Raw genomic sequence first — 287,724 nt, forward strand, 5'->3', positions numbered from 1 at the left:
CGCCAGCACAGACGCCACATACCCAACAACCTTTGGTGGCCATGTCAACAAGGACGGTAGAGCGCACTGACCTGGCCTCCACAGGAAAGTCTTGACTTCCGATTTCTGTGGTGGCCCTGTGACCTCCCTGAGCACCAGCTCCTCTTCCCTTGCAAGGCAGATATGATCCCACAGGACCGCCAGCTGCAGTCACCTTGTGCCATGTCCACCCAGGCCCTTTGGTGGACAACACATGAACTGACTCCCATTTTAAGGAGGAGGAATCAGGGTTAGATAGGTGGCCAGGCCGACCGGTGTCACCCTGCCCAAATGCAGAGCCAAAGCCTTAAGCTGTCTTAACCCAGAAACTTCCCGCGGTGGCCGCGGGGACCACTTGTGTGGCCCCTCTATTGCAGTTTACCTAAAATGAGACCACCTGAGGGCGTCCCTCTCAAACTCTCCGCGGGAGGGAGGGTGGGCGGAGCTCCGGCCTCTCAAGCGGGAGACGCCCCTGGGTCAGGGTGGCGGTGGCTCCCAGGGCCGCCCCCCGGTGTCCTCCGTCCGAGGGCTGCTGCGGGAGGCCCGGGCTTTCCTGGAACTCGCCGAGCGACGCACGTGACGCGTATCCACGTGGGATCGTGATGACTGTGGGTCTCCGTGGAGCTAATTCCTGCTCGCTGACCTCCCGCCCTGGCCCGTGGGGTTTCGCTCCGGGTTTCAGCGAGGACGGGGCGGGGGGGGCGGGGGGGGCGGGTGCAGGAACCTGCCAGGGGTCCGGGGGCTCCGACCTCCACCCCAGCTCCGCTCGCACCTGCTTCTTCCCGCCGGGCAGGGTGCGGACGGGGAGGGGCGCCGTGCGTGGCCGCTGCTGCGGGGCCTCGGGCCGCGGGGCGGTGGGCTCCCCTGGCCGCGGTCGTTTCCAGCCGGGGCGGGGCGCCCCCCACCCCACCCCACCCCACCCCACCCCCACCGCGCGTGAAGCCGACGGGCGCTAGGACCGCGCGCGCCTCCCGCCGCCGCTATATGAGGCCGCGCTCGGCCCCACGCGGAGCCCGCGGCACGGAGCTGTCCCCGCGTCGCGACCCGCCTCGGACCCAGGCCCCGGCGGCCGCCGCGCAGCCAGGCCAGCAGGTCGGCGAGGGCAGCGGCCCCGGCCCGCGCGCACCATGGGCGCTGCCCACTCCGCGTCCGAGGAGGTGCGGGAGCTCGAGGGCAAGACCGGCTGTGAGTACGCGGGGACCGAGGGGACCGCGGGGACCGGGGGGACCGGGGGGGGCCGCGGGGACCTGGGGGACCGCCCGCCGCGCTGTGTGACCTTGGCCCGCCGCTGGCCGTCTCTGGTCTCGGTCTCCCCTCCTCCCCAGGGGTCGCCCAGCCTGGGGTCGCCGGGGACCGGCCGGGAGGGACAGGCGCCCGCGCGACTCCCGCTCCGGGACGGGGACGCGCTGCGCAGGCGGAAAGTTTGGAAGTGGCCGGCGCCGGGAGGGACCGCTGGGCGCTGCCCTGCCCGTGGCCGCGCCTCGCTCCGTCCCGCATCTGTCAAATGGGCTCAGCCGGCCGCTCCCCCAGCTCCTCCCCGCTCCGGGGCCGCAGAGGCGCCGCGCCCCGCATCCGGCCGCCCGGGCGCACCCGGAGGCCGAGCTGCCCGCAGGGAAGTGACGGAAGAGGCGCCTGTGCGTCCGCGCCCGGCCGAGCTGGGCACTTGACCCTGGTGGCCGACCTGGGGCTCGGGGTTCTGCGGCTGCTCCGAAGAGGGTGTGGGGGGAAGACCGCGGGAGGCCGGGCCGGTGGGCAGCTGGCCCTGGTGACAGGCAAACTGGCTGTTAGCCCTCCCAGGTCCACGCTGGCTGTGTGACCTTGGGCTAGTCACTTTACCTCTCTGTTTTCATTCTCTTGGGAATGAGAGCTCTACCAGGACTTTTTAGATGCTCGAAATGGGAACTGCAGGTATTTCTGGGAAGGAGCTGGCTCTTGGCACCTGCTTTGAGTGGAATACAGACGACCAGCGTCCAGCTGAAGAGACTCGGCAATCTATAAACACATCGTTCTAGCAGAACTAGTTGAAAATTACAGAAAGCCCTTAATAACTGTGTGTATCCATGCACATATTTATGCACGTCCACACGTGTATGTCTCTAGGTGTAAAGGTAGAATTGTGTCCCACTAGAGAAAAGAAGTGTGGCACTTTTTAGGTCTATGAACCCTTTCTGTTAAAGACCGAGTAGGAAAGTATGTTGACATTGCTTTGTTGGCATCAAAGACTGGAAGGAGTCCCAATAAAATCAGAATAATGGATCCTGTTGGGATGTGGTAGAAAAGAAGGCAGACTGAAGTTTTCATGTAAGCTCTTTATATTTCCTTTTGGACGGTGTGATTATTTTACTAATCCAGAGACTGTCACCAACTTTCATCTCAAGACCACGGTGAGAGAGGAGGGGTGGGCTTCCCCTTGGCCTTACTTTCTTGGGGTCCTGTTTTTTTTCCTCCAGTGCCCTCCCCTTGCCTCCTGCCAGCACCTCTCTGAGCTGGAGGGGGTCTTTCATAGCTGGGGCTCCCTGCACCCTGCTGTCAGGCAGCCCCGGGGCATCTGGGGGAATTCCGCCTGGCTGTGGGTTTGACAGATGACGGGCCACAGAGCATGCTGGGAGTCTTGTCAGTTTCCTGGTCCAGCCTCCCACGGGGTGACAGATGCTCTGTTCAGGCTCAGTAGCTTTCCTAGATGTGGCTCTGCCTTCCATCCTTGCTGCCCAGGGCTCAGATTTCATGTCCAAAGGGGAAGGACCACAGAAGGGTCAGAGAGGAGGTTCCAAGGTTAGACTCCAGGGGGAACGAGTGCTCCCAGGAATCTGAACTTGGGATAGTTGGACAGCCCCTCACCCCCACTTTCTGAAAGGGGCTGGGACAGTCTGGTACCTTTACCCACTTAGCAAATGTCTATGGACCAGGGGCTAGGATTTACAGGTGAGCCAAAGAGGCCAGTGCTCCCGAGAGGGAGACGCAGTTAACGACTCAACCCATAGGTAGTAAGCTCTGTGAACAAAATACTACAGGGGGCAGACAGAGGCAGGAGAGCACTTTCCTTTAAGGTTACTTGGGGCACATCAGAAACTCAAATAAGAAGGGGCCAGCTGCATGAAGATGGCTGGTAAGGGCACTTGTATCAGGGATCAGTAAATGCAAACGCCCTGTGGCAGGAATAAGTTAACATGATAAATGTGATTGGTAGACCCCTGCTATTGTGGCGGGAGCTGCCTTCAGGGTGTTTGCTTGGTGTGTGGCTTTGGGCATGTCGCGCATGCTCTCTGTGCCTCAGTTTCACCTACTGGAAAACAGGCATAGTGACAGAACCTTCTGGAGTCGTGGTGAATTAATACATATGAAGTGCTGAGAACAGACACAAGCAGGTGTTTATATTATTGACACACTTTAAACTCATTTGTATGCTGTGTGTGCTACTCGGAGCCGCAGCTAAGTCTGGGTCCCACTTCTTCCCAGTCATGTGACCTTGAGCAAGTCATTTTCCCTCTCTGAGCATGGTGCCTCCATCTGGGTCCCGTGTAGCTGTGGGCATTCAATAAGATCGTTTGTGCATTCAGGGAGCACTGCGCTTGAGTGGCCGGTCAGCTCCTCAGTGGGGTGGGCCGGGTGGGGACCCTTCTATAAGAGCTGTTGGGAAGCTCCTGAGAAGGGGGAGAGCCCACGCCTGGGGTGGCCAGAGAACAGGCCGAGCCCCTAGGCTGCTGGCTCCTTGGTGAGCCTTTGACGCCTGCTTACCGGGTCTTTGTGCAAATCCTCCAGGGGAGGCGGTGGGACAGCCACTTTACAGGTAAGGAAACTGAGGCTCAGAGAGGCAAAACAACTTGCCTTCAGTCCCACAGCTGGTGAGTGGGGAGAAAGGAGATGGAAGGATTCCCAAGGCCACCTTCTCCCCACCACCAGGCTGTCGCCGTGTTTCATTGTCTCTTGGACTTCTAGGAACTCAGGTGGGGTGGGGAAAGCCTGCCCGCGTTTGTTCTTACCCCTGGGCCTTTGCACGGCCTTCCCCTGGCTGGGGCACCTTCCCATTTTACTGCGCACAGTTTGGAGACCCTTCTGCCACCACTGCGCAGGGTTCCCCTTAACCCCGCCCCTTCACAAAGGTGATGCTTCTCACCGTCGAGCGCTCAGCCTGGCTCGCTCTTGCTCCTTCCATAAGGCCACCCCTGGCCCTGCTGCGAGGGGCCTTTGTGGGTTCAGTCTATCTGCACCCTCTCCTGCCACAGCACCTCTGCCACCTGCCACACCCTCAGACACTGGAGCCCCTGAGGGCCGAGAGAAGCGTTTGCAGGGGGAACACAGTAGGCTGGGCACTTTGCAACCCAAGGAGTCTTGCCCCCAGCAGAAAGCCCAGGGGCCTTCACCAGCCAGCCTTGGCCACGCCAGCTGTCCCACCGTTTCCAGTCCCCGGGCTGGAGCAGGAGCTGCCCACGCGGGCATCGTGGGGGCTGTACGCCCACCTCCCCTGCCGCCTGCCGGCGTCTCGTTGATTGATTCGCAGCACCAACCAGCATTCCCGGGCAGCTCTGCGGAGCCAAGGAGGCTTCCTAGCTAGATTGTTAAAATTCACATCAAAACTGGAGCGAAGGCGTCCTGGTTGCGCGTGAGCCTGCCCGCGCCTGGCCTTCCCACGCAGCCGCAGGAGACCGGCGGTGGACCCAGAGGAAGAGGCTCCTGGGATCCGCTGGGCCACCTGGAGGGGCCTGGAGTTGGCCCCCGCCTGTGGCTCCCGGGCTCTGCCTGCTCCTGCGCCTCCACGAGGAAGTCCAACCAGAGGGTCCTGGGAAGGTGGAGGGTCTGCTTTCTCCCTCAGTCTCCAAGACAGCGCCACAGGCATGTCGGCACAGATGCCAAGAAGCTCCAGAAGGAAAAGAAAAAACAGATCTGCAGGCTGAGCGCCCGGCTGCCCGGTGAGGCCTCCTGTTTACCAGGCGTCATCTGCAGACGCCGTGCTGGGCCGAGCGCTTCTCTGCAGCGGCTGAGGGGATCCTCCAGGAGCCCTGGGCTTCCCATCCTGCGGACGGACGAGGAAACAGGCTCCAGAGTCAAGTGGCTGCCCAAGGCCACAGGGCGAAGGGGGCAGACTTGGGATCCACTTGCGCTCTAAACCCCTCTGCATCTGGTGGGTGGCCCAAGTCCAGCTGGTGGGCGTGACCTGAGCCTGCTGGTGGGCGTGGCCCGAGCTGCCCATAGAGCCCCAGCCCTGGGCAGTGTCCCTTGGTTTTGAAAGTCTCTGGTCCCACAGCACACCCTGGGCCCATGGCCATCTGCCTATTCCGTGTTCCAGGCACTGACCACCCGAGGTCCAGACTGACCCTCGGCCCACCTAAAGATCAGGGGCTCGAAGGAGAGGGGCAGCCCAAGGATTGGGGCACACAGGAAACTCTGATGGGGACAAGGGTGGCTGTGGGCACCAGGCTGCTTCATCCGCCCAAGCGTGGGAAGGAAACAGCCGGCCACACCCACGGGCTCCGCATTTTGCCTGCAGCGGATGGGGTGTTTCACCTGGTCGCTCGGGGCATCCTGAACCTATGGAATAGGATGTGGAGTTACCTGGGCCTCAGGGAGGGACCCCAGGGCGCTCATCAGCTCCTCAAAGGGTGGCGAGCGGTTCCATGTGTAAATTGCACCTCGGGAAGAGAGCAATGACTAAAACAATTTTTTAGAAATGAAACCAGTGACTTCTGGGTAGAGGAGGACAGCATGTTCCTGAGGTGTGGGGAAGACCGGCCCCCACAGGCTGAGTTCTCTGGGTAGGTCCGGGGTGTGTGAGGGGGCTGTGACATTGGCCATCTGTGCACAGAGGGGTGCCCAGGGGACCAGACCCTCCAGAACCTTTTCATCTTGGGAAGGTGGAAATATCTGGGCCTCCCTGCCCTTCTGCTTTCCAAAGGGCTGGGAGCAAATGAACTGAATTATGGGGCTCCCCAAAACACCTCTGCCCCAAACCCCTGCTGAGAACCGTCCCTCTGCTCAGCTGGGCCAGCATCTCCCTGTCTGGTGGCTGTAGAGCTGGTCGTGTGGACCAGGCTCAGAGGAGGAGCCCTGCTCTCTGCTGTCCTGCTGGGCTGCCTCGCCCAGGCTGTGGCCCTCTCTGAGCCACCAGTTCCTCCCCTTTGGAAAGGCCTTGGTTGACCCTGTGGTCCTTGGTCATTTCCACTAGGAATAATGTAGTAACTTCTTTTTCTTGGGCGCTGGATGTCCCCTTTCTCCCAGTCTTAAGAGCTCATCAAGGGCCACAATCTTCTTATCACCAGTTTACAAATGGGGAAACTGAGGCTCAGGCAGGTGCAGCGAGGCCTGAAGTCACTTTGGTGCTGGATTCAAACTGCCACTCCCACGTGATAGAGACCCCTGGGGACCGACTGCAGGTCTGCAGGTACTCATTACCTGGGGGGTGGTAATGTTACCCCCTAACCTCTCGACTAAGTGTTCCACACACTGTGTGCCCAGTTGGCCAGAGGAGAATTGGGCCTTGAGGCAGACAGACTGGTGGTGAATAATGCAGAAAGTTCTAGAATCTGCACCTCAATGGTGGGCAGCATGAGTGCGTGGGGGGCCACCTCTGGGAGGACGAGGCAGGAATGTGCAGGAGTCTCACTGGGTGGCTCATGTCTGTTCTGGGAACATGTGTGCTGTCCCTGAGTGACAGCGAGGGGCAGTGCACTCGGGCTCTTGCCTGTTGCCGGAGGGTACTGGGATCCCTCTGCATCCTTCCTCCTTGCCGCCCACCCCCACTGGTAGGAGATGTTTGTCGTGTGTGATGAGTTAATGTCCCCGAACGCAGCAGGGACCGTTCAACACTCAGATGCCCTGCGCCACATAGCCACGGCACACACCCCGCGTTGGTTAGAAGCGTTTCCTTCTGCAGAGCACTTTAGTACCTGTAGCCCAAGCCCTGGAGGGGGCATTTGCAACTGGCTCCAAAGTGCCTGCCACTCCGGAAAGTCCCAGGCTCTTCCTGCCCAGGCTGGGCCAACCCGGCTGCGAGGCCGAGGGACAGGGGAGGAGGAGCTCTGTGCCCTGCTCCTGCCACCCAGGCTGCCTGACTGCCTTGATTATTAATTCATGACACCAGAAGGTCGAGGGGTGATTTCCGCCAGCAGCTACCTTAAGCACTAGAACAGAAAGGTCCTTTGTTGTCCCTGCTGTGTGACCTTTGCAGATGGGCACACGGTCAGCAGCCAGCCTTCCGTTCTGGGCACAGCTCCCTGGGAGGTGAGAAGGATCCGGCAGAGGTGGCCTCGGGGCCTCTGGGAGGAGGGGCAGGTGGCCAGCAGGAGACCTGGGTCCTTCTGGTGAGGTCAAATCTCCAAGCAGTGGTGGAGAGAGACAGCTGGCTATACCTGGAGGTGGCCACAGGGCACACCTGGCCCCTTGGGTGGAGGTTCAAGGACTTCCCAAGGCTCCTCCTGAGCACTCGAGCCAGGGTCCCAGTGATCAAAGACCCTCAAGTGAGCACCACACTTCGCAGGCTTTACCCACCTGGTAGTTCTCAGGAGGTCCCTTGCTTCACCTCACCTGCAGCCCCAGGACCTCAGTCAGAGTCCCACAGTGGCAGACACACTGGCCTCTCCCACCTTGCCCTTTACCAGCAGTTAGATACCGGCTCAAACCATGGGGCTGCCTCTTACTGTGCAGGCAAAGAACTTTGCCTCCCTGAGCCTCAGTTTCCCCATCTGTTAATTGGGAATAAAGGTGGAACTTGCATCACCCTGTGTACCTAACAAGAATGTGGGTAAAACCCAAATGCTCCGTGGTTATTGGCAGGGACAGATTGAGCAAGCCTAATGTGAAAATCTAAAATATGAACTTTTGATTCATTAATTTCCCAAAAGGAAAATTCCATGCTGACTTCACATGATGGGTTGCAGTTAAAACAGAGGTGAACTAGAAATGCTGTCTAGAATGGCTCAGCTTACATATATAAGGTGTATGTGAAACATAAATGGATTTCATGTTTAGATTTGGGTCCCATCCCCCAAGTTCCCATTATAGGGATAGAAAATCCAAAATCCAAAGCACTTTGGCCCAGATCTTTTTGGATATGGTTTACGCAACCTGTGTTGTTTTGATGGCAAACCTTTCTGAAATTGGCCACAGATCTCCTTTTTAAGTGTGCATTCTGTACCTCTCTTCAGTAATTCATTCCACTTTGGACATGTTTGCCATCTTTGACATACCTAAAGGGAATCCTCTCTGCCCTGTGCCAATGACAAAGAGTCTTAATGTGCTTTAATTTGTATCGCTGTAGTATTTTCCTTTATTTTAAAAACATTCATTTTTGTTTTAGGTGGAAGTAAATTCTTATTACCACTCTTCCTTATGGATTTTTTAAAAATATACTTTTCCTTAGACTTTTTAGCAGGGCTCTGGGACTTATAAACTTGGTTGGAAAGTGCCTTTTGCTAGCAGACACAAATGATCATTTGGCTGGGTATACAATTTGAGGTTCCCGGGTATTCTCTCTCAGTGCTTTTATTGGTCTCTTGTTGTTGTTGAGAAATCAGCTCTTTAATTGACGTTTCTTTGTAGAAACCTATTTTTTCTCTCTGGTGTTTTTGTTTTGTTGTTTTTTCCCCATATGGGGGATTGAACCCAGGGATACTCTACCACTGAGCTACACCCCCAGGCCTCCTTTTTAGTTTGAGAAAGCATCTTGCTAAGTTGAGCCCAGGCTAGCCTTGAACTCAAGATCCTCCCATCTCAGCCTCCTGAATAGCTGGGATTACAACCACATCTGGCTTTTTTTTTTTTTTTTTTTTTTTTTTGTAGCACTGGGGATGGAATCCAGGGCCTCACATATGCTAAGCAGGTGCTTTATTACTGAGCTACACCCCAGCCCTTTCCTGTTTTTAAGTTTTTGTTGGTATTCTGTGTATGCTGCTTAGGTGTGGATTTGTTTTTATTTATTCTACCTTGGAATGTTTTGTTCCTTTCCATTCTAGAAGACTCATAATCTTCTCTTCACTCTTTATCTTCTTCCTCAGTAGTTCCTGTTAGAAATATGATGGACCATCTGTCTCTGTCCTGAATGCCTCTTGACTTTTCTTTCACATGTTCTATTGTTCGATGCTCTGTTCAGGATCCGTTCCTTGGATCAGTCTTCTAGTTCACTAATTCTTTCTTTAGCTATCACAATGCTACTGCCTTCCCCTGGCTGCTTCATTTTAATTCCGATGATTCAAAAAAAAATGTTTATAAATCCTATATTTTAAAACTCACCTCTTTTTCATAGGGTACAGAACTTTCATTCTTTGTAATGATTTAAGGCCTGTTTCTTCTGTTTTGCCTTCTTGGGGTGCTGTTCCTTTGGTGAACTGTGTCTGGCTCTCCCTTAGGGAGGCTCATTTGCTCATGTGCATTGGTTTTGATGATGAGCTTCTCTTTGGACTCCCTCCACTCCCACAGGACACCCACGTGCCCTGCATCAGAGAAGGGCCTCACCTGGTGCTTTGTATCTGTACATACCTTAGAGTTTTCGCCAGGTTGGAAACACTTTCTACTTTCTAAATTTAGGGCTGGCAGTGTAGCTCAGTGGTAGAGCCCTTGCCTAGCATGTGAAAGGCCCTGGGCTCCGTCCTCAGCATCACATACCCAGAGCTTCTCAGTGTGGGCCGCCTGCACCACTGCAGTGTGACGCAGGCTCAGAGAATTGATCCCTCCCAAGAAGCTACCCTTTCCCTTGCCTCCTTCCAACTGAGTCCTTATTGTTCCCTAATAAGTGTCCTTCTTGTTCTCTGGACTGGTGGGGAACATTTTCTTACAAGGAGTGGCAACATTTTCAGTTCCAGATTTTATTTCTTTTTGCAGTGACCTCAGTTCAAGTTCATACAAGCCCAAGGCCACCCTGGTCACTCCGTGGAATTGAAGCCCCCATCTTTAGCTGTCAGGGCCTGTGACCATTCTAACATCCCTGGACACCTCAGTCACATCTGTCCCTCACCCTGCTGGGTCTCAGTGTCCCCCCCACCCTAACACGGCTTTGGCACCTAGGATGTCCCTTGCTCTTAAGCTCAGCATAACATCGCCTGTTTCTTGATTTCTCCAGGGTTTCAGGCATCTCTAGTGCCAGGGAGAGTCTGAATTAGCATCAAGTAGAACGAGCTGCCGCCCTTTATGTCCTACCACAATAATCCTTTTACTTTAGATAAGTCCGGCTCCACTTAATTTGGCCTCAGGATAAATCTGGAGCTGAAGATAGTTCTGGAAGGATGTGAAAACCAGCTACGTAGATTCTCTGAAAGACACCCACTCTCCAAATCTTTACTAACTCATGGAGGCTTTTTCTCCTCCCCTTCTGCACCTTGAGTCTTTTTATTGAACACTCACCCTTGTTTTCTTAATCACATAAATGACACGAATTCATTGTTCTAGTCGCTTCTCAGTTTTGACACGGAGTATAGCCAAGTGGTTATGAGAGCAGGTTCTGGAACCACACAGACCCTGTTTTAAATCCCAGTTCGGCTGCTCTTGGCTGTGAGGCCTTCAGCAAGTGATTCGACCTCTCTGAGACTCAGTTTCCTGGTCTGTACAATGGGTGCTGAGAACGTCCTCGGAGGCAGGCACTTGTTACAAGAACTGAGATCATGCCTGCCAGGCGCTTGGCTGAATGCCCGCCTCTGAGTCAGTGCTAACACCTGGTAGTTATTGTCACCGCTAAAAGGCAAATGGTGAAGACAGAGCTGTAGGAAGACGAGCAGAGCCGAGCACAGACTGTGAATTTTTGAGGCTCGCTCGCCCACTCTGACAGCTTTCCAAGTTGCTCATGAGAGCAGGATATGTTCAAAAGTCAACTTGGTTCACTCTGCCCCCAGGGATTTTTTTTTTTTTCTGTGTAGAAAAAAGCCCACAGATCTTAGCAAGACCTCTGGTTATCAGAGATGATCATGTCATCGTGGTGCAGAGGTGGCCCTGGGGCGGTGGTTGCTGGGAATCCCGTGGCTGGGTTGAAGCTGGCCTCAGCTGGGGCTTAAGGTGCCTCCTGAAAACCAGCAATTAATCACCACGTGCTGCCTGCGCGGTGCAGAACCGAGTCGGGTTTGAGAACTCCCTTCTCGAGGCCAAGTACGCTCAAATGCATCTTGTTAAAGTCCCAGCGACCAGATGCAGTCAGATGTGCAGGCATTTGGCTTCCAAGGACAAGGCAGGTGGAAGAGAAGAGAAGCCCGCTGCAGGGCGGGGGGCATCGGGGTGCAAGGGGCACCCAGCTCCTGAGGCGGAGGAGGCTCGTCCCTCCCTGCATCTCTCAGAGCCCAGGGTTAGTCATTGCTTTGGCTGTAGCCCCAGGTGGCACACAGCAAGCTGCGCCTCCCCCCAGCCTGGAGCCAGGGGACAGCCAACAGCCATGGGATCACTCAGGGGCATAAATAATAACTGCCATGGCAACTCCAGTGTCACACCCTCCTCCCGCCAGAGCCGGCTAGTATGGATGTGATTTTCTTTTCTTTTTGAAAAATTGGGGCAAAAATTCATGTAACAGAAAACTTACCATTTTCACCACTTTAAAAAGATACAACTCTATGGATGGCGCTAGCTAGGTGCATCTGCAACGATGTGTCATCTGTCACCACCCATCACTCCCCAAAGAGACCCTGTACCCTTAGCAGTCGCTGCTCCCTCCTCCCCCAGCCCTTGGCAACCGCAGAGCCACTTGCTGTTTCTATGGCTCCGTCAAGTTCAAGTTCGGACATGTCACTCAAATGGAAGCGCCTCGCAGGTGGCAGCGTGGCTGCCTCCAGCACTTCACGAAACCTTCCCGGAGTGGCAGCCCGTGTCAGGGCTTGGTTCCTCCCATCGCCCATTCCCTTCCACCCACCCTTTGATTTTCCGTTTGCGGGGTTGAGGTTGTGGAGGAGTGCGCATGTGCCGCGGGGCGGTTTCCATCCCCAGTGACCTGTCCAGGGGGTGCTGCCGTCATCCTGGGTCCTCAAGGATGGACAAGCCGCTGGGGGCTTGGTGGCTGGCTCAGGGGGCCGTTCAGAAGGACTGAAGCTGGGGATCTGACCAGCATCTCTTGGCAGGGTGACCCGCCCTGGTGTGGCCTGGCTCCCCTCTGTGTCCCTGGCCTGTCTGCTGAGAGACTGCAGGTGCCAGCCCTGGGGGCTTTGAAGTCCCTGAGACCTACCAGGTGATGCCCCTGGGCATCCTGGGGGCTGTGTTGAGGCCGAAGGCGTTGGAGACAGCAGGTGGCAGGTGGCTCTGGGGGAAGCAGGGGCAGGCTCTTTGCTGCCCCTGTCGCCTCTGTGTCCAGAGCCTCTGTGCCCTACCTCGGGGCTCCCAACCAGGTCCTGGTCCAGCCCTCTGCATCGGGCTCCAATGTATTGGCAGGTGCATTGGGGCTTGTTCCTGGCTTGGTGTCCTCTGTCCACTCAAGGGGGAGTCCATGTGCCTGAGCCGGATGAAAAAGGGCCTCCCTGACCTGTCTTGCCACCTTCTGCTTCTGTGTCCCTCGCTCCCTCCCTGTATCCTGAAGGCCTCACAGCTCCCTGAGCTATATCCAGTCTCTGCCCTGTCCCCTGCTCTCTCCATAGCCTCTGGGACCCCGCCAGGCATCCCCCACTGTCCCAGCCCAGTGAACTGGCATCTCCTCTCTGGCCACAGAGCTGTTTGGCCAGTAGACACAGCCTTGTCCTGGATCCGGATAAGGTGACACACGTTTCCAACAGACCAGGGCTCTGTCCTGTGCATCTGTCTGTCTGGCCTCCATTGTATGAATAGCCTCCATTTTGTTTATCCACTTATTGGTTGATGGCCGTTCGGGTTATTTCCACCTTGAGCGCTGGGGACTAGTGCTGTGTGACGACATCGATTTCCCAGGTTTCGGGTGTGTGTGTGTGTGTGTGTGTGTGTGTGTGTGTCTGTTTATCTTGGGTATATTCTTTGAAGTGGAATGAATAGGTCACGTGGTAATTCTGTTTAATTAATTGAAATGCCAAACTCTTTCCACTGTGCCTGTGCCACCGTCCACGTGACCGGTAATGTAAGAGTTCTAATTACCCCACAGCCTCCACCAACTCTTGTTCTTCATTGTTACTGTCAAGGTTAAAAAAAAAAAAATCCAAGAAATCTCTGTTAATTGCAGAGAAAGTTAAAGAAAGACCAAGGGCTGAGAGGGAGGGTTGTCTTGCCATCCACCACGCGCAGACCCCCTCTTTTGCTGTCCCCCCTTTTCTGTTTGTTCCTCAGGCACACACGTGTGTATCCGTGTGAACTCCCACGTGTAAGTGAGACATCAGAGCTTGTTGGGGTTTCCACTTATTGAGATGCCGGGATTGTGTTTTTATTTTCCGTGTCCCACAGTGTTTTTAAAATATTTCTTAAGACTGTGTAATCGCCCAACCTGAGGGTGCACCAGGATTTATTCGGACAGTTTCCCGAGGCCCCACATTTCCTCATTCTTTTGCGGTTCTAAATGGGCATCCGCAGGTCCTCTTGCCTGTTCATCTCTCTGCGTTCCTGTTCATTCCCGGGGATGAGTTCCCAGGGATCACGGTGCTGGTTTGCGGGGACAAGATCAGTGCTAACACCAACGCAATGCGAGGTGCACTGATTCTAATTTTCTAGTCACGGTATAGGTGACGGGTCCAGGTTTTCTAGTAGCCATGTTAAAAAGGGAAATGGGTAAAATGAATCTTAATCTCTAATTTAGTCCATTTAAAACATGATCCTTCCTCCAGGCACAGCAGCCCACACTTATGATTCCAGCAACTCAGGAGGCTGAGGTAGGAGGATTGAAAGTCTGAGGTCAGCCTGGGCAATTTAGTAGATCCTGTCTCCCAATAAAGAGGGCTGGGGATGCAGCCGTCAATGGCAGCATGTCCCTGGGTTCAAGCCCAGGGCTGTAATATATATATACACACACACATATATATAATATTATTTCAACATCAAACCCATATAAAATATCATTGGGATATTTCTATTTTCCATATGAAGACCTTGTAAGCCACTGTGTGGTCACACCCCAGCACGCCTCGGTCTGGACTTGCAGCTTTTCAGGGGCTCAGTAGCCCCAGGTGGCGGGTGGCTGTCATAGGGGACAGCACAGGTGTCTTCTTTTCAGTGGGTGCTTTGGATACAAAGTAATAAGCCATCCCCTCCCCCTCCCTTGAAACCCCACCAGCTGCACAGAAGGGTGTGCATTTCCCTCAGGTTGAAATCTAACACCCCAAATAAGGAGGTTGGAGCAGCCAGGAATGAAGCCCAGTCTGCCCGCTGTGTCCGTGGCAACTGGGACCTCCGTGGCCCTGGAGAAGGGCTGGGAGGTGAGAAAGAGTTAGCTGGGAAAGCTCCACCCCAGGTCCCCGGCCTCCCTCCTGGTCTTTGGGACCTTCTTCTGCAGACGCAGGTCCAGGTCCGGTGAAGGGGAAGGCGGCTCCCTAGGTGGGGTGTGCGAACTTGGCCAGCTCCACCCAGGGCCAGGGCTGCGTTCTGTTCTGTTTCTTTTGGGCGGTGCCTGGGGGTGGAGGGAGCCCGGACCCGGAGCTTAGCAAGCACCTGCTCTACCACTGAGCCGCACCCCAGCCGCCCAGGTGTCTTGAGACTCGGCTCCCAGTTCATGTGGGGGAGGAGTCTTGGCTGAGCTGAAGATGAGTCCTTGGCTCTGGGGACTTGGGTGCCAGAAAGAGGGGACCCTGAGGAAGGAGGCTGTCTTTCTGATACTCTGCTCCCAATCAGGCAGGACCGAGCGAGAGAACCTATGTGCCTATGGTGGACACAGTTCGGTGGCAGCTGTTCCTTAGGTCAGCCTGGTCTGTTCGCTCCACCTCTTCCTAGCTGTGTGAGCCCGTCTCTGGAATGGGGAGAGACTCGAGCCCACCTGGGGCCATGGATGAGTGGGCTCCGTGAACCAGGCTCTGTAATAGTGGGGTTGGGCACAGATCCCAGGACACAGTAAGTGCTCAGTTAATTCCTGTCTTATTGTTGTGATTATGTATGCGACTTGTTGTTATGTATATGATTTTTTTTGGGGGGGGGGGTGAGATAGGGTCTCACTTTTTTGCCCAGACTGGCCTTGAACTTGGGATCCTCCCACCTCAGCCTCCCGAGGAGGTAGGATTACAGGCAGACACCACAACACCTGACTTTTAAATGATTATATTGAAATAAAATTGACACACCATGAAATTCACCCATTTAAGCAGTGCTGCCTAGATTTTAGTATAATCACAAGATCATGCACTATCGGCACAGTCTAATTTAATTCTCCCACTCACACAAGAAACCCAGTACCCGTTAGCAGAAGTCTCCCCAGTTCCCTTCGCCAGCCCCAGGTCTCCCTGCGGGTCTGGATTCTCCTGCCTGGGCATCTGGTCTAGATGGAACCACAGGCTGTGCTCCTTGCAGCTGGCCTGTCACGCACCACCCTGTGCCAGAGTGGTTCAGGGGCCTGATCTTTATTTCTGATCAGATTAGTGCATTTTTGAAAACCTGTGGGTCAGGGCCAGGGACTTTCTGTGGTCACTGATCACACAAAGGGAGACTGTATGGGCGGCAAGGAAGAAAAAATGAACAAAGCAAACACAAAAGGGAACCATATATATTTAATTATTATTTTTGCAAGGCTCACGGAGTTCAAATGGTGGATCCACCTCTTTCAAAGTTAATGACCTTGAGCAAGTTACTATCCCTTCCAAACCTCAATTTGTTCTGTGTCACACGGGAAGAGTGTGTCCTGCCCAGGACACAGGTGCCTGGGGCGTGGTGCTTAACCAAGGGCTTCTCATTACAAATGTTTTGCCCCATGTGGGCCCCGATGTGTCCTGAGAGTTGTGTTCTAGGACTAATACATGGTACGGAGAAAAATTGGAGCCTATAAATGAATATGAAGTAAAACAAAGTCCTTAATTCCAATCTTGAGAAGAGAGTTAATTGCTGCTATTTGGGGGGAAATAACTCATGTTTTTTCTTTTTATCACATATGCATTTGTATATATTGACCCATTTCCAACACGGTGTCACAGTGGCTTTGTAGCCAAACACTATTTGGAATGTCTCACCACATCAAACACGTGATCGTCCTTGTTTTGAGGTGGGGTCTGGATAAGTTGCCCAGGCTGGCCTCAAACTCCTGGGCTCAAGCAAGCCGTTCTTCTCCCTCAGCCTCCTGAGTCACTGGGACCACAGGTGCCACCGTCACAATTGTCGTTTTTAAAGCCAGCATCCTTTTTAATTTTTTTTTCTAAACATACTATAATGTATTGGACAGTCTGCTTTTGACAGGCACTCGGGTTGAATGCCATGTCACAAGTCTGGTGACACAATGTACAGAAACTTTGTTTCACATACAAACTAAATGTCACATAAAGCCACCTTGAGCCTATCTATATAAAGTGCATGTGAAACCTAAATGAATTTCACGTTTAGCCTCGGGTTCCATTCCCATGGTATTTCACCATATATATGCAAATAGTCCAAAATCTGGAAAAAATCCAAAATCTGAAATGCATGGTCCCAAGCATTTCAGATAAGGGATACCCCACCTGCATAAGGAATGACACAGTGACATATTCATTTTTGGGATCTGTGGGGTTCACTTTTTTTTTTCCTAGATAGATTCCCACTAAGTAGAATGACTGAAACTTTTAACAAAGTTTTTTTTTTTTTAAATGATCTAACACATACACACAGCACACACATGTACATGCATGTATGAACACCCAGCCCCGTGACCTTTCCAAGAACACACATGTGTGACCTGGGTCCAAATCGGGAAGTGGGACATTCCCAGCACCCACACCCCCCTGTACCACTCAGCTCTAACTCTGTAGCTGAGTCCTGCCTGCGTTGGGCCAAAAGGAGGGGAGGGAAGCCTTCCAGGGGTGCCCATCCGAGTCTGCCCAAAGGGCAGGGAAGGAGGCGCCCACCAGGGAGGTACTCCATTAGCAACTTGTAGGAGGAAGGGTTCCTGCAGGCAGTCGCCTAGGCAACAGGTGAAGGGCTCTGGATGCATTAGCGTTTGATTTCCTTTCCTGTGGAATCAGCCCCGCCTTCCCGGGAGGACCCAGTTATTTATTATTTACACCGACTGTCCTTTGGCCTCAGACTCCTCACGTCCTCACTCTTTCAGGGCTGGCTCCTTTTTGCTCATTGTTCTATGGTTTCTATTTTCGTTGCTGAATACTATTCAGTTATCCACGCATCACCCTTTAGCACAGTGACTCTGTGCCATTGCTGGGCAGGGGACAGTCTCCAGTCCAGGGTGATTCTCACGGTGCTCACGGGCATCCTCCCACACATTCTTGGGGCCTAGGACTGCGGGGACATCGGGTGGGCAGTCAGTGTCCTTGCTGACATACCCATGACATGATGGCCACGTTTTCCTCCATAAAGGCTCGACAATGCCCCTGCGGGTTACTTAACCTTTCCAAGTATCCGTGAGTGCGCGGGCAAGGCTGGGATGCTGCCCCTCCAGGGCGCCGCATGGCGGATGAGCTAATGCCTGGAGCCGCGCCCAGCCCAGGTTGGCAGCCTCCAAGACGACTTCCTACCAACAGCAGCTGCTCGGGATGCTTGAGGAGTCTGAGCTGCAGATTCTTGAAGAGAGCACAGCTTGAGCCTGTTGGGGGGCGGGGGAGTGACCAGTTGGCCCAGCAAGTCCATGTTCCTGTAGCAAGAGGAGCTGGGGACTTGCGGGCCGGGGGTGCTGAGAGGACTGTAGAGGGACGGCAGCCCCCAGCCCAGCCACTGCCCTGGGAAGCTTTGCCTGGGCTACACACAGTCCCCAGGAGCCAGCCCTGAAGGCCTTGAGGGCAGATAATGACCTCAGGGCAGGCTGAGCAGGCTGTGAAGGAGTCCCAGCTCCACCACGTGCAGATCATGTGACCTTAACCCCTCTCTGTGGCCGTACTCAAGTGGTCACACCAAGATCACCCTGTGTCCTCCCTTGCAGGGTTGTTGTGCAGATGAAATTAGAAATGCCTACGTTCCATAAAACAAGCCCCCGACCTGTGGGCGCACCCCTTAGAAAGCCCAGAACCCAGAGGGTCCCATCTCAGAAGTGGCTCTGCCAAGAGTGAAGTGTTGAAGACACAGAGGTGTTCTGGGAGCTTGAGTGGGTTTAGATCGTCCGCCACGGCCACTGGGATCAAAACTTGAGCCATTCCCTTTCCCTGCCCTCATGGCACCAGATTCTTGGAACATTTCTTACTCCAAGATTCTCGAACAGCTTTCCACACCAGCCTGCTCCTCTGCATGTGTGTATGTGTGTGTGTGTGTGTGGGGGGGTTGCGGGGGTTACTGGGGATTGAACACAGAGCCACTCTACCACTGAGCTACATCTCAGCTCTATATTCATCCCTACGTTGATCTGACAGACTTTTGCTAAGTCACTGAAACTAGCCTCTAACTTGTGATCCTCCTGCCTCAGCCTCCCAAGCTGCTGGGGTTGCAGGCATGCGCCACGGCGCCCAGCTTCATCTAACTCTTAATCTGCCTTTCTCAGCTTGGAAAAAACTCATCCTGTGAAGTCAGAGAGGAGATCACATAAGTAGATCCATCTTTGTCCTTAGTGGGCTGGGGCTGGACCATGGTTGAGAGGATGGCGAGGTCTGTCTGCCCTGTTATTAGTTCACAGTTGTGTTACTACTAAGAGAGCGGAAAACCCCAGGGCTGCTCTGCCAGGCACAGTGGGGACCCTCCACTTGCTTGCCCAGCCTTGAGTTTTTCCTGGGTGGGTGCTGTCATGACAAGGACCCCAGCACCCAGGTGAGGAGGGGGCAGAAGAGTGTCCACAGCCTCCTCTGGTCTCCCAAGTTCCTCTGTTGGTGACGCGTGTCTTCTTTCCTTTTCTTTCTCTACTCTCAGTCTCCTCGGAGCAGATCGAGCAGCTGCACCGGAGGTTTAAGCAGCTGAGTGGAGACCAGCCCACCATCCGGTAAGACCTGCCGCTGGCTGGCGCGGGCACCAGGCTGGGCCTGTGGCGCTTGGGGACTTTCCTTTGTTTTTCTCTTCCTTGAGGGTAGCGGAGGGTTGGGAGAGCCCCTGGTGGTCCCTGTCCTGAAACAAGCCTGCAGTTGTTTAAATTCTTCTGGTCCCTTCTAAGACAAGGTGTCCCCTAGCTGGAGGGGACAAGCCACTTCTGTTGTATTGGGACCAGAGACTTTTAACTGGAGTGGAGGAAGGAAAGGGGAGGAGCAGCCCCTGGGCCACCCAAGCGCCAGGACCCTGCCCACCGCTGGGTGCACAAGGTGAGTCGTGTGGTGCAGGGTGCCAGTGTGGTCCCAAGGTCCCCGTCTTGGGATTCTGCTTCCTTCCATCATTTACAGCCTCAAGTTTCTGTCAAGGAAGATCGACCTTCTTGATCGTGTTTTAAAAGTTACTTTTCTAGATGCCATCCAAGTGGTATTTTTTTTTAATGGGAAAGAATGCCTTGGCGGTGCCCGGGACTGGCTGAGTAGTTTGGAAGGAGGTTGGTGAGGGGGCCTTGGCGTGGAGGGGTCGGGTGGTCACAGAGTGGGCCAGAGAGCTTCAGGTCTGGCTGCAGCAAGCCCAGCTGACTGTCCCAAGGGAGCAGATTTCTACCACAGACTTTCTAACAGATGTGTCCTCAAATAAACATCCAGGGCCTCAAGGTGACAGTCACTGGAGCTTTAAAAGCTTTAAATAGTCCAGGAAAACTTCCTCCTCCTTAGTAGACAGACTTAAATGTCACCTTCCTTTTATGGAAACCAACACCAACGTCTCCACCTTCTCTTGTCTGCCTGAACAAAGGCACATTGTTGCTCTAGGGCATCCTGATCTCAGAGCATCCCTTTCAACAGCCCGGATGCTGGTGGTGGCTTGGTTCTTGTGGTCTTGACTTATCCAAAGTCGAGGGCAACCAGGACCAGCACCCTCAGGGCCACTCACCTGCCTGCTATTCCCACTCACCCCCAGGAGGGAGAGCCTGAGCCAAGTGTAAGCTACCCGGCCTGTCATTGGCTCTCATGGGACCACGTGTCTGAGTCTGAGCCAATCACCGTGACCAGGAGCTGGGCATGCAAATTAGGCATGCCGCCCCCCCCCCCCCCCCCAGCTGTGAAGGCCTGGGTCTGGCTGGTGAGAGACTTGAGGGATGCAGAGGCAAACCCCAGGTTTGGGAAGCAAATCCCTAGTTGAATCCTTCCTGCCATTGGCTGTGTGGCTTTGGGCCAGTGGCCTGTTTCCCCGAGTCTTCTTGTGGAGTGCAAAGTGGGCATGCCGGTCCCCCCCTTTGGAGCTGATGCCTGCAGATGACGGAGACCGGGCTGGGTCCTTCCGCTGCACCCTGTGGAGGAGGGTGCAGAGTGGGGCTGAGCGCTGTGGGCAGGAGCAGGCCTGGAGAGGGAGGCCGCTCGGGGTTTTCGTTCCAGTGTCTATATTGCCTCGCAGCCCAGCATGGGCTATGGGAGAATCTTGGAAGAGTGCGCCCCATGCCAACTCGAGTGCCTGTGCAAATCACCTGGCAAGCTGCTGCGATACAGGCTTTGGCCGGGCGCGGTGGCGCACACCTGTCATCCCAGCGGCTGGGGAGGCTGAGGCAGGAGGATCGCGAGTTCAAAGTCAGCCTCGGCAAAAGTGAGGCCCTAAGCATCTCAGTGAGATCCTGTCTCTAAATGAAATACAAAATAGGGCTGGGGATGCAGCTCAGTGGTCCAGTGCCCCTGAGTTCAATCCCTGGTACCAAAAAAATTAAAAAAAAAAAAAAAAAAAAAGATACAGGCTTTGCCTGGGCAGGTCTGGGGTGGGCTTTGGAATTGCATTTCTAACTATCACTGCAAATGCTCAGCACCAAGGACAGCGCACAGTAGGTCTTCCTCTGTGGGACAGCTGCCAACTCCTCTTAAGTGACTCTGCACCGCCTCTGTGTTGACACTGACTGATTCTCTCTCTTCCCGCTCCTCACCAGCAGGACAGGGGCTCAGGTGAACCCGTGGCCCTCCCCACCCTCCCCAGATTGCCTATTTGTAATCAGATATTTTGGGGACCTGACCCAAGTCCAAACTTGAAATTCACCCATGTCTCAAACACAACTTATGTGCATAGGTGAATTTCATCTCTTAACTTTGTGTGAAACTCGGTCTCATGGTGTGGTATTGTCCAGTTGCTGGTCATGTCACCAAGTCCCAGATTTCAGATTTTCTAATCAAGGATGCTCAAACCTGTGAAAAGAGCCCAGGCAAAGAGGATCTGGGGTCAACGCATGAGAACTGCCCACAGGTGAGGCTGCTGTTCTTTGAGCTTGACCTGGGTGTGGGGCAGAGGGGCGTGTCCCTTGCGTCCTGCACAGCCCCACAGGAAGCTGTAGGAACACTTGCTCTCTCCGGGTGGCAGGCGGGAAGTAGGGCTCTGAGACAGGATTGAGAGTTCAAAGCCAGTCTCAGCAAAAGTGAGCCTCTTGGTCACACAGCTTCTAAGTGGAGGAGCCAGATTTTCATCTTAACCTGCCATTTTCTACCCATGTCCTGTCTGGACCCCTCTGTCTCAAAAATCATCTCAGAACTTCTGGGGGCAGGTTGACCCTGAAGCATTTACTGCCCCGCTTCAGGACCCCACTTTTAGGTATACCCTCTTTTGGGGAGGGAAGCACCTGGGATTGAACCCAGGGCCTCACACATCCTAACCAAGTGCTCTGCCACTGAGCTGCACACCCAGCCTTTTTGATCTTGAGACGGGTCTTTTAAGTTGCCCAGGTTAACCTCAAGCTTGCAATCCTTCTGCCTCCGCCTCCTGAATGCTGGGATTATAGGTGTGGCTTGTGGGGTTCTTCACAAGGCCCAGACCTGGGTAGTTTAAACCTCATGATGTTGAATGTGGAGTGATGTTGGGGTGGACCCAGCCCCAGGCATGCATGGGGAAGGCAGGTGACTTCACCAAGAGCGGAGCCACTCAGGGCCACCACAAAGCGTCCTGACTTCAGGTCCTGTGGGGGCCTCCCCACCATTGCTTTTCCCTCAGAAGTCAGAGCGGGGTCACGCGCGTATGCGGAAGTCCCAGCTGCCAGGAGCGGCCAGGCACCGGGGTTCCCACTGGACTGCGTGGCCTTGGGGTTCTCCAGGATTTTCAGAGGTTCGCACCTCGGACCCATTTCACCAGTGAAGACACTGAGGTTAGAGCAGTTCTGCCCGCACAGCCGGGCTTGGGGTTCAACTGCCATCCGCAGAGCCAAAGCCCCCAACCTGCAGTCACGTTGCTGTCCCCAGAGTTAGGTCCCTTTGCTTGTGACCTGCCGGGGTCGGGGCAGTGCTGTACAAGTCCTCGGGACAGTGAAGCTGGGGCCCTGTGACCCTCCCCAGGGCATGTCACGGTCAGGATCAATAGGTTCCCCAAGTTAGCGAGAGCTCCCTTCCCGCCACCTGGGGGGCTCCCCGTCTTTACGGAGGGGGTTTGGGAGCAGGTGTGGGAAGGGAATCTGGAGGAGTGGGGTGGTGGGATGGGGTGCAGAGGTGTCCCTGGAGCAGCTCCCCGGGTCTTGGCTTACAGGCGGCACTCACGTGTGCCATGTCCAGAGATCCTCTCCCCAAGGTGTGGGATGCTGACACCGTCCCTGCTCCCCGACGAGCAGGCGCCCAGGGCCTTCTGTGGGAGGTTCTAGGGCAGATCTCCTGGTAGAGGGGAAGGGGTGCAGAGGGTAGGCAGAGCCGGCGAGAGCTAGCATAGAGCAAGGCTGTTAGGTGTCATGGTGTGATAGAGGAAGGGGCAGAAAGGGTACCACTCTTGGGACCGTGGTGGGGACAGGGGACCTCAGGGTGGGCAGTCAGGGAGGGCTCCTCAGAGGAGGCCGCATCTGGGCTGATACCAGGGGGAGGGAGGAGCTTCTGGGTGCGAAGGCCGGGAGGACCCAACTTCCCTAGCTTGAGGGTGGGAGATGGAGCGGTGGGGACAGGTCACCCGATGTTGTATGGCTGGACAGCTTCCTGTTGTCCTTGAGCTAAAATACTCATGACTCGAAACCCCACCTGCACATTAACCGCCAGAGTTGCGCCTCCAGCAAGACAGACCCCACACTCCTGCAGCAACCCCACCTGCCTCATGTCCCAAGCGAGCCCCTCATCAGCCCTCCCAGCTGTCCCTGTCTGTCCCCAGACCTCACCCTTCCAGCGGCTGAATCTCCTGAGTCTCCCCTGGTGTCCCTCTTGGGCTCACCCCTGCTTCTGCGGGCTCAGCAGACACTGCAGCTCCTCCCTCCAGGAGCCCAGGCTTGCTGTCCCCCCACTTCTCCCTGTGCACCCCCAGACTGCCATCGTCTCTTACAGCAGCACCCTGAAGCCTGATCTCTGGTCCCCCTGTGTCCTCAGGTGATGGGCTGGGCCTTGCCTGGGTGCCCACCTGCTAGATGAGATGCTGTCCCTGCCTTGGAGAGCTGGGGGCCTCAGATTCCCACAGGGGAACATCAGACAGCGCAGGGTGGGGACTTGGAGCTGGGCGGGGGAGGACGGATGGCCTTGCTGGATGGGGAGCCCTGGGCCTGCAGAGAGCAGGGGCTGAGAATCTGGGGCCTCGCTGGGGGCTTGGCTTGCAGCCTCCGTGGGGTTAAGCCGGACTCGGGGCCCAATGTGCAGGGACGGTTGCAGCTGCGCTGGCCCCAGCGGCCTCTGGACACCAGCCCACACCGCGGCTCCGGAGGGGCCAGCAGCCTTCACTGGTGATTTTAATCTCGTTTCCCCCTGGGCCAGATGCCTGTCCTGCCTGTCCCTGGTTCCTAACGGGGCCTCAGGATGGACGCTCAGGGAGCAGATGCCACTCTCCTCCCGCCCCCTCTCTTTTTGTGCTGGGGATGGAACCCAAGACTTGGCACCTATGGGCAAGAGCTCTACCACCGAGCCACAACCCCGATACCGTCTCTTCCACTTTAAGTTAAAATGCACAGCCCAAGGGAAGGAAGTGGCCAGGGGAGGAAGCGGCCTGGAGGGTGAGAGCAGGCAGAGGACAGAGCCCTCGCGCTGGCTGTGTGACTGCAGGTTAGTCACTTTGCTTCTCTGGGCCTCGCCACGTTGCTGTGGGTGTGTGGACGCGTGGTTAAACCTCACAGCGACTGGTACAGCCTGGCGTGGCAAGAGCACTTCAGGGCTTGAGCTCCCCAGAGGAGGTGTGGGTCCCCTGGGCCCTCGTGGGCCAACCCCACGATCTGATGTCCCCTGGGGCAGCGCTGGTGGACGCTGGTCGCTGTAAGTTGTCTCTGGTCCCAGCCTGGGCTCCGAGGAGAGGCAGAGCACAGTCCCCTGGCAGGACACCTCCGCCTGGCCAGTTCAACCTGCCCAGAGGGCACCTGGGGGCGGGTGGGGAGGAGGGGAGGACAGGCTGACACCGGGGTCGATGGCACTGAAAGCCTTTCCCAGGCCCCGGGCTCTGGGCTGCTGGTGGGTCAGAGGCTGGCAGGTGTCGGGTGTCCCTGACAGAGACCTTGCAGCCCCATAACCACTGAAGCTAGGGAACAGCACCTCCCTCCCTCCCTCCTTCCCACTGCTCTCCTCCCTGGGCCTGGACAGCTGGTCCCGGGGAAGGAGCTGGGCCTGGCACTGGACACCCAGGGTCCCCTCCACAGGCACTTGTATTCCCTGGCCTGAAAACTGCCATCTGTGGTGCACTCAGTATACAGCAGGTGCTAAGTGTGTCACTAAATTGGTCACATGAGCTGCACACAGACCGCGTGAGACTCCTGTTTCCAGAGGAGGAGACTGTGGCTCAGAGAGGCAGAGTCGCTTGACCAGGGTAGCAGAGCAGTGCGCGGCCCAGGCGGATGCCAGGAGCTGGGCTCTGGGCCTCTCCAGCAGGCCCCAGCAGGAGAGCCGGAGGCTCTGGGTGCCCTGGGCCGCCTGCTCGCAGGGTGGCTTCGTCCTGTTCCCCCCAGTTCCCTCTCAGGTCCATCTCTCGGTCAGGGATGGGGACTTTGAGAAATGCAGGGCAGGGTGGCATGGGGGTCCCGCATGGCGGTCCCGTGTGACACTCCAACCCCAGCTGGCTGAGCTGGACAGGTCATGGAACCTCTCTGTGCCACACCTGTTAGGTCAGGGACCACAGAGCCACCATGAGGCGCTTCCGGGTAGCGGGGGCCTGGCCAGGTCACTCGCACAGAGAACACGAGCTGTCGCTGTCCGTCAACCATTCGTGACTTTGTGGACTGATTGTCTCCCCTGTTAACCTCGGCTTGTTCCTCTCCAGGGCCTGGCCTGTCTGCCCCGTGTCCTGTGGTCCCCTCCAGCCAACTGGAAGGTGGGAGGGCAGCACCCTGTCCTAGCACATGGGGACCTGATGTGCCCAGAGAAGAGTACCCGGGAGGGACTCTCGTGGCGGGGACTGCCCAGCAGAGCGTTCCCAGCCCAGGCCCCCTGTGCTCCCCGGTCACTGCCCCCGGGAGCTGGCCTCACCCTGACTGCTAGCTGTGGGGTTCCTGGGCACGCTCTGTGCCCTGGTGTGAATGGAGTCCTAGCTCAGGGCTCCTTCTGTGAGAGTTCAGGGAGGTTTGTAAATAGTGTCATGGAGATTTAATGTAGATATTGAACAATTTGTCTGTTTAAAGTCTGAGATCGAGTTTAGAACCTCTTATAAAAGACACCCCAGAGCCATTCACCATCACCTGGCCCCCGGAAGCCAGTGCTGTGCTTCCCGTCTCCGGATTCACCTCTTCTGGGCATTTTAGATGATTAACGTCATGCGTGTGGCCTGCGTGTCTCTCCTTTACTTAGCAGGATCTTTCTGGGGTTCGTGGGGTAGCCATCCTCTGTGGTGGGCTTGGTTTGGTCTGGAGATGGGGGTCTTGCTAAGTTGCCCAGCCTGGCCTCGAACATGTGATCCTCCAGCCTCAGCCTCCCGAGTAGCAGGGACTACAGGTGGACACTCCCACACCTGGCTTACTTCGTCCCTTTTTATGGTCCCCAAATTTCCATTATTTTTTTATGACTGCCTAACATCCCGACACTCTGGGCCAACTGCTCTGAGTGCCTCCTCCCTCGGAATGGGCTCCTGCACTGACGCGGTCTCCAGAGTTTGGCCATTTTCCACCAGCAAGCCCAGCCACGAGGGAAGGACAAGCAGCCTCTTGGGGGTGAGGAAAACTGAGGGGATCCAGGAGGCAGCCTGGTCCTGCTCACGCCTGTGTCTGCCTAGCCTCGGGCCCCCCGTGAGGGGCGGGCAGCGTGGGCTGAGCCATGTGCTTGGGGCATGGCTCATACCTCGCCCAGCACGAGTCTGCCCAGGGTTGGAGTCCCAAGGCTCACAACTGTCTTCCCAACTCCCCGGCTGTGCGTGTCACCTTGTTCCTCAGGAGCAGCAGCCTGTGCCCTAGGTCCCTCCTGAGGTCACTGTCCATGGGCATCCAGAGCCCAGGCAAGAGGTGAACAGGAAGCGGCTTCCAAGAACAGGGAAGGAGGACAGGCAGGTGAAGGGTGTAGCGGTGCCTGAGCCCCAGCCTGGGGGAGCCGTGCGCGCTCCAGGGCACCCTCACTGGAAACGCACGCTCCCTGCCCCAAGCCCACAGGTGGTGGTTTTGAAAAACAGCTTTACTGAAATCAAATTCACCTGCCACGTAGCTCACCCATTAAAATGCAGGATTCAGAGGGGTTTAGTGAGAGTCGTACATCAGGCACCACCATCAAGCCCAGAACATGTATGTCACCCCAAGAAGAAGCCAAATTCTTTCAGATGTCACTTTCCATCCTCCAACCCCAGCCCCTGGCAACCCTGTTCTGTGTCATGGACTAGCCTGCTCTGGACACTTTATCTAAGTACAGTCAGGGCATATGTGACCATTTGTGACTGGCTTCTTTCACTTGCCATCATGTCTTTGAGGCTCCTCTGGGAGGTAGCAGGAATCGTTGCCCCTTAGGGCTGAGTCGTAGTCCTCTGAATGGACATACCACAGTCTTCCCTTTCACCAGCCCGCAGACATCTGGATCCTCTCTCCTCTGGCTACTGTGAGTGATGTTGCTGTGAAGTACAGGTGTTCAGTTCTCCTGGGCTCATACCTAGGCATGTGGTGCTGGGTCATGTGGTGACTGTTGGCTCTTGAGGAACTCAGACTATTTCCCAAAGCTCCCAGCCAGCGTCCTGCTGCTCAGAGCCCAGAGCAGGCAAAGTAGGGGTTCCCTTCCTGGGGCCTAAGGACAGGCATCCAGAATGGGGTACACACCCTTTGTGTCTGCACGAATGTCCAGTCTCTCTCAGATTCTCAAGTCTCCAGGTGGGCGGAGGGGACGTGAGGCCCATTTCAACCCTCTCTTAACTCTGAGCTCTTCCTCGCGAGGCCTGCTGGGGATGGGGCCGTGCAGCTGGGCACGTGAGGGTGACACTGGCTGACGTGTGCTTTCTTCTTGTTCTTTCCCTGGCGTTTCTCCTCTTGGAAACCAGCAAGGAGAACTTCAACAACGTCCCTGACCTGGAGCTCAACCCGATCCGATCCAAAATCATCCGTGCCTTCTTTGACAACAGGTGGGCTCTCTCCCCTCAAAGGACAGATGGAGGGTCACCTTGTCCTTTGTGACTTGTGGCACCTGTGTGCTCAGAGCAGCCTCGTGAACCAACACAGATTGTGGGGCTATGTTGAATTGGGCGTCCGATGGTTCTAGATTCATAGCTGGGCCACTCTGGGCAGCTTACTGGGTCTCTCTGGGTGTTCTATGTTAGTCATCTCTGGTTTGTAACAAATGGCTCAAACTTGGTAGTTTTTTTTTTTTTTCCTTTCCTTTGTGGTACTGGGGGTGGGACACAGGGCCTCAGGCATGCTAAGTCCAGAGTCCCATTCGCAGCCCCAACTTGGTGTTTCTCTCTCATCATTTCTGTGGTCAGGGATCCAGCTGCAAATGAGCCCAGGCTCTTATGAACTTAGCCAAGGCGTCAGCTGGGGTGAAGTTACACCTGGGGGAGGCTGTGCTGCCAGCTTCCTTCCTGTGGCCGCTGGGAGGCATCTTGGGGGCCTCACAGATGGCAGCTGGCTTCCTCCAGAGTGACATGCCCAAATGAGGGGTCCCAAGGTGGAAGCCCCACAGTTTGTGACTCATCTCTGAAGACACGTCGCCTGACTATTGCTGTGACTGCACTAGAAGTGAGCCACCAGGCCACCCCGCAGCTGAGGCGGTGAGGCCCCTGATGTCCAGTCCACGTGGGCCTCTGGTTTGGGGACCTAGGGTTGAAGGCTGGATAGGAGGACTGGAAAGCGGGCACCTGGCAGGAGTGTGTGAGTGTGTGTGCGTGTGCCTGGCGTTCACACAGGGGTGTGTGTGCACGGCCGCGAAGGCTCAGATGCACACCTGAGCAGGTGAACTTGGCCTGGGCCCGAGGACACGCCTCTGCAGCAGGACAGGGAGGCTGGTGCGTCTGCGCAGCACTGCGGAAACTAAGGCGAGCCAAGTGGTTGTGGAGATGAGCCCAGGGAGACGGCCCGCGACTGTGAGCCTGGGCGGAGTGTGGCCAGGCAGGTCGGGGCATGGGGGACCTCCTGGAGGGCGAGACGCAGCTTGTCCTGATCAGACGGCGCTTCACAGGTGCCTACGTGGGTCCAGGTGCAAGACCTGGGCTTTTTACTGCTCTTGAGCAAAACCTGGCCCAAGGCCACGTGGTCTCAGCAGTGGACTCAGAATTGAGTGGGTCACGTTCCCCCACTAAATACAAATGTGTCCCCGGGTACAGGTGGCACAGAAGTGGGGGGAAAGGCGGTTGTGCAGGGAATGGAGAGAGACCCAGGGGTGGGGGCGGGACGCAGGGCAGGTTCCAGAGTTGACATGGGAGCTAGACCTGGAAGGAGGGCGGCCCAGCGGGCAGTTGTAGGTCATCTCCCCTGCCCCCTCCCGGACGCGAGCAGCAATGGGTCAGCACCTGTAAGGTTCTGAACACGGGGAGGGGCCTCAGTGTCCCTCTGCGACCCGGCGTCCATTCTTCACCTCCCTGGAACACGACTGGAGGAACGTCCAGGGTTTTCAGGGGTCTCAGTCCTTTCGAGGTGAGGCAGGACAACGTGGCAGAGGAGTGTGGTGGAGGGAAGCCGCTCACACGGTGATCAGGAGGCAGAGAGCCCGGGTGGCCACTTCGGCCAAGCGGTTAGGGCGTGGGGGGACGCAGCCAGGCTGGTACCTCCCTCTGGCCAGAGGACAAGAGGGCACACCCCTGGGACAAGGACTCCTCACTCAGAGGGTGGGAAGTTCTGCAGAGCTGACCGAGGGCCACTGTGGGCAGTGTGGACTGAAGGATAGAGGGGGGGACGTCAGTCCATCAGGCAATGTTAAGGGTCCAGAGGTGGACATCGAACCCAGCGGCCATGTCCAGGGAGGACGTCAGGCAGGGGCCAGCTGTTGGGGGCTCTGGGGAGGAAGCGATCCAGGAAGGGGTGCTAGGGGCCAGCCCAGGCGGCAACTGGGGGTCACTAAGAACTGTGGGGGTGACGGGGTTCGGTTTGCATTTTGTGAAGCCCATTCTGGCTGCACCAGGAGCTGAGCGAGGGGTGAAGCCAGGAAAGGCCGCGTGTGGGCGGCTAGTGGCAGGAGTTGAGGGGAGGCCGGGTCTGGAGCCGTGGGGGGCTCACCATGCACCTTCCCTACGGAGTCACCATCAGATGACCCCAGGGACCTTTGGGGCTGCTCACAGCTCTCAGGATACTAAGGTTTTGAACCGGTGGCTGAGTACAGGGGCTGGCGAGCTCTCTGTGGAGGACGCGGGCCCGGGGCGGGGAGGGTCCGAGGCTCTGCAGGCCATGGAGCCCTGCTGCTCTCCTGCCATCTGGACGGTGCGTCCCAACAGGGTCGTGTCTTATGAATGCTGACATTTAATCTTTGTGTCGTTCTCACTTGTCAGGAAATATCATTTTGAATTTATTTTATTTATTTTTTTACAAAATTTGTTTTCTTTTAGCCATTTAAAACCAAGAAAATGCCCCTTACCAGACAGGCCGTACAAAAATAAGTGACATACAAAATGAGTGACAGGCCCCGTTGGGCCCTCGGGCTCTAGTTGCTGACCCCTGAGATAAAGGGAAGGGTGGGTTGGGCGAGTCAGTGGATGGCTTGGTGCCTCAGTTTCCCCACCTCCTGGTGCCCACCACAGTCCCCCGGGCGTCCCTCCCTGGTGGCCCTCCTCCACGGCTCTCGGTGTCCGCCTCTTCCCAGCCCCGTGGATGGTGAGCTCTGGCAGGTGCTGGGCTTTGGACTCCTGGGCCCCCCGGGGACCCCACGGACCAGGTTCTCGGGATACAGAACCAGATGGGACAGTGTCGAGGGCCAAGTTCTGAGGAGATGTGGCCGTGGAAGGACGAGGTCCCGTCTGTAACTGAATAACCCCCCCACCTCGTGTCCCGCAGGAACCTGCGCAAGGGGCCCAGCGGCCTGGCCGACGAGATCAACTTCGAGGACTTCCTGACCATCATGTCCTACTTCCGGCCCATCGACACCACCCTGGGCGAGGAGCAGGTGGAGCTGTCTCGGAAAGAGAAGCTGAGATGTGCGTCCCCGAGGCCCCCGGCTGCCACCTCTTCAAATCCCTGCGGCAGGAGGGTGGGCCATGCGTGGAAGGGAGGGAGCGCTCGTGTCCTTGTGTGGCCAGTCCCTAAAAGGGCAGGTTGTGCGTGTCCCTCCTCCCAAGTCACATCCGGCGGTCTCGTGGTAAACGGCCCAGCAGTTGGTGGCTTTCTGGGACTTGAAGGAGCCACGGGTTTCGATTCAGCCACTCCAGTCAGTGGCTCAATGGCCCTTGAGCTCAAACCTGGATGTGGAGGTGCCATTTACAGACACATGTGGCACCAAGGACTCGGAGCCCCTAGTGCAAGGGTGACGCTCCCCCGGCAGGGTCTGCAGAAGGCCAGCCTGCGTCCTGGAGGAGCCACCAATGTCCCCTGACTCGAGGGGACGTGTGCTCCTGGCCAGCCAGAGGGCAGGGTCCAAGCCATGGCCTGAGTCACATCTCCTTTGTCCTCGGTGGACTTTCCCATGACTCCGACATCCCTGTCCACCACAACCCGGGCTCAGTCTCGCCATCAGGAAAATGTCAACAGGGGCCTTGGCTGTGTTTAGCACTGACGTGGGCACAAGGGACTGGTGGGATCGCTGGGCTGATGTCCGGGGCCTCCTGGGCCGCTCTGACCAGGCGGGCACCTGCGTCCACCCAGCTTTCCACTTGCCCTGCAGGCTGGGTGGGGGGCCCCAGGGGCTGTGGAGTCAGGTGGACACAGATCCAAACCTAAGGTTTGGCAACCTGAGCTTGGACCGGCCTCAGCAGCTGTCTGTGGATGGGTCTCTGGCAGCCCTGACCCCCAGGCTTGGGGACCAGGGGTGGTGGAGAGCTCTGCTCAGGCCTGGCCTCTGGTCGATGCTGGATGAGTGGCCAGCACAGAGCAGCTGGGGAGCTCAGGGCTGAGCGAGGGGTGGTGGGGAGCGGCCACCTCCTTTAGCTCCTCACCTCTGCTGGGCCACAGGCCACAGGATGCTGGTGTAGGCCACAGGATGCTGGTGTCCGTAAAGAGGGAAATAGAGATGCTGCTGCCCCTGCTGCCCCTGGGGGCCAGCTCTGCCTTCTTCAGCCTCGCAAGACCCTGAGGGAGACACTGTTTTCCCACTTCACAGATGGGGAAACTGAGGCTCAGAGAAGTTAAGTCACTTGCCCGAGGTCAAGGCACCCCACTGGGCAGTGGTCAGTCGGCCCTCTGGCCTGTGCTCTTGACCCCTAAGGTTTTGGCCTGAGGTTTCATGGGTGACTGGGTGCGGTGTAGCTCTCAGAGAGCGGGCGGGGCCAGGCTCTCCTAACTGAGTCCTCCCCTGGCTGCCCCCAGTTCTGTTCCACATGTACGACTCGGACAGCGATGGCCGCATCACCCTGGAAGAATATCGAAATGTAAAGTATGCTCTTCTGCCCTGCCCGGCTCCCTGCCCCTCCACCTGGGTGGGGGCCCCAGGTCACCGCCTCTGCCCACCTGCAGGTGGTGGAGGAGCTGCTCTCTGGAAACCCCCACATCGAGAAGGAGTCGGCGCGCTCCATCGCCGATGGGGCCATGATGGAGGCGGCCAGCGTGTGCGTGGGGCAGATGGTGAGTGCCCTGGGGGCCCAGCCCCGTCCCTCCCACCAAGGGCCGCTCTCCCTGGGGTCCGGGGACGCGTCACTGGGTGTGGTGCGGCAGGAAGGCCTGGCCTTGAACAGCTCCCAGGCCCCTCCGGCTTTCCCTGACCCCTAGGAGACTTCAGGTCCCAACCCCCGGGGGGGTGCGCAACACAGGGGTGCAGAGATCACGTCCTCACAGCTTGGGGTCCAGCAGGTCCCACTGCGGCCTTCCCGCCCAAGGCCGCCTGAGGGCTGGCACTTGCAGGGCCCCTGGCCGTCAGCCCTGCTTTGTGTGGTCTCTGGCCTTTAGGCAGGGTCGGCAGGGGCTGTCCCTTGGGCTGGGAGCGACCTGGTCTGGGGTCAGACCAAAGGGCTGAAGGGGGCCCAGTGGGTCAGTGAAGCAGAGGGGCCAGTCCTCCCTGAACTCCTCGTTGACCCCATTCCACTGGGAAACCCGAGGCTCAGCGCAGGGAGAACCCGGCGGAGCCTGCGCCCTTTTCTGAGCAGGATGGACCCTCTTGCAGGGCTGGGTACAGCCACCAGCTGGTAGCCGTGGCCCCAAGCCCCAGAGGGCTGCGCAGGCAGTCAGTTGACATCCCGATGGGTGCAGTGGGTGGCGCTGATGTTCTCGCCTCTTGGCACCGCGGGGCTGTGTCTGGACACCTTGATGCTGTGTCGGCCCAGCCTGGGCGCAGGGGGTTTCCTGGTCTTTGTGGCGAGTTCCCCGGCCAGCTGCTGGGCCAGCCCCAGGGCGCAGGGCGGTCATCTCACGGCCTGAGTTTCATCTGTCTGCTTCTCGGCCCAGAGGGAGCCCTGGCCTTGGTGAAGCCACCCACTCAGCAAATCAGCCGCTGCAGGAAGGCTGCGACCTGGGGCGAGCGGGATCCCCGCCGGCTGAGGAGCCAAATTCCCACTTGATTTAATTACATTCTCCTTCAAATCTCTCCTGCCCCACTCCAGCTTCAATTGGTGACAGTTTTCTTAATTTGGGGAAGTGAAATTGCTGGCAGCTGGCATCTGCTGGGCTGCATCGAATCAGAGTGGCCAGGGAGTTGGCTGGCTTCCCCAGCCTGTGTCCCGCAGGACCCGACAGGTGGGGACAGGCCCCTGTGCGCAGAAGCCCGCGCACGTCTTCCTTTGGGCCTTGTGGGTCCTGGGTGGGCCTTTCCCGTGTTTTCTGATGTCAAGGTCACAGATAAACAGCGTGCACTCAGTGCCATCAGGCCTCTGAGGACGCTCCATATTTCTGACAGCGCCACCTGCCAGAGACAATCGGTCCACTGTCCTCCCCTTAATGGACTTGCCAAGCCAGTTATGAACTTGGCGGTGACTTCTTTCCTGAGTGCTGCCCGGCAGGCTGTGCTCCGTGGCGTGGCCTGGTGGGGACTTCAGCTGGGCAGCTTCCTCGTCCCAGCCCCTGTACCCTCTTTCTTGCCTTCCCCACTATCCAGCCCCTGTGGATCTCTGTCACCCTTCAACAGACTCGGGACCCAGGGGAGAGGGTGGCCACTTTTTTCCATGCTCATGAGAGGGAAGAGGAGGAAGGAGCCCTGGGGACAGGGCCGGCCCAGGCCAGAGGACAGCTAGTGGTTTTATAAATGTGTTTAAAAGTAAAGCAGCAGCCGGGAGGGGGCACAGTCCTGCCCACAGAGGATCCTCCGGAACTGTCCCCAGCAGTGGCCTTTGCACCCCGAGGCGTCATCTGTAAGGCGGGTTTGAGGATGGAGCCCACCTTGGGCTGTGTCAGGGTGGTATTGTCACCGTAAAGCTTTGATCTTATGGCTGGGGACACCCGGAACGTTAGCCTATGTTTTCTTAGATGTGCGGGGTGTGAGGCCCTGAGGCTTGGTCTCTCCTTGCCCTTCGCCCACCCACTCCTTCCCCTCTCTACAGGGAACCCCGCTGACTTTCCTACAGAAGCCCAAATATTACTTGTATGTCCTTGGTACTTTGTTATTTTTATGTTTTTTTTTTAAATATATTTTTTAGTTGCAGAGGGACACTGATACCTTAGTTTATTTATTTGTATGTGGTGCTGAGGATCACACTTAGAGCCTCACACGTGCCAGGCAAGCGCTCTACCGCTGAGTCGCAGCCCCGGGGGCGGGGGGGGGGGGCTGTTATTTCTCTGTTTTGTTGCTGGGGTTGAACCCAGGGCCTTGCACATACTAAGCATGCCCTCTGCTCTGTGCTGACCCCCTCGTCCATGTCTCAGGTGGCAGAGCCCAGCCGGGGCCTGGGGAGCTGCCCGCCCGCATCTGCAGGTGCTGTCCTCCTCCGTGTGGCTCTGCACCCATCTCGGGCTTTCCCGCATCAGCACGAGTCAGTGACCCCTTCTTAATAGCACCCGGGACTCAACCCTTGGACCACTGAGGTCTATTTAGCTGGTCTTCTAGTGACGGACACTTAGGCAATTAGCTGGGTGTTCACTGTCACTAAGGTGCTTTGGGGTGAGGTTTTTGGATACGAGGTTGTCAAAGCCCCAGAGTAGAACTGGAAGAGGCAGGAGCCCCTGTGTGTTCCCTGTTGTCCCAGAGAGGAAAGAACAGAGTGACATGGGCATCGCCAAACACACTTGAAAGCCAGAGGCTCGGAGCCAGGCCAAGGCTGCTACTCGCCACACTGGCCCCCACCTCCGGGTGTCTGGACATTATCGTGGTGACTCATGGGCACGAGGGTGGCCACAGAGGCTGGCCCTTACTCCCCTGCCCCTTTCCCCAGTGGTCTGTGCACACAGATTAGCCTAGAATAGTTCTTATCAGAGCAGGGGATGATGTGGCAGGACGGGGGTGGGGGGCAGTGAGGTGTCTTGGCAGCCGGGCTGCTGGGGATGAGCAGGAGGTACGCCCTGGGGAAGGAGGCCCTGTCCTCTGCCCACCCTGTCTCCACCAGACCTTTCTGTGGGGGGGTGAGCGGGAGGGCCATGGTGAGCCTGCACCAGCCTCAGGCAGGATGTTGGGGTTCAGGGTGACTCTGTGTGGCAGCAGACAAATGACCCAGAAAGCAGCCCCAAACCCTCTGTGCTCTGGGTGTTGGGGAGGCAGGTCTCCGCCAAGGGAGGGTGAGGCCCAGCCCCTCACCCTCTGCCTTGCGCTCTTGTCCCTAGGAACCGGATCAAGTGTATGAGGGGATCACCTTCGAGGACTTCCTGAAGGTGGGTGCCGGGGAGGAACAGAGGTGTCTGGGTGTGGGGGCTTCAGAGAGAGCCTTGAAGACCTCAAGGAGCTGCTGGTCAGGAAACATGTCTCTGAAATGCAGTGGGGGTGGGGGCAGTGTGCCAGGGACCAGCATGACCCTTGAGGTTGAAGGGGCCTTGAATAGGCTTCCCTGATTTTTTTGGGGGGGGGCACGTGGGGTACCAGGGATGGAGCCCAGGGACACCCGGCCACTGAGCCACATCCTTGGTCTTATTTTGCATTTTATTTAGAGACAGAGTCTCGCTGAGTTGTTTAAGGCCTTTAAGTTGCTGAGGCTGGCTTTGAACCTGCCATCCTCCTGCCTCAGCCTCCTGAGCCACTGGGGTTACAGGTGTGTGCTATTGCGCCCAGCGGCTTCACTGATTTTTATCAAATGGGTGATGTTTGCACATGGCCAAAGCATCTTAAGCAGTAGACAATGAAAGGTCAACCTCTGTCTCTCTTGGGAGCCCGGCCTTCCCAGAGGCAGCCCCTATTCACAGTGGTGCAGGGATTCTGGAAACTTCCTGGGCCTGGACAAGCACCAACAACGGCTCTGCCTCCTCCTTCCTGGCCGTGTCTGGGTGTCGTTTTTAAGTGGCTGCCGCTCGCTCCCCCTCCTCTCATGGTGGATTCTGCAGCCCCTGGGGCAGGTGGTGAGGGTGGTGTGGGCCCTGTTGATGGCAGCAGGCCCTGGGCAGGGAGTTGAGACCAGCTCCTCGACATTTGGACAGTTGAGATCTCAGAGGAACCTGCCTGCTTTGGCCCTGGACATCCTCAAGACGGCGTCTCCATGGCCTTCCTGGGAGCTGCGGGGGGCGGGGGGCAAGGGGCAAGGAGGCCCAACAGTACTGGAAGGGCTCTTGGCCCAGCCGCGCAGCACCAGGCACGCAGGGCCTGGCCTGGAGTGGGGCCGGGGCCCAGGGCTGAGGCTCCCCTCCAAGCCTGTCCCTGACCTGGCCAGCCTTCTGCAAGTGCAGGGGGAGGCAGATGGCAGGGCAGGAAGCACAGAACCAGCTGCAAGGGAAAGCCCAGAAGGGACTTCTGGGTCACAGGTCAGCAGCCACCTTCACCCCGTCAGTTGCCGCATGTCAGGGCTGGGCAGGGTGATGGGCAGGGGAAGGGCAGGTCTGTGCTTGTGAGCAGGGTCACTCTGGCCTGCACTGGGGCCTCTCATCCAGGGAAGACAACAGGTGAGGACCTAGGAGCCTGGGGAGGAAGGAGGCTCAGGGAAGGGAGGCCAGACACAGGGTGAGTTTCTTTTTTGCCTGTGAAGTGCCTTCCCCTACGGCTTCTCAACCCCGTTCCTGCACGTGTGGGGCTCTTTCATGACAAGCCAGGTCCCCTCCTTTCCCCTCCCCTCCCTGGTCCCTTCCAGGGGCCTTGGTGACCATGTTGCTGTCCAGCACTTAGCAGAAACCACCCTGAGACTCTCTCACCCACCCAGTGAGTGGGAGCCACCTGGATGGAACCAGATTGGTCTCCTGTGTCCCTCGCAGCACCCAGATCAGGGGCAGGGACTGGGAAGCACCTGGGAGACTGGGCAGTGACAAGAAGGCCCCCCCCCGCCCGTCTCCTTGTCTCTGGGCGCCCTGGCAGCTCTGACTTTCCCAGCCTCGTGGCTGTCCCTGGAGACGCTGAGTGACAACTTGAGGGTTTGAAGTTCTTACATAAGCGGGGAGGCGGTGAGAAGTCACCCGCCCACCAAGTCCCTCCGTTCCTGTTCCCATCTCCGCATCTGTGGCGCCCTGGGCCCCGAGTTGCCAAGGAGTAGGAGAGAGTAGAGCTGTGGGGGTGTTGGGGACAGCACCAGTGCCCTGGCCAGGACGGATGGTAATGGCAGTGCCAGGGCATGGCCTTGGACTTGAACGTTAGGTGGGAATTCCCTTTCCCTGCCTAGAACACGGTGAGCGCTCAGGCTGAGCCCAGCAGACTGTCCTGTGCTTCTGCTTACTGATGGTGGCCTGTCACACTCCACAACTTTACCCTTACTGTTCACAAAATCCAATGAGACCTATGTCACCAGAGTCCTCCTAGTGTTCCGTGAAGGGGACAGCAGGTGGGGTGGTCCCCGCATCATATGAGAAGGGGGCTGAGGGGCTGTGGTGGTGGCGTGAGGACCATGGAGTCTGAAGGGGGTGTGGCGGGAGGGGACCTGCCTCTGGACTTAACCATAGCGTGCTGCGACACTCAGGAAGAAGCCAAATGTCACAGCCATATTAACCAGCAGGAGGACAGATGGGACTTGTTCTTCCTCACTCGGCTCAAGGCTCACGACAGCCCCTGGTCTTCACCTTGACCGGGGAAAGGGAGGGCGGGGGCCAGGACTGGGCCCAGGCAGCTGCGGCGAGGTGGGGACGCCCCTGACGCTGCTTGGTCCCTTACAGATCTGGCAGGGAATAGACATCGAGACCAAGATGCACGTCCGCTTCCTCAACATGGAGACCATCGCCCTCTGCCACTGACCCACTGCTGCCTTCCGGAGAAGCTGCCGAGAGAGGGGACAGCCTGGCCTGGCCTCCGCTGCGGCTCCTGTAAATAGTGGACGGGGTTCGTGTCCCCTGTGCCATCGGGGCTGTGGTATGTGGGACTTTGCAATTTTTATCTCTAATGACAATAAAAAAAAAAAAAGGTTTGTTAATGAGCGCGACTTGTGTCCGTTCCTGGTTCCTGGCCAGGGCCAGCCGTGGGTGGCTGGGACTGAATAAGAGGGACAGGGGTGGCCGGGTCATCTTAAAGGGCCGGTTTCCTGTTGGCTCTGGGCCCAGTGCATGCTGGTGGCTGGTGATCAGCCTGGTCCACCTGGCTCCTCGGCCCTCAGTGGGGAGACCAGGAGGAGCCACTCTGCTGCGTGTGTCCCCAGGGCTGGACTCAGGCAGGGCTTCCTCAAACTCGTGACCAGTGTTCACACAGGGAGCCCTGGCTATGGGCGCTGCCTGCCCCTGGGCACTGGGACTCCAGGCTGGCTGGCTGCAGACTCTCAGACTCTGGTGGTGGGGACCTCGCTGGGGCTGCTGGTCCGGGCTCCTGTCGGATGGGCCAGCTGCACCCCCCAGGACTCTGTGGTCCCCATGCAGGTGGCAGCAGCAGAAGTCAGAGGAGCGTCTGCCCAGGTGAGCATCTAGGACTCGCTGTCACCTATTGGAGGAAGCTGTGGAAACAAGTCACTGGTGTTGGCTGATGGTGATGGCAGGAGGGTCAGCAGAGGACCGTGTGGAGCTGGCAGAGCTGCAGAAACTCCTGCTGACTATGTGGTCTCTGCTGCCCTGCGTGGGTCCCCAGCGGCTGGCCCTGGCAGTGTCCTTGGCTGTGTGTGGCTTTGTTAAGGATTTGTCTTCCAGGCCTCTTGCTGGCAGTGCCACTTGGACATGCCCCACTTCTCCTGTTGACACTCACTGGGAGGTGGCTCTCTGGCCTTCCAGCAGGTCTCCTGATAACTGGTCACTGCGTCCTCCGGGAGCCTGGATTTGCGGTCATTTTCTTGCTGAGTGCGCTCTATCTGATCTGTTCAGACCTGGCCTTGGGGTTGACAGTACAAAAGGCAGTCGTGGGCCCGCGCCCGGCCTGGCCATCCCTCAACAGAGGTCACCACGGTGGCCTCCCAGGCGTCCTGAGCTGGGTCCCGCACATGCGAGCACAGGGGTGTGCGTCTGTGTTCTTGGTGCCCCGCTCTTCACAGATGGTAGAAACTGGGCTTGGATGTTTCGTGTGGTTGGTGACATTTGTACTTTGTGTGATTCAATGTTCCCAGTGAAGCTTGTACTGGAGGGGAAACAAACCCAGGGGCATCTCCGCTTTCGTGTTACCCTCCTGCTGCAGAAGCTCAGGTGGTTCTTTGATGAACCACCCAAAGGCTGTCCTAGGGGACAGTGACTCATGCTTGTAGCTAATGGTACTAACACCAATGGCCACCTATTGTCATCTCAGTGGAGAGCCTGGTGGGGGAGGAGTGGCTGCCGAGGGACCCTCCTCTCTCTGGGCTGTGGTCAGGGGTCCTCAGCCACCCGCCTGCAGGTAGTTTTCCCAGCCAGGCGATGGCAGTCCCCACGGAGCTGAGCTGCATACAGCAGGCTTTCCCTGCCCCAGATGAGGAGTCTGAGGTGACTCTAGGCAGCCCCGCGTGGGTGACTCTGCTGTGGGTGAATGTTCACTCCAACAGGAGTGTCCTGGTCCAACGCGTGCCAGAAAGAGCAACTCCCTGGCATGTCAGGTGTCCTCGGGCTGCTGCTGGGGCCAAGGGACGAGATGGTGCTTAAATTCAAAAGGCAAACCAAAAGTGTGCTGAGCTCAAGGGACTGTGCCAGGGACAGCGTGGAGGGCAACAGGGTGGAGGTGGAGTCTGGGGACCCTAGGCACTTGGGTGACAGGTCCAACTGAGGCAGGTGCGGGGCTGCCCATCCTGGGTGCCTGGCTGGGAGGCAGAGGTGGCAGGTGGGGCCTGAGAAAGGCCAGACCTTCACCCAGGCCCAGCTGCCTCCCTGGGGCTCAGAGGCTGCGCGGCTCAGCTTCACGGGCCTGAAGCCATGCCAGGGACCTGCTTCTTGGATTAGGACTTAATTCAACAAACGTCTGGTCTTGGTGAGAGCAGGAGCGTGGGCAGAGGCCTCTGCGTCCACCCTCTAGTGCCTGCCGTCTAGGGAGTGACAAACCCTGCCAGCTTCCCAAGAGGACCCGGGCAGTTTCCTAGAGAGGACGGGCTCCCTCACCTGCCTCTCGGGGTCCTTTTAGCTTCTGGGCTGCCTGCTAAAGACCTGCAAGTCACGGGGACGGAAAGACAGAATCTGCATCATTAGGAGCTTCTGTCCAGGAAGTGTCTGAAATCCATTTTCCCGGCCTCCTCTTTCCTCTGTCCCCAGCGAATCTTCGCAGGGCCTCTGGCATGCCCGAGACAGCCTGGGGTGCTGGGGCGCTCCCAATTTGCTTCTATTTTGTTCTTTACAACAAAGGCAATTCATGAATGCAAAATGTTTTTTTTTTTTTAAATAAATAATAACCTTCCCTCAGCTCCTGTGCCCTGAGTTGGGGAGATGTGGCCACGACAGACAGGCATCAACTGTGCTGGCTCTGCAGACTGCGGGTCCAGCCTGCCTGGGGTCTTTGAAGCCATGGGCCACAGCTTAGCTACACAGCTAATTAAAATGAGCCGGTTCCTGAGCCCAGTCCCTGCCACTCAGAAGAAAGCTCCTCTGCTCACAGATGGAGTCATCTCCCTGCAGGGCAGGGTGCATCTCCATCAGTGCAGGGGCACAAGTCACCTGAAGCTCTCCGCCCAGCTCCCAGGGTGCTGTGGGCAGTGAGCCAGCCTGGCCCTCAGGTGGTACAAATGCCCCCTGGGAGAGGCAGGCTAATTCCCCAGGGCCTCTGATCATCAAAGACTGAGGGCTGCTGCTCTGGCCTGGGTCTGGTGATGGCCGTGCCATTTGGGCAGTGCAGTCTGCATGGCAGGAAGGAAGCAGGTGGCTTGGGAATGGTTTCTATGCCTTCTAACTCCTGGGCATGACTGGGAGGGCACTGACCCTGTCCAAATGCAGCCAGCCCTCCTCATCCCTGGATGGGGACGTGAACTGAATGACAGGGGTGTCTCAACTGTGGCTGCCCCAGCAGGTGCTGTTTGTGCTGAAATCTTTGATAAGACAGGCAAGTGATTAAAAGGAACAAGGCAGAACTCAGTGCTAAGTCAAATATTTGAAGGATGCTGATAAGTGGGGACTTGGAGGTTCCCAGGATGTGGGTAGAGAACACTGAGCAGGGACAACGTCCTCAGCTGCTTGGGCAGAGGCCACTTTCTCTGTATTCTAAGTCATTGCTGGGAATCAAGTCGGAGGTGAGATCCAGTCCTATATTGCAAGTTAACAAGGGCAAAAGTTGTTTTTTGGGGGAGGGTACTGGGGCTTGAACTCAGGGGCACTGGACTACTAAGCCATATCCCCAGTCCCATTTTGTATTTTATTTAGAGACAGGGTCTCATTGAGTTGCTCAGTGCCTCACTTTTGTTGATGCTGGATTTGAACTCTCAATCCTCCTGCCTCAGCCTCCCGAGCTGCTGTGATTACAGGCATGTGCCACAGTGCCCGGCTGAAAAGTTGGCTTTTGAATGTTAAAAGAAGATGGTAGTTTGACATAAATCTATTAAGTAGGTAGGTTTACAAAAGGGCTATGTAATGGAAACCTGAGGCACTCCTTTGGGGATACCTTCTGCAGCCATGTTAAACATGAATTATTGTTAAGCAAACAGCAAGATTACCCAGCCTCTAGTTCTGGCCTCTTATAGAACAAATTATTGCTAGACTTTAACAAAACTATTATTTTTTGGTCCAAAGTTCTTTTGTTTGCTAACAGGAGAGGGGCCATAGCCGTCAGGCCTGCTGTTCAGGAGGCTGAGGCTGAATTCTGTGCTGTGAGAGGCGCTGAGTCGCAAGGAGCCTGGCGGAGAGTTAAAAACACAAGTTGCCTGGGTGAGGGCTTTGCCAACAAGCCCGGCAGGCTGTCCTCCCACGCGGTGACCTTGGCAAGGCCTGGGAAGCTGAGTGGGAGGAGCCAGGGCCACAGCCGCCGGTCTTCCAGCAGCGCCTTTGTCTCCAGCTCTGCCAGGACTTGAACCAGTGCCAGCAGGGTGGTGGGTTGTGGGTGAACAGCCCAGGGGGTTGCAAGACCCGGGAGAGGGCACAGAGCTGCTCAGCATTTGAATCTGCTTGTTGACAGCCAGGGACAAGCCCTGGTTCTTGGTGTGGCCCCCAAGGGGGGTTCCAGTGGAGCAGTAGTGAGGTCAAGGGGCATGCAAGTGCCTTGCTGTCACCTTCGTCTTAGGGAAGCGACAAAGCAGCATTTGCCCGCACGCTGGGCAAGGGAAGGAAAGATGGCAGGATGGCTCAGCTGTGGAGGGCAGGGGAGTTTCCCTCCCTCCCTCGAGAACAGAAAGGCTCCCAGCTGCTTCTGGAAGCTCACGTTCAACATCAGAGGCCAAAGACACAGTGCCCACACGGGCACTCTGGAGCCCAGTGAGAGGGAGCCTTCCCTGCACAGTGGAGCAGCCCAGCCAAGTCACCACCGCAGGCCCTGCCGTGGGAGCCAGGTAACCATCTGGCCTGGCTGCGCAGGGTGACGCGGCAGGTCTGTGGCTCGCAGCTCTACGGCCTGGGCCGGCCAGCACCATAAGCTTGCTGCTGAAGCAGCTGCTCTGCAGAGCAAGGGCCCCGTCAGGGAGGAGACAGCCCTGTCTGGGCCCACTGTCACTGGCCCCCCTAGGAGCAGCCACCAGACAGTTGAGGAGAGGGACCTGTGCAAGGGTGAGCCCTCCGTACAAGGCTGAGCAAAACCAGCTTGCAGGGATGATGCTGGCCATTGAACAGGTGGGAAGTGTCACCCCCAGGACCTACGTAGTCTCATCGTCCCACATCTGGGACATTCAGAAAAACAACGGGAGCAAAAAGAAAAAAAAGTACTTTCAGTAACTTTTAAAATAAATGTTTTCAGGGCTCTATTTTGAGAAAATCGAAAGTATTTGAAAAAAATATATTTTATATACAAAAAGGCATAAGCTCTGGATTGATTTCCAATCTATTTTAAGCACCTGCGTCAGATTCATTGAAAGATTTATGGATGGACAGCTTGGGGCCTAATGGGTTAACTTCCAGGTCTTCAGTCCTCAGGGGACAGTGAGTGTCTCCTTTCTCTTTCAGAAAGGACCAAAATGCCACTGCTGAGGAAATCCAGTTTTCCTTTAATCAGCTGAAATCTGAGCGATTGGCCAGGGCAGGATTTCTATTGAGAGGGAAGATGCTGCTGTCCCTAGTGTTTAAGGTGACTCATTGCGTGGACCAAGGCGAACACCATGCCCAACGCCCCAGAGATGAGAGCTGGGGGAGGGCACTGCAGTCCCGCCCATGTCCATGCAGGAAAGGTAGCTGTTCCTTGAAAATGGCAACACTTGCAGGCTGCCTGTGTCCCTGGTGGGTCTCTGACCCTGGGCTGGGAACCCTGTGGTAGAGGCTCTGGGGAAGACTCTGCTGGGGCCCTCCACTGAGAGAACGGTGGAGAGCTGGTTCTGAGCCATGCCAGGAGGGGCCTGCCACCATGTACCCTGCGGAGTGTCAGAACAGCCTGAGCCACAACGAAGTTCAGAACACTTATACCAGGACAGACAGAGGCAGGAGGATGAGACCGGGTGGTGTCCTGACCCCCCACCCCCTGCACATTCTGGGAGGAGCCCAGGAGGAAGAATCTGGGAAGCAGAAGAGCTCCAAGGAAACACAGGTGCCAAATGCACTCGGCACAGGCCTGGGACGCAGCTCCCTGCAAAGCCAGGGGACGCAGGTGAGGCGGGGTGGCTGTGGCCTGGCCGTGCTGACCACTGGGGATGTTGGCTGAGCCTCGGTTGGGGCAGTTGACCCCGAGAGGTTCTACCCAGCTGCAGACAGACCTGTTTGGCCTGAAGGTTCACTGGGGCTGAGGGCTCTGCTCCGGAACTCAGGCTATCTTCCTGAGGGGCTGGGGGGCTAAACATCTCCCCCCTGGCTGGCTGTTAGCAGGGAATGCTCGTAGTTAAAACTGTTTTTAATTTTGGAAAGATTTTCTGCGTCTCCTGATTCTAGATGTTTCATTATCTCCAGTGGCTGCCAGGCGAGGAGGTAGGCCCTACCCGCAGAGTGCGCGGTTCACCTGGAAGGAGCTGCCTCGGAAAGAAACTGCAGGGGCCCAGCTGCAGGAGGACGAGCACCCCAATACAGGCAGGCCAGCAGAATGGGGCGCACAGCAGCTCCCTGCTGACAGGGGCATTTCTCCCAAGAACAGGAGCAGGATTCCGGTGCCCACCTGCTCCTGGAGGCAGTCTGAGGGGGCAGTCTTTGGCTGGGGAGTGCAGTTCCCCCTTGGCTCTTCGCCTGGCTGTGTGAGCTGAGCCGCAGCGGGGTGTGGAAGGGTGGCTGACTGAAGCAAGCCCTGAACCCTCCCCAAGCTTCAGGCACAGCGCTTGCCTGGGCGGGGCCTGAGTTCCATCGCCAGCACTGGATCCCTGCTCACTTCTCTTCAGAGGGGGCAGCAGGTGACCTCATGTCGAGGCCACCATTTTTCTGTCCCTAATAGTCCTTGTACCTTCTTTATCAAGAGCTGTACAGTTCATCTGCTTCTAACCCTTCAACCCCCTCCTTGCACTGTGTCTGGGCCACCGTGGCCTCTCCTGAGCATCTTTGGGGAGGCCTCATCTCCTCCTGCTGTGTCATAGCTCCTCTCTGGCCTTGGCCTCTGACCCCCTGCCCTGGGTCTGAGAACCCACATTTCCCTTCCCCAGTAACAGCCCTCCGTATATCCAATTCTGAAGGCCTGGATCCCCAGACACATTTTTATTTCTTTACTTTGTGTTGTTTCCTAACTGCACTGTCCCGGGGTCAGGGAACAGGCTACAGGGTGTCCGTCTCCTGCAATCAGAGACTTTCCAACATGGTCTGTGGACATGTGAAATGAGACAAAGTTCCACACACATCTCCTGGATCAAGCTTGCTAATGACGTTATGCAAATCCTCCAGGTCTTTAGGTTGTTCAGTAACTCCATCTGCTGATGACCCACTGCATGTGGGTCTCAGGCTGGGGGTGGAACCCAGGGGTCTCATGCCAGGCAAGCTCCATCAGCCTGCATAGAGCAGCTGGTAGAGCAGCTGATGCTGCTGCTATTTAGAAAAAAAGTAAATCAAGAAAATCAAGACCAATGCGATGGTTCCCTGCTCTGGGAGGGAAGCTACTTCTCGATTGCTCTCTCGCACAGTCTTATTTTATCTTCAGGGATTGAAGGCACGGTCCCCCCTTGACCTCTCCCTTTGGAGGATGGCTGTTAAGTTTGTGAATATTGAGAAAATACTTACTTTGTATCATATACTGTTGACATAATAGAAAGCAAAATAGTTCTTAATGAAATAATTGTATAAATATATACTTATAAACCCTGGTAAAAGCTATGAAGAAAAAGCACTGCTCTCCAGGTCACACTGGGCAGTGGCGAGGTGGGAGCTCAGAGGAGACCACCCTGAGTTGATCTTTGATCAACTTGAGCTTGATCTTTGATCCAAAGGATGGGGCCTTGTAGGCCCAGAGACCGGCACATCCCCAGGACCACAAGGTCCTTGAAAGAGTTTGGAGGCTGGGAAGATGGCCACCAGGGCAGGAGCCGGGGCCAACTGAGCCTGGTGTTCAGAGCATGGAGCTCCCTAGGCCTCCAGTGGGACCAGGGAAGGGCGGTGAGGGAGGAGGTGAAGTTTGAGTCGTGTTACTCTAAGCCACAGAGAGCAGGGTGAGATGGAAGGAGCCATGGCACACACCCATGCTTTGCCTGTGGCTGAGGGCAGCGGAGGCAGCTAAGGGTGCCACGCTCAGGAGCAGCTGGTCCCCCAAATGCCTACCGCTCTGTAGACAGCTCTCTTAGGGTTTGCAAGTTTATAAAACTGGTCCTTCCCACTTTTCTTCCTGCTCCCATGAGGCACTAAATATTGTCACTGGGAAAAGTGAGCGCAAGGTCATAGTTGTAACTGGTCATGGTGTCACAGGAGGAGCGGCAGACAGGAAGAGGGCTCTGGAAGGCCAGCTGGTCCACGGCAAACTCATAGGCGTGAATCAGCCCCCGGTGTCTGGAGAAGGCAGAGGGACAACAGGTCAGGATGGTGTTACTGGCCCTCACCCTGACGAGCTCTGGCTCTGTAGAAGGCAGGGCTTGGGGCAGGACAGCAATTCATTTCGGGGCCCACAATGTGTCAGACACTCAGGATCCTGGGTCCAGGCAGAGCAGGCTGTGGAGGCGAGGCCTGTGGATGTCGGTGGGGTCAGCTGCAGGGGGCACTCAGGAGCTAGGCACAGTCCCAGAAAAGGCCCCTGAGCCCACCCACACAGGGACCTCTTCTGCCTGGCAGCTGGGTCACCAGCAGACTGAACAGGAGCTCTGAGGACCAGGTGTGGCCCTAGGATTCTAAGCACAGGCAGGTCTGTGGGCTGCTGGGGCTCGGATCCTCCGGCCGGCACCAAGTGCCACGAGTGGCTAGGGAGGGCTTCTGACAGGCCCTGGGTACTTCTCCTGGCTCTTTGGTGGTCATGGATAGGAAGAATGGCCACACCTGGGGTGCCCACAGGGGCAATGTGCCATGGGGGATTCTATCAATGAAACCCAACTAAGATCGTCCTTGTGGACACGGCAGACCCGGCCCCACCGGACCCCACTGACCTCCTGTGAGTGGCGAAGCTGTCCAGGTCCGAGTTCCGCACCACCTTCTCGTAGGGCACGTTGGCCGTGATGAGGCTGTGGCTGTTGAAGGAGATGTGCCTCACGGCGTGCCTGGGAGTGGGGAGGGGAACGCCTCTGAGGTGGAGCCCATTGCAGAAGAGGGGGCAGCGCAGCCTCCAGCGGGAGTCTGGACCCCCAGGCCCTGCTTATCCCTGCAGAGCAGGCTCTCCCTCAGCTCCCACAGCTGCTGACACTTCGTAAACAAATCGGGGAGTCCCACCTGCACTCTGGCTGACACACAAGGACAAACTCAACTTGAGACAAATGGGCAACACGCAGTGGAGACCAGCCCTGTTTTTGTCCCCCTGGCTAGAAGTCCTGGGCAGGCTTCCTGAGCTCCGAGCCGGGATCCTCATCTGCAGCATGTGGGGACATTTAAGGGTGATCTGTAAGGCTTTAGCCATTTAGTCGGGACTAAAATGACACCTGTGCTCGGGCCGTGACAGCACATTGAGAACATCTCGGCAAGTGATGGCTTCAAGTCTAACGGACTTTCACTCACTCTAGAAACCTTCTGTAGCACCTGCCGGGCCACAGTGCTAAGCCGGGAGGTGCCTGTGACACCAATGGCTCCCACAGGGGACAGCTGCCCTCAGAAGCTCCTCGCCAGGGGGGAAGGTAAGGCGCATTTCCACAGCTCTCAGCCAAGGCCACCGCAGCACAAGAGAAGTGACGGCTTCTGGGAGTGGAACTGACTGATGCACCTGGGAGGACACTCAGGGCCGAGGGGACACCAGGCCAGCACAGGAGTGGCCTATTCAGGCTGAGCCCAGGATGCTGTGGCAGAGGATGCTCCTGAGTAATAAAACCAAAGGGGGCATCATAGAGCCCAGAGAGGGGGACAGAAGGCAAGAGGACGGGGGAGAGAAGGGAGGGCTCAGGCCTGGGGATGTGTCACTGACGAGTGAGGAGGACCCAGAGGCTGGCTGAGGAGTCCGAAGCAGAAGGGGGGACATGAAAGTGACAACACAACACTGGACTGCGCTTAGGATGGGCAGAGGGCTCAGGGAGGACGTGGGTGAGTCAGCGGGTTCTGGGCAGGGGACCATGGAGAGGAGGAGGCTCCCTCGTGTGAGAAAAGTCAATGCTGAGCACTTTAAAGGAACAGCTGGGGCAGCCCACACCTGGGAGACTGGCAGCTGCTGAATGGCCGGTCAAGAGGGGGCAGGGAGCCAACAGCCAGCACAGGCACAGCCAGCTCCAGGAGCTGCCCTCCAGGACCAGCTCTCAAAACAAACTCCAGGTTTCCCTTAAAGGCAAATGCTTCTGGGAGGCCCATGTAGAACTTTTACTTGCTTTTGGCACCACCTGGTGGCAACAGTGGATCATCACAAAATCAGCAAGGGGCTTGTGCCAGTAGGGAAGGGAGGGAAAGAGACAGAACTGGGTGGTGTTGACACCACCAGGGGCCCTCTCCTGAAAAAGCTGCTAGCCACAGTACTCGCCAGTGCTGCTCTCCACCTCACCTTGCTGTCTGTTTTTTTCTTGAGATCTGGGGACTGGACTCAGGAGTGCTCGACCACTGAGCTATATCCCCGGCCCTGTATGAGATAGGGTCTCACTAAGTTGTCCAGGTTGGCCTTGACATTGCAATCCTCCTGCCTCAGTGGCCTGGTTGCTGAATTACAGGCGTGTGTCACCTCACCTACAATGTCTATTTACAGGGTACTGAGTGTATACCCCTTCCTCTGTGGAGGTGGGAGTGGCCTTGGTCAGCTCCAGCTCTGCTTTAAGGTTAAGAGCAGGCTCACACAAAACCTTTTAACCACTTAGGCACTGTGGATATAAATGTGCCAGCTGGGTGCGGTGGCACACGCCTATAATCCCAGCAGCTTGGGCAGGTTAGGCAGGACAATCGTGAGTTCAAAGCCAGCCTCAGCAACAGCAAGGCCCTAATAAGCAACTCAGTGAGACCCTGTCTCTAAATAAAATTGAAATAGGGCTGGGGATGTGGCTCAGTGGTCGAGTGCCCTGAGTTCAATCCCTGGTACCAAAAAAGTGTGTGACCCTACTGTGTGTACAACCAGAGAAGTGAAAAATTGTGATCCGTTTGTGTACAATGAATCAAAGAGCATTCTGCCGTCATGTATAACTGATTAGAATAAAGAAAGAGAGAAAGAAAGAAATGGAGATGCCTGGTATGGCATCGCAATAGCCTAAAAAAAAAAAAAGAAAGAAAAAAAAGTGCCTATATCCACAAAGCCATAAGCCGGTACACAGCATAGGATCTACTTCTCTTCAATATTCTCAGTAAAGATTGAAATGAAAACTTGAGGCAGGAACACTTTTAGTCCTAGGTGCCCCCTACACAGTTGAGGACAGCTCAAGCAACAGGCAGACCCTCTTGCAATCTGACACCCAGGAGTGTGTGCTCCCACCTGCATCCCCCTGCACCTAGTGGGAGCCACATCATGGCCTAGCTGAGCTGGCTTCCGACAGTTCTGATCTGGCTTTAGTAAGATGGAGGAATTCTAAAACAACCAGAACAGCACTTATGAGAAATCAGTCCTTCTTAGAGAAGCTGGGCCTCTTCAGGGTTGGATATGAACGATGGCAAACCAATGCAGTAAGAGAGAAGAACTGCGTCTCTCTGGAGCAGGACCATGTCCCAGCCTCAGTTTCCTCATCTGAACACTGGAGGCAGCAGCACAGCCTGCTCACAGGATGCACTTGAAGAAGCGCTTAGTACAGTGCCTGGCTTGGGTGACTGGCAATGATGGTTTGTGTGACTGCTATTCCTCAAAACTCCTGCGGGACAAGCTTACCTGGAATGGACTTCCCACAACTTTTGGTTCATGCGGTAATCCCACACAGACACCAGGCCCTCCTCGCCTCCGCTGACAACCTTCCAGTCATCCATCTGGACTGCAGAGACCCCAAGCTGGTGTGCCGAGAGTGACAGGGCAATTTTATCAGTGCGGAGGTCGTGGATCCTCACCCTGGAAGGGCCAAAAGAGCACAGAGAAGGGAAAGGGGATTAATTTAAAGCTTCCCCCTCAGTTGTGCTGATCTGGGTACAATGTTCCTACGTAAAACTACTTCAACTGCACACACCTACAATACTGAAATAGACTACTCTCTCCTCACTGCTGTAGTTCAGAGAACCCACGACCACTTCATCAGAATGATTTAAAAGCACATAGAACAGGAGTGACCCAGGGCAATTGCTGCTCTGTCCATTCGATCTCCTCAACAGGGAGACATCTGCAATGAGTGCATATCCAGGTAGAGGGTAGGTGACATCCAACTGGCACAAGGATGCCTCGTGGTGTTGGCCTGAGAAGCCTGTCCCAGTGGTAACTATTATACAGTGATTTTGCTGGTGGTATAAGATTCTGTTAAGGGCAAAGGTAAATTGGTGCCACTTGTCTGCAACCCAAACCCTTCCCTGGCCAGGAAACACTTCCCTGATCTGTGACCATCTTGACACTTAGGAAGTACTTTTATACTTGAGCCCAGCAGAACTGTGACAAGTGTGTGGATGCTTGGTAGTCACTTATCTGGAGACTTGAAATAATTACTTGCCTAGTAAGAATTTGGATTTAAGAACCCCCTTAAAAAACTCATTTTTTACAAATACATGCTAGCTTTTCACATGGATGAGTTAGAATGAGTCAGAAATCTCGTCTACTGCAAATGCCATTATACTTAGTGCCTGAAACAAGTCCCAATAGCTAAAATTGAACGTGTCAAAATGTAAGCAAATTAATGAACAAGAATGAAGTGAATTTCACAGACCTTCTGACACAAATCATAAAGGAAAAAACAACTGCTGCCCTGAAAAGACCCTGCCCTCGCGTGAAACATGATCAAAATGTGTCTGACACAAAAGTGAGAAAAAACAAAGCTCTTCAAAGCACCCTGAGGGGGGAACATTGCCTATTAAGGATGAGAATCAGGCTGACAGGAAAAACTAGAAAGGACATTAAAGTCACTGATTTGAATGACTGGATGTGGGTGGCACAATCAGCCAGGACATCCAATGAATGCTGGTTGAGCAATTTGGTGCATCCCTACGCTAGTTCACACGGGGCGTGAGAGACAGGCAGATCTACATCACCAACAGGCGCAGCCTCCAGTATGCTCCCCTCCCCACCCTGAATGAGTGTATTGGGGAGACACACACCTATGCCACTGTAAGGATGACACCTGGAGGACAGCGGTCAACTGGGGAGGCTGACTATGCTGGCCAGGAAAAGGGGTGCATAGAAGACTGACCTCCTCAATGCCACTTTGTGCTTTTAAATTCAACTTGAAAGTTCATGCTGTTTATAAGCAACTAAAAATTCTGGAAACACATACTGGAAATGTTAATGGCAGTTATCCTGGAGAAGAGGTGTGGCAGTGGCAGAATGAGAGCCACAAAGAGGCTTCTGCTTTTGATTCTTGACACTGTCATGTGGTTTAAAAAACAAGAACTCATCCGCAACCAGGAGGGAACCAGGTCTTTGAGGGTTCTAGTTATGCGCAGTCTCTGTTCTTGACATTATGTATTTACCTTATATACACCCTCATTTGTATGTTGTGTGTCATAATGTTTAATAATTAATTTCTTAGGTAATGTTAAGTGGAAGCAGGATGTTGAAAAAAATATGGTCTTAGAGTCAGAGGCAGAGGCATTACTTCGTGCCTAACCACGAGGAAGCAGTGGGGGTGCAGATGACTAGGGGCCTCCCGCCGTGGGATGCCATTCAGTCTGCTCAGTCTGCGTCTCCGCTGGAGGATCTGGGACTAGAAAGACCAGAGAGAGCTTGAAGTATGCTTTGAAAACAAAGATCCTTCTCTCTCTTCAGATGCAGGGACACCCATCTCTGCGCCTGTGCAGGTCAAGGACAAGCAAAAGTGCTGGGTGAGAGGCCCGCCTCTGGACCACAGTGGGACCCTGCTAAGGATTGGGGGGGGGGGGCGTTTAGCCCAGTACTTCTCAATGCGTGTTTGGTTACTAAGGGTCTATTTTTGGCGTGGTGATTTTCATAAAGAGCTCCTCTGTTGAATATTTATATTCCATAATTTACAGTTTGGCTGTTAAGGAGACAAAGGCAAACACAAATTTGGTCCAGAAGTTCAAAGTTTGCCATCTGTTTTCCTATTGTATTTAGACACCAGCATGGACGGCTCCAAACAAAATAAACAAATGCACCAAAAGATACAGCAGCAGTGTCTTTGATATCACCCAGAAAAACAACAGTGGGCCAAAACAGACTTGAACTTCTCCCCACAGGAAAAAAAGTAGTATTTTCTCTAACAACTCCTTAGAGGGACATCACTCTGGCTTCTTGTCCGCAAAAATAGCACACACCTCGGTGTGCTGAGTCCACCCAAGCCATCAAATTCACATTAAGAAGCAGGTATTGGCCTCGAACATCTGACAGCGTGCAGCACCAAGTTGAAATGCAGCGAACCTTGGCACAGTCTGCAACCTCAGCGTTCAAATCGAACACTTGCCGCTGGGAAACAGGTAGCACAGCAAATGGGCACAAAGATATGCCAGGACAACCGATTCCAGGGACAAAAAGAAGCCAACAGTAGATACTGCAAACCTCTATCTAGCGAGTATTTCATCAACTTTGCCCACTGAAAAGAAAAATAATTGGTCGGAAAGCTGTAATTGTATTATGTTTAATATTCATGGTTGGGCTGGAGGACTGTTCCAACACTCCCTCTCTGCAGCCCCTCTCTAATGAAAATCACACCATAGGAGCCGGCGCTAGCCCGCCAATTAAAACAAAAGACACCAGAACCTTCCAAAGACTCCAGCAGAGGAGCATCCATCTGATGGGCAGGAAAACGTGCTGGAACTGAGAGGGAGGCACGCTCTGGTTGGTCCTGTGTTAAGAGCTTTGAATAACTTATTATAACACTTGCAGATGGAGCGAATGTGACGCTGATGCCCCACTTGCGCACTCTCAAGCAGCAGGCGGCGGACCACAAGCCACCACAACTTTCTATTTGTCAGGCAGGAAGGAAGCTGAGAGACTCTTTAATTGGGGGCCACAAGTCAGGGCTCACTTCCTATTGGACTGGATTAAATAGTCCCATATGATAATAAGGTAAATTGTATTTGGTGGCAAGGCTGAAGCCTATTCAGACTCTGGCTCAGCAGTTTCATTAAGAAGGACCCGACCTTCTGCTATATTTCCATCCAGAAAATAGAGGAAATAAGCAACAAAGCATTAAAACAGGCTCTTTTGCTTATGACCAAATTAACTGAGAAAACTGGTGTGTATTTTTTAAAAAGAAATCAATACATGATTCTGTTTGATCTTACTGAACCTGAGCTATTAAAAGAGGAGTTTAAAATATAACCTTACATACCAAAATCAATGGTTTTATCTGCATAGCACTGATGATGGCCTTCAATGAAATGATTCATTTTAAATAGCACCTAGAAGAGTACGTATTTTCAGGCTGACCTGCCCAATTTTTTCCAACTAGGCTAGTGCTTTCTGTGTTTTAAAGCTGGGTCTCTGATGTTTAGAGTTCTCTGTATACAGAACATAAAATCAGCATTGTCAAGAGTAACATGTCATGTGGACCGGTCCCTGAACTTTTCTGGACCTTCATTTCCTTAGATGGTCTTGAAGAACTCTGTTAATCCTCAAATTCTGTGACCCATGACAAGCCGGCCCAAGATACTGCCTGTGGCAATGAGGGTCATGGATGTCATGTCAAAACAATAAGGCACATGATCCCAAGTTGGAAGCACTGCCATTTTTTAAATTTTAAAACTTTTATGACTATTTTTTAAATTTTAAAACTTTTATGACTATTTTGTATATCCATGTTGTACATAAAGACTCTAAAACAAGTTTTTGACTTTCATTTACAACCATGCTGTGCAGCATGCCTGACATTCGGAAGCTTACTGTGTAATAAGTAGTATATTAAAATAAAAAACTGTACATAATCAAGGCAGTGTGGTGCTGGCAAATGTGGACATAGCTCAATGGAACAGAAATGAGAGTTTAGAATAAACCTTTAAATTTGTGGTCAAACTTTCAAGAACAGGGGCTAAGAAAATTCAATGGGAAGAACAGTTTTCAACAAATGGTGCTAGACCAGTTAGATGTCCACATGCAAGAGAATGAGGAGGAACCCCTGCCCCACACCTGCTACAGAACTGCACACCTGAGAGTAAGAGCCAGAACTACGAACAAACACAGCAGCAAATCTTCGTGACCCTAGGTTAATGGTTTCTTATACATGACACCAAAGCCCAAGGAACAAAAAAGCAGATCAAGCTTCATCAATATTAAAAACTTCTGTGCTCAAGAAAGAGGAAAGAAAGACAGCCCACAGAATGAAAACATTTGCAAATCATATATCTGACAAAGGATTTGTATCTAGAAAAAATATGTAAACAACTCAACAATTTAAAAAAATTAATTCAGCTAAAAATGGATTTGGATAGACAACTCTCCAAAGAAGAGACACGAACGGGCAATAAGCACCTGAAAGGATGTCCAACACCACTAGCATAGGGGAGCCACATCAAAACCACAAGGAGGCAGCACTTCACACTCATTAGGACGACTCCAGACAACAACATCAAGTGCTGGTGAGGACAGAGAAAATGGAGTCTGCTTACAGTGTTGGCAGGTGTCTAAAATGGTGTGGCCACTTTAGAAGAGAGTCTGCTAATTTGTCAATAGTGAAATGTAGAGTTACCATACACTTCAAGTCCACTCCCAGGTATACAGAGCAAAGAGTATCGAAAACATGTCCACATGAACTCTTTAACATGAATATGGTAACAGCATTAAACATAATAACCAAAAGGTGTAAACAACCCAAATGTCCATTAACTAATGAATGGATAAGCAAAATGTGGTCTAACTAAACAGTGGGATATTATTTGGCCATAAAAAGGAACGATGTGCTGGTACATGCTATAAACTGGGCTTCTCTTGAAAACAGCGTGCTGAGCAGGAAGCTAATCGTAAAAGATCATATACCATTCCTTGTACGAAATGTCCAGGAAAGAAAAATCCATGCAGAAACAGAGGAGACTAGTGGTTGCTCAGAGCTGCAGGAGTTGGGGGAGATGGGCAGTGATGCTAATGGGTACAGGGTTTCTGTGAACGTGTTTCAAAATTGATGGTGCTGATGGCTGCCTACCTTGTGAACTCACAAAAACCACTATTTGGTGCTATTTAAATCTCTGAATTATATGGTATGTTAATTCTATCTGAATACTAGGAGAGGAGAGTGTGGGATCTGTTGGTTCAACGAATGTTGCCTTAAGCAAGTAACAGCTTTCACTCTGATCAAAGCCCTTAGCGCCAACTTTTGCTCTAGTAAGCTCCATCCTAGATCCCTGCTTTCACTGGGAGAAGGAGCAGATCACAGATGAGAAGACTGAGGGCCAGAGAACAGGAAGGCATTTCATTTAACACAGCCCTTACCTGTCAACTACTTGTTTATTTAAATCATTTACAAGAAAGTGGGAGTCCTGATTCTGGCCAAGACAGAGTGAGCCCACCACTGCTCAACCCATGGAGGAAAAACAAACACCTGTGGCCGCTGGGAACAAACTCAAGCCCCCGGACTGTGAAGGAGAATCACAGCGGGGGCACAGCTGGCATGGGAGGTGTTCCCCACCTTGCCCGTGTTCTCCTGCAGCTTGCCCTGAGTAGCTCCCACAGGAGAACCGTGTGGCGCAGCAGGAGCTAAAATTCCAACAGAAACTACATCTTTCTGACTACAGGAACCAACCAAAGGGGCCCCTGAAGTCCACAAGAGGAGGATGGGAGTGTTTATGGGGTTTCTTATGCTCTTTTGTGGCTTTGCCGCAAGCACAGTCCCCAGTCAGAGTGGGGTGGTGGGGTGATGCAGGCAGGGAAAACTCTTACAGAAACCCTGTCTTCTGGTTATAGGACCAGGGAAAGGAGCCCCTGAGGACTGGAAAGCTTAAGGACCAGGAGAAAAGGAAACTGAAAAAGCAGATTCCATAATTTTGTGCGAGAACCACATGAGTCCCAGTCTTATCCCTGAGCATCCAGGACAGACCCAAGGTGTATCCGTGAAGCCTGTAAGACCTCAACTAAGATTAAACCACTGCCAAGCCTCAGACGAACCCCTACATAGCAACGTCCAAGACCAACAAAAACCACAGAGCAAAGGTTCTGGAAATTGAGCTGACATTGAATTCACCACCACAGACAATATGTGCAGTCTGAACCTAACTGGGGTGACTGCCTATTAAAAAAAAAATTCTCCAGAGGATTATGTAACAGGATCCAAAATATGCAACATTCACAATGTCCAGAATACAATTCAAAATACCTGACACATCATACACAAAAAGAAACAGGAAAATGTAATCCACTTTCAAAGGAAAAAACAAGTAACAGATGTTAACCTAAGGTAACCAAGACTTGGGGAATCATAACTTAAAAGCCCCTACTATAACCCTATTCCATAACAGTAAAATGAGTAAAAGTGACACTCTTAGTAGAGAAATGGCAACTATGAAAAAGAACCAAATGGAAGTTTTGAATCAGAAAATACAAAATCTGAAATAAAATCTCTCTGGATGGGCTCGACAGCAGAATGAAGATGACAGAGGAAACAATCAGTGACCCTGAGGATGACTAGTAGAAATCATAAACTCTGAAAAACAGAGGGCAGTGTGGGAAAGCAAATGAGCAGAGCGTTGGTGACCTGCTGGGCAAGATCAAAAGATCTCACACTTATCACTCAAGTTTCTGAAGGAGGATTTTTATTTGAGAAAGAAATTAGTGCAGAAAAACTACAGGAGAAAATAATAATTGAAAGCTTTCCAAATTTGGTGGAAGACATGAATTTATAGACTCTAAATCTCAATGAATCCCAAACAGAGTTCAAACTAAAATCACAATTACCACCACCAAAGTGATCTATTTGTTCTTGGTACCCATTCAAGCTTCTAATAAATATCCTAATTCCTAAGCTATTAATTCATTTTTGCCTTCAGTGAATAAATATATATGTTCACACCAGGGGTTGTAAAAAGGACCACTATCTTACGTAATGTTTGAAAATGCTGTCAGCTGTTCGTGATGCCACTGGAATGACACGCCCTGGTTTCACAGATGCGAACGTGCTAGGATCAATACAGACAGACAGACAGTGTTAGACACCATCGAATCCAAGACAGACACTGTGGTCAATAGCCAGACACACTGTCCGCTTGACATCTAACAGCCTGCACCTGCAAGAAAAGATGCACTATGCCTTTGGAAAAACTCACTTCTCCTGGCTGATAACACTGCAGACTCACACCGCCTGCCCTCCTCATGGTGCAGGTTTTCTCTCCCAGCAAGAAAAAAAAGCACAATCTAACAGCGACTCAGTTTCAGCCCAATCACTCTCTTACCCTCCCCATCAGACTCTATTTACCCTGTGCTTTCTTTCTGGAAAGGGTGATAGGCTTAAATTAAAAATGAAGAAATACCTAGCCTATTTCCCCTCCCTACCCCCAAAACAAAAACAAACAACAACAACAAATTTATAAAACCCCATCCAAGTTTTGTAAACTACTCAAACTGCTTTTCTTACTTTTAAAGAATGACTTTCTTTAGTTTTGCCTTAACCACAGACAGTTTTATGTATCTCTAGAGTAGAGTCCATTTCATTCTCAAGTTCTTTACACAGTACTAAGAGAATGCAGAGGCAATTAGATTTTTAAATAAAACAGGGAGGTTTCAGGGGTTCTGAAAATCACATCAGTCACTAGTGACAGCCAAGGACATAGTTCTCACAGCATCTGATCCCTGTTCCTTCTGAAATAAAACACGAGCACTGGAACTTTGGTGTGCATGTCCATTGAGATCTTAAGCCTGTAGAGATCTTAAGCCTCTACCACCTTTAGAAGATGCATTCCTTCCTTTTTACAAATGTACAATTTTTATTTGAAAACAAAGTACTTTTTAAAAAAAATTTTTTTAGTTGTAGGTGGACACAATGCTTTTATTTTATTTATCAATTTTTATGTGGTGCTGAGAATCAAACCTAGAGCCTCACATGAGCTAGGTAAGTGCTCCACCACTGAGCCTCAGCCCTAGCCCCAAAACAAAGTTTTGTTTTTTTTTTAAGAGAGAGAGAGAGAGGGCTGGGGATGTGGCTCAAGCGGTAGCGCGCTCGCCTGGCATGCGTGCGGCCCGGGTTCGATCCTCAGCACCACATACAAACAAAGATGTTGTGTCTACCGAAAACTAAAAAATAAATAATACGCACGCACGCCAGGCGAGCGCGCTACCGCTTGAGCCACATCTCCAGCCCAAAACAAAGTATTTTTAATCCTGTATTTCAAGTGCTTGTTGAAGACTTAAGATTCTGATTCATAGCGCTTTCTTACATGTGAAGGCCAGCCCCTGATGCAGGGCAGTGGTCAAACAGCCCTAGGACTGGCCCTGTCTAAATGCTGCGCTGGATACCCAGTCCAAGTTCTTAGTCACCATTCTTTTTCATCCCTAGGGACAGAGGGATTTTTTTTTTTTTTTTTAATGCAACACCAGTTTACTAACGAAATTTATTTAGCATGCTCAGATTTGGGCTTCAAACTGACCAGAGAGGCCTTTCATACTATACATGTGACTCTTCTTCTGGCAGTGGATGCATGATAAGGCAGCTTTACCAGGTGCACGAAGGACTCCTGACTGACAAGCTGATGTGCAGCTCACCATGGTTAGGACAATCTGCTTTCACCATTTTCTTGGAGCTAACTGAGCTACACTATGCACAAGCAGAGGTCTCTTCTCTACAATACCATTTGGGTTTCCTGTGAGTCTCACTGTGGCTCAACACCTAAATGCTCAAACTGCAAACAAATCTGGGGCTTAATCTACAATCCCAAGCCTTTCCATTTGGATGTCCCCAAAAGCCCTCTACATTTGCTCTTTTGAAAACAAGTAGCTACTTGGTTTCTGTGTGAAGATTCTATCAGATAAGCTTGGAGCAATCTGATTTGTTTCATTTGCTGAGCCACATGTAGGGGCTACTTAACAAGACTAGATTTTAAAGAGAAAAAACTGGACACACACTGAACTCAAGAGTTCAATGCTTAAGCATCAAAATATCAACCACTTTCAGAGACCTTGAGAAAAACAAAATGACAAGAATATGGTTTTCCAATGAAGCGTACACACATCATTTTTTGCTCTAAACTGGAGGTGGGAAGCTAGATGGGTGAAGGTTGGGAACTGAAAATATTATTTAATAAAATAATTATTTTTGCAAGCTATTGCACTGGTGGGACAGAGGTCTGGGATTTGGCAAGGAGGAGCATCTGCCTCATGAACTGATGCCCACCACCGAGCAGCCCACCACCTGCAGCCCGGGGCCGGGCCCAGGGGAGGGACGCCAGCAGACCCTGGCCTCCAGCCACACTACCTCTCTTCAGGGTACTGCATCAGACACAGCAGATAACCAGCCAAAAAAAAAAAAAAAAAAAAGGCTGAAAGAAAAGGAAAAGAAAGGACAGGGGGGAGAGGGAGTAGGGAACAGGAAAAACCTAAAATTTGGACTCAGAGGGTCTTTCAAACACTTTAATCCTTTCGTGCTGATGGTTCCTGGAGCGTCCGGGGCTGGCACTGGACCCGTTACCAGGAAAATCTGACTCTCTAAGCCAATGTGTTAAAGAAAAGGCTGCTAATCAGCTAAATAGAAACTGGAATCTGTTCACATCAAGTCTCTTTTCTCCCCCATCACCAGAGGGACACCATAGTGCTCTGAAACACACTCTTGACATCATTTGGCAGGCAACCCTGTTTTGTTGAACATGATTCATCCCTTAGGTTATTGTTTTTAATATTAGAAAGTGAGCTTTTAAATGCCAAAGAAATTTTGCAGCAGGGGGACAAAGGATATTCCAAGTGGTCTTGCTGGACCTTCCACCAACTGTGTCCACCAACTGGCTGAAAAGAAAGCCGTCCCACGGTGCTTCAGAAATGAAGCAGAGGCGTAGTGAGATCCAACTATTACCTAATACAAATCTGGGGTCTCTGTCAAGACTATGGATCTGATGGGTCAGAACTCAGGTGGGCAAAGCTACAGGGTGAGAACAGAAGAGTGTGAGCAGCACACCAACCAGCACCCTGGAGGCTGGGGGCCAGGCCTCTGCCAAAACTGCAGTCCAACTCAGACCTACCTCCTATCCATGTTGCCACTGACCATAAGGTTGGGAGGGCTGTCCCTGAGGTTGACACAAGTGAAGTCACCAAGAGTGTTACCCAGCTTTGAGAGGCAGCGTTCAGCTTCCAGGCTGTACACCAGGATCTGAAAGAGGAAGAAAAACATGCGGGTGCTCAGTGCCTCAGATAACATCCCTTCACCACTATTCAGGGCATGAGCATTCCACTCAGGTCCTGTTGAAGAAGGTGGTCTGCTGCTTCATCTCCTGACCACTTCCAGGTTATTCAAAGGAGAGGGGTAGGGCCAATACAAAAAAAAACAGGAAATGCAAAGAAAAGAAGAGAGGAAAATCTAAAGAGTAGCTCAGGCCAAGTGCAAATTCATGGGACACAGAGAGAAATGCCAAGTAGGAACATTAGGAATCCTAATTTTAGATATCCTGTGCATGGTAGGCAGGTGCTCCACCACTAAGCTATATCGCTAGCCCACGTTTCCCAATTCTTCAACAGCAAATGAAGGACGGAAACTAAGGGTCATAGATTGCTTCTGATTTAGAAGTAATGGGAACTTGAACAAGTGATGGGGAAGCTTGCAGGGATCCAGCTTGGGTTCTCTTCCTGTACTTGCACCACATAAGGTAAAAGCATGGACAGTACAAGCATCAGGAGGATGAAGCCTGTACTTAACCCTCAGATGGTTCCTTTGGACTGAACTGCAAACCCAAACCCAAACTCTTCTTCCAACTCCCCCTTGTTGCTTTGGGGAGCTCTCTTTTGTAAGGTATGGAAGCAAATAAGAAGATGCCTGAGCTCTCTAGACAGGGCATCCGTCATTCTGGAACACTTCTGTGCCTTCTCCCCTGCAAAGTTGGGGTGGGATAGGGGTAAAGGATGATTCACAAGAATCTCCCCCAAAGATCAAGTCTTTTGCTTAAAAAAAAAAACAAAAAACCTTAGCAATTCAATTCGACTTAATTTGACAAACATTAAATGCTAAATATAGATAACTGTGGCAGGTGCTGGGGACATAGTCCTTGCCCCAAAATTCAGTTCAAAAGCTGCTTCACTAATGTGAACACATACCAACTTCCGACCATACTATCTATTCTGTTAATAATGTGGTAAATATTTTAAAATCAATCACCAAACTCAAAAGTTTTAATTGTATTCTTTTGCATAGAAATTCTCCTGTCAGCAACACATGGAAATGACATGCTCTTTTCTTGTTAACCTATACATTTATCACTTACCCATGTGCAGATTTTTATGTTGGTATTGAGAAGTTAATAATAAATTAAATAGTCTCCACTTTGACAACCATCAATTTCATTGTCAGCGCACATTTTTAACAAGCCACTCTTTGGAAATTCCTGATAGTTGAAATATCACCACAATACTAATTAACCATTGCTAACAGCATTTAGAAGGAGAGATGACAATTTCAGAATTCAAAATGCCTTCTTAATACATAAAGACTAGAGAATAAACTAAAATGCAGTTAAAAACAAGTTTATGACTCAGAAAAAATTAACAATTCTAAAATAACCAAAATAAGATTATTATTCCATATAAGAACATAGAAATAACTCTATCTAGAAATTTTTTATCTTTAGCAAATAACCAAAAATCAGATAAAATCAACTCCTGAAGTGAATGAAAAAAATTAAAACAGCAACCTGGTGCTGTGTATTAATTCTGTGAGTATTTCAAAATGACCAAAAGAAGTTTTTCCCACTGGTAACTGGGGATTAAAACCAGGGGTTCTTTACCACTGAGCTATATCCCAACACTTTTTAAATTTTTTATTTTGAGACAAGACCTTGCTAAGTTGCCCAGGCTGGCCACAAATTTGCATTCCTGACTCGGCCTCAGCATGTGCTGCCATGCCTGGCTCCTAATAGAGATTTCTTCCCCCTAACTTCAGTTCAGATAAATGTCTGAACTGAAGGATATGCTATTACTCTGATTTAATCATTATACATTGTATACGTGAACTGAAATGCCACACTGTACCCCATAAATATGTACAACAACTATGTTTCAATTAAAAATATGTATAATTAGGGCTGGGGTTATAGCTCAATTGGTAGAGTGCTTGCCTTGTATGCACAAGGCCCTGGGTTCAATCCCCAGCACCACACACACACAAAAATATGTATAATTAAAAGAAGCAATATTGTGCTCCTACTCATCAACAGGAGTTTTCAATATTTTGGAATAATTTTCTTGTTTTTAAAACACTTCAACTTCTATAGCAGGAAGGTGGGTCTTCAGTCAGTAAAATAAACAAGGTAAATGCAAGCCTGGAAATCTGATATGGAGTCAATTCATATGTCTTTACTTTTTCTAGAAGTTTTTTTTTTTTTTTTTTTTTTGACAAGTAGATGAATCATCTCTGAGTGATTCAAAAAGACTCTCTGCAAATTCATCATGAAGACATTTAAGTCAGCAGTCAAGAGTCAAGTATTTTCTAAAATGTTCAATAATTCAAGGAATCAGAACTACCCAAAGAGTACCTTTATCATTGCGTTTAGTTAAAGACCACAGAGATTAGAAAACACATTACCGTCTCAAAGGCGGTTCTTCCACGTTACAAGTCCCTTAACGACCTTTACCATGGCTCCCTCCCTCCCTCCACACTCTCTCTCTTTTAATAAGGTTGAGCAAATGGGACTTCATTTTATCTGACTACCACAGACTAGTGAGATTAATTATTCATGCTCGAACTCTCTCTTGTTAAGACCATGCATTAGACTAATTTTTCTCTTTATTGCCCTAGTTGGGTGCATCTCAACCCACAGTCACTTGACTCATTCTCAGGGTGTACAGATATGCCGAAAAGAAGAAAAAAGCTACCCAGACCTCCCCAATCTTGAAGAAAGCGCTGTGCTGGTGGCCACCAAGTCAACAGATATTGTTGGGGATTTTTTTCTTTTAAGTACCAAGTGTATATTATGGGAGGACTTAAGCAGTGATCACAGAGCAAATTTTTACTGGCATCAGATGTTTCTTTAAGGATTATCCAAACAGGGCTGGGGTGGTGGCTCAGTGGTAGGGCGCTTGCCTAGCATGTGTGAGGCACTGGGTTCGATCCTTGGTACCACATATAAGTAAATAAAATAAAGGTCCATCCACAACTAAAAAAAGAAAAGGAAAAAAAAAAAGAATTATCCATAACAGCTAAACCATGCTGAGACTGGAAATGCAGGATGTTATCACAGACCCTGGGCATGTTTCCTTGCTCTCTGGCTTCCACTAGACCTAGAAGGCACAGTGTGGTTGAAAGCATTGTCTTCAGAAGGAACTTGGGCAGAAATTCCTCTATTTATGGTTTTTCCCCTTAGAGATCTTGAATTATTTCTGATAAATCCCAGCCTTAGAAACTTAACTTTCAATTTTTATCAATTATTCTTATTTCTCTGAAATCTATTTCTAAAATTTTTTTTTCTGATTTCAAATATGCTACATGTTGAATCAAATCCTAACATAACAAAATTGCTTAATAAAACAAAGTGGCAGTCTTTTGTATATCCATCTCTCAGGGAAAACCACTTTTAACAGTTTGGTATATATACTTTTAGACTTTTTATATGTGTCCAAAAACTTTCTTCTCTGCATGGATTATTATTTTACAATTTGTTTTTTCACTTGTCAGCAACTACAGTCAGATCTTATTTTAAATGGCTACATAGAATTTCTCTTGGCATATATAATTCTATATTAGTGAATATTTGGGTTGTTTCTGAATTTTTAAGATAAAACACATATAATGCTATAATTCATTCAACAGCAAGTCAAAAATATTTATTAGTCACTTTTTATGCAATATGCACTGGAATGAACAGGGATGACAGATGACGTGCAGGAGCCTCAGTCTGCTGCCAGATGAAAGAGTCTGCGCCTCTGCCAGCTGCTGCCGGCCACCAGCTGTCCTGCTCCTCTATACCCAGGACCACCTCTCTGTGGAGACCCACTGACCCACCGAATAGTTGTATCCTAGCAGCTGGTGCCTCAAGCAGCAGGGGCAGTACACTCAGAAGGGAGGCAACAACCCCAGGCCCAACATCTGGGAAGCATCAGCAGCTGCCCTGAGCGGGCCCGCATCCTCCCCATGTGACCTGGATCCTCTGGGGTGCCCAGATGTTACTTTCCAAACCATAATGGAAAGGGCTGGGAAATGGCCACTATCATTGTAATGGGGTAAGTCCAAGGCAGGCCAGTTCCTTCTTCGCTCAGCAAGAATGGGGTTTGGCACTGCAAACTCTTCCTAAATCTGGGACTGACATTACCCTCAAAAGTGAATATGAACACTTGCATCCAGAAGAAATTATGGAGCCCTGTCAGCCTAGAATTCTGATGAACAAAGAAGGGAACTTCATGCATGTTTTTTTCAAGTTTACCAAAATAGTGAAAGGCATTAGACCTACAACCAGCCAGCACCAAGTAGCACCAAGACCACCTCAGAACCCCAGCACAGCCTCTCTAAGCAGGTCAAGAGTGGGCAGGTGACTTCCTCATGAGACTGAAGCATTTTAAAAGCTTTGAGAATTAAATTTGTCCACTATCATTTTATAAAAGGAAGTAACAAAGCCAAAGGTCAGGAGACACTGGACTGAACTGAAGCAGAACAGAGGCTAAAAGGCACAGGAAGAAGACCTGATGGACAGCCTTAGAGACAACATGGTCTACCTCTCTTCCTTTCTGCTCCCTGAAAGCTCTCCTCCATCACTACCACATATATTTTGCTCTTCTGGGGGGAAAAGTCATGATCAGAAGCCAAATTCTGGAGCACAGAGCCAGTAAACCTCATGTTCTCTTTTCCCACCCACTCAAGTGTACTCTGTGCTCTCTTCTTGAAGAAGCCCTCAGCACGCAGAGTTCTCCCCTCTTGTCAGGGTGGGAGGTATTTACTGTCTACATGCTTCATCTGGTGTTCTCACGGGGCCATCTTGAACCATGCATTATCTTCTTCCAAGTCTTAAAACATGGAGGATGGGAGAGTCCCCAAGGAGACTCTGAAGTTAGGTCAGGTGCAGCTCTATTACAAACACTGCACCACACACTGGAGAACATTCTACAAGACTTAAGAGTCTAAGTAACTCCTTTGGAGTGAAACTCCTATCATTCATTCATTCCTGCAGCATGCAGCAAGGGCCCAGGATGTGCCAGGTACTATATTAGTTACACCTTCTCTGCATCTTGTTAAGTACTTGCATTGGCGTTTGGAGATAACTGGGACTCCATACCAGCCAAACACCGAAATCACCCTCAGTTAGGAACCCAATAAAGATTATTCCTTTTAATGCTTAACACATTTTTCCATGCCCAGATATTTGGCTTGTACAAAGAAACTGCTTCACCCTTCCCCAAAGAGAGGGAGGCTGCACAGATACCTGGTCATCATATCTACATTCTAGGAAACTGAAACTGCATCCAGTCCAGAGATTCCACTGCTCACAAGATGGCAAACTAACATGCCTAGAAAACAACGCTGAAAAACAGGATACGATTCTACCTGTTATCAGACAGGCCTTCAGACATTCTGTTTAACTCATAAGAAATTAAGGAAATTCAGTAGAGCCAAAAGTGACGAGAGCACTGAAATCAGAAAGGTGAGTGAACGTTAGGCCAGGGATGCACGCCAGTGTCAGGAGCCCAAACAGCTGGTGAAATGGAAGACCAAGGGTCTGGCCAACACAAAGGAAAATATTCTCCATAAAGCCGAGCCTTTTTAGGCACTTAGATAAAAGCAAGCATGGAGGAAAAAAAAATCTATCTACTGGTGGAGAGGGCTCATCTTATGGAAATCTGTCCACCTTAGCTTCAGCTCAGGGTGGACAAAACTCAAGCTGTGATCACATGTGTGCCCTCACATGAGTTCAGGCAGAATTCACACCATCTGCATGGCCAGGAGAACCCAAGCCTAGTGATTCAAGTATTTTCAGTTCAGTGACATGGTTCCAGTACCTGGCAGAATCTTCTCAGGAGGACAACCTCCACCCAGACCCCTTAAGAGACCTATAAATCAAGATCAGCCAAAGATTAGCTCACAGTTAAAAAAAAAAAAATTCCAAAACCAGAAAAAAGCAATTTATCCTAAGTGAGAGAAACAAAACCAAGCTCAATTAGGGTTGGGGTTGTGGCTCAGAGGTAGACTGCTCGCCTAGCATGCGTGAGGCACTGGGTTCGAACCTCAACACCACATGAAAATAAAATAATGTGTCCACCTATAACTAAAAAATAAATATTAAAAAAAAACAAGCTCAATTAGACTTCCAAGCATATTAGGTATTTTTCAAATAAAGAACAAAACAAGCATGTCAAAAATGTTGATAGATAACTTAGCAAAAACTTATTAAGTAGGTTTGAAAAACAAATCATAGAAATTACAGTCAATGGATGATATAAACAAGAAGAAGGATGAGTCCAAGAGGGAATCTGTGAACTGAAGACTGATATGAGGAATTACCCAGAATGAAACAGAGAGAGACGGAAAAGAGGAGCAAGCAGTGTCCAGCACTCATCTGACCTGAGCTCCAGAGAGAAATGAGAGGAAATTTCAACAGGAAAAATGGCTGGGAATTTTCTGCAATGGAAAGGAAGGAAACACAAGAAATTTATCTTCCAAAGAAGATAAATTAAAAAATAAATCCATACCTAGAGACACTGGGGTAAAATCACAGAAAATTAAAAACAAAGAGATAATATTAAAAGCATCAAGAGGAAGAAAAAAAATCCTAAAAGGGTCTGAGAGGTATGCTGGCAGCCACCTTCTCAGCAGCACCAGTGGAAGTCAAAACCAACAGTGTCTTCAAAAGACTAAGGGAGGGCTGGGGATACAACTCAGTTGGCTGAGTGCTTGCCTTGCATGCACAAGGCCCTGGGTTCAATCCCCAGCACCAAAAAAAAAAAAAAAAAACTAAGGGAAAGTACCTGTGAACCTGAACTATAAAAGACAGGAAGATTACCTTTTAAAGATGAAATAAAAATGTTTTTGGATTAAAACACTGAGAGCACTTGAGGCCAACAGATCCTCACTAAAAAACAACAACAACAACAAAAAACCTTTCAAAGGAAGTACTTTTGGGAAACAGAAAACAATTCCAGAAAAACATTCTGATGTGCTGGAAGGAGTACTGAACAAAGACTCAAGTAAATGTGCTAGAAGTAGACAAATCCTGGCTCCTTCCAACAAAAATAATACATAACACTGGTTGGGGGTTCAGCAGAGTAAACACTCTCCAGTCTCTAGTCATTGTTCCAAGCAATCAAACACCATAAATAACAACGAAAATACTATAAAACAAGGAAAATGTACCATGATCACAAAGATGGCAGACGCACAGGGCATGCTTCATGTTCACACCATACTGTGTGAATGAACACTTCTCTGGATACCTGCACCATGCCTGGCACACGAGAGGGGCTCAGTATACATCTGATAAAAGAATGCACAGATGCGTAAGCCCTGCACACCTGTGTGGACCTGTCCAGTACAGGCAGGTGCCACACTGCCTTGTAGTAAAGACAGGCTTCACGAATACAAATGGAATGTTAAGTCAATCAGCTGTCCACCAGTGGCAAGGCATGGAGCTGCTTCCTGAGTGGCAAGTAAAGTTTCATTCCAGTCTTGAAGTATGAGACTAGAAACACTCATTAAAAAAAAAAAAGTACAAAACATATAAAAGATAAAGGCCTATAAATCTTTGGGGTAGAATCTACTCATGTAAACCACTAAAATTCTAATTCAATGTAACTATGATCCAGAGAAATGTGAAATTTAACTACAAAAAATGCACTATCTATGTATCATTGCTCACACACAAAGCTAAGTGAAAGCTTCTGTAAATTCATAGATGAGCTAAGATTTTAAAAAAAGGATGAGAAAGATGGACAATTGAGGAGGGAGAGGGAGCTAGTGAGAAAAGAGTAAATCATACACAAAACAGCCAATAAAAAAATAAAAAAGCAGTTAATATACATGAATAATGGATGTCTGATTTAAAAGCAGTTTACTCCGATATGATGTAATTTTTGACAATCAGCCAGAGAGACTATTTTGTAAGTCCTTGCCAGAGATAAGTCATAGCATGAGGCTTGGTAACACGGCCATATCTGTGAACATGTGGAAAATGACTTTCACCACCGTCCCAAAGGTGACTTTCTGTTGGCAAACAGAACCTCGCCTCTCAGGTGCACTTAGCAGCAGCGACCAGCAAGATGCAAGGACTGAAGAGATGGCTCCCTGAATGAGCACAGGTCCCTGAAACGTGCCCCCCAACAGTTTCCATGACATGCTTCTGGCACAGCACACACACACTCAGCACAGAGGAAGGAGCAGCCTGGGCTGCTTTCATGTGTAAGTTTTAATTGGAGTGACAAGCCCACAAGGCCAAGATATTTCAGGGACGAGACGGTGCTGCTGAGTGTCGCCAGGCTCTGGGTAGGCCAGGCCTGTATGAGCTCCCCACCACGTGCCAGTGCACCTGCAGCCCCCGCTGTTCCAGGACTGGACTCTTCCCGGGGAGGCAGTGCCAATCATGCAGGCTGTGCCAAATGCAGGCTTTGTGATGTGGGCAGATGTCTACAAAGGACCAGAGCAAAGCCGAACCAACACCTATTGTGACCTAAGCCTGAAAGGAACCTAGGGAGCAAAAGTGTTCCCAGGGGAAAACCAGGCAAAAGTCACCCAGCCGTCTCTCAACTGCCTCCCTCCCCACTTCGTCTCTACCATGCAGAAGGTGCAGGGCCCATAAAGGAAGCCAGCTCTGCTTTGCGGAGTGAGAAGAATGCGGCTCTGCTTTGCTTCAGAGATCTCTTTAGTCCCTGTCCCAGTGCTAGGAAAGGATAAGAGGTGTGACCACAGAAAACTGGTGGACAGTTACATAAATGAAGAGGGGTGCCCACTGCCCGAGTGGTGGGTCGAGGAGGAGATAATGACTATGCATCTGCACATTCTCCTCTCATACTTTCACCGCGCTTCGTAATAAGGAGCGCATGCAGTCTCCAAACACTCTACAATTACCCACGTTTATACGGTCCCCAGGAGAAAGAGTTATTATTAAATCTATGCTTTGGGAGAAAACTGGCTGAAAACTATGACATGAATTCTTTAAAATTTAAAGGAGCTTAAACATTATTTTAAAATGAAAATATTACAAGTGAGCTGCTTATAATATAAAACTACCTGTAAGTCTACAGACTTAATTAACACAGAATATTAAATCAGTTTGGTTATCAATTTTCTTTTGATTAGAATGGTGACTTCTAGCTTAGCCCCAAGTGAGGTGGACAAAGGCTTGGAAGAGGGTAGGCAGGCAGAATGTTACTAAGGTCAGATCACTGAAATAAATGACAGTTTGGGGGGGGGGGCCTGAAAATTGCAGTATATAACCAGAGCCTTTGGTGTAGGACAGACAGTCCACCCCTAAAGTCTCCTTACCCCTGAGGCCTGGCCACCTTTAATCACATGACATAGTACACCATGGCATCACCGAGAGCTGCTTGACAGTGTTTGATACATACTGTTCATAACATCCAGCCTTTCACTCAAATTCTCTCTGAATATCACTCCATTTGAGTCTCACACCACCAACAGGGAGACAGAAAAATACTATTATCTTCATTTTATGCATTAAGAAACTGAGGCTTCAATAATTTTAAATAACTTGCCCCAAATCATACAGGTAACAAGGCAGCCACAGCAGCCCGAGGCACAGCCCAGGGGTCTCAGTCCTGTATCAGTGTACTCTCATATCTTTTCCCAATTCCTGTCAAAAATGGTTATTAATAGCGGCTGATATTCACAATGTTCTCCTACACACTCGACCCTGTAATAATGCACCATCTATCTGACCCCCACAATTCTATAAGGTGAGTGAAAGATTTCACTTGTTGTACCTACAACGAAGTGAAGCTAGAGAGAGGGCAAACCTTTACCCAGCTCTCAAGTTCTGGAACCAGGACTGAAACCTGGACAGGTGGCCTTCAAAGCTTGTGCTCTTTAAATCTCCACCACAGACTACTCAAAAGGTGGTCCAGAGCAGCAGCCACAGCAGCTATGGGCACACCGCAGACTGCAGTTCTCAGGCCCTGCCCAGACATACTGAATCAGAAGCTCTGGGTGGACCAATGATCTCTATTTTAATCCTGTGGATTCTGATGTTCCCTAATGTGTGAAAACCCCTTCAAACCTTTGGGGCTGAAAAAGAGTTGCAGGCACAGGAGAGCTTAGTGTTACTCAGCTCTAACTGCCCACTTTCTGCCTCCTGACTGCTGCTGTCTGGTTAGGCCACAATGCCAGGCAGTAACCACAACATCCAAGTGTGAGGTGCAGGTCCTGTGTACTGCAAAAGCTCAGACAGGGCAGCTCGGAACAGCTGGTGAGGTTCTTCTAGTAGGTGGGACTCTGGATGGGAGGGAAAGAGGGACTGCTACTGTAGTCCCTGGAAGGGAATGAGCACAGCACATTCACACTGCACCTCCCTGGCTAGATCAAGGGCTCACCTTACAAATGAAAGGCTGGGAGCCAACAGGGGGCCTTGCCCCCCAGGGTTTTGACGGCCACATTGAAGGCAGACATGAGGGTCTAACCATAGTCCTCAGCATGTGGCCATAACTTCAATAAAACCTAAAATGGGCACAAGACAGAGCACTTATAGGTGCCCATGAGCAAAGCCCGGGAAAGGGGGAAAGGGCACAGCAAGTGAGGGAGGGGCTCACAGAAGGAATGCTACTCAGGAAGTATTTTTTTTTTTCATGTCATTTCCAATATGCATTTTAAAACTTATTGTGAAGGTGAGAAAAGAGTTCACAAACCAAGTGCAGAGGCCACCTGTAAGTAGAGTAGGTAGAGCCTAGGCCAGAGTCCTAACGTACAAAGATCTAAAGAAAGCTGGGTTTAGAATTGGGGTCAGGCCCAGTCAGTTGTCCCTTATTGAAGGCACAGTTCCTGAGCAGGACCAAGGAGTGGTGACTAGAAGCTGGGTCACTGCACAGCTGCTCTGGCCTGGGACACACCTCCTAAGACTTGAGGCCTCATTTTTACAAACTATAACCCTCTTCCTCCTCTGGAGTTCCCAGCTTGGAATGTGATCAGTGGAACGTGGGCTGACCTGGCGCTTTTCTTTGTCTGTCTACAAGGGGTTTGCCCTGGAAATTAAGAAGACACCAAGGGAATGCTTTGAAGAGTAACTTTGCATCCATTAGAAGGACTCATCTCTGCGACTCAATAATTGATGTTACTTACAAAGGCCACTCTCTAACACAGTGCCTTATACAGAAGACTGAAGTGTTGGGTAAATTAATAAATCATATTCACCTATGCACTGGATTAAAAGCAAAGTTCTCTATAATACTGTGTTAGTCTAGTTTAAAGTGCTATGTGAATTTGAAAACAGTGAACTATTTTCTGTGGGACTGAAATTCGAACTCATGTAGGCCATTTCTGTGGGCCTCTTTCTCTTGCTCTCTTCCAAAACAACATCATCGGCTGCAACTGTCTGAATGTGTGGGAAGCACACAGCCCACTCTATGGCAGTACTGTTTTCACTTTGGCGATAAAGACAAACCATGGCTAATGGAGAAACACACTGGTTTTTAACACTAAAAAAACCTAGTTGCTGGCTGGGCAATATTTACTCTGTGATTCTTCTGGCACAAAAAACCCAAAGCCATCTCCATCTGTGCAGGTCAAATAAATGCAACAGTCAACTCGCAGTTTACATCCTCCAGTGAGGGAGGGATGGTGCAACAGGAAGGAACTTTCACATTAATAACCATGGAAGCCATTAGAAAAATTGGGCCCTAAATAAAACTCTTAAGTTTAACTGAAAATCCAAATGAGAAGAAAGACAATGAACATCATAAATACACTTCAATGTAATGGTTTTATAAACTTGCTCAGAGCCTCAAGAATACTAATTAGTTTCTTTAAAAATTAGAAAATTATACAAACATCACTGGCATACAAAAACCACACTAGTGTAAGTGCAGACAGGAGACATCTGGGACATGGTGCCAGCCTCTCCAGGAAGGCTTCGCGTTACAAAGGCTTCCGAACTGCACCATGAGTCGGCCATTCCCGTTCACTTACTGCACCTGTTCTGCCTGGAAGCTAAACTGGCCCAACCCTTTCTATTCGGAGCGTATCTTTTCAAAACAATCCTCAGGAAAATGAATCCTGTGAAGACGCAGGGACTGCTATCGCTACAAGCGTGGCTCCACACCTGCTCAAGGTTACCAATGCCCCAGCCGGCCTGGACCCCGGGGCTGCCTTTCCACATGGAGTTCCCTCTGGTGGGCCTGCTGCTTCCATCTGCACTGCCCTGCAACAGGCTTTGCCTGACAACTAAGCAACCCCATAAGTGGTGGGCGTGGGAGATGAGGGAGGAGCCGGAGAAGTACAGAGCCCCAGCCACGTGCAAGGCACATTACTTACAAACTGAATGAGTAACTTGCCTGAGGTTTGTCTGACTCCAAAACCCTTCCTTGCATGTCCCCAGTGGTGATATGACTACCTTACCTGTAGCTGACTGTTAACTTTCCTTGTACTTACTTTTTATAACTTTCTCACTCCCTTCCAGACTACTAGAGATCCAAAAGCACTCTTAGTTTCTCTAAAAAGTGATAACATTCTAAGAAATACTTTCTGCAGAAAAACCTGCCATGGTTTTATAGAATATCAGACCCTCACAGGCCTCTAAGCTGGAAGACTTTTTGCTCTGTCTTGAGAAATCCTATAGATCTATGGAGGTGCTTCATGGTTTTCACTATAAGTGAGGAGAATTACATTTATTATTATTCATTATAAGCAACATACCTGCAATGATATCAATTATGGATATCATTTTAATATTAAAACATGCATAAAAACATTTCAATGTTCATTTATACAATTTTTTATCACTACAGAATTCACCAAGTTCATTGAGAAGGTCTTAGGAACATCCATCCATCCCAATCTGGAGAAAACCACCTTTATATTGCTAAGTCACACTCAAGAACCACAAGGGGTGTAATCCATGAGACAGATGTCATATTTCATTCATCTCTATGTCCAGCACCAACTAGACATTTAGCACAGAGCAAGTGCTCAGTCAGTATTTCTTAACAACGATATAACCTTAACAATGGATTCTTTTGATTGTATCACTCATGGTCTCCATGAGCTATTTTTCTAAACTTCTTCAAGAAGAAAATAGAGTTTTAAAGGTTTAAAGTGAGCAATAAAATTTAAATAAGATATTCATTTTATGAACTTTCAACTTTATAACTATTCATCCTGCTTGTAAAATACCATTTTTATTCTCCTCTGGAATGGAATCTTGAACAAAAGACAAGATGGCTCTCCTACTCTGGAGTAGGTATGAGAGAACAAGGCCACAACCTGAGCACTGTGCTTCGGACTCCAAAGGCTCCCCAGACAAACATTTCAACTCATGACTAGTGCAGGCAACCAATCTGGGGTCCTTCGTGTCCGTGGATGGGGAATGATTATCATAAGAGACGTTAGCAATTATTTTCCAGTGTGATGTAAGCTGAGGCAGCAGCGCCAAGCAAGCGTCCTTGTCAAACACAGTCCAGCCTTCTGGATGACTTCACTCACATTTTCCTGATTAGGATGCGTGCCACGTGCTGCTTAATACAATCTGCCATCAAATGCCAAGTACTTCAGAACTAAATTAGAAAATACGTCCAAATACATAGAATGATGCTAAGAGCCCTAAGTGGATCTCGCTTTGCCTTTATGAGGCATGAGACTCATCGTCAACATAATGCTCTTCAAGGAAGCAATTCTCTCTTCTAACCCTCTACCTCTGAGAGCAAAATTTAATTCAGGCAACAAAAGAATTAATAAAGATGATATGCTATCATAAATATGGTTTCATAAATGAAAGTATTTTGACAGATTCAGTAACTATGAGACACACACACACAAAAAAAATATTTAAAAGGATGTTTGGGTACAAAGGGCCACGTTAACAGAGTTCACAATGCTCTTTGCAATGCAGCATGACGAAGAGATGGAGCCAGAGTTAACTACTGTTACATTAATTTTCTTTTACAATCACATGCCACTCAGCAACAGCTACCTTTAAGGTCATTTATACACTGAAGTCTGAGAATCCAAGAAGGCAACTTCAAAACTTAACTATCGGGCTGGGGCTGGGGCTCAATGGAAGAGCATTTGCCTAGCATGTGTACGGCACTGGGTTTGATTTTCAGTACCACATATAAATAAATGAATAAAGTAAAGAGCTCCATCAACAATTTTAAAAAATATATTTAAAAAACACTATCAGGGAAGGAGGGGACAGGGCTAAAGAGTGACAGTGATCAAATTATACTGTCATATTGTGCACATATACAAATGTGTAATAACAAATTCCATCAATATATGCAAGTATAATGCTCCAATAAAAAAATGAAAAAACAACAACTATTTTTGCCTAAAAGTAAAAGACTTTCAAGCAGTACTTTTCAACAATACCACTTACTTACAAGACACAGGAACTGATGATAAATACCAGTTTCCTGTCCAACCATTCTTGCCAGCATCAACATGACCCTTAGAGAAGAAACAGAAGCAATGGACTCCACAACCCATTTCAGAAGCCCTGAACTACTCAGGATCCTCCAGCAGTAGATGAGTTCAGTACTATGCCACAGGGAACAGGAAAAGTTGAAACCACTTAATCACCAACCAAAGAATCCAGGAATGTGGGTGCTGGACAGGGGACCAAAGACCCAAATGTCCAACCTCGATTTATAGGGGAGAGATTACCATCTTAAAAGAATCATAGACTCCCTCAAAGACACTGAATACGCCAGCGAGGGACATGCATCAGAGTGTAGCTTTTCCCACTGTAAGAGCAGCCTGACAGGACTGTCAGACCTGCTGCACTGATTCCAGGTGAAGCCAGGTGGTCTAGTCATTCCTCTGAAAAACAGAGCTGTAAAATAATTACACAAAGGACAGACAAGACAAGTCACATCTCAGCACATCCTTCCTGGCCTCATATTACTGTAATCCTTCTATGAAGCCAAAAGGAGGAAAGGTATCAAGGAACTGCCAGGGGAATGGGATGCATTGCTACCCACCAGTCTCCAACATATAACTTCTGTGGAGGGTAACAGCTGTCAGAATTACCAAGGCACACATCCCTTTGACCAAGCCAGTCTCCTCTGAGGAATTAATCCTGCAAATGCATTCATGTAGACCAAGTGTTGCCTGCAATACAAAAGACTGGGAACAATCAAACATTCACCAAAGTGGAGCTAGCCAGATTCACCAAGGCACCTCCATAAGGTGCAATACTATGATGTTCCCCCGCAACAAAGAAAAGAACACCAGCAAATTCTGTGTTTCACTGCATAATCAATTGTTGCCACTGCAATAAAGCATATTTACAGGTATTCCTTGCATCCTAATCTTGTACCAAAGACAATTTTGTAATAAATGATTTTAAAGTAATATCATCACAGGGCTGGGGTTGTGGCTCAGTGGCAGAGCATTTGCCTAGCATATGTGAGGCACTGGGGTCAATTCTCAACACTGCATATAAATAAATGAATAAAATAAAGGTTCATCAACATTTAAAATATATTTTTTAAAAAAGTAATATCACAGTTTTTTTTAAAGCTTTACATAATGGTCACACCTCACTTCTTTGGAAAAAAAATTTTGGCATAAAATCTGTGATGATGATGATGATGCAGTAAAATACAGTTCTTTATTATCTCCAGAGACGGGGTACAAGGAAAAGCAAGGTGCAAAACAAACATACAGTATTTTTACCATTCACATTTTTTAAAAGGGAGAGTTCACGTAGAGTAGAGTACCCAGGAGTACACGAACCACCTCTGTAAGGATACACGAGGAGCTGCCAGCAGTGATCTGGCTCTGGGAAGAGAAACTGGGAGGCAGGCTGAAAGCAGCGGGAAGGAGCCTGCCCATAGCACACCCTTCCCCTCCTGTCTTCTGGTTTCTGAATCAGAAGACATTTAAAAATCTGATATTTAAAGAAAGGGCAAAAATAACAGCCATTTTTATCTATGACTTTATGTAGCCAAAGAAAATGCTGGCAAACCCAAGTGTGGCCCCTTAATTCTGACCCCTGAAACCCAAGTGTGGGAACTCCTGCCCCAAGGGCAAACCCAGACTGCAGAGCACTAATTCAGCCTTTTCCACTGAGCTGGAGAGGACTAAAACCCAGCTAGACTCACAAGCCTTTCTCTAGAGATTAAGCAGACAAGCTTTTGCTAAATTACTTTGTTTCTTCTCCTTAGAAAACTTTTATTAACAGAGCTTGCTTGGTTGCTTGACAAGTACCAGTTTGTGAAAATCTGTGTGTAATGCTGTTTTAACACTCCAAAGCCAGGAACACACTGGTGCTCAGTGAGTATTATGATGCATACACAACAGACTGGCCAGTAACATACATGACTGGGTAGATCTGAACCATTATTACCCGATGCTTATGCAGCTGTGGTGCCTATAACATGCTAATGTGGTCAGCATACGGTGCAAGGACATTTTCTACCTAACAGTTACCACCACCTCTGGAGTGCTTCTACAGTTAGGGAGAGCTAGGTTCTTGGCTAAAATTCTATCTCAGCATTTGCTTTTACTATCTACTTTTATCACAGTTATAATCAATAATGCACTACAGCTAAACCCCAGTTCTGTATCAGGTACAAACAAAGATAAACTAAACCCTCTGTTCTCACAAAGCATTCATGTGAATCCTAGATATACAGGCCAGAGGCACAGACACAAACCCCAGTGTATCCATGGCTCCAGGCAAACTCCACTGCTAATTGTCTCTCACCAACCTCATAAAATGTGCCCAACTCATGTTGCCAGGCAGAAGCACAGACATAGCCAAAACATGGTAGTCACAAGCAAAACGACTCTGAGCCTTACACATGAGACTATTTGGGAATTATGACATTACATTATAGAATAGCAGGATGACACTAAAATTTTACAGAGCCACCCGTTACATGGCTTAACTCACATGGAAACTGTACCCCACAATGCTTAAAAAATATAAGTTTTTTTCTGAGGAAGCAGAATATCTATTAGAGTCAAGCAGATGGAAAGTGATATAGAGGAAGCTTTGCATCCATCTTACTCTGGAACGGGTAGCATTCATGATGGAGACTCATCTCAACACAAAACTCTTATCAGCCAATCACTCACGCAAGGATCTGGAGTTTGGTGTCGTGCTCACAAAACATTTGGATGACTAAATGCTACTGACAGTCTTCCAGTTGATATTTTAAAACATCTGTACAAAAAACTTTCTGCCACTCCTAATTTTAAAACAACAATGAAAAATATCAGGTAGTAAGTTATTTGAAAAGGAGGATAGGAGGGAAAAAGAGGAAAGATCATGAATTGAAATCAATTTTCATGCATGTATGAGTTTGTCAGGTTGAACCCAACTACTATGTGTAATTATAAAGCTCTAATTTTAAAAAAAAGTTATTTGAGAGACTACATAATTTTATTTTTTTAATATTTATTTTTTTAGTTTTTTAGGTGGAACCAATATCTTAATTTTATTTTCATGTGGTGCTGAGGATCGAACCCAGTGCCTCCCACATGCCAGGTGAGTGCACTACCACTTGAGCCACATCCCCAGCCTGGAGAGACTACATAATTTTAAACATGAATTTTATTAAAATTAATGTATTAGCCAACTGATCTCATAATTAATGATTTTAAACAGGCTGAAAATTTTGAGAGTCATCAAAAACAAAAACAAAAATAAAAACAACAACAACAAAAAAAAAACACCTGCTTACATCTGCATCTAAAGGATCCTTCCAGAGATGTGAATGTAGCTCAGACAGTGTGCCTAGTACCCACGAGGCCTGGGGTCTGATCCCCAGCACTGCAAAGAAAAGGAGGGGAATCCTTCCAGTCCAATTTTATGCTGAACTATCCCTTTAACATTGAGTTTCTCAAATCTATTCACTACAATTGTCTCTTTATAGTAATAAATCCATTCAATAGGACCTGCTGGATGAAAAATTTATTAAAAGTTTGAAAAGAGGTTGGGGGTGTAGTCAGTCCATGCTTAGCATGTGGGAAGCCATGGGTTCCATTCCCAGCACCACACACACACACACACAAAAAAAATTAAACTGGATTGAAAATATGAAAAAATTGGGCTAGGGGTATAGCTCAGTGATAGAATTCTCACCTAGCATGTATGAGGCCCTTGGTTTGATCCCCAGTATCACAATTTAAACAATATAAAAAAGGCCTTTCAAAAATATATACGAAAAATTTAAAAATAGTCTCTTTCTCAATAAGTGAGCTTACCAGTATCAGAAAATAAAGTCCAGAGCATAAAAAAGGAAACTGCCTTAGAACTCCAATTCTTGCTCCTTCCCTCTTCACAGGAAGATGAAACTCAGGAGTTTTGGCACCACGGACTTCCCAGCCACAGTGCATCAGATCTGCTCCAGCCCAACAGGCTGACCCCAGCACCGAGGGCAGCCTCCTCACAGAGATTTCAGTATGCCACACATATTTTCTCAGTCTTCTGGGGTGAAGAATATGTGATTAGAATTCAGGATGCTTCAATTCTTGAGTACTGACTAAGCTGTAAAAATAGGGGCACGTACATAAATGACCTTACAGGTGAAATACAAAGGATGTGAAAATCACCACCAGAGACCAGAGTCCAACTGAGGGGTAAAAATAACTACTCAGCACGGAGGGATAATTAACTCTCCTGTGCTAGGGACTACTGCTTAAAAGCTTCACATGTATCTTTTCATTTAGTCCTGCAACAATGGAACTCCATTTTATAAATGAGGAAAACAGCATAAAGAGGGTAAGCAACCTGCCCAAAGTCACACGAGGTAGTAGGCGAGAGAACGGAGCTGTGCATGTACAGAACCTCGTTCTTTCTATAGTCACATACTGCAATGTGGAAAGGAGTCTCCTTCCTTAGGAGAAGTCTGCTGCCAAAGGAGTCCTTGGCTTCAGATGTTCCTTCCCAGGAATCCTACCAACTGCCAGCCGTGATGGGAGCAGACAAATTGGAAGAAACACAAAACCAAACAAAAACTTCATTTCTTTCTCCCCGATCCCACAAAAGCAGAGTTCTATAAATCAGCTTGGTCTACAGTCAGAATAGTAAAAAACAATGGGATAATGAAATTTAGTCATCATTCAAAGAATTTCAACTAAAAATGTGTCTCTCTGCATCTCACTCAAAGAGTACCAGAAGGTAGTTTGATACCCTGTTGGTGAGAATGTAAATTTTGATGCAACCTTTCTAGAGTGTAATTTGGCAATGTCCGTCCACATCTCAATGCACATCCTACAGATACACCACACAGGATTGTTTTCAAGTTGCAACATGCTGTGCAGCATTGCCAGTGACAGCCAAAACAATGAAAGCAAGGGAAAGGATAAGCAGCCTGTGGACCGTGAACACACACTGGATCTGGGTAAGAGAGCCTAGTATACTGGACCATGAAATGCTCTCTGAGGCATGGTAATGAGTGAAAACACTGGATACAGAATAGCATGAATATTATCAATACTATGATCTCATTCCTACAGATATGTTTTTAGTAAGCAAATGTACCTATCTATGAATTAAACTTCACTATAAGAATATAAAAAAATTACTAATGGTTTCTTCAGTGCAGTGGGGTTGAAAAAAGGGAAAAGAAAGGAAATAATCACTTTTCACTTTGTATCCTTGGAAGTGCTTGAATTTTTTTCCTAAGCGGATATAATTGCCCTAATACATCTGAAAAGAAATAAGATCAGCTTTAATTTTTAATTGCTTTGTGAAAAATAAAGTCTGTCTTGCTTTTTGTTAATCGTGCATCTTTCTGTACCTTGTTTCCTTCATACACCCATCCTAGACTCTTTACACCAAAAGCCACCTGGTTGGCTGAGACATCTAAACATGTGACAGGCTGGCCGTAGACATAATGGAGGGTTCTGGCTGAGTCTTCAGCTTTTAGCAGGTATACCAGGTCTCCAGCAGTGGCCACTGCCACAGGGTACCTTCCAGTATCTGGAACTATTTCAAGGTAGTCAACCTGTTGAAGGATAAGAGTTGTTTAGTCCTACAATGTCCTCCAACATGGTCAAAAATAGCAAATTACTTCTATACATCAATAAAAAGACCAGCAACCCAACAGAAAAAGACAAGCAAAGGGACTGTTTACAGAAATGAAACACCGTTTTTATTTATTTATTTATTTATTTATTTATTTATTTTGTGCTTATTCTTATCTTTATTTAATTTTCCTATGTAGGATTTCAGATAACTAGAAAATGAATAAAGCCACTAAACCAACACCAGTTTCTCTGACTTGATTCTGATGGGAGTAGCTGGGGTCTGGTAGATTTGCATGAGCCATGGAGAAAAGAGAATAGCAATCACCCCTCAACATTATCATGCCCAGGTATTCCTGCTGGGCATTCAGAACTCATTCTTACCCACTTCAGTGGTTTGGATCTGGAATGTTCCCCTAAGGCCCTTGTTAAAGATTTGGTTCTTAGCTTGACACTAATGGGAAGTGGTGGAATCTTTAAGAGGTGGGACCTAGTGAAAGGAATTTAGGTCATTGGGGGTGTGCCCTCGAAAAAAACTGTGGGACCCCTACTCACTTTTTCTTTGCTCCCTGGCTTGTGATGTAAACAGAATTTGAAACACCGTTTTTTAAAAAAATATTTTTTTAGTTGTAGATGGACCCATTTATTTATTTATTTACTTTTATGTGGTGCTGAGGATGGAACCCAGTGCCTCACATGTGCTAAGCCAATGCTCTACCACTCAGCCCCACAAACAGTTTTTGCTCAAATGAAATGATGTTCATAGTGAAAGATACACAATACACCCCTGAAAAGTAAAACACGGAGTGAAAACTCATTTTTCACCTGACATATCAGTGAAGATCAGTAAGTCTAAGAACACATTGGGTTGGGACACTCATGTTTATGGTTACCACTTGCTATTGGTGGGGATAAAATCTGGTCCAGCTCATCAAAGGAAATCTGACAATTCTTCCAAAATGTCAAATGAACACACTCTCACACCCAGCAAGTCCACTTCTGAGAATGTACTTGTAAATAAACCCATATGCAAAACAATTGTGGGCAATGTTATTCATTGCAGTGCTATTTTGTCATAGCTAAAAACTGGAAAAGTTTCAACATTCACTATCAAAAGACTAATTAAATAACTTAAAATACATCTATATGGGGCTGGGGATGTGGCTCAAGCGGTAGCGCGCTCGCCTGTCATGCGTGCGGCCCGGGTTCGATCCTCAGCACCACATACAAACAAAGATGTTGTGTCCGCCGAGAACTAAAAAAATAAATAAATATAAAAAAAAAAAAAAAAAAAAAAAAAAAAATACATCTATATATTGAGATACCATGCAGTCACAGAAGAAAGCATGAAGATATTTTTTATAAACTGATACAAATGGGATACCTCCAAGATAAATCTGAAGGAGAAAGTAAGGATGCAAGCAAGGTAAGAGGATTTCTAGTGTGCTAATGTGTGTAAAAGACGGGGACAGAGAAGTATACAATGCATGAACCTTCCCACAATTTCCCTCCTTCAGGGAGGGAAATGGGCTGTGAGACTAGGTGCCAAGGGGACTGCCCACTGTTAGTGTTTCCCAATGTGTCTTTTAAATTCTGAACTGTGAGGGTATACTAGCTATTTGAAACAAAACAAAATATATTTTTATTTTTGTACAAGAAACCAAGAAAATAAATTCATTCAGTGCAAAATTAACAAAACCACATTTTAACAAATTTGTGTAAATGCCATAAATATGTTACAAAAAGGTTAAAAAAGATTATCTGAGTTAACTGCTATCACCCAGTTTCCATGTCAGGCAATGATTCCAAATGATTTCATTTGGCCACCCAGGGGTAGGAAGCCAGCATTTCAGTACTCCAGACTACACTAGACTACACTAGACTACACTAGCGCTAGCGCTTTCTCTAATTTGCACGGGATGAGGAACCTTTCAAAAATTATTTGCTTTCTTCTATTCTTGAGGGGCACATTTCTTTCTAGTGCAGTTCACACCAAGTTTTCCCTCCTTGAATAAATTATGAGAGCATGAGTGCTGAAGGTGAGACACACTGTGTAATTATGAAAATCCACGGTGTAAAAGAACAGCACTGCCCTGACAGCATACCAAATGAGTTCAAAATCCTGAATTCTGAAGACTGTCCAGAGGAGCTTGAAAGACAGTAAACATCCGGGTCACTCTACTAATCCTTGGGCTCAACCATGTAAGTAGCAGCCCAACACCCTGAGCCATGGGTCCATCACAAAGGACGGATGCTCCAGGCTAACACTGCAAACCTGGGAACACTGCCACTGCTATTCAGGAAGCATGTCTGGGGAAAAAGAAAACGTTCAGCTTTCTGGGCTGGGGAGTACTTTTTCTACGGATACCCAGCACACCCTGTGGCACCTCCTTACCCAGGGTAAGAAATAGACATAAAAATGTATTATAACACACACCTCCAACAATGCTTCATCTCTTTTCTAAAACTCACTCCTCATTTTCCTAAAGTGGACATTCCAAGTCCAGCCATTTAACTTCATCTTGACATTGGATTTTTGACAGACCAAAAGGCTCAGATTGACAGTGGTTGTGCCATTTGCTGGGAGCTGTAAAGTACTTCAAAAAGCTTCCAGTCTATGCCAGGACACCTTATTGCCAAGGCAGGATTTATACCTTATGGGGGATTCGCATTTTTTTTTTAAATCAGGAATTGAATCCAGAGGCGCTTAACCAACAAGTCATATCCCCAGCCCATTTTATTTTTTATTTAGAGATAGGGTCTCATTAAGTTGCTTATGGCCTTGCTAAGTTGCTGAGACTGGCTTTGAGCTTAGGATCTTCTTGCCCCAGCCTCCCAAGCCACTGGGATTACAGGTATGTGCCACTGTGACCAGCTTGAATCTTAAATAATCATCTTAGTTCATATAATTATTGCTGGTCTATAGTGTCCTTCAGTCAGAGACAAAATAATAAGCACTGTGGTAGTTTACATAATAAAGAGAGATATTGTACTTTCATTTTTTTAAATAAAACCCCAAAGATAAGATGACAGCATCAGGCAGTTTGCAGGGAATACTACTCCAAACTGCAGAGACCTAATCCTTTTTTGGGTGGGTGGGGGGCTGGTACCAGATATTGAGCTCAGGGACATTAACCCTTGAAGGGACAAGAAGTCTGAGGAAGTGAAATATTAATGCCTTGGCTTTTAAGTTATTCAAATTTAACAAGATTTCTACCAGAGAGAAAATTGAGAGAGATTAAGGGCTGGTTCTAGGTTAGGCCATCAATTCATTGTTCAATGTTGGCTTTTCTGTGCACTCTCCCAGTTAGTGCCAAAATCCAGTTTGTTTACATTAAATCCAAATTCAGCACGGATACTTCCTTCCCACAAAATCATCTCCATACAAAATCAGATTCTCATACAACTGCACTCTGAAATAAGCTCTATGTAAAGATTCCTTAGCTGGCTCAGCTTCATATGTAACATCCTGGAACATGGCTACCCAATTAACACTGACTCAAATCTATTTTCACTCAAGAGTTGCTCTTAATCCCAGGTTTGACAACCTTAGGACAAAGAAAGTGTAGGATGAAAACCTTCCTTCCATATGGACCTGGACAGCACTGTTGAACTCATTTTCACTTCTGCATTCAGCCAGAAACTGATCTCAGACTTCCAGGGGTGAGCAGAAGTCTACCATTTTAGTCTAGAGGAGGGTGAGGACCACAGTGATGAGAAACTCTGGTCCTGAAATCAGTCCTGAGGTTGGCATATTTGGGGTTTTCTTTCTGCAGTACTGGATCAAATTCAGGGCCTCCCACAGGCTAGACAAGTGTGCTACCACTGATCCAGGCGGCCCATCCCTGAGATTTAAACCACAACTTCTCAGCTCTGGGGCTAGGCAATTCACCTTAAGCCTCTCCTGGATTCTGGGTAAATGGAGAAGATAATACCAACTATTTTGCAGGCTGACATGAGATTTATGGAAATAGGAGCCCATAGGAAGCCCCAGGTGAACAAGAGCTGCCACCATCCTATTTGTTTATAGTAGACCCAGAGATTCCAAGAGAAAACAAGTTCACCAGAACAAAGGCTTACCAGTTTCTGAACTTCAAATTCTGCAGTGATCTGCCAGTACCCCTCTTCATTGGGATACAACATCACAACATCAAAAGCGGAAGCTGTGGCAACTGTGGCATCGTCCTTGCTGAGGGCCAGCGCCTGTATTCTTGCATCATGCTCAAAATGATGAATAGGATACTTCCCAGTCCTCAAGTCCCAAATATTAAGAAATCCTAGGTAGAAAGAAACCATGCAGGTAACAACTTTAAATTCACTTAGTATGTATGATCTTATAAGAATCATGCAATCATTTTATTTTTCAAAATTCAACAAGAAATAATTGCACGGACATAACAGAGTCTACAGCTATCTGGTTGAATCCAGCTCCACTACTTGATAACTGTAGGACTTGGAGGAGTTACTCCATAGTTGTGAGTCTCTTTCTCTACCTGTAAAACTAAAGGTAACATTACTTACTGCACAGGACTGCTGGGCTTAGGAGACCAACTGTATAAAATGCTGAGGACGGGCCATTCCTAGTTATCTCCAATTTGTATGCATCCTATAGTGCCTGCTGTGTGTAAGTGTATTTAATCTACCAATAATGCTAATTTCCTTTCTATTGCTCATCCACAAATCCAGTCCCATTTCCTGTAACTTCCTATTGCCTAGAATAAAGCTCTTCATTTTTTTCTCCTTCCAGTCTATCTTCCCATCACCCTTTGCTCTTGCCTTGAATTTGGTCTCTGAACTATAAACGCCTTGAATTTTAGGTTCTTACTGTAAACTATCATTCAGCTCACATAAAGTTAAAAGAAAGTAATACATCTGGGCCACTTTGCAAGACTTTCAAACTGTCAGTAACCTAAGCAGGTGAGCACACAAAAGCAGAGCTTTCCTCAAGCTCAGCGTTAGAATATAAGACAGTGTGCTCTCTAAGGAGATGCAGATCCCGAAAGGCTCCACAGAACGACGCATTCCCCTGATGAATATTTTGCCAAATTCTCTCCATTCTGACTCAGAGGGAAAAGCTGTGCCACAGGAAATGCCCATAGTTTGCCCATTAGATAGGAGCTGGGCTCTCCCAGTCCAGGAAGTGCTGTCTTCACAGGGGGCTCTCGCAAATGCTCTGCACTGCATGTGTCTGCATGTGCTTTGAGACATTGCCACCAACAGTCAAGAGAAATAAAAGCTGCTACTTGCATGGAGCTTTCAAGGGTCCAGACTCCTTGTCTCCTCTCAGGGAGGCACATCAAGAACTCACTTTGAGAAGAAACAGAAGCTAAGCTGAAATTCAGCTAGAGAGGTGCAGGATGAGTGGCTATGTTTACAAGTGCATGAAATAACAAGGAGCGTGCTGAGTAACTGCCATACACCAACAAACTCACCCCGTTCTGCCAAGCATGGAGGCTGTTGAGCCACAGCTCACTCTAAGCACACATGGAGTTTATCTATAAACACATTTTTCACTATTGATTAAGTATTTTGGTTTTGTTGGCATCATTTTTCCAACAGAAGTGAAAGAACTGGATGCAATAAAATACACTTCACCCCCCAAAGTTGAGTTTCACAGAGCTATCTTGAGAAGGACTTTTTTGGGTTTTTTAATTTATTTTGGTATCAGGGATTGAACCCAGGGGTGCTTAGCCAGCCAGCCATATCCACAGCCCTTTTTAATATTTTATTAGAGACAGGGTCTCATTGAATTGCTTAGGGCCTTGTTAAGTTGCTGAGGCTGGCTTTGAACTTATGATCCTCCTGCCTCAGCCTCCCAAGCTACTGGGATTACAGGCATATGACACTGCACCCAGATAAGGACCTTTTTAGGGCTGGGGCTGGGGCTCAGTAGTAGAACACTTGCCTAGCATGTGTGAGGCCCTGGGTTCAATCCTCAGCACTACATAAAAGTAAATACATAGAATAAAGGTATTGTGAAAAAAATTCTTAAAAAAACAAAAAATGGACCTTTTTAGATAAAAATATATTCCAGGGCTCCATGAATTTAATGGCCATACAGTTCTCCAACATCCCTTTTAATGCCTAAGCATTAAGGACTGGTATTGCTTTTTGAAGAACTGACCCTTTATGATAAAGCAATGTCCCTCTGTACCCCTGGTTATAATTTTTTCTGTGAAATCCACTTTTTCTGTACTTGCCAAAACCACTCCAACTTTCTTCTGGTTACTGTTGGTAGCTGGATCTTCACCTTTTTACTCTGCCTCATGTCTTCAAAGTGGGTTTCTTATAGACAGTAAATAGTCTTGCTGTTAGCTGGGGTGTTTAGATTATTTAGTATACTTAATGTGATTATGATGAGGTTGGGCTTAATCTACCACTTTGCTATTTGTTTTCTGTTTGTTTCTGTTTGTCCTATCTGTTCTTTGCTACCTCCCCCCCCCCACTCTCTCTTTTGATTGTTTGGGTTGAGTTTGCATTGATATTATTTTGATTCCTTTGTTGGCTTATGAGTCAAAATTCTTCACTGTGTTATTTTATTTATTACTTTAGCATTTTAAGATGCATGACTGACTAAGCACAGTCTCCCTTCATGGGTATTTGCACCTCACAAAGTGGAGAACTTGACAGCAATATGCTTGCATTTCTCCCCTCCTAGCCTTTGTGCTCCTGGCATAGTTTTTATTTCTGCATTATGTGATAAGCCTTGCATACACTGTTATTTTTGCATAAGCAGGCAATTATCGTTTAGACTGATTTAAATAATAAGAAAAAGAGCCATTTCTTTTTACCCACAAAATCACCACTTCTGGTGTTCTTCTACTTACATCAACACTATAAAATCCTGCAGCTTCTGCAAGGTCTGCAATTTCCCTCTGAACTGTGTAGCTGGGTATGTGACCCAAAAGCACAGCTGCAAGAATGGGCACAGCAGCCGACAGAGAGGGATGTTTGAATGAAGGCTAATATTATAAATGGTCAACTTATTAGTAGTTAATCATGGCTACTTTTACAACCTCAAAACTTCAGAGTCTTGAACTGTGAATACTTGAATTATACAAATATTCTATAATACTGTAGTTGATCATCATCCATGTTGATAATCAAAAAGGAATTAATGTAATAATGCATTCAACAAATATTTATTGAGCCCCTGCTTGGTGCCCATACACTGCTGTAGGCACTGGGAATGCTGTAGTGAATCAGATAAAACAAAAAAGTCCCTGATTGCATATAACTGACATTCTAGTGGCATCTACAAAGTACCTTACCTGGGAGCACATAAAGATTAGAAGAATGTAGGGTTGGGGTTGTGGCTCAGTGGTAGAGCACTTGCTTAGTATGTGTGAGGCACTAGGTTCGATTCTCAGCACCATGTACAAATAAGTGAAAATAAAAAGTCCATCAACAACTAAAAAATATATTAAAAAAAGATTAGAAGAATGTGATCCCTATTTTCACAAAACACATACTAGAAGAAAACAAACATTTTAGTTACTAAAATGTAAAATTAAACACAACATAAAGTTTAACCTTCTGTCACAGTATCACTCCATTTTCAGGTCCCCAAAAATGGAGTGGCTAACTTTTCCAAAGACTTCAAGTTGAACTAGGTCCACATTCACTGCATGACTAAGGAAGAACTAGTCAATGCCTCTCAGAGCCAAAGAAATCTGCTTCTCAAATAGGTCTGTTTTAAACGAAATCTGATATAGATTCATTCAAAAGACCACGTTTTCTCCTATTGCAGATGCAGCAATGAAGAGACTTGGCTTTGGACATCGTGTGGATTTATAAAAGTGGCAGAGTTGTGTCCTTCTCTGCTCCCCACAGCAGTGAATTCTGAGTGCTGAACAGGGCCTAACATCAGTGAAGGCTTGCTGGATGTTTGTCTCATGTTTCAGTAAGGGAGCATTTGGTTGTAAGAAACAGAATCCAGTGAAATTGGCTTAAACACATGAGGAAAACAGACGGAAAAGGTACAGCTGTCATATAGCCCAAGGGTAGGAAATGCAAGAGATCAGAACCAGAACAAGGAAGACACTGAAAACAAGGCAGAGCTTGTCTTCAATTCTGACAGTTTCATTTTTTCTCTCTGCACAATCCAGCTTTCTCTTGTCCCTGAGTAGATGAAGAATGTGGCTGTCCCCATTCCACAAGGTCTTCTACTCTGAGCCCACAAGTCTGAGTCCGAGTCCACGAAAGGTTTCCCCATCCCTTGTCCAATCAGCTGAGGCCAAAAGGCAACTCAAATCCTACATACCTGCCTTCCTCTAGTGGGGCTGCAAAGGGACTTCAAAGCAAGGAGACACCCCAAAGGTGTCTACCACACCCACCCTGCATATTACACCAAAATCCTCAGCAAAGGCAAAGGGAGGTTCTAAGCAGCTTCTTGGTGATTTAAGAAGCAGGTCTCAGTTACCATTTCCTGCACCAGCCATGATCTGCCAGGCATAAGCCTTAAGAGTCAAAGTTGATGACCCCCATTTTGCCTCACATCAGTCTAGAAGGTGGAGCAGGTGTCGTTTTACGTTGAAATCTGATGTGGTGCTGGGATGAATGGTACTGCTCTCCTCCCAAGAAATATGAAAGGATGCAGACAAAGGAAACTGGGTCTTTCTAAGACTCTGAAAGAAGATAATGAGGACAGACCAAGGCCCCCCAAATTAGGTGGGGGCAGGGTCTGGCAGCCCCACCTGCTTCCTGAGCTCAGGACTCTCCACCTTAATGGAAAGAAAAGAAGACTTGACGGAAGGAACTCCAGTGGCCCTAGACTAGCAACAGCCATTAATGATGACATGAGTAATGAGGGCGGCTTTTGGAGAAGACATAAAGCTGCTCAGCAGCTGTGGATGGGCACCCATGCCAGTTTGCAGCACGCCCCTCCCACCTCCCAGAGGAGGCCAGCCAGAGTGTGGTAATGAAACTGCATATAGTGGAAATGGGATCTAAATGAGTTTAAACTGATTTATGTTAGCTTTTGTAAAGATTACTAGGTATCTGGAAAGTGCTACCACTGTGAAATAATGTTGACAATCCTTAAGACCTCTGCCTAATGGTACTTGCACAGAGTATTTATATTCCTCGTCATGGGAACAAGGACCATAATGGATACCATTTTTGTTTTATTAGGGATGCATATTTAAATTAATCTGCTATTTGCCTAAACAATTAGCTGCTTCTGTTTGTGTGCACAAAGCCAAAACTGCAATTAGGCTTCCATCAAAAAGATAAGTCCCAACTAAAACTGTCCCGGTGGAGCCATAAGAGCTCAGGGCACAACTTTCCAAAATTACTTTTTAGCATAATGGTAATTATGTTAATTGCTTGAAAGGTAAATAACCGCTGAACTGGTTTTGGAAAAAAACACAATTGGTATTGCCCCTCCCCTTTGATCTTTTCCATGCACCATAAAATTTAAAACAAGTTAACAGTTTAAAAAGTCAAATGCTGGTCACTTCTTGAACTACAGCTTGTCTTGTGCCGTTTGGTGCCTTCTTGATTAGAACTCATTTTAGTTTTGAGTTCCTCTTCGTGAGCTTACACCTGAAGTTTGGTTTCAGTTTCATAATAGTTAAATAGACAGGATCAATTAACTGTGATCAGAGACACAAATGAAGCTGAATGTTTATAAACACAGCTGGCAATCTCAATTTCCACCATGTAAGTAACAGTTACCCATAAGAAATTAAGCAGAAGTCAAAAGAAATGCTACAACAAGGGAAAGGCATTCTAACAAAAAGTGAAACTAAGCAGCACAATTCACAGTAGTTAAATTGTGGAGCCAACCCAGATGCCCTTCAGTAGATGAACGGATAGGGAAACTGTGGTATATATTCACAATGGAACATTACTCAGCATTTAAAGAGAATAAAATCATGGCATTTGCACGTAAATGGATGGAGTTGGAGAATATAATGCTAAGTGAAGCAAGCCAATCCCAAAAAATCAAAGGCCGAATTTTTCTTTGATATGAGGATGCTGACTCAGAATGGCGATGGAGGGGAGCATGAGAGGAATGGAGGAACTTTAGATAGGGCAAAGGGGAGGGAGGGGAAGGGAGGGGGCAAGGGGGTAGGAATGATGGTGGAATGAGTTAGACATTGGTACCCTAAGTACATGTATGAAGACCCGGATGGTGTGAAAATATTTTGTATACAATCAGTGACTTGAAAAATTGTGCTCTATATGTGTAATATGAAATGAATTGCATTCTGCCATCATATATAACAAATTTGAATAAATTTTTTAAAAAGTTAAACTAAATGTGTACCTCTCCATTCATCAATTCCTCACAACAGCACTTGAATTGTGGGCCACACAAAGGAAGTATAAAGTTTGAGAGGACAAAAAAAGTTTTGCTCTCATCGAAGAGGGGCCTGCCAATAGGAGAGTAATACCAGAGAAAACAAGGTCATGAAAAAGAGCTAAGCCATGAGGGTCTTGACAGGAAAAAGCTGAATGAAGTGCACTCTTGCCCAGATGCTGAGTGTTATCCTGGACAGGACAGCTACCACAGTGCTGAGGCTGGACTCTGCTGCCTACAGCAAACAAATAAATAGGAAGTATTCTAGAAACTGCATGTAAGATTATGATCTGAATGGGCTTAAGACCAGTGAAGGGACTGGTTAGGACATAAGCAAAGCAGAGACCAGATATGAGATCACCAAGCAGAAAGGGATGTCAAATGAAGAGGAAGGAAGGATGAATTCCATATTTAGTACCTCTCAAGTTCAAAACCGAAATAACATCTGAGAAAGAATAAGAAATTAAGACACAGTAAACTGCAAAGGAGGCAAATGTTACACTGTGAGACTGTGGCAATAAGAGTCAAAGGAAAAATGGATGGAGAAGCCAAAGATTCTGGACTGGCTCTTCTACAGAGGCAAGTACTGAATAGGCAAATAATATGAAAGAGACACCACTGCACACACAGCCTCTGATGCCTTGTACTTGAACAAAGATATTCACCAGAGCGAACCAGGGACTGGTCAAAGCAGAGGCCACAGGGAAGAGACTGGGGAGTTCAGAGGGCTGGGGGACTGCTTGATGGTGGGTAACAAGGGAGGACTTATTTTTCACCATGTACTCCTGGGTAATATTTTAATTCTTTTATGTGTAATTCTTTCTATGTGTAATACTATGTAACAAATCATAAATTTGGGTATACAACTTTATAAGTAATAATTTCATTAGTGACTAGATTTTTTCCAATCACTTTAGAATCAACATTTAATTTTGGTGTACAAAAAATAAAATAAAACTCAAATTCTACCTATGGCCCACTGATGATGGGTTTAGGTGAATTAGACTCCAAAGGAATCCAAAACATCACTGCCACCACCTCCCCTGGACCAAATGAGAGCAAGACATCCCAGCACAGGACATGGCCCAGGGCCAGCGTGCATTAAGCCTTAGACACTGTTCCTTTTAAAATAGATTTTATTTCTACAAGGAAAGTATGTATATCATCAAAAAACACCCACGTGGTTGAATAACACCACTATGCAATATTTAGAAACAAAATCTCAAAATAATGATGATTCCTAATGGATATATTGGAGTTTATCACATTCACTTCAATTTTGTATGTTTTGAATTTTTCATAATAAAAGAGTTTAAAAAAAAATAACTTGAAGGGTTAACACTAAGAAGTAAAAGTATATTAACTTGCGTTTTGTACATTTCCTTTCTACATGTATTTTACTGAGGATAGAACCCAGCGTCTTGCACATGGCTAGGCAAGTACTCTACCACTGAGTTACATCCCCAGTGCCTTCCCCAGCCATTTTTTTTTTTTTTATGAGGACGGGGGATTAAACCCAGAGGTGCTTTACCCCTGAGTTATATTCCCAGCTCTTTCATTTTTTATTTCAAGACAGGGCCTCCTTAAGTTGCCCAGGGCCTTGCTAAATTGCTAGGACTAGTCTGGAATTTGTGATTCTCCTGCCTCACCCTCCCTAAAGCCAGGATTACAGGCATGAGCCACCTGGCCCTCCCCTTTTTTCCTTGACAAGTTTCCAGGTTAGTCTTGAAGTCACCAACTCAAGTATACTCCTGTATCAGCCTTCTGAGTAGCTGGGACTAGAGGCATGTCCTTCCATACCTAGCTTACAAATGTTTTCAGTAGTCACATTGCCAAATAAGGGCCTTCTCAGATTTACCATGAAAATCCAAGACATTTGTAAACTTTAGAAATCCCAATTCAAATCTTCAAAAGATCTTGAAATTATACCTTTCAAACAAAAGCATGAAGAAACTCTACATAAGATTCTTAGATTATAGCAAACTGCAGTTGGTTTTGAGTTACCTAAGGCAAATGAGAATCAGAACATTGAATCCACAGAGAATCTAATATCTCACTCAGGCATTCAGATTCAAATGCAAATTTCCCCAGGAAATGGGTGGTTTTGCCACAGGAACCCTGGATGTTTGGGATGGGGCTCTTGGGTTATAATCTATTACTGTCACCATATTTTATTGCTGACATTTTCTCTGCTTTGGCCATTGGTAGCCCAATTTAGTTGCACTGCCCCATCCCCGTCATTTTTTTTAAAACCCTTATTTTCTGGTCCCACAAAGGTGTTCCACCTTGTACTTACCTGCCCTACCTCTGTTTCCTTTTATTTAAACACTAATATTTAGAAACTCAAATCTGGGCACTAGTTGTACTCAGCATTACTAAGGTAGCATAATACTTTAATAACATTTAAGAATTAGAATGAACAAATCCAGGTCCTCAGCTGAAAGGTCAAAAATCAGGCTCAGACACTATCCTTTCTTGCTGGGCAAAAAGGACTGACTTTTCAAGAGTGACATCAACTATACTGCAAAAAGTTATTAAAAGAACTCTTTTTTTTTTTTAATTTTAATATTTATTTTTTAGTTATCGGCGGATACAACATCTTTGTTTTGTATGTGGTGCTGAGGATCGAACCCCGGCCACACGCATGCCAGGCAAGCGCGCTACCGCTTAAGCCACATCCCCAGCCCCTCTTTTTTTTTTATTGGTTGCTCAAAACATTACAATGATCTTGACATATCATATATCATACATTTGTAAAAGAACTCTTCTTTTTTTTTTTCTTTTGCCTTTCAAAAATCAAATCAGTTTTGCAGAGGTAAAATCTACATGCAAAAAAAAAAAAAGAAAGTGAAAGCCATCCTGGTGGGCTGGGGATGTAGCTCAATGGTAGAGCACTTAACTAGCATGAGTGAGGTCCTGGGTTTGATCCCCAGCACCATTAAAAAAAAAAAAAAGTAAAACCATCAACTTTAAATTGTAGTGGAGCTTACAAGGCTATAGATACTTGTTCATTCTCATCAAGTATCTATAGCCTTGTAAGTTCCACTACAATCATAACATAGAACACTGTGTCACCCAGAAAGTTCCCTTATACCCCTTTGTAATGAGTCCCTTCCCCTGGTCCCAGCCCCTGGCAACTGTCCCACTGTTTGCTGACATGGTTTGCTTCTTTGAGGACTTCAGATAAATGAAATTTTATATAGTGTGTACTCCCCTGCAAGCAGCTTTTCTTTATTTAGCATAATGCTGCTGAGATGCATTACACGGTTGCATGAAGCAGTGTTCCACTGTGTGTCTACACCACAACATATTTATCCACTCACCAGCTGATATACATCTGAGTTGCTTTCAGTTTAGAAACATCATGGATAAATTTCTATCAACAATCAAGTACCTTAAGTTGTTATGTGAGCGTGTTTTCATTCACTGGGATAAATATAACAGTGAGACTGTTGAGTTATTGAGTTTATTTTTAAATTTACACAAAAATGCCAAACTATTTTCTAAAGTGCTGTCCCTGATTTGCATTCCCACCAGCAAGGAATGGAAATACCAATTACTCCTGGGTCACCAAAACACTGGTATTATTAGTATTTTTAATTTAAGACATTACAGCAAGTGTGTGATGATGTTTCCTAGTGGTTTTAATTTGTACTTGTTCAATGACTAATGATTTTGAGCATCTTTTCATATACTTCTTGGACATTCATATATCTTCTTTAGTAAAGTATCTATTCAAATCTTTTGCCATTTTTAATTGGTTGTTTGCTTATACTTAAGTTGTAAAAGCCCTCCCCATATGTATTTTTATATATACATACACACATGCATATGTGTATATATATACGTGTGTGTGTCTGTGTTTGTATGTGTGTGTATACAGTATATCTACATGATACATGCCATGTAGCAGATATGTCTTGCAAATACCGTCTGCCTGTCAATGGCTTGTCTTTTCATTTTCCTAGTGGTCTCTGAAGAGCAAAGGTTTTAAATCTTAATGAAATCTAACTTTTTTTTTTTTCTATTTTGGCTTTTCGTGCCTGAAGAAATCTCTGCCCAGCTTAAGGTCACAGCAACTTTCTACTTTGTTTTCTTTTACAAGTTTTACACTTAGGGCTACAATCTATTTTGAGTTAACTAATATATGGCATGAAGGAGAGGGTCATTCTAGGGGTGGGAGGCATACATAGACCCACTTGTTCCAACACCATTTGTTGAAAAGATTAATTTCTTTATTGAGTTACTGCATTTATAAAAACATCAGTGGGTGGGTCTCTCTTCTGTGCCTCTGTTGTACAGGTCTCTTCCAATGCCAGTAACACACTGTCCTGATTACTGTGGTTTACAGTAGATTTTCAAATGAGGGGGAAGAGTCCTTCAACATTGTACTTCTTTTCTCAAATTGTTTTCAGCTCTGTACATTTTTAGACTTTAAATTCTTTTTAGTCTTAAATTTTAGGACTGGTTTATAAATTTCTATGAAGGGGAAAAAAGCCTGCTGGGATTCTGACTGGGATCAGACTGTCTCTCCAGATCAATTAGGTGAACGATGACATCTTAACTGTTAATCTTCCAATCCATAGTCATGACAATTCTCTTCATTTGAGTTTTCCTTATTTCTCTCAGCAAGATTATCTCATATTTTTGATGCAAAACCAGTTTCTAGCTGTTTGTTGATAACTTGGAGAAAGAACTGATTTCTGGACACTGACCTTACATTCAATGACACGCTAAACATACTTTCTAGATCTAGTAACAATTTTGTTGATTGTTTAGGATTCTACACATAGATATTCTAACCATGGACATGTTTTACTTCTTCTTTTCTATTTGTCAGTATTATATTTCTTTTTCTTTCCTTTCTGCACTAACTAGAACCTCCACTACTATGTGAGTAAAAGTAATGAAAGTGCCTTATTTCTGATTTAAGAAGAAATCACCATCTTGTACCATTAAGAATGAAGTCAGAGGAGGATTGTAAGTTCAAGGCCAGCCTTAGCAAGTTAGTAAGGCCCTAAGCAACTTAGTGAGGCCCTGTGTCAGAAAGAAGGAGGAGGAGGAGGAGGAGGAAGAAGAGGAGGAGGAGGAGGAAGAAGAGGAGGAGGAAGAGGAAGAAGAGGAGGAGGAGAAGGAAGAGGAGGAGGAGGAAGTAGTAGCAGTAGTAATAGTTGTTGCTGTCAGCTGTAGGTTTTATACAGATGTTCTTAAGCAAATGTAAAAAGCTCTTTTCTGTTGATAGTGAGCAAAGAGGTTTTGTCATAAGAATCAACTTCTGTGTATGCCAAAACCCCATAATAACACACTGGTGTTATTTTTACATTAAGCAGACCCATTAACTTTTTTTTATATATGACAGCGGAATGCATTACAATTTATATTTCACATATAGAGCATAATTTTTCAAATCTCTGGTTGTAGACATAATATATTCACACCAATCATGTCTTCATACCTGAACTTTGGATAATAATGATCATCACATTCCACCATCATTAATAACCCCATGCCCCCTCCCTTCCCCTCCAACCCCTCTGCCCTAGGTGGAGTTCCTCTATTCCTTCCATGCTCCCTCTCCCTATCCCACTATGAATCAGCCTCCTTATATCAAAGAAAACATCTGGCACTTGGTTTTTTGGGATTGGCTACCTTCACTTAGTATTATCTTCTCTAACTCCACCCATTTACATGCAAATACCATGATTTTATTCTCTTTTATTGCTGAGTTATACTCCACCCATTTACATGCAAATGCCATGATTTTATTCTCTTTTATTGCTGAGTTATATTCCACTGTGTCTGTATGCCACATTTTTTTTATCCATTCATCTACTGAAGGGCATCTAGGCTGGCTCCACAGTTTAGCCTTTGTGAATTGTACTGCTATAAACATTGATGTGGCTGTGTCCCTGTAGTGTGCTGTTTTTCAGTCCTTTGGGTATAGACCAAGGAGAGGGATAGCTGGGTCAAATGGTGGTTCCATTCCCAATTTTCCAAGGAATCTCCATTCTGCTTTCCAAATTGGCTGCACCAGTTTGCAGCCCCACCAGCAGTGGATGAGTGTGCCTTTTACCCCACATCCTCGCCAACACATGTTGTTGTTTGTCTTTATGATAGCTGCCATTCTGACTGGAGTGAGATGAAATCTTAAGAGTGGCTTTGATTTGCATTTCTCTAATTGCTAGTGATGATGAACATTTTTTTCATGTATTTGTTGATTGATTGTACATCAGACTTATTAACTTTTAAAGATATAAAACAAAAATATCTTTACATTCACCCACATATTTACTATTCGCTTCTGCCATTCTACATTCCTGTGTGCAGATGCACAATTGTGTTTGTTATGGACTTCTTTCTGGCTGAAAAATTTCTTTCATGGTTCCTGGGGTGCAGGTCTTCTGTTAATGGCATCTCTCAGCCTTGATCTGTCTGAAGAAGAATATGTGATACTACCCTGACAGGTCGCTGAAGCTCTGCTCAGTACTTCCCTCTGCCTTTTTCTTTCTGCTTTTAAGTGTGCACGGTGTCTATTTCCACATCTTCAAATTCACTGATATTTTCTTCTCTACTGATTACATCTAGTACATTTTCATTTCAAGAATTCTCTCTCTTCTGTGGAAGTTCCACTGGGGTCTTTTTAAATATCTTTTCTTTCCTTATCATGCTTATGTTCTATGCTTTTAGAAACCTATGCACCTATTTATAAAAGCTATTTTAACACTCTTATCTATTAGTTTTCTGTTATTTCTTTATTCTCTTTCTGTGATTGACTCTTCATTTTATGGGTTGTATTTTCCTGCTTCTTTATATGTTTAATTTTTTATTGAATGACAGATGCTGTGAATTTTTCATGCTGCTTCCTGGGTTTTGTTGTATTCTATTAAATAGTGTTGGATTTGTTCTGATACAAAATTAAAATTAGTTGGATCCTTTTGAGGCTCACTTTTCAACTATTTTTTAGAGTAACTTCTAGACAGCTTTTAGTCTAGAGCTAACTTAGTCCCACTACTAAAATGTGATGTCCTTCAAGGATTGCTCCCAACAACCCATGAATTACAAGGTCTTCCCACACTGTCTCATAAAAATGCTAACTATACCTAGCCCTGAGTGAGCTCCAAGAACCACTTAGATTCTCCTCCCTTGTGCTAAGGTGTTTCCAGTTGGAAAACAATTAACTTTAGGCCTGCCTTGTTTGTTCACCTTTTCTAAGGGATCACAATGTTCAAAAACTGTGGCTTAATACATTTTGTCCAGCTTTCCAGTTGCTTAAAGCAGAAGGATAACTTCAATTATCTAATTCCTGTTATATCACATTGATCAGAAACAAGTATTTTAACTTTTTATTTTGAAATATTTCAAAATGACAAACTGTAAGAAATTCTATATATTCATTGTTCAGATCCCACAGCCAAATGTCCCAGTAACATGCTTTATAGAAAAAAGATCCAACAGAATACCCTTATTGTCATGTACATCTAAAAAGAACAAGTTTTTTTAAAAAAAAATGTAAAAAAAAGATCCAAGCCAGGATGACCCTGAACTTGGCTGACATGTCTCCATTGTCTCCTTTAACTAGAACAGTTTCCTAGATAGTCCTTGACTGTGGAGATGTGTGGCAGTTTTAAAGAGGGCAGGTCAGTCATTGTGTGGAATGTTCCTCAATCTGGGTTTGTCCAGTATTTCCTTAGGACTAACCAGGTTTGACAGTTTGGCTGGAATCTCACAGAAGTGCTTCTGTGTTTTCCTAACTGCATCCTATCAACATGGTACAGGACGACAATTTGTATCACTACTGATGATGTTAAGTTTGACTGCTTTATTAAGATGTTATCTGACAGGCTTCTCAATGGCAAAGCTACTTTTTTCTCTTTTTTAATTAATAAGTGTTCTGTGAGAATATTCTTCGAGACTATGTAAAATCCCAACCATCATCCCATTCTTTTTTTTAAAGATTTTTTAAATATGGACACAATATCTTTATTTATTTTTATATGGTGCTGAGGATCGAACCCAGTGCCTCATATATGTGAGGTGAGCGCCCTACCGCTGAGCTATAACCCCAACCCCCATCGTCTCATTCTTACTCACTAGTTTTATCATCAATTGACTTTTCTGCCTGAATCAATTAGTACCATGGTTACCAATTAGTGATTTTCTAATCTCATCATTCTTTCTGTAGTTATTAGACGACATTCTACTTTAAGAAATTTCTTCTCCCTTTTTATTCATCTATTTATTTTTTAAAGTGTGTACTTGAGGATTCCTGTTTTGTTTCATGGCATGTTATATTCTGTTGCCATCAATATTTACTTTGATACTCAAACTGTCCCAGAACTGGCCAAAGGGAACCCTTCAGGCTAGCCCCTGTGTACGCCGACAGGGTACCATCATTTCTCAGACCCCTCTTCACTTCCTGGTGCACACCGCTGTTTCAGGGTTACTTGGTTCTTTCCTGCCCAGCCCTGCAGTTAGCACTTCTAGCAGCTCTGGCTCCTCTTAGTACACAGCATCTTTTTGAGAGCTGGGTACTAGCTGCACTCCTTGTTGCTGGGCTGATGATCCTACACCTCCTCAGCAACAAAGCCAGGACAAACACGAACACACACACACACCCCATCTGTGTACTTCTCTTCCTATCTGTACTGAAAATCATAAATTCCACACCTATACTCCCCATGCCAACCTGGCCCCACAGGGCTCACTCTGGCCTCCCCCGTCCCATACGTTCAATTCCTTCTCCCACAGTGAGAAAACTGGCTCCCATCACCCACTACACACCAGCTCAGCCTTTTCTGTGAAGTGCCAACCTGCCAAACCACCATGCTGCTGCACTGGGGCTCTCTCCTCCTCCACCTGGCCCCTCAGGGCCCTCCGTCCCCAGTAGGACCTGCCTAGTGGCTTTCTCACTGAAAAGGCAAGCAGCAGGCACATTTTGCTTTTAAAACAGAAATACACTCATTCCACAAATATATTTCTTTCTGTTTTGATAAAACTCTAGGATTGAGAATGGAGTAAACACTACAACTAAAACTGCAAGTACTGAGAGGGAAATTAAATTATCTCACTTAAAACCAGATCTATCTTCCTCAAAAAAATCAAACTTATGGTGGCTTGTCAGTTGGCACATTTAAGAATTTGAACAGTTTATTTTTCAAAACTATCTCCCAAAAGCTACCTTGTGCTATTTATTATTCCTTTCAGTTTTTAACTTCAACTGCAATAAGCCAGGAAGCTACTCTGAATTTATGCATCACACCGTGTATTATTAAAAATTAGTTTTCAATAAAACAACCTCTAATAAACCAAAGGATTAACACTAAATCTTATATCATAAATTGAAAGTGCCACTCCTTTTAAAAATTTCTTAATTATCTGAGAATTTAATCATCTGCTATTCTGTACCTAATACAGTGTTGCTGCTGTTGTTTTTTTTTTAATTTGAGAGCTTGCAGAACCCCAAGAATTATCTGTGGACCCCTCAGCGTGAAAACCAATGTGCTGTAAGGTTAACACGGGCATGTGGGTGATCATCCAGTGCCAAGAGCCTGCAAACACAAATGCACACGCTGAGATCCCACAGTGCAGCTCAGTTACAGGGTCAAAAGACCTACGTGGGGCTTTCTGAGATTGCCATCAACATAAATACACAGATTTTCAAAAGTTTCCTAAAGTCTCACAACTCTTGCCCAAGACCATCTCTGTTGACTCCCGCTGAAGGAATACTGCACCATTATTCAGTTATAATGCTTATTAGCTCAAAATATACATAAATAAGTATAATTTCAAGCTCTTCTTATTAAATAGAAAAACATTTAAAGGAATAGCTTCCTCTATCACATAATACAGCCTCTGTGGCTTGCCTATGAGACAAACTCTGACACTCTAGAACATACCAGGTAGGAACTGCTTTAAAGCTTAATTCTCTAAGAAATACTTCCTGAACACCCACACTGCCTCAGCTCAGAACTCTGCATTTATTTTTTACTATGATTTTTTTTACTTCTCCACAGAATATTTTTTAAATGTGGGCACTCCTTCTGTTAAGAAATTGCTCAAATGAGACCGGGGATCGGGTCAGTGGTAGTAGAGTGCTTGCCTAGCATGTCCAGGGACCTGGATTTAACACCCAGTACCACAAAAAATAAAAAGAAAGAAAGAAAGAAAATTGCTTAACTGTGTAAATGTACCATATTTTTTTAAAAAAAATTTTTAGTTGTAGATGGACACGATACCTTTATGTGTTTATTTTTATGTGGTACTGAGGCTCGAACCCAGGGCTTCACACATGTGAGGCGAGCACTCTACCACTGAGCCACAACCCCAGCCCGAATGTACCATATCTTTTAAAAGGACTATTCCTAGAATTTTTTTAGTTTTTGTCAGAAAGTTGTTTCACTTCATTCTGTTTGCCAAGTATCCAATTGAAAGGTGCCTGGGCCTAAAAGCAGACATCAATATCAGGCAAGAATTTATTAATGAAACTTTTAAGAGAAGTGACCAGAAAAGAAAGGCCTTGAAATCAAATAAAATTCTCCACAACCCACAGTCAGCTGTCCCAGGCAACTCCCAAGCAGCACCCCAACATATTACTAATCCACCTCTCAAACTTCAACTTTGACCACAAGAAAGGGAGGCAAATTGTATACTGCACTCATCGTCATCATTAAGATTCAAACAACGGGGCTGGGGTTGTGGCTCAGCGGTGGAGCTCTCGCCTAGCATGTGCGAGGCCCTGGGTTCAATCCTCAGCGCCATGTAAAAATAAATAAATAAAATGAAGATATTGTGTCCAACTAAAAAATAAATATTAAAAAAAAGATTCAAACAAGAGACATATGCAAAACAATCAAAAAACTGATTTTTTTTAATTAAACACAAACTTATTAATGAAACTTTAGAAGCACCTTGTCTCTAGAACTGCATAACTAAACCATGGTCCTACTGTTTACGATTAACAAGCAGCTTGCAGAGAGCTGCTCTCACCCACTGTCCCTACAAAAAATCACTGTCACTTCAGCCCAGGAAAGGCTGGGCCCTGGACAATGGAGTCTGTGTATGCTCTGACAATTGCACTGGGACTGCTGCAGAAGTGGCTAAGCCACCTTGCCTCACTTGATGGCACCACAGAAAGAGGACTGTTGGCTGTCCCATCTAGGTCCCACATGCTAACATGCACCTGGTCTCATCTTTCCTCTGCCCATTTAGGGGGACAAACAAGAACTTCTTTGCATATAAGAAGTGTGTAATCTCACTTCTTACCAAAGAATGAGTTTTTAAGACAAACTCTGAGCAGGGAGTGGGCTTCCAGCACACTGCCATTCCCTAATGCTGTGGCTCAAGGCCAAAGGCAGGCAAGCATGGAGCAGATGGAGTCCTGGCAAGGTCTCTGCTGTCCCTGCATTAGCAGCATCTGCTCATTACTCAGAACCTTCGCCTGCTTTATCTAATGCTCCAGGAAAAGCATTTTGATTTGATTCATTTCGGTACGGTAACGTGCAACACAATTAGTGGTAAAATCAAACTGGAGGACAGCCAGTGCTGACAATCGGAAACAAGGCAGAAGAAATATGAGGCCAGTGGGTTGGAATTCAAAAAATCACAACTGTGGATCACCTTGCCAAATCTCCACACCCCAGGTGCATGTGCAGTGTTCCTACAGGGCAGGGAAGTGGAAAAGGAAAAGGACGTAGGGATGACTTACTTTCTCCCAAAGCAATTTCCATCTCCCCTCTGGGTGAGATTTCTTCTGTGGAGAACATGGTACAGACCATGGAGAGGTCTCGATGACTACAGAGCTTCACTTTGGCACAACCAGAGAGCTGGAGTTCATTAACTCATTTTATTATCTTACTCTTCTTTTTTGTGAGGCACAGTCACAAATTTTATATGGCAGATCCCACAAGGTAAATTTCCCCTTTGCCATTTTTTGCCAAAGAATAGCCAGTTCACTGATCCTGTACAGAAGCCATTAAAAAGAAAAAATAGTGTGCATTTGATTGTTCAAATCCGTCTTTGCTCAGAACTAGCTATTCATGAATATGTTGACATAAATATCATTGTGCCAATCTTATAAACTAAAGTGAGAACAAAGGTAATGCCACCTGAGGTCTGGGGAAAGAAAGCAATTGCTCTTTATCACAGAAAAAAGTAACAGCCTGTATCAGATTGGTAGGATGCACTCAGAGAGGAGCCAGAAAACTCAAGAACTCTAAGAGAAATAATCCTTAACATCTAAATGAACTTGAGACAAATCAAAGATTTCAAGATGAAGTAACCATCTTCCCAAGCATTATGTGAAACCCAAAAGGACAAGACAGACAAACTCAATGATATAAACGTAAACTATCAGACAAATCAAATGAAACATGAAGTATGAAAACAGATTGAAACACAAAAAATAATTTCGTTTCTACAAGCTTGTAAAGGCAGCTTTCTGATAAGAGACATTGAAAAAAAGATCCCATTCAGATCCACATTTTCTACTAACCCACCAGGATAAATTCTATATGGATCAAGATTTATAGCCAGATGTGGTGATGCACACCTATAATCCCAGTTACTTGGGAGACTGAGGCACGAAGAATTGCAAGTTCAAGGCCAACCTGGGCAACTTAGTGAGATCCTGTCTCAAAATAAAAAATATAAAAAGGGACTGGGTGTAGTTTAGTTGTAGTTTAGTTGGACCCTTGAGTCCAATTCCTAGTACCAAAAAAAGAGAGAAAGAAAAAGATTTAATTATTTAAAAAGTTGTAATGGTTAATGGAGAAAAAGAAGTAGTAGGTACACATATGAAAAAAATTCAACCTCTCTCACTCTAAAAGAAGTATAAATTAAAACTATACTCAGATTTTTCAGATACCAATTCTTATCCAGTTGATAAATACCCAAAAGTTTGAAACACAATTCAATGGTAAAACTGAGAAAATGGGCACAGTCTCACACTATGCACAATACCCCGTTTGCATTTACCCTTCAACCCAGAAACCACTCCTCTAGGAAACTACTCTTCTGCCCCCATGTAAAATGTCCTCTGACAGTTTTCCACCACAGCACTGCTCATACAGCAAGCGACCAGATGCAACACAAGTGCTCCTCGACAAGCCGTAGTGCTTACATACGATGGGATGCCACGAGTGTGTAAGGAGTGGTCTTCCTCTGCACAGACAAGGGCCACCTTTCAAGATATGTTACGGTGTGGAAAAGCCAAGATGTGGAAGAACATATGGCAGTACGCTACCTTTTGTAAAAAGAAAAAAGTGTGAGGAATAAGAATAGATATTTATATTTGCTTGGAATTGTAATACCAAAGTACTGGAAGGACATATAACAAAATATTGTTCTTCAGAATGGAATGGACAAAGGTGGGTGAAAGCAAGATTTCTCAATGTATAATTGCCAATATTATTTTGATCTTTGATCCCTTATTATATATGAATCAAAATTATTAAATCACAAAATAAAATTTATTAACCATTTAGAAAATTAAAATCAGCCACTAATTTCTAGAAAATAACATAAAACAAAGTCCATTCAAGAATAAATGATAAAAAAAATCAGAAATATGTAGGACCAGGGTTATTTCCTTAGCCTTTTCCTTTCAGTCAAGAAAAGAGAAAACCCCAAAAAGAAAAATGGGAAAACACAGGAACAAGCAATTTGCAGACAAAGAAACAGTAACAACTAAACACATAATGAAAAGGCATTCATGTAAACTTCGAGTAAAGTAAGGCAAACACAAGAACAAGGAAACGCCACTTCCACATGTCAGACACGAGGGAACAGTCTCCCTCACATTCGTTTGTGAGACTAGACTGGTGAAACCCTTCTGGGGAACAATTCACAATATTCGTCCAAACATAAAACACCCCCAGTCTTCAACCCAGCAACCAGTCATTTACCCCTTGTGTACGCTTACACAAGTTCACTGTGGTATTTGTTTCAGGATGCTGCTTGCAGCATTGCCTTTTTTTTTTATATTAGTAGCAGGGATTGAACCCAGAGGCACTTAACCAACGAGCCACATCCCCAGCCCTTTTCATTTTTTATGTTGAGACAGGGTCTCCCTGAGTTGCTTAGGGCCTCACTAAGTTGCTGAGGCTGGCTTTGAACTCACGATCCTCCTGCCTCAGCCTCCAGAGCTGCTGGGATTTTAGGTGTGCATCACCATGCCTGGTGCAGCACTGCTTTCAATCACTTCCTAAACAGCTCAAATGTACATCAACAGGGGCCCTAACAGATGGACTGAGGACAGCCACACAGAGCAACACTACAGGCACTAAAACAAGATGCTGAAAAGAGTAGAGAGGGAGCCTGCATGTAAGACCACGTAACAGCAGCACTTCAGCTTCTCTTCTGATATATTTCATATACATTTTTGCCATCTGAATTTCAATTATGATTTTAAAACCAAGCATGTGAAATATTTTGACAATCATTTGCCACATATTTACCAAACAAAACAAATTTTCTGTCATATCTACTTTGTTCCCCAATATTTCTGTGTAGCAATAGGGATGAGGGGGATAAAGACAATTCTTATTAACAATATAAAACCAGGGTCTGAGGGTATAATTGAGAGGCAAGTGTAAGCTGCATATGCCAAGCCTTGGGTTAAAACCCCAACACCAAATGCACACACACTCAACCAACAGAATACCTGAGTATCACCTCAAGCTGTACCTTGCAAGTTCAAATATGAAACAAGGGCACAAATAACTTGAGTGCACAGTTCTAGAAGAGCCTCTGAGTTTGGCATTGCAAAAACAACACTAAAACCCCCCTAGTACAATCTGGGATTCACAATCAGAGTTCTGGATTTACTACTGGCTTCAACCTCAAATCTATTACTTAGCTGGCTTTAGGCCTGTTTCCCCATTGGTAAAATATGTGTGTACCAATGTGTATGTGGCAGCAAGAAGTTCCTAGATCATTCTAAAACATGCTAACTTAAAAGTGATACAACTTTCATATAGGTGTTTATATTAAAAAAAAAAAACTTCACTGATAATTTAAAAAGTAGCAAACAAGCTTGTTTACAGAATTTCAGTAACTATAGATGAAATAATAACTATATGACAGAAGCAGCTCAGTGAATTTCTATAGGCTGAAAAAACAAGAATCTATCTATCAACAGTGCCTACTAACATCAAGCCAAAAGAAGAGCATTCACAGTGCTAAAATAATAAAGATCCAGCTCTAATTTTCATTCTTGAATGACATATAGATATAAAATTCCCCATTAGCTACTTCAGTTTTGTCCTCTGAGGCAACAGACAATGTCACACTGACTCTGAGGACGTGCCCCAGCGCCCTGACATGAACACTAACATTCTGAAATACACTGCAGTCTACCTTCAGGCAAGTGGGGAGACAAGAGATTCAGTTTCCAACAGAGTGGACGTGAGGAGCATGAGTGGCGGTCTTACAGGATACCACGGCCACTGAAATGATTATTTCTATTAGCTATAAACTTCCAAGTGTTTCATTACTTCTGTAAAAACTAACTTTAGACTATTCTCACCTAGTTCCATAAGCCCACAGTTGCTCACACACAAAAAGAACCCTCTCAGTGCCAGAGAGACAGCACATTGCTATCAAATATCTTGTATAGTATGTAAGTGCCCCAAAAAAAGGTAGGCACTGACTGTTATTTTTCTATTTCCATATTTGTCAATAGATTATCTATGCTATCCCCTTATCACTATTCCTTTTGGACTGAACAGAGGCTAAAGGAAAAGTAGGCCAAGTATATTTAATATTTTACACCAAACAAGTTATTTGCTTAAGATGGCTTGGCCAGCCCTGTCGTGTCTGGCACCAACGCCCAGCCCGACAGTTCCAGTAGGAATTAAACACCAGTTTTAATGGGTGCTGTGTTCCAATGCCTGCTAACGCACTGAGGGTTCCTCGCCAGCTTCTTCACATAAAGGCAGGAGTGTGTGTGTGTGTGCCCACGTGTGTGTGTGGAGGGATTACAGGGGAGCCAGCCACAGCTGCTTAATTTCTGTGAAGCTTTTTTTCCCTTCAGAGGGAGGAGGGCTGCGTTACTTACCATCCTCATAAGCTGCTACCGCCAGCGAGCTGTTGATCCTCACAAAGGAGACATATGGCTGCATTCCAGGCTCATCCTCCTCATACTCTGATTCCAGGAAGGGGGCCACATAGTCCCAGGTGCGGGTGTCCCACACCCTCACTTCCCCTGATGTATATCTGGAAAAGAAGGATACACTTGGTTCCAAAATGGGATTGGAGAGAAAATGGGGAGGGCCTTGAAACAACAGGGGAGTGAGATCTGGACAGCAGGGAACACTCCTGTGACACTGTTTGGATGAGTAACTCCAACTCGGGAAAATGTCAACTGGATGACAGAAGGCTGTGAACACGGTTCACATTCTCACAGCACAATGGTGACAATTTCAAACAAGAAACTATAATAAGAAAGTGGGCATCGAGATCTCCTCGCTTCCCTTTTTACACTGTTAGAACCAATCTGCCACCTCAAGTTCTCCCACTAAAGGGCTCACTAGCAGAAATCTGTAGGAGCAAAGAGATTCTCTCTCTCTCTCTCTTTCACACACACACACACACACACACACACACACACACCAGAAGGAGATGCTGCTGGGATACTAGGAACTGATGGTCTTACAGGCGCAAGCTTTCTAATACCTCATCCATGCATCAGATCTGACTGATTAAAGTCCCTAAAGACTAATTGATTTGCTGAAACAATTAAATCTTGCCTTTAGCAGCCAGACAGCGCTGCCTCCTCATGAAACACTCTTGTCTAAATGCACACTGGTTGTGCCCTCTTGGAAAACAAGAGCACTTGCTCGGTCCTATCCCTACTGCCACTCCCACAAATGACCGTCTCCATTAAAGCCAGGTAGGGCCAGAACCTGCTCAGACAGGAGGCCCTTAGGGTAACAAAATGCCAATGATGAGTGGGGCACTGTCTGCCACCGAGGGCTTTTTTTTTCTTTCTTTCTTTTTTGAGGTAGTAGGGATTTGAACCTAGAGGTGCTCGACCTCTGAGCCACATGTCCAGCCCTTCAGTTTCATTCCTGAGACAGGGTCTCTCTAAGCTGCCTAGGCTAGCACTGTAACTTGCAGTCCTTGTGCCTCAATCTCCTAAATTGATGGGATTATAGGCATGCACCACAACACATGGCCTTGCCACTGAGTTATTCAAGTTCTTTTTTTTTTTTTTTTTGTACCCATAGGTGCTTAACCACTGAGCCACATCCCCAGTCCTTTTTAATATTTTATTTAGAGACAGGGTCTCACTAAGTTACTTAGGGCCTCACTAAGTTGCTGAGGCTGGCTTTGAACTCACAATCCCCCTGCTTCAGCCTCCCGAGCTAGTGGAATTACAGGTGTATACCACCAAGCCCAGCCTTATTTAAGTCCTTTCCATCTGTTACACAGGTTTAATACCACATGTAAAACAAGTGGCAGGAGGGTTAAGGTTGGAAGTAACTTTGAGTACCTCATGATGAGCCCACATCACAAAGACAGGCAGGTGATTCTGAAGGGCTTCAGTCTTCCTAAGGCCCTAACCATTCATTATTCCTTCGGGGTTTCACTGTAGAACTGAACAAGATAACCTCTCAGATCTATTTAATCACTGAAATCTATGACATAACATGTATAAAGCAGGCACACAAGTTCAATCTCAGTTGAGATTTTTAAATAAAGAAACAAAAAACACTGATTTGGGAGTGCTTTGTTTTCATTTAATAGCTTTTCCTCCAAATTATTACTTTATAGTAAATGCCTGTATTACACAATCCACGGGTTGTCCTGTCACACCAGCTCTCTAGGCTGAAGAACTTGCTCTCCACCTGGGGGATGGGGTCTGGAGAGAACACGTGATGGCCGGAGATGAAGAGGAGAGATGTGCTTTCTAACATGGGCCTGCTGCCTCTCTGACCACTGAAGTGCTCACAGAAATAAGCATCTCACAGAACCCTCACACCATCAACGTCCTTAAGCCTGGTGATGAGAGAGCAAGGGAGGCTGTGGCTATCCCCCAGGCCAAAGCACACTCGTGGGCTTCCCAGGCTCTCCAGGAAGCTGTCCACATCACCCTCTTAACCGTGAACCCGACTCAAGAACACAAACCCCACACCCCACTGCATCAAGACACCGCACTCAACCTGACACCCTGAAAATGACTTGCGATGTTCTCTGGAGTAAGGGCACTTGCTTAGCTTCAGAGACACTGAATGAGACATTTGAATTCCTAGACTGTGTGATTAGAGTCTTAAGGTTAAATTCCAGGTAAAAGGAACTAGTTAGTTTAGAAAAGAAAGGTTAAAGGATGACACTGTCTCTCAGAAATACAGAGAAAGGCAAGTGAGAGAAAGAAGGGGAATTTAGATCAGAGAACTATGGATCTCTGAGGAGAAAAGAGTACTCAGCCAGGAAATGTATGAGCCAGGGTGGTTCTGAGTACCACACCACACCCTCAGCTTCCTGCTGCTCTCTGTGGCACCCCCTTGAGGCACAGCGGGAGGCGCAGGGTGTCCAGGACAGGATTTCAGTGGCCAGAGCTGCAGTGCTCACCTCAACACCATCAGTCAGTACCCCCAACACAGAGTGCTCCAGCAAAGCAACAACAAAACTGCAAAATAGCAGGGGGAAAGGCGAGGAGGGCTTTAACTTCTGAACCAGACAGAAGGGAACTGTGAGATACAAACTGTTGATTTCTCACTTTGAGGGAAGAGGAGAGAGGCAGGGCAGGGGTCCCAGGGAGAACAGTGCTCTATTGATATCTAAAAGGCAGCTGACGAGCCTCTGCTTCCCTGAAGGAAGCTGGGCACTCACAGTGACTCCGCACATGGAAATAAATGCATGTTCTCCTCCAAAAGCTCCCACTCATTGCCACACTAGCTAATTCCGAATTCCTTGTTTTTGTCAATGTTTTTGTCAGTCCCAGGTCACTGGTACAAAAAGAGAGAGGCCCCTTCAACACCTCCTTTGCCATGATGCACCACTGCCAAGCTGTTTCTGTTCTCCTTCCTAGAGATGGCACCCTGGTCCAAATCCCTCAACACTCCCAACTGTCACAGCACCCCTGTGTCTGAGCCTCTCCCATCTTCAGTCAACCCTGCTATGCCAAGCCCTCCAAACACCAGTGTTCGTGAGTCATTCTTCAGGAAACACTGCCAGTTTCCCCAGCCTCTGTGTGAGATCATGTCCCCACCATGATCTACCTTGCTAGCAGCCTGGACTTGTCTCTATGACAATTATTTGGTGATTACCTAACTGTTCCTCTTCCTACTCTACTCACCTCTCAGTGTCTGAGACCAGGGTCTGGGTCTTGCTCACTGCTGTACCTCCATCAACAAGAACAGTCAGACCAGAACAGTGCTTGACACTCCAGAAGCCTAGGCCAAGTCTCACCTCGGAACACCTTAATGAATGAAGTCGGAATTACAGGGCCTCCTGAAAATCCTCCACAAGCCAGCCCCTGCCCTGCTCCCCAGCCACATCCTCTCCTCTCTTCTCCTCTCCCAGTGCCAGCCTACAGACAAGGTTCCCAGCACTCAGAGGAGATTTTCCATAGATACTCATTGAAATTAACTCCATTTTTCAAGTTCAAAGAGCATGAGAATCACATAAATGTTTTGCTATAAGATGACTCCGGAGGTGAAACATAAAAGACTGACTCCTTTATTGAAGGGAATGGAGAAGAAAAGACTGTATTTCGCAGGTACTGAGCCATGATGTGGCCGCAGGCCATGAAGCCTAACACAAGTAAAGAAATGACAGCAAGGGAGTGAGACGTGGTGCTCATGAGCACACTCACATTTTCACAACTGCAGAACACTGGTTGTGGCAGAGGGGCCTGGATCTAAAGGAGCTTACTACTGGCCAGGAGTAGCAAGAACAGATACTGAATGGAAGTAGGAAAAAAGGCTGATTTTTCTCTAGAGCTCCAGATGTCTTTATCGCTGCCTAATGACAATTACACTCAACCAATTAAGACACCACTATGATAGCTGCATTGTCAGTAAGCCTTTGGACCCCAATGTTGATGGCTCTAATTAGTGTCTGCAAAGTACAACTGCAACTAATACATTAGCTGATGTAAAAACACTAAAGAAAAACCGAAGAAAGAAGCCTTTCCACACGAGTAAAGATGTGCCCCAGCCTGTGGCACAGACCAGTGACACAGTGAAGCTGTGTGCTTTCCCAGTCTTTTTCATGCTTGGCAAGGCTGAGTTTACCTCTAAATAAATAGGTCAGGGACCACAGCTGATTTTTTGTTGAAAGAACGGGAACAGAGCCTCTCCCAAGCTTGGCATGCCAGAGCCAATTGCCAATTTAAAATGATTTACCACCAAAGAGCTTTCATTAACTAGTAAGTTTCCAATAAGCAGACTACTTATTTGCACTAAGAGGCCAGGAGAAAAAGAAGAAATTCTGTATAGCTAAAAATAACCTTTAGCCTTTCTTCTTGTGTGAATATCCAGCAGGGCTTCCATTTTGCTTCCAGGTGTCGGCTCTTATTTGCTAAAAACAAATTTGTTCATGGCTCTTCATAAAGATGCAATGGGGAGGAGTGTGTTTCGATTTAAGAATGCTGAGAAATAAGGTTAAGTGACTTACCCAAGGTCACAAGAAACATTTTAGAGGCACAGCTGGAATCAAATGTGCCCAGGTTTTATCAATGTGCTGCTTAGCTAGCACGCCACTCTGCCTCCTCAGATGACAGTGTCTTTAAACAAATACTGCTTTTAAGAGCCATCTCCATTTAAGTGCAATATAAGGAATTTATTGTTTTCAACATTGTGACTCAGCCTTGCAGGACATAACCCCTAACCCTAACCCATCAATTCACCACTATATTTCAACTGGAAGGTGAGAAGCAGCACAGGAGATTCATCAGCTGGTAACAAGAGCGTGGGGTGGGGCAGATCAAGCTGCCACACTCGCTTCACAGGTACTGTGTGAGGACATACAGAATAGTTGGTAACACTTACCCTTTATAGGATTGTACTCAAGCAGTCAACCTCAAATCAAGTCCCAATTCAATTCTGATCAGGCACTCACAGCAGCTTCAGGCCAGGGACAGTAAATGATTTGTGTGTTTGAAAAAACAAACAAAAATGTAGTGGCTACCTAGAGTCCTATGTTAAGAAGGATTCTGAAGCTATACTCCATCCAGTTCACCAGAAAAGTAAATGCTGTGGTGAATTATTAACAACCATGACTGGTTCAGGAGTGAGAAAAGGCAACTCCCCTGCCCCAACCCCACCAAGTCCTGGTCATCCCTCCAGACTCAGCTGAAAACCACTTCCCAGGAGGGACCTGGCCTGAGGCTGAGTATGTGTGAGGTGCCTCTCCGGTGTGTTCTGGTGCTCCGCTCTCCCCAACTCCATGCTCTCCCTAGTCATATCCGGTCAGCCTTTTCGCTTCTCACAAGCAAGGAATGCCCAGGAATGTGTAGGACTCATCCATATGCTGATGTTGATGGAGTAAAGGGATCTGCTGACTCAGCCTAGAAGCTGGAGGCGGTTTAAAGCCTGCTGAGCAATCAGGCAGAGGCCCCTAAAAGTAAAGTACCCACATTCTAGGAGATACTTATGCCCTCAGCATGTAGAGGTTTTAAGAACTGTTTACTTGTTCCATACTTTCTTTAATAATACCAAAGATCACAAATCAACTAAAGCAAAAGTATTTGCTTACTATTTTATATAAAATATGACTGTGTTGCATTATGCAATTAACAAAATGAACTTAATCCCACAGTGCAGCCATTCTGCAGAAATGCACTACAGCAAACATTGAGTACGGTTGAGATGCATCAATTGAAAAATAATGAACGTCTTAATGGACCTTACGAGATACGTGCACCACACACTTAAAACTGTTTTCCATACATCTTGGTTAATCACAATCAATAGAGTCAGAGTCAATGATGATCATGCAGTTACTATAGCTGTGGCCCTTCCCTTTATTCCTTGGAGAAGCAGAGATGGATAAATGCAGCCATGAGTTCACCAGTATTTATTAAGGATATTCTGGGGCTCCTTCATTAAAGATATAATAAATGTAATGCTCTACTCAAGTCACTTATCAATATCTTACCTCAGACTTATTTACTAGAAGAGCATATATACCTCACGGCAGAAAATAAATAAGTAAAAATAATTTTAAAAAGAGGTCCCTAACGGGTAATGATCAAATTCCTTATGGGAAACAGTCCAGTGACATAATAAGCAGCAACAAAAAATGCATACGAAACAAAGTTGAAAGAAAAACTGTAAAGAGAAATTGTTTTCTGAAAAGGAGAAAGACAGAAAGCATGTCCTGAGTTACGTATAAACATTGAGTTACGTATAAACATGGGTGATCTAACACAGCTTCATCCCAAGCTGCATTTAGAAAGTGTCTGTTATCTCAAGAGCCTCAGGGCAATCCACAGGCATTACGAAACTAGCAGTTTTCTAGGAACACTGTGAGTTCCTGAACAAAAAATATTTTCAAATTCAGGGTAACTATATACCATTTCAGATTGAAGCCTCTTTTAACACTTTGGAATGCCACATGATCCACATAAAGGTACATTTTTCAATTAGTGGGAAAAATGGAGGAAGAAATGGCCAAAAGCAAAGCACTCCAAAAGTGACCTTAGATGACTACGTTTAAACGAATATTTCCTAATAGTTTTTAATTGTAAAATAATGATAAAATTATTAATGTTAAAAGTATTACAAGGGGCCTGGGTTGTGGCTCAGTGGTAGAGTGCTTGCCAAGCATGCATGAGGCACTGGGTTCAATCTCTGACACTACATAAAAATAAAAACAAATAAAATAAAGGTATTGTGTCCACCTACAACTAAAAAATATACATATGGGGAAAAAAAGCATCAAAAGGCAAACTAAAGCTATCAAAGATTCAGAGAGCAGTTGATCCCCAGGGCTGCCAAAGGGAGGGGAAAATACATATATATATATATATTGAACTGGGTCATGCCTGGCAGCCAAAGCAACAGCCAGAGTTCATCATGTTGTCTGAGAGGGTGGGGGAGGGAGGGAGGCCTTTTGTTGTACATCTTCTCAGGCACACTTGCCTCAAAGGGAATAAAACAAAATGGGACAATTAAATATTTTTAGAGAAAGAAGGAAGCTAAATTTTTGCAACATTAAATGATAAATTCTTCCCTCCAATTCCATTTGGTAGAGGAGAAACCTGAATAAAGAGTCACTGATTCTTCCAGTAAGAGCAAGAGCTCATGCTGAAAAGGCAGATCACAGTAGAGGAAAACCAGGGCGCAAGCATCTAGAAGTATTGAACAAACTTCATCATACAGGTTGCTTAATATTTTTTTTTAAACCAAAAGAGGGGAAATTGATCCTCTCATGTGAAAATTTTAAAAAATGTGTTTCTTTATACAAACTGAAATGCTCCAGATGTATGATTTTAAGTAACAGTGAGGAGGGAGTTTATTGCAAAACACCACCATACTCCTGGGCATCTGATAAAAGCTTCTGTGAGCTATTAGCTTAATGACAGCAGAGCTGGCACAGGGCCTCCAAGGAGCCCAAGGCTTGCCTCTCTTCCCAGGTTTACCTGGGAAGCTCTCCTTCACTAGGTGGCTCTCCTTCACTACTTATGGCAAACCCTACCTGACACCCCCCAACCAGGTCTTGTACTGTGACCTTTCTGAACTCATGATGTCATCTGTTTGCAACTTGTAACTTCCAGAGTGCAGCTGGGGAAAAGGAGAACAGTCCAAGCATCACAAATAGAACAGGGATGTTGTCTGTCATGCCCCCTTTTCTTCTATTCTTTTTTCCGCAATGAAAAAAAAGAAAAACATGTAATTTTATTTTGTTTTTGGGGTTGGGGATCAAACCCATGGCCCAACATATGCCAGGCAAATGCTCTACCACTGAGCTATACCTCCAGTCCCAACACATAATTTTTAAAACATTTATTCTAAGTGTTGTCACTACCCAAAACCAAAATATAATTTTTTAAAAAAGGAGCAAAGATATATTTCCCAATCTCTTTGTTATCAACCAACTTTCTAGATAACATCTCTTCTTCTAAAATACACAAAAAACACACATGAAACCTCATTAGCATTTCAGGGGGCCATCACATCACACAGGAAATGCAGACAGATGGGGTTTTGATAGAAAGTCAGGTGGCTTATTCTGTACTATTGAAAGACTTTATTTTTAAAAAGTATTTTTTAGTTTTGGATGGACACAATACCTAATTTATTTATCTTTACGTGGTGCTGAAGATTGAACCCAGTACCTCAAACGTGTTAGGTGAGCACCCTACCAGTAAGCCACCGCCCCAGCCCCTGACTGAAGACTTCTAAACACAAATTCTTCCTAAAGGAAGGTCACTGCTATGTCTCAACTGCTCAGCTACAGATGAAGAAACTTCTGCTAGTTCAGGCATTTTCTGCGATGCTGCTTAGGGCGGCAAAGTGACCAGACAAGACCGCAGAAAGGCAAGAGGAAGGGCTAGAGACAGAGTGCAGGCAGGCCAAAGGGAGCCCAGAGTGCAGGCTCACCGCGGCATGAGGAGTCTTCATTCTACATATTTGAGGTTCCCAGATTTCTAGGTGCCAGGACTGGCTTCAGGCCCCGAGGGTACAAAACTGCTGACTATATGGTCTCCACCTTTTCAAGATGGTGCAAACAACAAGATGCAGCACTGGCAGAGGCTCAGCAGGGAAGTCTACTCGTTCACCGACCAAAAGACCACCAATGACCTCAGAGGGCTCAGCGTTATTTCTGGCACTGACAGGAAGCAGGGAGGTCTATGCAGGAGTGAGCTTGAGGGACAGTTTGCGAACTTCAAACCACATGGTTAAAATGGAAAGAAATTGAGGGCTATGAAAGCATTTAAAAACAATTTTTTAACCTGGAAAATCATAAAAATCAATTTATCTAAATCTAGTAATCCCATTTATGGATTTTAGCCTATGAATGAATATAACCTGGAATGCAAGGACAATGGAAAAACTAACTCTTTAATCCTACACTCTTACACAGAATTCAAAGTTTCTACAATAACACGTGTCTTATAATTTTCAAATAAAGAATACTTATACATACACTGCTTTAAAATAAGAAAAAATATGCAAATCTCTGTATATAAAATATTCATAACATTATAGAAATATATGCCACATAAAGATATTTGGTCAAGAGACCACATATACGATGTGATCCTAGTAGATTATATGGTCTACTGATATCAGTTATCTTAGTTTGTATATGTCCATTCTATAATATTTACCAACAAAACATTTCTCAAAACATACCCTCATTGTTAAACTATGTGAGACTGTACAATACAACGTAGGAAATAACTTTAATGTCCACTATTAGGGGAACAAATGAGAAAATTAGGGTATAATTATTCATGGAATTTCACAACCAATCAAAGAAGGTAATGCAAAGTAACAACATGAAAAAAATCTCACCAGCTTAGTGAGGAGAAAAAGGGCAAAGATTTAATAATGCAGGCTATGATTATATTATTTTTAAAAAATGTATAGAAAAACCAACTGAAAACCAAACCGCACACCCCAGAGATAACAACAGAATAAGTTACGCTATATGGTAGGACTTAAGTGGCTTTCTCTTTTCCACTCCATAATATTTTTACAAACGAACATGGTTTTAGCTCCACTATTATTTTTAAAGAGAAAAGAAAGATGCATACCACCAAAGAAAAACCAGAATGACACAATAATAGAACAGCTCTAGCTGAACAAAACTAGCAAATGAGGGCTTTGTGGAGGTCTCAGAGGCACTCGGTGCACACACGCCCTGCTCTGCCTCTGGCAACTCACACAGTTGGGTGTTCTGGGACTAGACCAGAGGTTCCTTCCAGGTTTAAAATCATATAATTTTTTAAGTTGAAACAACTAAGAAATTAGAGAACAAACAAGAGAAAATGGGCATTCTCCAGTTACTCACTGTAATGGAGTATATAAGTGGTGGAGGAAGGGGGTCATCTGTATATTAAATTTTTGTGCTTATTCCAATAAAATAGTACCCAAGCACTACAGAGCATGTCATGGAATATTACAGAGCACCCCTAGCTAAGATGCTCAGAAATTACTAGAAAGCAGATCCATGCTGTAAAGTTCAATGTTATTTCTGAGTGAAACAGTAATTTAAAAAAATACTGAGACAACAAAGCCGCATGGTTAGCGGCTCTAGGTGCTGCAGCTAAGCACATGTCCAGGTGCTGTGAGAGGAGCAGCGCTGGGTGCAGGGCAGCTGTTTATTAGGCTAGAGTGCTATGGAAATCTCTGGGAGGAGCACGGGCCTTAAACGACAGGGACTGGGTTTCTGCTCAGTGTGGTGAAATGTTCTGGAATTAAAACAGTGGCGGAAGCCGCACGATCTTGGGAGTTTACCAAAAATCACCCAATTTTCCACTTTGAAAAGGTGAATCTTACAGTATGTGAATTACCTCTCAGTTTAAAAACAAAGATGTGATCAAAGATGACTAACTAGAACAGCATGAAAAAACCCAAAGTGTACTTGAGGGGAGTAATGAGGAAAAAGGTAGACGGGAAACAAATGTCAATGAACTCTGCACATCAGGAAAAGATAACCACAGATTATTCTTAAGATAGGGAAGCAAAGACTCTTGGACAAAAAACTGCAGGATCAAAAGCTTAAGAAACAATGTCTGCACATGGCTGAAAAAGCAAGCACAGGTGGGGGGGCACAGCCACATGACAGGTGCTCCACCATCTGTCAGTGAGTTCATGAGTGAATGACTAAGGTTCCACTGACTGGGTCAACTGTGAGTCCAACTGCAAGAAAAGTTAGCCTAGTCCTGTGCAACTTGACTTCAACCCTAGGACATTTACACAGAGAACTGAAAAGATGGAAAGAGCAAGAAATATTGCAAATCTTTGCTCTCCACCAATTTTGTGAGATATATTTAATAGGTTTAAATGCAAAAATGGTTTATAGTTACATAAAACAAAACTTCTGAACAGGTTCCACTTAGGTAAAAAAGAGAAAAAGGAAAGGCAGAAGGGAAATGAAAAGAACATAGGTAAGTACAAGAGAAAGCAAGGTGAGGTGGCATGTCTCTTTAAGAAGCTCCTTGGAGATGCATAACTGCAGAAGGCCTGGTGAATACAACATTGATTGGGAATGAGGTAACCACAAACACCATCGTCTCAAATGAAAAGGGATTCGAGAGCTGACCCAGAAAACAAGCATCGTAACCACCAGATAAAATTTTAATGATAAACACGAGATGCTCTACATACAAGCAAGATTGAAGGATCCCATGCTAAGCCATCAACACAAGGTTCTTAGAAAGAGGAGCTGTGAGGAGCCTCTCTGACCCACAGCTCAAGTTTCATCTTATCGATCCACAAAACTCTGCCATTGCTGGGCTTTATGCTGCCTAATCTGCAGCGTTGAACAGACCTCCAGGGAGCTGGGAGGCAGGGAGGCAGGGAAAGGAGGACTGGCACCTGGCCTCAGAGACCATGACCAGATAACAAAGTTGTATAACTGGCTTTCGGGATGAAAGTCTCTCCTCTATTTCTAATCTCTTTTTAGGACTGTTCAGTCCAATCTCAGCATTCTGTCCTCAAGCATCTTTTTACACAGGCAGAGAGAGACTCTTTAAGTCAGAAGGATACAAATATATTATGCAGTAACCATTGACTCTCGGACTTGGGGGATGGAAGCACCATGCACAACGTGAGCTCTGAGGTCCACATTTCAGCCATGAGGGGCAGAAGCCTGATGACCTACTGATAACTGGATGGAAGGAATTCCAGATTTTTGACCCATTAATCTTTCTAAAAATAACAGTGCTACAGTTCTCCCAAGAAGGACATTAACCTCTAAATTGTAGCCAGTGAAACAGAAGCCAAAAAGAACTGTCCCTCCTGGGTATAGCTTGTTTAAAACAAATAATTTTTCAGGGACATGGCATATCATAAAATATTTAAATAATCTATTTGGAATTTCAATTCAAATAGTGCTCTTCAAGGAATGCTATTTAAGGAAAGTTTTTTTAAGAAAAAGTCTAAGCCAAGGTTGGTTTTGGTTTTTGGTTTCCTGTAGGTAGGACCTTCACTGAGGCAGCTCAGCCAAAGCCCATGGAGACTCAGAAGTTTAAGGGTTTGGGTCTTCACATTTGGGCATACAATTTGAGATGGTAAAAGCATACAATCAAAAGTTTACAACTGCAGACTGTAGTTCAAGACACCTTCCTAATCCACAAAGAAAATTGATCTTCTTATAGTTCATTAAAGAAATACATAAATGCACCTCTGTAGTAAAACATGAAGAATTCATGAAAGTGGTTTTTGGAACAGAAGCCAAAGGAATTTACAGAAGCTAAAATTAAATTTCTCGGCCATGGAGACACATAAAAAACCTAGTTCCAGACAAGTTAAATAGCAAATACATACTATGTGGTGGGCAAGGAAGATTATGTGTGGCCGCAGCCCTTCCTCATAATAAATGCTTCAGAACAAGAGAATAAGAACAGGACTTGATTGTGCCAACACTTATTATTCTTGCTTGACTTTTTTATGTCTTCATAAAACACAAACTGCTTGCCTTAATGAAAATCTAACATAACATGCCACGAGAGTGATTTAAAAGCCAGGAAAGACATATTAAGACAAATGAATCACAAATCTGCTCCACACTATTTGCTTCTCTCTACTTACTACTGAGCTCTCAAATCCTAAAGAAGAGAGTCAGAGATTCTCCTCCCTACGCACAGCTGTCACTGGGGAAGGTACATGCTCTCACAGGAAGATAAGGTCATTGTGCTCAGAGGGCAGTTCTTGAAAAATGAAAGGCTGTAAGAAGAAGAGCAGTAAGTGAAAATTGCTTGGCTTACCCAGCAATGACAACACCATCGTGAGAGTGCACATCACATAAAACCGCATCAGGAATGTGTTCCAGCTCACTCACGGCACCTTTGCGATTCTGTGTGAGAAAAAGATGCAGTTTATACTATTCTTAGGGCAGCCAGGAGACAAAGCACTTCACCTTCACCCTCCTTCCACAGAGATTTTTCTATGGCATGAATTTTATTCAAGTTACCTGGGCATTCAAAAGGACAAAGATGGCAACTAACATCACGTTCGAGTTACCACATACATCAAAGACACTGAACCAGAGGGCAAGGTCATGTGAGATGCTGGACCTGTCCTCAAGGAGATCACTGAATATAAAGGAAGTATGTGCACATAAATAGCCACAATCCACAGTAAGCTGACCACATTTGCTGGTAATCACAAGTATCTGAAGAAGCATATAAAGTATGTTTAAAAATTCAGTTCAGCAAAGAGAAAGTACCTATTAACTCTTACAAGGACTCTCAATAAAATGAAAACACTACATATCACAAGAGATAAAGACCAGGAGATAGAAAGAGAGAAGAAAAGATGACATTTCTGATTGAGCTCAGAAGTTCCATGGAAAACCTAAAACCTAAACTTAACCTAAACCGAGTCTGTGGAAAGAGAGGTGAGGGAGTGTTATTTTCCACTATGTGTGCTACTCTGACTTTTGAATTCTTTTTCCAAGATCATTCATTATTGATTGAAAAAAACATATTAAACGATTACTTTCAGGGGCTGGGGATTGGCTCAAGCGGTAGCGCGCTCACCTGGCATGCACGCTTGCCTGGCATGCGCGCGGCCCGGGTTCGATCCTCAGCACCACATACAAAGATGTTGTGTCTACCGAAAACTAAAAAATAAATATTAAAAAAATTCTCTCTCTCTCTCTCTCTCTCTCTTTAAAAAAAATTACTTTCAAAATAAAAATCAAGGGAATCTGAAGAGATATAAAGTCTTTACAGGTGGGAAATGTGAAAGAGTAGACAGTTAAGCCAAAAAGCAAGCATGAATATAGGAATTTAAAAGTACCAAATGATCATAATTTTAGTTCTGCTGCTTTGGCCCAGGATTAGAAATAGTGTTCCCAAGTGTCACACACAGTTCTTATCATACAATAAAGGTAGACATTAATATTATTGCTTATATTAGGGAAGAGATGATGACATTCATCCCATTAAATCCATGTTTATTAAGCAGTTATACTCCAGAAACTGGGCAAGAGAATCTGCAATGGTGGTCATTACTTCATCTGAGGATCAAGTCTACAGTTGAGGGATAAAACTGCACCCATCCAATAGGAGCTCTCCGACTTGCGGAGTCATGATGAGGGAAGGGAAGGATATGGCTACAAAGCAGAGAGAAGAGCTCTTTTGACAAAAAAGGTATTGAAAGAAGAGAGCCTGAGAAGAAAAGCTGCCTGCTGTTGGCACTGACTCATTCTGTCCGGGGGCTTCCCTCTCCTTCTTGGGCTCTGATCCCTCACTGATATTTTAGTCATAGAGGTCCCAGAATGCCAGGGTGAAAGAAAACACTATGCACACCCCAGGAAGAGCAACACTGTGGCCCCCACACCCACTTCATCAAATCACTTCCAGGGTGAACTGCAGGTGCAGATAAGTGCATGCATTCACAGGTCACCCCTACACAGAGTGACCTGAGAACTCTGGGATTCCTTCTGAGCTTTCCCCAGGCATTGACCAAGAAGGTATCAAACCAAATCACCTGCCCAACCCATTCTAAAATCTACCATAAATAGGATGGGAACAGTGTATCTGTGTACAAAGGCTTAAGAGCCTTGAGAACAGCCTTGCCTGAGCACCGAGCATGGCCTCCTCAGCAGAAGGAGCATTAGACTTAGGACATGGATGTCCTTGCCTCACTGTGGGGAGCAGTGTTAGGTGTAAGCCCCTTCTAGATATAAGAAAACAGAGGCAGGCCAGAGCTAAGCCGTGTACCCTAATGCGACCTTTCATGTTCTGATGAAGCACCCCTTCATTCTAAAATTACAGTAAAATCCCATCATTATACTTAATGAAAGAATCATCATTTAAAATTTCATCCATATTGGGCTGGGGCTGGGGCTCAGCAGTAGTGCACTTGCCTGGCATGTGTGAGGCACTGGATTCGATTCTCAGCACCACATGTCAATAAATAAATAAAGGACTATCAATAGCTTTTAAAAAAAATTTACCCATATAGTCCCCATTATTACCAGTGTCAGGAAATGGGCCAGAGACACTCCAAAGAGAAGTCTCCCTCACTTTTGCCTGTAGCAATACCCAGTTCACTCAGTGGACAAACATTCCTTGAGCGCATATGGTTTTGTGCTTGTTAGAGAAAAACAATAAATAGGCATTTAGTTAAATTGTTTGTAACCTGAAAACTGTAATTTGGTGCCAAATGCTTCACTGCTGTCATCCCCAGCCCAAATGAGGTGGTGGTACTGCCTGCCTGCCTTGTCTTCTCTGCCATCAAAGAGGAAGCAAAAATCTTAGCTGCCATTTTCTCCCTCAGGATCTGAAATCTCTGAATTCAATCTAAGGGACACTGAATATCTCCAGCTCTCACATTCATAAATCTCAAAGGATCCCTCCTTTCTGAACAGAGAGGCCCACGTTAACCCCCCTCTGGAGCTTCCCCTGAACAGCAGCCTCTTCTACTGGGATCAGACTCTCTGTTCCTTGCCCCTGATTGTCTGAATGGCTTTGTTTGTCAAACCTTCCTGCCTGCCTCTCATCTATGTCTGTCCATCATAAGACCTAACCAAGCTCACAGGCAAGAGAGCTAACAGACCCCTCCAAATGAGTTTACTACCTTTGGTGAATGCAAACAAACACTGTGGGGAGAGCATGACTTTCTTAGGGGTGGTGTCTTAATGTCCTAAGAAAAAATACCTGTACTAATTCTCCTTAGAATGGCAGGTCTAACAAGGAGCAATTCTGCCCCCATGTGACATCTGCAATATCTGGAGACATTCTGAGTTATCACAACTTTGGGGGAGGATGAGAATACTATTGGTATTTAGTAAGTAAAGGCCAGGGATGCTGCCTGACATCCTGCAATGCATAAGGCAGCTCCCTACAAAAAGAGGCTGGCCCAATGTCCCTAGTGCCGGGGCTGAGCAACCCTGAATTAGAGAGACACTGCTCTGGCTAATGTTGCTAGAACTGCATGAGGTTGCCCTCATCAAGCATATCAGTCACTAATCAGGTTATGAGGTGACTAGGGAGAGACATACACATAGGCAATATGTCACCATCAGTAATGAGCAAAAGTCATTCATGTTAAAGTCTATTAGGATTGACTTTATGGGAGAGAAGAATGTGGTTCTATCTCTTCTCTACTCATGAATATCCAGTTTCCTGGGCAGGAAAGAAATGCTGCTGCACACCACTGTCTTGTCATGCCTCTCACAGCTCTATGTAGCACGCTTCTCGACAGTTATCCATGGAAACACTTCTCTGTGCAAATTCTTAGCTGTGATCTAATATTTCTGTAGAGACTTTTAAGTGATAAATGCAAGGGCAGCAAGCCAGTGGGTTACATGAGGGAAGAGAAGACAGCTCTTAAGGATGTGAAATGATCTCCCTCTTACAGTTACTAAAATGGCATTTGTAGCTCCTCTTTTGTGTGCAGGTGGTGCTTCTGCCTTCTTGGACTCTCCAAGAAGGTGTCAAAAGTGAGAGAGAGCTATATCAAATATGACTCCAACAATCCTAACCAGCAGAGGGAAGTGACAGGCAGCCCAACCTCAGCTGTCCTTCCCTGGATAATAGGGGGATGCTCTCAAACTTTGTCACTGAAAACAGAGGCAGATCTTCCAAGGAGGGACAAAACAGGTCATCAATAGCGATCAGCACACCCCTCTGCCTCTACTTCTGGCAATTAACCTCAGGCTGCAACTAAAGGTTTGGACTCCCATGTCTTTGCAAGCTATTTTTCCACAGGTAAAGTTATTGGCCACTGCCTACCTTCCAGTTGGTTCTTAACATGTGTTCCTTGGCTCGGCACTCTTGGAAGATGAGCTTCCAGCACGAATAATCTGAGATGCTGCTCTCCGGAAGGTGCCCTTCCTGCTGGCACAGCCTGTACCACAGCACCTCATCTTCAGCAATCACCTTCCACGTCTTGCTCACCTAAAGCAGCAGAAGTGACACAAATGTCAAAATCTGCAATTAGAAGGGCCCCTCACCATCCAAAAATCAATCAACACCTCTATTACTGCCCTGGGTTTATGGCAGTATAAAATGTCTCATTAACAAAACACTCCGAGGTGGAAAAAAATACAAGCAAATGTTTCCAGTTTTATCTTTCAAGATTTCAAAATTGTTGTACCACCATGTAATCTCACATTTTAGCCTGCTTGATTAAATTATTATCTAACAAATGAGACAGAAAAAATACACAAGTACATAAAATGCAAAAAAAAAAATTATGAACTTTACCACGGTAATTAGCTACATAATCATACACAGCTCTTCAGAACAGAATTTCTACTTTTTACCAACAGCACTTGTATTTCCATCTTATATAATGGAAGACTGGCCTCTGAAATGAGAGGCTATAATAAAATAAACACCCATAAGTCAAATATCTGGTCATATAAAACTCCAAAATTATGTTACAAATGAGAACTTAGATTTTAAATATATAGATTTTAAAAATATGGTTGGGGTTGTGGCTCAGTGACAGAGCACTTGCTTAGCCTGTGTGAGGCACTGGGTTCAATCCTCAGCACCACATAAAAATAAATAAATAAAATAAAGGCATTGTGGCTATCTACAACTAGAATTTTAAAATATATGTATTATATATGTAAATATATATATTTAACACAAAACTCAAAGCTGTTAACCAGGCCTGCAAGATCTGGTAGAGAGCAATTGATGTTATGTTTGGCCTGAATCTCAATCCCAACAGTATCCAGCGGAAAAAGCTGTTTTAGCTATGTTTTGTTTTCCAACTATAATTTAGGGGAATAATGGATTTACTTCATCACAGGATAATGTACAAAGCTGGCCAGATTGCAAAAAATGGACTCTGCTGGCAAGAGGAGAGAGTGATTCAGAAGATCAATAGGATCCAGTTTATGGTACATGCTAGTAATGCAGGATCAAGCAGGTTGAAACTCATTCCTAATAAAGTGATTGGTAACCAGCAGTTTGTAGGACCCTGTGCTCTTTAGCACTCCTTGGGGCTAATTCATGAACCAGAGACAGCTGAGAAGAGAGAAGCATCAGAGAGTGAGAAAGAATGTGCATCATGTACAAGGCAGAGTCTTGTTGCTCAAGGGGGCCTTGGTGGATGAAGCACAAATAGGAAGCTAACTTTTGCATCTCTGAAAATCTGCTCCTCCATAACACCACACAGAATGCTGCCCCAAACAGTCACAACTGACTTTTTCAGGACTCTGGATTTAATGAAAGGCTTGATACACTCTAAGGTGCATGTAATTATGAAAAATGGCTGCATATCAGTAAGATCTGCGACTTTCAACTTGTACTTAAGCAGCAGAAGTGACGCAAGGCGGCCTTGAAACAGCAGTCTCACAACTATGATACTGTAAAAACCAGCAGCCCAGCAGCCACCAGAGGCGCCAAACAGGTTTAGATCTCCCTAAACTCCAATCCCCAAAGGATTTGCCTTGTCTGGCACCTGGCTGGAAAACTGTTCTTGAAACTAGTCTTTTTCTGACCTCTATCCCATCTCCAGGGCATTTGTTTAAAGCAATAAGTGTTAAGTAAGTTTAGCTCTACAGATGCCAGAGGAGGCACTGCCAGTAGAGCTAAGAAGAAGCTGACCAAGAAAGCTTAAATTTATAAAGACAGGAAAAACTGGGGGATGAGGTGTTCTCAGGGTTTGTCTTTGAAAGGTTCTCATATATTTATTCCTGGGAGTCTGGAATGTAGGTTCATGTGCAGTACTGTGCATGTGCCCAGAAAAAAAAACAGATGGGGCCCTGATCTCTCAATTCTGGCGGACTTGCCCTGCACAGGCAGGAAGTGAAGGCTAAGGCAGAGTGGTAAACTGTTGGGATAGTGAGGGGGTGTTCCAACATACAAAGAACACCTGAGCACATTTAAGAAAATCTCTGTCCAATCACCAAGCAGAGACTTCAGTGGCCATAGAGGATAAAGAACAGAGACTAGGGAAGTCACTTAACAGCAGCAACCAAAAACAATAAATGGTAATAACAACAAATTCTTCAGAGGTAGGAAAATCTGATTACCAGAGTTGCAACATTATTTTAAATGTCCAGTTTTTAACAACAATAACAACAAAAAAGTGCAAGACATTCAAAGAAACAGGAAAGTAGGACGTATGCACAGGATAAAAAGCAGTCAGTAGAAAGTGTCCCTGAGGAGGTATAGACAATGAATTTATCAAACAGAGACTTTAAATCAGCTATTATAAACATGTTCAAAATACTAAAGGAAAGCATGTCTAAAGAAATAAAGGAAAGTATAAGAAAAATGTTTTACCCTACAGAGAATATTGATAAACAGACAAAAATTATTTAAAACAACAACAACAAAAAAAAAAACAAGTAGAAGTTCTAGTGTTGAAAAACACAGCAATTGAAACAACAACAACAACAAAAAAAACACTAGAGAGACTCAATAACAAATATGAACTGGTAGAAAAAAAATCAGCAAATTTTTGGATTATCCAATCCAAGAAAGAATTATAAAAAAATGAAGAAGAAAATGCACAGAGCCCTCAGAGACCTATGGGACACCAGGTTCCAAGTATTTCAATGTATGCAAAATACAATGATAATGGAGCAGTTCTTGGTGTCTATTAGAATTAAGTAGGTATTAATCCAAACTAGATTGTTTTAAGATGTTCACTCAAAAACAATCCAGTGAAAGAAACAAGGGGATTAAAGTGCATAATAGAAAATATCTATTTAACACAACAGAAGACCATAATGAGAGAATAAAGGAATAAAAAAGGACATATAGGAAGAAGCTAAAGCTTACAAAGTAAAAGTCAGAAATTAAGAATGCAGTCTATCTCAGTCTAAAAATTTTTTGACTTTCCATCTCAAGCAAGCTATATAAAAAATAACCATTATTATACCTTATTCAACCAAAAGGAACACTGAATAATTTAACACTCTGATGGCACATTAAGTTCTGGTTTCCCTAATTACGTATCTGCCGTACACGTGTGCATACAAGCTCCACATGTGATAAATAGTCACATCATGTAAGTCACTTTCTTATAGGCACAGGCTGTGCACTTCACATGAAATCCACAGCTTCAAAAGTGGCACAAATAAATGGCACAGCTTCTGTCATTTTCCTGAAGTGTCACACTGTAATGCTGAAGGTGTCACACAGGCTCAAGCCTCACCCACCTTCAAGGGTTTAGAAATGAAGAATTACGAGGGTGCTGGCAATCAACTGGGCACCTCTCCCCACAGTAAGAAGGCTTCTCACAGCTTCTCTGAACAGCAGAGGTCCAGGCAGTCCTGGAATGCTGCCAGTGAAGAGCTGACCTCCCAAATCACTTGGGTCTCTCACAAGGCCATCTAACTATTAGAATGTGCTTCCTCCATTGTGATGAAAACGACTTCTACCCATGGCCCTGATTTTGCTATTTGGATGAAGAAAGCTATTTAATCTTCCGACAGTCCCTCACGTAGCTGAAGACAGTTATCACACGTCCCTCAGCCATTTCTTCACTGGTCTAAATATTATCCATTTCCTTCAACTATCTATGACTGATTTCCATACACATCACTATCTGAATGAACCCTAATAGCTGTGCATTTATAGAGTTCCTCATCAAATAAGGTACTCAGAACCAAACAATCCCCCATATATGGGTTGTCAAGTGCCACAAACAATATGATCTCATCAGACATTAAGGTTTTTTGGTTTTGTTTTTTTCAGTGATAACTCAAGCATCACAAATGCCTGTCAGATACCTTACCCACTGAGCTACATTCCCAGCCCTTTTTGTTTTTTATTTTGAGACAGGGTCTCAAAATAAGGGCCACACTAAGTTGCTGAGGCTGGCTTTGAACTTGCAATCCTCCTGCCTCAGCCTTCCAAGCCACTGGGATTATAGGTATGCACCACTGCATCTGGCTACACCCAAATTCTTAACTTTCTAAATTTCTTATCTGTTTTAAGTGCCACCTCAACATTTTAGCCCCCTCAGATCATCTCTGAATCCTAACTGTTATCCACTGTACTAGCTAATTCTCCCATATATAAATCCCCTGCAAAATATGATACGTGGGCCTTCGTGTCTTAATTATTTTTTTAAAAAAAGTTAACCAAGATGAGGCTGAGGCTGGACAGGGCCCTGTGGCAAACCACTGGAGTCCACCCCACTGCTGACATGGATCCATTAAGCAACTCACCCTGGGTAAGGCCACAGCATCAGTTACAAATCCACTTAACCACACCGTCATCCCACACTCTTCCATCTTAGCCATAAGGGCTCAGGAAACAAATCCTCATCTGATCACAAGTGGTCAGACAATAAAGAATGGAATAATGACTCAATAACACTGGAGCCCCAGTTTTGACTAGACAGAACACTGTGGTTTTATATTTGGCATATGTGATCCACAGCTGAGCCTACTCATGACACCCTGGTAGTGTCTGTCCATCTGTCTGTGCCAGAGTGAGTCTGAGTAGTAGGCATTCAAGAAGCACAGAAAGGGATGGACTAACGTCAGCTGTGATAGAGCCAGGCCACAATTCAAATAGTTTCAGAGCAGAGTACACCGCCTAACAGATCTCTGGAACTCAGGAGCAAATGAGCCATAAGATGAGGAGTAACGTATAGAAATCCTCCCAGGTTCTCCAAGGTAGAAAGTGCTAACCAAACACAGAGTAACTAACTCTGATCCTTGGGATACGTGAGCCCTTTTTGTAAAAATTATAAAACAAAATTTTTATAAAAATGTAACTACTGAACAAGACTCAGAATAGCAAAGAGGCCATAAAAATGTCATTATTACCTCATTAAATAGACCAGCACTACCCAAAGTGTGTTCAGCAGAACAATAGCTCCCCAGTGTGCTGATAAATTTCTTTTTTTTTAATTTTTTTATAGTTGTAGATGGACAGAATAGCTTTATTTTATATGTTTATTTGTATGTGGTGCTGAGGATCGAACCCAATGCCTCATGCATGCTAGGCAAGTGCTCTACCACTGAGCCACAGCCTCAGCCCCAACCCTGATAAGTTTCTTAAAAAAAAAAAAAAAAAAGGGCTGGGGTTGTAGCTCAGTGGTTGAGTGCTTGCCTGGCATACGTGAGGCACTGGGTTCGATCCTCAGCACCACATAAAAAAATAAAATAAAGATAGTATGTCCATCTACAACTAAAAAATTAAAAAATTATTTAAGAAAATAAAACTTAAAAAAAAAAAAGTATTCCACGATCAAGTGAGTCTAGGGAACACTGGTTTAAACAATACTAAGCAGGATTCTTTGTTGCAGGACTTCTCAGAGCTTTACACAGACTGCTTATCTCTAAGATGGGAATGTAAGAAGCTGCATTTCCCAGACTTTTTTGGTTCCCGACTTCTTCCTCCAAGGAGTGTTTCAAAAGCCCAGTGCTCTGCAGACAAATTAGTCAAGATGTAAGTTGGGCACCAACTACATCTATGATACTAAGGTCAGCAACTCTCATCAGTACTTTACCTCAATCTGCCATACTGACACCTGCATGTGAGACCCAATCCACTGATGTACCCCGACTGAGGGCTGCTTCCCATTCTTGGGGAAACTATACATGGGAAAGTTTGGTTCCTGCTCATACAGTCAGTCTAGATCAAAAGACTGAACCCAAATAGGGACCTTTAAATTCTGGAGTCCAAAATCTTTTTTTCTCCCCTTCTCTCAGATGGAGCTTCTAAATCACTATTTTAATAGCACGCAAACCCAGTGCTCAGTGACTACAAATTAGAAGATCCCAAGTACATTAAACATTCTGGATGGGTTGTCATAAGAACTAAACCAAACATATTTCAGCCACTTTAAAATGGAGAAAGTTTATGCTCGCTTTGGCAACACATATACTAAAATTGGAACGATACAGAGGTTAGCATGGCCCTTGCACAAGGATGACACACAAATTCGTGAAGGGTTCCATATTTTTAGCTCAAGAATTAAAATCAAGAATCAATAAATGGGATGGATTCAAACTAAAAGGTTTCTTCTCAGCAAAAGAAACAACCTGTGAGGTGAAGAGAGAGCCTACATCTTGGGAGCAAATCTTTACCCCTCACACATCAGATAGAGCACTAATCTCTAGGGATATAAAGAACTCAAAAAGCTAAACACCAAAAAAATAAATAACCCAAGCAATAAATGGGCCAAGGATCTGAACAGACACTTCTCAGAAGATGATATACAGTTTACTCAATCAACAAATATATCATTGCTAGCAATCAGAGAAATGCAAATTAAAACCACTCTAAGATTTCATCTCACTCCAGTCAGAACAGCAGCTATTATGCATATAAACAACAATAAGTGTTGGCGAGGATGTGGGGAAAAAGGCACACTCATACACTGCTGGTGGAATTGCAAATTGGTGCAGCCAATATGGAAAGCAGTAAGGAGATTGCTTGAAAAACTGGGAATGGAACCACCATGTGACCCAGCTTTCCCTCTCCTTGGTCTACACCCAAAGGACTGAAAAACAGCACACTACAGGGACACATCCCACATCAATGTTTATAGCAGCACAATTCATAATAGCTAAACTGTGGAACCAACCTAGATGCCCTTCAGTAGATGAATGGATAAAGAAAATGTGACATTTAAACACAATGGAATATTATTCATCAATAAAAGAAAATAAAATCATGGCATTTACAGGTAAATGGATGGCGTTGGAGAAGACAATGTTAAGTGAAGTTAGCCAATCCCAAAAAACCAAATGCTGAATGTTTTCTCTGATATAAGGAGGCTGATTCATAGTGGGGTAGGGAGGGGGAACATGGGAGGAACAGATGAACTCTAGATAGGTCAGAGGGGTGGGAAGGGAAGGGAGGGGGCATGGAGTTAGAAATGATAGTGGAATTGATGATCATCATTATCCAAAGTACATGTATGAAGAAAAAGAAATGGAGAAAGTTCTCAGTGGGACTTTCAGGAGCCGCAAACATCTCAGACCTTCTATAAGATCCAAGTTGTTTTAAATAACAATCTGAAAACCTGCAAAAAAGGTTTAGGAACTAAAAAATTGAGAATAAAAAGTTGACATTTTGGTGCATTATCCACATCACTAATGCCAGAACTCAGTTCTTAGTCTGCAAAAAATAATATTCAGGATCCTGGATAATACACACACACATACATACACACACACACACACACACACACACACACACCTGTTTGAGGGATTTACAAAAGGTAGAGGTGAGAATTACTTCCAAAAAGGGATCAGGATTGTACCCACAATTAGGCATTAAAAATGAAAGTATGCCAGCAATTTCTTTAGCAAACTATAAATGGAAGGTGCTTTTTAACTTCTTTTAAAGGAGAAGAAAAATGACAGCCTTTAAGAATTTAATTCTGAAGAAAAAAAAAATCAGCAAGGATCTAGTTAAACTTTCACAAGCAAAATTTAAAGGGGCTAACCAAAAGAAAATCTTTCTAATTGCTTTGATTTCTTGACTTATATTAAATGTAGCAAGTTTACAAGCCTGAATTTTCCAAAGGTCCAATGGTCTTTCTTTAATACACCAGAATTGGAAAGGCCCTGGCTCAGTGAAAGCCCCACTGAGTGAGCCTCAGCTGCAAGAATTTGCTAATAAAAGTGTCGCCAGCATTTTGTTTTATAGCACCACTGTGAATCACCACATTTGGGATGGGGGATGGGGAGGAGCGAGCTCGTGGCTGGAAAATTAGCTGTGTTAGCTCTGCCTGGATTAAGGTTATCAACAAAGATTACAAAGGGGAAATGTCATTGTTCCATTCACACCTTCACATACCACATCTGCTTGGGAAGAACACACCATATCCATAGACATCCCTGAACATCCTCCTCTTCCCACATGCACTTCCTTCATGTTCTCTTGAGTTACCTGCCTCAAATACTATTGACGTGCAAAGGGCTCGCAACTTAACATCTCAACCCAGAGCTCAACCCAGAACTCACCTCCAGCCTCACACCTGACTACTGGTCTTCCCCTCAAACCTGCTCATCACACAGTTTTCGCCTTCTCAGCAAACTGCAAGCTCATCCTTCCAGTTCCTTAGTCCACACCTTGGAGTCTTGGCTGACTTTTCTTTCTCTTCGTGCATTCAACCCATCGGCAATTCTGACTCTGCCCACTTCTGCTGGGGCAAGCCTGGCCCAGCCAACATTCTCGTCTCTGGATGATTTCAGGTCAGAGTGGTCTCTCTACTGCCATGCTTGTCCCCCAACAGCCTATTCCCCACATAGCAGCCAAAATGATCCCACTTAAAAAGAAAGTCAGGGGCTGGAAGTGTAGGTCAGTGGTTGAGTGCCTGCCTAGTATGCACAAGGCCCTGGGTTCCATCCCCAGCACTACGAAACAAATAAAATAAATCAAAGTAAGCCTTTGTCACTCCTCTGCTCAAAACACTCAAAGCCTTCTCCCAGGCCACTCAGAATGAAGCTTTAAATTCTTTTAGTGGGCTAAAACGCCTTTTACATTCTGACCATCCTTTCTCTTATTCCCTCCCACTCAGTGCCACTCTATTAGTTTCTCATGGTTACTCTAACACACTACCAAACTTAGTGATGTAAAACAACAGAGATTTCCTCTCACAGTGCTGGAGGCCAGAAGTCTAAAATCAAGGTAGTAGTTGCATTCTTCCTGGAGGCTCCAGGGGAAATATATTTCTTACCTTTCCCAGCTTCTAGCTGCCATCTCTACTCCTTAGCTTGGACCCCTTACTCCATCTTCAAAGCCAGAAGCAAGTTCTCTCTTCTCTGAGCCTTGTAATTACATTAAGCCCACCTGGATAATTCAAGATAATCCCCCATCTCATCTCAAGATCCTTAACTTAATCCCATTTGCAAAGGCCCTTTACCATGAAAGCATGTTCACAGGGTCCAGTGACTAGGACATGGACACATCTGGAAATCCATTATACAGTATACCACAACCCAGTCACTCTGACCTTCCTGCCATCCATCACATACCACAGACCCTGCTTCAAGTGAAACTCAACTGTATCTGCCTGAGGGCTTCTGCCAGAGACCTGTACAGTTTCCTCTGCCCTACCTTCCAGTCCCTGCTCAAAGGTCACCTTCTCTATGAAGTCTTCCCTGTCCTCTTAAAAGTGCAACATCACCTCCGCTGTCTTGGTCTACGACATAGCACATATCACATACTGTACTTTTGCTACCAGGTTTGTCTTTTAGGGAGACATACTCTATATAATGAGGTGTTTATTGCATACAATGTAAGCCCTCTGAAAAGTAGGGGTTTTATCTGAGATGTTCACTGCTGAGCTTGCTGTCTTGAATGGCACCTGGCACACAGCAAGTCCTCTGTAAATAATCAAATGAGATGTAAGAATAAGGCCAACTTTTTAAAAATTCAACTTTAAAAAAAATTGCTTTCATTTTCAAAGTTCATATAAACAGCTCAGTTCCTGACATGGGCTGCCCTCAACAGGCTCTGACTTTCTCACTCACAACCATTCTCTTGCTTTCTGCTTTTATTATCTTCTTCTTCAACTTTCTAATTATGGAAAATTTCAAACACACAAAAGTCAAGTGAACAGAGTAAAGAACTCCCAAGTAGCTCCTACTCAGTTTAATGACTGTCAATACTTGGCCATTCTTGTTTTCTCTAGCTCTAGATCTACTTTTTAGAATTGGTTTGCCTTTTCCTGAACCCCTGATTTAAGAAGGCAACCACTGCAACCAGGTGAATTAAAAGTGCTTGGGTCGTGGACATACACGGGACCTTCTACACCTCTCCCTAAAAGACAAACCTGGCAGCAAAAGTAGAAGTTGAGAACTAAAAGGGAATCCTGCCAACAACACAGATCTGCAAAATCATTGCTGCCCGAGGATTAATGCAGCCTCACTTGGCTATGGATTCCTGACTGTCAAAAACTTCACTAAAATTATAATGCTTTAGCTATAAACAACAACACAGAACTTAGTTTTTCCTATGTGAACATCTAGTAAGATCATGAGATCACATTCCTTGAAACTTGAAATATCAATCTAATATTTTGAGCCTTAGCTCTAGAATTATTTATTTTGCCATCACCTACTTCTTCCTCACCAATATTATCACAATCTTTAGTTTTTCACCTCTGCATCTTCCTGCCTTTCCCTTTGTTGCTTTCTTTATTTCCATTTTCCAGCCTTTTACATGAAAAACAAGACATAGTTGCCCATGTAGCTAAATTTCTAAGTATTACACATGAGTAAATACATACAACGAAAAATATTATATCTTTTGAAAAACTGAAAACAAAAACTGCAAAACTATAGAGATGGAGAACCAATCAGTGGTTGACAGGGGTTAGTGGAGGGGACAGAAGGTTAAGGTCAGGGTAGCTATAAAAGGATAGCACAAGAAATCCATACAATTATATTGACTGTGGTAGTAGTTCATGGATTTACACTTGTGATAAAGTCACACAGAATTAAAATCACACCTAGGCACATGTAAAACTGCTGCAACCTGAATACACTTTGTGGACTGTCACAATGTCAACTTCTTGGTTTGATATCATTTTATAATTATGCAACATATTACTAATGGAAAAAACTAGGGGTACTATTTTTTTTGCAACATCCCATGAATTTATAATTATTTTTAAAGTTTTTAAAAATGCATATTGGTAAATACTTAAAAAACCAACCCTCCTCAGTCCAGTCAGGGTTGGTGCCACATGTCTGTAATCCTATGTACTGAGAAGGCTGAGGTAGAAAATCATAAGTTCAAGGCCAGTCTGGTCAACTTAGTGAGACTCTGTCTCAAATATAAAAACAAAAAAAGGGTTGGGGAAGTAGCTCAGTGGTACAGCATTTGCCTTACATACGTGAGGCCTTCAGTTCAATCTCCAATATTACCAAAAGTGAAAGAAAAAAAATTATCAGTGCTGCAATGTAACAGTAAACTTAACTTTTCTCATTAAAACCAAACAATCTGTAATTCTAAAATTGATGACTTTGTCACTATTATCCAGTTTAAAATATTATCTTTTAATATGCCAGGAATCCTGTGTATATGAAAAAGGATGAACATAAAATTATAAATAACAAAATGATAAAGCTGTTCAATGAAGGGTCCAATGAATAACTTTGCTTACTAACAGCCACACTGTGTTTCAGGATGAAGCACTCCCAAAGATACTAAGTCCCTTGAGGGTTATCCAACAATAACAAGAAGCTAGAGAGGTCAGCATCAGAAGTGCACAAGAATCACCAACCAAGGTAGAGGACTTCAGTTCTGGAAACATAAAGCAAAAAAAGGAGGGAATGTGGAAAGAAGGCAAAGTCGAAGCAAAATCAGTTCTCCAGCAGAGTTTGAGGCATAATTAAAAGGCCTCCCCAGTAAGGATTCCTTACTGTTAGTTACCAATTTGGCATAAAGATCTAAGCAAACAGGTTTTCTCCAAGGCCGTACACATAGTTCATGATGCCAATTCCACATAACTGGCCCAATTTCATTAAAATCCCAAGGTACCTAGATTCAAAGAGAAAAAGACAGAGGAGACAGAGAGAGTAAGCCCCCTCTTACACAAAAATCGTAAAGCAGCAGGACATTCCAACCAATAGAACAACTTTTCCCCTGTTTCAAAAATAAAAACACCACAAGAAACAAATGAAAATGCTACTTATATTTATTATTTTGTGGTTTATTTTAATGATTGAAGAAACAAAGCCAATTCTATAAACTACTACATGTCCATCATTATCTTCACGTCAAAGCTCTAGAAAAATCCTGGTTACACATATCGCAGCTAACTTAGCCACTGGTATTTTTTTTAATATTTTTTTTAGTTGTTGATAGACCTTTATTTATTTATATATGGTGCTGAGAATCAAACCCAGTGCCTCACACATGCCAGGCAAGTGCACTAATGCCAAGCCCCAGCCCCAGCCCTAGTCACTGCAAGTTAAAGGGGCTCTGTTTAAGAATATTTTCTGTTCTTATACATGTGCTCTTAGACCTAGGCTAACAACAATAAACAAATCCAACTGGCCAAAGAAGGAAGAATTCTGGTGGACAATTGGACCACTATGTTGCAAATTATAATGTTCACACCTGCAGAATAATCTCACCAGCATAACCAATCTATCCTGAAATGCAGCTCCACTGTACCAAAAGGGGGATCTCTTCTTCCACTAGATCCTATCTTTCACTGATAAACTCTTTGGATGAGAAAATCAGCAACAGATGTGAAAGCCACATGGCTTTCGACAAAGCGGGAAAGCAAAAAGCAATGTTAAAAGAAATGATTCCTTAAACAGCAGCTCACTATCAAGAATAAAGATTTTATCGTCTAATGCTGACTTTGTGTAATGCAGCTAGTTATTAGACCCTTTTCCAAGACTTCAGCTAACAGCATCAGGCTCAAATCCAGGAGCTGGACTCATTTAGCAACACTCTTGTTTTCAACTCTTGGGAACAGGGCCAATGTGTAAAGTTAGAATATAACAAATCAGATTTCCAAAGGGAAAGAAGACAATATAGGTACTCTTATTTAATACAACTGATAGGCTCTGGGCCTGGTTCACACTTCAGCACATTGAGTTTCAGTTTTAAATAATTTCCATCATTTCTTAAAGACACACACTACACATCCAAAAATATTTGCCAGCATCTCCACTGAAGTAATACTGAGGCAATTAAGAATACTGAAAATTCTTTCAAACTCACATTTAAGTAGAAAAAAAAATGATTAAGCAAAATGTGTCATGAAAAATAGTGTCACACCACAAACTCTCTAAATTGTCCTGTATCACGTGTGATTTCACCCAACTGCCAACAACATAGCAAGTTCTATAGTCCAAATCTGACTTTTACCACTCTCAAACTGCCTTAATATCCTGGACTTCATGTTCTTGGGGTGCTTTGGATTTTAGTGTATAGTCTTCTTACTAGCGAATTTTACCAAACCTTTCCTCTTGGAAGATATCTCCACCTGTGTAAAATGCATTATAGAATCCAAGGATGAAAATGGTAACCACTAAACAAAGTCATTTTTTGGCAGTTAAGAAAATGGATCCTCCAATATCTTCTAGGGAATATCATAAAAAGCATATGATCTGCAGTCATACACACTTAATAAAAATCAATGGGAATCCATAAATGTGATATACATGAACAGAATGAAGGACAAATTTATATGATAATCTCAAAAACACCAAAAAAAAGCATTTAATGAATTTCAACATCTTTTTTATGATAAAAACTCTTTAAGAAACCAAATATAGAAGGAATATACGTCAGCACAATGACAGATAAGTAGCATCACACTCAACTGTAAAATGCTGAAGGTTTCCTCTAAGACCAGGAATAAGACAAGGGTGCCCACACTCCCCACTTGCATTCAACATAGGGCTGGAAGTCCCAGATGGATTAAGGGGACGTTCAGATTGGAAGGGAAGAGGTCTCCTTGTCCCTGTTGGCCTACAGTGTGATCTTTTATATATAGAAAACCCTAAAGACTCCAACTAAAATACAATCAGAACTAATAAATAGATTCAGTAAAGCTGTAGGATACAAAATCAACATTCAAAAATCAGTAGCTTTTGTATTATGTTAACATGGAACTAACTATTCAAAAAATAAATCAATGATCCCATTCACCATAGCTACAAAAAAAAAAAAAAAAAAGCAAAATACTTAAGGAATAAATTCTACCACAAAGATTAAAGACTGAAAACTATAAACATTAATGAAGGAAACTGAAGGAGACATAAATAAATGGAAAAATACCCCGTGTTCATGAATCAGAACCATTCCATCAAAAGCACTCTACAAATTCAATGCAATACCCATCAAAATTCCAAAGACATTTTTCACAGAAAGAAAAAAATATATACAAAATTTGTAACCACAAAAGACCCTGAGTAGACAAAGCAATCTTGAGTCAAAAGAAAAATACTAGAGGCATCATACTACCTGCCTTAAAAACATACCACAAAAGCTGGCCAGAGTGGCACAAGTCTGTAATTCCAACAACTCAGGAGGCTAAGGAGGGAGGATCACAAGTTCAAGGCCAGCCTCAGCCACCTAGAGAGTCCTAAGTAACTTAGTGATACCCTTCTTGGAATAAAAAATAAAAAGGGCTGGGGATATGGCTCAGTGGTCAAGCAGCCCTAGGTTCAATTCCCAGTACAAAAAAATACACACACACACACACCATAAAGCTACAGTAATTGAAGCAGTATGGTACTGACATTAAAAATAGATATACATAGACCAACAAAACAGAACAGAGAACCCAGAAATAAACCCCTGCATTTACATTTAATTGGTTTTCAACAATGGTGTCAAGAACACACAATGTGGAAAAGATAGTCTAATGAATCACACTGGGAAAACTGAATATTCCCACAGAGAAGAATGAAATTAGACCCTTATCTCACACCCACATACAAAACTCAACTCAAAATGTATTCAAGTCTTAAGTGTAAGACCTGAAACGATAAAACTACTAGACGAAAACAGGAGAAAAGCTTATTGACACTTGTGCGGGCAATGATTTTTCTGGATATGACCCAAAATAACAGGCAACAAAAGCAAAAATAGACAAACAGGATGAGAACTAAAAAGCTCTGCACAGCAAAGAAAATAGTCAACAGAATGAAGAGACAACCTATGGTGTAAGAGAAAATATCTGCAAATCACACATCTGATAAAGAATATCGAAAAACATCTAAGGTACTCAATAATCAGAGAACAAGTAATTTGATTTAAGAATGAGCCTAGCACCTGAACAGACATCTCTCAAAGATATACAAGTGGCTGACAGGAATATAAACATCACTAATCAGGAGAGAAATGCGAATTAAAACCTCAAGGAAGCACCACCTCCCACTGTCAAAATGGCTGTTATCAAAAAGACAAAGGATAACAAGTCCAGAGAGGCTGTGGAGAGAAGGGAAGCCTGCAACTCTACTGATGAGAATGTAAATTGGTAGAGAAAACTGTAGAGGTTTCTTTCAAACAGCAAAACTACAACTACCCTGTGATCCAGTTGTTTCACTGCTGGGTATAAATCTAAAGAAAAGAAAATCAGCAGGTCGAAGAGAGAGCTTCACTCCCATGCTCGCCACAGCATTATTCACCAGAGTCCAGACACAGAATGAACAGATGACTGCATAAGGAAAACGGGGTGCATACGCACAATGGAATACTAGTCAACCTTGAAAAAAAAAGGAGCTCCTTCCATCTGTGACATAACTGTGTCTAGAGGGCATTATGTTCAATGAAATAAACCAGGCCCAGAAAGACAAATACCACATGATCCCACATAATCCCACATGATATATGTAGAATCTAAAAAAATTGAATTCCTGGTAATTTCTGCTGCTAGAGAGGAGACAGAGGTTGCAAGGGGGGATCCAGGAGTTGGAGAGATACTGGTCAAAGGATATGTCAGAAAAGAGGAAAAAGTTCAAGATTTCTACAAGAGATCTACTGCACAACATGATGACTATAGTTAATAATAACGTATTGTATACTTGAAAAATCCCTAGAGAACAAATTTTAAAATGTTCTCACCACAAAATAACAACAGTATGTGAGATAACACATATGGTAATTAGCTTGACTGAGCCATTCTACAATGTATACATATTGTACAAAATAAGTAAGATTTTTATCAATTGAAAAGATGAATTAAGGGGCTGGGGTTGTGGCTTAGCGGTAGAGCACTCGCCTAGCATGTGCGAGGCTAAAAAGGATAAAGAGAAATCAAGTATATACTCTCAGCCAAAATGATGAGAACAAAAGAACAACTTTAGTGGCATAAACACTTGCCTTTCAAAGTGTGGCCAAAGATAACTGGTGACACCTGGTCACAAATGTGGACCACTGGGCCCCACCCCAGATCTCCTTAATTCAAATATGCATATTACAGATATCCCCCATGATATGTGCACACAATGAAGCTTGCCCTAGATGGTATCTCCCAACAATCCACCCCATGGTGTATGCCCCAGAGTCAGCATTAAATGGGTGACATTGATCTTCAATTCCCTGGTGGGTCTCAGTTTTCACATTCCTCTACCTCACTGAGTGGGATTCTGGAGCTTAAAGGGCAATTTGGACTATACGCCTAAAACATGACTTCACTGTTCTGTCCCTGAACTGACCCTCAGCTCCCACCCTAACAACTAGCCTGATTTAATCAAGGACTCACATCTTTGCACTAAAAACTGTGAGTACATTAACAGTGTAGGCTGGCTCAATAAAGGCAGAGCCCAGAATTGTCAGCCTTGAGCTCAGTGCCACAGGTCAGCCACAACTCAGAATGCAGGGAGAAGAGAGCTCTTGAGTTCACAGTCACAGAAAAATAAACACCAAGTGGTGATGTGCAGCACGGTCCTTTCTTTAAAGTTCAAGGTTGCCTTCCTTCAAATAAAGTCACTATGCAATTCGCTAATCCTATAAAGTTTGTAACTCTATGAATTTCTGTTATCCAGGGGTTTTAACCATACATGGTAGAAAATCTGAACATCTGTTTAATAGCAGCTTACCTGTGCACACCTTCCTAGCTCCTTCCTGTCCAGATACTGAAATATATTGATTGCCAATTCATAAGGCAGCTGGACATCAAAGAAGGGCACATCGTCCATTTCATTCTGAGGAGAAAAAAAGAAACAAGCTTAAGATTCTGAAATATGAAAATAACTCACATCTTCAGGCCTTTTAAGTTACCAGAGATACTCTTAGGTGGTAACAAGAGAGATAAGGCTGTTTTCCAGAAGGGAAGTACTCTATTTCACAAAGAAGTCATGAGACTAATTCAGAACTTGCCAGCCACTCTCAATTCTCTGACCCCCACAAACCTCACATACACTTACAAAATCCACATGACCTGGGATACACTACAAAAATAGATGAAAAGGTTTGTGGAAAGCCTCCTGCCTTCTAAGGCAAAGTGAGCAGCAGCCGTCCAAGAAAGTGAGCCTGCAAGTCAGGGAAGCCACCCCTCTTCCCAGGACAACTGCTACTCTCCCCACCTCAGAGAGGGGGCACACCCAAAGCTGGAGAAATGCTGACCTGGGTCACTGAAGTGTTTTCAAACCAGGGAAAGAATAGGGCAGTGAACATGAGTAAAAAATCAACATGCCCAATGCTCTCTAGATGGAGGTGAACCCGTCCCTCTGCGAGGTTCCCTAATGCTCTCAGGGGCTTACGCTGGTTAACCTGAGCAAGCCAGTGCAAACAAAGAGTTCTTCTTCGGTGTCATTTATTAATGCAGAGAAATGAGAGCTCGCCTGCCTTTGGGTAAGCAATTAGAGATGAGGTAACAGCTTCAGCTGGAGATAAGGCTGTCATGACGACCCTGGTGGCACAAAGCAATACGTGCGAGAACAGGGAAAAGCCAAGTGTGCATGTGTGCCCCTCTGCCTGTTCCCAAATCCACCTGCCAAAGCTCACTGTGGCATGGTATGTGCCTTGCAAAGCTAGGGAAAGCTGTGCTCTTTGTCCCGGCAGAACTCACTTAATAAAATTCATTTTTAATAGGCTTTGGCTGACATCAGTGACTTATTGGTTGCAGGCAAATTGTTAATTCACTACTCAAATACAACAGTTTTGTGTGTTGTGAGACTGCAGTCCCAAAATAGAAAATAGTCTCAGCATTGTTAATGGAGTGTGAGCACTAATTTAGACCCCACCACAACTCAGGATAAAGATTATTCTGGAATTGTATTCCTATTCATTTAAGAGTCTCAGGGATAAGGAAACTCTGGAGCATAAGGAAATGTGGTGCTCAACTGTAAAAACAGTGCAAGGTGAAGCACGAGAGCCAAAAAAGCTCTCTAGAGGGAAAAAAAGTGAGAGCTGACAGTCCTCTGTGGACAAAGAAGGAACAGAATGCTAAAACAGGAGAGAAGCGTTGGCCATACAGACAAAAACAGGAAAAAATCTGCAAGGGTAATTGGAAAACACAGGGTCTTTGCCTAGAAAAATAATGGAAAGTCATTGGTCTCGCATCAGGTGAGGTCCCCTCCCACAACTAACTGGCTTCACTCAGCCCAGATACAACTGAAGACACCTCACAACCCACCAGAGGGAGTCCCAGCTGGTCAGGGAAAGCATGCACAAGACAAGACTGCCACACGCACCTCTGGACTCCCTCCTGCTCTCCCCTTTAGATTATTAAGACCGTAGTGAAGCAGAAAGGCCTACATCACCTACTTAGAAAGAAACAAGAGAAAACTGTTCCTTATCCTCATACAAGCAGAAAAGGCAGAGGGAAAAGCCCACACTCTTCAAAACTGAAGTCTCCTTTTGTGACTTGTCAGGACTTGCTTTCTTCAGTAGGTCCCGTTCAGGATGCTCCATGACCTAGTTTCTGGATTTGATACTCTGATGAGGAATGAGACATCATCATCTTTGTTTTTATTCTGGTGCAGAAAAGTCACACTTTTGGTGGCTGCAGCTCCTGTCTTAGGTATACACAGCTGGCCTATCCTCCATCCTCATCCTGGAAGACAGCACCTCTATCCTAGCATACCCAACCCTGCCATGGTCCCTCTTGATCCCAACCACCACCATCTCTGGGAGCCTTGGAGGCTCAGAGCAGATCCCAACTGGTTTCAACTGGTGATAAAGCTAATTGTTACCTTACTAGCCAAGCCAGCAGTCTAACTTCATCTGAGTTTCCTCATCTATAAAACAGACCCAGTATAACAACCCATGAACATGTTATTACAAATAAAATGAGATAATACACAGAGAGAGCTTGGCACATGTACCAGGACTAAGCATGCAATATATGATTGTGAATATTGCTATTCATTTTCCTTGAGGGACTTTTGTCTATTTCTTCAACAAACAGGTGTTCCCCCTCTCATGACACTCCTAAACCAGCTTGTTTACACATTATATTTATTGTCATATACAAGCAGATGACAATCAGAGCAATAGCAAAAGGCTGGCAGAGGCTAAGCTACTCAGAAGTCTGAACACCAAGTACAATACAACAGGGATTCTCCAAGAGGACTTTTTAAAACAATCAACTTTAAAAGGGCAGTCCTCTATAGTGACTCAGGAAGGATTCCTTCTGGTGCACACTGGATGGAAAGGAGGCATTTCCCCCAAGCTGCGAGTGACCAGTAAGTGGTGTTATGGCCACCATTACAACAGTCAGTCAGATGCTGCACTGGTCTGTTAATGCACAGGCAGTGATGGATCATTTCTAAGTCCTGGAGAGAAACCAAAGCATTATATTGTAATTATGTAAACACCAACAGTCCAAAGACAAACTTTTTTAAAAATCAGTGTGCTCTTAGAATTACATCTAAACTCTAAAACCATCGATCATCAATCCAAAACAGATCAAGTCCCAGACTTTCATATAATAATAAATGATTTTCCCTGTTGTTCCACTGACTAGAGAACAGCAGGAAGATCCACATCTTAAGAAATACGTAGCTGGATGGGGTGGCACATGCCTGCAATCCCAGCTATTCAGGAGGCTGAAGCAGAAGGATCACAAGTTCAAACCCAACCAGGGGCAACTTAGATGGTGTCTCAGAGAAAAAAAAGACGGGGGGCAGAGGGCTGGGGACATGGCTCAGTGGTAGAGCTAGCATGTTCCAGGACCTGGGTTGGATCCCCACCTCATAAAAAGAAATATGTTGACCCACAAGGTCAGGAGATCAAATGTTGCAGCTTCATGCTGCACAAGGCATTCATTCAATGGCTCTAGTAGTGGACACTGCAAGTCCTCCTTCAGATCGGATGAAATCATTCTACCTGATGAAAATGCTACCTGCCAGTGATTCAGAGCTGAGTGCTTCCTAGACACTACCCTTGGCCAAAGAAGCTTCCTTACTAAAGAAACATCTCCTCCCAGAGGGCAGCCTGCATCTGCTGATTAGTCAGTGCCTATATACAACAGCCCGGCCCTGTTGCCTCAAAGCTGGATCTCTCCGAAAGACCAAGCCACTAAACCACCTACCTGAAATATCTGTCTCAGAGTCTGTTTTGTGTAGAGTCAAAACTTTTTTTCCCAAACCAACAGAAATGGTGGTCTTGTGTCCAATTCATCCCCAAGGGTTCCTCTGTACAATTCCAGAGACATCAGTCTAGGAAACCTACTTCCCACTCAAGGAGGTATACGGAAGGCAGGTGAGGATAATGTCATTATACCAGCCAACTAGAGTAGATTAAAGTTTAAGTAAATGATTCATAAACCTCTTTTTGTTATTATTAATAACATACCACTTGGGAAACAACTCACAGAAGATTAAGAGTTATGAGGATGTGGTTGAAAACACAATTCTTTTATAGTATGCATAACTCAACAAGGACAGGCAGCCGCATCCTGGGCCAAAGCTGTAGCCCCAGTAACCACGGAAACTCTCCTAGTTGCAGCAGGGTGTCTGAAGCACTCGGATTAGTGTTTACCACAGTTCACAGACATAGATAAAAATATAACTTACTCCTAGAGAAATTCCTTGTTATCTAAAAGAGAGCTACCACACTACCACCTAGACTATGGTGAAGCACACTCCACCCAAAGAGTTTTGAGCCATTTTAACCCACCTCAATATCTATTCTGACTTAAAAACATGAAAATGGGAAACTCTGAATTTCAGAAACATACTCAAAGAAGAAGGAAATTAAAGACATTGAGGGCTGGAGATAGTGCTCAGGGGTAGAGTGCTTGCCTAGCACATGTGAGGCTCCTGGTTCCATCCCCAGCACTGAAGGAAAAAAGGCACTGGAATTATTAATACAGGAGAATTAGTCACACTATAACAAAAATCAATGTGACTACACTGATAAAGCAATACACTATTATTGTGCACTCGCTTAATAGTTCCCATCAGTGTGAGACTTGCCAAATTTATGCTCTAGAAAACCAATGAATTCAAAGAATTAACATTCTTCAAATGTAAGGAAAAGTGTCTTTCTGATTACACACAACCTGGTTTTTAATGCTTTGACCAACAGCTTAGATATTCTCTTACCATTCTTAGTGACTTCTGTCACCAAAAATGGTGACTCCTATCAAAATCATCCATAGAGATTTTTGTATTTGTTTTATTTTGAATGCTGAGAACCCACCTAGACCTACTGCCCCCAAATTTCAGGGAAGGTACTCAAACATCACCTTCTCAGGGGTTCCTCATGCACATTAAAAACTGAGAACCACAGCCCTAAATCATAGCAGATATCAAATCCATCTACTGGCTTTCCCAAACAAGGGAAACACACACACACACACACACACACACGGGTAGTGTTACTTTGTTAATTTAAGGTCAGTGAGTACAAGATTTTCCCAAAGTCTACTGGACTTACTCCAAAAATGCTGAGAGAAATTGCAAAGAGATCCATCCCCAGGGAGGCTGATTTGCACTCCTATGTGCTAATATAAGACTAATTCTGTAAATGGATTGGTTTTGTGCCTTACTGTTAGAAATTTAATCTGTGTTCTCTTGTTTAATAGAAGAAGGGATAATTACTAAGAGACAAATCAGTACAAAGTAAAGAAACTGACTTAAGGTTTTTGTTCTCAATGTATATCTCCAGGGCAAACAACACGAAGAGCTCTCTAGGTGGTGTTTTGAGAATCTGAGAAAAGAAATCACTTTAGGTTCAAATAAGAGATCTGCAGTAACATTTCTACTAAATCTGTTATGGAAAGGAGACTTTTCTAAAGGAGTTTATCTCAACTCTCCACATAACACAAAAGAGGAGCACAGTTGACCTCACAATCTCAATCAGTAGGAATGAAGGAGTTCCAGTTTCTCCTGTGTCTTTTTTTTTTTTTATAGCAAATAAGGGCATTTTTTTATTTTTTATTTTTATTTTCTTTTTATGTGGTTCTGAGGATCGAACCCAGGGCCTCACATGTACGAGGCAAGCGCTCAGTCACTGAGCCACAATCCCAGCCCCTCTCCTGTGTCTTCTTTAAGAAAAAAAAATTGACTGATGGAAGGGGATCCGAAACACTCCCAAAATAAATTGGCAGCCATTTTGTCTTAAAATGAATATTCTTACATATAAGAAGAAAAAGAATTTCAGAAGTACACCAAAATGTGAACAGCAGTAGCTTGAGTAATGACATTACAGGAGATTTTTGTTTTCTTCTTTCCTTCTAAATTTCCTAAATATTTCTGTAGTAAGCATGCTACCCGCTAAAATAGGATAATTTTTTAAAATATTTATTTTTTAGTTGTAGGTGGACACAATATCTTTATTTTATTTTTATGTGGTACTGAGGATCAAACCCAGTGCCTCATGCATGGTAGGCGAGCGCTCTATCTCTGAGCCACAACCCCAGCCCAAAATAGGATAATTTATGTTCAAAATACTATCTGAATTCAGGGACATGACCAATGCAGGGGGAGGGGAGGTGCTGTTAGCAAATGTATAAGTAAGGGCAACCACACTCAAAGAGCTAAAATCTTTTATAGTGATAAATCATCGTCATGTAAAGCAGAATAAATACACAAGACTATGAGAGGCAATATAGATAGTCCCCTAAGGTATTCCACAGTTCATTAGTAAGTCAGCTATTTAGAACTTAGAAATCATTTCTCCAAAGAAACAATGCTATAAAGAGAGGTTAAGCTCTCAAGCAGCCCACGAAAAGCCAATTTATCTCTTAACGTTGAGGGCTGGGGATAGTGCTCAGGGGTAGAACCTAATGCCCATGTCTAGCTGTAAGAGCAAAAGGTATGCAATAAATATCTGCTGATTACCTGTGCAAATAACCGAACTATAATATTACCAAGTCAAAACAGCCCAGCACTAGGCACATGGTAAATGCACAAAAATGTCTGTGATTTATTTTTTTAAACAGGAATAGGCTTTCCCACTCTGAGACACATTCTCATTTATGGCCTATTGGTATGACTTCCCCAGGCACTCTGGCAAGGAAGGGAGATGGAAAATGCCAATCCAAAGGACTTGGGGAGTGAGTGCTGGGGGGAATCCCAAGGCACTGGGTGTGGCACTAAAAAAAGTCAATGTGAAACAAAACAGGTTGGACCTCTGCTATCAAAGCTCCCTGAGCCTACATTGGACCCCAGATTTGGAACAAGGCAAGCACAGAGTCAGAAGGGAGGAAGAGATCCCGTCAGAAGCTTCAGGTCCCAGAGGCATACTACTCATGGCTGTGGATTTGTTTGGTGAAGTTACTCCAAGCACAATCCCACCATCGGTATCAGATGTAGAATTTTGGGGGCCCAGTGTAAAACAAAAACGTAGGTTGTCTTAGTCAAAAACAGTTAAGAACTTCAAGACAAGACAGAGCTTTAACCAAGCACAGGTCCTTCTGAGCACAGGGTCTTTTAGTCACTTTTGGGCTGCACGCCCAGGAGGCTGCTGGCTCTGGCCACCATAGAACCTTTACACCTACTGTTCTCTGCCTGTAGTCAATGTGAAATGTTGATTGCCCATGCCCCACATCTCTTCATGCCTGCTTCCTCCCCTCCTTGTCTTCCATGAAAAGTGATCTTCCCAAGAAAGGCCTTGCTGGACAGCACCATTAAAATTATAGCCCCTACCCTACTACAGTCCCGATCGAGCCCCCTATCCACTTTTTTCCCAGAGCATTTATTATTTGAGAACTGTCTAGCTCCCTCTTTCCTGGAATGTAGACTATAAATTTTCAATCTTGTTCACTGCTGTATCCTTGATGCCTAAGAACAGTGCCTGATACTAAGTTAAGCCATTTAATAAGTTAGTTAAGCCTCTTAACATGTATTGTGGAATGAATGAACCCATGACACTAACAGCCATCAGAACTTTCCAGTGAAAACATGACCTAAGTTACAATTTACATATATACACAGACTATTTCAAATGCACTAAGTACAGACCTGCTAATTCATGAAAAAAAAAAAAAATGACACTGACAATAAGACCTTTTTCAGTTAGGGGAGTGGAGAAATTTGGACTGAAGGGATCATCAAGGAAGAGTTAACACAGGAGGGGGAATTCAAGCTGAGCCTTAAAAGGAAGACAAAAGGTAATAAGAGGAAGGGGAGTCATTCCAGGTATGCCAGCACATGACTCCACACCAGGAGAGAACCAGTCAACAGCACAGTCTGAAACTCAATGCTGGTCCACTGACTCTAAGCCCAGGACCACACCCAGGCTGTGCTGGCTCCATTAGTGTTGTTCTTTTAGTTAGAAGAGGTGGTCTCTAAAGGCAGGAACTGTATCAATTCTGTTGATTGCCCATGCCCCAGCACCTACCTGATCAACAAGTATACAGAGACGGATGAATAGGAAACAGTCCTACAGTGCTGCTCCAAACAGCCACCTAAAGTGGACATCAGTAATGGCCACAGTTGCTTGCCCCACATTCATTCTCTCTTCTCTTCCCACTCTTAACGTGATTTAAATGGGACTGACCCTACCCTTATCTTCAGGAGTGGGCACTAAATGCAAGCCTGGACAATTTAAGCAGAAATTGGCTCCAAATTGGTCACATGACCCAATTTGGCACAATAAGAACTTAGGTTCATGATATCTGTTGCATACCACAGAAAACACACCCCTTACTCTCCCCCTGCATTGACAAGCTGGTAGAATGTAGGACTGCAGATGCTGGCCATTTTTGTCCCCAGTGGGGGAGAGACTGCTGCAAGTAAAACCAACAAAGGAAAAGCCATACTAAGAGGAGGCTTCCAGTCACATTATGTTAACACCCAGAACAAGCACAACCACCTAGAGGTTTTAGTCACATAAATTGATGGATTCCAATTTGGGTTTTCTAAGACGATTTGAGTTGGGGGGAGATCTGATATGCCACCTAAACAAAAATGGGACCAAGCAATCATACTCAAGTGGCTCCACTAACCTAAGGAGCCTGGGTTTATGGACAGGATGAAAGACTAAAACAAACTGTCTACTGCCTCTGGAATTTGGACCAGGGGGATGCCATTTCTTTCATTAGTTTAACCATATGTTAAACCAAGTGCCAATTTAGATATTCCTACCTCATTACCTAAACAGAGATGGTTTCTAGGTGCAATTATTAAAAGCCTCATAAGTCAGATGAGGTAGTGTAAATTCCAGCTATTCAAGAGGCTCATAAGTTCAAGGTCAGCCTAATTCTTTGTCTCAAAATAAAATGGACTGTGGATGAGCTCAGTGGTAGTCCCTGGGTTCAATGCCAAGCACTTGTGGGGAGAGAAAGAAGACCAGGCTCAGGAGGAGTTATTTCTAAATTTCATTTCAGCTGCGCTTGTCCATCAACGGTTCTGGCCTATTCCTAGCCAGATAACATTCCAAGTGTGTTCAACTGCTCAACAAAAGGAACTCAACTTTTGGCTGATAACTTAGGTGCTTTCACTATGGTGATGATACCGAAGTCTGAAGTGGAAGAGACTAGCCAAAACCACAACAGGATGCACGAGTAAAAGCCAGTTGCCAAAAGTTGGGGGTGAAGTTTACCATCTTTATTTCCCTTTCATGACAACTATGTCAGTCTCTGAGAACAGTTTCTGGGAAGTCCCAAAGGAACATAATCTTTCCAGAGTACAACTACTTTGGAAAATATCAATATCTACCAAGGCTGTTACCTGCATGCTTTATGACCTAGTAATTCCACTCCTTGGTGAATTCCAAACATACACACACACACACACACACACACACACACCAAAAGATGTATAAAATGTTCGTAGCAGTGCTGTTCCCAATAGCCCCAAGCTGGCTCTTAACAAACTAGTTATCAGTAATGCCCATCAACAGTAGCATGAATAAATAAAATGTGGTAAATTCACATAGATCAATCTCACAATGCTATGCACAAGAACCCCCGCACAAGAGTAGACACAGTATGATTCCACTTAAATGTAGTTCAAGCTTGGTGTTAGAAGTCAGGTGAGTGTTTACCCTGAGGTGAAAAAGCACATGGGGGCAGGGATGGTTCTGCCAAGCTGGTGATGCTGTTCTGTAATCTGCCTGCTGCTTCCATGCTCACGAACTCTTCAAAATGCATCAAGCTGTGCAGTTATGATTGGTATACTTCAAAGTGTGATTTAAAAAAAAAAAAAAAAAACTTTTAAAAGTGAAAAAACAAAAACAAAGAGAGCCATATTTCAAGAAAGATAATTCCTACCCTGACATGTTTAATGTCAGCTGCCACCATGAAACAAATTCTACAAACTATGATAAAATCTGGAAAAAATACACAACAAAATGCCTGAAAAAAAGATACTGCTGGGGCAGAAAAAGGATTGAAGAGGCAATACCTAGCCTGCTTCACTCAGTTGCATTACCTGTCTGGACCCTTGGTAGGGCTTGCAACCACTGATGCAGGTAGCCAAGCTTTTTCTGTAAATCATAACATCCGTTCTAAGACCAAAGATATTGGATGGGTTTACTGACCCTAACCAAGGTACTTTCCTAATGCTCAAGTTCCAAGTGCAGTTGAAAATGGCCACCATGGAGGGTTATTGGGAGAACTGAATAAAGTCTCTGAGCCCTTAAGACAGCACCAAGGAAAGAGTATGCAAGTGCTTAATGAACAACTACTGCTTTGTAGCTGTGTTATTTATAATTATGAAGTATTGTTTAAAAAATCAGAGATGCCCCAACTTGGATGCTGCCTCATCTAATGTGGTGACTATGAAGGGAACAGAGAAGCCCACCAGGTCTCATCCCAGGGAATTAGTGCAGGCTTTTTTCCGACTACATATTAGATTCGAATGTGCTCCCTGGATCCTTCCCAAAGGAGGGTCCTTCCTTTTTTTGCACACTTGATTTATTTCTCCGCTATTCTTGGGAACAATGTCTATGACTATTACAGCTGGAAAGCCTTGAGAATCAGGATTTAAAATTCAAAGGAAGCAAGAACAATGTCTCAAATGTGTCTGATCATTCTAATCATCAGATTTGGGGCTCTCTTCCCTGACCACTGATTTCATAGGTCTGAGGAAGACCCAGGACCTATATTTCAATAAGGCCTCAGGTAATTCTTATGCCAACTCAAGTTTAACCTGGTGAATTAGAAGTCAAAAGACCTTACTCTAAATTCAATTCCCATTATTTGTTGACTGGGTAACCCTGGACAAATCACAGAGAATTTTTGTCTCTTCATTTGTAAAAGGAGAGTTAATATCTACCTCACAGGATTGTTGTATTAAAAGTAAGTCAGGGGGCTGCGATTGTGGCTCAGCAGTAGAGCACTTGCCTTGCAAGTGTGAGGCACTGGGTTTGATTCTCAGCACCACATGTAAATAAACAAACAAAATAAAGGTCCATCAACAACTAAAAAAATAAAAAATTAAAAAGAATAAAAGTAAGTCAGAGCACAGAAACAGACATTTGTTTTAAAAAACAAGTTATGTTATTTGAATAAAACTACACACTACATAAAAATAAGCCATTAATTCTTGGAACAACTCCCACTACACAATAATTCCCAACTGGAAAGCTGTAGGTTCTTTTGAAACTCGTGTAAATCAGGCTATTAAAGCTTAATGTCCTCTTCCAATTCTTAACCTGGGAGCCATGGATAAGTGCCAGGTAGTCCTGATCCTCCCACCTTGGTGAAGGGGGTCATTTTTATGGCAGGCCTCCAGATTCTCCAAAAGATCCATGCCCCCTCAAAACAACCTCCATCCTAATGATCCTGCCTAAAGGATTTTTCCTCCTTTTCTTCCTTTTTCCACTTTAATTTTTTGAAGTTGGAAAAAAAAAATAAAGACAAACAGTACACAGAGAAAAGTTAAAAGCAATTATTTCTTTCTCACTGTGGCTCAGGAGGCTGAGGCAGGAGAACCGCAAGTTCAAAGCCAGCCTCAGCAAAGGGGAGGCGCTAAGCAACTTGCCGAGACCCTGTCTCTAAATAAAATACAAAATAAGGGCTGGGAATGTGGCTCAGGGGTCAAATGCCCCAGAGTTCAATTCTTTCCTATCCATTTCCTAGGCCCTCTTTCTCCAAAGACAGCCTTTGTTAAAAAGTTAGGTATCTACTCTTGAGTTCTCGAACTCCTACTGACATTTTGGGCGGCTAATTTTTTCGTGGGTCTATCCTATGCATCGTAGGACGTTTGCGAGCAAACACTGGATGTCCAGGAGCTTGCGCGCTCACACCCACTGAAGCACCCCAAGATGTCTGCAGACACTGACAAATCTGGGGACCAAGCAGCCTCGGGTCTGCACCCTATGCACACACGAACATAGGTGAGTACACGACTACTCTTTTTTATTTTACTTTTTTTCCAGACGGTGGCCCACAGAGAAAGTTGCTTTACAACTCCTGAGTGGTTAGTTCCGGAGCGGGGGCAGGCCCGGGGCCTCGGCAGCAGGCGACCGCCACTCACCAGGTCGCGGATGAGCTGATCCACCAGCTGCTCCCCGCCCCCCGCGGCTTCGCGGACGGGAGGGGAGCGGGAACGGCTCGCCGCGTCCTGCCTCTCGGCCCGGGTCGCCCGCACCGTCGGGGGCCGCCCCGCGCCCTCCAGGAGGCCCTGGGCCAACGCCAGGTACCCCGAGGCCTGCTCGCCGCGGCCGGGAGCCACCTCGGGCCGCCGCCGCTTCCTCAGCGCCTGGGCCTGCGCCAGCTCCTCCTGCCAGCGCCGACGGAACTCTTCCAGGCTGTGGTCGTCCATTGTCGCTGCTCCGGAGCCTCCGTGTCCTCCTCAGCCCCGCCAGGTGCCACGGGACAGTCCCTCCGCGGGAAGTGTCCGCCGCGGCCGGAAACCGCTGCGGGTGCGGCTCTTAGGTTCCGGGCGGCGATCACGCCCCAGCCACGCCCCCTCGCTCTGCCGGGGGGTGGCCCGGATGCTTCGGCTTTTACTGGGAACCACATTTGCCAAGGCCGGACTTTGCGCCAATCGTTTCCCTTCATTCAAGAAATATGCACTGAACAACTACTATACGCCAGGCATTGAGAATTTAGCGTGTAAATCTACCTGCCCCCAAATATCCCTGACTTTTTGGAATTGTCATTCAAGTGGGAGGGAAGATTTTAAACAAATATGAATGTTTGAATCAGTATTAGGAAGGAAAAAGTAATAAAAGTGGTTGACCACGGGAGGGGATGCATGATGGAGGACGGTTGGTGGAGGCCTCTTTAAGGAAATGGCATTTCAACTAAGAGCTAAATAAGGGGAAAAAAAAAAAAAAAACAGCCATGGGACTATCAGACCTCAAGAGAAATTTCGAGAGGGAATCACACAACTCCAAGAGCATTAGGTGGAAAAGAAAGTGGCGCACGGTTCCATCCGTCTTGAAAATGCTTTGCACCCGCCCTTTTCTGGGCAGGGAATTTTTCTCCCCACCAGACAAGGCCTACACATCTTCCAGATGTACACGCACACCCCACTTGCTCTTACAAACCCCGTAAAAATATAAAAATAAAAAAAACTTTGGGCCCCTCCCTCGCATTCATTTTCATAGCATCCTGCATTTCTCATTATAAAACATAGTGCAATTTTATAATTTTATATTTCTGTGAGTATTAATACATCCTTTCCCTTCTAGATTGACAACTCCTAATTTGGAAGCTGGGATTAGTAGGCACTGAATAAACATGTAGGAATGACTAGCAGCCCTCTGAGATGAGAGCTATTGCTCTCAGTTTACAGGTGAGAAAAACCGAAGTAAAAAAGCTTGAGAAACTTGTCCGAAATCAAGAAAGAAAGATAGAGATAGAGAGAGAGAGAGAGAGAGAGAGAGAGAGAGAAGGACTCTAGACCTAACTTGTTAATCATTAAGTCACTCAGCCCACATCCCTAAGCCATCTAGGAACCAGGTACCAACCTCTGGTTACCATGACTTATTTTACTGTAATGATATTAATAGCATGGATGTTAATAGCCTTGGCTCCAGGGCAGATAAACCAATCCAGTAGTCATTTACGTGGGTCCTTTTCTTTCAGCATTTCCACTTCTAAGAATTTAAGAATTTGGCCCAGCTGTGGCGCGTGTAATGCCAGCCGCTGGGGAGGCTGAGGCAGGAGGATTGTGAGTTCAAAGACAGCCTCAGCAATTTAGCCAGGCCCCAAGCAATTCAGTGAGACTTTCCTCTAAATAAAATACAGAAAGATGTGGCTCAGTGGTTAAGACCCTGGGTTCAATTCGGGTACCAAAAAAAAAAAAAAAAGAATTTTTCCAGTCGGGCTCTGTTGCTCACTCCTGTAATACTAGCAGCTCAGGAGGCTGAGATAGGAGGATCACAAGTTCAAAGCCAGCCTCAGCAATGGCAAAGCACTTAGCAACTCAGTGAGACCCTGTGTCCTAATAAAATACAAAATAGGAACGGGGATGTGGCTCAGTGGTTGAGTGTCCCCCTGAGTGGTTGAGTTCAATCCCCGGTACAAAAAAAAAAAAAAAAAGTATCCCAAAAGCAGAAAATCGAGAATAAGTGAATGTTTATTGAATGTTTATAGTACTGAAAACTGAAAGCTAAATAGTCTACAATGAGATGTTGGGTAAATAATTATGCTCCATTAGAATGTAAGAAAGATCCTGACCATAAGGCCAGCTGCATATGAGCAGAGGTCTGACCTAGTTTGTTCCTTTCTGTGTTTTTACTTTACAGATGAGGAAACCAAACTACATTTGGGCTGTAGCCGCTGTTTACTATGTAATGAATAAGTACTGTAAATGAGATACTGTGAAGCTATGAAATCTCACACCATTGAAGAAAATGTCATCATCACATGAAGATTTTCACAATATAGCAAAAGTTTAAAAAAGAAAAGACAGGATACATATCAATTATCTATATGCTAGTTGGTTTTCCGATGTTAATAACCTAATCCCCCAGACAGGGTAAGTTTTAAGGAAAAGAGGTTTATTTGGGCTTGTGGTTCTGGAGGTACCCTGCGGGGGGGCTTCAACCCAGGGAACAGATTCGTGGTCCCAGCACACAGAAGAAGAGGCAAGAGGCAGTTAGAATAGTAGACATGCTTTATTCAGAGGTGGCCACAGGCTCAGGCTTCCAGCCAGTCCCATTTTGCCCCCATTGAGTCCCTGAGGCTTTTCCACGGCCCCTTTGCAGACCAAAAAGAAGGCACACTGCCAGCAGGCTACCTAAGGGGGCACGTGCTCACAAGTTAATGCTTACGACCTTGAGTCTATACACTGAGTCACAGTTTGTCTGACCTTGACTAACCATAACAGAGCTGGTTCCCAGCCCTGGCTACACACTAAAAACCTATCATAGCCCACCAGAAGCCTCAGCCAGGGAGCGAGCGTAATTATAGCCATTTTGGCCTGCCCCAATAGGAGGTCAAAGGTCTCAGGACCAACTCTGGTCTTCTTCCTTGCAGAAGGTGACATTCCATGGCACCAGGCAGGGAACATGTTGTTCTATGTACATCTCTTCTGATCTCTCTTTCTTTTTGTTTAGTCACCAAGATTCAATTGTGGGGGCCTCCACCTTAATGGCTGTAATCCTGATCACCTTCCAAAGGCCCCACCTCTGAACACCACAGTCGATTGGGTTTCTAGCTTTGAACCCCTCACATTGCAGATTAAATCTGAACCCTTAGGGACACAAACTATATCAAAGCCTTAGCAATACAGTATGATCCCCTTTGTGGGGTTTTTTTTTATTGTGTGTGCATTTTAAAAGGAAGAATATTCCTTTTCTAGAATTCCTAAATTCTAACAGAAGAGATCTCTAGAGAAAACAGGATTGTTCGTGATTTTAGAGTTCTTTATCTACACCTTCTAATTTTCTACCATTCATGTTGTCCTAGCCAGAGTTCCCCCAGGAACCAAAACTTGATCCCTGCGATTGCAGGCAACTAGTTTATTTGGAAAAGTGATTCTAGGAAATGGAGTCAAAACCCAAGAAGAGTGAAAGAGGGACAGCTAATCCGAAGAACAGTCTTGTTCTATTTTTTTGGTTGGTACTGGGGATTGAACCCAGGGGTACCACTGAGCTATGCCCCCAGCCCTTTTTTATTTTTATTTTGAGATAGGGTCTCACTGAGTTGCTCAGGCTGTCCTCCAACCTGTCTGTCCTCCTACCTCAGCCTCCTGAGTCACTGGGATTACAGGTATGCTCCACCTCACCCAGCCCCCCAGAGTATTCTTGGGTTGATCCAGCTATGGGCTCCACCCCCACCCAGGATCTTCTAAGGAACTCTAAGAATATACTTTGGGAATGTCCTCCCAAGAGACAAAGGGAACATTTATCCAATAATTCTCATACCTCGTTGGAGAAAAGTTGAAACCAGGAGTATTTTTTAATATATTTTTTATTTGTTCTAATTAATTATACATGACAGTAGAATGCATTTTGACCCATCATACATAAATGGTTAAGTCAGGAGTAAAAAAAAATTTTTTTTTTTTTTGGTACCAGGGATGCTTACCATGAGCCACATACCCAGTCCCCTCATTTTTTAATTTTAAGACAGAGTTTCCCTAAATTGCAGAGGGCCTTGCTAAGTTGCTGAGGCTGGCTTTGAACTTGCAATCCTCCTGCCTCAGCCTCCCAAATTGAGGTTCTGGAAGTACCCTGCGGGGGCTTCAACCCAGGGAACAGATTCATGGTCCCAACACACAGAAGAAGAGGCAAGAGGCAGTTAGGACTCATACGCCAATGAGTCCCCCTAAACCAGGAGTATATTTTTTTTTAAAGAAGGAGAGAGTTTTTTTAAATATTTATTTTTTAGTTTTCGGCAGACACAACATCTTTATTTGTTTGTGGTGCTGAGGATCGAACCCGGGCCACACCGAGCCCACTACTGCTTGAGCCACATCCCCAGCCCCCAGGAGTATTTTTAACAACTTCCACTTCCAAACTGGATATAAGTAAATGAGTTCCCATTGATGTCCCATACCAACACAATGGAAATGCTCTGGGGTAAAAAGCAATAGATACTCTGCAGGTAGGGACTGTTGAGTTACTCATGCACGGAGTCAGTTGCTACAGATGTATAAAGTAAATAAATATGGATGATTTTCTTCCTCTGTAAAGGTTTTATCATGCACAGAAAGGGGAGGGGCTCAGACCTTGGCAGCTGCTTTCTTCCTGGGGTCAGACATGGTTCACCTCTTTCTTCCTCTTGGTGTAGATGCCTGTCCTCACCCTTTTCTTGATGAACTTGAAAACCCACTTGTCCTTGGAGAACTTGTGCAGCTCCAAGGCAAGCTGCTGGTGCAGCACAAAGGCACACACCTCTGGTCCCCATAAACTTTGTGTACTGTTGCTGCACCTGCGGCAGCAGCAATGCCTTATCTTGCTTATGTTCTTGGTCCCTTTGTGGCCCTTGTCAAGTCCCACAGCCATGACCCAGCACAGAGCTATGGCTGCCAATCTGCAGTGTCTGCTGCCACTCACCTATCCTTTTTGTCATAAAAATAAAAACAATAAGCTATTTCTCCCCAAACATTCAGCTGACCTCCCGCCGCATCCCACAGGCCCAGGGTCCATAAAACATGCCTTATCTACTTGCGAGTCAAAAGCCAAATGTGGCTTTTCTGATATCCTTGGAATTTATAGTACACCTAACATTTAAAATACAAAGCAAACTAGGGAATTTCAAACACCAAATTACACACACACACACAAAAAAAAAAAAGGAAAAGGAAAAAATTATACTGGTCTAGGTCAATGCTTCCTCTCACCCCTTTTAAAGGATTTTTATGGGGTCAGGTGCAGGCAGGCTGAGAGAACCAATAGTCACTCAGTGAAAGTTAGTGGAAAACAGAGAAAGAAACATGCTCAGAGGAAGACAAATATTGTTCTTTTCTCCATGGTGCCTCCCAGGCCCTGATAATGTTTATGTAGATTTATTTTATGTCTTTCCAACTGTAAATCCCTGGGCCTCCATTTCCTCAAATGAAAAGATCAAAGCATGTTCCCTTCAGAGTGCTGATAAAACGCCTGTAAAATTCCTAGCATCTTTAGGCACATAGTAGGTATTCCAGAAACAATGGCTCTAATGGAGTCTTGGCAGATGGACGGTGAGTCAGACCTGTGCTCCGCAGGTCTGTTCCTCCACCGGCCCCACCTTTTTCCATATCAAAGGCTTTCATTGCAAGCTCAGTCTGTTCAAGTTCTTTGATTGCAAGCAACAGACACCAAGATGTGCTGCTTAAGCAAAAAGGAATTGAATTTCAAGGGTGGCTCCCAAAGTTAAAGAGGCATGAGCAGACCTTCAGAATGCCAAGAACCAGGTCAGGTTCATGGGTTTCCATCAGAGGAGCTCTATAGGATCCACTCACTTGCCTGTCTTCCATCTTCTCTGTGATTCACATTCGCAAAGCAGGAGATTCTCAGCGGGTGGCGCCTGAGTGGGTCCTCTTTTGGGGGGCAAACTCTCAGCTCCATTTACTAAGTCAAAACCTCTGTGGTGCAGCCCCAGCCAGCTGTTTAATAATCCCTCCGGGTGATTTGAATGTTCAAGCCAGTGTGGGAAATCACACCCTTCAAATGGCCTGAGTCACATTCCCTGCTCTTGTTTGGAGGTTAGAGAGGGTCACAGCTACAGAAGAGCAAGAAACAGGGGAGACAGAGTTCCCAAAGCTGAAGAAAGGGGGAAGGTTGAGGACCAAATTAAAACATCTGCAAGGCAGTCCTAGGAGGGGGACTGTGGGAATTCAGTCTTGGTGTCTCCCATATTGCCAGGTTCTTCTCTGCCCGTTATTGATAGGTGGTGTGTTCCCTTAGAAGTCCCAGCCCCTGCTGGGGTTGGGACTCCGTGGTAGAGCACTTGCCTCCCATGTGTGAAGCCCTGGGGTTCAACCCTCAGCACCACATAAAAATAAACAAATAAAAATAAAGATATTGTGTCCATCTACAACTAAAAAATTTTGTAAAAAAAGAAGTTTGAGCTCAACTTCTGCTGGACCCCCAGAAAGATGGCTGATGCAACCTTTTCCCAAATTCTTCCTGCATGTTTCGCAGAACAGCTACACCCTGAACTGCAAAGGTACAAAGCTTCTTTACTCCAGGGTCAGCTAGACTCCAAAAGGGATTGAGGATGGGGGACAAGATTGTAGATTGTTAATTTGTTTGTTTTCATATAAGGTAAGAAGGTGTATTAGTCACCTGTTGCTGCTATAACAAATAAAGTAGCTTAAAGCAACCTGTAATTTTTCTCTTCCCAATTCTATGCATGGAAATTCCAAAATCAGTTCTGCTGGACTGAAGTCACAGTGTTAAAAGGCCCATATTCGGGCTGGAGATGTGGCTCAAGCGGTAGCGCGCTCGCCTGGCATGCGTGTGGCCCGGGTTCGATCCTCAGCACCACATACAAACAAAGATGTTGTGTCCGCCGAAAACTGAAAAATGAATATTGAAACTCTCTCTCTCTCTTTAAAAAAACAAAGGCCCATATTCCCTCCAGAGACTCTAGAAGAGAATCGCTTTCTTGTCTATTTCTATTTCTAGCGGGGTAGGGACTGCCACAGGGACAAAGGGCAAATGCATTTGTGGGCCTTGGCTCATGTCCTGACAGGTGGCCCCAGGAGGTTGGTGCATGCCACCCTCACCAGGGTCAGCTTTGCGACGTTGATGTCAGGGTGCGCTGCATGTGTTCTCTTGAACAGCTGCAGTATCATCTTTAGCAAAGGGCGAGATGCTTGAGTTGAGCACAACTAACACCCATTAACATTTCCACTCCTGCAAATAACCAAGAACATGAGCCCCCTTCTGTTCAGGGAGGCAGCCTGAGGCCTTCCTGTGGGAGCTGTGTTTCTCTTCCTAAACAGAAGCCTCGGAAGGCCTGAGAAGAGGCTTGCCTGCATGTTTGCTGGAATGGCTCAATTTAATTGACACATCATCAGGTCAGAAGATCCCAGTCACTAGTACCATGTTTCTCACCTTCTTGGGCTTCTGATCCCTTCCCCGCACCTTCAAAGCCAGCATCGAAGCTTTTTTTTTATTTATTTACTTTTTAGTTGTTGATGGGACTTTATTTTATTTACTTATATGCGGTACTGAGAATCGAACCCAGGCAAGTGCTCTGCTGCTGAGCCACCACCCCAGCCCCATCAAAATCTTCTTTTAGCTGTCACATTACCTTCTGTCTCTGTGTTCAAATCTTCCCCCTCCCTCTTAGGAGACCAGTGATTGCACAGAGCCCACCTGGTAATCCAGAATAATCTTCCCACCAGATCCTTCATTTAATCACTTCTGCAAGAACATAGGAATGTAACTCCCCAGCATGTGTGAGGCCCTGGAGTCTATCCCCAGCATAATAATAATAATATAATTAATAATTTTATAATCCATAATTATATTATTATGTGATCATATAATTATATATGTAATTATATAATTAATAATCCTATAATGATTTTTAACAATTGTATAACATGTAATAATTATTGTGATTATTATGATTATTTAAATTTTATTATTATTATTATTATTAAAAAGTTCATCTAAGGTAGCATTTTCAGGTTCTAGGGATTAGGACCTGGATATCTTTGGGGGCCATAGTTTAGTCTAACACAGAAGGACAATGGTGACCACAAGTTCAAGTGCTTCTAGATGACTCCAGAACACAAAAGTGAAGCAAGATGGCCAAGTGTTGGGCCAGATGTTGGGCCACGCCAAGCTGCAGGAGGATGCCTGTCTAGAATGGGAAACCGATAAATACTTTGCTCCACTCAACTGCTGGATTTTAGCCTGGACTTGCAAAAACAAAAACAAACAAACAAAAAAATCAATACCTTGACTTTAAGTGTTAGCAACAAATTCCATTTTTTTAAAGGATAAAAATTTTTTATTAAGAAGCAGAAGTTGCATTAAAGAAGCCTTCAAAGCCCAACAGAAGTTCATTCTTGAACAATCCATGAATTGAATCCAAACTGCCGTTGTCTGACGTTGATTCCTTCTTGGCTGTTGTCAGAAAACTGGAGACGCACACCTCACTCTGGCATTGCTAACAGGTAAGGGACACCAGGAGATTAGCTTGAGGACAAACATAGGAAATGTGATATATACTGTTTAGTCAGCTGAGCAAAAGCATCAGGAGTGGTTACCCTTTTGATTGTCACCAAGACACTGGTGCTTATGCAAGGAGCAAAATATAAAATACTGTTTAAGAAAAAACTCAGAAAAAAAATTACCTGTAGCAAGAAATGATATGCTTATTTTGGGGAATTTTCGCATCACTGACTGCATTAAAAAAAAAAAAGCTACACAGATGAATTTCAGTGTGTCAGCTGCCATTTACAAGCTTAGTCACTTAAAAGAAGGTTGTTCCCTATAGACAGGGCTCTTTCTTCCCCTCCCCATTTCTCTCCCGCATCCTCTCTGGTGCTTGTACAGACGCCTCCTTGCTTTTAATCCTGCCAGCCTGGTTCAAAAGATCCCTCCTTCTGAAAGTGTTACCCTCCCCCACAACAGGAACAGTTTTGTCCTTGGGTCCTTTTTGTTTGTCTTGAGATTTCAGCCTCTTCTCCAGGTTGCTTTGTTCAGCCACTGCTGGCACCAAGGTAATGGCTTTGCTTGGAGGGAGGGTGCTTGTCCTCCAGCTCAGCCTGAGGACATCAAGAGCTGATTTCCTGGCCCGCCCCGCCTAGGAAGCAGCTCCAAGAGCTAGCACGAAGAGTCCCTCCAGTCTGGTCTAAGGTGAAAAAAAAAAGGTGGGTTTTTTTGTTGTTGTTGTTGTTTTTTTTGGTACTAGGGATTGAACTGAGGTACTCCACCACTGAGCCCCATCCCCAGCCCTATTTTGTATTTTCTTTAGAGACAGGGTCTCACTGAGTTACTTAGCACTCACCATTGCTAGGCTGGCTTTGAACTCTGGATCCTCCTGCCTTAGCCTCCTGAGCTGCTGGGATTACAAGCATGTGCCACTGTGCCTGGTGGAAAAAAAGGTGTTCTTGTTAGCATGACTTTGACCCTGAATCCTATAAAACAACAGCCCAAACATTATAATTTTTTAATTCCAAATAATTTATCCCAACTTTTTATTTAAAAAAAAATCCAAACCTTCTGTACTATCTTAGTTCTTTGCAGCCCCAACAAAGTATTTCCATATTGCAAAGGATGCCACCAGCCTGATGTTTTGGGCAGGACCCCAGCTCTTCCTTTCCTTCCCATCTCACACTCCCAAGGCCTGACAATTCCACCTTCAAATATGACTTGAATCTGTCCATTTCTTTCCCTTTTCTCCACTAACACTCTAGTCCAAATAGGATTGTCAGATAAAATGCAAGATAGATAATTTTAAAAATAGAAACATGTTCATACACAATTTTTAAATTTTTTTAAAAATTTTTTTCTTAATTGTAGATGGACACAATGCTTTTATTTTATTTATTTATTTATTTTTATGTGATGCTGAGGATCGAACCCAGGGCCTCACACATGCCAGGCAAGCGCTCTACCACTGAGCCACAACCCCCACTGAGCCACAACCCCAGCGCTCCATGCACAATTTCAATTTTGGATAAGCAAAGAATAACTCTTGCATAAGTATGTCTGGTGCAATTTTTAGGATCATACAGTCATCCCTTGGTATCTTCAGGACCTCCCTCCCAAGGATACCAATCCATGGATCCTCAAATCCTTTTGTATAAAATAGTGAATATTTGCATACAATCTATGCACATTCTCTTATACACTTTATCTCACCTCTAGATTATTCCTAATCTAGATTCCTAATGCCTAATACAAGGTAAATAGTTGCAATACTGTTAAGAGACCAATGAGGGTGGAGAGGGAGTCTGTTCAGAACAAATATAATTTTAAAAAATAGTTTGCATTCATGATTGGTTGAATCCACAGATTATAGAACCGACCAATTCAGAGGGCTGACTGTACTAAAATATTCTTTACTTATCTGAAATTCAAATTTAACTGAGTGTCTCATGTTTTGATTTGCTAAATTTGGCAAGCCTATGTCCAAGGCACAGTTGTCAAGCCTGGACCACGGCATAATTTCCTACTGGTCTCCCCGCCCTGGCTCTCACTCCTGCCAATGAATCCCACAGCTGCGGAGGAACTTTGGAAAAAGTGAATCTTTCAGTACTCTGCCCTATCTAAAGCACCTCGAGGTGCTTTTACCATTCTGGAAATATTGCCATCTTTTTTTTTCTTTGTAGAGAGCAGCTTTATTTGGATTAATACACATATTGTACAATTCACCATTTTGAAGTATACAAACCATTGATTTTTAGGATACAAATGGTCCCCCACTTTCGAAGGTTCTGCTTACAATTTTTTGACTTTATGATGGCACAGAAGTGATGCAAGTTCAGCAGAAACTGTTCCTTGAATCCCCTCCATGTTGTAGCACATATCAGTTTTTCCGTCCTTTTTATGGCTGAGTAATAATTCCATCATATAGACAGACCAAAATGTATTAATTCATCCATTGATGGACAGTCAAGTTGTTTCCATCACTTGACTGTTTAGAATAATGCTTCTAAGAGAAGAGATTACTAGGGTCTGGGAAGGGGGATGAGAAGTGAATAGAGGTACCTGGATATGGGTACCAAAATACAAGTAGGCAGAAGGAGCAAGTTCCAGTGTTCTACAGCACAGCAGGGTGTCTGTCATTTATAATAACATATCTTTTGGTTGGTTGACTGAATTAATGAAAAAATGAATCAATGAATGATTGAGCGCAAAGAAGGCAGAAAGTGTTTCCGAGATCCACTTCCAAACATAGTAGGTGCTCAATAAATATTTGTGTTGCTGCTATGAGAACAGAGGAGTTTGTAAGCTTCAAATACAAAGGAATGACAGGTGGCTAAGGAGATGGAAATGCTAACTACCACACAGGTCAGATCATTCACATTGTGTACTTGTACTGAATTATACCACAGCCCATAAGTATGTATTTTTACTAGGTGTCCATTAGAAAAATTTTAAAGAATAATGCTTCTGTGAACATTTATAGACAGGTTTTTGTGTAGATGTATGTTTTCATTTCTTGTAGGTATGTATTTATACATGGAATTGCTGGGTTAAATTTTTGGGGCGGTAGGGTACCAGGATTGAACCCAGGGGTCCTTAACCACTGAGCTACATCCCCAGCCCTTTTTAATTTTTCTTTTGAGACAGGGTCTGGCTAAGTTGCTTAGGGGTGTCACTAAGTGGCCGAGGCTGATCTTGAACTTGCAATCCTCCTGCCTCGGCCTCCCAAATTTCTGGGATTACAAGCATGTGCCACCGTGCCTGGCTGGCTTAGATCATTTTTGATTAAACAATTGAGAGATGGCCACATTGCTTTTTCTTTCCTTTTTTTTTGAGAGAGAGAGAATTTTAATATTTATTTTTTAGTTTTCGGTGGACACCACATCTTTGTATGTGGTGCTGAGGATCGAACCCAGGCCGCACGCATGCCAGGCGAGCGCGCTACCGCTTGAGCCACATCCCCAGCCCCACATTGCTTTTTCAAAGTGTGTGACCTGACATCCCCAAGAGCGTTGGACAAGGGTTCCGGCATGTACTTTGCATCTTCCTAAGCAAAACTGTCCATAGTCTGAAGAAGCGAGGCCTTTTCGGTCCTGCGAGCCTTTGCACATATCCCCCTCTTTCTAAATCACTCTTCCTGGGTCTCTCAGTGAGGACCCACCCTTTACCTGCCAGCTCTCACCCCAAATGTCACCTGCTCAGGCCTTCCCTGACCACCCCATCTAAGGAATGCAACCACACACACTGTTATCCATCACTGAAATGAACTCTTACCTTAATGAGTAAATGGTTTTACTTGTATTTATTTATTTATTTATTTATTTATTTTTGTGCATCCCCAACTAGAATGTGTGCTTCCTGGGAAGGTGGAGGCCAGGCCTTCTCATTCATCTTGTATTCTCAGCCACTCACAGAGAGTCTGGTTCCTAGGGTATGCTCAGTAAACCCCAGATGGTTGAATGAATTGATGAAAATCATGAATCAATGAACAGTTGAGCGCAGAGAGGGCAGAAGGTGTTTCTGAGAACCACTTCCAAACATAGTAGGTGCTCAATAAATAAATAAATAAAAGACACACACAACTACACATACACACACACACACACACACACACAGAGTAACAGAGAGAAAAATGAACTCACTCCTTCAAGACAGAGGTGACAGGTGCCACAATAAGCCTCATAAATCCTGACACAAATGCCCAGGCAAGAGACAGATGAGATGTTTGGCCTATTTCACTTGCAATCAGCTGAAGAGATGAGCCTTCTTTCTGGTTTAATAGAAAAATCGCTTTGAGCACTTTGGTGCACAGAGCACTTTGAAATTCTAATTACAGGTGACACACAAATGGAAAGAAAAATAGGAAATCAAACATGGGAGCCAATTCCGTGGGATTTATATGGAAGCTCGATAGCAACAAATTACCTCTGACTGCTCAGAATCTTCTCAGAGCACTTTGCAGATGGAGTTCACCGAGGCTGGCATGAGGATGAGGTTAGGGACATCAGTAATGCATCCGAGTTCTCTGCAGACATGTCAATGTCCTGAATCTTTGGGTCCATTTTTGCAATATATCCCCAAGGCGGAAATCACAGAAGACCTGCTGTGGTCTGACTCTAGCCACCTCCAGATACTGCTCTCCCGACACGTTCCCTCCTCCTCCAGCCTCCAATCATCTCAGCCTCCCAGCCTCCAATCATCTCAGCCTCAACTCAGAAAAATAAAATAAAATAAAAATAAAAAATAAATAAAAAGCCTTGCTAAAAAGAGAAATCATTTCTGCTCTGAGAAGTCCAGGGATAGAGGTCAACTCAGGCTCCCAAGAAGGCTTCCGATCTCTCTGGTTCCTTCTCTCTCTCCCTCTCTTTTATCTCCGTTGGCCTCACTATTCTTTTATTGGTGTTGGAAAAAAAAAATTGCTCCGAGCTTATTATATCATTCCAGTTTAGCAATTCCAGAGAAAATACTTGCCACACCCAGCACCCATACCCAAATGGCTCAGGGAAGGGCTCTGATTGGCCTATCTTGGGTCACATGGTCACAATAGGATCCAAAGAGTGTGGCACTGCAATTGGCCAGGCCTGAGCTCCTGTGTGCCTGGTATGCATGTGTTCTATAATCACTAGCCCCAGCAGAACTCTCTGGATGAGAAATGGTCAGTTCTCTAAGAGGAACAGGAATGCTATTATCCAAAAATGTGGAGGGAAATGTCAGGGTCCCAACACTCAACAGTTAGTGTATATTAGGTGCTCAGTAAGGATCTATGGAACAAAGGCATGCCACCCGCTAAGGAAGAGTGTGGGTTCCACATTCTCTGCTCTCCTTCTTTGACTGGGTCTCTCTTCCTTGCTGCATCAAAGTCCATATTGTTAGTATAAGTTCATTGGGTGCATATATCACACTAGGCTGTGCAGAGATACGAAAATTCTTTTTATTTAATTTTTTTTTAGTTGTAGATGGACACAATACCTTTATTTTATTTATTTATTTTTATGTGGTGCTGAGGATTGAACCCAGGGTGACACATAAGCTATGTGAGCACTCTACCACTGAGCCACAACCCCAGCCCACAAAAATTCTTTTTACTTAAGGAGTTCATGTCTAGATGGGAAGGTAGGCAACATGCATTAAAATAAAAATATCAGTTCAACCAGGCACGGTGGCGCACGCCCGTAATCCCAGTGGCTTGGGAGGCTGAGGCAGGAGGATCATCAGTTCAAACCAGCCTCAGCAACTTATGGAGGCACTTAGCAACTTAGCAAGTCCCTGTCTTAAAATACAAAGGACTGGGGATGTGGCTCAGTCAGTGGTGAAACATCCTTGGGTTCAATCCCTCCAGTACCCCCTCCCCTCAAAAAAAAAAAAAAAAAAGAGCAGCTAAAGAAACAGAAAACTGTAAGGCCCTTGATTTTAATTTCCTTATCCACTACATGTCAGTCAGGGTTCAGCTGCACAGAAGGGGATCCCTTCTAAACAGAAAAGGAGGATCATACTAGGTTAAATCGCTTGCAGGCTTATTAAGAGATTTGAAGAAAGAGACTCCAGGCTGAGATTTCAGGAACAATTCCAAAGGCCACCTGTGAGAAGGGGACTTTCTTCTGCAGCAAGCAGGAAGCTGGCCACGTGTCCCTCTCCAAGCAACCACTGAGGCCAGGCAAGGTGTGATGGCCCACAGTAGATCAGCTACCCACCTCAGTAGCCAAGGGAGCACAGAGGTCCCTCAGGACACTGGCCTCTGTCCAAATCACAAGGTCAGAGAAAGGGAAGCAATTCCCCAAAGGCAGGGACTGGACTCTGGGCAGGCCCAAACAAGACATGTGTGTTGTCCTCTGGACACTGTAACAACCATGAAACCACAAGCTCTGCGGTCTCCTTACCTGAGTACTTTGCCTCCAAGTGAAGCAGGACAATGCAAAGATGATGCCTAGGGACCCAGCTGACCTTCACTATCAAAAACCTCATCATCATGCAGGGCTCGGTGGCACAGGCCCATGATTCCAGCCACTGGGAAGGCTGAGACAGGAGGATTGCAAGTTCGAGGCCAGCCTCAGCAACTTAACAAAATCCTATCTCAAAATTTAAAAAAAAAAGAAAGAAAAGAAAAGAAAAAGAAAGGGCTGGGGATGTGGCTCAGTGGTAGAGCAACGCTGAGTTCAGTCCCCAATATCAAAACCAAAACCAACAAACAAAAAACCCTTGTCATCAAATTCCTGAAATTCGAATAGGTGGCAAAAGCACTTAATTCTTAACAAGTACATGGATGTCATTCCCAATTCCCCTTCGTCAACTGTCCTGGTGTAGTTTCTACCCTCCAAATCTGAAGGCAAATCCAAAACCACCTCTGTGAATTTCATGTGCATCTTCCAATCTTTATTAGAGGAATACGTGGGCCGGGGCGGAATAGGGGAACTTGTAGTATTGCTTTCAATTTTACATAAAAAGTATCAAACAGTTACCTTAATCTACTAAACATGCTTTGCACATACATCTATGTATAAATCTAGCTTTTTTCTTGCAATTCCTGACAGTATGCCATATATGAATATACCTTGCTTTGTTTACTTTCTCTCTCCATGAATGCTATTATCGTTTCCAAATTTTGTCTATTTCAAACAAGGCTTCAGGGAACATCTTTGAGGATCACTGGGAGAGTCTGTCTAGGGTAGCAGATCCCTCCATTTCTTTTCTTCTTCCTTGCCAATAAAACCTGAATTTTGTTTGGACATTTTTGTATGCAGCCTCATACAAAAATAAATAATAAATTGCCGCAGTCTGGCTGGGCACAAATCACGAGCCACTGAAGCAGAAACAAACTTTATTTCTGAACTCCACCAGCACACTCCATACATGCTCCCCGGGAACTCTCTCCAACGCCACTGGCTCCTCCAGGAACCACCAACTGGGAATCCCTCCTCCGGCACTTCCCCAACCAATGGGAACTCTCCGGGAATCCCTGCGAGAACTCCAAAGTAGCAGGCCGAGGCAGACAGCAGGGGTCTAATACACACAGCTTAATATAACCATTATCATCTCAATGGCTTGCTGGCGTCACCTCTCAACCACTCTGTTCTGGCAAAAATGCCATGCGTCGTTCGGACTCGGCTATGGCTCTCAGCAATAAATCATGACCTGTCCAAGATAGCAACTGGTGATATTTTTTTTCTGTAAAAGGCAATATAATAAATCTTTTAGGTTTGCAGGCCAGACAGTCTCGTTTTAAGTGCTCAATTCTGCTATTGTGGTGTGAAAGCAGACTGGGGTGATACATAAATGAATAGGGATGAATGTGTTGCAATAAAACTTTATTGAAAAAAAATGGGATTCACCAAAAAGGATGCAGAGACAACAAATAAGCATAAGAAAAGATGGTCAGCGTCATCTAAGACTAAAGCAAATGGCAATAAATAAAAAGTAGCCACAACACCAAATGCTGGAGTGGATGCAGAGAAACTGAATCCCGCTCACATTGCTATGGGAAATGTAAAGTGGTACAGCTAGTCGGAAAACAGTTTGGCACTTTTTCTTAGAGGGAGAAATATGCAACTACCATATGACCCAACAATTGCACTCCTAGGCATTTATCCCAGAAAAGTGAAAACTTATGTTCACACAAAAACCTGTAAACAAATGTTCATAGTTTTATTTCTTGTAGCCTCAAATGGGAAACAACCCAGATATTCTTCAATGAGGGAATGGTTCAATAAGTGATGATACAGCCATGCCGTGGAATTAATCTCTTTACTGCAGTAGTAGATCCATGAATCTACAAGCATGAACGCACATGCACACCAAAGTATAGTTAAAACTGGGGAAATCTGAACAATATCAGTGGACTGTGTCCATCTCAATATACTGGCTATGATATTATTGTACAGTTTTGCAAAATATTGCCATTGGAGAAAATTGGGCAAAGTATAGAAGGAATCTCCCTACATTATTTCTAATATTGCCTGTAAGTTTACAATTTCTAAGTTAAAAAAAAAAAGATGGAAGGCTGAATTTAGCCTACAGAGTATATTTCTAAGGCAGTTGTGTTGAGATGGAGACCATGAGTTACCTGCTAATATCTGTTCTTCCCTTCCCGGTTAGTACTTCCACATGTATTAGATAGGCACATTGATGGGAAATGTAGAGACTACATTTCCCAGCCTTCCATGCAGTTAGGCATGGCCACATGATGAAGTTCTAGCCAATGGAATGTACATGAAAGTGTTAAGTGGAATTCTGGGAATGTAGGAGCATGGAGGAAATTCAAGCAGCCATCTTGGACCATGAGGCAATGTGGAATGCTAGGGCTAGAGCAAGATCCAAGGAGCCCAAGACCCAGATCTCTATGTAGTCAGACCCATATCACCTTCCTACGGCTTCTCTATGAAAGGGGAATTCATATAGGAACTGGGGATTGAGCCCTTTACCACTGAGCTACATCCCCAGCCCTTTTTCATTTTTTTTTAAATTTTGAAACAGGTTTTTATAAGTTTCCAAGGCTGGTCTCAAACTTCTGATCCTTCTGCCTCAGCCTCCCCAGTACCTGGGATTACAGGTGTCCCCACCACACCCTGTGGGAAATAAAAATTTTCTCCTGTTAAGCCTCTTGTGTTTTGAAGTATTTGGGGTTATTTATCGCCTAACTACTCCTAATTTATAAAGCGGTATATTATTTTCCTAGGCTGTTGCTACAAATAACTATGGAATGCATGTCTTGCAACAACAGAAATTTGTTTTTTCATGGTTCTGGAGGTAGAAGTCAGAACTTAACGTGTCACCAGGGCCGTACTTCTTCCAAAGCCTCGAAGGGAGAATCTTTTCTTGCATCTTGAGCGTCTGGGGATTGCTGGCACTCCTTGGTGTCCCTGCACTCCCATCTCTATGGGGCCGTCCTGCCCTGTGTATCTGTGTCCCCATTTCCCCTCTCATTTACGGATATCAGTCTTTGGATTAGGACCTGCCCTCATCCAGCATGACCTCATCTGTAAAGACCATATATTTTTAAATATACATGTGCACACACACGCACGCACACACACATACACACATGCCGCAGTCTGGCTGGGCACAAAATCACGAGCCACTCAAGCAGGAACAAAGTTTATTTTTTGAAACTGCTGCCAATGTCCGGTATTGCCCGGGAAGATTTTTCCACCCACGCAGCCTCCTCCCGGACCGCAGAGAGAGCTCCTCCCCCGGAACTCCCTCCTACTGTACTTCCCCAACCAATGGGAACTCTCTAGGAGTCCCGTAGCCGGCCTAGGTGAACAGCAGGAGTCCAATATCCATATGAATGCAAATCTTAACATAATCATATCATCTCAATGGCTAGCTGGCGTCACCTTTCGACCAAAAATGCCATGCATCATATACTTGGCTCTTAGCACACACACACACATATCTAGTTGTCAATGGACCTTTATTTTATTTATTTATATGTGGTGTTGAGGATCGAACCCTGTGCTTCACACAAGCTAGGCAAGCGTTCTACCTCTGAGCTACAACCCAAGCCTCATATTTTCTTATTTGCAGTTCTGGAGATTGAACTCAAGGGCCTTCTACACAGACCTACACCCTCATCCTGTTTTACTTTTTTTTTTTTTTTTTTTTAATTTTGAGGAGGGTCTCACTAAATCATCCAGGCTGGCCTTGAACTTGTGATCCTTCTGCCTCTGCCTCCCAAGTAGCTGAGATTATAGGTGTGCACTGGCAGTAAAGACCCTATTTCCAAAGTTTCCAGATGGAAATCAACTTTTGAGGGACACTATTCAACTCAGTATAAAGGGCAGTTATATTATCTGTTGCCACCCATTGGTCTAACCAACAAGATAAAGGAAAGTCTGCTGGGAGACTTCTAAGAAAGGTTTTTCCTCTTACTGCTTTGGATACTTCATTGAAGATGTAATAGCTGGACTGTGGCAGCCATCTTGAAGCTATGAGGCAACAAGCACAAGGGCCAGAACTAATAATGCGAAGGCTGATGGAGTGCAAGCCTAGGTATAAAATGATTGTTGTTTAAATATTCGTACCACAAACCCAACCAACCTTGGGCCTGCCTTTCTCTGGACCAGGACTTGGCACATCTTTTCTGTAAAGGATCAGATAGTAATTACTTTTATGGGCCATACCATCTGACAAAAACCATTCAACTCTGCTGCTATAGCACAAAAGCATCCAGATATAAAATGCAAATGAATGACCATGACTGAATTGCCATAATGCTATTATAAAAGCAGGCTGTGGGCCAGACGGGCATACAGGTGTAGTTCGCCAACCCTTGCTCTAGACTTGTCAAGTAACTAATAAAAATCTGTATGATTCAAGTCGGATGGATTTTGCGTGACTTGCACTGTATGCATACTAATGGATAGATCTAAGGTGAGGTTTCTCACACTCAGCACCATTAACCTTTTGGGCTAGATAATCAATTCTTTGTCTGTGCCTTGTAGGATACTTAGTAGCATCTCATTCCACTCACCAGATGCAAATAACACCCTTCAGTTTTGACAACCGAAAATGTCTGTAGACATTGCCAAATGTCTCCTGGGGAGCAACACTGTGCCCGGTTGAGAATCACTGGTCTAGAGTAAATAGCTAGAAAGGGAATCACCAGGTCACAGGGCATATGCATCCTGTTTTTCCAGGTCTGCCAAATTGTTCTCCAGCATTTATCCTCATTTACATGCTCATCAGTATAATTTCAAGTCTAGTGATTTGCTTGTTTAAACCAAGCTCAGTTGCCTTCAATAAGGCGATCATTGCCTGAGCAAAGGACAATATGTCTGAATTTTCACAGCAGGGGTGCAAGTTTAATCAACCCTCTCTCTTGTGACTCCTAATCAAGGAATTAGGTTTTATTTAAGTGAGGTTTGCCCTTTATGCTTAAAGTATTGATGAGACTATAATTAGGGTCTGGTTATTTTTTTCCTTTCCTGCTGTGGACATTCATCTGCTCGTCTCTCTTTACTCACAACAACAAGATCCTTAGGGGGAGGTAGCAAATGAATCATTAAGAGGTCCCTGGAGAAGGGGCTACCCCCTCTTTTCAGGTAAGAGAGGGTTAAATAGGATGAATGTGAGAGCCAATCGCTGTCTGGCTCCGGGTCTGTCGGATGGAGGGACCTTCCTGGGAATTACTGCCATGTAATTTAATATTGGACTCAACTGAAACCTGAATCCTTTGGTTTTCCCGGTGGGTTTGGGTCCAGGTCCCGATTCTGCTTCTTAAGTGGATACTTAATAAGCCCCTGATAGCAACAAAGACCCTACCTAATATTTATTGAGTGCCAAGCACTTTACAAAACACTGGATATGCATTCTCTCTTTTGATCCTCACAACAACCCCAGGAAGTAGGCACTAGTATTATCATTCCCATTCTACAGATGGGAAAGCAGAGGCTTATGAAGACCCTTCACCCCCAAAAAAATAGTCTGCCCCAGGTACCAGTTATGGCATCCTGTGGCTGGGATGCAAGCCCAGGTCTCGCCGGCTCACGGATGCAAACCACTCGGTTTTGACTGCGAGTTCAATTCAAGTACGCCGTGGTTCACCAAGCAGTCTCCTGGCACCGACCTGGCCTTGGCATTCATACATGGCTTCAGGAAGCACAGCTGTTTGGAGGAGGCACCAGCTGTTCATTCATTTACCACTTCACCAAGCCACGTGAATTAAAACGCCATACGGTAAGGCTCACTTGGTCTCAAACACCAGGACAGGTAATTATTGTTTTAATTAAAGAAAAGAAATACCCAACCTCTTCCAGCTCAAAGCACGGAAGTATTTATTTCTGGAGGAGACAAGGGAATGATTCAGGGCAAGACATTTATATAGTTCTAATCAAATATATCTGTATATGCAAATCAATTACGTATGTATTAATTTATAGTTTTAATCAGTTATGTGTGCATAATTCTATGTATTATCATCTTGTATGTTTGAAAGAGAAAAAAGACAAATTAGGATGGTTATTTTCTCTCTCTTTAAAAATTTTTAGTTGTAGATGGACACAATACCTTTTATCTATCTATCTATCTATCTATCTATCTATCTATCTATCCATCTATCTGTTTATTTCTATGTGGTGCTGAGGATCGAATCCAAAACCTCACACATGCCAGGCAAGCGCTCCACCACTGAGCTACAAATAACCAGCCCCGGATGGCTATTTTTCTCTTATTCATTCATTGAGTTCATATCTCAACAAATGAACGAAACTTCACAGAGTAGAAAAATCTGTCTGTATTTTTCCCCCCTCTAAGCGAGAGTCTGTACTTCCTTGCAACTGGTAGGAAAATTTTCCCTGAATGAAATTATCAACTGGATTTCCACAAACTGTTTTCCAAAATAACCTCCTAAAACGCCTCCTTCCTTGAAGGTCTCCAACAAAAGACAGAATGGGAAGGAGGGGAATAGGCACACACCCCTTCTCAAAAACCCATAACCAATGTCCCCGCAGCCACTGTTGGGGGACATGTCAGCTTCCAGCTGCCCACTTAGGGCAGTGCCCCGCTCTGCATTGGTTTTCCAGGGTTGCCATAGCAACGCACCACAACCAGAGTGGCTTAAATAACAGGAACTGACTTTCTCACCGTTCTGGAGGCTGGAAGTTCAAGATCAAAGAGTCAGCAGGGTTGATTTCTTCTGAGGGTTGAGAGGGAAAGATCGACTCCACGCTTCTCCTGACTTGTAGATAGCCCTGTTCCCTCTGTGTCCCCACGTTGTCTTCCCTCTTTGTGTGTTGGTGTCCTTATTTCTTTTTTCTTTTTAAGTTGTAGATGAACACAATACCTTTATTTTATGTATTTATTTTATGTGGTGCTCAGGATTGAACTCAGTGCCTCACACATGCTAGGCAAGCTCTCTACCACTGAGCCACAACCCCAGGCCCCTTATTTCCTCTTTCTATAATCTGTCTTAATGGATTAGGGCCCACCCCAATGACTTCATTGATCTGAATTACCTTTTAAAAGATTCTGTCATCAAATATAATATAGTCATCTTCTGAGATACCAGGGTCAGAATATCAATATATTAATTTGGGGGTACCGGGAGGGATACCATGTAGCCCCAAACAGCCTCTGTCTCTCTTCTGGAGTCCCCAGTGGTGACAAATAATAAAGAGCACAACTTTGGGGCCAGAGAGCCGTGAAATCTTAGAAAACTTACTTAATAACTCAGTCTTGATTTGTTCAGTCTCCATGTTGGACTCCAGTTAGTCTCCATCTTACCGACTTACAAGGAGGATGAAAGAGTTAATAAGTCCAAGGCATTCCTAATAATGCCTGGCACAGAATAAGCATTCTATAAGTGTTTATTAAATATTAAAATAAAACCTTTTTTTTTTTTTTTTGCAGTGCTGGGGATCAAACTCAGGGCCTTGTGCACACTAGCTAAAACTCATTTTGACTAAAGTTTTAGGATTGTTATCTAACTCTCCCAAAGAATTTCTTTCTGTGGACAGTGTTTAACAGAGAGTCACCAATCCAGAACAGGGAAACCATGTAGATATGAGGGTGCCGGTTCTCCAACATTCTTCAAAGTATGCCACTCACTGACTCCATGAACAACTTTAAGATGTGAACAGTAGCCAAAATTTTATGAAATGTGAACAATATGCTAGGCATCATTCTCAGGAGTTAGTAGTATGATCTTATTTAACCCTGTTGAGTTAGGTATTCTTATTGTTCCCACTCTACAATTAAGGAAATGGAGTCTTCAAAAGGCCACATCTCCAGGCCAGGTTCCCCAGTGAGTAAGTGCTGGGGGAGGGCAGGGCAACTCTAGTGTGCTTTAGTGTGTCTGGGACATGGTCTTCTCTTGTCTTCCACTTATCCATAACCCCCTTCTCTTCTCCCTCTGGTGAATGATACATTCACATGTGTTCCCTCTGCTACAGAAAACATGCAAGCTGCTGGGACTGGACCCAGTGCCACCTTGTGAGCCCAGCATTTCGAGGGGCAGGCTTCCAAACAGGGTAATAATCGTCCCATTAAAATTAATGTCCATGAAGTGAGCCGTTAAAAGCGTGCAGATTAAAAAAAGGGGGGGGGGTGGTGGTGTTCAATTTAAATCCAAAGGGCTTTTTAAATAGACACTGTATCTTCATTCTTGGAACGCTACACTCGGGCAATGGATCAGGGCCCCTCTGCAAAGACAAGGGGAGGATTAAGGAGGTGAGTCCCAGGAGATGGAGAAGTGGTTCTGGCCAGAAGCAAAGGGAACCAAGGTTTATCCAGGGCCCACTGCATGCCAGGTGCTTGGCATAGATTTCTTTCATTTAGTCTCTGCCCCAGTCCTGGAGGGAAGTATTATTATTCCCAGATTACAGGGGGCAGTATAAAACCACAGTTAAGAGCTTAGCGCCTGCAGCAGAGCGCCCTAGTGTTGATCCAGGCTTCACTTTTTACTAACTCTGCGAGCGTGAGTGAGAGGACTTACCTACCTGTGCCTCAGTAGCTTCATCTTTAAAATAGGAAAATATGAGTGCCCTTCCCCCAACAACACAGAGTCATTGGGAGACTCATGTAGACTCTTGCAGGCGAAGAGGCCAGGGCCTGGATTCAACAAGGGTTGGCTGTTATTAGGGTCAGAGATCTGGCCTCAGTGAAGGCCAAGGCCACGGAAATCAGATAGCCCAGGTGAATCTGAGTCCTGAATCTGTCATTGCATCATGCTGCAGGCCAAGGGGGGAATAATCTCTCCTCTCCTCATGACAAACAGACCAAAACTAAGTTCAGCATCTTAAAGAAGCTTTTCCAAGGCATCAAAGAATCCATCAGGCAGTGGCAGAACTGCCAGTGGGAAAGAGAGCACTGAAACTTCCCCCATCAGTTCCCAGATCACTGGCTGGGAACTACCTCTGGGCTTCTCTAGTTGTTTGACCCTCAAAGGATTTCACATTGTTTGACCCTTAAAGGATTTCGCATTGCCCATCTGCACCTTCCCCATCAGAGACAACTCCAAACTTCCCGAGACTGTCAGGACATTGAGCAGCCTCGGATTGGAAAGCTGGGGATGGGGAGGCCAAAGTTCCCCACGTCACAGCCCCCTCCCCCACCAGCGTCAATCAGCTTCACTGTACATTAAATCTGGATGGCCATCATGAGCTATAACCCCGGCAGGAGAATAATATTCACAAAGAAAGCAGGCAAAAAGAAGTTTCCATCTAGAAAGCGCTTTGTGAGGGTCTTTCTGGTGCCTACGCGTAGCACCCGGGCTCAGGACCGAACTCTCCACGCAGCCACCCAGCCACTTCGCCTCCATCAGGGGCTCTAGGCACGCGCCAGGGTCGCGTTTAGGGTCAGGCTGCTAAAGCTCAGCCGGGGGGTGGGGACTTGTGTTGGGTGTCTTCAAACCCTAACTGTACAGGTGACGAAGTCAGACCTGAAACGAAGCACACTGGGTAGAATATGGCCCTTTCACAAGATTTTTGCATCCACCCACCTCCCCAAAACAAAACAACAGCTCCGGAATATTTTTTGAATAATGCAGACGAATTCGATGTCAGCTTCATCCCCAAACCGCAAACAAGCCCGCTTCCCTCGCCAAATCGGAACTGGAGCTGAATTCAGGAAAAGGAAAAGGAGAAAATCTCCTCTCACGTGCCTCGCCACGGCGGGGGTCCCCGAGACCCCCAAAGCCCCCCGGCCCGCTCCGCAGGGCGCCTTCTCCTGCCCCAGCGCGCCGCGCTCCTCCTAGCGAATCGCGCGCCCTCTCGCTGCTGCCGGCGCGGCTAGGGTTAAAAGTTACCTCTCGGTTTCTTCTGCCTGCAGCCCCCCCCCCCCGGGGGCCGGATGATGTAACCCCCTCCCCGCGCCCTCCCCGCCCCCCTCCACCATGTGACACTTTAATTAATAATAGCGCCGTCAGCACAACAAACGCACAACACAAGGAGAAACTTGGTGTCCAGGGGAGGCCCCCGGCTGCTGGAGCGCGGCGGCGGCGGGCGCAGAGGCCGGAGGCAGAGGAGGCGAGGGGCGGCCCGAGCGCGGGGAGGGAGCGAGGCGAGCGGTCATGTGCCCGTGCCCCCTGCACCGCGGCCGCGGCCCCCCAGCCGTGTGCGCCTGCAGCGCGGGCCGCCTGGGTCTGCGCTCCTCCGCCGCGCAGCTCACCGCCGCCCGGCTCAAGGCGCTCGGCGACGAGCTGCACCAGCGCACCATGTGGCGGCGCCGCGCGCGGAGCCCGAGGGCGCCGGCGCCCGGCGCGCTCCCCACCTACTGGCCCTGGCTGTGCGCGGCCGCGCAGGTGGCGGCGCTGGCGGCCTGGCTGCTCGGCAGGCGGAACTTGTAGGAACGCGGGGCTTCTTGGTGGGGCCAGAGCCGAGACCCAGCCGGATCGAGCAACAGGTACGCTAGCGACCGAGCAAGCAGAGCCAGGGCGCGGCAACTGGGCACTGCATACGCGGGCCTGGCCCGGGAGCGGGAGAATGGCAAGTTGGGCTTTCTTCTCTTACCCTCTTTTTTCTTCCTCTGCTCTTTTCTCTCTCTTACAAGGATCTTCGTCACCCTCTCCTACCTAGTCCCCATCCGTCCATACAAGTAAGGTCCACCGTTTCTGTCCCTATCTCTTGGTCTTAAGTGCACCTTGCCACTCTTTCTAGCGCGGTGGCCTTAGGAGGACTTAAGCCTCCAGAATTCCCACCAGCCCCACAAGTATACACACGATGCGAGTCTAAAGTGCACTTGCTGTAAGAACATGATTACAAGCCACGCCAAGTGTTATTATGTATTGGGGTTTCAAAACAGGTCTCCAGGCCCCTTCCAACATCTCTGCCCTCTTCGGAGTCCCCTGCCATTCCTAAGTCGCCCTGTCTCCATCACTTCTACTCTCAATCACCTTTCCAGTGCCTGGAAAGTGTCACTTGGCAATTTTCCGTCACCCTGCTAACGTGGTCGCTCCTTTTCTGGAGAGGTGTCCAATTTAAGGAGCTTGGCCACCTGTAACCAGACGGTTGTAGCTGCTATAAGGAGAGGCCCTGGAAGTCGGACGGAATATGAGGTTCTTAGGGAAACTCCAAGTAGCTTTAATAAGAAAGTATTTATTGAGCTTCTGGGTACTCTGCAGTTCAGGGTGGGGATGTTTTGAGAGCATCTAGGCACTGGCCAGGGGTGGAAGTGGGTACTGAGTGTCCAGTGTGCTTGGTGTTAGAGAATTGTACCAGGCCCTTGGGGTGGGGGCAGTTATTGAGCACTAGCTGTGCGCCTGGCACTGTGCTAGGGCTTGGCTGGGTGGGAGGTGGGGGCAGAAGTGTTCAGGATCGTCTTTCCAGGCTCTGGAGTTGGGAGGAACGCTGCAGAGAATGGGGGTGGAGAGAATCAGACTGAGCCAGCCTAGTTGAGCCAAGGGGCAGAAGGTGAAGATTAAAGGTGAGATGGCCAGCAGCACCGGATGCCCGGCCCACGGATGCACAGCTCTGTGGTCTGGGCTGATCCCCATCGCGCACAGACACCTTAGGAAGCTGGCGGGGCGCCCGCAGACGAGGCTCGGGCGTCTGCGCCCTCAGGGAGAGGCGGCAGCCGGAGCGTGGGGGGTGGCAACGCCCGGGGAGCTGCGGGGGTGCGCAGGGTGTGAGCCGGGAGCGCGGGCGACAGATGTCGCGTGGGCCCGCGCAGCCCGGGCGCTGGCGAAGAGAAGTGCGCGCTTTGGGGCGCTCTCCTCGCGGCTCCCGGGCGCCGGAGCTCCCATCCGCTTTTCCCCTCGCCTTCCTCCCCTCAGGCCAGAAGGGCCAGACTGGGGCCGCGGAATCCCAGGGCCCAGACCAACATTTTGGATCCTATGCAGGGGGAATAGAAAAAGGGAACCGAGCGACAGATTTGAAGGCCAAATCATGTAATTTTGCAAAAGAAAAAGCAACAGGCAAGGAGACCAGGAAAAGGAAGGTTCGGAACCTGGAGAAAAGAAGACGTTGTCTGAAGAAAAAGTCACAACTGGAAAAAGGAGAAGGAAAGATGGGAGGGGAGGAGACTAACAGAAATGGGGAAGGGGCTTTGGTTCTTGGGTTACAGTTGGGATCTCAGAAGCGCTCACTTTCAGGGACCAGGTGGTGCTGGCAGTCGGGCGCCCCACCCAGGAGGCAGGGGACTCCGGCCAGGGCCTGACCGTGTGCCTACGCGGGTGTTCATGAGTATTGGGGTGTGGGTGTCACCCAAGAGAAGGCTGCGGGGCGAGCCCCGTGCGCTCGCGTGCGCCCAGACGCGGTGGAGAAGTTGGAAAACTGCGGCCCACGCTGCAGGGGAGGGGTGACAAGGAGTTTCGCTAGTGAGTAGCGTTGTACGAGGGTCGGCAGGTAAGTGTAGCGGTGGAGTCTACTTGACCATCCTCACTCTGTTTCTGTGCCAGTTAGTTGCGTGCTGTTTCCTGACTCTGGGCCACGTCCTCCCTACACCCATCTCTGGATTGCCCTAGCACCTGCTGTGCCCCGCTGCAGCGTCTGCAGGAGCCACACCCTGCAGGGTTCTCCTGCCTATAGTGCCGTGACCCACCCGGCTTTCCTCCAGCGCTGCCCTCTCCCGCTCTTCAGACACCAGTAGATTGTACATCACCCCCTGCAGGGGCGGAGTCCAGGAATCCCCCATTTTTGGGTTCCAGGTCTCTCCCTTCCACCTACATCCCGACCTCAGGCTGAGTGCAACTCTGGCCTTCCTGGTACTGAGGCTGAATTTTTTCAGTCTTTTCCCAGGTCCAGTATATTAGGTAGAAGTGAAAAGAAATTCATGGAAGAAAGACCATTTGTTGACTTCTGTGCTCAGTGTAGGGTGCTCTCTCCACTTTCCCTATACTGGTGGAGAGGTTGGGACATCACACCCTACCTGGATGCCTCAGGGAGTCTTGTATCTGCCACAGAGGGCAGGAACCACTACTTCCAATTCTCTTGGGTTTAAGGGTGAGTTTAGCTATTTGCAGAATCAGTAGGTCCGACATACCTGTTCTGGACTCTATTGTGAGCCGGAGACACTGTTCTCAGAAGCCATCATTAAAAACAACAACAAACAGAAACAAATCTCAGAGACTCAGTTTTCCCATTCATAAAATGGGGACAATAATAGCATCTGTACATTTTGCATTTCACATGCTCCTTTCCCAAAGTAGTCGACATTTAACCACTGTCATTGCTGGGGATTCCACACCATTCCTCCTGTCCTGTATAGGTGCCAGACAGGTTAGGATGGTAAAATGGTTTAAAGCACGGGTTTAGGGACCAGAAGCAAATGGACTAAAGTGTCCAGCCAGGGCTGGGGGTGTCACTTAGTGGTAGAGCCCCTGCTGAGAGGCCCTGAGGTTGATCCCTAGTTTTGCTTTAAAAATAAATAAATAAAAATGAAAAAAAGGAATTGCCCAGTTGCTTGCTGGCAGTGTGGCCTTGGGAAAGAGCTATTGCTTCATTGAATCCCTCTGTAAACTAGAGCTGTGCTCTTCCAGGGTTTTTTTGGCCGATGCAAGAACACTCATTAAAAAGTGTCCAGTACAGAGCCTGGTTCTTAGTTCACGGCTTGGCTTGAATTGAGGCTTGAAGTCCTACTGACTTCAAGCGGGAACCTGAGACAGAGAGCGTCCACCTGATTGAAAACTGGAATTGGGATTTCTGTCTTTGGGGACCGCAGGACCCCTTACCTGCCCCCTACCACAGGACTTGGGGGCTGCCAGGAAAGAGAAGATAGCTGGGAGTGTGGGGGGGTACATGGTGAATTCCTGCACTTGTGAGATTCCCTTTCTGAGGGTGCCTGGGGAGTGTCCTCCCAGGCTGGGGAGGCTGGGAGCAGGACGGGTATGATTTAACCAGTCACTGGTCAAAGATTGGGAGAAGAACAAAAGAGGCTTTCTAGTGTGCTGGTGTGGGAGGGAGGGAGGGAGAAGCCCTGGAAGGGAGAGGGAATGGAGCCCAGGAATCTGCCTGGGAGAGGGGGCTGGAGTAGGCAGACCCTGCCTTGGGACCTGGGGAAAAGGAGAAAGGGGGACTCGGTGGCCCCAGAGGAGACGTGGTCAGTGGCAAGGAAGATAATGGCCCCGGCAGGAGTCTGCTTTAATGAATTAATGAAGGGCTGGCCCGCCAGCCAGACAAGCTAACTGGTGCTTGGCAGGTACTTTGGGGATTAAGTGGTTAAACCTGGAGGCGCGACCCGCAGGCTTCCCTCCGCCCGGCACCCCTGCCAGGATTACTTTTAGCACTTGAAAGCTTGGGCTTCTGCTTGGCCAGGGGTGAGCGCCAGCCTGCAGGAGGACAGCTGTTAGGGGAGGCACCCCCGGGAAGGGGCCAGATGTGCAGGACCGTGGCAGCCTTTCTGCCACATGGCTGCTGTCTGGAATCATCCACTTGCCCACTGAGAGGCCTCAAGTGCACAAGTGACTGAGCTGTGGATGTAAAAACAGCCCCCACTGAGGGACAATTAGATGTGGGCTGAGTGGATTTGGCCATGGCTCCTTCTAGGTTTTGAAACGTCAGCTTTTCAGATCTACTTTGGGAGGCAAGAAAGGGAACAACTTGTGCTTGTGTGATAGGGTTTCACGGGATCCTAGAGCTACCCCATAGTGTCCCTAGCCCCTGGTGACTTCCTTGTCACTGGTACACAACTATGTGCTGGAAAAAAAAAAATCACTCAGAAACTAGGCAAGACAGTTTTCTGTCCCTGCCCCCTGCATAGAATGGACACCCTCCAGCCCTGGGCCTTGTGCATGACAGACAAGCTCTACTACTGAGCCACATCCTTGGCCCTAAGGTAATTCTTATTTTTCCCCCAATTCAGCTTCTTGCTCTTACTCAACTATGAATAGTCAACTATTATTATTGCAGTGCCGGGGACCGAGCGCTCCAGCATGCCAGGCAAGGGCTCCACCACTGAGCTATACCCCAGCCCTCAACTATTAGTTAATAAGTGCCTACTGTATGCAAGGCACTGTAGATACAGAAAGGAACAAGATATTGAAGCCCTGCTCCCATGGCCCATGTAATTTAGTGGAAAGAGAAATAAATAGTACATAAAGCTTGTTCTGTTTACTATTATATAATGAATTACTCCAAAACTTAGGGGCTTCAAACGGTCATTTTATTATGCTCATACATGCTATAGGCTGGGAATCTGGTCAGGACATATCGTCAGGGGTTCCATAGTGTGACTCGCCCCGTTGCAGAATGACTGGGGGCTGCGCTTGAGACTGGGTGGCAACTTTATCTTCATGTCTGGCTGTTGTTGCTGGGAGGCAGCTGATGCTGATAATCAGAGCCTTGTATAGTCTGGGCTCCCTCACAGAATGGTGCCCCTTAAGATTGGATTCTGAGATGGTGATTCAGAACTTCAAGAACAAGTGACCAGGGAGGGGAACCAGGTGAAAGCTGCTTTGCTTTCCTGACACAGCTTTGGAAGTCACTTTAGTTAGAAGCAAGTCATAAGCCAGGCCAGATTCAAGGGGAGGGATTAGACTCCGGGCCTTGAAGAGTAGCAAGGTTCTAGAATAGTATGTGGGACAGGAAATACTGTTGTGGCCATCTTTGGATTATGCAATATAACACAGAGATAATTTCAAGAAGTACTGAAGGTTGTAAAGGTGATCTGTGATGATAATGTAGTAGAGTACCTGCTGAGTCGTGGGGGAGTGAGTACCACCTTGGGGAGGAACTGGGGAAGTAATGGTCTTGGGTAACAAGGAGGAGCTGGCCTTGATTAGAACTGGAAGAAAGATGTTCTAGAACAATAGCAAGTCCAGTAGCCTGGAGGTGAGCCTTCACGTTGTGTATTTTTAAAAATATTTATTTATTTTTTCTGCCCTAAACTGGTGCCCCTGCTATTGAGTAGGGGGAATCTCTGTTTTGGCCCATATCAGTAAAATGTCTCCTTAGATTACTACTGGATGACCAGAGAAGAAGGACACTCTTCAATCTTCCCACGTGGAGAAAATGGGCTTCTCCAAGATGGCTGCCTCATAGCGCTCTGCTCCCATGATCCTTTGCTCCCTAAGTCAGAGACTTACATTTCTCTGGAAAATTTCCTGTAATATTCTTTTTTAAAGGAACTTTTTTCTTGATGACCAAAAAATTACAAGTTCATGGTCAACTATTTAGAAAATGTTGAAGAGAAGAAAATTGTAGTCTTGTCTCCAGAGAAAGGAGGTCTGGCTTTGAGCAGAGGGTCTGACAGCAAAAGATTCCTTGCCTTTGTGTAAAGACCAAAGAGCTTCTGAGCTTCCCATTGGACCCGACTTGACTCTTTCATGGTGCGATTTTCTGACTGCCACCTGATGGTGATACCAGGGACTGTCTACCTGGGACTCTATTACCTTAAGCCTACACATGTTAAGCAAGTGCTCTACCCCCAGGCAGTTTGGAATATGGTGCACCCTTTTCAGGCTGGGTGAGAACTGTGGGACCCTGGTTCCTCCACTCACCTTCCTGGACCGCCATTGCTGAGAGAGGCTCCCTAGAAACCCTCATATCCCCAAAGCAGACGTTGGCGAGTTAACGAACCAAACAGGAAATCCGTTAGTCTGCAGCTTTACTGGGCTCGTTCTCTGAAGGTTGCAGTGTTAAGTGGGATAAATACTGTATTATACTGTGTTTTGTTTTATTTATTTGTTTATTTTGGTACTGGGCATTGAACCCAGGGGCACTCAACCACAGAGCCACATCCCCAGCCCTTCTTAATTTTTTATTTAGAGACAGAGTCTCGTTGAGTTGCTTAGGACCTTGGTAAGTTGCCAAGGCTGGCTTTGAACTCACGATCCTCCTGCCTCAGCCTCCCGAGTTGCTGGGATTCCAGGTGTGTTCCAAGCACCCAGCTGTATTTTGCGTTATTTAAATGGTATATGCTAGATAATTTGAAAATGTTTCATGAGAAAGCAGTTTCCTGGAAGCAGTTTGCCTCCCCTACCTTTTTATAATCACATTACCTTGGACTTGGGGTGTAGCTCTGTGGTACAAAAGGTGCTTACATGTATGAGTCCCTGAGTTCCATCCCCAGCACCAAAAACATACTTCTACTAATTAAAAAAAAAAACACTTTCTTTTGAGAAACAATTTCTACTTTGAAATCATATCAATAAAAGATGTCTATGCACTTCTGTCTCTTGTCTCTTTTTTTGTGGTGCTGGGACTGAAACCTGGGGCCATCCACATGTTAAGCAAGTGCTCTACCCCCAGGCAATTTGGAATTCTTTTAATAAAGATCTGCATTCAAATTTAAAAAAAAAAAATTGTAGCGATTGGTTTTATCTCACTCTCTACAGGTGTATTTCTTTCTAATTTAAAACAATGGATAAGTACTTTAGCAAATAGATAAATACATTATCACATAAACTGACTTTACAGATTATAGGTGTGCACCGGACTTTTTCAGTATAGAGGGTCCCTCAGTATCCGCAGGGCATTGGATCTCCTTGGTGACCAGCATCTAGACATGCTCAAGTCACTTATACAGAATGGTGTAGTCTTCATACATAACCTACACATATCCTCCTGTGTCCTTTAAGTCATTCTAGATCACTCCTAATACCCAACACCATGTCCATGCTATGCAAATAGTTGTTAACTGTGCTGCTTAGGAATACTGATAAGAAAAACGTCTGTGTATGTTTCGCACAGATGCAGTTTTTTTTTTTCTGAATATTTTCAGAAATGTTTAATTTTCAGAAGGTTGGTTGGAGTTGCCGGGGCACGGGGTTCTGCCTGTTTTCTCTGGAAAACTTCCTGTAATATTCTTTCTTTACAGGGACTTTTTTCTTGATTACAAAAAAAGTTAAAAGTTCATGGTCAACTATTTAGAAAATGTTGAAGAGAAGAAAATTGTAGTCCTGTCTCCAGAGAAAGGAGGTCTGGCTTTGAGCAGAGGGTCTGACAGCAAAATATTTTTTCTGGACACCCTTCATAAGAGGTGGCACTATTGGGCCATTACAACATTTATGTCCACTGTTCTTGGGCATTTAGACTGGTGAAGGCCTTCCTTGTGGCTAACTGTACACAGCAAGAGTCATGTTTATGAGATATCCCCTGGATGATTTTTCTAAAAATGCTCACAAGTGCCACTTTGATAGAGAATGTGAATGTCCTTACATTACAAAGGTTGTCCAGAAAGTATAAGATGGTGGTAAAGATTCAAAAGCGCTTTCTAGACCCACACTGTCATTCATGCCATCTCTCGTCTGTGGCTGTTGCCTGTGTACATAACGGGCCTGTTGGCTGGGCTCCTGAACTGGCTGTCACTCTCTCAACTGTGTCCGTGGAACGTTCTTCCAGGACTGCTCCTCTAGCCAGCATGCGAGGTGGAGGACTCCTAGCACAGCTTTGGGGGAAGGCTCCAAGTCTCAGTGGGCAATGTCACCACGGCTTGGAGAGATTCCCCGCCTTCTGGTCACCAGGGGAGCAAGAGTCATGTTTATGAGATATTCCCGAATCCAGCTCTTGGCACTTACTGAGTCCTGTAGGATGCCATCAGACGGATGATGGAGGCACTTCGAGTGGCTTTTGAGGGGAGTGTCTTTGGGGGTGGATCCCTGCGGTGGATTCAAGAAGAGGTTCTGTTTTCCTCGACTTAAAATACTATCCGTTGGCAGACCACGGGGCCTAAATCTGGAGTCAGAAAACTGAATCACTGATAACTGTTTATTTTGTTCACCCCAATTTTATGCTCCATCAGATACGGCTGCCATCTGCCATTTATGAGTGGTGTGACCTTTAGCAAGTCCCTTTGCCTCCTGAGCCTCAGTTTCCTCCCCTGGGGACTGGGAATCCTGATAGTGCATTGGGAGGGTCTCGTCATAGAGAACCCGGAGCAGCTTCACGAGACCTGGCCCTTTCCACTCCCGTGACTGGGCGGTGAGCTCCCAGTGCACAGGAAGCGGGCTGCGATGGGGTCAGTGCGGTGCGAGCTGTGTCACAGGGGTTCTGAGGATGTTGAGGGTCAGCTCTGGATGTGTGTTGTCCTTTTGTGGTTTTAAGTGGCGCTCATGGGCCCGTGTTCATGGCATGGACAGGAGCTCCAGGGGCCTCTCTGAGCCTCTTGCTTCAAGCAGATGCTACTTCTGCCTCCCCGTGATTTGTGACCCTCCAGCAGCTGGGCGAATAGCTGCGTGGTGTACCATGGCTTGGAGGGACCCAGTCTTCTTATTTGGTCATTACTCCAGGTCAGGGCTCCCGTCCTGGGCAGCACAGGCCTCTAAGTCCTGTAAGGATGCAATCCATCATGTCTGTTTTGTCCCTGTCTGGGTCCCCGTGTCTGGGGGCATGGTGACTGGCCCAGAGCAGGCATTCCCTAACTATGGAACGAAGGAATGTGGGCAATCCCATAAATGATATCAACAAAATTGACTGATGACATATTCCTCTTCTTCCGCCTATTAAAAACCATGGTTTGGGCTCAATTCTCAAAAGATCTGTGTCCCCAAAAGGTCACGGTTCTAGAAACATCGCTAGAGTTAGATAAGACATTAGGGCCCATCTAACCCACCCCCCTCACCTTGCAGACAGGGAAATGGAGGCCCAGAGGTAGCTCCTGAGGCTTGTGCCAAGGAGGGCTTAAAAGCCAGCTGACCCTAAGAGCGTCCCAGCGTTTAGGGCTGAGGTTGAAACCAGTCCTTTCCCAGGTGACTGTGGCTTGAGTTGTATTCGACTTGCATGTTTTTCTTTTCTTTTCTTTTCCTCCAATACTTAAAAATCAGACAGTCTCAAGTAGAAACCTGTATTTCCAGTTTTTCTCGAGTCTGCATTCCCCTGGCAGGCTGGACATGAGTGGCCCCCTTAGATGAGACGAACGTTCTGGTGTCCCAGGTGCATTTTACGGGGCTCAGTGCATTTCCTACATGACCCCTGACTTCAGGGATCACCTACCAGACCTTCCTTGATACACACACCCACACGTGCATCCTATTTGAAGCACATGACTTCATCTGTTTCTCCTGCTGTTGCCTCCAGTAGAAGCAGGTTGTTGAGATGGTCCCATGTCAACACAGAAAGCTTTTGTTTATCCTTGTTCATGTTCATATATATATATTTGGTACTGAGGATTGAACCCAGGGGTGCTCAACCACTGAGCCACATCCCCACCCCACCCCCCTTTTAAAATATTTTACTTAGAGAAAGGGTCTTCCTGAGTTGCTAGGTGCCTTGCTAAGTTGCTGAGGCTGGCTTTGAACTCAGGATCCTCCTTCCTTAGCCTCCTGAGCCACTGGGATTATAGGTGTGCACCACAGAGCTTGGCCCATTTTCTAAATAGCATAAACCAGGCTGCAGGGAGCACTCTTGTTTGGATAACTTTGCAATCGAAAGGCAAGGTTTCTAGAGGCAGGACCCAGGCAGGAGCATGCTCAGGGGCTGCAGGTGGGCGGGAGAGCCTCTACAGACCTCTTCAGAGCATCTGAAACCCATTCCACTGGGTTCCGTGCTGGGCTGAGCTACTTCTTCCCAACTCTGAAGGCTAATTCCTGTGAAAGTCAAATTAGTCTGACACTCAAGGCCCATCTGCCATGATTTTGTAGTGAGTAGCAGCCCGGAGTCCTTGAGTCTCTCCCTAGACTTCAAGGAATCAATTCTGTTCACGGGTAGCACTGAGAACTAGTTACTGGTAGCAGGGGGCTGGGCAAAGGGGAGCAAATACTTCTTCCAGAGGCTGCTGAAGGGGCTCTTCCTTTCTCTACCACCCAAAAGGTCATTTGCTTTTTTCAATCCCCTTAGCACAGTCTCCTTGGCTTCCTAACTGGCCAGCACGAGTGTCCCTTACTAAAGTGACATCATGGACTAGTGCAGTCTGCACGGGCAGCTTGCCCCCAGTTCTTGGGCACTGGGATTGCTGGAACTGCCCCGTTGAGGTCAACCTGCTGGAACCAAAGATGAAAGAAATGGGGGCGGCCACCTGTGTTCCTTCGCACACTCACTCACCGACACTCAGCAGGTATTGAGTTTAGCATCTACTGTGCCCTGGGCTCTGGGGACAGCATGGTAGGAGAAGGGGAAAAGGACACCCTGTCTGTAAATGCATAGAAACACCTGCTGCCTCTGGGCGGGGGGCGGGGTTTGAGAGGGCGCAAAGGGGACTTTGGTATTCTTTTATGTTGCCTGAATGTGTAATTTACTACTTGGGCAAAATACAATAAGAGCAAAAAAGATATTTTAAAAAAATTTTAAGTGGGGCCACTTAGCAGGGAATCCAAAGAGTCCCGAGTCTTCTTGGATGCAGGAGGGAGGGGTGCGCCTCCTGCCCATCTGGGGCTGCGGGGGACCTCCCAGGTAATACAGCATCATCGCTGCAGCCCAGGGGGCAGGACCTGGGGTGTGCACGGTGCTCCCTCCCCTTCCACATGGTGGGTGAAGAGTGGAAACAGGAACATTTTCCCAAGACAATTCATGAATCTCTCCAGTGATGAGCTGTGCTTGTGAGTCAGCATCTGAGAAAGTTCTTTATGAGCCAAGTTTGAGGGGACATATCCCAGGATCAGAGCAGTGGCTCACAGGGATTGGCAGACTCAATGTTTAACAAACAGTTTCAGCCAAGATGCAGTGGTGCTCGCCTGTCATCCCAGCGGCTTGGGAGGCTGAGGCAAGAGGATCATGAGTCCAAAGCCAGCCTCAGCAATTTAGTGAGGCGCTAAGCAACTCAGTGAGATCCTGTCTCTAATAAGATACAGAATAGGGCTGGGGATGTGGCTCAGTGGTCTGCTACTGATGACCTCATGGGTTGTTCCAAATTGCTGTGGTTGCAGATCAAGCTACAGGGATCCTCCTGTGCCTGTTCATGTGACTAGTTCTGTGCGCTGGATCCCTGGCCTAGGGTACGCAACTCGAGATCCCTCCAAAAGACCTTGGTGGGAATATGTTACGTGGTGTCCACAGTGTGGGAACGCATGCTCCTACGCCGGGGTGTTTCCTAGGCTCACGTCTGACCTACAGTAAGTGGGTTCTAGAGTCTGTCCATTTAGCAGCCCAGGACTGTTTTGGATACATGTCCCCCATTGTGTTAAAGGCTTGATCCCCAGTCAGCAGTGCTGTTGGGATGTGCTGAAACCTCTAAGAAGTGAGGCCTAGTGAGAGGTTTTCTGGTCATCAGAGGTGTGCCCTTGAAGGGGACACTGGGACCCTACCCCTTCTTTATCTCTTTTGCTTCCTGACCACCATGAGGCAAGCAGGTTTGCTCCATCACACATTACCCACCTTGCCACGGGCCCAAAGTGACGGGGCCAATCCATCAGCCCTGTAAATCTGTGAGCCAAGATAAACCTTTCCTCTTTATGAGTTGGTTATCTCAGGTATTTTGTTATAGTAACAGAAAGGTGACTAACACACCCAGGAAGTACTTGGCCAGATTCACGGTAGGCTCAATGACTTACAGGTTGGGAAATTGAAATCAATTTCTGGTCTTACCTAGCTTTGTATGAAAACACCACTACTTTGGGGAATGTAGTAGATCATAGCTTTAAAAATAGTTTATCTCCTCTGCTGAGGCCATTGTAATTTTCCTTTCATCATGTGTGTTCAATGAACATATCCAACACAACTTCAGTTCCTCCAACTTTCTGATGTAGGTTCTTGCTCACCGTGACCCTCTGAGCCATGCTTCTCTCTGCCCACATCTTGCTTGGTCCCTTCCCCACCTGAACGACCCCTCCTTCTTCCAAATATGGAGAAAAATACATATGTGTATCTTCAAATGTATGCAAATCCTGCATCCTCTCTGAACCTTCCCTGGTGAATGCAACCCCCTCCTGACTTCTGGGCTGTACATACACCTGCCAACTCTGGTCATTTATAGTACTGGCCTCTGGCTTGTTATGTCTTCCCTGGTAAGACTGGAGGCAAATTGAGGGCAGACACCTGTCTTCTCCAGTGCAGAGAACAATGCTTAGCACCCAGTCACCATACTCAGTGGCTCTTAGTAGTTGCTCAATAAACATTCCTTTGCTCCCTCCATCCCTCCTTTGTCTGTACCTGGGCTTCAGGCAGTATACTCCTCAGGTTCCATTGACTTTCATTCCATAGATTTGTGGCTAGAAAACCAACTGAGAATTTTAGGTGGCTGGCAAAAGCTAGGTTTTTAAAAATTATTTATTTATTTATTTATTTTAGTTGTAGTTGGACACAAATACCTTTATTTCACTTATTAATTTTTATGTGGTGCTGAGGATCGAACCCAGAGTCTCACACATGCAAGGCGAGCGCTCTACTGCTGAGCCACAACCCCAGCCCCAAAAGCTAGTTTTCATAAACTAAGTCAAAGGTGTCTCTCCATTGTGCTAATTGACGTCCCTGAGTGTTCTTTGAAAATAGAAGGTGGCTACCCAGGAAGCAGGAGTCCTGTGGTGCTCATGTCCTCCAGAGGTTGAAGGGGAGTTTGAGAAGGGGCGGGTTGGGAGGACTTTTGCTTCCACCTGAGCAGGTCTGAGGTCTGAGGTCACCAGTCCTGGTGACTGTCAGCTAATGTTGGTGGTGGGAACCACGTGTGTATGATTCACCTCTTTCGTGCAGTCAGATGGATTAGTCAGTATCCAAGTTAGAGGTAGAGGTGTCCCCGAATGGAGTCATCAGAGAGTTTAGCAAGGGTTCCAGGGGAAAGATGTGCACAGGGTTTAGGACAACAGCAGAGATGACGCAGCACCCCAGGGTGGTGACAGAGGGGAGCTGGTATCTCTCTGCAGAACAGGACCTGGAGCTGGCAGGGGTTGTGGCCAATCTGTGACCCACCGAAGAGAGTCAGGGAACGAACAGCCAGGATCTCACCTCCCACTTGTGCCTTCTATTGGCCAAACCCAGTGGGAAGCCAGAGGCCAGAGGCACTTCTTGGGACAGAACTGTACAAGTCAACTAGGGGAATTTTTCTACCCTGGAAGTAATCAAGTGGCCGCTCTCTGTTTCTTTCCTGTCCCACTCAGTCTGTGTTACTCACATGGAACTTATTCTACCTGCTCCAGAGTAGTGTGGGGGACATTTTTAAATCTCCCCTGATAATTTGTAACCATAAAAATCTACTATTTTTTGGCGGGGGGGGGGGGGCAGTGCTAGGGATTGAACCCAGGACTTCATGCATGTTAGGCAAATACTCTACCACTAAGCCACATCCCCAGCCCCAAATCCACCATTTTAAGGTATCCAAGTCAGTTTTTAGTGTATTCACAGAGTGGTGCCACCATCCCCACCATCAATTCCAGATATTTCCTATTCCCTTAAAAGAAATCCCACACCCATCAGCATTCACCCCAGCCCTAAGTAGCCACCATTCTACTGGCTGCCTGCAAAGATTTGTCTGTTGTGGACATTTCATACAAATAGAATCACACAATAATTATTCTCCTGTATCTGGCTTCTTTCACTCAGTAGGATATTTTTAAGGTTCATATCCATCTTGGAGAAAGTATCAGTAATGCTTCATTCCTTTTTTATGGCCAAGTAATATTCCTCTGCATGGATAGACCACATTGCGTTTATCCATTCATTAGTTGACGGACATTGGGGTTGTTTCCAGTTTTTTGGAGATGATGCATAATGCTGCTATGAACATCTGTGTGCAAGTTCTTGTGGACATATATTTTCCCTGGTCTTGGGTACGTGCTGGTTTTCCTGCCCTGCCTGGCGTGTTCATTTTCTTATCTGGATGAGTTCCCCGACACCTTTCAATCCTCAGCAGGGGCCTGCCTTTTTCTATGGGGGCACTTGTCTGACTCCCCTTCTCTCTCATGAGCTGCCTGCCCCCTGGTCTTTCATAGCTCATGTCTCCCCATATGGTCCCTGTCCTTTGCACAAGACTGTATTATCAGTTTGTCCCCCAGCTCCCTGTGGGCCTCTGAGCCCCTCAAGAGCAGGGGCAGGCATGATTTGGAAGGAATGAGTGAGAGGGCAGAGACTGTTCCCAGCTCTGCTTTGAGAAGGAATCTATGTAGTGAATAGATGAAGCAAAATCTGGCATCGTGGCTCTTGATTCTTTTTTTTTAAATTTCAGAAGATGCCAATGTAAATACCCAGGTCTGCAAACAGAGCCGGATGTGGACATGCAAACGTCTGTTTCCCTCAGGCTGCGACGTGGGCAGCGATTCTAGTGGGTGGATGGGGGTGGGGACACGACTTTCCTCCCAAATCCCAGCTTCCAAAGGAGCAGCTCCCCTCCCCCTCTGACATCTGGGGCCCACGGTGCTGACGTCACCCGCGGCAGCTGTCTGCACTGACGAAATACAATTCTTCTGATTTCTGCAGGTTGGCGAAACCCTGCGTCCTTGGTGGAAGCTGCTTCCCATTTTCCTGAGGGGGAGCCCAGAGCTTGACATGCCGCGGTCGGCGCTTGGAGAAGGAAGAGGAAGATAAAGAGAGCATCTGGAGCGCAGCGGGACACGGGACGGGACTGGGGACGCCCTTGGGAAGCCCAGCTGCAGAAACAGACACCCCAATGCTATTTATGATATAGCTCTATATATACAAAAAAAAAAGAGAGAAAAAAATATGAATATTCCGTATCAGTGCATGCCTTGTCTAGGACGTGGTCCCCTCCCTTTGGACACCTCGGATGTGAACTCTGATACTTGGTCATGTCTGGGGCACCAGAAGACAGATGCCTGCTTCTGTGTATCTAGGAAATTTGCAAAGACTGGTGGGAATTGGCTTCTGCCTTCACCAAATACCCCGGGGGGAAAAGATGATGATGGGGTTGGTTAGACAAAGCAAGTGAGGACTTGGGGCCAGTTTTGTAGGGACAGTCTGGGATACCTCCTTTTCTTGACACGTCCTAGCCTCTCTCTGTCCCTGTCTAGATAGGTCGCTAAGATCCCACTGTCACAACCAGAGAAATGGGATGTGTTTTCCCCCCCGGCTCCTTGCCAATCTGGTGTGTCTGGTGCTTTATATCCATTTTGCAGGTGCTAAGTGTGTCCTTTCTGGTATCTCCATGATCTTCTGTAGACAGACCTGGAAGGCCAGGGCACGAGAGAGATTTCTATTTTGCTGTTTGGATTCTTCTTCCCCCCCCCACCCAAAGGCATGAGTTGTAAAAGTGCCATCTGAGAGTCTCTTTCTCCATGTGGGAGCCAATGCCCAGAGTTGCTTGAGGGCAAAGCCTGGGCTGCATTCATGACTGCCTGCTTGGGAGGACAGAAAGCTGGCCTCAGGTGCCACTTGGTGGCTGTCTCTTCCACCCCCACAGAAGTCTCCTAGGAATTCAGCCCCTGGCCTCCCCCACTCTCTAGGGGGATTCCAGGGCTTAGATTTTATGGATTTAAGAGCCAAGAAATGGCGACACTTCTGGTTGGGGGTGATTTATAAGCGAGGGACATTGGGAGAGGGAGTGGGTCATTTAAATGACATGTACCAGCATCTCACTGACTGTCAGAGGCCTGATTTCCTTCCCCCCACCCCTGGATAAGCTAACTATTTTCAGAAGTTTCTAGAAGGGCTAAAAAAAGATGTGTGCTGGACTGAGACTTGGCTGCAAAGACTCTTTGGGGAGCCACAATTCCTTTTGGCTTTTATTTTTAAAAAAAACATCCAGCAGGTATTATTCCCTGAGGCAGGCAGGGTCTCCCTGCCCCTCACCTGCCCTGTACTTGTCCTGGCTAATGATGAGGTGAAGGTTCCTGCCCGCAGACTCAGTCACTCTCCAAGGCTGGATTTGCAGGTCACCGCCCAGTGCCTAGAGATGGGGCTCCCATGGGCTGATTGGCAGACACCCCTGCAGTTCTAAGGAGCCAGTGCCGGGATCCATAGTCGTTAAGGTACATGGGACTGGAGTGACCCCCCCCCCCCATATGCCTGGCTGAAGGTTACTACCGGGTCCTTTACACAGCACGACCTGCAAGCAGAGAGCTGGGTTTCTTTCTTCTGATTTTTTTTTTAAAACTCATGCCTTGTGCTTTTCTAAATAGCCTTTTAAAGAAAAATGCGGTTCAGAATGGCTGAAGGTGAGGGAAGCTCACACACACACACACACACACACACACACACACCAGCGCTACACTCAGCAATGCAAAGCAAGCAGGCTGGTTTCTGGAACACTTGTTTCTCTCATCACTCCAACCTTCCCCCAGCAGAGGCTTGCAGGGGACCCTAGAGCAGGAAGGGCTGCAGAGGATAGAAGGGGACGTCCCCACCCAGCCGGGAACTTAGAGAGGGGCAGGTTCCCTGGAATGGTAGGAAAGAGTTTCTGCTTGTGTTTGCTGACTTTCCCAGGCAGAGACAAGAATCCTAGCACACCCATTTTTTTTTCTCTCCTTTTTTTCTGGGAATGGTTTCCATTCCTACAATTGTGTGCATCCGGTTCTCTGCTTCTTTGAGGCTGTACCTTCAAGGCTTCAGTAGGGGGACAGACTGACCCTGTATAGATCCAGGAAAAGGGTGAAAGGTCAGAGGATCCTTTTTTTTTCTGACCCTGACTTGCCAGACTAGCTGACCACATTTCCCCTGGAGGACCCCAGACTCCAAACGCAGGGGCAGGCATTTGGGGCGATTTCCATTTCAATGAAGCCACATTGCTGAGAGAATCGGGCACCCACCGCCCCCCGTGGAGCTTTACAGCCAAGTCCCTTGTACATAGTCTCATGCATTATCAGAACCGGTGTCTTTATTGAATCCTGGCCTTTTCTTGCACATCATTAATTTGAGTGCACTTCTCGACTGCCCCGATTTTTGACAGGGGGTTGTTTTTAATGCTTGTTTTTATATGAGATTTGACTTCTTGATGGATCTTTGTATTAGGAAATTGAAGCATGATATATATATGTCTATAATGTCTCCACCGTCTCTCCTGTTGCATTACTTGGATTGCATGAGATAGCGGGATGGGATTTTGTTTTGTTTTCTACAAAAAAAAAGAGAAAGAAATATTTCCACCGTGTGCGAAGGCTGGCACCAGCCCTCCCGTTCTCCCCCCCACCCCTTTCCTCCGGCTGCCAAGGAGCCATTGATTTTGATTAGCTTCACTGCAGAGCGTCTGTGAGGAGAGGGAAAGGGAGAGAGGGAGGGAGGCTTTGAAATAAATTTTAAAAAAGACCTCATATCGGGTTTCAGCAGACAGCAGTGTGTGAATGTGAGTGCGTGTGTGTGTGTGCGTGCGTGCGTGTGTGTGTGTGTGTGTGTGTGTGTGTCCGTGCAGAGCGGAGGGAGGCCTCTGAGATCATCGCTTAGGTAGCTCACTGCATAATGAGCCAAGGGGCCGTACACCTCCTCCATCCTGGTCTCAGACGGCGGGGGTCCAGGGGCCATAGGGGCTGAAGCCCCATGGGACTTCAACCTTCCAGATTCTCTTGTCACCCCATCCTCCCCCAGGCTCGTTTCAAATCTGAGGTTCCATTTTCTGTTCCTTGAGCATTGGATTCTTTGGGGAGCCCTCCCCACCCCCCCGTTGCTGACCCTGCTGGATGCTGTCCATGGTCCTAGGCTGGGGGCCCTCTCCTAAAGGCAAGTCCTGTCCCCACCTGGATCCCTTCATTAGCACTGGGGGACTTCTTCTCCATTTCTCCCAAGGGTCTTGTTTTCTTTTCTATTTTGATGAAAGGGGGGAAAAAAGGGTGGTTTAAACATTGCTGTCACAGAACAATGAAGCTGTGACTGGTTTTACAATTCATGTAGCTGATCTCATGTTCTTCTAACTCTATAGTCACGTTTCTGACAGTGACAACATATCACTCTTCCTGCCCGTGAACTGGGGGGAGTCCCAGTGTACCCGCCTCCCATGCAAATATCTTTTGGGGACACTGCAGCACCCCAGTGGACATTCTGAGTATCCACTTGGGGTTAGAATCTGCAGGGACCAGCCCATAGGCTTTGTTCTTCTGTGGATTCCAATTTCCTTTCTGAAAGTTCCCTTAAGTGAACCTGAGGCAATGAGTCAGCACTCGGTCAGTAAGTTAAAGGGGACAGGCCAGACACTGTGGCCGAGTCCCACAGAAGCTGATCAGAAGCTCCACAGAGGGAGCAAGTTGATGTCAGCATGTCAATTTTAAAACTTAAGCCAAAAGTTTATTTTTAACATTTTAATTGAATCATTCAACACATACTTATTGAGCATCTACAGTATGTTAGGTTGCAGAATTCCACCTCGGAAGACTGACTTACGGATCCTGCAAGGGCAGTCCTGCCTGGAACCAGGCCATTTGAAGCGCCCTTTCCAGTCTGGTCCACAATTTTTTTTAAACAGATTTGTCAGGTCACCACTGTGACCCCAAGCTTTGCCAGCAGATTGTTCTATAGTATTTACTGTGCGCCACGCTACCAGCTGAAGGCGGTCAAGTGAATCGGGCGACCTTGACTCGTTTCCCAGCATGAAGACTGGTCCTGGCTGCTTTATATCCTAGTCAGAGCTCTCCTTTGCGAAGCTTTTGCCACTACCAGGCACTGTGTGAAGTGCTTCCTGCACCTTTCCTCTGCGGTCCCTCACATCCCCTCTGGCAGATTCTACAGCCAGGGAGCTGGAGCTCAGACAGGTGTGCAACTTAGCCTAAGGCCACCTGCATAGTGAATGGCTGAGTCAAGCTGGGACTCAAGTCTTGGCTTGGTCTGTGACCCCAAAGCCCATGAGCTACCTGCTCTGCTACTCTGGACCTTTTTGTGTGGTGCTGCTAGTTCAAGGGCAAGAACACATGTGGCCCTAGCAGGAAATGTGGGGATCTGACATAGGCCTGCTGGTATAGTGTCATGCCTGGGGACATTTGAGACTAGAGGGGTGAGTGTGGAATTTTACTGACTCATTCCCCACCCTTTGTGTTCCTGTTTTCAGTGAGGTCCAGGGCCAGAGCATCTGACTCACAAGTAGGGCCTGTCTGAGGTTGTGAGAAGCTTCTCTCACCTCCCTCCTGTCCTCTGCCCAGGCCCCCTACTCCCCGCTGCTCCCCCCCCCATCTTTTGCACTATGAATGTCAAGGAGCCTGTGTGTGTGGCAGGGATGGCTGTGAGGTTATTTGGAACCCAGGTGGGGCTTCTGGCCCAGCTGGAGAGGCCATCAGCTTGGGGACATTCCGTTCTGGGTTCTGACGTTGTTGGTTTGGTGTGCTTTTTGTAAGAGGAATTTCATACCTTGGAGATGCTTTGTACATATTTGTAATGATTTTATTAAAAACTTGGTTGTGCACTTCTAGCCGAAGTCCTTTGTGTTTTCATTTCCTTTTGGAGGGTCGGTTCTCAATGTCCATGGGACAATCTGGCTGCACTATTGATGGAGATCCCCTACCCCTGGACCCTGCACACTCTGATCCCCGTCCCCGCCCCATCCCCAGAGCAGAAAGCCACACACTTACCTCACCTCTCGAATTCCTCAGTACCCCTCAGGGGAAGGAAGGGTTTGCTGAGATAGGACCCAGGCAACAGGTTTGAGAACTTGCCCAACAATTCAAAGTCTCAGCTTTGGGCAAATAGGTCACACTGGGTGAAGTACTTTCACCTGCATTTGTGGGGTCTGAGACATACCAAGAGGCCAGGTTCTAGTTTCTTCCTAAGAATGGTGAGTTGTGGCAGGATTTTTAGGGGGAGGTGTTTTTAGATAAGAGATCTTCTCTTTTCCTTTGGAGTCTCACCCCTTCCCCACTTTCCTGTGACTTTGAGGGGCTGACTCCATCCTCCCATCCCCTCCACCATCACCTCCAGGGCTCCGTACCTGACAGGGCCCGGCTGGTACTCCACTTCCCACAGGCCAAAGTAATTGGTCTGAAGACAAATGGGACACTTTCTGGAACTCTGGGGAGGCAGAAGCTCTCTGTGCCGGGGTCGTTCAACTAGCGCAATATACGCATAGAGTTGTGGGGGAGGGTCATCTTACCACCACATGGGACCCAACTGTCTGGGAGGAACACAGAACTGAAGAAGGAAGAGAGACATGGTCATTGCTCCAGCCCCTGAATCCAGCTGTACCTGAAGTCCATACTATTACAGGAACCAAATAAAGTCCTTTTAAAATTCAAGCCATTTTTGCATTGGTTTTCTAACAGTGGCAACCAAAAAGTTCCTATGATGTTTTTCTGGCTGGTGTCATCATGCTACCCTGAGAGGCATAACCTGCCACCTAATGCCAGTGAGTTACATGTAGACATCCATTACTGGCTGACACCCGGGCAAGTCCTCTTGCATCAAACTGTCCGTTTGGGGTCCACACAACCGATAGCCCCCATGGTAGGCATTGCAGTTGCTCCACGGAGGCCCCTCTGGTCCCTTTTACCAATTCTGTGTTCCTGTCCTGCACCTCAGTATGCTTTGCTGGGGCCTGAGGTCTTCAGAGACTTCTCTTGGACACAGGCACCTCCTCAGTGAAGAGCCTGAGGTGCCCCCATCAACCCAGAGACAAAGATCCACCGGTATTTTTATGAACTCAAAAAACACAAGGTAGGACCAGCTCTGAGATGCAACTTATACTCAGGGCTCCATGTGGGATTGGGCTGAGGCTGTGACCTCCCCAGAAGTCGCTGCTAGCTTGGCTCCTTCCCCTGGCTCATTCTGTCCCACCCAGTCCCTTACTAGCTTCTCCTGGGAGCATGTCCCCAATAGACCACATGCTCCTCCACAGGCTCTGCTTTGGGAGCAACCAGCAGAAGATAAGGACCCGCCCCATGAAGCCCTGCCTCTCATCTGATCTGAAATGGTTTCTCCTGTCTTCAAGAGGTGACAGGATCATTAAGCCAGGAACCGAAGCTGCATCAACAAATGAGATTTATTGGCAGAAGGGTACTTAAGAAGACACAAAGACACCAAAGGCAGCATTTTGTCCTACAACAAAAGGTGACTCTGGGACTAGATTCACAGTTCTTCCTTAGCAGCCAGGCTGTCCCCGGGGCTCGGTACCTGCTTCTCTTTTGAAGGCAGAGAACTTGTTACATCCGGGTCCAAAGTCTCCCCTTTCTCATTCCTGCACATTTATGATTCTAAGTTCCTTTTACATGAACAGGATCATTCCTGAGGACTTCATGGAACTTGAGTCAGTGAATCATCAAATATTAGGAGCAGGATCCTGGGAATCCGACACTGGATTGATCCTCTATATAACAAATGAGCTGCACGTCAGCCCGGGAGCAGGAGAGGGGCCTTGTTCTTTTTCACGAGGACTCGTGGCGGCATTTATATAGGTGTTGGAGAATTCAGGTAGCCTGGTATTTGGAAAATTCTGCCTTAACCACGGTAGCCATCCAGAGCCGTGAAATGCTCCGACCCGAAAGAAAACCTACAGATGGGATGTTCCCCCAGAGGGTAGAGAATGAATAAATAAAATCCTAAATGAAACCATCCCACCTGGCCTGGAGGGTCCCCCACATGGGACATTCTATAATGTCAGAGTCATGGCTCATTATTTGTAGAAGGTTAGAAAATGTGTGTGTGTGTGTGTGGGGAGTATAACTGGCAAAACCATTAGTGTGAATACCTATGCAGTAATCGATAGTTAGTATCTGTGGTTCTGGAGGATAACACACTAGATTTTGTCACCCTAGCCATGGCTACGGGGAGTAAAGTGACTTCCCAAAGTCATGTCGAGTCTGCCGTCAGGGTTCCAGGTCTGACCCCCCCCACAGGCTGTCCACTCCCTTGGCTCCATGCCGTGCTGACACTTTAATAAATCTTCCCAGCTCCGAATTCTGGAGCTTCTGACAGCTTCTGCAGGCAGATCTTTCTGATGAAAACCACTTGCAGACGATCCCATGGCTTCCCTTGGGTTCTCCCTCCAGGCACAGAGAACAGAGCCGCCGCAGCCTCTCAGCCTGCTTCCCCTTCCCACTGGATTCTGCAGGCAAGTGGGATTGTTAGCAGCCTGGCCATCGCCATAGTAACAGGGCTTGAAAGATGCCACGCTGGCCTGCCAGAGATGTCTTGCTGGGAGCCCGAGATGTCAAGCAAAGGAGGACATCCTGGTGTGGTGGCACCCAGGGGCAAATGTCCTGAATCTAGTGGGGGAGGTGGCCGTGAGCCTCCCCATCCCCCCGGGCCTTGCACGCTCCTCTGCTCACTCGCCACACAGTCCGCCTTCCTAGTAATGCTGCTGGCGCCAGCCTGTTGTGCTGAGGTTGACAATGAGACAAGAAAACGGAGAGGGGCAGGGCGGGCAAAAATCCCAGTGGCTTCTACGTGGTCACCTGCGCCATCTCATCCCGGATTCCAAGGCAGGAGAGTTTCATAGATAGACAAGCAGCTCTCATTGGGATTCTGGAACAGGGATGGCCGCTGGGCTCCGTGCAGCTCATGGAAAAGTGCATACTGTGCATTGTTCCTTCTGCTCGGAGGGTTTCCAGGGGAGGGAACGATGTCCACAGGAGCCGTGGAGGCCTGAGACTTAAGGGAGGGAGAGGACAGACGAGGAGGAGGAGGAGAGATATCATGGAGGGAGAGCCAGTGGTACCCACATCAGGGCCACAGCTGACTCTTTCTGAAGCCCAAGTGGGACTGGGCATCCCAGACACAGTCAAGGAAAAGAGCAATTTTAAGGGCCACGTCTTGCCGTGGACCCAGCCGCAGGACTTCCAGAGCTGGTGCTCACCATTTGCATGATCAGCAAGGTCTGAGGCTAACATCCTGTCCACCTGGCCGCTGATTCTTAACCAGGGAGGGGCATCAAAGCCACCTCTTGTGCTTCTAACACACCAGGTCTGGTGGCCCACACCTGCAGCGTCAGCATGCTGGCTGCGGGGCAGGCTCTGAAGCCACACGGGGCCAGTGTTGGACACTGGGTTCATCCTGGTCAGCTGGACGACCCTGGGAAAGTTACCACACCAAGCTCTGTGCCTTGGTCCCTGTCAAAGGCAGGGACCAAGAGCTCCTCCATCCCAGGGCTGTCGAGAGGATGACTGGAAGTCACCCCAGCAGGATGCGCCACACTGTGGGAACACAGAGGTGCTTGGTGCATGAAGCTATCCAGGTAGATAGTGGGGCTCGGCATTTGCATTGTGAAAATACTTCACTGTGACCCATCTGCAGCCTGGGCTGTGGGCAGGGGGAGCAGGGACCTCCAGGGTGCTCCCCCGCTGGCAGCATCTTGTACTAGCAACGAGGTACCAGGTGAGAGCTTCAGGTAGCACCGCCTCCTTGACTTGGAGGGGGCTGGATGACCTGCCTGGTGGAGGCGGAGTCTGAGTCAGGAGGCCCCCCTTCTAGAGGGGAAGGCCACACATACCACCAGATACAAGATGGATGTGAAGGAGAGGAGGCCAGGAGCCCGGCTCCGGGGGCTGGAGGTGGTGGAAGGCGGAGGCAGGAGGTGAGTGCTGGAGGCCGTTTCTCAGTAAGCACCCAGCGCTGGACCCAGGAGCGCTGACCCTTTGGCATCCGCCTGGACGCCCTCCGCGTTGGGCCCTAGTACACCTGGAAGTGCGCCGAGGTGGCCCCGTCCTTCCAGCAGCGCAGCGTATCCACGGCGACCGAGCGGCAGAGGGGACAGGTGCGCTCACGATCCAGCCACAGGCAGAGGCACTCCTCACAGAACACGTGCTGTGGGGACAGCAATTGGCAGGACTGAGAAGCCAGGGGCAGCAGTGAGAAAAACAGCCCCTGATGCCCCCCTGAAGCTCGCGCTCCAGTGGGGGAGACCATGGCGCCCCAAACGTCGGCCAATCACTGGGGATGGAAAGGGAGGGAAGGGGGCCTGGGGAAGCTTCACCAACCCATGGGTATTTGGGTAAATCGGTTTTTTATTTAATTTTTGGTGCTTGCGATGGGACCCAGGACCTCATGCATGCTCAGCAAGTGCTCTACCACTGGGTTCCATCTAGAAGGAAAATGAGGAGTGAATCCTGGTAATATACAGGGGAAGAGCACTCCTGGCAAGGAGATAGCCTGGGCAAAGGTCCTGAGGTCAGAATATGACTCCCGTGCTGGAGGAACTGCAAGGACAGTGTGGTGAAGCCAGAGGGGCAGGAGAATGGGAGAGGGAGATGAGGTCAAAGGGCTCATGGGGACTGCAGGCTCTACAGGGCCCTGTGAACCATTCTGAGGACCCTGTACGATGGCAGCACCCTCTCCCTTTCAGACTCATCAACCCTCGGTATCCAAGGTCAGTGACAGGCCATGTGGCCTCCAATACAAGGTTAATTCATAGCCTTTGCACAAGCAGCGGACCTGTTTATTCTGGAAGGTTCTGTCAATCACACTCCCCTGCTCCGTCATGTCTCTCCAACCCCAACCCTCCACTCTTGCACCACAATCTGGAATGATCTGCAAATATGCTTCTGAAATTATCTGCAAACAGGTCTGTCTTGTCACTAGATTGGGGTTTTCTGGGGTCCAGAAGCAGTTTTACTCTGAGAGCAGACTGCTCGGACGCTCAGTAAACATCTGTTAAATGAAGGGACACATGTGCTCCCCTGGAAAGAGGTACTGATGTGGGAGGCTGCAACACTCCCCTGTTCACAGGAGGTTCTCAGTTGGATTAGGGAACAGGGACTAGTCATCGGAGTGGGCAGTTGCTCCACCCATTCATTCAACACATGTTCAGTGAGGCTTGCACTTTTTTTTTTTTTTTTGGTACTTGGGATTGAACACAGGGGTGCTTTACCACTGAGCCACATCCCCAGCCCTTTTTATTTTCTATTTTGAGACAGGGTCTCACTAAGTTGCTTAGGGCCTAAATTGTTGAGGCTGGCCTGGAACTTGCAAACCTCCTGCCTCAGCCTCCTGAGCCACTGGGATTACAGGTATACTCCACCATGCTCAGCAATTTTTTTTTTTTTTAAACGGGGTCTTTTTGTGTTGTCCAGGCTGCCCTCAAACTCCTGGGCTCAAGGGATTCTCCAGCCTCAGATTCCCAGTAGCTGGGACAAAAGGGGCATGTCTCAGCAACTGGCTTTACACACTTTTAATTTTTATACACTCAAATACTTGAATCATAAGGCCAAACATTCTGCATTTCACCACATAATTGTTGCAGATTTTACGCGTTTTTTTTTTTTTTTTTTTTGCAAAAAGGTGGTGTGCAACCATTATGTGAAGCTTTTCTTTTTCTTAATACTGTGTATTACTGAACAATCACTTATTACTAAAATGTCTTTGGTGCATGCTCAGGGTGCACGGAATACTCATAATGTGGTGGCAATGATTATGTGGTGAAATATGGTTCTTAAAAATCACTGATGGTCTCAAAGAACTTTTGTTCACGTGAGTTAAATCTGTCTATATTTACTGTATTAAAAATAGAAAATGAGCTGAGCATGATGATGCACACCTATAATCCCAGTGACTTGGGAGGCTGAGGCAGCAAGATTGCAATTTGAGGCCAACAGCAGCTTATTGAGATCTTGTCTCAAAATAAACAAATAACAAGGACTGAGGATGTAGCTCAGTGGTAAAGCATCCCCAGGTTCAATTCCCAGTAGCAAAAAAAAAAAAAGAAATCGAGTCATATTTAAAACCTATGAATACAGACATAAGTACACATTCTACCAGAGCAACGACCTCATCACGGGTCATCACAACCTCTGGGAAACCCCACTGTATGCTCTAGAGAGATGAAAGCAAATGATATCTTAATATTATTATAAAACTAGTTTTTACCTTGTAGACTCCCTGAAAGGGACTCTTGGAGGTAGTACCCCCACGACACTTTGAACACACATTCTAATTGCTTTTCATCGGCATCTGCCCCACCCTCTCCATGAGAGTGGCACAGCTATAACTGTCTTCCTCCTGTCCACTCCCAAACTTGGGCAGAGCAGGGACTCCACTGGTATTGCTGAGAACTGAATTCAGATCAGGAGAGAGACCCATGGGACACTAGGCTGGAGAAGACCCAGTCCCTGCCCCCAGGGACTCAAGATCTTTACTCCTCAGAGAATCAGGCAGGGCAGAATCTGCTGCTGAGGAAGTTCCAATAGCCAGGACTGCCCAGGACCTGGGTGACCTTGAGTTTCTTCTGCATCTGAGAGAGATGAGCCCTACAGAGGGAGGGAGGGGCTCCTTCCCAGTTAGGGTGTGTGGAATGGAGGGGTCAGTGGGGAAGGCAGGTAGCGCTGGATGGTCATGGGTCCCCTGCCTGTGTTTCCCGGGTCAAGAGTAGCAGGAAGGGCCTCGGCTTGGACCAGCACCCCGTCCTCACCCAGACTGTGTTTTGCCCAAAGGCTCAGAGTAGGCAGGAAAAGGCGGCGGGGCTGAGGACAAGATCCCTCTCAACCACAGAAGCCAGGCCCTACATGAGAAAAGAGACGTTGAGTGGGAACAGAGGGCCATCTCTTGACCTGGCACTTGATCGTTGGTGTGCCCTGAGAAAGAAGGAAGCAGCCAGGCTTGGGTGCAGGGGATTGGGTGCAGGTGAGGAGTACAGGTCATAATTGTGACACCATGCAAAGCACTGCTAGTGACCTCCTGTGTACTTCACAGCCCCGTCATGCAGCAAACAGATAGGTCACAAAGACTCAGGGAAGCCATGTCGTTCCCAAGGGCACACACATTCCAGCACAGTGGGCTGGAATGCGACTTCAGACAGGTGGGAGTCCGATTTCTATGGCATCCACTGCCTTCGGCAGCCCCCTTCCCTCAAGTAAGGGCTGCACCTCGTGACTCTCTTCTAAGCAGGAGAATACAGCAAAGTCACTGGAAGTCACTTCCGACACTAGCACACTCTCTGCTGCTTCTCGCATGCTTGCTCTGAGGCAGCTAGTTTGGCGAGGAACTTGGGGTGGCTTCCAGCCACCACAGTCTGAGAAGAATGGGGGCCTCCAGTCCCGTGGCCCGCGAGGAGCAGAGTCCTGCCAATAACCGCAGGATGGAGTTGGAAGCGGCTGCTCCCTGCTGAGCCAGAAAATGACCACGGCCCTGGCTGAGACCATGACCCATGGCAGCCCCTGAGAGACCCTGACGGGGAGGAGGCAGTGAAGCCGTGCCTGGATTTGGATCCTGGGAAATGATGATGATATATGTTTGCAGCTTTAAGCCACTAAGTTTTGGGGTCATCCGTATTGCAGAAATCAGTAAGTGACGAAAGAAATGTCCCACTCCCGATCAAAAATTCTTGCCTATGCGTTCTATCCCTCAGAGTGTGCATACAGAGAAGGGGAGGGAGAAAGGTTTAAAGAGCTTGATTATGAAAGAAGACGTTACTGAATATGTGGTCACTCCCATAAGGGGACACACACACACACACACACACACACACATATACCTGTAACCTCAGATCCCCTTTAATCATACAAATCAGGCCTGCCATGTTCAGACACAGTCTTAAACACTAATACTGAATATTGGTACAACATGCTCTGCTTTTCAAAACCTGTAGGTAATTATGTATACCGTCACAGAAAACTAGAAACACCTACAAGTTACCTGGGGCAACCATTTTTATTCTCCAGTGACAGATGACATGGACAGTTAGTGTCACTGTGAAATGTGTTGCTCGGGGCTATCCAATCATGCTTGGGATACTGTTGGCACTCAAAAGCCCCTGATGCAGAAGTGAATGGGTGGAGGAGCCATTGCCAATCCCAGCTCAGCCATTCATTTTCTGAGGAGGCCACATGCAGGTTGGCCTGGGCAGAGCTCAGCATTCTCGAGGATTTCCAGAAAAAGCACTCTGGTTCTTTAATGCAGCCCTCAGGACATCTCAAAGCCAGAGGCCCAGCCTCAAGGAAATGGTCTAGCTGGTGGCTTTAGGGGTTCTGGATTGGAATCTGGGTTCTGCCACAGAGATCAATGAGATCTCAGGCAAGGGCACCCCTTTGCCTTTCTGAGCCTGAGTTTCCCCCTGTGTCACACAGCAGAACTCTTTCCCTCCAGGGCATCCGTGAGGACTGAGATAGCTAAGGCCTCTGGGTGTCATATGGGAGCACCTTTTAAGTCCAAAACTAATAGGATCCACCCTTCTCTTGTTGAATGTTTATAACATACAACACTCAAAAAAGCCAAAAGTGACCAAGAGTTGGAAAGCAGTTTCTTCTCAAACACACGCTCAGCTCACTCTTCTCTTTGCCAAAGGAGTCCTTTAAACAAACCAAGTTTCCAACTTTGTGTTCAAAATGCCTAGCCCCTGCTCCCTGGTAGCCTGGTGAGAGGCTATATGCCATAAACACTGTAGAGACAAACTAAAACACGTCTGAGCAGAGGTCCAACCTCTGGATGTGTTGGGGTCTGCCTGACTAGTTCAGTGGGCAATCTGTTTCCCAGGCCCTAGCTCAGGGGATGGGGCGGCAGCTGAGAAAGTGACACACTGAGTTTCACTAATGACTCTCTGAAGGACAGACAGGGTGCTACTGTAGCTAAGAGTGTTCTTCATGCACCCACTCATTTATTTGCCCCTCCATCCATCCACCCGTCCACCCATCTACACATCTGATTCTCACTTATCCAATCACCCATCTGTCCATCTATCTGTCCATACAGGCAGTCACCCACCCTCTTATACCTCTATCCAGCTGCCTTTGACCCTCTCATCCACCCATTTACACATTGGATACTTATCTATTTACCCATCTGTTCATGTTTTTATCCATACATGGAGCTACTCACCCACTTATACCTTTACCCACTCACCTTTGCACTCACCCATCCACTTGTCCACCTGGTCACCATCCTATCCAGCTGTGTGTCCACCCATTTATCCCATCCCATCTGTCTGTCCATCCAATCCATCCATCTACCTGCCTATCCATCCCATCCCATATCCATCCATCCATCCATCCATCCACCCATCCAATATTTACTGGTCCATACTGTGGCTCTGTTGCTAAGCAAGACAGCCATGGTTTCCACTTGCAAGCTGCTTGAAGTTTGGCAACAGAGAGACAGACCTTACACAACCAGTCATCCACTGGATTATCTAGCTCGCCACTGGAAAAAAGTGCTATGAAGGAAATGTACCAGACCAGGGATGTACCAGACCAGATAGCTGAGAATGTGACTCAGGAACACTTTATGGATGAAGTGACACCCAAGCTGTGTCATTCATTCCTTTGTTTGTACATCCAGTGCATTTACAGGTCAGCAAATCCCTCTGATCCATGCAAGTCATCTCTGCCCTTCCAGGCTCAGCTCCTAGTGACAGGGTGAGACTGAGATATGTGTTCAGCCCTGATGATGTTTGTGGTCTTCAACCACCACTAGGTATAGCTGTCACTCCTAGTCTGGGACAATGGGGTCTTGTCTGAACCCCCCAAGAATTTCTAATCCAGCTGTGGGAAGAGTGTGGTGGTACCAGGAGAGGAATGAGAAGGAGGACAAACAGACTGATGCTTAGAGAGATTGCCAGAAAAGAAGAAAGACTTTCACCTTGACATCATGTTCAAATAAACCCGGCGACTGAGAAGAAAGTACAGATGGTGCCGAAGCATATGAAAAGATGCTCAACCACGCTCATAATTAGGGAGATGCAAATTAAATCATCGCTGAGATAGAGTTTGTCACCTGTCAGATTGGCAAAGCTCACAAGAGGCTTGATAATGCTGTGTTTTGAGGCGGGAGGGAACAAGAGGCCATGTCACACTTTGCACTGGAGGTGTAAGCGGATACTCTCTTTATGGAGGGCAATTGAGCAATACCTGTCAAAACTGTGTACCTGCGACCTGGGAATTCCACCGCGAGGAATTTATCCTACCAAGAGCTCATGCACTTGTGAAATGGAATGTGTGTCCCTAAGAGCTGTATGCATTCAACCATGACCACGTGCCAGGCACAGTTTTAGATATTTCACTTGAATTAACTCATTGAGTCAACCTGACGCGGTGAGGTAGCTAGAACTGATCTCCCCATTTCAGAATCTTTGAGCTAGCCATATCTGTAATAATAGAAGATAAAAGCTACTAAATGCCTATCGATAGAATAATGGTTAAATAAATTTAGGTTTATTCATAAAATGGCATGTTATATAGTTATAACACAGAGTAAGGAGAGATCCTAAGACAGAATTGCAAGGTAAAAAGGCAAGTGGGTAGAATACACTTTAACATTTTTTTTTAAAAAAGATACATTCATGTGTGTATCTGAGTTTGTGTATGCATATATGTGTGTGTGTGTATGCGTGAATATGTATATACCTAACACATATATTGTGTTGGTAACAGTAACAGTAGTAGTAGAATTTGGTAACAGTAGTTGCTTGTGTAGGTTGACAGAGGATTAGAGAGATGGGGGGACAGGGGAGGTGGCCTATTACCATCCTTTGTATATATTGCAAAAAAAAATTTTTTAAATAAACTCAATTTTTGGATAAATTTAGGCTTACAGAAAAGTTGCAAAGACAGAATAGAAAATGTCTGTATCCCCCTCACCTAGTTTGTCCAAACATTATCTCTTGCATCGATGTGGTACATTCGTCAAAGCTAAGAAATCCACACTGGCACATTACTATCAACTAAATCCCCAACTCGATTCAGATTTTATAAAGCTAGCTTTTCCAATGTCCTCTCTCTGATCTGGGATCCAAACCAGGTCCCAGATTGCATTTAGCTGTCACGACTCTTTAGGTCTTCTTTTTTGAATTTCGATTCATGCGAACACATTATTGAGTTACACGGAAACAAAATCAAAAGTTAAATTAAAAACAAATTCCTTTACAATCCCCAAACAGCAAACAACAGAAACATTTTCGCTGGTGCTAAAAGAAGACCCCATCTCCTGTCCCACCTTGAGGGAAAGATGGCGGGCCATCTGCTTTTCCAGTCCGTCTGGTCTCCAGGCTTCATGACTCCTCCGAAAAGCCTCCCCAGCCTGGAACTCACCGCTCTGCCCGGGTCCCCTGGGACGCTGCATGAATCTCTCTTACACAGCACTTATCACCGCCTGCCTTGTTTCATAGTTATTTATGTATGTGTCTCTCTCCCCAGGGAGACTGTGAGCTTCCAGAGAAGGGGACAGAATCTGCATGCCCTTCGCCTCTCCTTCTGATAGGACACTTTGACCCAATACACATTGGCTGAATTGACACCTGGCTCCTGATGTCAGGGAAGGGAGGACGGACACATCTTGAGAGTTGAAAGGGGCTAACCAGCATTTACCACCATGGTTTGGTGATTCTCAACTAATAGTGAAAACAAACGCTGATAATTACCAACAATAAGAAGTATAATGTTACCAACTTCTATGGTTAAAAGATCAAAACTTAGTCCTTTCCACAGATAATCTCATTGAATCATAAAAGCATGATGGAGTAGTTATTATTAGTAGTATAATATTATTTTTTTGCAGCTGGGAATTGAACCCAGGACCTTGCACATGCTAGATAAGCACTGTACCAGTGTACTAGATGCCAGCTCCCTGAAGTAGGTATTATAATTAACATTATGCTCATTTCATACATGGCTGGGGGAGAGGCAGATGGAGACGGGAATAGTGCTAGGATTCACACTCGGACTGTTCTTACATGACACCACACTGAATTTGGCATTTCTACATTTTACTAATGACATGAGGCTCAGAGAGGTGAAGTCACCTGCCCAAGGCCAGTCAGCTAAACAGGAAGAGCTGAGATTCAAACCTGGATCTGACAGGCCTTGGGCAGTTAGGGTACGAGCCACAGGTCTTGACAAGGTTGCTCCCAAAGACCCAAGCCAGAGCCCTGAGATTTGGTCATGGGGCAGTTTTTCCAGGGACAGGACCTTGCTGTGCCTTAGCCCCAGTCCCCTAGGCCCAACCTGAACCCCTCTCACCTGGCACAGGAGGATCAGAGGTTCTCGGAACTCAGCCTGGCAGATGGCACATATGTCACCGGCTTCTGTGCACTGCTGCCCCGTGGCTCGGACCCCATAATTCTGTTTAGGAAAGAGAGAAAGAAAAACAGTTATGGTCCCTTGTGAGAGTGAGGCCCTCAGGAGCACTGTGAGAGCTGGGGGTAAGAAGGGGCTGCTTTCGTTTTCAGCTCCTAGTTCCCATGACCTTAGTCAGGACCACCTGAGACCAACTCACCTGGGAGGTGCAGAGAAGCTTCAGGGCTTTCCTAACTCCACCCACGCGGCCGCAGATATCAAATGACTAAAAAGGAGAGAAGAATGACGGCTGAAAAGTGTCCAAGACTTGCTTGGCCTTTGTCTTGCTTCCTGAGACCCACAGTCTCCCCTGCTACCTAAGCCACCACAGAAAATAAATGGCACGCATACAGCTTTCTTCCCCTCCCAAGTCCAGAGCAGGCATCACTAATCAATCACAGCACACTTCTTTTGAGTCCAGGCAAAGCCTGATGGATGATCTTTTCCCATCTAGCACTCCACTCAGCCACTACCAGTCGACTGATCCACGAGCGAGCAAGCAGAATAGACCCCCTTGACTGACACTGCGCAGTTGGGTGGCTAGTCCCCTGGGAAGAAGGAAATAGAAGGCATGCATTCTCCCAGGATCTGCTAAAGCAGTAAAAAGAGAATGCTTCAAAAGAACAAGAGAATGTATTTGTTTTTAGGGGAGGGGGAAAATCCTGATTTGTACTAATAATGAAAAGTACTGTGTTCTGATTTGAGGAATTAGGGCATGCAAGATGAGAGGGATAATGTTTTTGAGATAAGGAGTTAAAGGAAATTCAGTGACAAGGAGGTGAAGTGCTCGGGGCTTTGGAAACAGCCTGCCTGGATTTGATGCTTGCTCTGAGTGACCGTGGGCAAGTAACTGCATCTCCCTTAAGCCTCAGTTTCCTCACCTATAATATGGGAGTCCAAAGAGGATGCAAGCTGGTGGTTGTGAAGATGACTGTGTGAAAAGGCAGCATATGGTGAGCTTCCCAGGCAAGAAATTAGGCTGGACTCAGCCATTATAGGGAGTGACATGTGCTCTCCTGTGAGTGTACCTCAGTTGTGGTAAGCTTAGTGAGGGAAGCCAAACAGGAAAGGTGGTGGTGCATGGAAAGATTCCATGTATACGAAGCATCCAGAATAGAGAGATTCAGAGACACACATCGGGGGGTGTGAGGGCCTGTGGGAGGGATGGCTGTTTAATAGGTACAGGATATCTTTTTGGGGTGAAGGAAATATCTTAGAGAACTAGGTAGAACCATGGCTGGCTTGCCACTGTGAATCTGCTGGATGGCACAGTCGCACACTGGGATCCTCAGAGGGTAATTTGATGTTGTGAATTTTACCTTAATTTAAAAATGAAAGAAATGACTCTGTCATTCCAGGCTCACCAACAGGCCCCCGGGTCTGGCTAGGAAATGCAGCCCTGGGGCCACCTCACCTTGCAGACACTGTAGAGAACGATCAGGACCCCTCCCAGGAAGTAGCCGTTGGAGGAGTCGTCCCCCATGATGTATTTGTACCACAGCTGGATGGGGACCAGCGATCGGAACAGCTGGCTCAGCTCCTCGATAACCAGATAGAACTTTCCCTGCAGCCACACAAACAGCATCAATTATTATTAGCAATAAAAACCCAGAGGACCAAGCTGGGGGTGGCGGGGAACTGGCCCAGCAGTAATGACATTCCAGGTCACAGGCAGGCCATTAATCAGCTTTGGAAAGCACTCAGGCCAGCTCTAATGGGGCCCGATATGGCCAGGGAGACTTGGCCCCTGCCCGATGTCCTCACCCAACACCCACCAGCCCAGAAGATCAAAGCACTGAGGATCAGGTTTCAGGGAGGGAGAAACCCTAGACTTTTCTGGTCGAGGGCTGGAGTGGGGTCACTCTTGGGTTCTTGCTGTAGCTTAGAGGGCTGAGCACTTGATGCGAGGAGATGGTCACTCCCTCACACACACCCCCAGACCACCCTAGAGGGCTGGTGGAGGCAGAGGCATTGCAGGTGACTGTCCCAAGGGAGCAGGTGAGTCCAGGAGGAGGCTGGGGACAAGGAGATGCTTGTCCCTGTCACTGCCAGCTGAGGAGGCACGATGGATGGTGTAGGGCCTCCACCAGGCTGGGTGTGACTCTCATCCTCCCACACGCTCCTGAGCCTGCGTCCTCACCTACAGGACGGGAATCCCATTGCCCACCTTATGGAATTTCTCCGAGGACCGAAGCAGATGAATGGACAAGCACCTGGCGCTGGGACTGGCCTCCCGTTCTAGCCCCTTTCTTCCCTTTGCTCACTGATAAGTCCCTGGAGCTTTCTGTGGCTTGTGCTAGAAAGTGGAGTTGAAAAGAACCCCGCCCTGTTGTGTCTAATGAAGGTGAATGTCCACCTGTCCTGCGGCCCTTTGATTCTGCCCTGAGGTATCATCTGCCCAAGGGGAATGGAAACTAAGCCCCAATGTACACAAATGTTCTCAGCAGCTCTGTCCATAAAAATCCCCAAACTGGAAACAGCCCAAACGTCCATCAGCGGAAGAACAGATAAACAAATTCTGGCGATGTTTATACAATAGGGTCCTGCTCGGCAGTAACAATCAACAAATGGCTGATATCTGCCGCACTGTGGATGGATCTCATAGACGTTATGCTGAATTAAAGAAGACAGCTATTAATGACTATATTGTAATTCTGGTTTGTATAAAGTCCAAGAAGAGGTAACACTCACCTGGGGTGAGAGAAGTCAGACCTATGGCTTCCTGGAGGGAGGGTTGGGAGGATGCCCAGCAGGCACCAAGGAATTTTGGAAAGTAGAAATATCCTATGTGTTGATTGGGATGGTGGTGATACCGGTGTGTGCATTTGCTACAACTCACAGAAACATATGCCTGAAATCTATGCATCTTGTTGTATATATTTAAGTTATATTTTAATACAGTTGGTAACAAAAAAAAACATAAAAATAAGCATGTAACCCTACCCCAGGCATCCACAGTCTTAAAAATGTAAGTAACTTTTTTTGGGGGGAGGTACTGGGGTTTGAACTCAGGGGCCCTCAACCACTGAGCCACATCCCCAGCTCTATTTTGTATTTTATTTAGAGACAGGGTCTCACTGAGTTGCTTAGCACCTTGCTTTTTGCTAAACCTAGCTTTGAACTTGTGATCCTCCTGTCTCAGCCACTTGAGCCACTGGGATGACAGGTATGTGCCACTGTGCCTGGTATAAGTAACTTAAAAAAACAACTTTTTTTTTGCAGATGGATAGCATGCCTTTATTTTGTTTATTTTTATGTGGTGCTAAGGATCAAACCCAGAGCCACACACGTGCTAGCCAAATGCTCTGCCACTGAGCTACAGCCCCAGCCCCCAAAATGTGAGTCATTTTTTGCTCCAGCAATTATATGGATAAAATAATTAAGGAAACATGGAAAGACATACCCTGGGGAATGGTTGCCACAGCATTCTTTGTAACAACGGCAAAAAAGTCACAAACAAAAATGCTTAAAAGGATGGTCGGTCTGATTATATTAGAGCTATAATGGAAAACCAGACAGTCATTAAAAAAATTATCCTGAAAAATAGCAGCTTTATAGTAAAGAAAGCAAACACATACCACGCTCACCACACACCACATTAACCAAGGAGTCAAGGTTAATATCCCCGGAAATAGTCCTAGTGACGTCCTGAACTCTCTGATAGGATGCGCAGGCAAAACATGGCGCACTTCTGTGGGACTCACATCCAAAATATGTAACCTCCATCTAATCATCAGAGAACAAGGGACAAGTTCAAATGAGGCACAGTCCACAGAGGAACTGCACGACCGTCTTCACATTCATCTCTGATCAAAGACAAAGGAAAGACCAAAAAATGGTCAGATAGGAGACTAAGAAATGCACATGGGATCTTGGACTCAATCCTGGACCAGGAAAAAAGGCGCTCACGAGGCAACTGACAGCATCTCGATAGGTTGTGCAGGTTGGTGAACGGTAACAGGACTGATGCCAATTTTTCTGGCTTGGTTAACTGTTCCATGGTTACATTGGACGTTAACACTCGAGGAAGCTGGATGAAGGACACTTGGACTCTCTGTTGGGTGCAGAGCAGGCTGAACTGTGTTGTCTGCAGGGCAGGCTGAACAGATGTTGACTGCAAGATAGCCCACGCACTCAAACCCCCCTCTATCTGGTCCTTTATCACCTGTTTGTGTCAAGTCCCGCTTAAGGCTGAGCACTCAACCCCCCTTGGGCCAACAAGGCAGCTTGCAGACCCAGAGGCCCCATTAGATTTGGGCTATAAAAACTCCCTCCTGCCAGGCCCCCCTCTCTCTCCCTCTCTCTCTTGCTCTTTCTCTCTTTCTCTCTCTCTCTCTCTTTCCTTCTTTCCTTTCTCTTTGTTGTACTGCTGCAATAAAGATCTTTTGGTTGCTCCGAGTGTTGTGGTCACTTTCCTTTCACTCTCAGCACAGCTTTTAGAACTTTTCTAAATCTAAAGTTATTTCAAATTACAAGTTAAAAAAAGAAACCATCCTGCTGGGCACGGTGGTGGCACGCCCATCATCCCAGTGGCTCAGGAGGCTGAGGCAGGAGGATCCCAAGTTCAAAGCCAGCCTCAGCAACTTAGTGAGGCCCTAAGCAACTCAGTGAGACCCTGTCTCTAAATAAAATGCCAAATAGGGCTGGGGATGTGGCTCAGTGGTTGAGTGCCCCTGAGTTCAATTCCCAGTACCAAAAAGAAAAGAAAAGGAACCAACCTGATAACTGTTATCTATTGACCTGGGGAAATGCTTATTTTATAGTTCCAAGTGGAAAAATGGTGAACATAAAAAAAATACTCATCTTTCTGTTTTTCTGCTTTTTTCCGTTTGTTTAAATTAAAGGAGGAAAGATTATAAAAACATGTTGCTTTATATCTACCTCTTTAGATCCATCTTGATGGCTGGGCACAGGTCACTCAGGAGGGGACCCCTGGAAGATGTATCAGATACACCAAGGACCAAGAAAGGGATCCACTTGTCTTTATCTTTGCAACTGGTTGCTTCTCTGTTGGAAAGTCAGAGTTTCCCAAAGCGCCTTTCTTTCCCACCTCCTGACTCCCACCAGCCCCTTTCCCCTAGCAACATTCCTGGAGGGATGTTGTGGGAGGTGGAGATGGGAGAATAGGTGTGGGTGGCCACCATGTTTGTTCTACACGGACAGTGGCACAGCAGCTCCAACGATGGCGATGTCTGCCTGACCCTTCCACAGCCTGAGAGTTGGTCTCAAGCTCTCACTTTGAACTTTGTTTTCCTGTTTTGATCTTTCTTTTCCTGAATTCCCAACTTCAGCTGCCCTAGGCATTCTCCATTTCTCCCAAATTGCTCTTTTCTAAGATCTCTCACCTCCTGATTGTTCCATCTGATCCTGGACCAGCAACCCAGTCTCACCTAACTTCCAACATTAACCTGTTGGCCACTCCACCCTGAATTCAGTGCACCTCTGGGGAATTCTTTCTTTTCTCTTCTTTTCCTCCCTCCTCTTTTTCATTGTATCCTTGCATCCACCTAATCATCTGTCTGTTCATTCATTTATCCATCCATCCATCCATCCATCCATTTATCCATCCATCCATCCATCCATCCATCCATCCACTCATTTGTCCATCCACCCATCCATCCATTCATCCAACCAACCACCCATCCATCCATCCATCCATTTACACGGACAGTGGCACAGCAGCTCCAACGTCCATCCATCCATCCATCCATCCACCCAACCACTCATCCACCCAATCACCCATCTGTCCATACATTCATTCTTTCTTTCTTCCTTTCCTCCCCTCTCTCTTTCCCAACCAATGAAGCTCCCTTCCTCCCCTCTCCTCAGAACAGGAAAGGATTTTTGGCTCTGGATATATCCCCAGCATCTATTCCCATAATAGGTGCTCATTTAATAACCAGGGTCCTCCAAAGCTTAAGATTCCACTCCCATTACTTATGCCAACTTCCTATAGTTTGCCGACAGCGAAGGAAAGCTGAAACACTGGCAAAGGAGAGTTTGGAACATCAAAGAGAGAATGCCACTTTATAAGCAAGCACCAATGTCACAGAAAATAAAATTAAGGGAGTGAGTGCCTATGTGACACCATGTTAAAAGTAGCAATTAGCTGCTGGTGGGGTGGGGTAGGCCACTTTGAGAGAGAGAGATATCAAACCACCAGGGAAAACTGGGCATATCCCAGTGAAACCATCTCTCCGTAATTAAGCAGTTTTATAATTCCAGGTTTCTTAAGCGTGTTATTTCTGACGACCATCAAACAGAACATGTGGTTTCTCTGGGGTGTCAGAGAACAAGGGAAGCTATCCGAGCGTGAGCCGTCTGGCCTGCCTGTCACCCGTGCGTGCGGGAGGAACAGTGGCAATTGTTGCAAGCCTGGCTGGGGCGCAGAGGTTCTGGGCTCGGATTCCAACAGGGGGGCAGCAACAGTTGAGTGGGGAAGGCGGATTCTATTTTGACTTCCTCGCTGCCAGGCTGGGGGCGGGACAGAAGTGAAATGGGAAACTCGGAAACAACAGAGGCTGGCGCAGAAGGCAGTGGTAATGAGGGAGAGTGGGATGCCGGGAGACAGAGACAGGAACAGAGGAGGGGGCTCTGAGAATAATGCACCTAGATGGGAAAAATGATGGGAAAAATTATGGGGGTGGAGAGGAAGAGAGAAGAGACCTAATCAGATCCTTGTTAGCTGCTTTCACAGGGAGGAATTTACGGGGAGTAATGAAAGCCTTGAGCCTTTTGTCCCCCTCTGTATCAGGCTCAGTAATGAATATTTATAAAGTTTTGCCCGTTGACGAATCTTTTTGGTACACAGGACTGCACAGTGGTTAGCGGCCTAGGATGTGGGATTCCAAGCTCAGATCTGCCACCTGCTAAACTGGTTGATTTGGGACAATAATTGAACTTCTCTGAACCTCAGTTTCTTCATCTATCCATGGGGTTAAATACATATATATACATGCACACACACATGCCTACCATGGTGTGCTGGCTACCCAGCCCTCTGGGGAGGGGGAAAGGCCCTGATCTGTGTGTTTGCCAATCTGTGGTGTGAATACTCCCACAAGGCCAATTTTAAGGTGCTAAGAGTTTAACAACTGCTCGAAGATTTCCTGAAAATTTAACCATGAGCTCTCACGAGCCATTGCAACCTGGATCCCACTCACCAGGGTGATCATAGGATTAAATAAGGGAGCAAATCTAAACATGAGTTCACAGGGAGGGCACCATGCATGACACGGCTGGAGCTGAGCCTCGTGGTGATCCAGGCGTGTGGGTATTCTGTTGTCACCACCTTATTTTAGAGATGAGACAAAACAGGTCCAAAATAAATAAGGTGCAGGCTGTAGAGCACATGCCCCACATCTGTCAGACACCTCCCACTCTGCATGCTGGTCTCATTTCCTATTGCATCCATCCCTGAACAGTGTCTGTGTTTCACTGTTATATCCCAAAATGTGGGGGCTCAGTGTCCTTTGGCAGTGTCATTTCTGTCGGCAGAATCTGCAAGAGGGCTTGGCATCAAAAGGGGTGCTCACTGCACATATGCTGAATGCACTGGTGTGGCTCTGTGCCTACATCTGTAAGCTGGAGCTAATACCATGGAGGGCTGGTCCCCCCGGCAGGTGTTAATACAAGCACTGTGTATCAATTCATTTAATCCTCACAAGGACTTATAAGATCAGAGCGATCACTCTATTATCCCCATTTTACTGAAGGGCATAAAACACAGAGAAGTTAAGTCCTTTGTTCAAGGACACACAGCTAGGTAAACAATACCTTGGGAAGGATGTGCAGTGTAGAAGGAAGGAAGGACTGTGGTATTGGGTGCGGGTACGAGTCTCGACTCTGCCTTTCCAAGCAGGGAGAGGGGCGTGAACTTTGGAATCAGATGGCTTGGGTTTGAAGCTGGATTCTGCCTCTCACTGAGTTCCCTGGGGCGAGTTACTTCATCCGTGTATGCCTCCCTTTCCTCATTGGTTATATGGGGCTGATGGTGGCCCCAGCCCCTGGGGGTCATGGGAGGATAAATGAGCTAATGCCTGTGAAACGTTGAGTTCAGCACCTGGCACGTGGTAAGGGCTCAGTGAGCGCTGGCTGTAGCACCACTAGCAGTCTGGCAAGTATAAAATATCCTTCAGATGAACTGAATTAAGCCTGCTTAAAGGGAATGGCAGAGGCCCAAGAAGGCAGAGTGGGAAAGAATTGATTTTTCTATGTCATTGCTGATAATATAAAAACAGCGTTAAAAGTACCGTTTGGAGTCAGAGAGTGAGGGGTGCATTCTCAGTGGCTCTGTGACCCTGGGCAAATTGTTCTCTCCTCCCTGGGTCTCAGTGTTCTTCTGTTCTGGATGATGGGGTGTGGACTCAGCTCTGACACTGTGGGCTTCCATACTCGGGTCAGTTTTGGTTGTGACAGAACGCTAACTTGAAGTTAGCTTCCTTCAAAGAAGGAAATGCATTAGGTCACAAACTGGGGAGGCAGGGACAGATCTGGTTTCAGGTACCCCAGGAGATGACACAATGTGCACATGTCTGTTGCTATGGATCCGTCACTCCTTTTCTTCCTTCTCTTTCTCCCAGGACCCAGCTCTCTGTAGGTGATGACGATGAAGATGACTGAACTCTGATCAGGTTATGTATGTGTCGGGCACCAACGATCACTGGCGGGCAATCATGATCACTGGTGGGCACACATGATCAAGTAGGTGCTATTGATACTCCCAGTTTACAGATGAGAAGATGGAAGCCCAGAGTGGTTAGGTAACCTGCTCCAGCTGACACAGCTAAAAGGGCAGGATGAACCTGTATCTGTCATGAAAATGGCAGCCCCTTAGAAAGTGGGAATTTTCTGTGTTTTCCTTGGGCCCATTTGTCAAACTGAACGGCCAGCTTGGATGGCCCTTGGAGTCAAGCCTCTGCTTTGGAACTCAACTCTGAGCCAAATTTGGTCATGAGGTTCTCTGATTGGCGGGTCCTGGTCACACACCCCATGCAGTGGGCGGGACCCGTGACTGACAGTCCCATCAGACCTACCAGGAAGGACGGGGCGGGTCCCTGAGGTCAGGGGTGTCGGGCAAAGGAGGATGGACAGCTCCGCTGGACCAGGCTGGCGCGCGGCCGCGGCAGACCTGCCTTGAATGTGGGGAAAACAAGGCTTCCAGCCTCCCGGGCCAGAGGGGTCCCTCGGAAGTGTCCCTGGGTCTCCACGGAGACTTTCCCTCGTTGCTGTCCTTCCCTTGGACGGCTCCTTTAGCTCCCGATTGCCGCTGGGGACCCGCCACGCTTCCTGCCCCGAAATGGGCAGGCTGGGCTGGGCTGGGCTGGCGCGAGGGGCTCAAAACAAAGGCTTGCTTTCCGGGAATGTTTTCCTGGGAAGGCGGCCTGCGGGCCTGTTGGAATTGTGGGGCTGCGCGGGGGGCCATCGCTGACAGTGCCCCTCTGGACAAAACAGCCCCAGCGCGAGAGGAGAGGCTGATCCCACCAGCAGGGGCCAGCGGGCACCGGCAGGTCTTCTCCATTCGGAGAAGGCTGGGGCGGGGACTGGGGACTCAGAACCACTTCTGAGCAGTGTGACCAAGAGTGGCACGGGGTGGGGTGGGGGGGGGAAGGTGTTGATGGAAAGAACCGTTGACAAGAAAGGTTGCTAGGGAGGAGCGCAGGAAGGGAGAGAGAAACAGAAGGGGAAACGGGCTGTAGCAGAAGAAAAGCATAGAGAAACGACAAGCGTCAGAGGCCTCGATACAATGGCACCCAGCAATGCAGACCAGGAGAGAAGGAAGGGTGCAGGGTGCAGGGGAATGGCAAGAAGGCAACTATTAAGCACATACCATGGGCCATTTGCAATCAGATGGCTCTTCTGGGTAGTTAGAATCAATTTCCATTTCTCAGATGAGAAGCTCAAACACAGAGGCAAGGGAGGGAAGAATAGAGAGGCAGAGGCTAGACCAATGACAACCCTCCAGGAAGAAGAGAGAAATGAACAGAACAAGAGGGCTTGGCTGGCTTACAGTCTGGCATTGAGAGTTTCTCTGTAGAACACTTAATGGCTGCATCCTGGCCCCAAACTCTGAGCACCGGAAGAGATGGACACTGTTATTATTGGCACCAGTTAACAGGCGAGCAAACAGGCTCAAAGAGGTGAGGTATGTGGTCTCAAGTTGCTAGACAGCAGTAGAGCCAGGATTTAAATCCTGTCTGATTTCCTATCCAATGCTTTAAGCCCTGTGAAAAACAGGGAAGTGAAGGCCCTAGTAGATCAGTAAGATGCAGGGAGAGAGAGAGAGAGAGAAAAGATACAAGGTTTGGAAAGAGAGAGATGGAGAACTGAAGAGGGTGGATAAGATTCAGAACCATGGGTGCCCTCGGTGAGGGGAAGCTGGAACAAAGGAGCCTGGTGAGTGCTGGAAATGTTCTACATCTGCAGAGTCCAATACAGTGTCCACTCATCACATGCGGTCATTGAGCACTGGCAATGTGGCTACTTAGAACTGAGATGTACTGATAATCTCCACTACCCAGGGAATTCCAAAGTGTTAGAAAAGCAGCAACACAAAGGTAAAATACCTCGTTACGTTTTTAAATAGATTACACGGTGAAGCTACTTTGAACCTATTAGGGTTAGTTAAAAAAAATCAAAATGAATGTCACCTGTTCCTTTTTTGCTTAATGTGTCTCCTGGAACATTTCAAGTGACCTGTGTGGCTTGCCTTAAATTTCTATTTACTTATTGGACAGCGCAGTGGATACCTTTATCTGGGAGGCTGCATACACATGTAGTCAGAGAGCTTTACAGCACATACTTCACTGCAAAACGAGGGGGGAAAGAAGAAAGGAAAAAGAACGAGTCTAGAGCCTGGCGGGGGGCGGGGCCAGCGAGGGGCGGGGCCGGCGGCGCGCGTTGCCCGGCAACGGGCGCTGTGGGTGACGTCACCGGGCAGCGGCGGCCATCAATCCCCCTCTGGGCGGCGCAGGCGGGCCGGGCCGCCTGCCTCCTCCCCCCAGGCCCGGATGAGATCACCCTGGCGGGCGGCCGGCTGTCCCCGCGCTCCTAGCAAATCGACTCCTCGGCGAGCGCCGGCATCTCATGATCTCATGGCCCCGCGGGACGGCGCCGGCCGATGAGGTCACAGCCCCGCGCCCGGGCCTCCCGGCTGTGCGCGCCGGCGCCCTGGTGCCGGGTCCCGGGCCGCGGCTCTTGGCCTCGGCGGAGCGACCTCCGCGAGGCTCAGGGGGCGAAGGGATCTGCCCCGTTACCCGGCCAGGGCCGCGTGGCACAGGGACTGGCGTTCTTCTCGCTCGCTGTGCCCCAGGCCCCTGCCCCTTTGCCCCCGTTCCTCCTGGCCCTGGTGGGAGCAGTGAGGATGGCCTTGCTGGCCGGGCACTTTCTGTTCAAAGTGACTGTCGCGAGACACCGTATTATATGGAGAGAAGGCTCAGAGAGGGGACGGGACCACGTTCACTAGACCCTACAGGACCTTCCTACTCCACTATACCTACTCCACAATGGCCCTTTCCCAGTGACGGGGGGACTAACATCCTCCCTTCCTCCCTCTTCCCCCAGGCTCAGTCATCAAACCCAGTCACAGGAGATCGGGTGAGACGCCATTAGAGGGCCTCACGATTCGATTCACTTGCTGGCAGATCGCCCCTCATTTAACTGCTCACCCCAACACACTGCCAGGAGTGCAGGGGACATCAGGGAAGCGGGGAAAGAGCACTGAGTGGCTGTGCTGAGAACATTCCTGGCCTGACAAGAACAGCAAAGCTAGGACTATTACCAACATTTTGCAGATCAGAAAACTACATTTATTTTCACCCAAGTCAGATGGCGAGGGAGTCCTGGTTTCAGCTCAAATATTATTTCCACAGAGAAAGTCCTTCCAGTTGACCTAAATGCATTGTCTGTGAGTTATTTTATTTTCTTCCTAGCACTTATTGTAATTTCATGATTTGTGCTTGTGTTTCATGGTGATCCGCCCAATCTAATGAGAACAGAGACCTCTTCGGCTTCAGTTGGTCTGGTTCACTCACCATCTTTTCCCCACGTCTCTGCAGTGCCTGTCATCCAGTATATTTTTGGAGCAAAAGCAGAGAACTGTTGGCTCAGACTGATGGGCAGTGTGACATCCAAACCCTGTTTTGTTTGAGTGTAAAGTATGGGCCTATTCCATACTTTCTAGGAAGTGCAAGCCCTGTGGCACAGGTACTTGACTCACAGTAAAGTCCCCCTGGTGCTTGCTCAGAGCCTATTCATTGTAAGTCTACTACAGCACTGACAAGCTTGATGCTCTGGTTTCCCCACTAGCAGTGTGCCTGCTTGGTAGCAGAGAGGAGAGGCTGAGAGGAGGAACTTGAAGGGAATCAGGTGTAGAAGGGAGAAGGTTTTCCTTGCCTGTGCCTGCTACACTCATGACTGACAGCTCAGCAAGGAGGGAGATATAAAAACTACACAAAAGCAGACACAAGGGAAACAAGGGGACAGCAACCCCAAAACTCTTGTAGGGCAGAGGGAGGGAAGGAGATGGATGGAACCTAAGAGCCATGCTCGGGATTGCCAAGGCCTTCGTATGTTGCGCTGGGGACATGGCTGTTTGTTATTGTTTTTTTACAACTGTTATTTTTAAAAAGCCACAAGCTGAAAATTTGCTTGCTCACTTTAAAAATTGACTGTAATTGCCTGGTGAGGCAGGGGGAAAATTATAAACCCAATTTGTGAGAGAAACAGGCTCAGTTTCAGAGAAGTTTGTGGGACCCGAATCCATGTCTCTCTGATGTCAGTGTGGATCTTCTCATGTACAAGCACATCAGCCTCAGGAGCAAAGCCTACAGCTGTGGAAAATGTGAAAAAAAAAACACAAAACTTTCCTACAAAAGTCCTTTCTCTGCTCTTCTGCCTCCCATGCCCACGATGAGGAGGTCAGAAAGCATACCAGTGGCGGTGATGTCTCCTGGTGCTTGACCCTGGGGACCAGCTGACATCTGTCCCTGGGGCTGGAGTGAGGCTCCCCAGGAGTTGCCAGGCTGTGAGTAGAGATCTGCTCAGCAGCAGCAGCAGCAGCAGGGGAGGCCCAGTTTCATTGGCCACAGTTCCCTTGATCTGAGCACCTTGGCCCCATGAACAGAAGGGCCCAGGCCACGTGCCCCAGCAACTGTGTTCTAGGAGCCTCCTTGCAACAGGGCCCTGCTCCCAGGACCCTGGAGAGGCCCAATTATAAGATGTTGATGATTAAGCCCCAAGTGGCCTGGGACCCTGTTAGCTGTGGAAAGGCGGCCTCTTCCCTCTGTCCTAGTCCCAGGTGGATGGATGTGCTTACATGTCCCCATGTCAGCTACAGTTGTAAGCACAAATGCTCTGCGCTGCAACTGCCCGGCACCAGCAGGTCTTCTCCAGAGGAGAAGAGGCTGGCGGCCTCTTCAAGCACTAGGGGACAAGGTTCAGGGAAGGACAGAGGGATTCAGAGGGCAGGGGGTACCTCTGTTCCTGGTGGTCTAGATCCCAGCACTGTGAACCACATAGACAAGGGCACCACTGTGGATGAATGTCACCATCTCAATGACCTTCCTTGACCACTATTGAAAAAGTAGCCTCAACCTCAGCATTTCCTGTTTTATTTTTTACCACTGGACACGGTGCTTATTTATTTCAGTATCTTGTGTGTGTAAGTCCCTTGAGAGCAGATAATCTGCTCACTCACTATTAGATTCCAGGACATAGTCCTGAGCCTGGCACAGAGTAGGCAGTCAAAAAACAAAAAACAAAAACAAAACACTGGTTGAATGAATCAGCAGCTAGATGGATGAATTAAAGAGCCCAGGACAGTGCCAGCATGGAGCAGGTGCAGAGTGACTGGCTTCTGTAATGTAGCAGTGACAATTACTATACTCCTAGGGAATGACGGGAAGGGTGGCAACTTCCTCCCAGTTCCCCTTCCTCTGCTTACCTGGTTATTTTCACTAAATAATGGACTCTGGCTGCTACTTACTGAGCTGCAGTGATCAAAAGGCTCTGACTGACATGATCTTGCCGAATCCTGACAATGGTGTAGTTAGTATCCCCATCACACAGGCGAGAAAACTGAGGTTCACCCAAGGCCCATGGCTAATTTGCAGAGCAGCTGAGACGAAACCTGCTTGACCGAGCCTAGCAGCCCTTCCCAAATACCACCACACTGCCTGCCTCAGAAAACGTGCCTTCGCAAGGTTCTCATGACTTCCGGTGCTGTGGACTATGCCAGGGATGAAATGAAATGCAAGAGACCGGATTCCTCTTGAGTGGGTGTGAAGTCTAGTGGGGGAGACAAGCCAGCCATCACAACATCCTGTGATGCATTCAGAACAGAGGCAGCCCGGGGGCTGTGGGAGCACACTGGTGAGCCACCCAGCCCTACCTGGGGCCAGGGAAAGGCCGAGGCTTCCCAGTGGAAGTGGTGTCTAAACAGGGACCTGAGAGAGACCAGACGGTGTTGGGGTTGGGGAGATGGTGTTCCTGGTAAGGGGAGCAAAGCCTGGGGGTGACAGAACAAGAGCACAATCTGGGGTTGGAGGGGGGCTGAGAGAAACTCTAAATGAGTGTTGAGTGACCGATGGAGGTCAGGCTGGAAGGAGAGGCCAGGGCCAGGGCAGGCGGGCAGGTGCCAGAAGACTGCAGGCTGTCACAGTTCTGAAACTCTCAGGATGCTGCCTTCTTCCTCTTACGTCAGGAACAGCCCTAGACCCAGGGCACCTACCCCTGCCTCAGCCAGAGCGGGACAACTCTTCTCTCCATGCTTGATAATTCCAAGCCCCAGGGGATTGCAGTGACCTGGTCAAACCCATAAGAGAACAGACAGCACCTCCTCCTTTCCTCAGCACCCCTGCCTCTGCATCTGTCCCCGTCATTCAGCATGTATTTTTTGAAGAAACCAAGAGTGAGGACACAGAAGGGAACAAGTCTCTGTCCTAGGGGTGGACTCCCTGGGTCCTAGGTCTTTCATTCCCTCTCCCCACCTCTCTCTGCCCCTTGAAGTTAGAGCAAGGTCACACCCTAAGCTAAGATTCAGCAGGAACTGAAATCTCTAGTGCTAACCCTCCCAAATCACTGATAGATTGAGCATCCCTAATCTGAAAATCTGAAACCCAAAATGCTCTAAAATCTGAAACTTTTTGAACTGTATAGATTTTGGAGAATTTAGGGTTTTGGATTTTTCTGATGAGGGATGTTCAACTGGTCAAATCTCTGTGAATATTGCAAAATCTAAAAAACCCTGAAATTAGAAACACTTCTGGACCCAGGTATTTCCTCAACCTGCATCAATAACCATGTCTTCAGAGGAGGCAAGGGAGCTGGATGCTATGAACTGTGCACCCAAGGGTGTGCAGTTATGGGGACAAGTCTGCCGGGGCTGGGCACTTAGTAAGCAAAAGATGTTCTTCCTTCTTTGACTCATTCAAAATTCCAAACATGGTACTTCTGGACCCTGATAAGAGTTAGAAGTTGGCCAGGCCTCAGCGGGTGGCTCATGGGGTGGGGCAGGAGCAAGGCCTGGCTTTGCCCGGGAGGGCCGTGCAGAAGGCACAGGAGGAAGAAACATACATGAATGTCTACATGTGCCCAGAATGGCCGAGAGCTCCTCTACCTCTGCTGCCCAAACTTATGTTTTAGTTCACCTCAAAATCTTCCCCCAAATCCTGAGGGGAGACAAGGATTAGTTAGTTCTCTTCTGACACAGGAGGTGAGACACAGAGTGATGGGGGTATCTGGCCAGAGGGAATCCTCATGGAAATGGCAGAACTCAAACAGAGCTGCCTGACTCCAGACCCGGAGCCCTTTTCAATCTATAATGGATGGAATCTTTTTAGATAGGCTTCAAGGCTCCCTGGGACCAGTCTCAATGCTGACTCCCTTTCCTCCCCGACCCCTGCCCCCAAGGGGAGGAGGAACATTGGAAAACATGGCAGCAGGCCTGTCCCGCCCACCCAAGCAGCGGAAGCCAACAAGAGGCCACTGCTGAGTGCCAGCCAGGCACGACTCCAGGGCTGCCCCGTACAGGGGGTGGAGTGGACATCCCTGGGGCTGCCCTGTGGAGCTAGGCAGCCTCCCTAATCATTCGTCTGGAGGAGCGCACTTAAGCTGGGTAACGAATCCCTGCAGCGCCCAGGGTAGAGAGCTGGTGGCCACCACACACCCACAATGTGGCTGGAAATGTAGGACCTGGGAGCCAAAGACTCGGGCCTCCCTGTCCTGCCCAGGACACAGGTTCACATCAACTCCTGATGTCCACTCACCCTGCGGTCACTGCACAGCAGCTGTGTCCCTGTGTGTAGCAGACACACGACAGACATCATTTTCACCCGCAGGGGGCTTGTCTCAAGGAATTCGATGTTCTAGAATTCTCGGGAGAAACGCACACGCCAAGCTGTTGCCCACCTCCATGCCATGGCTCTGGCTGACCCTCTCCCTGGTGTCCTTTTCTGGCCTTGTGTGGCCTGGATCACCTCTGTTCATGCTTCAACATTCACTTTGGATGTCACCTTCACTAGAGAGGCCTAGCTGGGGTCTGGCATAGAGGTCCCTATGAAGGCCCTGGGGTTACTGCTTCCCTATGTGCCCCCCACTACAGTAAGTGCTTTGGGCTGAGTCCTGGGTCTGGGCAGCGCCCTCTGGCACAGTGCCTGGCACTCTGCCAGCATCCAGTAAACATCTCAAGTACAGGAGAGGATGTACCACGTGACCTGGAAGCAGTCACTGCAGGGCCTCGGCTTCCTCATCCGTGGAGCAGGTCTTTCTGGGTCTAAGAGGCTGCAAACATGAGGGTGGGGGTGTATCCTGGTCTTTGAGGAACGGGCCAGGTCTCCAGGGTGTCCAAGTTGGGTGTTCATCATCTGGGCTTGGCCTCCACCAAAGCCACAGGCGGGCCAAGGCCTGCAGCAGCCTTTCCTGGGGCCAGCTCCTCTTTCAAGTTCCCTTTACCCATAAGAACTGCACCAGACGCCCACGTACTTCAGCATAAGGGGCCTTTGGAAGATTCTGGATTATTTGAGGCTTCAAAGAAGCACTGCACCTCTTGGCCACAGGAAGGGAATTCCAGACTCCTCAGAGCAGAACAAGTCAATAGAGACAGGACAGTGCTAGGCGCATTAGCTATCCGTCATTATGTTCTGTATTACACATAACATTTATTATTCTATTTTTGCTGTAGGCTCCGGGGGGCATCTCCTGTGGCATCACCTCTGCGTTCTGCTTCCCCAACTTTCTGAGCACCTGGTCCCCTGAGGATGGAGTTAAAATGTGGATTCTGGTGAAGCAAGACTCGGGCCCTGGCCTGTGTGCTTCCCAAGCAGAAGGAATGGAGGCGCTTGGTTCTCAGGGTACCCAGCTTCGTGCTCTCCCATTCCTGGGAGAGGGCACTGGATGGGTCCTGCCTGGGCTGAGTGCTTCTCCAGAAGGAGCCACAGCGCCCGTTCCCAGGTACTCAGGCACTCCCAGGGAAGGCGGGTCTTGGGCCCACATGGGAAGGTTCCTGGAGGTGACGGCAGCTGGGGTGGAGCCAGGCCCTTCTCTGGACAGCGACCATCTGAGCTGGTAAAAGTTATCATCTTTCAACCTGGAAATGGATTTCCAGAGGCCCCGCGATGGGGACAGGAGTGGGGTGGAGGTTGGGGGGCAGGAGGGGGAGTGTGGATTCGCAATAGCAGCTGTGTTCCTAATTTCCCCCGGAGGAGGCCTGGCCGCCCCTCCTCCGCGCTGAGTGTTTGCCATTAAAAACAAACAGTATCATTTGGTTCAATATAAAATGAATTAAAGGAAATTAAACTGCGGGGGCCATGTGGCGTGCCTTGTCTCCCATTGTCTGGGGCCGTTTTTCATCTTCCCCAGCGGGGAACAACAGCTTGGGGGGTGTGGAGCTGGGCAGGACGAGTTCAATAAATAAGGAACACGGCCTCCCACACACCCATGGAGGCTGGGGTTCAGGAAATCCCAGGTGCCCATGGGGCCCTGTCCCTGCCGGGTCCCTTGGCGGTAGAATGTGGCCTTTGAGAGTCTTCCAGGAAACGGAGTGAAGGAAAGAAAACAAAACAAGAACAACAAAAAAATGTGTTGTCCCCAGACACAGAGAAGGGGGTGCTGGGTGGCTGAAGGAGGAGGCTGTGGGTCAGAGGGGGCCAAGCTGGAGCGGGCGGTGCCTGGTTGGCAGGGCGTGGTTCTGATGTGTCCTGTGGTGTGGAGCAGTCGCTGCTGTCACTGCAGTTGTGGCAGCTGGGCAGCAGCATGCAGGTGGGGAGAGGCAGCAGCTGGGCAGTGGTTAAGGATGTTCATTCTGGCAGGGCACAGGGGCCCATGCCTGTAACCCCAGCAACCCTGGAGGCTGAGGCAGGAGGATTGCAAGTTTGAGGCCAGCCTCAGCAACTCAGCAAGACCCTGTCTCAAAACTTAAAAAAATAAAGAAAAAGGGTCTGGGGACATCACTCAGTGGTAGAGCACTCTCCTAGCATGCATGAAGCCCTGCCCCTGCCCCAGAAAGAATGTGGGTTCTGGAACTAGAAGTCAGAATTCAAGTCCCAGCCCTGCCACTTATTTACTAAATTTGGCAAGTCACCTACCTTCTCTGTGCCTCAGTTTCTTCATCTGGCAAACTGGTGGTAAATATGAGTATCTACCTTGTAGGGCGCTAAGAGGATGAAGTAAGTCAATAGAGACAGGACAGTGCTAGGCGCATTAGCTATCCGTCATTACGTTCTGTATTACACATAACATTTATTATTCTATTTTTGCTGTAGGCTCCGGGGGGCATCTCCTGTGGCATCTGGGAGACCTGGCCTTTCAATTCATTGCTCCAACACAGACTTGCTGTGTGACCCTGGCTGGGTAAGGTAACATGCCTTGCTGAGTCTAGGTCTTTCATCTATAAACGAGGGATAAACAAACATCTGGGGACAGAGACCACTGATGCCTCTTAACATCCCTTCTTCCCTTCCTCTTTCAAAGTAAGAATTCTGACTTTTGCTTAGGTCCATTGGCACCAGCTGCAAGAGGACAGTCTGGTCTGCTAGGTGGCTAGGGTGACTGAGCGGTAGCCAAGGAAATGAGTGGAAGCAATGAGAGCAATTCTGGGGACGTCACCTCCAGAGATGGAGGAACACGCATTCCGACGAACACAAAAATCTTAATAGGACAGAAGCATGCAGAATCCAGAAGCCTGGTCAAAGGGAAATACATCCTGCTTCAGGGAGGTTCGTTCCAGAACACAAAGGCTAACGGGAAATCTGCTAATGCAGCGCCACATAGCAGTAGCTAGGAGGAGGAAGATCAAGTGGTTTTTGCTCTAACTCAACAACCACTTTAGATTTTTAAGATGTTGATAACTGGACTGGATATGTTCTTGCCATTGTAAAACACTGGCCTTGACCTCAAAGACGGCACCTGGTTGGATGGGGGAGTGAGAGGGTTAGGTTTCTGAGCCAATTCAGCTTGCCAGGCCCGATGCTAACCTAAGTCTGGCCAGAAGGGTGTCTTGTGGGTGTGGTGAACATCTATAGTCAGGTACCTTAAGTAACAGAGTTTGTCCTCTATCATCTGGGTGGGCCTCATCTAATCCAGTGAAAAACCTTAAGAGCAAGACTGAGATTTTTTTCCTTGGAAGAGAAAATTCTGCTTCTGGCTGCAGCAGCAGCACCTGCCTGAGACCCCAGCTGGCCCTGCAATCACGCAAGCCAACTCCTTGAAATAAACTTCTTAGGTTCATGTGCTCTACTGGTTCCGCTTCTCTGGAGGAGCTGCCTGGTGCAGGCAGGTGAGGGGCATTCCCAGGGAGGTCGGCTGCCTGGGCCAGGCAAGCACACATCAAACAGCAAGGGGCCTCCCCAGGGCCGAGGATTCTGGGTAAAGCGGAAAGCAGTCCATCTTAAAATCTAGCAGTTCCATTTCTAGATGTGTGCAGAGATGTTCCTTATTGTACTGTTCATAATAAATAGTAAAACATTAAAGAAAGAGTCTAACAGCTCGTAGTAGGAACTAAGGGACTGGATGGCTACACCTTGGGAAATATGACACTTAAAAAAAGAATAAGTGGAGACTTAGAGCTACCCATGTGGGTAATGATCACTATATGCATCAGATCACCCAGAGTGTTTGTTAAAGCCCAGGGCCAGGCCTCAGCCCTTGACTCGCTGACTCAGGTCATCTGGGGCAGAGTCTGTGCATTTCTAACAAGTTGCCCGATGATGCTGAGATCGCCAGTCCAGGGGGCACACTTGGAGTGGTGCAGATGAACACAAACTTCGAAAATACAATGTAATGTTGCAAAATGATGTGCACACAGTATCACTGGTGTTAATCTGTTATGTCTGAAAACATACTGTATCTTGTTTATGGATATACATGTGTAGCAAATAAACTAAAGTGGTTACCTCTAGGGTGGGAGAGAGAATAAGTACATTTCAGAGGATGTGGCAGAGATACTGCCACTAAGTTCCTCAAATCCCAAGGAGTTTCCCCAGGCCTCAGGAGGATAAGAGTCTCCCAGATTCCCGTGCTGTTAGGTGGGGCCTCCTGAGTCCTGGGCAACAGGAGAATGAGGGTGCAGTGGATCTGCCTTACTTCCTGGTGCCTAAAACTTTCCACGCACTCCTCCGAGTTCCCCTTCCTTATTGCCCTCCTTGGTGTGAAATTTCCTATGCCCCTTTCGACTCAAAGTGTGGCCCATGGGCCAGTTATATCAGCATCACCAGGGAGTTTGTTAGAAATCAGAATTGCAGAGGGAAGCCCAGGAATCAGTGTGAACAGCTCACCAGATGATTTTTATGAACATTTAAATTTGAAAAACAGGGTCCCAGGGGAGTCCTAGGGGATGGTGGTTTCACTCCCTAGGGGAATCCTGGATCCCTAAATGACTGCATAGAGCAGGCGGAGCATCTTAGCTGACCTGCACTAGACAATGGTGACAAGGCAGTAAAGCACTGGCTTCTGCCATTGAGACTCTGATGTTCTTTGGCAACAGTATGTGGTTTACCCTAATTAATACTGAAGGGAAACAATTATACAGGGGGTATTAACTGTATTAATTAACAATTAATACAGTGAGGCCAGTTGGGTGGGGTTTAAGCTCTTTAAAAGAGGAATGTGGGTAAGAACAGCAAGAGTTATAGATACAGAGATCTATTACATATTCTTTTCAGCACGTTTGTATAACTTAAAAATATTACAAAGTAATCTAGAAATGAAAAATCTCAGATTTATACAGGTGACCGACCAGGGACAAATGGAACAAGGAGGGTGTTATGGTTTGGATGTGAGGTGTCCCCCAGAAGGTCACATGTAAGACCATGCAGGAAGGTTCAGGGGAGAAATAACTGGGTTGTAAGACTCTAGACCCAATCAGCCTTTCCTCAGGGATTAAGTGAGTGTCACTGAAGAGGTGGGTGTGGCTGGAGGAGGCGGGGATTGGGGCGTGGCTTTGGGGGTCTATATTTGTACCTGGCCAGTGGAGACCTCTCTCTGCTTCCTGATCACCATGGTGGGAGCCCTGTCCTCTGCCACAAGCTCCGCCATGATGTTCAGCTTCAGCTCTAGGCTGGAGAAATGGAGCCGGCCTTCTCTGGACTGAGACCTCTGAAACCGTGAGCCTCCAATAAGCTCTTCCTCCTCTGTAGTTGTTCTGGTGAGACCCTGTAGTCATAGCAGTGAAAAAGCCGACTAAAAGCTGGGGAATGAGGATAAAGCACTACCCAAGAGACAGGTGGTGACAGCGCACCCCAGGGCGTCACTGTCTCTACTGGGGCACATACGGCCAGATGACTCCTCTACTGCTGTAGATGTCGCTGGCAAGAGATGGACAAGTTCCTTCTCTGATACCTATGGTGGCATAATCACCTGTTATCAGTTTTTTGCGACTGCTGTTAACAAATCACCACAAACTGTGTGACAACACAAGAGACATTCACTCTCTCAGCTGGGAGGCCAGAATTCTGAGATCAGTTTCAAAATCAAGGTGTTGAAGGGCTGGGGTTGTGGCTCAGTGGTAGAATGCTCACCTTGCACACGTGGGGTCCTGGGTTCAATCCTCAGCACCACATAAAAATAAAGGAAATAGAGGCATTATGTTCAACTACAACTAAAAAATAAATAAATATCAAAAAAAAAATCAAGATGTTGACTGGGCCATGCTCCCTCTGGAGACTCAGCCTCTTTCAGCTCCCTTCAGGCAGCCCCCAGCATCCTCTGGTTTGTGGCCACACCATATGATCTCCCTCTTCACACTAACTTCAAAGTCAGCAAACTTTTCCTTAAAGGACCAGATGATAAATATTTTGGATTTCTTTCAATTTTTCTATCTCTGTCACCTCTCCTCAACTCTGCCATGGTAGCTCAACAGCAGCCACAGACAATACATTAGTGAATGGGCGCTGAGTGTGTCCCAATAAAACTTTATTTACAAAAACAAGTAGTGGGCCACAGAGTGTAGTTTGCAGATCCCTGAACTAGATTCTGGAGCACAGTGTGTCCCATCCCCCTCGGGAAAAGGGTTCACTGGTTGAGAAGCTGGGAAAATGTCAGGGAGAACCAAGGGCATGATGGATTGCAGGACTTCTTGAAGTCTTCCCTATGATAATGTGAGAGGGGGGATGAGGTACAGAGTGTCTCTCCGTTATGTGACCACAGAACACTTTCTTATAAAATGGCTTGGAACATCTCCTGACAGCCCCAGAATTACAGATCAGTGAATTTTCTTTCGTTCCACCCTGATTCTGGTTAGATTAGGACTTTCTTGCTTGATTTAATCTGCACACAGATGACTAGTGCTTCCGACTTCCCTAGAACAACCATAATCACCTAACCCTCCAGCACTTGACCCGAAGTAGTTAATCCCCATAACGGTGTGCAGAGGTCAGTCCTGCTAGGCCCACTCTAAACATGGGAACACTGAGGCTCAGTGGGGTTAATCACGATCCCAGAGGCAGAACGGGGTGGATGAAGAATTTGAACCTAAGTTTAATTTCAGAATGTGTGTCCTTTCTGGGACCCCACCACGCCACCAGAAGCAATCTCTTATCTCTCTCTCCTGCTTACACACTCTAGATTCTTGGCAACGACAGAGAGGAAGTTTTCTAAAAGCGTAACGCCCACCAAACATCAGGTAATGTCAGTATTGCTAACAATGGTGTCCCTGTCTCTGACTTTCTATTCTGTTTGGCTGAAATCCAATCACAAGAGGATCAACACCTCCAAGAACAGCTGCACACAGACACAGTACCCTTGGGCTCGGCCCCTGACTGGCTGCTTACAAGCCGGGTGCCTTTCCTCAGGATGCTCAGTTTCCTCATCTGTACAACGGGACTGATAACACTACCTCCTCAGAGTGCTGCTGTGAAGATCAATGACATATGCAACTGGCATATTTCAGATGGTAGGTAAATACACAAATAGGAAGAAAAGCCATGTGACATTAGCTGCTCTTTGGAGTTTGAATCCTACTTTGCCATCTGCAGGCCTGGGGACCCCTGACAATCTAGTTGGCCTCCCTGAGCCTCAGTGTTATCTGTCCCATGGACTGAAGTAAACTTGGCCAGCCTCCTGAGAGTCATTGTAAGGACTTTTTAAAGGGGTGGGCTATCTCAGTGGATAAAACAGACCTGTAAATGCCCCTGGGACTTATGGTCCAGTGGGGGAGAATCTGACCACATAATTACAGAGCAGCATGGTAAGTGCTGGGATAGAGGAGGAGCTCATAGGAACTTACACGAATGGGACCCACATTATCTTAAAGGGATCCAGGGGGAAGTGACATCCAAGCTGAGTCCTGGAGAGACACAGTCAATGGGTCAAAGAGGGCTACGAAATCCAAAACCATACAAGTGTCCACAAAGGAATCCTCACCTGGGTGTAGTGGCACACACCTGTAAACCCAGCTACTCAGGAGCTGAGGCAGGAGGATTGCAAGTTCGAGGCCAGCCTGGGCAACTTAGCAAGACCTTGTCTCAAAGTGGAATGAAAAGGGCTGGGGATGCAACCCAGTGATAGAGCACTTGCCTAGCACTTGAGGTCTTGGGTTCAATCTCTAGGACTGAAGAAAAAATCCATAATAAGGCCAAACGGCTTCCAGGACCTACAAACCCAGCTGTTTTAAAAAGGGCTGTTATGTACTGTAAACCAGGAGCACTGATGGCGACCTCACCATGCTGTCTGAGGTTGTGTGATGGGCACCTCCGAACCCCCCATCTTAATGCCCAGGACTGTGACCATAAGGAAAAAGCCCACCTGGATGATGTTACAGGCCATATGACAAAAGGGACTTTACAGATGGCAATAAGGTTACTCGTCAGTTGAGTCTGAGCTCATGAAAAGGGAGGTCGTCTAGGTGGGTCTAATCCAATCACTTGAGGCCTTTAAAAGCACAGTTTTCTCTGACTGGTGGCAGAAGGGGAAACCAGGGAGATGACAGGCAGGATTTGATGTGCTACTTCTGGCTTGAAGGTAGGACCGTCATGTGTCAAGATCAGAGAGAAGCTTCCAGGAGCTGTGGATGACCCCAGGAATCGCATCAAATTCTGCCAACCACCTGAACAGCCTGGGAGTGGATTGAGTCTGGAACCTCCGGATATGAGCACTCCCTGGGGAGGCTTTGACTTGGCTCTTCAGAGACCTTTGACCTCCTGTCAAGTTAAGTTAGAGGTCACTGAAAAGTTAATACAGGAGGTGTGTGTGTGTGTGAGTGTGTGTGATTACTATTATCCCAAATTATAGGTGAGAAAATCAAAGCAAAAAGAGGAGAGATGATCTTGCTAAGGTCCCACAGCTGGTGAATGGAAAAGGGATCCCCAGACAGGATCTGGACCCAAGCAGCCAGTTCCAGGGCCCAGGCTTTTCACCATTACACCAGGTTAGGGGAACAATCTCCAGGACAGGGGAAATGGGTCACTGAAGCCAGCAAGCTGGGGCTGTGTGTGGACAACTCCTATTTGAAGACTGTGAGCTGAGCAGGAAGCACACACGTGTGTACATAGGTAGGTGTGACACAGCTAGGAAAGATTCAGGGTTAGCATTTTACCCTCTAGATGGGGAAGTGGGCCTCTGGGGGCAGGAAAGAAGACTTCTGACTGTATACCATGTCCTGTTTTCCATGTTTTGAACTTTGAACCCTAGGATTATGTTTCCTATTAACAAAATAAATAATGATGAATAATTTGACAGTGGTAAAAAGACATCTGAACCAATACAGAATGCTTTCAAAAAAGCAGAGAACTATAGGTGAACTGGTCTGGGGGTGTATTAGCCTGTTAGGTGTCCTAAGGAGGCCTGGGTGGCTTTCACAACATAACTAAGCGCCAGAGGCCGGAAGCCCAAGGTCAAGGTCCTTCGAGGCCTCTCCCCCTGGCTGGAGGATGACTGCCTTTTCACGGTGTCTTCATATCATCTTCATCAATGCAAGTCTGTGTCCAAATGTCCTCTTGGCATAAGAGGAATATTCGATGAGGGCCCACCCTAGTAACTGCCTTTTCACATAATTACCTGCTTAATGTCCCTATTTCTAAATATAGCCATAATTAGCCAGACAAATTTTTGGCCCAGACCTGTAATCCCTGTGAGTTGGGAGGCTAAGGCTAGAGGATCACTAGTTTGAGGCCAGCCTCAGCTACTTAGTGATACCCTGTCTCAAAATTAATTAATTAAAAAAAAAAGGAGCTGGGGATGTAGCTCAGTGGTAAAGCATCTCTGGGTTCAAACCCCATTAACAACAACAGAAATCAGGCACTTTGGGTCCAGACTATAACATAAATTTTGAGGGACACAATTCAGCTCCAACTAGGGGAGCTGTCCCAGGGTCCTCAGCAACCTTTGACCCAGTTTCTCCACTTCAACACTACGGACATTTGGGGCCACATCATTCTCAATCATGCAACCATCCTGTGCACGGTAGGGCACGGAGCGACGTCCCTGACCTTTATCCAATAAATACTGGAGGCACTTCCCCACCAATTGTGACACCAAAAACACATCTCCAGAAATTGCATTCACCTCCCAGCAGGGTGGGGGAGACAGGAAATAAATAAAGACAGAGCAATCGGAGACCCATCAGGGACTGGCACACACAAGGAAGGACAAGAAGTGACAGTGAATAATGCAGGGTAGGAAAGCCACTTTCAACAGGAGGGACCCTCAGAGGAGATGACATTGGAGTCAGGCTCTGAATGATGTGACAGAGACAGCCCAGCGAACAGCAAGAGGAAGACTGCCCAGGCAGAGGCCATGGAAGTGCCGAGGCCTGAGAAGGAAGATGCTGGGGGCAGGGGTAGGGGACGTCCCCAGGTCACCAGGGTTGCAGGTCCAGCATGAACAAGGTGCAGAGGGAGGCGTGGGGCAGGAAGCAGATCCAACAGGCCCAAGATGTACGAGTTACAGAAAAGTCATTTCAATCTGAAATGACAAGTGGCAGCTCAAGACACCCGGCCAGCCAGGGTAGGGTTGAGACCAAGGATGAAGATCAGCGGCCGCCATCGCTAACCCATCTTGGCCTTCCAAAGAGCCTGGCTCTCCTAGGAGGCCCAGGTGGGAGGCTCCCACAGCCCCCTTCGTGCTGGGAGGCATGTGGGAATTGGCGTCTTTGGCAGAGGGAGGATTAAGCAAAGGAGGAAAATGAAGAGATTCCCAGAGTCCCCAAGCAAGGTGGCTCGGCCAGCCTCACACGCCAGGGCCATCCAGCAGACCCCAATACCAAACCCTTCCACGGTCATAATTATAATATTAAAAACCAGCCCACCCTCTCAGCGGACAGCACAGAGGCCCGGGAAGCGCAGCTGTGCTGTGAACTATTAGGGGGTCCCTGACAGATGTGTCTCCCCGCAGCCCCGGCCCAGCTGCAGATGAAGACCTGTCCCTTTCTTCCTCCTAGACAAGGATTGATGAGGACTCTCCAGAGCACTCAGACAGGCGAGGAAAGGCTGCGGACCTTCTCCCAGCCTGCAATTTATCTTGGGGGGTCTATTCACATCGTTTCTTCCAGGCTGGACCGTGCTCTGACCCAGCACATTAATCTCTCCGAATAAAGTAATAATAATCAAAATCATGGAGCTGGACGGTTGCCAGGGAGGCATTAATAACTGTCACCCACACCTCGGCGGTGCAGGGAAGGGGTGTTGGGGCCCATCCCCGCCCCCTTGGCCCCCTTGATGTAGCACTATTGGAAAGGGAAAAAAGTAGGGTGGCTCTGGCCTGGATTTGGGGGAGTTTATACAGATGGTGTGTGGGGATGCATCTGAGAAGCTCCCCAAACAAATCTGGGAAACACACATGGGAAGAAGTAGGGTCGAATAACAGAGCAGGTATTCTGGAATTGGACTGCCTGAGTTCAAACCCCAGCTTAGCCATTGACAAGCTGTGTGACCTTAGGTTACTTCCTTAACCTCTCACTGCTTGGTTCTCTCCTGGTGAGAAGGTAAAAGCATTTCAGCTTCTGTGGGCAACAGTTCAGTCATTTTTCTAAGAGTTAAGTAGAACTACCACACGACCCGCAAAGTCCACCCTTAGGTGTCTTCCCAGAAAAACTGTGTTTCCAATACATGCTTGGACGAGAAGCCCTACTGGCCACACCGTTCACAGTAGCTCAAGAGTGGCAACAGCCCCAACGTCAATGAGGGTGAAATGGCTACATAAATGGTCTCTGCCGACAGGGAACACGATTCAACCACAGCAGGAATGAAGTGCTGATCCCGCCACAGCCTGGACGGGCCTGAGACATGACTCAGTGAAGGTCTCACTGGTATTTCCACATCTAGGGAATATCTAGAACGGGCAAGTCCATCAAGACTGAAGGGGTGGCCTGGGGCTCGTGGGAGGGGTCGTGGAGTGTGAGTTTGAGGGCTCCTTTGGGGTGATGACAATAACCTGAAACCAGATAGGGGTGTTGGCTGCAAAACACTGTCACCACATTAAGTGCCACCAACAGTATTCTTTGAATGGCTAATTTTACATTGTGTGAGTTTTTCCTTAATTAAAACAAAAACAACAATGGCTGGTGCCTCACAAGCCTGATGGGAGAAGGAAGCAAGCCAGGGGGAGCTGGGCCCCCTCGAGGCTGACCCCACGCTGGCCGCTCCTGTGGCTGCTGCACGGTCTCCCTGGGGTTGATGACCTTTGCCAAGTTACTTAACTCGGTTTTCTCTCTGGAAAGAGATATCGGCAGCATCTACTCTCTGCAGATTGATCGGATTAAACGAGGCCATGGCTCAGGAGGTTCTGAATGAAGATGGGGATTTTGGCCACTTGGTTCCCTAGAGAACCACCCATGGCTTCATCTGAGCCCAGCCCACACCCGGCGATCCGCAAATATTTCTAGAACAAATGGCATTGCCGTCTGACTTCTGATGGTTGCTTCGCAATAGTTAGCTATGGTAATCACCATAGCTAACTATTGCAAAGTTTGGCTATCAGATTTCTTTGAGAGGCCCTTCATGGTCTTTTCTAGAAAAGAGGGGTGTGTAGTGCTCTGCTGGTAGATTTCTGAGTTCATGACAGACTTGTTTGGAAACCTACCGAAGAGGCTTGAGCTGAGCTGGAAATGGAATCCAAACTCTCACTGGGTAGCTGGCCAGCCTAGTCTCCATCCACCTACCCATCCATTCATCCATCCAACCATCCATCCACCCACCCAACCAACCATCTGTTCATCCATCTATCCTTCCATCCAACCATCCATCCACCCACCCATCCACCCCCCACCCAACCAACCATCTGTCTATCTCGTATGTCCGTCCATCCATCCATCCATCCATCATCCATCCACCCACCCAACCAACCATCTATCCACCCATCCACCCCCTATCCAACTATCCATCCATCCATCCAACCATCCATCCATCCATTAATGCATTCTCCTATCCATCCACCCATGTTTCCCCCATCCACCCATCCATCTATCCATTCATCCACCCACTCCATAATCCCCTGTCCACCCTCTCTCCCTACCCCATCCAGTTGTCCTCACACCCACCCACCCATGGATCAATCTGCACATGTACCTACCTGCCATCCTGCCACAGCACATCCATCTCCCTCCGTATCCACACACCCACCCCTCTACCCACTCTCTCTCATGCACACACACACACACACACACACAGAGCAAGTGCTTCTGAATGCATCGAAGATGCTGGTGATCCCTCCACTAATCACCTAGATTCATTTGCTTCCAGGAATGGAGGGTCTGCATTGTGGGGGAGTGGGGAGAAGTGACAGGAAGGATGACCGAATTAATTGTTTCTAAGAAGATGGCTCTGGCTGCAGGAAGCGAAGGGAGAGTGGGATAGACACACCAAGGGAAGGGTGAGGTCTCACGGCAGTGAGGACGCTGTGGCGGTGGTGGAGATGCGGGGGGAGGCTGGATTCAGAGCCTCGGGGGAGGCAGGGCAGACGGAGCCCACTTGCAGACTGGGAGCAGCAGAAAGAGAGGAGAAGGCCGCTTCCAGGCTGCTGGCTGCAGGAGCGGCCACAGGGCAGCACACGCAGAGATGGGGACACGAGAGAGCCCAGGCTCCAGGGAGACCCGAGGCCACCTTTGGAAAGACCTCCTGTATCGTACCTGGTCCTCCTGCTGAGCACTTCCCTCAGGAGGCCAGTCCAGACCACCCACTGGGCCTTCCCTGGTGACAGCTGATTGGATGGGGGGTGAGCATGTGACCAGTGGAGCCCCTTCCTGGCCAGTCACTGGGCTGTAAACCAGTTGGTACAACAGAGGACTCGGGCTGGCCAGGGCCCTCCCCTAGGCACCTGAGGGTGGACCCAGAGATGGCATGAGCTGCGGTCAGAGCTGGGTGGCCGCCAGGAGGCCTTGTTCCTCTGGCTTTGCACTCTCGGGTCTAAGTCTACTTATGACGTGGCTTTGTGACAGCCCCTGTTCCGGCTGCAGCAGAGGAATTCAAGCTCAGGCAGAGGTGGGTGGCTGCCTGATGGCATGGATGGTCTTCGTGTCTGTCTGGGTGGCCTTGGGCAAGCGTAGTTCAATTCCTACAGGTGTGAAAACGGGGTGGGCTGGCCTTGATCCCCAGGGCAACGGTAATCAGAGTACTCAGGACAGTGACCAGCGCCCGGGACACACCCTGCAAGGGCCTGCTATTGCAGCTGCTCCTGCTCCTCACTAGAATGGGCTGACAAATGACTTTCTGTGACAGTCTGTTCTCAGGCACCGACTACCGTGGGCTCCAGCACGGGCTCTGTCTCTCCTGCCCCGGCCCCACCCTGCTGGCTGCCCAGAGCCAGGAGCTCCCAGCAGGTGCACAGGTAGGTGGGGGCAGGGAGGCCCTGCCTGGGTGCTATCAGCCCCAGCCCCGCCCCAACCAGGGCTGCGAGGCCAGGGCTTGGTGTGGCTAGTGGCCAGGCAGGGGTCTTAGTGCTCAAGAGGATGACAAGCCCCATGCCTGCAGGTGGCCGAGGCTAGTGTCCCCTGGCAGGAGATGGCCCACTCTTGTCTATGCAGGTGATGGCTACAGGCCATTCCTGGTCCAGGCACAGGGTCCCCAGAGAGCTCACAGTGTAGCTCTCACCCTCACTGTCCTACATGGTGCGAGGTCCAGGCAGGTGCACGGAGGAGGAGGCCCACCGGAAGCTTCTCCCTGGGGTTTCCAGGCCTAATGACACCAATGTCAGGCACATGAGTCTGTGGGAACAGTCACCCGGCCGGGGTTCTCAGAGATCAGACAGCTGCAAGAGGCCCCGATGTTACAGTTTGGATAGGAGGTGTCCCCAAGCTCAGGTGTAAACACAGGGATGTTCTGAACGAAATGACTAGGTTATGGGGCTGCGAGTTAATCAGGGGACTTGGCCATTTGATGGGTCAATAACTGAGAGCACTATCATGCTGGGCGGCAGCTGCGGGCAGGCAGGGTGGTGGCTGAAGGAAGTCGGTGCCTGGGGGTGTGCCCTCAGGATTAGAGATCTTTCTTTCTTTTTTTGTATCAGGGATTTAACCCAGGGCACTTAACCACTGACCCCCATCCCCATCCCTTTTTATTTTGAGACAGGGTCCTGCTAACTTGCTTAGGACCTTGCTAAATTATTGAGGCTAGCCTTGAACTTATGATCTTCCCCATCCTCCCGACCCCCCCCGCCCCCCCAGCCTCCAGAGTCACTAGAACTACAGGCTGGGCCACCATGCCCTGTGGGATTACACTCCTGCCCCTGGCTCCTTGTGGGAACTTTCTCTACTCTCCTGCTGCCAGGAGGTGAGCAGCTCCCCCCCCACACACACCTTCCATGACTTTCTGCCCTGCCTCAGACCAGGGCAACGGAGTTGGCCCATGGTGGAATTTGCCTCGGAAACATGAGCCCTAAATAAACTCTTCCTCCTCTTAAATTGTTCTTGCCAGGCCTTTTAGTCACAGAGATGCACAGGTGACTGACACACCCTGGATTTGGTGTCAGTCGGGCCTGGGGGCAAATCGTAGATCTGCCAGGTGTCTGCAGGGATCTCTAAGCCTTGATCTCTTTGTCCATAAACGGGGAGAGTGCCCACCTTGAAAGGAAGGGGGAGACAGCAGCAGCAGGAGGAGTAATGAGCACAGTGGTGAGTAAAGATGATCATCCGCTGGGTGGGGTGGTGCATAGTAACCCAGGAGGCTGAGGCAGGAGGATTGGAAGTTTGAGGCCAGCCTCAGCATCTTAGCAAGACCTTGCTTCACACACACAAAAGGGCTGGGGATGAGGCTCAGTGGCAGAATGCCCCTGGGTTCAACCCCTGGTACCAAAACAAAAGAAAGGTCATCCTGGTGGCCGACATTCATGGAGCATCTGCCCCGGGCCAGGCCTGCTTGGATCCTCATCATCTCTTCACCTTCAAAACTGCCCAGGGGGGTCTCTGGCAGGCTGCGGAGGGGCTGGCCGTGAGGAGGGTGGGATACAAGTGCTGGTCACGAAGGTGCAGGCCAGGGGTAGGGGAGCCACCGGGTGGTCTGGTCTGGAGAGCCCTGTCCACAAAAAAACAGCTGGCCGCCATGGAGATGAAGGGGCGGAGAGAAGGTCCATGCCAGGCCTGGCAGAGAGCTGCTGCAGAAGCTGCCCGTGCCAGGAAGGGCCCCACTCTGAGGAGGGACGGGAGGAGTGACAGCACCCACTTCACGGGAGGTGGTACAGATTCGTGAGTTGCTGAGTGTCCAGTGGTTAGTGACCTGTGGACAGTGACCTGTGGTGACCCGGAAGGGAGGAAGCCAGGTGTGGTGGACGGAAGAGTAGCCCCCACCACAGGGTCCCCATCCCAGTCCCCACAACCTGTGAAGACACCAGCTGACAAGGCCAAGGGGACTTTACCTTGAGATGGGCCCAGTGTGATCCCAGGGTCCTTGTAAGAGGAAGGCCAGGAGGCCAGAGTCAGAGAGGGAGAGGTGACCAGGGAAGGGAGGACAGAGAAGATGCGAGAAGGACCCCACCTGCCATCCTGACCCCATGGGAAAGGAAAGAGCCCAGGCACCACCTGCCACCCTGACTGGAGCCTGGTGAAACCCAGGTCAGGTTCTGACCTGGAGAGGAATGGAAAAGTCAATTCACTTTAATTTGCTTTAAGCCACCAAATTTGTAAGAGTTTGTCACAGCAGCTCTTGTTGGGCCTACCACTGGCTGAAGCCACCTGGAGGACACTGGGCACAGGAGCCCAGTGTTAAAATACACACAGGACACCAGTGGTCTCAGTGATTCAGGAGGCTGAGGCAGGAGGACTGCAAGCGTGAGGCCAGCCTCAGCAACTTAGGGAGGCCCTAAGCAACTTAGTGAGACCCTGACTCAAAAGAAAAAGGGCTGAGGATGTGGGTCAGTGGTAAAGCGCCCCTGGGTTCAATCCCCAGGACTTTATCACACACACACAAAATACACACAGGTCTGGGCAGAGAGCAGGGTGAAGAAGACAGACATGTTAACTGCAAGACATCAGCTGTAAAATTATTATCCCCATATTATAGATGAGGCGACTGAGGCACAGAGAGGTTAAGAAACTCATCCAAGGCCACACAGCTAGTCAGTGAGAGCTGACAGTCAAAAAGGATAAATGATATCAGCACAGGCCGAGCACCCCTGACCCAACAATCTGAAATCTGGAAAAAGTTCCAAATGCAAAACATTTTGAGCTCAGGTATAATGACACAAGTGGAGAATCCCACCCCTGACCTTGTGTGATGATCCTGGTCAAAACACAGGTGCCCTAAAAATATTATTCAAGTTACCTTCAGGTCTTTGTGTCAGGAATATAGGAAAAAAAATGCATCCCGTGTTCAGACGTGGGCATAATCCCTGAGATGTCTCATTATGTATACATAAATATTCCCAAACCTGGAGAGCCCTGGTCCCAGTACAACCTGTCCTGTGAATTGAGCAATTTACTCTCCCCTGGACTTGAGGCAAAGCACTTGGTGTGTCCCATACCAATCGTTCTTATGAAATGAGTACCTTAAAGGAAGTCGGATGAGGAGACTAGGACTCAGAGAGGTTGTTACCTGCCCAAGTCACACAGCTAGGGAGGAGTCGAGGTGGCCCAGAGTGTGGATGTGTCTGAGGTCAAATTCCACCAGAGTGAACCTGGGCCGTGCTGCTTCCTGGAGTCAAGGGCATGGGGCCTGCGGCCACTGGCAGGAACTCAACAGCAAATGGTAGTGGTCATGAGGGTCTTGGGGAAGTAAGGGGGCACCTCAGGGTTTCTTCAGGCCACTGTGTGTCTCCTGACTTTCCTTCCCGTGGGTCTTTTGATCTTCAAGTGTCTTTAACTACCTGTCACTGGCTTTGGCCCCCGAGTTGTGGCTTCATCTCAGAAAACCTCAGTGGCTTGGGGTTTGGCTCACCTAGATCAATACCCAGCGGGGAGCGGAGACACCGGCTCCAAGCTGACCCCGGCTAATGGGCTGGGTCCGTTGTCACTCAGATGGATGGTCAAGTCTGACCTGCTCTCTGCCAAGCAATGTCTGGGACAAATTCTGAGCTTTCTGAACTGGAAAGATGGCTATTTTTTTTTTTTTTTATGGAAAGGGAAGCCAGGCACTGGAGAGATGCTTTAGTCTGCCTGCCTCTGTCCAGGGTCCCTTTGGGTCATCTTAGAATCACTGGGAATCACGATATCCCACGGTGGCATTTTGCCTAGGCCTTCTCAGTCCTCAGAACTTCAATGGCTGTTTGCCAAGACCTCTCTGCCCAGTGTCCGCCTGCAGCCCAGGCCCACGGCAAAGCCTCGCGGCTGCCTCCACCCCTCCTGTGTCCATGGCAGACATCACCAATCGAGCACAGAGCCCTTCCTTTTGAGCCTCAGCCCCCTTTACAAAATGAGCCCCTGGAAGACAGAGAGTCAAAGCCCACCAGGCCACCCTTCCCTGGGAGGAGCAGGACACAGGACACAGGACCCAGATCACAGCAACATCCCCCCACCCCACGATGAATTTAGCATCAGAGAAGCTTCAACTAGAGTAACTAGGAAACGTCTTCACAGAGTACGTAAGAAGGTACTGGCCAAAGCCACGCTCAGCTTCCATATGACCCCGGCCGGTGACAGAGCTGCCAGCTCAGGCTCTGTGCACTTGACAAGCCGACCTCAGCTCTGCTCTTGGCCGATTCTTTCCTCCTCTAAAAGGTGCCCAGGATCCCCTGCGTGATCCGTGTGGCTGGGGGCGGCTGTGGCCGCAGCCAGGACCTACCTTGGACTTGACCGCCAGGATGATCTTGGGCAGGGCCACGATGAGGCACTTGAGGGCGATGGTGATGTACTTCAGCACAAAGTCTGCGATTCCCACGATCCACAGCAGGTCGAAGAAGTCCAGCGTCTCCAGGTTGGGCTTTAGGAAGATGAGGCTGGGGAGAATTCACAGAGCCAAGATGTTTATCCAGAGCCCGGCCCTTGGTAGTTCTGCCTGCTCACCCGGGAGCCTTGGAAATATTACCCACAGAAACAGCAATGACCTCTGTGTCCCATTCCTGAGTCTGCTACAAACCTGCTGTGTGACCTCAGGTGGGTCTCTTAACTTCTCTGAGCCTCAGTTCCCTTGAGGGTTATAGGGAGAGATGGGCTTGGAACATCGTTAAGGTCCCCTCCAGTTTTATGGATCCACAAGAATCTTGACAAAAGTGGGCAAAGGAAGGAAGAAGGGGAGAAGTCATGTCAACGTTGCAGAGGACGCAGGGCAACTGCAGGCTGGGTACTGGGCTACACCGTACACTCAGTGTATCTCATTAAATCTCCCTCTCCAGCAGGCACAGCTAACCTCTATAAAAAGGACTGAAGCTTGGAGACACAAGTCTCCCAAGGTCACATTATAATAACATAAGGATGTTAGTATCCAACAGACTTGAGTTTGAACTCTGGCTTCTCCATTTGCTGGAACCTGGGTAAGTACAGTTTTCTCTGCAAACCTGAGTGTGCACATCAGTACAATGGGAATCACACCCTCCCTGACGGTGTTCCTGACAGGCCTTGGGGATCACAGACACACTGCAGACCCTGCCAGGCTGCGGTGGCAATGGTAACAGCAATTCCAGGAGGCAGGTGTGTTTATCCAACCCTCTTTGCAGACGAGAAAACTGAGGCACAGAATGGCAAATCAGCACAAAGTGGTACAGGTACTAAGGGACGGAGGCAGATGAGGTGCAGGCTTCCCGGGTTAACGCTCTCCTAATCCTTAGTACGCACAGGGTAAACCCATTTTATCTATCCACGGCCAGCCAAGTTAGACCTCACGCTCCATGTTTGTTCTCAACTCTTGGGAGACAAACAACAAGCAGGGTTCAAGTTGGCAGCTGTCCACGGACCACACTCTGAGTAGCACCGCTCTCATCACCCCTGAGGATGAAAGTGTTATTCATAATTATGCGAACAGTAGTCGTAAAACACCTTGGCTTCTCACTTCCTGCCGGGCCTGCTCTATGGACTTCCTGTGTCTCAGCTCATTTCGTCTTCCCAAGACTCTGTGAAGTAGGAACTAAGATGCTCCCATCCTGAGCAGAGGGCACTGGGCATGAGTCACCTGCTCATGGGGGCTCAGCGCATGGCCCTGGGCTTGGAATCTGCATCTTTCCTTCCTTCCCACTGGATCAGAGGCTCTGAGCCAAGGCCGGGATGGGTCCTGTCGGCCTCCCAAACGCTTCGGAAATACCTTGCTGGCCTGGCAGACAAGGGCGGGGACGAACCTCTTAAGCATCCTAGGAACAGATCCACCTGGTTTTCCTGCTCTCTTTAAGCAGCGAGAGTAGGGAAAATCCAAGAGGACCCTCTATGGTGGCAACCGCTCCCCACATCTGCGTGTTGTCCACATCCCAGTCTGTCTCCCTGGGACCCCTCGTCTCCAAGTTCAAGTGGACACCCACGTCGTAACACAGGAAGACGACTGGGGCCTGCGCTCCCCTCTCTGGCTCCACTTGGCTCCTTCCTGGGGATCCCAAACTGACTGGCTGATTGCTGCACTCTGCAAGTCTTTTATGCGTCTCTGATTGTAATATAACAAGATTCGGTCTCAGACTTTCCATTTCATCTCAAAGACACCAGTTGACGTTTGACTCACCTGCCTGGGTTTTACCTTATCATCTTGGTGCTTTTCCTGTTTTGTTTTTTTTTTGCTTTTGGTGGGGGTGGGGGAGGGGGAAGTGGCGCATTTTCCCACAGAGAGTTCACTTGTTTCTAAAATGCTCCAGGAACTTTTAACGGGCTGACAGATTGATGGTCAGTTTTGCTCATTAGACGCCATCATCCATAATTATAGTAATTAACCCTAAAATAATATGATGACTACATGTCAACTGCTTTATAGTTCACCCAGTTCTTTCATGTATTTTCCGACACCTGGCCTTGCTACGGAGCCTGCTCAGGTGGATCAGGAAGAACTAACTCAGCCCTGGTTTCTCAGGACTTGCCAAGGGGCAGAATGCAGGCAAGAGGTAGAATTAAGGTTCCCGGAGGTTGGTCATCAGGGTTCAAATCCTGGGAGGACTCAAGGTCACTGCTAAACGCTGTCTCTGGGGCTGAGGCTCCTTAGGAAGGTGCTGTGATCTGAATGTGGTTTGTGCCCCAAAGGTTTACGGTGGAGGGCTTGGTGCTCAGAGGGTGATGAGACAGGTGGTGGGGCCTTTAAAAGGCAGGACCTAGTGGGAAGCCAATATTGGTCCTTCTTCTTTTTAGCTTCTGGTCTCCAAGTTCATCTGGCCCCAGGTCCTCACCAGAGGCATGCCAACATCAGTGCCTTGCCCTTGAGCTTCTAGAAATGTGAGTTAGATAAACCTCATTTCCTCAAAAAGCACCCAATTTTGGGTGTTTTCTTATAGTAACAGATAACCATTCTCATCCTTCTGGATCTAAAGCCTCGGTTTCCTCACTTGTGAAGGGAGGATATGGCGTTACCCTGCTGGGTCACTGGGAGGGCTAAATAAGACAATGGCTGTTGGCAGCACTTATGTGCACACTGTAGACAGGTGGCATCTGAAAGGACAAGGACTGAGCTCTGTTGCTTTTCTCTTAAGCCACTCTCTCTCTTGCTCTTTCTAGGCTGCCAGTTTGACTCAGCCCTAGTTTGATGGGGCCACTGAGGTCTGAGCCTGGAATATGATCATGCCCAGAAAATGGCATGAGTGGGAAATTCCTCCAAGCTTCTGGGAAACTCCACCCCCTCTACCCTCCACCAGGACTGGAGATTCTGGACCACATGACCAAGGCAGGGGGTGAGATGTGTCTTGAGTCTTGGGATGAACTCCAAGGGCTGCTCTTATGGGGAGGCCTCAGGAAGTGTCCAAACTACTGACTCCTCAAAGTCCATTTTCAAAACGGGGGACGTGATCTGCGAGTCTGACTTGTTTCAACCCTAGGCAGAGGCCCTTCCCCCACCCTCCACGAGACAGCCTTCCCTCCGTCCCGGCAGCCCTCAGTTCCGCACAGAGCGGGAACATTTTGGTAACATACTCTTAACACTGTTTCAAACACTTTTTCTAAAATGAAGGGGAGTGTTCCATTGACAGGGTTGTTCCTTTTTTTGGGGGGTTGGGTACCTGTATTTGAACTCAGGGGCACTCAGCCACTGATCCACATCCCCAGCCTTAGTTTGTATTTGATTTAGAGACAGGGTCTCACTGAGTTGCTTGGCACCTCGCTTTTGCTGAGGCTGGCTTTGAACTCGCGATCCTCCCGCCTCAGCCTCCCGAGCCACTGGGATGACAGGTATGCGCCACTGCACCTGGCTCAGGGTTGTTCTTTATTCTTAATTAATTCTTTGTTGTTAAAATAACTCATCTTATGAAATGATGCAGGTGGTAGATGATCTTTTTTCTCCTAACTGGTAAAACACACATCATAAAATTTGCCTCTTGACCATTGTTATGAATACAAGATGCTCACACGGTTGACAACTCACTTCCACCCAGCGTCAGAGCTCCGCATCCTGCAGAACTTGAACCCACACCCATCAGACAACAGCTCCCACTCCCCCTCCCTTGGAAACCACCCTGCGACTTTCTGCCTGTATGAATTTAACTATTGTAAATACCTTGCGTCAGTAGAATCGTGCAGTGTGTTTATGTGTGTGAGAGAGAGAGAAGAGTGTGTGTGTGTGTATGTGTGTGTGTGTGTGTGTGTGTTTGTGACTGGCTTATTCCAATTTAGGAAATATCCCCAAGATTCATCCATGCTGTCACCTGTGTCCGAATTTCCACCCTTTTTCTTTTTTCGAGGCTGAGTAATATTCCATTACATGGACAGAGCACATTCTATCCATTCATCTGCCAGTGGACACTTGGGTTCCTTCTACCTTTTGGTTCCTATAGGATGATCATTTTAAAATGTCTTTTTAACTGCAAAAAGCAAGCTGCTGTCTACATGGTGGACTTCTGAATTTTGGCTGAGGGATGCTTCACTGGTTTGGGAAATCTCCAGGTCTGAGATTTACAAAATCTTGTGGGTGGTGTAGGTCTGTGGTTCAGCTCCCCCTCGGATCCTCCCACAAACAGTTCTCAGATTCTGCAAAGTTGCATCTGTGGCATCTGAGCACGTGACCCTCCATTCTTAGATGCAGTCACTACTGCCATCCTCAAGGAAGCCATCTGGTCCTTGGTGACCTGGCCCTTTTGGCCACAGGTGCTTGGGCAGGGCTGGACCCCTAGCCCACGAAAAGCCAGTCAGGCGCTCTCCTCTTTCTTGAATTTTAAGGGAGCCAGTGAGAGGCTTAATCATGCCAAGAGCTGACATCAAAACCAATGTCCACGATTTCTGGCTGACGGGTTCCAGGAATTTCTCTGGTTCCTGCCGTCTAGGGCCTGGTTGTTCAGCTTTCCTAGGATTGAGCGAGCCCCTCGTTGGAGCAAGGCCTGACATGACAGCATCCCAAAGGGCTGGAGTTGATAACTTTTGTCAGTTCAGGCCGAGCATCCCTGATCTCCAAACTTGAAATGGGTAATGCTCTAAAATCTGAAGCTGTTTGAGCATTGTGATTTTGGAGCGTTTTGGACTTAGGATGATTTTCAGATTGGGAATGCTCTGTGGGTAAAGTCTACACAAGTGTTCCAAAATCTGAAAAACTCCCAAGTCTGAAACACTTTTGGTCCCAAGGTTTTTGGATAAGGGATCCTCTGTATAGTCTTGAGAACTGGCACCGGAAGTAACAATAAAGGCGACTTGTGGATTTAAAGTGAAAAGGTGGTAAATGAAGGAGAAAGTGTCACGAAGTGGCAAGCTCTGCATGTCACCTCCTCTAACAGTTACACACACACACCTGCAGAGAAACATGTTAACCTGGTGGCAGTTTGGTGACAAGAATAGAGGCAATTTTGGTCTTTTAAAAAATGTGTCTTCTTTCTAACATTTCACCATTTAAAATAAATTACCTTCAAAGTCAGAAAAATAAATTACTTTTAAAAGCCTGAGCTGGGTATGGTGGTGCACATCTGTAATCCCAGGTATGTGGCAGTCCAGGGCAGGAGGACCACCAGTTTGAGGCCAGCCTGGGCAACTCAGTGAGACCCTATCTTAATAGAGCTGGGGGTGTGGCTCAGTGGTTAAGCGCCCTGGGTTCAATTCCTGGCACAAATAAATAAATAAATAAATAAAAGGACAGGGGTCGGGGTGCGGATCAGTGCTAGAACACTCATATAGCATGTGCAAAGTCCTAGTCATGCAAAAAATAAAAATAAAAATAAATAAATAAAAATTTTAAAAAAGTGTTACTCATTTATTTAGTTATTTGAAAAAATTAATGAAACAAGTATGGACATTGTACAAGGTACCTAGGAAAGTGCCTCGCTACCAGGAAACAGGAGGTGGCAGGCAGCCCTGAAACACTCAGGAACAAGTTCTGACTGTGTGACGGGCTCCAGGAGTGGGGTGCTGCCCTCCTGGACCTGCTGGAGCTCTGGTGAAGCTCACTGGCTTCAGAGCACTTTCCAGGGGCTTGGTTGCCAAGGTGATGGGAAATTTTAAGGCAGCTGATGACCAATCAGGGCCAAGCAGTCCATTCTGTGCCTGTGGCTCAGCCTCCCACCTGTCACTGTGTTGCCCAGGACTCTGAGTCAAAAAGTCACATGAGAACAGAGTCCCCAGGTCATGTGATGTGTGTCTAGGGTAGGGGACCCTTGTTCCTGCCCGGATGAAACCAGAGAGGATAGATATTTTATCTCTTAATAATTACAAAAGCACTGCTCTTATTACGAAAAAGTCTGTCCAGTACAAAAACATTACAAAATACAGACAGTACAATAAAGCATTACCATTACCCACACATTCAACCTCTGGAGGGCCATGGCTAATATTTTAGGTCGGGCGCACAATCTTCCTATGAAAGAACCATGACCTGTCATCCCAGCTACTCAGGAGGCTGAGGCGAGAGGATCTCAAGTTCAAGGTCAGCCTGGGCAACTTAGTGAGACCCTGATTTAAAATAAAATATAAAGGAGTAGGGGCATAGCCTAGCATGTGCGAGGCCCTGGTTTCAATACCCGGCACTGGAAAAAAATATTTTAAATATTTTCAGTTTTGTCTGTTATATGGTCTTTGTTCTAGCTATTTGACTTCGTCAGCCAAAAACACTCATACCTCACATGTACGTGCATGAATGGAGGGGGTGCAGCTGGGTTCCAATTAAATGCCATTAATTAAAAATATATGGATGGCTGGAGTTTGCCAACCCCACTTTCGCATGTATCTCTAGATTTTCTAAAAATGTACATATAGGGGCTGGGGTTGTGGCTCAGCGGTAGAGCGCTCACCTAGCATGTGCAAGACCCTGGGTTCGATCCGCAGCACCACATAAAAATAAATAAAATAAAGGTATTGTATTCAACTACAACTAAAAAATATTTTTTAAAAAATGTACATATAAGTACAATAAAATACCTTTAAAAAGTTGCTACATTCACAGAGCAGGAAAAAAAATCAAATAATACAAACAGCTAAACAGTTCCAACCAAGTTTCTGATCTCCAGTGCCACCCCAGAGGCAATGCTGCATCTAGTGTCTCATGTGTCTTTCTGGAAATATCCAGACCTGCACTATCCACACACTGACCATTCTGAGCACTAGAAATGTGGTCAGTTGATAGGAACATGAGCCATATGTGTAAGATGCCAGGTTACCAAGATTTAATGCAGAATAATGAATGTACAATATCTCAAAGAGTTTTTATCTTGATTGCATGTTGAAATGACAGCATTTCTGATACTGAGTTGTCCCTCAGTGTCCATGAGGAATTGATTCCAGGATCTTCTACGGACATCAAAATCCAAGATGCTCAGGTCTCACAGTGAAAATGGCACCGTATTTGCATGTAACTTATCACATCCTCCTGAATGCTTGAAACCAACTCTAGATGACTTATAATATCCAATAGTACAATGTCAATGCTGCGTGAACAGTGCTCTACTCTATTGGTAAGGGAATAATACAAGAAGCAAGGTCTGCGCACGGTTAGTGCCGATGCGATCATCGTCATCATTATTATATTATTATTATTATTGGTAACAGGGATTGAACTCTGGGGCACTAAACCATGGAGCCACATTTCCAGCCCAATTTTGAATTTTATTAGAGACAGGGCCTCACCGAGTTGTTGGTGCCTCGCTTTGAACTTGCCATCCTCCTGCCTCAGCCTCCTGAGCCGCTGGGATTATAGGCAGGTGCATCACCACGCTCAGCTTCAGATACAATTGTTTTTTCTGACAACTCCCACCTGAGGTTGGCTGAATCCTCAGATGTGGAGGCCGATTGTACTGGGTTAAATAAAATCTATTGGTAAAATTAACTGTCTTTTTCTTTTTTATTATTTTTCTTCATGTGGCAATTGGGAAATGTAAAGTTGTGTGTGGGGCTTGTGTTATATTTCTGCTAGGGTACCTAGGCGCCGGTGTGTAACAACAGACTGGAGTCCGAGAGCTGAGACATGACACAGGGCTGGTGTGTCCTTCTCAAGTGCAGGGGTGTGGGCCCCAAACCCAGCCAAGCCCCGCGACTCTTCCACTAGAAGGGTCTCCCCCACTCACCTGTTGTACAGTTGCTGGGAGCTGAATGTGTACAGCACACACAGGGTGTTCCCTGCCAGGAAGGCCAAGATCCACAGGATGACCAGCACTGACCTCTTCTCCTGGAGACAAAGCAAGAGATCTGTGGAGATGCTGCAATGACAAAGGCACACCTAGCGGAACATTCTGGAATGTTCCCCCATGAGTGGAAACCTCACGGTCTCACAGTTTTGGAGGAAGCAGGGCTGATGGGAAAGGGAAAGGGCACCAGCATCTTTCCATCTCACTGGGACCCAAAGAGTAGGCACAGAGAAGGTGACACAGTAGTGCCCACCGGATTGGAGAACCAGCTGAAGAGGGGAGGAGCTTGGGGCAGAGACCCTGGAGCTAGATGGCCGGGGTCGAATCTGTGGTGGGCTACCTGGGAGCTGGCGGTCACGGTTTGGATATGAAGTGTCCCCCAAGACCTCACGCACTGTAACAGGAGAGACGGTGCAGGAATGTTCAGGGGTGAAACGATTAGCTTATGAGGGCCCAATCAGTGGGTTACTTGGTCACGGCGGGATTCGAAATTTGAATGGATGACTGGGTGGTGGGGCAGTGGCTGGAGGAAGAGGTCACTGGGAGTGAGGCCCTTGGAGATTACATTTTCTCTCTCTCTGCTTTCCTGAATGCCACGAGCTGACAGCTTGCCCTATCCCACCTCTCAACCATGATGTTCTTACTCAGGCCCAGAGCATGGTGCTGGCCGACCATGGACTGAACCCATGAAACCAGGAGTCCAAAATAAACGTCTCCTGGTCTTGTAATTTGGTCACAGCAAAGAAAAGCTGACTAACACGCCATCGGACAGGTCCTGGGCCAGCTGCTGATCTCTGCACCTTCCTTTCCTCATCCGGTCGGCGAGTGCTTGTCAGGACCTACCCTGTGGAGTCACACAGGCTTAGGAGAGCACCTGGCGGCAGTGTTAGGTGACACTTAGGGTAGAACAGGGCGCAGAGAGGTTAGGGAACTGCTGCTCAAGGGCATACGTGTCACCATTTGAAGAGGGTCCTGCCGTTAGGGATGAAGTCACACTTAACGTGTAAAGGGTCATCCTGGTTTGGATCCAGACCTGTCTGGCTCGCTAAGGGGCAGGGCCTCGGACAGAGACCACACAACCTGGGAGTGGATTCAGAGCGAGGTGGTGGAGACTTCTGCTCCCACTTTTTTCTCACACAGACCTCTGGGCTCTCTCCTGGCCAGCAGTTCAATGTGGGGTCACACTCCTAGGACGGGGTTCACACTCATAAACATGGCTGTCACAGCCTTTCACGGTCCCTGTTGGGTCCCTAGGAAGACAAACTGAAAACCTTCTCAGTTTTCTGTTTCCTGGCAGCTTCAGGGCCCGAGGGCAAGAAGCAATCCTGCGAGATGCCCCTCAGAGGAGGCACGGAGACCCGGGAGACACCAGCAGACCCCTCTGCTCGGATTCCCAAAAGCTGCTCTTCTTCCTGGCCGGGGTGGCTCCATTGCTGGAACAGGATGAGGTCATAACTTTCCCAGTGTGACCGTCCCTGTGGTTTCGGTAAATGCTCAAGACACGCTGTCTGCAGACGGCCCAGCACCCGCTCCCTGCTGCAGCACACGTTTCCAGAGAGTGGACCCAACAAATGCATCCCCATTCACTCATTATTCTGGGAGCGGTCAGGGTTAATGACTACAGAAACCACCTCGAACCGCCCGACTCCTGTCTGTGCGATGGATCCACTCAGCAGCCCCCTTTTGCCTCAATAAATAATAGATCCTGGTTTTAATTCTCTGTAAATCTAAACCAGCAATGGAACAGAAGGGGGACTCGGCAAGTCCCTGGGAAAACAGTGCACAGGACAGGGATGGTCCCTAGTAATGAGCTGGGATTTGTAAGTGCACTGAGCGTCACGCACACCGGCAAAACATTACTTGTGTCTTCACGGGGCTCAGGGACCCTGGAGGTTTGTCTATGAATCCAGACCTCTTTTCAGCCCCTAAAATTCAAGTCAAGGCACCACTAGGATGTTATGTGACAGGACCCAGTCCCCAAAGCCTCCCTCTGTGGGGTTAAGTCAACCAGCCGTTCTAACAGAAGCAGAAAGGGGCTTACACGAAGATGAGACAAAAGGTCAAGAAGGACCTCTGGTTACCCCTATCTCTGGACTTCAATGTGTTCATGTGCAAATGGAGACAGAGCTGCCCTCCAGGCTGCAAGGATCTCCAAGTGCTTTGGTGAAAGCAAAAGACGCTGTGGAAGGGTCAGAGAAGATGGCTTCGGTTACGGGACTGCCTGTGCCACAGAAAGCATAAGTTTTACAAAAGAGCTCAATTGAAGGCTTCCTGTGTGTGGGTGCTGTGCTGAACTACTTCTCTGCAGTATCTCATTGAATCCTCTAAATGCAGAATCTCATTTGGCCTTCTTGATGGATCTGTGAATTGGTGTGAATACAGGTAGGTGCTCCTCGACTTACGATGGGGCTCTGTCCCCACAGACCCACTCTAAGTTGAAAACAGCATTAAGTCCAAAACGCCCTGACTACACCCAACTTGCCCAATACCACGCTCAGCAGCACAGCGTGGCACCTAGACAGCCGATGCTTCCCCTGGTGATTGCCAGCCGATTGGGAGCTGCGGCTTGTGGAGCTGCCCAGAATCACAGAAGGATCACACCAAGTATCTGTCGCTCAGGAAAAGACCCAGAGTGAAAATATGGAGTGGGTTTCTCATGAAAGCATATTGCTTTCTCACTATTGTAAAGATGAAAAACAATGAAGTCAGACTATCATAAGTTGGGGACCATCTATAAACCTTATCCAGAGGTGAAGGCTGAGGCTGAGATCGCCGGGAATATCTGGCTGAGGGGCTGCAGGTGGGTGAAGGAGTTGGATTTGAACTCAGAATAAGCACAGGCTCTGGGCTGAACTGCCTATGTTCAAATCCTAGTTCCCACTTGCCCTTGCTGTGTGACCTCGGGGTTAGCGTCTCTGAGCCACTGTTTCCTCACTGGGAAAATGAGTAAGAATATTTTTTTTCCTCTCCTTATCAGGTCACAGGGAAAAGGTTGGCAGGGCGAAGGCTGGCACATGTGGGATCTGCCCAGTGGCGGCAGGCAGCATATCTTCCCGAGGAGGGCCACTGACCCCTGGCAGCTGTGAATAAGTTAGGGGACAGGTGGGGGAATTCAGGCTGCAGGTGGAGTTGAGGTTGTCAGCTGGGCCTCAGGTGGGAACAGTCACCTGGATTATCCAGGTGGGTCCCGTGTAACCACAAGGGACCTCACAAGTGGAGAGGATGACCCAGAGGAGGGCTGGAGGGAGGTGCCACACTGCTTGAAGGGCCACAGGTGACTGTGGAGTTGTAAAAGGTGAGGAGGTGCCCCAGGGACTGCAGACGGAGCGCGGCCCGGGGGCAGCGGGACTGTCACTGAGAGCCCATGGTGGACTTCGCGTGCAGAGGTGTAAGGCCATGCACCATCCTGCTCTAAGCCACTCAGGCTGTGGGCAGCGTGACACAGCCACAGGAGGCTCCCCTGCCGGGCGACTCACCTTCAGAGAGACCTGTTCCCGCAGCGTGGAGTTGGCGTAGGCGAAGGTGCTGGCCATCCCGATGCACACGGCGATGCCTGCGGCAGAGGGTCCCGCACCACTTAGTCTCACTGGCCCAGCGATGTTAGAAAAAGACCTGCCCCCGAGCCGGCAGGTGAACCACAGAAAGGGGTGAGATGTGACTCAGGGGGAGCCTCGAGCCACTGTGACAGGGACAGCGTTAGGCCACGGGAAGGGGAATATTTAGCACTAGATCAGGAGCATGGGCTGTGCCATCTAGCAAGACTAGAAACACAATCCTTGCTTTGCCATCTCTACTGTGTGAGCCTGGGCAAGTCACTGCACCTCTCTGAGCCCCAGTTCCATCATCTGCAAACTGGACAGAATAATAACAGTGCTCACCTCCCAGAGGGATGAGCTTATGGAAGATCACCTCCAGCCCTTAGGAAACAGCACCCATTATTCTTTCTACTGTCAAAACCAATCTGTGGATGTATGCTTTTATTTCAAGCACACATGAAATAAAAGCATACATCCACAGACAAAGCCCAGGAAATCACAGGAATTAAAAGAACACTAAAGGGGGGAAATTCTCAGCTAAGAGGCAACCGTGACCCAGGCGGATGAGAGAACGGTTGAATTGGATTCCACAACTCACTGAGCTGCCGCTGTGCCCTGCCGGCACCTCGGGACGCTCCCTTCGTGATGACTTCCGTCCTAACTACTGTAAGCAGAATTCGCTTCGCACCTGGGCTTGGGGGCCACCTGCTTTGTGGATAGTGTGTGGACACCAGGCCTTCTCCCACAGCCACTCTGGAAAAGGGGTTTATCGTTTTTCACTGAAAACATACAAGAACTAGTAACCCTATTGTTCTTTTTTCCAATTTCCTTTTTGATGAAAAACAAAGCACAAACAAAACCAAAATACACTTATTGAAAAATAAACATACTCAAGAAGAAAACTTAGCCGTGAGTCTGCCAGAATTCAGGGTGACTTGTTTTGTTGTTTTTTGTTGTTGTTGTTGTTTGTTTTTGTACCAGGGATTGAACCCAGGGTGCTTAACCACTCAGCCACATCCCCAGCCTAGAGACAGGGTCTGACGGAGTCGCTTAGGGCCTCACTGAATGGCTGAGGCTGGCTCTGACTGGCAATCCTCCTGCCTTAGCCTCCCGAGCCGCTGGGATGACAGGCGTGCGCCACTGCGCCCGGATTCAGGGTAAGTTTTGGGGAACATGCTGGCTCCTGGGAACCGAAAGGGAAGGTCTCACAGGGAGGTACTCTAGCGAGGAAGGAGAAGCATGGGAGCAGGTCAGAACTCACCCAAGAGGGGAAAACAGGAAACCAAAGATGGCCTAGACAACTTATTTTCTTGTGTGGGAAGAGAGCGATTCTTACCACCGTTTTTATGACAGGATTAAATAATAGTCCACAAATGCTGTAAGGCCGAGCCACACCACGATCTAATAGAAATAAGTACAAATAACAACCGTCCTGTGCCAGACACCACTTACTGACTGCTAAGGGCGTGTCAGCAGCAGGCTAAGCCCTTTGTGAATCGTCCTCTTACTTCCTAACACAACAGGAAGTGTTTATGGAGCACTTTCTATGTGCTAGGCTCTATGCTAAGTATTTTCATGTGCGTTAATAAGGAATATAATTAAGATAGTGATGCCAGGCACAATCCTAAGTACTTTCTACACATTGACTTGATTTAATCTCACTTTTCCTCTGAAGTTCAGTGGTCCCCCATGTCATCTGGGATTGGTTCTAGGACTTCTGTGGATACCAGAATCTACAGATGCTCAAGCCCCTTATATAAAATGCACAGTATTTGCATGTAACCTACACACACTTTCAGCAATCTTTAAATCACCTCTAGATTCCTTAGAATACCTAAAACAGTGTAAATGTCATGGAAATAATTGTTAGAGTGTATTTTTGAGAATGACATGGAAAAAGTCTTACATGTTTAGTATATATGCAAATTTTTCTCTGAATAGGTTGCATCTGTGGTTGATTGACTTCATGGATTCAGAGCCTGGAGCTATGGAGGGCTGACTGCATATGCTATCTTTTTTTTTTTTTTGGTACTGTGGAGCCACATCCCCAGCCCTTTTTATTTTTTCTTTGGAGACAGGGTCTTCTAATTTGCTGAGGCTGGCTTTGAACTCACATTCCTCCTGCCTCAGCCTCCTGACTACACCCAACTTGCCCAATACCACGCTTAGAGCACAGCATGGCACCCAGACAGTCGATGCTTCTCCCGGGGTTACAGCCACTGCAACAGGCTGTATATGCTGTCTTAACCCCTGGTTTACAGATGAGGAAACTGTGGCCCTGAGATTTACACAATGCATGGTTAGGAAGGGGCAGAGTGGGGTTCACATCTCAGAAGTCTGAACTCCTAGTTACACCCTTTCCACCAACTGGCCAGCTGGGGAAGTTTCTCTAACAACCCCCACCCAGTGGCAACTAAGGGTCAGAGAAGCCAAGCGACTTGCCCACAGTCACACAGCTGGTCAGAGAACCTGAACCTGGGTGTGAAGGCAATCCCATGCCCTCAGGCACTCTGCAGGCCACAGCCTCTGCTGCCTTCCTCTGACATTGGGCCGCAGAGCCCCCACCCATGAGCTGCAGGAGCCCTCTGCGGGAGGCGGAGGCTAACAGCAGCGTCCCCAGGGACTCACCTAGCTTATGCTGGAAGCACACCTTGGCCAGGAGGATCAGGATGAAGGGCAGCCCTTTCTGCAGCCAGCAGATCACCGCCTTCAGCTCGGACAGGGCAGGGGCGGGCGTCCCGGGCTGCTCATCGCCACCTTCCTCTGGGTGCCCGCGGTGGTCGCCCCCCACGTGCTGCAGCAGGGAGCCGCTGCGGTGGCCGCCGTGGTGGAAGTGGTGGTGCGGCGGGCGGTGGTGGTAGGTGCCCCCCTCGCCGCCCCGGCTGCCGCCTTCCTCCCTGGACGCGGGCATCTGGATGAAGACGTCGCCGCCGCCGGCCGCGGGCCCGAGCACCAGGCTGGCGGGGAGGCCGCTGGCCAGGCCCGAGAAGAGCGCGGGCGGCGAGGCCGGCTCGGCCTTCAGGCTCTCGAACACGCCGCCCTCATCCACGCTGGCCTCGGGGCTGAGCGCCTGGCTGCGGCTTCTGCGCGACAAGGTGTGCGCGGTCTGACTGTGGCCAGCAGGTCCCCCAAGTCCTGCTGGAGCGCGGTCCCCTGGGGAGCTAGCTACTAAGAGGGCAGAGCTAGCCCCACCCCGGGGTGCAGAGCTAGCCCCACCCCAGGGCGCAAGCAGGGCCATGTGAGGTCAGCAGGGAGAAGTCCCTACGATGGGATCCTGCTGGCTTTATAAGAGGGGCAGGGACCACAGGACACATGCAATAACGTTATGGACCCAACGGTGTCCTCCCGTGGGGTTAAAATGAGGTCATTAGGGTGGACCCTAATCCAGCAGGACTGGTGTCCTTTTAAGAAGAGGCACTTGGGACACAGTCACCCACAGGTGGGGACACAACAAGAAGGCAGCCACTATGTGAAGTGCCAAGGAAAGACTTGGGAAGAAATGAACCCTGAGCACCCTTGACCTTGACCTTCCAGCCTTCAGCACTGTGAGAAATCTCCACTGTTGAAGCCACCTGTGGCCCCCTGTGCAAGCTTACCCAAATAAATACAAATAGTCACAACAACAGGGTCAGAACCTTTACTGCAAACTCTATGTGTTGGACAGTTTTTTTTTTTTTTTTTAAAAACAATACCTTTATTTTAATTATCTTATAAGTGGTGCTGAGGATCGAACCCAGGGCCTCCAACGTGCTAGGTGAGCACTCTACCACTGAGCTACAACCCCAGCCCTGGACAGTTTTTTAAATGTGTTACATTGATCAACTCATTAAATCTCCCTCTCCACCCTGAATTGGTGCTGATAACATCCCCATTTCACAGATAAGGAAACTGAGACACATGGATTATTTGTCCAGAGTCACATGGCCGGTAAGGGGTCGGTCTGGCAGGGGGATTTGGACCCAGGCAGACTAACTCTAAAGCTGGTTTTCTTAACTGTTCTGCTTCACTGAAAAGCAAGCACAGAATTGTATAAACTCCAGGCCCTAGCTCTGGAGCTTCCCAAAGGGTCAGCCTTGGTCAGAGCTGGTATTTGGTGGGCAGCCGAGAGTCATGGGAAGACAACTCAATAGACGGACCCACATTGGAACCCAGACTCCATCTCTCCCAGGGGCATTATGATTCTGTACTCAGTTTCCGTGCTAGAAAAATGGGCACAAGTTCCATTCATGTCCAGCATTCCTGGGGGCGGGTATCAAATTTAAAACATCCATTGCAATGAACTTGGACTGCATTAAGTGCTCAGCGCAGGGAAACTGTTCTCTCTAGGCCTCTGGAGATCTCCAAGGCCAAATTTCGTTTTCTAGTTCCAAGCACAGGCTTCTGGGGTTGGAATGAGGCAAAGGATTTGGTGGCTTTTTTGGAGCCATTGCCAAGGAGCAGAGAGCCCAGAGTGACCCCTCCAGGAACGGGGAGCCCAGAAGTGACGGCAGTTTCCCACGAACATTGTACCCTGGAGTTCTGGAGGCCCCCATCCTTCTCTCAGGCTATGTGGACTCGAGTCACACCACCGACACGAGGGGAGGACAGGCTCAACGTGTATGTGCGGGGGAGGAAGGGGTGGGCACAGAGCCTCCCCACCTCCCTCCCCTGTATGTCCCCGAAGTAGGTGTGGCAGGCTCCTCCTCAGAACCCCAAGGGTCTCCAGATACATCAGGAGCCGCTTATAGGAAAAGCTGAATTGCATCCATCCTCTGGACCTCATGACCCAGGGCATACAGTAGGTGCTTAACAAACACATACAAGCTATCATTCAGTCATGTCACAGCCATACAACGGAGGCTATGGGGAGTTGACAGCTGCTCTCACACTTGACCTCTATGGATTCTCTGCTCATTCCACATATATTTGATCATTTCACTATCCCATAAAAACTATCTAAAGGCTTCTCAGCTTACACTTCACATTCTCAGATGAATCCTAAAGATAGTACTGACAGCATCTCCATTTTACAGATAAAGAAACTAAGGCTCAGAGAGATGAACTTGCCGATGCCCTGAACTACCTGGCCTCAGATTCCAAGGTCATGACACCCTTCTTCCTCGCTACTCAGGGGCTTCCCGCCTACGCCGTCACCCCACCCCATCCCATCCCGGCTGCCAACGCTCATCCATGAGATTCCAGCTGAAATCTCTCTTCCTTGGTGGGGTCTCCTTGCCTCCCCCAAAATGCCTGCACCTGTTTCTGGTTCTCAGGTACCCTAACCTCCCCTGCCCGGGACCCGTCAATCATCAATGTATTGGGTATCTTTCCTGGAGACCTGTGGCCCTCAATCCTGGCTGCCCCTTATAATCTCCTGAAAGAGCTTTTGATAAATAAAGGTGCCCCAGCCCCCCCCTGCAGACTAATTCAATCAAAATCTTGGGGGTAGGCCCCAGCACCTCAAGTTCTGGAGACCCCCAGTGAATTCTAGCATGCAGTCAGTACTTTAGACTGGGCATGCTCCATCGGGTCAAGGGCCATGACTGTTTCTCTACCACACATCACAAGTGCACTAGCACATAGAATATGCTCAATAAATGCTTCTTGAAAAAAAAAAAAATGAATAGCTGCATGCTAAGGCGCATGCCTGTAATTCCAGCAACTCCGGAGGCTTCAGCAGGAGGACTGAAGTTCAAGGGCAGCTTCAGCAACTTAGCGAGACCCTGCTTTAAAACAAAAATATATAAAAAGAGCTGGGGATGAAGCTCAGTAGAATACCCCAGGTTCAATCTCTAATGAAAAAATAAAGAAAGAAAAGGAAAAAAGAAATGCATGATCCCACTAAAATCTCTGAAAAGGCCTGCAATTGAAAAAAGAATTGACTTTATTTAAGCCTGCTGGTTCCCACAGAATTCCTTCTGTGCTTTTGAGACAAGGTCTTGCTCAGTTTCCCAGGTTGGCCCTGAGCTCTCAATTCCCTTGCCTCAGCCTCCCAAGTAACCAGGATTACAGCTGTGCCCCACGCCCAGCTCACAGAATTCTTTTTATCCAAGGAAAACCTATGAATGTCTTGCAGAAAGTTTGTTAAACACAGCAGGGGACATGCTGGTCTGTAGAAGTCTCAGGGTTGGTCTCTTTGGCTTTACAAACTGAACCTGAGGAGGTACATTCTCATCAGCCTGGCACAACCTCCCCCTTTCCCCCCATGCTCCTTCCCCATCAACTCCCAAAGCCTGGGAAATGTGTGTCCTCCTCCCGGGGCTCTGGGTAATAATCATGATAATATTAATAATGACAACAATAACAGACACCATGGCTATGAGTCTCGAGGGTCAAGAGCTTTTTCTGAACTCCAAGAAGCAGAGCTCAGAAAGCACAAGTCCTAAAAAAAGAAAGCACAAATCCTGGCAGCGGCCACACTGGCCCATGTGGATACCTGCACTGCCCCACGGGGCTCTAGAAAGCCCTCCTGCTCCTCCAAGCCCTGAGTTCATGGCGCGCTGGCACAACCAGCAAGACTCAATCCACCAAGAGCTTTTTATAGTTGGTCCCCCTTCCCTGAGCCTCTCCTGGATGGCCAGCTGGGATTTCATCCTAAATGGGAAAGACTATTCCTTGGGGAGACACAGAGGCTGCACTTCCAACTTAACCACTTAAGGTCTGGACCTGTGGCATCCCAGAACAAGTAGAGCTGCTCAGACAGGAAGCACCCAAAATGTGGTGTCTCAAAGCACAGAGTCTGGAAGACAAATAGACTGAGACCCAAATCTCAGCCCTGCCACTTCCTGGTCATTGACTTCAGGTGACTGACTTCCCCTCGATATACCTGTTTCCTCATCTGTAAAATGGAGACAGAAATAGCCCTGACCTCAATAGGCTAACAAGAGGGTAGTGGGGACAGTCACTACTTGGTGGCCATTATTTTTCTGCTATGGTCTCTGCCCTAAAAGATCTCATGGTCCACTTGGGAACAGAAGGCAAAGCTGTCTTCAGGGAGTGGAAGGCTCCAACGGACTTGCTTCTTACAAGCTAGATATATTTGTGCATTTTCACACTCATCCCTTATTTATAAGCAACTCTGAGTTTTATCATGTGCCATCTGCAGATGCAAAATTTGAGACGTAGGGGTGAGGTCACTTGCCAGAGGCACCATGGGAGATGTCTTTGTCTGTTTTCTGTTGCTATAACAAAATGCCTGAGACTGGGTAATTTATAAAAAATAGAGGTTTATCTGGCACACAGTTCTGGAGGCTGGAAGTCCACAAGCACAGGGTTGCTTCTGGTAAGGGCCCTCATACTGCATCATCACAAGGGGGAGGGAATCCCATGGAAGCAAGTGCGTGGGCCCAGCTCTCTCTTCCTCTTGTTATAAAGCCACTGATGCCACCATGAGAGCCCCACCCTGAGGACTTTAATCTCTAATGACCTCCCAAAGCCCCCACCTCCAAATGCTATCAACATCTGACTCTGGGATAATGTTTTCGACTCGTGGATTCTGGGGACACACAATCCGGAACCACAGCAGGTGGGAGTTTGGCCAAGGGTTGACTGCCTGGTAGCCAGTGAGCGACCTTCCTGCAGAGCAGGCAGCTTCATCCCAACCTTGGTCCCAGAGCTGGGCCTGGACAGATGGATCCGACTTGTGATTTTGGAACCCACCTGAGTGACAGGGGACAGACAGTGGGATGTGAGGGCAGAAAAGCACACAGACAAGGAGGTCTGGGGCTGGAATGTCATTGCACCCTGAAAACAGGTCCCCATGGGGTACACTCTCTTGGATTTAAACAGATAGCCATTCTAGGCGACGAGCACTGTGTGCATGGGTTCCCTCTGTCGTGATCTACTTGGCATCTGTGAGTCATAGCCACACAAGGGACCAGAGTTGTTCACATCTTGCCTGCAACCTGGAGCTACCCCGCCTCCGACTTTTTAACCCTCACGCGTACAAGCCAGTGTTTTCTCTGCCCTAAGTCACCCAGAGTCAGACAGCAAACAACTAGAGACCGCTTACAGCCCAGAGCCCACGGACACCATTCAAACCACCGACGGCAAGCTGTTTCCCTGCCTGGATTTTCCTGCAGAAAACAGAGTAAAGACAATGGCCAGTGCCCCCCTCTGCATGTGACCCAGTCAGTGCTACCCCACATGGCCCTGCGTGCCCCTCCTGTCAGGAAACCTAAGTGATGAAGAGCCTCCTTCACAGTCGTTGGCCTCTCCGTGTGGGTTCTTAGTGTTGCCCACTGAAGTTTCTGTCTCCTCCAGATTCAAGTGTGGAAATCCTGACCCCCTGAGTGATGGTACTAGGGTGTGGGGCCTTTGAAGATGAGTGTGCCATGATGATGGGGTTCATGCCCCAGGACTAAGGCCACAGAGAGATCCCTGCCCCTTCTACTCTATGGATATGCCCCCAACTAAAAAAAAAAAAAAAAAAAAAAAAGCCCATCTCTCCAGCAGGAAGCAAGCTCTCGCCACAGTCTGCTGTCACCTTGATCTTGGATTTCCCTGCTTCCAGAACTGTGAAACATAAATGCTTGCTGTGTAAGCTCCCCCCGCCTGTGGTATTTTTGTTACAGCAGCCTAAATAGACTAAGACATCTCTATAAATTAAAACACCATGGGCTGGCACAGTGGCACACGCCTATAATACCAAGGGTTCAGGAGGCTGAGGCAGGAGGATTGTGAGTTCAAAGCCAGCCTCAGCAGTTTAGCAAGGCCCTAAGTAACTCATCGAAACCCTGTCTCTGAACAAAATACAATAACGGGCTGGGGACGTGGCTCCATGGTTAAGTGCCCCGGTTCAATCCCCAGGACCCCTCCCCAAAGAAAACAAACACACTCCATGGGTACAATCATTGCTAAAATGAGTCAGGTAGTTCATCTAACACACAGGGTGTGAAAATGACCATAAAAGTGAGAGCAAGTTATTATGTGATGGGTATTTAGCATAAAGCCATCACTGTGTGCTATGGTTTAGGTATAAAATGAGTGGTCCTCTAAAGTCCATTTGTAAAGACTTGGTCCCAGTGGTGGTGGTACTGGGAGGTGCTGTGGACCTTTAAGAGTGGGGCCTGATCAGAGGTCCTGAGGTGCTTGGGGGTGTTCCATTGAAGGGGGCCATGGGAACCCAGTCTCTTTCTCTCCGGTATTTTCAGACATACTCGCTTATTCCCACACATGGAGCCAACATTGCCAGCCATGCCATGAGGTGATGAGGCCAAGGGGTGGTGCTGAGCCTGTGCTGTGCCACTGGGGTTCTCAGCCTCCAAAACTGTGAGCTAAATAAACCTTTTCTCTTTGTAAAGTTAGCTGCCTCAAGTATTTTGTCGTAGGAATGCAAAGGTGACACTGCCAAGAGGCAGGTCTTTTCAATCCAGTTTTGGGCTGTCCTTCATTACTCAAAGCTGGGACCCTTTGGGTGCAACAAAACCCGGGGCCACCTACCTTTCCGGTGGGATGGTGTCTGTGTTGCTGCTGTGCCGCCTCTGCATCTTCCTTAACACCTGGAAGCCAACACAGGAGTGAGCCAAGCCTCCCACATGCCTCTCACCTTTCAGGTCACCATGGCAACCACCAGCCAGTCCCACCTGTATCCTGCATCCCTAGAGCTCTCCGACCTTTTTCAAACTTTGTTTCTTTTTGTGGCCACTTGATCCTCAGTTCAATATTTATGTCTGCAGGAAGAATGATCACGTTTTGCAGATGAAGATGTTGGGACATAGAGGTGGAGGAGGGTCTCATGGGAAAGGAGATGGGAAGGAAGAGAGGTGTCGGATGTGGTGAAGAGAGCAGTGGACAGGTAGTCAGGAGATGGGGATTCTGGACCCATGCTGTCCCTAACTGGCTGTGTGACCTTAGGCAAATCAGTAACCTCTCTCTGGCTCCATATTCCCCATCGGTTCCACAGGTGGAGTGGAGTGGCTGAACACAAAGCTTCCTGCCATCCCTCATATTTACTGAAGCAGGTTGGATTCTAATGGAGACATGTCACCTGGTTCACTGTGAGGAACCACATGGACTTCAGACCTCCATGGTGACGACGGCTGAGGTGGATATTCAGGGCTCCTGGTGGGAATGCGACCACTGGATCCGAGAGAAAGCAGCCTTCCCTTCCTTTTCCTCTCCAGAGGGACACACAGGTCAGGGAGCTAATCAGACTCCAAACCCTGGATGGCACAGAACGCTTGGGTAAATAATTCACATATAGTCCAGTAGATGATAATTCTCGTGACATCAGGGCTAACTGTACCCATCTGCTTATTATCTCTGGGTGGCTCCTTATGGATCTCTCCTTGAGTCTCTCTAGGACAATTATGATCTGAATGTATTTTGTCCTGTTGACAAAAGAGGAGCCCTTCTGATTGGGGAATTCAGAAAATATGGCTTCCCACTGAATCCAGAATAAAACCCAAAGCTCTGCTCACAGCCTACAGGTTCTGGCTGACATAGCATCACACACTTCTAACTTCATTTTCTTCCATGCTCCCTTCTATGATGCACCTCCAGCCTCACTGGTCTTGCTGTTCCTCCAACATGTCTGCTGGTCCCTGCCTCAGGGCCTTTGAACTGGCTGTTCCCTTTCCCTGGAATGCTTTTCCCACTGTATGTTGAAAAGCTAGTTCCTCAGGTCAAAGGTCACCTGGGGGGGGGGCTTCCCTGTTCACCCCTGATTCCTTCCACCATTGCACTGTTTTATTTTCTCCACAGCACTTACCAGCTATTTACATGCACATTAATTAATCTGTGATCTCTCCCCCATTAGAATGTAAATTCCACAAAAACAGGAATCCTGTGCACCTGGTTTGTCCCTTTACCTCTGCATTTAGAGTGCTGCTGGTCACAGAGAGCACTCTGCAAATATTTATTCAATAGATAAAACACCCATGAGTCTCCCACTTACCTTTTTCTAGATCCCTTGCTCACTGTCTCACCTCTCACGTAACAGAAGAAAACATTGTGGTACACTTTCCATGAATAGTTTTGGCCTCTTGGAATATTTTCCTGTCCAGGACCACAGATGGTCCCAACTCTTAGTTCAGGGCTCCATAACTGGCTATTGAATGACTTCTTACTCCTGACCAGGCTTCTTAGGGACATAGAATAGACAACCCTTTTCCTTTCCCTTTCAGAACACTAGTTAAGAAATGGGTCAGCAGCACCATCTTTATGTATAAAGGAAAGATCATTACATATATATTTTCCTCAGAACTTGCAATCTTGCTTAATAACTTAGCCTCAACCTTCTATCTGCCAATACTTGCAAATAAATCCTTGGAGAAAATAAAATACAGCATCCCAAGGTTTCTAACCACAAATTTGGCACAACCTCCTAAATAGAGTGCCCAACACTACTTTCAAATGCTTGCTTTTGAAGGGTCTTCAGATTCTGTGTTGGACGCAGGCCATACATAATTATTTCAACATTGAATTCTGGAATAAAATTTTGCACCTAAATAATTGAATGAAACGCCTTTTAACCCTCTGTTCCATGCATAGGTCTAGCTCCCTATGAAGGACCACACCGAGACTTTTCTGGCCGTTACTAGGCTGCCCCGAAGTGCCCGCAAGGGAGCATCTCCTGCATCCCTCGCACTGGAAGAGGGCAGGTGCACTTTGGATACAATGTCGCCATCGCTTCTCATTCCAACAACCCCATGCACAACGGAAAACACTCTTAAGGCTCCAAGGGCTTCACAGACCACGCGGGGGGCGGGGGAGAGCCGCATACTCTTTTTTACCTGCCCAGACAATTCAGCAATCACAGCCGCATCATTCACATCCAGCCAAGCCAATCACTCGCCGGTCCTGTGCATCACGTGACTTCCGAGTACTTCCGGCCTCTGGTTGGGTTATGTCTCTGGTTCCCAAAGCCGGACGCTAGGATCCCCGCACAGTTTCACAGTCGCACGCGACTGCCCGCCCCCTTCTCCTAGCTTCAGCCAATAGGAGGCCGTCTCTTCTCAGGAACCAATGACGAGACGTCCTTGAGGGGCCGACCGGTGACGCAAGCGGAGCGGAGGCGGGGCGTGGGCCGGGTCACGTGGTGCGACGTGCGCCGGATGCCGGGAGCTGGCTGGGCCGCGGACCGCGGGGCCGGGTTTGCGGCTAGGGGTCTGGCCGCCCGGTGTGTAGGGGCCATGCCGCCGGGTCCCCGGGCCTGCTTTGCTCCGCTCCCCGGCCGCCACGCCCCGCGTCCCAGCTGGGATGGTGAACCTGGCGGCCATGGTGTGGCGCCGGCTCCTGCGGAAGAGGTGGGTGCTGGCCCTGGTCTTCGGGCTCTCGCTGGTCTACTTCCTCAGCAGCACCCTAAAGCAGGTCAGTGCCCGCCCGCGCGTCCTCGCTCCCGGCCGCCGGGTTCCTGCGTCTCGGGGTCGCGAGAGGTGGGTGTCCCTGCCCCGGGTCTCCGGGCGGGCCAAGGATCTTGCCGGTTCCGCTGGTGCGGGGGCGGAAAGGCGGTGCTGGGCCGGGGCCGAGCGGGGACTCGAACCCGCCGCGGTGGGCCCTCCGGGGCGCCTGTGTCCTTGATTGGCACCTGGGTGCTCCTCACCTGGCAGTCCAGGCCTGCGGGGGGCGTGCCTTTTCCTCACCGGATTCCCAGCGGTCCAGGGAGAGGTGGGCGTCCCCGCTTTACAGCCAGGGAAACCGAGACACGAAGGGTAGGTGGTGGCCGGGCCAGGCAGTGGTCAGGTGCGAGGCCAGCGCTGGCGTGCCTGCTCTCGATTTAATCATGCGGCTGGGGGTTGCGTGCTGAGGCCACCTGGGTGACTGGACGGAACTCCTTTCTGTGCACGACTTGGTTAGGTGGAGGTTTCTTTTCATCCCCCTTTCGGTTTTTCTTCCACATGAGACTTTCTGGGGAGCAATGGCAGCGAGCATTAGTGGGAAATGTTACCCGGAGTTTGTTTAGAAGTCCAACTTGAGCTCTTGAGTTTCAAGGAAGGGTGAGCATATCCCAAGATGTGCCAGGGACATTCTTTTGGTGATGCGGTTGTCCTGATGTAGTTAAGAGCCTGTCTTTCCACTCTCAAAGGTCAAATTCATAAATTAGTACATAAATGCAAACTATGTTTTAGTGGATTGGCAAGGAAGCCAGGAATAGGGAAGATAGGGAATTGTATCCTGCCTCCCCCTTTAGAGAACAGAAATGTTGCAAGTCTCTTGTTGGCCGGGATGTGTGGTGACCGTGAACGGCTGGGCTTCTGTGACTTATGCTTTCTGGTACCTCTGGACACTTTCCAATCATGTGTTGCTTCTTCTCGGAACGGTTTGGACTTGTGAGTGTTGTGTGCCAGGACTTAGTCCTCTGGCTTCCTCTCTATCTGACCCAGGTGATCTCTAGCACCATTGTTTACCAGCTGTATGCCGATTTCCCAATTGATCACTCCAGTCTAGACCTGTCCAGAAAATCCCAGATTCTTCTGTGTAATGGCCTACTTTATTTTTTTTCCAAAAATTTTTGTGATAATCATAAATTTCACTTTTTAAGCCACTATTAAGTGTACAGTTTAGAGATAATAAATGTATTTGTCACGTGTAGTCTTTGCCACCATCCATCCCCATAATTTTCTTCATCATGTGAAAAAACAAACGACACCTGTAACAATAACATCTCAGTCCCTCTTTTTTTCTAGCCCCTGGCAGCCGCCATTCTACTTGACTGCTTTTCCTGATGGTAGTGTAGGCTTCTCACACTTGGCCAAAACAGAACTCTGGATTCTCTTCTGCCAGTGCTTGTTCCTCCCCAGTCTTCCCAGTCTCACAGAAAGGCATTACTATGCACCAGGTGGTCCAAGCTCAGACATTTCTTTTCTGACATTTCCTACATCCAGGATATTGGCTCTGCCTCTGCCATGTGACCTGAACCTGTTCATTTCTCCTAGTTGTCACTCTAGGTCAAGCATCTGTCATCTTTTGCCTGGACTATTGCAGTAGCCCACCAGGTCTCGGCTTCCTTTCTTGTCTCAGGATCTGTTCTGTACCCAGCAGCAGGGGTGATAATCTTTAAGAAGATCAGATCATGTTACTCTCCCATGTGTAATTTTGTGTGTTCCTGTTAACAGGCAGATAAAACCCCAGATTCCATTCTGGGGTTGTGTCATTGAATCTTTTCTGTCGTTTCGAGTCAGGCTAACTCTTCATACTTTGGTTACTTAGGCCATACATGGTGACCCAGTACTCCTTGCCCATAAGCTTTATTTATTAATTTTTTTTTGGTAGGAATCACCAATGGAACATTTGTTGTTCATTGTTTATCTGTCTTGCCTCACTCACTGTTTTCAAATGTAATTTCTTTGAGAATAAGGACCTCATGTGTCTTGTTCGGAGACCTTCCAGCCCCTGGAATACTGCCAGGCACTTGGTGAGAACCCAAATACTGGTTGAGCAAACAAGTGTCTTTATACTTGGGATGGCGTTTGTTTTCTTCTCAGGCTTGCATACTCCTGATTTTTCATGTCCTGTCTCAGATGCTGTTTCTTCCCTATAAACCTAAGTGTCTCAGGGCACCATCTTCTTTATTATTATTTTTTATTACAGTGTCTTTGTTTCTTACTTGTGATCTGTGACCATAAGTGGGTTTTGGGGGGTGGGAACAAAGGCAAGACTGAAGGCTTTGTAACTCTTGGTAGAATTTTTGCCTTGTAAATTTCTTTGGGTCTAATTTCTCAAAACATAAGAAGCCCTGATCTGTTGTCTGCCTCTGTTGAATCATTGCTGTGATCTGTCCTTTCTCCCATTAGGTGGCTGAACTCTGTAAAGAGGGCATTGAACCAAAGGCAGGGCTCGTTACCACATGATGGGGGCTCAGAGGACTTGTGAGTCTCGCTCCAGGCTGTGGCAGCAGAGTACCATGGACAGGGTGGCTTGAACAACACATCCTTGTCCTGGAGGCTGGGAAGTCCAAGGCTTCCACCTGTGCTGATGTATTCTGTGTTTGGTGGGGACCTCGTGTTGTGGAGAGCTCTGGCTCCTTCCTCGCCCAACAAGGCCATCAATCCCATCACAGCTGTTTCACCCTTGTGATCTCTCAGAGGCCCTCCTCTAAATATGGATGTCACTTCCCCTACTATCACATTGAGGACAAATACGTTAGCATAGGGCTTTGGGGGGAAGCATCCAATTCCTAGTACGGGGTGACTGCATGGATCAGCTGTTCATACGCTGGCCCTGGTGGCCTGTCAGATGCTGCTCCATCTTGCTTCCTCCTTAGTAACACAGACCTTGGAAGGGAGTACATAGGGCCATCCTGTCCGGTTATGTGGATATCGTAATGAGGTGGAGCGCACCTCCCCTGCAGTTTGATGTGTGAGAGATGGTGCTCACATTTTCATTTTATGTTGATAGGAGCAACACGTTGTATACACTCAGGCCACGGGGACTGCCTTTCTAGGAGCAACTAGTTGATGTCTTTTATCTGCACCATTTTTCATGTTTAAATCTTTGTTTTGGAATTTAATTTTGCATAGAATGTTATTTTGCCTTAAGTTCCCCTTACTACTGGAAAAGGTAAACATCATACTGGTGATTCTATAGCTCCCCTCCCTATTGTGCCTTATATTCTTTGACCATTTTACTCGAGGATGTCTTTCTTTCTACTTTGTAGGAATTCTGTGTAGCTGGGATTATTCCTTTGTGCAGGTGCAGGAATCTCATGCAGGGCTGCCTGGTTTTAAAGTTCACATTCTTAATTGATAACATTGTGACAGAACAGCTAATGTGCAGTATTTGCACAGTAGAGTTTAAAAATATATGAAATTTCAAATAAATCTCTTCTCTGGCTTCTTTTGAAAAATTAGGAGATTTGTTAGCTCTAGATCTACTGGCAACAGTCAGTCTGGAGAAATCGGAGCAGATCTGCACCCACAGATTGTGGGCTGTATCCTTTCCTCTAGGACGCTCACTGGCATGTCGTTTCCTGGCCTCCTGTGGCAGACATTGGCATCAGACAGCTGCTTTACCCTTGTGACCTCCCAGAGGCCCTCTAAATACGGATGTCACTTCCCCTGCTATCACATTGAGGATGAATACAGTAGCATGGGGATTTGGGGGGAAGCATCCAGTTCCTAATACGGGGTGACTGTATGGATCAGCTGTTCATAAGCTAGCCCCGGTGGCCTGTCAGATGCTGCTCCATCTTGCTTCCCCCTCAGTAACACAGGCCTTGGAAGGGAGTGCACCGGGCCATCCTGTCCGGTTATGTGGATGTACGTAATGAGGTGGAGCACACCTCCCCTGCATCAGGGGTGTTCACAAGCCGTAGCTCAGTCTTCACCTGGGCGCGGGTGGGATCGCCTCTCCTGCCCTCTTTGAAGGTAGCAGTGGCCTCATGGCTGGCTTTTATTCCTCCAGTATTAACTGTCCTTTCCAGGTGACGTTTGGTTACTGCTCCCCCCACCCCCCTGCTGCAGTGAGCCAGGAGTCTGCATGTTGAGGGGACCTTGCTGCCTGAGAAACAGGATGAGTAGAGCCCCTGACTCACCTGTGTGAGACTTGTACCATGAGCAAGAGGTGATCCTTCCTGTTGAGCCACTGAGGTTTAGACTTTAGAGAAACCTGGTCCAGCAGTTTCCAGAATGTGGTCTGTGGATGCTGGAGGGTTCCTGAGACGCTTTCAGGGGGCCTATAAGGTCAGAATCATTTTCAAAATAGCCCTAACATGCTTTTTTCACAGTGCTGACCCTTGAATTGATGGAGCAAAAGGAATGGTAGGTAAAACTGGTATCTGAGCCCGATCACAGCCGTGGCGCCACATTGTCCTAGTAGCTGTGGCATTCCTCACTGTCATGCCTGTGTTTGAGAGCCTTATTTCCCCCAAGACTACACAGTGAGCATGATGAGTTTTGCTGATCGTTGATCAGTCTTGCTCTTCAGTACCTGTTGTTCTGCCTGACAAGAAGGGAGATTCCCTCGCCCACCTGTCCTCTGCGGCTAAAGTGTGGCTGTTTGAAGGAGGGTACTTGGCGACTGAGTTGTGAGCTGAACTAGTTATTGTTTTCAGGGAACACCATTTTCACCTGAAACAATGAGCGGTACACTGTAGTTATTCAGATGGGGTATTTGATAGACAGTTTCTTGAAAACCAATAAAGTGAGCCTGTTACTTCACAGAAAACATCTGACGTTATTTGTTGCCAAAGATAAAATTCAAACTTTCAAGTGAAAATTAGAATTTTGGGAAACATGTTTGTGCCATCCTGAGCTTGATGACTTCCTAACACTTAAGGAACTATTCCATTTGGTCACTGGTGATATTAACAAATGTGACCTTTTTGATATGTATACGAAAATGTTGTCAGCATTTGGAAGATCTGCATAAGATCTGTTCGAGTGCAAGAGAAACTCGTGGATTTTAACAGTGCATGAAAAGTTCACAGGCACGGTTTCAAAGTCCATATTATACAGAACTGTTTTTTGGCAACGGTTTTACTGAGATATAATTCACGTTTATATGATTATATAACTCATTTTTAAAGTGTACAGCTCAGTGTATTTAGTGAATTCACAGTTGGGAAGCCGCCACAGTCATATTTTAGAAACTTTCATAATTTTTCTGTCCTTCCCTCTCAGCTTTAAACAATCACTGAGGGGAGGGGAGGGGAGGGGATGGGGGATAGTAGAGGATAGGAAGGGCAGCAGAATACAACAGACACTAGTATGGCAGTATGTAAAAAAGTGGATGTGTAACCGATGTGAATCTGCAATATGTATACGGGGTAAAAATGGGAGTTCATAATCTGCTTGAATCAAATATATGAAATATGATATGTCAAGAGCTTTGTAATGTTTTGAACAACTAATAATAATAAAAAAATAAAAATAAAAAAAATAAAAATTTAGGAAAGGAAAATACATCCTTTCAAAACCCACGACGTGTAGTCAAAGGATGTACTCTGAGAAAAATGTGTGGCCTTAAAATGACATTAGTATTTCTGCAAAGAACCTGACACTCTGTTTCCGTTTTACATGTATCACGTTAAGATTCCGTGATCCTTTGTGACATCAGAGAGGTGGCTACTTTCTAGCTATGATCAAAGTGGGTCAATCCCTCAGAAAAAAAAAAAAGAAAGTAATTGGAAGTTATTATTTTTATTTCCTATTAAGTCTATACATTATTTTAAATTACTTTGAGTCTATGTCTACATGGGCATATATTCACTAAATCAAGTACCTTTATTTAGAAATGTTCTGACAACAAGAAAATTTATTTAAGTTGGAAACAAAAAATACTTCCACTGTAGATGTAGTTAATTTGATCATCTGTGGGGAAATAAATGTTTTTTTTATTTGAGTTGAGCTACAAATATTTTTGCTGAAAGTTTTCAGAAACATACGCATCCATTTTTTAAAATATTGTCTCAAGGAAGTATCCAATGTCATTTATGCTATTATGTAATGTTTACAGTTTATAACAGAAAATAATATCAAATTTTTTTCTGTTTTAAAATAAATGATAATAATAATAAAAAAAAATAAACAATCACTGACCTGCTTTCTACTTCTATAGATTTGCCTATTCTGGATTTTTCTTATAAATGGAATCTTAACGTGGTCATTTGTGACTGGCTTCTTGCAGTTGACCTTCATCTGTGTTGTGGTATGGATCAGAACTTCATTTTTATGCCTGACTAGTCCATTGTAAGCATCTGTTGAATTTTATCCATTCATTGCTGGTGGCGTTTTGGGCTGTTATGAACAGTGCTCCTATGAGCGTCCATTGACAAGTTCTTGTGGGGCATGTTTTTGTTTCTGTAGGGTACACAGCTGGGAGTGGAACTGTTGGTCAGATGGTAACCCAGTGTTTAACTTTTTGGGGAACTGCATGGCTGTTCTCCAACAAACCGGATAAAACTTCAGGTTTTGATGCCAAGCATGGCATAGGATCATCCACAATCATCTGTAAAAGTTGCCAGGCTCCCCTGCCCTTCCAGCCACACCACGGGTAGTTTTTCTGCCTGCGCTTCAGCCCGGACTGCAGATTGCAGCACATTGACTGCAGAGGCAGAGGAGAGACTCCAGCACCCCACTTACGCCAGGCGTTAGTCACAGTGTGTAAAAATATTGCCCCTCTTCTCATTTGTTTTTCTTGAAAAACTTTTTTCCTCCCCAAATGTGTTAACATGCCATGAGTTATTTTTATTTTTAAATGAATTAACAGTTGGCTTAATGTAAATATGTTAAGAAAGTTTAATTTTTGGTATGATCAAACACCAGGAGCCACAACTCACAGAAGCCCACATATTGGGATCCTGGGTAATTTTTCCAAGCATATTAAGGGCCAGGACCAGAACTTTGAGCAGTTCTGCCCTAGGCCACCTTGGCTGCTGCTCTCCTGCCTGCCTTGGCCTGTGCACCCTGGTGCTGTGACCAACTTCAACTGGCGTCTGCCAGTCTGCGGGAATGTCCCTGGAAGCCAGTGTGCTCCCCTCACCTGGCTGCCCTCTCCAGGTTCTCCATCTGCAAAATGGAGCTGGAGAGCTGGAGTTCGGGGCTGGGGGAGGAAAGTGTTTGCCATTAATTGAGAAGAAGCCTGGAGACTGGGAGCTCTGCGGGATCCTCTGCTTTGCTTGGGGAGATGGGAGACGGCAGATGCAGCAGGGCGGTGCTTGGTCCAGAGGTAGTCATTAGCTTCTGCTTCTTGGATCCCTCTTTTCTTTGGTTTTCATGTTAATTAATGCTTTGGGGGATAATTTAAGTTTTTATAGATGGGAACATAGGAGAAACTAGTGAGGGATGTCATTGGGGCACAGGGTTGGGGGTGGCAAGTGGTGCCAGGTAACTTGGCATGTTCTTTAACAAAGTTTTCCTAAGCACCACTGTGCCCCTCTGGGCATGTGCTGTGGTGTGTTGGAGATGGCGCACATTGGAGAAGGCACATGGGCAGGCAGATGTCATGGGCTGGGAGGAGGAAAGACAGGAAGTCAAAGGGTGAGAGATGATGACTCCAGGGCTTTGGGCCTGAGGTCAGGGAATCCCAGTGCTGGCCAGAGGGTCCTCAGGTCCTCTCAGGCAGTGTTCCCTGCTCCTACAGTTCAAGGGGCTATTTGCCTAGCTCCTTGAAAACACATTAACATCTTTGGCTTTAAAGCAGTTAGGTCTGTGAATTGGAGCCATCTTAGATGCTATCTGAAGTGAAGTGCAGTAAATCCTAAGATTGTGTTGGTTATCTGGCTTTTGTTTTGCATTTTCACTGATCACCAAGATACACATGTCTTCTAGAAAGTTTGTAAAGGGCCTCACAGGCCAGCAGAGGGAACAGTTACCGGTAATCTCACCAACCAGAGGGGTCCCCTATTTATTTTCTTCCTGTCATTTTTCATACTTTCTCTGTGTGTAATTGAAGCCTACTGTTTCTTCACAGCATATAAGCATTTTCTTCATCTTGAAAAGCTCTTTTAAATTTTTTATAACTTTGATTTTTCATTATTGCAATTCCCAAATATTAGGCATTTGGGAAGTTCTTCGGCTTTCCTCCTTCCCAGTTTCCAGACACTCAGGCAGATCTCTTAATGGCAAAAGTGCCTTGTGTTTAAGTGCTTTCTCACCCACGTGGGACACCATTTCATTTGACCTTTATAACAACCCCTGAAACATGCCCAGCACAGTTATTAATACACCTTTTGAAAATTCAAGGCAAAGTGACACTCATTAGCAATGAAGACATTTCTGCACTCCTTACAATTCTAAAAGAAAGTTCTCGTGTGTCTTTGTTCCTACCCTTTCTTTGGTGCCCTGGTGTACCACGGGACATCTTCATCCTGTCTGCAGTGGTCTGTTGCACTGATTTGGTGCAGATCTCCTTGCCAGCAGCTTCAAGGAGGTTTTGGAGACTGGAGCACCTGGTCACCTTTGTCCCTGTAGCCTTTGTACTTTGTAGAAGTTCCATACATTTGACTGAATCTTGAATGAAAAAAATACACATATTTGGTGAAGAGCTTCAAGCTGAGACCACCCGTAGGGTTGGGGAACAGTTTGAGAAAAGTTTAAGCTCCCATCTGAAGGAAGAAAGTCCTCAGTGCTCCTTCCCCCTGCCCTTTGCAAGACTGTGCCATCAGAAAAGGAACTGGGGCCAGGTCATTACCTTATGCCATCTCTGCCCTCCCCACACAATTCTTTGGCAGGGTCTTGAATATTCATGTTTGAAAACAAGTTCAAGCGCTGGGAGAATTGCTTTCCTGTTTACCAGGAATATTGTTCTGTGGCAGAGAGCCTTCTGAGATCACTTGGCCATGAACTCTTGTTTCTTTCAAGACAAATAACAGGATAGCTTGGGAATAATGTTAAGGACACTTTTAACCTTGTCGTAACAGCCAGTTTACTGCACTCTGACTGGCCCCTTAATAGTCTTTATAGCTATTAATTTATCCAGGGTGGCATTTGCAGCTCAGGTTAATGTGCACACAGCTTGATGATGCAGTTAGCTCGTGTGTCCCAGTAGAGCAGCGGGGTGTGAATTCACAGGTAGTTAAGCAGGATGCTCCTAAATGATTTGTCCCAGTTCCCAAGACTCCTGCACTTCGCTCCTCATCTCCCACTGACCAGCAAATACACCTGTTCTTGTACATCCTGCCAAGTGCAGGCTGGTGCCACTTTTTCCTGTTAAAACAAAAAAGCCACCTTGAAAGACCATTTACATAGTAAATTAAAGAACAAAACTGGTCCTGGTGGGGTTGTGGCCAAATCATAATTAGTGGCATTTAAATGCTGGTGGTATCGCACACGGTAGATAGAATTTTTGGAGTTATTCAGCATCGCATGGCATTTACTACTAAAAATTATTCAACAGTTTTTTAAATCCTCACATTTTATTGAGAGCCATCTAGGATAGCAAAATCCCTGGGTATTCTCATGTTAGTCTACGAGGATGTGTTTACTCAGGGCACATCAGCATGATGGCGTTATATAGACTTGAAAATGAGATGATCAGAGATCCTGTAGGTGCTTGGAAATGTTTTACTATCCAATTAGTGTCAAGAAGAGCTGAATGCAAAGCACCCTAATTTGTGACATCAAGTGGGTTTAGAGGCCAGAAGTTCATGTACAGATACAGATGGGGTTTTATTTGTGTGATGGGATCATGGGTAATTTCTGTCTTTAATGTTGATAATTATTTTTAAAAACACCTTTTAGGGCTGGGGATGTGGCTTAAGCGGTAGCGTGCTTGCCTGGGATGCGCGGGGCGCTGGGTTCCATCCTCAGCACCACATAAAAATAAAATAAAGATATTGTGTCCACTGAAAACTAAAAAATAAATATTAAAAAAAATTTCTCTCTCTCTCTCTCTCTCTCTCTCTCTCTCTCTCTCTCTCAAACAAAAACAAAAACACCCACCTTTTAGTCTGAAATAATTACAGGTGTACAGAAAAGTCACCAGGCAGTGTAGTTCCTGCAGGACCTTCCCTTCGTTTCTCCTGTTATTCACAAACACGTCTTAAATTAAAAATAAGATTATTCCAAAAATGATTAAAGATAATTTTAAGAATCACAATCTCCTTCCATGGCAATAATTGGGAGTAGACTTTCTAAGCTTTTCTCAGTTCTTACCAACCTATATGTACATGTTGTAGTTGTTATCAGAATATAATGTGTGACACGGTGCACACTATTTTCAACTTGCTTTCTCTCTTAATATACTGTAGACACTCAGTGCTCTGCACCCTGTTAAAATCATCTGGGACTTTTAAGAACACTGATACCCAGTTCTCATCCACAGAGGTGTTTTCCTCATCTATTGGTAGACTCAAGAGTCAGAATTCATTTTAAGCTGTACATAATTGAATGTGGGAATCCGGGTGAAGACCTACTCTAGACATCTGTCAGTCCATTGCAGCCTGTTGTAAGACCACGTCTGTACTAGTACTCAGTTCTTCTCTGTTGAGCTTCTAGGTTTTTCTACCTTTTAAACAATGTAAGTACCCCAGTGCATCCTTACACATTGGCATTGTCTATAGGGTGGCCTTCAAAAAAGGGTTTGCTGGGCCAAGTTGTTAATATATATTTGTTTTAAATGTTAATGGCTCTTCCCAGATTAGTTTTCTAAATAAATTTTAATAATTACAAAGGTGTTTCTCATTTTTTAAAAACTATGTAAGTTTTGCCATCAGATTTTTAAAAATATTTTTTTCAGATGTTGATGGACCTTTATTTTTTTACAGCTGTGCTGAGAATCGAACCCAGTGCCTCACACATGCTAGGCAAGCGCCCTACCGCTCAGCCCCAGCCCCAGCCCCAGCCCTTGCCATCAGATTTTCAAAGTTAATCCTTTTTGCTTAAAAAGTGACAAAAGACAGGTCTGTTTTCTTTGGCGATGTGGAGATTGAACCGGGGGCTTCTCACATGCTAGGCCAGCACTCTAACACTAACCACATCCCCAGCAGACCCCTTCCTTTTTAAAGAAAAGATCGAGAAGCTCCTCCTGTCTCCGCTTCTCACACAGCTGGGCTCACCAGCGGGCACCCTGCCACAACAGATCAATCTCAGTGGTTCAAGCCACCGAACTCTGTTTGAACGGTGAATGTTTAAAGAACATAAAGACCTTCAGGAGAGAGTCTTTTGCAGTGGTTTGTCCCCTGCTTGGCAGGCTTTCTGGCACTTGAGCACCTTCCTCCTCAATCTCTTTAATGGCACAGAAAAGGTGATTTAGAAAACTCCCCGCCCAGCATGGCTTCAGGGCTAGGAGACAGGGGGTCAACTCTTGCTCAGGCAGCTCCTCCTCTGGTCTGCTGTAGAGGTGCTGTGGGTTACATTCTCAGGATTCCCACACAGTGAACTCCCGAGATGACCGCTTCATCTTACCCTCTGTCGGCCCCAACTCAGTTTCCCCATACTGTGTCTCTGAAATACCCTCACTGCAAATGAAAGCGACCTGTGCTCCAGATGTGTCTGCTATGCCTGAGGTGACAGTCACAAAAATGTTTCCTTTTCTGTTTACGCTAAAGTATTCAAATTTTGCATTCTATTCCACATGTTTTTTTTTAATATGAAAAAATTCAAAATGACAGGCCATCAGAAAGAAAAAGTTCAAAGCTTTTTCCCTGCAAATGAACACTTCTGCACATTTGTCATGTGCACGTCATTCTGGGACCTTGCAGGTAAACTTGCCAGGTACAGGCAAAAAAAACCTTACGATTTTTTTCCTACAATTCTATTTTATGACCCTTCTCGGATGTTGTTTCTACCAGCAGAGTACAGGTTCCTGGGGGGCAAGCTTCTTATGATGTCCTCTTGCTGCAGTCTCTATGAAAAATTGGTGAGATCACAAGGAAAGATACTTTAACCTTTCCATTGATGGTCTCTTTGCAGGAGGAGAGGGCAGTGAGAGATCGGAATCTCCTCCAGGTTCAGGACCACGACCAACCCATTCCATGGAAGGTACAGTTCAACTTGGGCAATAGCAGCCGGCCAAGCAATCAGTGCCGGAACTCCATTCAAGGGAAGCACCTCATCACGGACGACCTGGGTAAGGCCGGCTCCGCGCCCTATCTTGGCAGCCAGGATGCAACGTGCTGGTGGGGCCCTTGGTGGGGTTGGTCTCAGCAGGCGTTCCTCTGCAGCGCGTCTCCCTGCGTGCTCATTTCATTTCTGTCATGCCCTGCTCACCATTTCTGTTCAGTGTCAGAGAAGCCTGCCTTGGTGGTTCTCCCTCCTCCTAACAGTTGCTGTGTCTGCAGCCTCCAGTGTCAGCACTTAATTGTCCATCAGTCCCTGGGCCACTTCTGCCAGTCTCTCTCCAGCTCACGTATTTTCAGCTCTTGACAACCTTTTCCTCCATCTTGATGGTGAACTCTGTAAAGTGAGAGTTCAGTTTAAAAATCCTTGGTAGCCTGAGTGAATCCACCTACTGTTGACGCTCAGGAAATGTGGTTGTTGATAGACTGACTGGTCAGTTTCAAATGAATCATACTCAAAGTGTGTTCCTCTTAGAAATTGAGGGATATTTTCTTGCTTCTATTTAAGCTATAAGAAAAGAGATTTCTTTGGGGCGAGGCAGCCAGACCAGACACCTGCTAGAGCTCATCCCCCTTGAAGCCTGCTTGCCCTTCCCAGAGGCCTGCTGTTGCTCAGCCTGCACTGACTGAGCTCCTCCAAGTGCTGGGCACTGGGCATCAAGTGTGGATGTCTTGCATTTTTTTTTGTTTTTGTAGCAGACCTGTGAAGATAGGTATTGCCAGCCTCATTTTGTAGGTGAAGAGAGAGGCACCAGGGCTTAAGTGCTTGCCCAGGATTGCTAAGGACCTTCATAAACCATAAGTGCAATACTATTATCACATCAGAAAAAGTGCTAACGGTATCCAGACAGTGCTCAAAGTTCCCTGATGCTTTGTAGGTTTTTTTTTTTTCTTAATTAGTGGTTTGTAAATAACATGGTTTCCTTGTTTGTTTGCAAACAAATTTTACCATTTAAGAGTCTCAGGATAGATGGTTTGTGAACAGGACAGTATTGGAATTGTGACAGGTGAACCTTTAGTAGAGTCTTCATCTACACATGATGAGGCCAAAGTAAATGAAGACGTTATTGCTTTAAAAAACATTTAGAGACCCTGCAAAATAAAAATAAATAAATAAAACTTTCTCAAAAAGATCCCAAAGTCATGAAACCAGAGATGATATTATTTGGAAATGAGGTGGGTCAGAGGAAAACTGCCTACCTAAGATAAGAGAGCTGAAAATTTTGAACAAAAATATACTTGCAAATCAGCAGTGGTAGCAGTGACAAGCTCTTCTTAAGGTCACATTGAAAAAGCAAATATTGCAAAAGTCTTTTTTTTTTAATAGTAAAGTTGAGCAAAGGGAGTTAGTTAACTGACAGAGATAGTGCAGCTGGTTAGGACTGGGATCAGATGCCTTGACATGGTGGAGTTCGGGGCTTACTTCAAATTTAGAAGACCTGACATCTTATGCCTTGACTTTCGAATTTAGCATTGAGTTATAAACACAATTGTCATTTTCTTTGATTGTAGCTAGCAAAAGAATACTTTTTTTTTCTGATTAATGTACGTGAGACAGAGACTCACAGACTCTTTAAAAAGTTCCAAGAATCAACTCATCAATTGGTGAAAATCCAAGAGTCATAGGTTTTTATTTCACTTCCGTGAATGTGGGAGAAGTGACTTAAGAAATAAAGAAAGCTCACAGCACTCACGCCTTTCAGCAAGCAGATGCCACCACGAATATTGCCTGGGTAACATGTCATTAAATAAGACAACCAATTAGAACTGCAGACTTATCAAAGGTTGGAAGTTAATTTCCCAGGCAGTGCAATGCATTTCGAGGTTGTGATCTCACCCGTCTCCTTGTTGGAAATAACATTTGCATGAGTAGCCCATGGTATAGAGCAAGAGGTCTTGAGAACTTGATGAACTTTCCAGAAATGAGACCTGCAGATTCCAGGCTTAATGCTGGACAGTGGCACTGGAAACAAAAAGAAGGCCTGAAATACTGACCCAGTGTGGAAAAGGAAATGGCAGAAAGCTAACTGGACAAATAGCCTTTCGGTCACATAATATTTAGATCTTCCTGGCACAGAGTTGTTTATAGTTATCACTTGGGGCAGAATTTCAAGAAAAGTGCTGACTTACTTGGATTGTTTGTTTGTTTGAATTCTCTATAAAGAAAATAAGTAGGAATAGTTGGGGGAAACTCCCAGAAACATTTACTATGCCTTTAGAATCATCCTCTCCTAACCTAGGAGACGGAATAACAGTTACACAACAGCAAAGGGTACCAGTTTCCCAGGTAACTAGGTCTGTTCTCCTGAGGCCTCAGTTTCTCAGGTGTTGAGCAAAGGCCCCCTTGGTCCCTTCTGTTGTCCTTATTCCACAGGTGCCTCCTGCTTCTGCCTAGGCTTTGTTTTCCAGTGTAGCTTCTGAAAACAACCTGCGCTACAACGAGTCTCATTCTCTGAGGACCAAGGAGCTGGGGCATTTGAGTGGAGTGATGCTGGGAGCAGCTGCTCTGCACCTGTGGACCCGTGCACGCACCTGTGGGCCTGAACGTGCACCTGGGAGTATCTTAAGAGCCCAGTGGTGGCCCTCATGGAAGCCTTCTGACATTTTTCTGTCCCACTCCTAGAAGGATGTGGAGAAATGTCTGTGTCAAAGCTCTGAACAAGAAATCAGTTTCTGTGGGGAGGTGGCATTAGGCATGAGGCCACTGGGCTGGAGGAGATGGCTGCATGTAGTTGAGTGGAGAGACTCAGGAGGAGGTTTTCTCTTCCTTGGGCATCGGGGGGCAGCGTCCCCTAACTCCAGGGTTAGCTGAGTCCCCAGTATTTCACGTGCAAAGAGCCTGAATCACTTTACAAAGGTGAAGTATGACTATTTCTACTTGGGAAATTCTCCAAATTACTAAATAAACAGCAAGCACTTAAAAGATGTTGTAGAGAGTGTTTTGTTGATATTTAAGTCTAGAAAGAACTTTTGTGAGTGAATGCCTTGGTTTTTCCTATTTTCAGATTTTTATTTGAAAAAGAGTATTCCCTGCACTGCAATAGAGGGAAAAAGGAAGGAAAAAAAGGGGACATTTTTCTTGAGGCAGATGAAAGACAGGTTGGCTTGCAGAGGTTAGAACAGCAAGTCGTGGGCGGTCTCCTGGTGTTGACGAGGTGCCCAGATGAAACACCTGGCTGTGGGCTGACAGGCATCGCAGTGTGGAGCCAGCCCCGGTGGAGAGCCCTACTTTCTGTTCACTCCCCCTCTGAGAAAGCCAGCCCTAGTCACTTGTCCGCATCTGGCGCCCCCATGCTGAGGCTGCCCCGTCGCCAGCTTCTGTCCTTGTGTCCGTCCTCACACTGCTCCGTGCTCACTGCTGGCTCCATGCTCAGACTCCTCTCTGACTTGCAGGGTACGTCTGTGAACGGAAGGATCTGCTGACCAATGGCTGCTGTGATGTCAGCGTCCCCAGCACAAAGCAGTACTGCTGCGATGGCTGCCTGGCCAACGGCTGCTGCAGCGCCTACGAGCACTGTGTGTCCTGCTGCCTGCAGCCCAACAAGGTAGAGCAGCTGCGGCTCCAGGCCTCCCTGTCTGTCATCCTTTATTTCAGGGTGACCATGAGGCTCTTCTGAGGTTCTGCTGATTATAGAACTTAGAAAGGAACTTTGTGGGATCAGAAATCACTGCTGTGCAGTAGGCTTTGCCTGCAGAGAGAGGAGCTGGTTCTCAGGGACTGAAGGCTCCCCTGCAGAAAGGCCCACTGTGTTGCTAATCAGAGGCCTAGTGAATAAGGAACTGGGCCCCCTCTGTCTCTATGTCAGCATCTCTTATTAACCTGTGCTTGCTCGCTGTGGAATTATTACAGGTACTGATTTTTGTTTCTGTAGCAACTTCTCCTGGAGCGCTTCCTCAACCGGGCAGCAGTGGCATTCCAGAACCTCTTCATGGCAGTGGAAGATCACTTTGAACTGTGCTTGGCTAAGTGCAGGACCTCTTCCCAGGTCAGGAGCCGCCATCTGTCCCGGGGGCGGGGGAGCGGTGAGAGTCTGCAGCTGGAGAAAACTAGCAAATGTACATGGGGCAGAGTGATGGTGGAGAAGGTTCATAGGAAGCCTTCCACACCGCGCTCTGTCTGGTGTAATGACAGTGTTTACAGTGTCAGCACCAGATGGACCCAAGTTGGGAAAAGTGAAGCCTTTATATTAGCTCAAGGCCTAGTCACCTTGCACATCTCCTGTCTGCTGGGCATGTTTGCGCTTTTTTAAAAAAAATATCTTTTATTGATTTTATTTTATTTTTTAAATACACGACAGCAGTGAAATGCATTACATTTCTTACTACACATATAGCACAATTTTTTGTATCTTGGTATATAAAATATGTTCATGCCAATTTATGCCTTTTCACATGTGCTTTGTGTTTTTTTTTGCATTGTAATTTTAATACACATATATACCACAATTTTTCATATCTTTGTTTGTATATAAAGTATATTGATATCCAATTTAAGTCTTCATACATGTACTTTGGATAATGATGTCCATCACATTCCACCATCCTTGCTAATCTCCTGCCCCCCCTTTCCTCCCACCCCTCTGCCCTATCTAGAATTCATCTAATCCTCCCATGCTCTCCCTCCCAACCCACTATGAGTCAACCTCCTTGTATCAGAGAAAACATTTGGCATTTGTTTTTTAGAGATTGGCTGAATTCACTTAGCTTTATCTTCTCCAACGCCATCCATTTATGTTTGCACTTTAAATGGAAGCATAAAATTGGTTTTTAAAGTCTGGGTGCAGTCTTCTTAGTCCAACTATTAAGAGAGATTTTTCTTCTTGTCTTTGAATGAAATTCAACTCCGGTTTTCCAGCAGTCCCTCCACTTTGGAGTGAGCAGTGATTTGTACGGTGACAGAGTTGTGGTTTGTTTTAGGATTCAAGGGGCCAGGGCAGGTAAGTGTTTGATACAGGAACACACCAGTCAGTTGTCAGGCTCTCAATGTGTATTGGTGTGCTTTGTTCTTTGGCTGTTAAATAGCGTGAGAAGCACGCTCACCTGTCCAAGAGTCACAGGAACAGCAAAGAGCAAAGCTTTACTTTAATGATGGTGTTGCAAGAGCCAGTGCCTGGTGCTCAGGGACCCCCAGGTTGAGTATAACCGGTGTTTTATCCCCTCTCCCACCTCCTCATTGGCGAGTACTCTGGGGTGCACAATCTTTCCCAAGTCACCTAGGTTTTTCCCGGTCCTATTGGGTTATTTAAAGGATTGTGTCTGTTAGTTGTCCCACCTCTCTGTTCTCTTGTAGTGGGACATTCCCCTTGGCTGAGTGCCTTTTGGCAATTTCACAGTTTATCTCTGTTGGTCAGGGCCAGGTGGGCCCCTTCCTTCTCACCTCCTGTTTGTCAGGGACTGTGAGTTTTGACACTTTGGTGTTAACTGCTTGTAACTTTCCATCCTGCTCCCCTGGCCAGCTTGCCTTTCCTGCATCCCAAGTCACTTTACATTTGAAGCTGAGCATGTTCTGAAAATGGACAGCCAGACTTTCTGTTTCTCACCAATCCCCCCTTTTTCTTTTTCCGTCTTTTGGTCTCGTTTTCATTTTTGTTCCTGTACCCTTTGGTATTGTCACCTATCTTAGTCATATTTACTTTTTGAGGTGGAAACCACCATGGAAATAGGTTCACCCCTTTTAGTAGTTCAGACAGCTGTCCCAGGCATCAGGAGCATTGGTAAATTCCTTTACAGATGGGTGGAAACTTGTCTTCTTTCTTGGTCGTGGCTAAAACCAAGTCATAAGGCTGGAAGTGGAAGTGACAACTTTTGAATCCTGGAGGAGGAGTCTGAGCAAGGAGTCCCTTTAACTTGAGTGATGATTAAGTACATTAATTAATTAATTAATACCAGCATATATTTTCTTAGAAATTGGCCTTTAGTTTCCATGGTAGAGAATTCTGTAGCTTTTTCCCAAGTAGGGGCGCTCATTAAGCAGCTCATAATAAATATTAGGGCTAGATAATCATACTACTACCACCAACAAACACAGAGTAAGTCACCTGTGTAGGAGGTTATAAAGACTTGTCCGTCTTAAATTGACTCAGAACAGACTTATGACTCAGGTAGAGCTGTGATATTCATCAAGCACTCTTGTGTAAAAACTCTTCCTTTATAACCTCTCAGTTTTACTTAATTTTGCAAGGACTGACACAAGTGTACATCTCTAGTTAACCATTGTCTTTTCTTAAAAATGTCGAAGCATGGTTGTGCTGGCAGGTATTTAAGACCAGTTGGTCAAAATTGACCTTGTTCTTATCTACTTTTAGAATCAGTTGAAATTCCAGAGACCATTCTTGGGAACATATGAAAAACCTCTTGGCTTCTTTGGTTTTCCTCTCCCAGTTGTACTATCTCCCAGGATGGCTCAGGATCTTGCTGACCACAGTTGGCTTCCCTTGGTAACATCAGGGCATTTCCCTTTCGAATGACCTTCCTCTTGGCAGAGTGTGCACTAAACGGCTTCCTGTTCTCCAGGGTCCTCTTGATCCCTCTGATCGGGAGAACAGGTGATCTTAGAGGGTTCTCATCATTCCTGGGTCTTGCTCATCTTAGACAGCAAGGGCCAAAATTTTTATTGATTGCCTTTTCCTGGGTCCTTTTACTTTCTTGACTTTGGTGTCCATATTTTTGGTTTTAAAAATTCATCAGGCCAGTTTCACCAGTCTTCAAGTGGGAGTGGTAGGTTTTAACTTACATGTCTATAATTTTAATTGGGGTCAGTATTAATACTGGAAGTTAGCCTTATAGCCTGTCTGTCCTGTAGGTAATGGTTTATCGTTTCAGATTAACTCCGGCTGTTCTAATAGAAGAAGTAGCTCTGCAAATACCAACAGGCAACAAGCACAAAAGGAAAATTTAAAAAAAAATTTTTTTAAAAAGAACAAAAACATTCAGTAAGCATAATAGCTTTGTACCAATAAATATCATTTCTATAATAACACTAATATCTTTTGTATCTATTTGCCTCCAGAAAGATCCATAAATTTATCAAAATCAATCATATATGAGATCCTTTACAATTTTACTTTAAAATTTTTAAGACGTTGTATATCTTTTATAATTCACCCAAACCTTTACTTAGTTTTGTATTATGTCTCTTGTTTATTTTGAGATTATGGTAATCTTTACAACAAAAATATGTTTTTTGATCTCAACTATTTTTTAATTATTGATTCTTTTTAGTTATATATGACAGAATCCATTTTGATGTAATTATACAAGCATGGAGCATATCTTGTTCTAATTCAGATCCCAGTACCTCTCCTTTCCCTTCCCTCTCCCCACCCCTGCTACCTTTCCTCTTATTGATTTCTGTCATTTACCCACATTTATTTTTAATTATTATTATTATTTTTTTTTGTGGTGCTGGGGATTGAACCCAAGGTCTTGTGCATGTGAGGAAAGCACTCTGACAACTAAGCTATGTCCCCATCCCATGGTTATGTTTTTTTAAATGAGTTTTTAAAGCTAGCCTTCTTGGAGTAATCCTAACATGAAGTAAGGTGAGAGGCAGAGCCTTCTCTCAGGTGAGGCAGGGTTCTTGACTAATCTTAGGTAAAGTGTCTTATTTCTGAAATTGATCTTGCCTCTTTCTTAAATATAATTTTACAGAGTTCTCATATGTTGTTTCCTGAGTCTATATGAGCATCAGTCAATGCACTATAATGTGACATCTAAAATATGGATCAAAGCAGAAGCTAAGAGAGCTTTTTCCTTTCTTTTTGAGGGAAAAGTGGTAAACTGCGTCTGTGTTCCACATTGTCAGCCTTTAAACAAGTTTAGACTCTCCTGATTATCTTCCAAAAGTACATTTAAATTTCTATCTTATTCTAAAAGGTAACAGAAAATTCTGTGTATAACTTATTGATAATGGGTTACCCATATCCAGTTCCAGAATACTAAATGACATAAATCTGAAGGAGACTATTGCTACAGACAATTTTAGTTTGGAGGACATAAGCTTGGTAAAGTGCTTTTCTAAGCTAGACTTAAATCTCTTTTACATTTAGAAAACACTGTTAATGATTAGAAATAGACTTCACCAAAGCAAACAGATATAAGTCAGGTTTTGAAATGGGAGCGTGACCCTTTTATATCAAATATAGTGTATAAAAGAGAACAGTTGTTTATTTAACCAGTTACAAAGTAATCATTTAAAAGACTTTAAAACTGGAACAAATTCTAATTCCTTTCAGACTTGCTTTCCTTTAGTAATAAAACCTAACAGACACAAATTCTCTTGATGGATAAGAACAACTCAATGTTTTAAACTTTGTTTCATATCTGTGCCTTTAAATTGACCTTAGAAAAGCCTTTAAATAATTTTTTCTGACTGGACTACTCATAGTCAACTTAATC

At 47.1% G+C, this 287,724-nt stretch overlaps 5 protein-coding genes and 1 non-coding gene across 13 annotated transcripts in view; 4 read left to right on the forward strand and 2 right to left on the reverse strand.

Moving 5' to 3' along the window:
• The first annotated feature begins 1,032 nt into the window (after nucleotides 1-1,032).
• Nucleotides 1,033-37,809, forward strand: Tesc (tescalcin). 3 transcript variants are annotated; one of them, XM_046446228.2, is made up of 8 exons: nucleotides 1,042-1,203; nucleotides 18,823-18,892; nucleotides 27,322-27,402; nucleotides 30,260-30,399; nucleotides 31,724-31,785; nucleotides 31,871-31,978; nucleotides 35,096-35,143; nucleotides 37,553-37,809. In XM_046446228.2, the coding sequence occupies exons 1-8, from the start codon at nucleotides 1,146-1,148 to the stop codon at nucleotides 37,628-37,630; spliced, it is 645 nt and encodes a 214-aa protein (XP_046302184.1). In that variant the 5' UTR covers nucleotides 1,042-1,145; the 3' UTR covers nucleotides 37,631-37,809. The 3 variants fall into 3 exon arrangements, with proteins under 3 accessions (XP_046302186.1, XP_046302185.1, XP_046302184.1); XM_046446230.2 differs by lacking the exon at nucleotides 27,322-27,402 and having other exon boundaries at nucleotides 1,033-1,203; XM_046446229.2 differs by lacking the exon at nucleotides 35,096-35,143 and having other exon boundaries at nucleotides 1,036-1,203.
• A 6,659-nt stretch (nucleotides 37,810-44,468) lies between these two features.
• On the reverse strand, nucleotides 44,469-151,664 carry Fbxw8 (F-box and WD repeat domain containing 8). Its single transcript, XM_046446231.2, has 11 exons — nucleotides 151,301-151,664; nucleotides 139,526-139,630; nucleotides 122,808-122,972; nucleotides 118,830-118,918; nucleotides 105,999-106,156; nucleotides 83,719-83,915; nucleotides 79,413-79,619; nucleotides 59,555-59,682; nucleotides 49,191-49,364; nucleotides 46,366-46,476; nucleotides 44,469-45,778 (listed from the first exon to the last, which is right to left on the reverse strand). The coding sequence occupies exons 1-11, from the start codon at nucleotides 151,586-151,588 to the stop codon at nucleotides 45,634-45,636; spliced, it is 1,767 nt and encodes a 588-aa protein (XP_046302187.1). The 5' UTR covers nucleotides 151,589-151,664; the 3' UTR covers nucleotides 44,469-45,633.
• Nucleotides 128,859-128,962, forward strand: LOC124093702 (U6 spliceosomal RNA). Its single transcript, XR_006852039.1, has one exon. It is a non-coding gene; the product is annotated as a U6 spliceosomal RNA (small nuclear RNA).
• A 24,655-nt stretch (nucleotides 151,665-176,319) lies between the features above and the next one.
• Nucleotides 176,320-192,748, forward strand: Hrk (harakiri, BCL2 interacting protein). The gene is made up of 2 exons (XM_046446072.2): nucleotides 176,320-176,651; nucleotides 191,462-192,748. The coding sequence occupies exon 1, from the start codon at nucleotides 176,320-176,322 to the stop codon at nucleotides 176,593-176,595; it is 276 nt and encodes a 91-aa protein (XP_046302028.1). The 3' UTR covers nucleotides 176,596-176,651; nucleotides 191,462-192,748.
• Nucleotides 192,749-197,877: 5,129 nt separating this feature from the next.
• On the reverse strand, nucleotides 197,878-266,759 carry Rnft2 (ring finger protein, transmembrane 2). 2 transcript variants are annotated; one of them, XM_046446290.2, is made up of 11 exons: nucleotides 266,624-266,759; nucleotides 264,877-265,051; nucleotides 264,330-264,388; nucleotides 257,538-257,992; nucleotides 254,850-254,926; nucleotides 251,314-251,414; nucleotides 243,510-243,663; nucleotides 210,293-210,442; nucleotides 209,039-209,104; nucleotides 208,783-208,884; nucleotides 197,878-200,647 (listed from the first exon to the last, which is right to left on the reverse strand). In XM_046446290.2, exons 2-11 carry the CDS (start codon nucleotides 264,898-264,900, stop codon nucleotides 200,513-200,515), a joined length of 1,323 nt encoding a protein of 440 aa, XP_046302246.1. In that variant the 5' UTR covers nucleotides 264,901-265,051; nucleotides 266,624-266,759; the 3' UTR covers nucleotides 197,878-200,512. The 2 variants fall into 2 exon arrangements, with proteins under 2 accessions (XP_046302246.1, XP_046302247.1); XM_046446291.2 differs by lacking the exons at nucleotides 197,878-200,647; nucleotides 208,783-208,884; nucleotides 209,039-209,104; nucleotides 210,293-210,442 and adding an exon at nucleotides 225,721-230,523.
• Nucleotides 266,760-266,919: 160 nt separating this feature from the next.
• Spring1 (SREBF pathway regulator in golgi 1) overlaps nucleotides 266,920-287,724 on the forward strand; it is a 25,457-nt gene continuing 4,652 nt past the window's right edge. The window contains exons 1-5 of one of the 5 annotated variants that reach the window (XM_046446232.2): nucleotides 266,920-267,136; nucleotides 279,182-279,338; nucleotides 282,721-282,872; nucleotides 283,200-283,313; nucleotides 284,183-287,724. The exon at nucleotides 284,183-287,724 is cut by the window's right edge and continues 3,601 nt beyond it. In XM_046446232.2, coding sequence (XP_046302188.1) covers nucleotides 266,945-267,136; nucleotides 279,182-279,338; nucleotides 282,721-282,872; nucleotides 283,200-283,313; nucleotides 284,183-284,413 — 846 coding nt within the window. In that variant the 5' untranslated portion in view covers nucleotides 266,920-266,944 and the 3' untranslated portion in view covers nucleotides 284,414-287,724. Of the gene's footprint in view, nucleotides 267,201-279,181; nucleotides 279,339-282,720; nucleotides 282,873-283,199; nucleotides 283,314-284,182 lie in introns of all 5 variants that reach the window. The other 4 variants (XM_046446234.2, XM_046446235.2, XM_046446236.2 and 1 more) reach the window with 4 other exon arrangements.

This window comes from Marmota monax, unplaced genomic scaffold (assembly GCF_021218885.2).
Source record: "Marmota monax isolate L192 unplaced genomic scaffold, Marmota_monax_Labrador192_F-V1.1 WCK01_AAM20220418_F8-fsc00092, whole genome shotgun sequence".
Lineage (NCBI taxonomy): Eukaryota > Metazoa > Chordata > Mammalia > Rodentia > Sciuridae > Marmota > Marmota monax.

What these genes read in the sequence shown, in the direction of transcription:
- Tesc (XM_046446228.2), top strand. Translation starts at nt 1,146, where the DNA reads ATGGGCGCTGCCCACTCCGCGTCCGAGGAGGTGCGGGAGCTCGAGGGC. An exon ending in GCTCGAGGGCAAGACCGGCT is followed by an intron (nt 1,204 to 18,822) that starts GTGAGTACGCGG and finishes CTCTACTCTCAG; the next exon opens with TCTCCTCGGAGCAGATCGAG. An exon ending in TCGGAAAGAGAAGCTGAGAT is followed by an intron (nt 30,400 to 31,723) that starts GTGCGTCCCCGA and finishes GGCTGCCCCCAG; the next exon opens with TTCTGTTCCACATGTACGAC.
- Fbxw8 (XM_046446231.2), bottom strand. Translation starts at nt 151,588, where the DNA reads ATGGACGACCACAGCCTGGAAGAGTTCCGTCGGCGCTGGCAGGAGGAG. An exon ending in GGTAGCAGCTTATGAGGATG is followed by an intron (nt 83,916 to 105,998) that starts GTAAGTAACGCA and finishes CTTTCTACCTAG; the next exon opens with GATTTCTTAATATTTGGGAC. An exon ending in TTGTGGGAAGTCCATTCCAG is followed by an intron (nt 46,477 to 49,190) that starts GTAAGCTTGTCC and finishes CCCCACTCCCAG; the next exon opens with GCACGCCGTGAGGCACATCT.
- Hrk (XM_046446072.2), top strand. Translation starts at nt 176,320, where the DNA reads ATGTGCCCGTGCCCCCTGCACCGCGGCCGCGGCCCCCCAGCCGTGTGC.
- Rnft2 (XM_046446290.2), bottom strand. Translation starts at nt 264,900, where the DNA reads ATGTGGTTCCTCACAGTGAACCAG. An exon ending in GGTTCCTCACAGTGAACCAG is followed by an intron (nt 264,389 to 264,876) that starts GTGACATGTCTC and finishes GTTGGCTTCCAG; the next exon opens with GTGTTAAGGAAGATGCAGAG. An exon ending in GGGAACAGGTCTCTCTGAAG is followed by an intron (nt 251,415 to 254,849) that starts GTGAGTCGCCCG and finishes CTTTGTCTCCAG; the next exon opens with GAGAAGAGGTCAGTGCTGGT.